The sequence below is a fragment of the Vanessa tameamea genome, chromosome 15, assembly GCF_037043105.1.
Source record: "Vanessa tameamea isolate UH-Manoa-2023 chromosome 15, ilVanTame1 primary haplotype, whole genome shotgun sequence".
NCBI lineage: Eukaryota > Metazoa > Arthropoda > Insecta > Lepidoptera > Nymphalidae > Vanessa > Vanessa tameamea.
Genome location: NC_087323.1, coordinates 5,383,238 through 5,594,083, shown reverse-complemented (window position 1 = coordinate 5,594,083; position 210,846 = coordinate 5,383,238). Strand labels below are relative to the sequence as shown.

Sequence of the window (210,846 nt, the reverse complement as noted above, 5' to 3'; positions counted from 1 at the left end):
AATATTGTCAGCATTCTATCTAAAATTTATATTTTAACGAATGCTTTTTCTTATAAAACCAGAATCAATTCAAATTAAAGGAAACATGGTATGTTAATAAGCGCAACGCACTCGTTGAATCGCGCCTTTGCCTGCATATTGAATTCAGGGGTCAAGAATTCTATGAATAAACTATTCTAAGCTCTATTGTTATAAAAATAAAGACTATTTCAACAAATTCTTGTATCATCAAGATTCTAAATAATAAAAATAAAATTAGATATTGTTATTTGTGCACGTATTGTTGGTAGATTCAATTTCATTAATTTATTGCCGTAAATGATTATATAGTTTCACAAAACCAACTTTGTTGTGATATATTCGATTGTAGACTTTTCTGGACACATCAACATCATAATAAAATATATTACGCTATAAGGGAAAATTACAGCAGAAAAAAATAAACTATTTATATAACTAATATTTGTAACATTTTAATGCAGGATTATATTTAAAATCAATTCTGTTTACTGATTAACAGGCTAAGAATAAATTAGCGATTAAAGAAGTTATTTTTATGCAATAAGGTACTCAATAGAATTATAAAACTAACCAGCTCTTAAGCCTATTTCTTAATTAGGATCTTTGCCCATTAAGAGAATATAGGTATATGGTCTCTTACGTAACTTTTCAGTGCTATAAAAATTATACTAAGTGGTAGGTATTTGTGCAGGTCCCTACATCATCATCTACATTTTAAAATATACTAATTTTTGTTAAAAATGTACAAAATTTTGCTGAAAATTTTCAAAACATTCAAGAATGTGAGTAAATTGTTCGAAAAATTGTGGTTGGTACATACAATTTCCACTTACGATTTCATAATGGCCGCCCCGAAAGAACGGAACTATAAATCATTTGAGGCTTATTTGAGATTTATAATATCTGATCTGAAAATATGTTGAAATTTCGGTTCTTTAAAATAAATGCTTAGATTGAAGAAACGATGCAAAATGAATCTAAGTACCAATAAGAATAAGTCCAACAAACATATGTATATCTATACTTCATTGAAGTAGGTTACTAGAATTATAGGAAATTTTGAATCGACATTTTCCTAAATTTAAATTAAAGCCATAACTATAACAGTAAAATTTTTGTCAGTTCTTCTAAATAGTAAACTTTTCCAATAATGAAATTACATAATTTAATTAAATTAATATCTACCTGTATGAAAATGACGCTTTTTTTTATCATGTATATAATCTTTTATCGTATCATATTTATCATTTTTTTTTTATTATTAAATGAATTTTATTATAAAGTATGTCCAAAGTACTTATTGACTTTTCGTAGACAGAAATTTAGTGTTACAAGTTTTTCTTAAACAGTTAATTCAACTTTTAAATTAAATCTTTGAGTAATAATATAATTTCTACATAAAAGAATTAGGTATAAAAAAAGTAATAGGTAAACATTTTTTTTGCCGCATAAAAAAACGCCTTACGCGTCTTATCCACGTGAAGTGTATGTGTATGTGGAACTCGCCGGTGCCCTATGGACGACTAGTACACCGGAATACCCACTAAAAACCAGCGGTTAACCACCTAAAAACCGAAGAGACGGCGAGGGTTCTCGTTCTCTTCGGTGGGCGCCACTGGATCGCTTTCCCATGCTACCGTGACGCCCCAAATAGCCTGTAACCTGCCTTAGACTAGATAAAGTATAAACTCACGACAAACTTCATCAACTCTGAGAATTAATATCGAATAAATAAATTGAATAAGCTGTCTGCTAGCAAAGATTCTTTAGCGATTCTTCTTCGGTTATTAAGAGTTGTAATGCTATGTTACTATTAATCCTAAATATATTTATTAATTCTTAGATATATATGTACATATGATTTATTTTTAGTCGTTTTTAGTTTACAAATAAAAACTATTATTACTCTTAAAATGTTTTATTACTCTTAATAGATATGATAATGGGTGGGCCATTAGGACTACGAGTATTTCCAATGGAAATGGCACCGCGCGTTACGCTTGGCTGATGATGGTAAAGTCTCGAACCATCGGCGGAACCATAAGACGCTCCAGAAGATGTCGGAAATATTTTTTGAGTTCGCCCAAACGCTGTTTGCATCCGGTAGATTATTGTGCTTATGACGTGGCTGCTCTTGTATATATTTGGCGCGTATACTAATATACAAACTCTACTATATTAAGAAAAGTCTGTATTTTAATTTATTTTACTACATATTCATTAATTAGTTTACGTTTCAATTATTTCACTTATTAAGCAATTCAAAAAGAAGTAGGATATCTTCTGTAAGCAATATTGAAATTACTTTAGACCTATGCCTATTCTTCAAGAAAATTATTTAATGTATACTCCATTCCAACCATAACAGGAAAAAAGCCAAATAAACAACATTTGGCAGAAAATTGATGCGATATCATGGGTTAAGAGCTTGATTTATCCATGATATTCACTTTGGATTTCCGAAAAAATTGCGTTTTGAACGTCGACGAAACTTATCGGAATATTGGAAGTAAAATTAAAGTGGAAATAAGTAGTTAAGTGTAATAGTTTTGTATTATAAATAAAGATATATTAAACATAAACTCTAGGGCAGTAGTAGGGCACAATATAGCTGAGTTATTAGTAAATCGCATGAAATATGTAAATCTAAGGTTTGTTGATCTTTTTCCTATTTCCATTGGAATAGGCTATAGGTATTGATATTTCAGAGCAAAAATTACGTATTCATTCGAAGATAGGTTAGATTAAATTATATATTCATTGGATTATCAGTTCGATATTTATTTATTACAATTGAATATCATTATCGGAAGTATATAACAAAAATCTTTATCTTACAATCAATCAGCAAAAATATCATGATGGATTAATGATTATTATATCGGTCATAATAAAATAAAGGATATTTTCCTTATTATGTATTTTCTTCATAAAATTTTTGCTTTATTGTAAAAACCTAATTACAAGAGAAGAAACTGTAAAGATAAAACGCTGGAAATTGTCTTTGCACTATTCTAATTTTGCTGTAATTTGAATACAATACTAACCAACGAACGTTATAATGTTAATACATATTGATAATAAATTATTAAAATTCTGTTATTTTAATATTAACCTTAAACGCAGTTTCCAGACACCGTTAATAGTATCATCAAAATAATAGTGTTTTAGTAGATTTATCGAAACATAAGCATCTAAATGTTTCCTTGATTAAATTATTATAATTAAAAAAGTAATTTTATTAATTGTATCTGTTTTAAAAGCGTCTTTGTATCTATTAACCTATCAAAAGAACCGTACCACAGATTATTTATTTTACTATATTTTATTTTAAATGTTAAAAAAACATTCAGAAGCATATCGCATGCATAAAGCTTGATATTAAGCATACATAATGGTAATATAGCGTATCTTAAGCTGGTTGTTATATTATTTATGACTAAGACGAATTCTTGTTCCGACGGTAAGTTTCATCCGTGAGGCGATCATTAGGATTGTCTTACAACTTAAACGCAATAAAAAGTTACGTCAGCATTTAATAATAATTGTTTCTTTTTTATTATTTCGTTAACAGAAAATATTTTAAATATGAATGTTTTAAATTCGATTAAGCGGATACAACCGCGTTCTAAACTATAAGAGAATCTGTGATTTGCAATCAATACTTACACACGAGGTGGCGAGGTGGCCGCTATTTTTACAAACTTTTGCTTAAAGTTTTCACGCAGTTTTAGAGCTGATGCGACTACACGGTAGTATTACATTTTCAATCGTATCGAGTTGTAATAAAAGATTATTTTAGAAAAGTATTTTTTTAGATATAAACTCATTATTGGTATGAACTCGTATAATACCATCGTATGTAATGTAGGTATAGTTTTTAAATAGTGTCTTCATATAACTTAAGCAGAAATATTCTGCTTATTCCATTATGAATCCTAATAGAATTAAGATGTTCTGAGCAGGGAAGTTATGGAGCTCTGTAACCGTAACGGAAACTGTCGGATATTCGAAATAAAAATCCATCCGTAACCGTAACCAATAAAAAAATATTTATTATAAATTTCTTTTTGTATAGTGTTATACTTAATGAAAGTAACTAATTGTATTTTAAAGTGATTTGTTTTTTTGTCTAAGATTAAGTATACCTAATATTAAGCGGTAGCCTACAAATAAAGTCAAATTCATATATTGTAATTTTTTTCTTTTCTAATTTCTAAATAATCTAATATCACTTACTGAAACTATCCGAAACAAGCAGATAAACTGAAATAATTTCGTATCCGTAATCAGTATCTGAAACTGGTATAATACCTATTATTCATATATCCGTATTCCCATCCAGATCCGAAATAACATATCTATAGCAAACCTGGTACAGAGTCGTTTAAAAAGTGCTTTTTCAATTTATAAATAATTAATGTCCATTTTTTTTTTTTTTGTAATTATCGATCATTATTAGCAATGATTTAGTTTAAATAGTCCGTAAATGTTCCACTGAAGATTATAAGATATACCTTAGTATATTTCACCTCACTAAACTAGGGAGGATAAGTGAAATAATAAGGATAAATTAATTTAAAATAAAATCGATCGTATAGCAGAAACATTACAACATAAAAATACCAACTAATATTCAAATTCGAATTACATCTTTTTTCTTTATCTTAAAATTGTTATATGTAGTCTTGATTTTTTATCTAGTCAAGCAACGTAACTCATAGTAATGTCGGAAGTGTCACTTGGTTGACGAGATAGCGTCTTTCTTAATCCCCATAACGATGATTAGCGACGCTGTTAATTTAGGACGTGTTCGAATGAAAAGATAAATTTTATCATATCTACGTCATAAAGCAACGGCTGGATTTAAACTTATTTGAAAGTATTATAGCTTAATTTGTTACAATTAGATGTATAATCATCCACATAAAGTGATTTATTTTCGGTACACACAAATAACCTATTTCAAGGCGAAAAAGATTTCCCTGTAAAATTTATCTTGTCAAAATGATGTATGTAAAGAAACTTCGAGTGAACATAAATTTTCGTCAATGGCAACATTTGTAGTTCAATTTCAAAGTAAAAGTGTTGTATTATGTCATCATATCGTAAGTGAGGAGGCCCATAGTTGACATATTGACGGGACAAAAGCATCGCATACGTTCACAATTTATCTACCGCTCTGCAATCTAAGAGTCGCTCTAGTGCGTTAGTTTTATATTGACATGCCTTCTGTATTAAATTATTTTTATTTCCGGCTTTTGTTACAACTATTGTTGAAGTTTCGATTCGTTCAATATCGGTTAATTCAATTCTGAAACTTTGAGAACCAGCCGATAAAAACTGTTTGATTTTTTTATGTAACCATTACAAGTTATCAATCTTAAAATATAACGATTGAAAGTAATAATAATAATATACCTACCCCCCTCATATTTATCAGGAAAAAAAAAGATTTACCTATATGATATTAACTACCTGCCTTAAATTAAGATAAGTATATTATAATGCATAATACCACAAGTTGAGAATAGCGTTATCACCTTTTCCGTGTCATTCAATACATAGTTTATGGATATATAATAACAACTACAGATATACTCGATTATTATTCAATTAAATACACGTGAAAACACTTTTATTTCTCTTTATTGCCTCCACTTGTGACAGGATAGCTGGTTTCTTTTTTTGCCCAGAGGACACGAATTGCGATTCAACGGCGAAATGCTGTTAGCATTCTTGCCACCATTCCACGCGGTCAAGATTTATAAAGTAACTATATTTAATTCCTTTTTTATTTTATTTAAAACGATAATGTTAATATTTTTTATGTAAATAAAAAATATTTTTATTTTTATAAATATAGGTATTATCTATAGTAATCTAAATGAAACCCGCGCCCATATTTTCATAGACAGTTCGGTAATTCATAGATTACATGTCGGTCTAAGAATTGATGTCTTTTGTTCTACGTTATAAATCTAGCGTAGACAGAGGGTGTTCAGCTTCAATCGTTAATAACCAAATGTCGGGAATTTCTCACTGAAAAGAATAACACGTGCGCCTATGATAATGGGAACACATTAAAATTATTTGGGGCTTGAAAATATAAATGAGCGGACGCCATCTTTAACTAACGATAGTAGCATCGCGGTTAGGACAAATGGGTCTTTGTAATAACTTCGGAGAAACAATTTGAAAGATGGAGAGGAGCCGTCACTAAATAAAACAAACAAGGAAAGTGTGTATTCGGTATGATTTTTAAACTAGGCCATTTGTTCATTAATAGCAATAAAATCCAATGTCTTTTTACATCTGAATATTTTTAATAAAAAATCATTTGAAAATTTAACAAAAATCAGACTAACAGACTACAGTGACCAAATTTAGATTTCTTTGTTATAAATACTGGCATTATATCAGGTCAAATTTTTCACTCATCTATACTAATATATAAAGCGGAAGAGTTTGTTTGTTTGTTTGTTTGTTTAAACGCGCTAATCTCAGGAACTACTGGTCCGATTTGAAAAATTCTTTTTTTGTTGAATAGTCCATTTATAGAGGAAGGCTTTAGGCTATATAACATTACGCTGCGACCAATAGGAGCGCAGCGACAGTGAGAAATGTTGCAAAAACGGGGGAAATTATTCACATTTATGGACTTTCGATGCGTGCGCAGCATAAACGTTTTAAGTTACTCAAAAAATGTGTATGAAAGATATATTCCTCTATTAATAATAAAAAAAAAGTCCGTGACACTATATGTCTATTTGTTAAGAGTGTGCTAGCAGGCGGGGCGCGGCGGCGGCTGAGGGGGAGGCGGGTCAGCCCCGCCGCCGCGCTCGCCACTCTCACCCGCGGGTGTAGTTCTGCGAAGTAACAATGCACATAACGACTTAAAAAAATTAACATTCTTAATAGTTAAATTATTTATCAAAATTAGGTTTTGTTATTAGCTTATTTGCTCATTATTTTTTATCGTTTAAAATCGATTACATTTAAATCATAATCTGCTGTAGTTTTAACTTACGATATAAGATAAAATTTCAATGAACATTCCTTCGTACTTTGCAAGTAAACAATTCAAACGTTTCACAGTATAAATAAGGTATAAAAATTACATTACACACGTAAAAAAGTTCAAAATGGCGAGCGATACTTTCACCGATGCAGATTAATCATCACTGAGAAAATAAATTATATAATAAACAAATAAGCAAATAGGTGAATATCGTTTAAAATGACTACACAAATAAATTAGTGGTTCAATATTTCAAGTAATTTCTATTACGTTCAAGCATATTCAACACGGTTGTACTATAATCACCTTATGAAATAATAACACCAAAGGAGAAACAATCTAAACTTCTTATTGTTCGGTTTGTTTATCTTATTACGTTTAAGTTAATATTATTTGTTTTCAACCGTCTTCAAAAAAGAGGAGGTTATCAATTCGTCTGTATTTTTTTTTTTTATATGTTTGTTACCTCATAACTTTTCACTGGATTTTGATAATTTTTTTTTGTTTGAAAGGTAGTGCTTCCCGTGGGGCCCCATTTTAATTTTATCCTGTTACGATGATGGTATCCCTATGAAAACGATATAAGTCTTAAATGTGCATTATGTATGTGCGCGATAAATAGGTGAATAACTCAAAATTGTGCCAACCAATTTTAATGATTATTTTTTTATTATAAAGGATATACTTCAAGGATACTATGGTGAAAGTTTGGTAAGGTTCTGAGCATAGGATCCTTGACAAAGTAACGGTACGGAAGGGAACGGAACAATTCTAAGGAGCACGTTAGCGATACTCGGCCGAATCTTTTAGAAACAAAAATTTTGACAAAAAAAAAAACCGACTTCAAAAGAGAAAAAAAGTAATATGCTCTAAAAAGTAAAAAATAATTGCTTATTATTCTACAACTTAATAATCAAGTAACTTATTCTACTTACCAATATGTAGGTACGTTCTGTGTTTCCACGCAAGGAGATAAGTATGTACCTACCCACTTTAAATCTAACTTAACACAAACCTATGAATAACAAACAATGATCACAATATTTTTTAGATTTATACTATGTAAAATGAAATTAAAAATATTTAGACTATTTAAAAGTCAGCAAAGTTATTACGATAATATATTATAGTTAAAATTATTGTTATTTTTGGAGGCGGTGTCAGCCAAGGTAGGTTTGTAAATATATGATATACTCAAAATTTGTAAATCTGGTCTATCGATAAATACACTTCTTCTAGATGTTTTTTTAAACCCTATACGTACATAGTGGTCCTATATAATGACAGAAAATTGGAATCAAAATTGAGTGTTTAAGCAAACATGTCTACCGTCAGGTATTACAATTCATGAACTTTTCTCCTAATCCAAGACAAAGAAAAGTCATTCAGATTTACTATTACATTTCCTGTTGAACGTTTTGTTTGTTTTGGCAGAGTATGAATTTTGTTTGTGATTTATTTATTTACAATTGACTTTTTCTTACATCCAGATGTCGATACACCTGCATCGAATTGTTAACAAAAAAAATATTCGCAATCGTACACTATTGTACAATATTTCTTTTATGTTTAAGAAAAGGGTTGTCATAATTGACCGTATAACAATAAGCAATAAAAACACAGATGTTGGTAATTTATTTAGACAAACTTTACCGCTAATTTTAAGAGGAACTAGAGCAGACATTGTAAGGTCTTGCCTTAAAAGTTCACCGTTATGGAAATTTGTCCATACCTTAAAACTATCAAAGAATATGAGAGCACATTTGGGGGGAGGAAGTACAAATTTTCCTTCAAAGTTACTTTTAATAGGAGATGGAAAAGTACCTCATTCTGAAAATAAAATTGAAATTGATCGCGATTTAGGAGAAAAAGTGACTAGCATAGAGGATTTAATATCAAAAGTTTACCCTAATATCGTCGAAATAGAAAATAAAGATTACCAATGGATGTGTCAAAGGGCAATATTGGCGGCGAGAAATAGTAGCGTTGACGAAATTAACGACCTAATTTTAACCAAACTTCCAGGCGATATAACTACCTACACATCTATTGATAATGTAATGGATCAAGAAGATGCTGTCCATTACCCACAAGAGTTTCTCAATTCTTTAAACCCGAGCGGCCTTCCACCACATTCCCTGAAGTTAAAAATAGGTGCTGCGATAATTTTACTCAGAAATCTTAAACCACCAAATTTATGTAACGGGACCCGCCTTCAAGTAAAATTCCTTCGCAATAACGTGATCGTTGCAACAGTTTTGACTGGTCCGGCAGTTGGTCAAACAGTGCTTATACCTCGCATCCCAATGATTCCAAATGATTTACCTTTTAATTTTAAAAGAATTCAATTTCCCATTAAGTTATCTTTTGCCGTAACCATTAATAAATCACAGGGCCAAACATTTAAACACGTAGGAATCGATTTACGTCAAGACTGCTTTTCACACGACCAACTATATGTCGCGTTGTCAAGATCGGGTTGCGGGCAAAATCAGTATGTTCTTCTACCACAAGAAAATAAAACTAAAAATATAATCTACGCTGAAGTACTGTAAAACATATTATTAAATCTTATTGACGATTATAATAACAAAAACCAACGTGACCAATCAAACGATAATCATGATAGTGTTTCCGACAACTACGCGAACGAAGTCGCGGGCACAGCTAGTATACTATAAATGTTAATTATAATCTTATTAAATATAATATAATGAGAGTTTATGACTATGTTCTATGTATTGGTAAATTGATCCATTTGATACGAAACTTTGATAAGTTATACTATGTACGTTGCATTATTTTTTGGTCCATAAAAGTGAGATTTTTTAAGAAGACTTTGTTTATTTCTCTTTGAATATAAACGTTCTATAAATTAAGAAAAGTGTAATTATACGGGTAGCGAGTATATTATAAAATAATTAGCTGTAAAAAGTTATAACTGGCGTATAATATTGATACATGTGTTATATCATCATGTCTTTTGCTTCAACTGGTGCTAGAAGGAGTACTTCATTTTGCCTTTCAATGGGATGCGATCTTGACACGCGATCATAATTTATACAGTACTTGGCTATATGTACAAAAATAAAATTGATTATCTTATATGTGGGCATTAAATTGTGTTTATATATGATTAAGTCCAATTTAATTCTCAGTAAGGTATTGATTAATACTAAGCAAACATAACTAGCGTATCGCAATAACAAACAAACGCATTCGTAAAACCTTTAACCTTCGCAGTTAAAAGGCGCTAATTCTTCAAGCATTAGTCAAGGTCCATTGTAAGTTTGATTAATGAAAAGAAAACATACATCAACACGTTCTAATATGTGACTATTTAAATAATTAATCTTTATGTTGCCAGTTGCCCTTTGCAAGTTTGTACCGGTAAAATTAATTATTCCTCCATTTCCATAATTTTGAAAATTAAACAAATGTTAATATTATAATAACTATATTCCAAATTTCTAGACTCAGTAGTTTTGAAGAAGAAGAAATGATTTTATAAGTATTATCTCGGTATATGTATTTCCCTTGGTCACGTCATAACTTGAGAACCACTTTACCGATTGCAGTCATATTTATTTAAAGTTTTCTAATACTTTGTTCGTACGGAAAGAATAGTTAAGAATATACGGGTATATGCCCGGGTAGTCTTCTAGAATAGTAGCAATCGATGTAGTAGTTGGAATAGTATATAATTGATTATTAGTATTATTCTATTCTTAAAACCTATAAAATATGAAATATCTACAGTAAAATTTGAGTCGTCATGTTTTATGGCTTGAAAAGTCTTATTCAGTTCCCTTTAAAACTCACTGTAACTTCGAAACGACTCTTCGTAATATTTTTACAACCTCTATTAAACTTTTGAAGTGAATAAAGGTACTTAACACGTAAGACAACTCTAAGTAAAAAAAATCCAATATGGAAGCTTAACTTTCAGTAAAGATAATGCAATATGCGCAGTGGAATTTTTAGTTTAAGACCTTGGCATTTAAAGCGAATGAAAAGACGACACTAAGCATTACTACTAGCCACTTACATCAGTTTTGTTAAGCACTTAAATGCTCGATAATAAAAATTAAAAATATATAAACTGCTAATTTGGTGAGCCTTTCCTTACAAATTTTTATACCAGCCTTTGTTCTGATCCAAGGTTATAAAAAGCCTCAGTATGATGCCGTGAACATACTATTATTTATATGTTGTATTTTGTTCGCTTAATAATATGATGTTGGCATATCATCAAAGAATTTGCAATTGGTTATTAATTGCAACATTCAGTTTTAGCTTTAAATGTCTCACCGCAATGAAGGTCTTAAATTTTACAAGATTACTCTGTATATTGGCTTTATATCTATAACTATGTTTTGTAAATTAAAAAAAAAGTGACGGCATTGTATTTACGATATTTACGATACGATTGAAGTTAATTGTTTTCATATCTAGTGATATTAAAATTCAACTTAACAGTCACCAAACAAGACGCTAAGATGTTAGCTTAGAGTCATGCAAAAGTATCGGATGATACTGTATCGAAACGACAGAGCATAAGTCACAATTTATCTCTTGAGCGTCAACTAACAAAATGATTGTTTACGTTATTGCGGTCAGTGTGACTTAACACATATTTATGATGACTAAAAGGATCCAACCCACGGACAAAAAGGACTATACTCGAAGGTAACAGGTTATGACCGTGACTCAAACCTTCGATGATGTAATGCCTCGTAATTGAATGGGTGATTCGATTTTAATACGAGTCTAGTGTTTGCAAGCTTCTCGTTTATATCGATGAGCTCGCGAATGCTTAGGCCAAATGTTTAGCTCATCGCGTGCGTGTTCTTATTGGGCGGCGTAAGAGTTTTTATTAACTCTCATCACAAATCAGTCGGCTCACAAGCAGCGTCTAAAACTAAGTATTATCTAACCGATTCTTTTGTTAACAATTTATAATAAATTCTCTATGCTTTAAAATTAAAATAATTATACTTCTTACAAATTTTATTTATCACAGCTGCAATATAAAGTTATATTTTTTATATAGAGACATATGTAATTTGTAACGACTATCAAAAAATTGTTTTATTCTTATTAATAAGTATGTTTGCACATACGGACTATAAGAACGTTTCCTATTTTGAGCACAACATGTAAAAATAAGTAATTATCATTTATGTATTATTATGATATAGTCGATATCGATAAATTTAATGTAGCATCCTTTATCCAACTACAAGTTATAACGTAATAGTCATTGTGTCATTTCACGTCACTTATGACGTTAATATCGCCAAAGTTGAGCAGAATTTTATTATTCAGCCCATTACTGTTATCACAAGACAATGTATACATGATGTCCTGCTTGATAAAGATGTTAATAAATTTTATATATTAGATAAGATATTTATCATATAAGCTTTTGTCTTTAAAATATTATTAAACATAATTGAGTTGACAGATAGATTGCTTATCATATGAAAATAACGGTCTTTATATGTTCTTATCGAGCTTTTTGTGCTATATATTTTATAAAGCATAATACTTAATCAAAAAATATATATAATACATCGTCAACACATGCACATACACACACACGCACACTCACTTCAAATACTTACTTGTGTCAATATTACACATTTTGTCTTCTTGTACCCTATTGTAATTAAATTATTTCCTCACAGGTTTTATCTTGTTATACTTAGATTGGGCTTAATGTTTGTTGTTAATTGACATATCTAATGCTTTTGTTAGTACAATATTATTCATCGAATAATTAATTTCTTTAACTACAACATCTTATTTGATGCTAATGATGGCTCTTTTAGGAATTGCATTGTATGGCAAAATATTATACAGGTTCTAAATGTTTTATAACTTTACACATTATTAATTATTATCTGTTCGTAAAAAATATTAAGCCGATTGTAAGTGTAAGACATTAGTTTTGCTAAGTTTTTACCATTAACGGTCCAGTGAATTTTAGTAGATTAGCGGTGTATATCCTTCCAATTAGTTTTTATTATATTATATAACTATGGACTCATCATTTTATATTCTAAGCAATTCTAATGATTCACTTTTAATGGGTAATATCATATCTGGTATATTAAATGTTGTTGTAAATAGTATTTTATCTGTAAATACTTACCGGTTTTACCAATAAATTTTATTCGAAGGGTCATTCTTTTGAAAGTCAAATCAATGATAACAGAAAGAAAGAAATCACCAGTACTTAACAAAACACACGCTAATCATAAATACATTTTTTATAATGTTAACGTTTATTTAAAATGTTTCAAACATATTCATTGTAACAGTTTAGTTACCTACAGCGATAAATTCAAGGTTACGTAAAGATTAAAATAACTTTTATGATGTGCTAAATCAAAAGATTCATAATTTTTAAAGAACACCGATAAGTTTAATTTAATTTAATTTACAGTGACCTTAAAAAAACAATATTATATTTGACCATCACTAAATAAGCAAGTCTTTAAGTTTTCGTTCTAGCAATATTTAAAAAAAATCAAGTTGTGGACAGGCTGTAACACGAGACTCGAAGCTTAGCATAAAGTTCACGCATCGCTAATGTATTCCACGACGGCTGAGCTCATAGCCTTTAATAGAATTCTCAATCAGCTTAAATGTTGAACGGTACTATGGACGCAAGTCTCAGTGAAACCTTCGCATAGATTAACAAGTCTTTAGAACAATCTTTTTAAAAGCGGTTTTTAAAAACTTTAAACGAACAAAGCTAAGGCCTCACGTTGAATATTTGAGTGTTGTTACGTCCGCTTACGTCGCTTGTAGCGTACAATGTTTATAGATAATATATGTATTGTTAAGTTTGATTAATATTAGTATTTTAATCAGAAACAATATTTCCAGTTCCAGTAAATTTTCCAGTTAAACAAAATTGTGATACATCACATAAATTAAACATGTTTTTTTTAATTGTTTTATATTTCCGTATTAATCAAACATCGACTACAATTTAAAGAAAAAAATGATTTTCAATTTGAAGAAAATGTTCTAACCGTAAACTAACAAACTATTCTCTGCCTCTCTTCCAGTATCTTTTGCAATATTTTATCTATTTTATCTACGAGAGTTTTCTAACAGTTTCCTTAAATATTGCTCTCCTTAGATTCATATATAAAGTTATCATTATATATTGATACGAATTATAAATCTATATCAAAATTCTATAATGTAACGATTCATACAATTGAATATAAATATATATATATATATATATATATTGGCTGTAAATAAATATTTTAGTAAGAATTATTTAACGAATTTATTTTTATTGATGACCTTATTTGCTTTTTATAGATGTAAGCTAGGTTTAAATATAGATAAAAAATGCGAATATATGATAAGTATATAGCTTATTAATTTAAAATAAATGTTATCATAAAGTACACGATAATAATATTTAAAATGACTTATTATAATTATAATTCGTTTATTAGATAAGTAAATCTAATAAACTTTCGGAACGATCACACGGATGGATATCCATAATTATACTTGTAATAATGTTTCACTCATGAGTTCTATAACGATATTTTTTACGTATTTTCTCGATACAGTTATTTATTCCTTTTTGAATATTTTCCGGAGCTATGTAGCTGCCCTAGGTACTCTATGTCTAAGACACCTAGGCCTAGCGCTGACTTCATAATGAAAGGCGTGTCGCTGAGGAATTTGTATTAGATAGGAACTAATTTCTACTTTATACTTACGCAGCTGTTCAATTTAACTTAAAACCAGTGATTATGCGTACAGATGGCATTTAGAGCAATCTCATACGCTAGTGTAACTAATTTTGCATGTATAAATGTCAGATATAAAATATTATACGAATATATTCGAAACAAGTTTTGTAACTCGTATTTACACCGTATAACTAAGAATATAGTAAAAAATATATTTTTTATCTTTGGTATCAGAAATGTAAAATCTTTGTTCCGTAAATATCTTATACAATTAAAATAAGTAAAATGGGTACGTCACAATTAAGTAAGTAATTGAAATTCAAAGATCCGAGATAGTCCAGTGGCTAGAAAACTGTGAATATTAAACAAATATTAAAGTATTAAACCCGGCCAAACCCCACTGAGCTTCCATGGGCTTGATTTCTATTTAAATTTCTTCTCCTTAGCAGTGATGGTAATCGTGAGGAAACCGGCATATGACGGATGACAATCTGGTACTTGTTAATCCGTTAGCCAGCATTGGAGCATGAAAGTGGTATAAGCTCCAAAACCTACTCCTCAAAGAAGAGCCAAAGTTTAGACTGTGCTATTAAAGTATTTGGTGCGTATTTTTTATACAACATTAAAAAAATGTTTTGGAAATGCTAACCCCTAAATTTTATAAAGCGTATAAAATAAAATATTTACATTACATATAAATTTATGAATAATACATCAATTAAATATTAATGATCTGCGGAAAACGAATGAATAATCTTTGTATATACTATAAAATTCGCGGAAAGGTAAAGTCAATATAATTTCCATACTATTGCAGAAATCATAAAACGTTTTTAACTAGAATTATTTACTATTAAATAAATTAAGTACCCATTTCAATAAAAACAATACTTGAGGATAAAATATCAAAACAAAAACTAACTTTTTGATAGTTCAAGTAACCTCAAATCCGATAGTTTAGTCATCCTTATCTAGGCAGGCATTACTAAAGTATATAATTTATAATATAATACTAGTAAAGGGACGCCCACGGAAACACGAAATTTATTTTGAAGATGATCAATAAATATGAAGTAAAATAAATAAAACTATAGTTTTTTAAAAAAATAAAATTATTATTTATTTTATTATTATTTTATTATATATATTTAACCATCACAAAAGGCACAAAAATGTGTCGAAATTTTATGATGATATTATAATCCTTCTTTAAACGTTTCCCATTTTTTGGATGGACGTGTTTTTTGGACGCGTTTATGATTTGACCCTATCTGACTATCTCCAAATACAATTCACATTATTAATCCTAAATAAGTATTTTTATTTGCATATATTAATAGCGTTGAAAAGAAGTACCTACTCAGTTTTCAATATTTCATTCTATTAAGCGTCCAAAAACTATTTATTTTTATTTAATTTCCATTAGTATACTCGATGAAATAAATAAAATATAAACTTTTTTTTACCTTCCCCTTCTTGGCTAGTGTGATTTTGTCCACAATTTGTGACCACGATACTCCATGATTTGACCTGAGCTCGATACAAAACGTAATGTTGTTCGGGTATGAAGTAACACATTATTTAGGATGCCAAATATATCTCCACAATAATGTTCTCATCTTAATATCCACTGTAGTATCTCCTAAGTAGTTACCAATTCTCCGTCGAGAATGGCTGCCGTAACTAAAATCTGTCAAAAGGACATCAGTATTCGTTAAAAAGAATTTATCGCAAAGAATGCATCGGATATAGATAAACAGCTAGGAAAATTAATCGCTCAGACAATGCAACATCATATGCTACGTTGCTAATAAGACTAGCGTCCGAATGATCAAATTTCTATTAAATATCGAGAGAGACGCTACCAATAAGTACAATTTATTAAAAAAACTATTAATAACATGTTTGATAAATACATTTCAATACCTACTTACCTTAACCTCAAAAAAACTAAAATAAATACACGTAATAAGACAGATGTCTCTATTTCCTACAATATTTTTTAATAATCAATCATCGCATATAATAATTGACATTTTCAACTTAATCATCGATGTGGCCAAGGTTGGCTAATTTATTACGATTGGTATTTTATTAAATATCTAAAGTCAGAATCAATTGACACCAGTTACAAGCTTTACTAGACTGACATCTCAAAGTGAATATTAATATTTATATTAATGTGGGAGTGTCGAATGCCGCATGTTGAACTTAGCTAACAAAATCGTAAGTGTGGATCGATTTTAGTGAAATTTAACTTAAGTCAGGAATAGGACATACAATAAAAGATATAATTTCGAAGGAAATTAACACTTAAGGTGTTGGATTAAAATAAATATTATTTTCTCTTTTGGCAATTATTGTAAACAATTCGTCTTGGGCAGTCCATTGAAGTATCAGGTTTGATTCTGTGTATAAAAAGGCAGATTTTTCTGGACTAGAGATCATTTTATTTACTCATTAAAGAACATAGCTCACTTTTTATAAGATTGATATTACATATAAAAATAATGATTACAAATCAATAGTAACATTTAAAACATTAAAAAACATAAATCAGCAAAAAACTGTTTCTATATACTTTTTAAATTTACGTTTCAATATTGAAAAAGACGTAACGCTATTTTCTTTTTTAGATAAACTATTGAATAGTTGTGCAACCTCAAATTCAAATGTTTTAATCCCATATTTTGTTTCTGTCACAGGTAATTCTAGTTTGTACTTATTCCTTATATTATATGTAAGTATATGATTTGGTTTTGACGTATGTATATATTTTTTAATATTATTATTCCTAACAAGTACGCACGTTCTAAATTCGTATTTCTATCGTAATATATCGTGTAAAAATAATAAAATTAAATCTAGGCGAGATTTCATTCGAGATGATGTACTACAAGAAACAACAATTTTGTTGAAATATTTTTTTTAAAATAAAATATACGAAAATAAATAATAAATGAACAATATTGTTCATAAATATGTTTAATGGAAAGTATAGAGGCGGACAGATAAATTCGCACACTACACATTTTTTTAATGATATATTATGCATGACATTAAAATCATTCGGTCAATAGGCCCATTATATAATCTTGTCTGAATATCTGTCCGACCACGATATATGCCGTGTAATGCAGAGGGCAATACTTCGGATGAAAATTGGGGCGATTTCAAATAACTTTTCGTAGAACTGACTAAGCGTTTGCCAAGTCGGTGCACCATTGCCATTGCCAGATAAAAATTTAGATGCCATTGTCCAATGGTAACCTTAAAAATTGCAATTTTATATTTAATATAAATCTATCGATTCGTTATAGAAATTGTAAACGTATTCACTGAAATTAAATGGTTGTATTAAGCCTTTACTAATAAACGTTATGTAGCGGGTGTATAGTTAAACACAATACTTTGCATTCTTCTTTTAATGGTTAGTTTACTGATGAAAGAAAGAAATAAATCGGTGTGTAACGATTTATAACGTAGTTTATATAGTAATACCGTGCTATATATACGTATATATAAACCTCAGTAGAAATCGTTGTTCTATGATCGTGAGAAAATCTTTTAAAGAATGCTAAATAATAATGCATTTAGACGCTACACTAAAGGTACGACGGTAGGTAGACGGAAAGCGTAAAAAAACAAGTGAAGCCAAATTAAGTTTACAATTAGTTACTGCTGAGTTACAAGGTTGTAACTATTCCCGCCAAAACAGGTCAATATTTTACGGGTTTGCAAGTTGAATTAGCAAACCATTGAACATTAGTTCAACAGATGTTGTAATTCATTAAATTGAGTAAACCATAGGGTTGATTTTTAGTTGAAAAAGGATTTAACAAAAATATTTCTTTCGATAAATGTCAGAGCCTTGATAATTTTGACACATGTCACAATTTTTGAAAATAACGTCGCTTTCCTCTTCGCCTTGAAATGTAGGTAGTTTTCGAATATTCTGATAACTAATAATTATCACAGTTTATTTTTTCCCTGAAATAGGATTCTCGGAAACTTGAAAAAAATAAACGTTCACACAAAATAAATTCATGTTCACATTTGTATAAAACTTAGTATATTTTAGTTGTAATTATCAAAACACCAACTGAATACTTATATTTAAGCACTTATAACTAAACCGTTGACCGTGAGTAATTAATATAAATAAGTATATCCAAAATATCTCTATATAACTGACCTCTTCTTAAATTTTCATCTGAAGCAAAAAATAAAATATTTAAAATTATTTATTTAATTATGGATTATCAAATTATTTATTAGTAATAAATGTACTTTTTGTGTTTCCAATAAAATAACAATCTGTAAGTATTCCACAACTTGAAAAATATTGAATGCAAGTTTCCTTACGACGTTTACAATCACCGCTGAGTAGGAAATGAATTATAAGCATGAATTAGGCACACGAAAATTCAGTATTGTTACATTTAAAACGATCACTTTGGCTTACTTTATACTACAAATGTTAGCAAAACAAAAAATATATGGTAACATTAAAAAGGGATTTGACGGACGGACTGAATACATGTTCTGCGATTTCGGCGGTCTCTCCGGTCCTGAAGCCATAGATGATACGCTTGATGGCGTGGCCCTTTCACTCTGCTGCGACTTCCGGGATCTCGGTTCACTCATTCAAGGCGATGGCGAAATAGATCGAACGATGAAGCACAGGATTAACACAGGGAGAATGAAATGGCGGCAGGTTACGGGAACAATTTGTAACTCCCGTATTCCCCTTAAACTTAAGAGGAAGGTCTATAAGACCGTGGTCAGACCTGCTGTTCTGTGTATATAGATCAGAGTGTTGGGCTACAAAAGGGATGACTGAAAGACAATTGCATGTGACGGAGACGTGAATGTTGAGAGGAATGTAATAATGAGGTGTTACGCGAATCGATAGAGTACTTCTTAAAACATTGTCCTTTGGTATCTATGTATCTGGCTTTGTTTACGAGTTTGTCTATGTAATGTAATATTATGTTTAAATATTTTTGTATAATAAAAACGGGATGGCTACTACCGAAGAAAATTATTTCAATGTAAACTGATAACACGAAGCAATATTCATTATTTCGCTGAGGTTTTATGTTTCAAGTCATCAGTAACCATAATTCATCGTGTCACTATAATTTCTCCTATAGTTTGTATACGCTTTTGATTTTCTATTCGCTTTTGTTGTGTCATCTGTGTTTTGTTTTATAATCAGAGCTAGATTTATAAAAATATTTGAAAATTTATTCAGTAGTAAAACTCTGAAAATTTGGTAATTCAATTTTTCGAAATTTAATAGTTAATTTTATAATGCGTGATCAAAGAAACATGTAGACTGCCTAATCTTATTTATGGCTTCTTATATCAATTTTTTAAAAATACATTGCTACCATTGTATAGGTGTCGTTCAATTTTTGTTTTTTGTCACACATTTATGAAGCTGACGATTGATAAGCGAAGGTAATTGAAGACATAGTCCAAAAACTAATTATGATTGGACTAGATAACGGATATGTTATGGGAAGAATTGAAAATTAAAAAGCAATCATGGATTATAAAAGTATGACACCAGACAATTTTGATGAACATTTATGTTGCTGTTGCTTTGCCGGCTATCTTTAAACTTTTCCAATTTTTGGAGAACAAGGATTTCCCTGGAAGAGCGTTGCGGGAAGTGGTCACTGGATTACAAAAATAGCCGCTGCTTTATGTAAATAAATGTATGCTAAACCAAATTGAAATGTATTTAAATTGCCTAATATCGGTGCAGCATTACTGAGGCGCTTGATTAAAAACACTTTTAGTCACAGATTATTTTGCAAATGTCAAGTAGGAAATATACAAAATTTTAAAATTATCTTTTTCGCGAAAAAATCTAATACTTTTATTCGACATCATGTTTTAAGGTTATTTTTGAATGAAGCGTAATTGTTGCAACATATTTATTATACATTCTGTTATAACAATCTTAAACATTATTTGTCAAGGTCATCAATGAAAAATGTTTATGATACTCATAAATTAAATATACTAGATATTCCATATTTTAGAAATATATGAAACTAAACTGAGTTTACGATTTTACAAATCAAATGTATTTAGAAAATGTATATATTTTTAAACTTCACATACAAATGATAATTAAACAATCATGAATGGCATAGTCATACAGTTTAAGTACTTATATGCATACTTATTAATATAAAAGATTTCGTGCAGTTTATTTTTCTTTTTCAATCGAGTTTTTGACAAGTCTTACTACTTGGTGGTAGGGGCTTTGTGCAAGCACGTCTGTGTAGATACCACCCAATCATCAGATATTCTACCGCCAAATAACAGTAATCTGTATTGATGTGTTCCGGTTAGAAGGGTGAGTGAACCAGTGTAATCACAGGCACAAGGGACATAACATGTTAGTTCCCGAGTTTGGTGCCGCATAGGTGATGTAAGGAATGGTTAATATTTCTTACAGCGCCTTTGTCTATGGGCGGTGGTGACCGCTTACCTTCAGGTGGCCCATATGCTCGTCAACCATTCAATTCCATAAAAAAAAAAATACTTCGCCATCGAAATCTCCAAAGAAATGTTTGCTCGAATGATCATTCGAATTATTTACTTCGATTAGATTAGTTCATCTCTAAGCATTAATGTCAGACCGAGACCGTAGACGTCAGTTGTCAACGTCTCATTGTTGACGTAGTGTCATTTTTCATAGAAACATTTACTTACTATTTTTAGTTTAATTCGTTTTCCCACGTTTTCAATTCAGATTTATTCACTTTGCTGAAATTATAATATATATCTAATAATAGTGAAGTAGTGAATTAAATAACTAATAATAATGGGTCGAAAATTGCAATCTAAACAAATGTCGAAAAAGCGAAATCAAAAGGAAGGAAATAAATTTATTCAACAAAAGCGAAAAGAACTTTCGAATTTAGTTGATAAAGTACTTAAATTAACAAGCATATTTCAAGCTACGGGTACTGTAACCAAGAGTTGGGAGCATCATTTACAAATAGAAGCAATAATCAAGGAAATTATTAATATTGAAGCACCATTGACAAAAAATGAACAAAGCCAGAGAAAATTATATTTAGAAAAGTATGTCAGATGGTTACACGATAATGGAGCGCAATTCGATGGTAATTATTACAATCACGAATATTTATAGCGGCACAATCAAGAATATTTCTTGATTATTTAAAATGATATCCATTTCTTTTAGGTGTTGATATATGCGATTTTGATGGCTATGAACTTGGTTTGAAAGCAACCAAAGAATTTACAGAAGGATCTCTAATATTGACTGTGCCACATAAAGTCATTATGAGTGAAAGGGATGCAAGGGATTCAGACCTTTCTACGTTCATCAAAATTGATCCTCTTCTTCAAAATATGCCAAATATTACTTTAGCTTTGTTTTTACTTCTTGAAAAGAGTAACCCAGGTAATATTAATCACATTACATAAACTACTATTAATGCAAAACTTACTACTGTTAATGCAAAATGTTGTATCTAAAAATTAAGTTCTAACTGTAACATGCAATTATTATAAATTCATTATTGGAACTTCAGAATTAAAGTGAAAGGAAGTATTTATGTGAAATAGTATTGTATTACGAATAAAGATAAACAAAAGACATGTTACTAGAACATAATATAGTAGAACTCGCAAATCCCCTAGAATATGTAAAAATGGGGTTTTACTCCTATAATTGGAAAAAAAAAAATTCTAAAAAAAAACTCCAAATGAAAAATTGATCTAAAAGTAAGATAGTAAATATTTTATAATGATATTGAATTTTAGTTTTTCACTTAAAGATTAAGCTTCTATTAATTCTAAAATTTCAAATAAAGTAAAAATTACTTTAAAATTTGGAATACTGGTGAAGGTGATGATTACTCATACTGATATATGCATTAATATTATTTCAGACTCATTTTGGAAACCATATATAGACTTTTTACCAGAGAAATATTCTACAGTGCTGTATTTTACATCGGAAGAATTGGCTGAGCTTCGGGTACTGTAATCACAAGTATTAAATCATAATTATATGTAAAATTGATAATTTATTATAATTTCTTCTATTATTTTCAGCCTTCACCTGTTCTTGAATCATCATTAAAATTGTACAATAGTATTGCGAGGCAATATGCTTATTTTTATAATAAAATTCATACTTTGGATGTACCAGTTCTACATAATTTAAAAGAAATATTTACTTTCGAAAACTACAGGTAAGAGGTAGAATATGAAATTATTTTAATTTTTCTTTATGTACTATTTGATATATTTAACATATACTTTAGAATAATTAAAACAATTTTCTTCTTTAAATTTTATTAGTTAAACTTCAAAACTTACATCAATTATCTTAAAATTAAAGACAATTGCACTTGCCACATAATACTGAAGTCTAGTTAAAATTATATATAATATACTAAGAAACATGTATATCAAGTAATAATAATTTAATTTTAATGACCAAATAGTTCTAAAAGTTATTTTAAGCACAGATATTAATGTAACTTTAACTGTTGTCAGGTCACTAGTAAAAAAATTTAATAAATATTAAGAATTATGTTTAAATTCAGTCTAAACATTAACTAAAATTCTGCTAAATCTATTGAAACGGCTTTCTTAAAGTGTCCCACATATATTCAGGTGATTCACTCCTAGCACGAGTATCAATTGAATCAATAGCATATACGTTTGAAGAAATCATAGGACTCTTACTACGAGTACTGCTATTGATTTTGTGACCTTTTCGATTTTCAAAAATAGGAGTTGGTACGCACTCTTCTTCTTTAGCATGTTTCTTTTGGATCATTTTATTTTGTTGCTTCCATTTGAGAATAGCATATGTTAGTAAAAAGAGAATGAGAACTAATCCAATTATACTTGCTGTAGCTACCGTTACTGATTTGGTATTATTAGAAACTGTATTTGTTGCACTAGGTGTTTGTGTTAATTCAACATTTTCGAATAATTTCATTTCTAATAATTCATCAGATGTTATTCGGCTATCAAAGTCTTTCAATTTTTGTATATCTTCTAATACTGTTAAGCTGTCAACATCAATTTCATTTTCCAAATTATTCTTTTTCAATGTCTCAGTAATAGTCAGATCTGAAATTTAATATTTTTTTAATTAATACTCAAATACTTATTTATCATTAATATACTATGCATTGTTTTCACTTACCATCTTTTGAATGTTTATTTACTCCAAGATTTTCGTTTTGATGACTCTGTTGCATTAGAGTTATCAAGTCATTCCATGTTATTAAATCTTTTTCAGAGTTTAATAGACGACCTTCTCTCGTCGCTTCGTGATTCGAAACATCACCATCATCTGAATTGGTTTCAAATACTTTTTTCCTTTCATCATACAGACTTTGTCCTTCACTATCTATTCGACTAAAATTTTTAAACAGCGATATGATACCCATATTTTCCCCGTTTTCATTGACATTGTTACCGAAATCCATCACTACTGGAATGTTTAAATTGTTTGTTGCATTTAGATTGGGTTCAAAAGTCGTAGTTTTAGGATCATATGAATTTGCTTCTAACAGAGCTCTAAGAGGATATGTTTCCTTTGAAATCGGTTCTATAAGCGACTTCGACAAAAATGGTTCTGGCGGATTAGGTTCTTTTGATGTATTGTGAAATATATCTGCCAAATGTACATGACTAGAGCCCCTTTCTCTATGTTCCACTAACTCTCTCAAAGTCATATTCCTCTCTTTAAGTATTTTTGAAAGTCTTGCACTAGCTGTAATGAATATTTAAAAATGTATTAACAATGTAAAATTAATATTTCATATAACATTATCATACAAATAATTATAATTTAATTTTCGTATTTAAAAACCTCTGGTCATAAAATGTATGCCATATGTAAGAAACATTACATGTGTAAATAATTGACAAGTGAATGCAAAAAGTTCAGTATGAAATTTTAAAAGTAGTACTTATTTAATTAATAATTGTAAATTCTAAAATTTCATATTTAACTCTACCATTTTTACAGTCTGAACCAAGTACTTACCAAGATTATCACTGAGAATTTCATCTATTTCATATTTAGCAGTTTCTCCAGTAGTGGCTGGAGCTTGCGTTGTTGATATCGTTAATCTATGGTTTCTTTGGGGTATTCTTGTAGATTTAGTAATGTCGTTCATAGTATTTGAAGCTTCAGTAGTCATGAAATCCTCTAAAGTTGAAAAATCGTCTTCCTGGTCAGAATTTGTCGTTCTTGTCTGTGTTTTAGAAATAAACTCATTAGCTGAAATATAATTGGCTGTACCATAAATATTTTTTAATCCTTGATCAGCTGGTTCCTTGCGGTGGTGGTTTAATTCAGGTGATTCAGTAATTGAAAACTTTTGCTTAAGACGTTTCCTTTTTAATCTATTGCTGAAAGCTTGCCTTCTCAATTCGGAGGAATTGACTAGAGGTCGTAGTGTAGGTACAATTACAGGGTTTTCAGTAACTATGACTTTATCTTCATTATAATCTTGATTTACAACTGTCGTTGGCGAAGGCGTTTCTGTTTTGAAATTTAATCCTTTAGTGTCAGCGGATTCTAAACTTTCAGTTTTTTCATTGTCAGTAAAAAATGATATTTCTGTATTTATAAATGCATCAGAAGGATTAGTAGTAGTTTCGAATATTTGTTCTGTGGTTGTTTCTTCAGGTGTAAAAGTGGTGGTAGTCAATTTCACAACAATATTAGAATTATTTTCTATAATTTTAATATTAGGCTCTGTCATAATTTGACCTCTCCTCGTCATTGCAGGCAATACATCTTTCCATTCTTTTGACTTTGTTAAAGTTTTACTGTTTTTGTATTTTAATGACGTTAGCGTAATTAAATCTCGACTTAACTGTCCTTTATAAGTATTGTTTATTGCTGGTCTCATTCGTAATTTTCTTCGAACACCTATGGGGAATCGACGTCGTAATAAGGATTTTGTAGTACTCTCTACTAATAACGTTTCTGAATTTTCAGAACTTTCTGTATTACTAAAAGTAGCACTTTCAGTATTGGTGGAGCAATCAGTAGTTGTTTCTATATTTTCTTTAACTTCAGGGCTTACGTTATATAATGTTTTTTCTTGATCTTCTGACTCCGATATCTTTTCAGCTGGATCTACAGATTTTATATTACTGTTCACAAACATAGTTTGACTTTTAATTGAACTTGCGTCTTGGCCATCAATTACATCTTTTCGTTGTAGAACAGATATTGCTTTTTCTTTACCATGAAGTAAATCGGCTAAAGATAAATTGTTTTGTTGTAATATTTCGCTTAAACTTTTTCCATTTGATTTCCTAAGAATGTCCTTTAGTGTATAAGGATCTAATGGTCCGCTTTCCTGAAAATATATAGAGTACTTTTTTAAGTCAATATATATAATATTTATTTTTTATAAATTTTTGTATATCCAAGAAAAATAAAACAAGTTTTAACACTATATCTATTTTACTACAAAAATTAGAAAAATGTTATAAGAAAAAAATAAGTTATCAAAGAATGACTTCTGTGAAATATTAAACATACAAGGTTAGAAAAATGAAAACAAAAGTTAGTAGTGGTCAAAAAATATGTAAAAAAATTTAGGAGGTTAAAATTTAGCTACGAATACAGTGTTAGCAAATTTAATTTAATTACTAAAACTTGTTGTACCACTAGATCTTCTTCATACAGGGAATAGTAAGATCCTTTCAAGTTGTTCTCTTGCCCACTGATATTTAATGTCGTTCCAAGAATCATCGAAATAATCCTATGCTATATTTTTAATATTATATAATTATATTGTGACAAGTTCCTTAATATATCTTAAGGTTATTTTGATTAATTATATCACAATGTAAATAAAGTTTGTAAAATATTTTAAAATGTAAATCTTTTTGTATTATACATATAATTATTATTTTTAAAAGTTTTATAGATAAATTAAAGACAGGAAAGGGTTTTTTACCTTTGGTATTTCCACATTGTTATCTACAGTACTTAATTTCTCTATATTTTTTTCATTCGTTGCTTTTAAAGTCGTGTTTGGTTTTGCGGCTTTCATAAAGTTTACCGAACGCGGTCCATCTTTTTGTAAAATGGCTTCATATTTAAAATTATTTTTTATATGATTTATTTGAGTTGTTACTTCAACAAATTGCGCTTCACTTTGATCATCAATCTCTATATTAGACTCGATTTTTTCATTCTCATCCCTGTCCTCATTACGACTATCGTCTATACTGCTATCAATTCGAGTTTCTTTTTCGTGTAAAATTTCCTCACTACTATCAGGTTGCTCGACTGGTTTAAATCCATTAAATTCGCTTAATTCTGGCCAAGTTTCTAGCGGTGGCCTTTTTCTTCTTTGACCGCGTCTTCGTAATGGCCTTTCTAGTCCTTCGTCGGTCCAATGAGTAGGTCGATTACGATCCTTAGAATCTTGATAGTCAGCTTTTTTTCGGCGTCTTCTTGGCATTTCTATCACGTCTTCTTGATGAGCTTGAGATGTGTCTCGATAAGAGGTACCTTCTTGTGGTGTAATATCTTCTAAAGATTGTTGCGGACGTCGCTTCCGTTTACGTCTTCTTCGTCTCATTGGTTGATTAGAACCTTCATCATCCCAATTTCCTTGGTTAACTGTCGATAGTGGTGTCGTTTCTGGTTCTACTTCTATAGCCCTCCATGACTGAAATGTAAGGCAAACATTTAATTATACTTTATTATTATAAAACTTAACAAGTTAAATTTCTTGTTATTTTTCTAATCAGATGTTTCATAAAGAGACAGCCCATTGCAACGCTACATGCTCTACATATTGTACACATTGTTTGCTAATTGTTAAAAAAAATATCCGCTAAATGCTTGTAAAAGTGACAATACGTTACTCACAACACAGCGAAAGGATTTGCTTCATATAATAAACAAATTCAATGTTGTTTGTTTCCCGTCTTTCTAGAACGGTTGTTAACAGTACACGATCATATTTGATAAGTATCAACTAGCAAAACTAGCAAAATATTACGGAAATTTCTTGTAATATTTCTGGAACTATCAAGCTATGCCTGGTATTTAACGAATCGTTAAAGTATAATTTCAATATTATTTTAATCAAACAGTTTTGTATTACGAGTAACGAACCTTTAAAGTCATTCTTATACGACACATGCGACTTACAAATTAACAAAACACTTTATAGGTACGATTTATCCCTCGTAAAAAATTCTACCATCCGCAAGCAAACGATAAACGGATATTAAAGCATAAGATAAAAAATATTTTTTTTACTTGTTTGAACTTGATTAGAATATATTAGTGGCATGTTAAATTATCAACATTTCAACAGATATGCGTAACGCCCATATCTGCTGACATAACCAATAGTCATTAAAAAAGATCAATTGAAAAATAATAAACTATGTCAATTACAAGTTGACCGCAGACTCGACAGTCACCAATTGAACATCACACCGATTATCTCACCGACGAAAGTGGTTACAAAACAGATGTCATAATGCTCGAGGAAAGTCGAAAGCGAACATACCGGTTTTCAGTCGACTAGTGCTTGTTTAGTAAATTTTATGCCAATAAACATAATACCGATACTTTTCCGGTTTCGTAAACGATTTGAAGTTCCGCGTTTTGTTGTTCTCAGAATAAAAAAGTATAAACTATTAATATTTATCTAAAGTGTATTGATTTATAAACTAATAGGAATAGAATAGGAAATTATAAACATTTTATGTTTAATGAATGCGGAGTTCGCACTGTATTTTATTGTTTTTCATATCCCATGAATAAAATTTCTATCGTAAGTAACGGTCTGTAATGTGTACATGCTCTTTGCCCAACATTACTACACATATATATAATAAATGCTGGGCAATTAACTCCTCTTCTCTTAACAAGAATAGAAAGAGGTTATTCCACCATGCTGTTCCAATGCCCGTTATGGATATATGTACATTTATATGATACATGTAGCAGAATTTCATCTGATCTATACAAGTTTTCTCGCGATTTTTTTCTTTACTGCCTATCAGGGCTCGATTATAATAATTAATCTCTCGCTCGAATCTCACAATCTAGATTAAGAAACAAATTACCAATCATTGTAATTGAAATGATAAATATATTTAATACATATAAATAGCAGTTTAAATTTTAAATTTGTTGCAACTTCAGAAGGTAGCTTGATTAAAAATTTATTTCGATATAAAAAAATACTACTCATGGAGTACCTTTTTACCGTTATAATATAGACAAGTATAATTACAAAAATAACGATTCATACGTATATTTTTTCCTATCATATTAAAAAAATGTATGTTTTAGTTACTAACATTTGTAAACCTATAAAGATTTCAATGTATTAAATGAGCATTATCTCAAGATATGACATTAAAGCAAGTAATCAAATTTTCAAATTTCCACTCAAATCGCGAAAATGTAGATAGGTCTACATGGCTCTTGTGCTGAGGTTAAGTTCATAAATTAATTACTGTCAAACCCAACAACTCCACCTATGCTTTAAAAGGAACCAGTATCTGATACTACAACCAGTTTTAAGATTGTCCTAGTTTTCCTTATATATATTATTGCCCTGCTTTTAGCCTATTTAAAAGGCAGGTTAATTTTTCATATATTACGCGATATTGTTACTGTGAACGGATTTTATGATTTTTTTTCTTTTTTAATCAAATTTATATTCATATTTTAATGATTTCATTTTAAGAAAACGAGACTATTTGATACTATCTATACCTAATAAATTATTTTTGGGAATCGGGAAATCTCCAAAAATTACAAATTAGGTATTGTAAATATTCAAATAACAATAATTGTATACCAATAATCCTTATAAATTTTTCTTAAATGCAATGGTTGGCAATTTGTTTCTTTAGTTTAATGTAAAGAAGTAAATATAATTTAACAGAATGCAAGCTTAAATAAAATTAAACACAAACATTCTGATCGAAAATATTATAAAAATAATATATTATTTAAAATGAACTTTCAAACTGAAATTACATTATCCATTCAATTTAAATGTCATTGGTGTTTAGCTCTATGTTGTTTATGCTCTTGTAGAGTTGAGAGAGTTTCGTATTAACCATGTAATTTCCCTACCGTCTTGTATTTGCGGATAAAATTGTAGATTGTTTTCTTAAGATACCGGAACTATAAAATATACAGTTACGTAATTTCACTTAAACAAACATTTTCGAAAGTTTCACGGCTAATCTGTTTACAAAACCATTAAACCAAGAAAATGTCGATGCTTAAAAAGACTTCAAAGTACAAATTATATTTTCCATTGTTAACTAGTGTGGTTTGTTTTAGGATTTTTGTATTACCTTTTAAAATCTCAAACACGATTATTGAAGTCGAACTTTGTAGAAACTAAGATCGACTCCGGTTTCACATTGAAGTATTCATCAAACGTGAGTTTTATTTAGTGACATATATAGTATATAAAAAGTGAAGAAAGTCAGTCGTTTTACAAATTCCCGCTAAATTCGATGTGATTTATGGACTAATTGCATGATATCTTGCGTGTCATTTCAAGTATTAGTAATAAATCAAAAACATACGTCATACGTTCTTTCTAAAGATAACTATATACTTTAAATCAACCACAGCAGAACTATACGGGTATCTTTCGGCATTCCTAACCCAATTGACGTTGTTAAAGCCTTCATCCCATCATGCATGCTTAAATTAGGTCTCTTTTAATCACCCAATCCAAAATTAATTCGTATTAGTAACGGTTGCAATAGTTACTAACACACACAGCCGTATTAATCGGTAGAAATATAGATAGTTTTTTCTTTTAAAATATTATTTTTATTGAAACAACGACAAATAATACCCTTTACTATCGCATTTATTTGTACTTCGTCTAATGGCTGAAAATTGACAAAAATCATTAGAAAATTTAAGAATAAATATGGAAATTTGTGTGTCATTTCAATTTTTTCTATCGAAACCACTTGAATTTGTTAATGTCCCAAACTATAAAAGAAAATCGGTTGACAGCGGTTCGCTTTTTATGTATCGATCAAATAGATAATACTCAAATTTACCTGGTCGTAGTTCGTTGGAGCTAAATCCAAGACTCTAGGTCTTATCAGTCTGTAGTTTTGTTCGTAGTTTTCTTCGGCAGAGTGCACGATAATCACCAAAGCGGCTAACGTACTTAACAAGGGCATCGTAACCTTCCAAATACAACCCATATTACACTAGCAAACAAAATCTAATAAGAACGTCTCCGCACGATCAAGGTACACAGAGCTATTACACTTCACGACAATAATATTTAATATATTTATATACAAATAACTACAAACACTTGTAATTTATGTACGAAAATTAAAGGGAAGAAATCACAGAAGGAAGAAAAAGAGATAACGTAAAAAGTTCTTATCGTTTACACTCATGCACTAGAATAGTCTTAGACAGCACACGTTTAATCGAACTTTTAATTCGACATAATTTATTTGTAAACACTCCGATAAGGCTCGGTGGCTTGGAGCCAATTATGTTACTGGTTGATTAGTGGTGATAAATGCAAGATTTCTCGTGCGAGTTTCCCCCTTTTTTTTAAATTTCGAACGTGAAAGTGACTCGACACGTTCGCGCGCGACAGTACGGTGCGTAAGAGTGGCGATCAAGCTTCATCGTCTTTGAAGAACTCGAAACCGTACTTTACGCGCTTATTGTTTTGAAAGAATTGTTTTCAAATCTGACGAATAGGGTTTAATAACGTACTGCTCTATAACTGTTTATAAATAATTAATTAATAAGCCAATGAACAAAAAAAATAAACATTACTATTTAATTATTTTTAAACAGTGGTTTATTTGATTGAAACACATTTTTTTGTAGATTCGTTATATTTGATTAGATAGAGGAGTACAATACTTTTCTTTATGTAACTGTTTTCTAATTCAAATATATTTTTAATGTTTTATTTTAAAACATGACTTAGCTTAATAATGAATTGCATAATGAGAGAAACAGATGAGCTACGATTTTTTATATAATATTTTATAAGTCTTGAAATGATAATAACATTTCAAATATGACGTTTTGATAATTTTCTTATCAGCATAAATAAATAATTTAATATATTAAATTCTTTTATATGTTTGTTTGGATAGGTTAGACAATAAACACATGCCAAAAGACCAGTGAACAAGCATAATCACAGGCACATGGGACATAACGTCATAGTTCCCAAGGTTGGTAGCGCATTGATGTTTTAAGGAATTGCTAAGATTTTTTCGTCACCAATAGATATAGGCGATGTTGACCACTACCTATCAATTTTTTTTTTTTTTTAATATACGGCGGACGATCCTCAAAACCTATACAATATTCATAGGGTAGTAAAAGTTAGAATTTAATTTCTACATAGGTATGCATTATCATTGTTTTTATTAACGGATCATTTTAAAGGGTATTTTTTATTAAGATTTACTATGGAGGTAGACCATAAATACGCCCATAATAATTAAATGTTATTGTGTTGCCAAAGAACAAATATATATTTTTTAATTATTTGAAGTAGTATGACGCAAACGTAGGGGTTTATAACAGCTAAAAACCATCAATTTTTTTAACCTGTGGTTAAAAAAAAATGATTGACCCACAAGTTATTTTTAAATAGACCAGAATACGTCGTATCGTTTGTGAAACTCCGTTATGGAAGTAATCTAGGTATATATCATAAAAGATTACGATGTAATTTCCATTCGCGAAGATGCTGATCACTGATCATACTATTATGTATGTGAAACGGAATGTGCGCACGCGCCGCCTCCCATGCGGAATGCTCGTCGTCTAGAATTATCATTATTCGCGAATCTATAATTAAATAATGATATATCACTATAGTTTTTATATATTCTTAACTCTCATTCGTTTGCGATATTTATTCTAGTATTCGAATTTTCTATTTCTTTTTATAAAAATGTAAGGTTTTGTTCGATACCATACTAAGTCGAGTGTGAGAATTTTTAATGAAGACAATATACATATATCAAGCTGCGTTCTTTATATAAATAATAACTACGATGTATTTTCCTCTATGCTCCTATTACGTTTAAAATGTTTTCAGGTTAGTTGAATCACATCGATAGAACAACGGACACGGGAGATTGTTTATAAAATATATTTCTTATGCTAAACAATTATTACGAAACCTTTCGATCAACTTCCGAGGTGCCGGGACGATAACAACCTGACAATTACAATTTTCACGTTCGCCTGCTCCCTGCTGTTTCTCTTAAACAATTTTCGCGAGATATTTCTTTGTATATACTTACCGTCATCTTAGCGCTTATTTACATTCAAGACTGAAGTGAACTTATAGGAAAGCGGGTTCAAATCGTGTAGTCGCATATCCTGCTTATGTTATTTCAACTGTTTAGTTTATGTTTAATATGCGACGAACTTACTGGCTCAGGAATTAAATAAAAAAGCGTAAAGTAGTTGTGTATTTGTTGCATAATAGAATATAATAATAATTATGATTTATTGGTGCAAAAGTAAATATTACAAAAGAAGCTTATATATATGAGTTTACAAAATAAGTATGACTATTGTTAAGTATACTATTAGATAAGTACTCTATTTACATGTGGTACACTTTAAAAAGAGTCAAACTTATTATCCTTTATGGGTTATTTACATAACCTGTGTTAAGGATAAAGATGAAATATATCTTTAAATCAACTTGTTGTTTGTTTTGTTACTTACTAAATAGGCGTTCATATAATAAATAATTCGAACGATCATTTCCATGTAAAAGGTTACACGTGAGGTTTACTTAAATTATAATTATTTTTTATTAAAAAATAATTTTAAGTTAAGTCAATGTATGTTTTCCACTGCTGGACTATGAATCAGTTTAAGGAGAAAGTTAAGAGCGTATTTTACTACGCCGCTCCGATGCGGATTGGTGGATACATATGTGACAGATTTTTATCCAACACATGCAGGTTTCCTCACGACGATTTCCTTCGCAGTTAAACACGAGATGAATTATAAACACAAGAAAATTCAGGGTCATGCTCGGGTATAAACCCACAATCTTTGGTTAAGATTCGTGTGTTTTAAACACAAACAACAATATGAATGCTCTTGTAACTAAAAACATTAATTGTAAGCCTTTATGTTGCTAGTGAGAATCACGTACTTTCTTTAAAAACACAACGAATGTTCATTAACTTCTTAATGTGGTTCGTATCGAAGTCACTGCGCCTAATGATCAGTTTCTTGATACAAACAACCATGTATTAAATAGTGAAAGAAAAATGTATTGCTATATTAGTTACTCGGTTTTTATTACGTATTATAACCTCTCGTAATGAGATCCACACTCGATCTCATCTGAATCGCCGTTACAGGTCATTGTTTGCATAATTTCTCACACTCTTACTTTTCTGAGTAAACTACAGCACTACATCACATAATGTCGAATAAGAGAGCATGTACACTTATTTTACTTTTTAATGTAACTATTTTTATATCGTTAAATACATCATTATATCAAAATCAGTATAATATTTACTAATATATTAAAGGCGTAAGTAATTCTGTCTGTTTGATATGCTTACACGGCTATATCACTTAACCAAATTCGATAAAATTTGGTACGAAGCAAGCTTGAACAACATTGAAGGACACACGACTTTTTTAAACTTAAAACTTATGACCGCAACCGTAACACACGGGCGAAACCGCGAACCAAAATTAGTGTGTAATTATATGTAACATGCATATGTATTTGTTTGATATAAACACTACTAATAGCAAGAAATAAAAGACACTTACCAACATTTTATGTTGTTAGTGTCATCTTAAGTTCAAATCAACGCCGAACCAGCTTTAAACACAAACTTATTGTTGAATACTCAGCGCTTTTATAATACAAGGAAATAACATTCATAGTAATTTAATAAAAAGTAACAAAACTCAACACAAAGAATATGTTATAAGTTCTTTTTACTTTGATTACACCTGAGTTTTAATTGGAATTTGGAAGATTAGGTTTATGTTGCAGACTCGATTACAATTTAAGACGACCGTATTGTTCAAGTGTGTAGCACACTTAGTGAGATCGCTTTTATAACAAAACCATCTTATGGCGTCATTAGTGTTCTATCACATTTGTGACAAAGTTTAAAACTTAAGTTTTAACATTTAATCCGCAAAGTGTCACTTATGTTTACTCGGGTAGGCTAGCTAGTAACGTATAAATATACAACCATACATATATATATATATATATATAATAATTACCGTCTGGGTAGCTCATTATAAATCACATATTTACTTCCAAATAGCAATACTTGTGAGGCATTGTAACTAGGATCATACAATCTTATTTCCAAAGGTTGGAGCATTGAAAATACAAGATAAGATTAAAGTGACTTTATGGGTGGTGGTGACCATTTTGCACCAGTTGGCAGTCTGCCTGCTTATAAATGAACAACATAAAAATGAAATAAAAAAACAGCTTTGTCTCAGCTTCAATAATGCCAAGTTAAATGTCTACGTGAATTCCCTTGAAAATGTTCATGATGAAACTTAATACTAAAGTGGAATTTGTTATTCAAATACCGAGTTTCCTATTATTATACAAATTAAATATGCAAAGAATTTCTAACCACATTCAATTTGATGTTGGAGATAAATTGTTAATAGTCTTATGTAATACTTTATGAATCAATTTTCTATAATGTTATGTGATGTTAATCGTATAAAGAATTGTATTTAACGGTCTACTTATCAGCGGAAATTATACCGGCTGTTATATAATGTATATAAGAAAGAGTCAACCTCGTTGGGTTAGTGGCTGGCTTAAAAGATTGCAGATCCACGAGCCCTAGGTGTACCCGACGAATCGTACCAGTATACATTTTTGAGGTTTTATTCCGCGGATATCACGTCTTTACGTGCTTATTTACTTTAATCTCGCGCCTGAACTCTTATGGCTCGTGTCGTATTTGCCGTCCCGTCGGATTATGAGAAGGGACTTGTATACGCACACATACTGGTCTAGTCTTCTTGGCAATTAATTTTTATAATACTGGCTTATATGTTATGTTAAATGTAAATTATATGTTTGAAAAAAATAATAATAATTGTCAGTTTTAATTTAAAGTTCTTTGTTTAAATTTACTACAAGTTCATATCCCTTTAACACACCTTCTTACGTAACCACAGAGCAGTATGTAAGAGTATTTCCTTGAGAAAAGTAAAAGTTAGAAGAAACCCACAATAGTTTATTGTTTTGTTTACCTAACAAGCTCTCTTTTGTGTTAATCATCTAAAGACGAACTCTATTATATTCTTGAGGAAATGTTTGTTCAAATCTTTTATCTTTTCATAATGTTAACACACTTATGCATTACGCACATCTGCTTAAGTGAATGTCATCTAAGTTATCTTTTAAAGATCAATTGTTTTTATTTATTACCTTATTTATACAAAATAGAACATTTTTACTTCTATGACTTGGCGAAACGTAACAATGTGTCAATTTTGTAGATTAGAATAATTTATTGATAATTATTATAAGTCTCATTTATATTATGTTATATATACATTGTTATCCATCATTACAGTTGTAATTAATCCGACAGGTGGGCGGTGTCTACGGTCATGACGAGACTGAATAATATTCAACTTGAAGATCGACCCACTACAGCCTTTATACCTCTTTGGGACATGTGCAATCATGAACATGGGAAGGTACATTTTTTTTAAATTATAATATACAGGTGTAAAAGAAAAAACAATTGAAAATTATAAATTCCAAATTATCGATCGAGTAAAATAAAATGATTTAAAAGTAAAATATTTTTTTTAAATACGGCAAGAAATAAATAGAGCACTTATTGACGAAAAAAAAAATTTACAAGGTTAAATTAAATTTAACGATTTAACGTAAATTATATTTTAAAAAAGCAGTAGTTACTAATTTCCACCGATGTAAATGTTTTCCATAAATTACGCAGGTACGCTTACTAACTCCAGTTACTAGTCCACACTTTCTATACTTATGTATACTAATTAATTGCAAAAAAAACTGTCTGTCTGTTGCTCTTTCACGTCCAAGCCACTGAACCGAATTTGATAAAATTTGGTATGAAACAAGCTTGAACTCCAAGGAAGGACATAGGCTTTTTTATACCTAATACCAGACGACCTAAAACGCGAGCGAGACCGCAAGCTACAACTAGTCGCCTACACAATTTTTCCAACTGCATACCATGCAGAGAAGGCCCAGTGGTTGGACCTCTTCTTAATCGATGATTTTGGGTTTAAGCCCGGCATTATATTACTACCGACGCTTGGATGGCAATTATTTATTATTATATATTTTTTTAGAAATCCCAGTTTCGTAGATTTATGTCCTGCTAACTTGTATAATAAAATCTACATATTATTATTTTACTATGTTAAAATTGATTTAAAAAAACTTCATAAAATGTTTACTTTATAAAATATACTAATAGCATTGAAGAATTTCGATTCATAAAAAAAAAATAACAATTGAACGTTCTTTAAGACATTTAAATCGTCGTAACTTAACAATTTGATTTACGGTTGATAATTACATTTAATTGATGTTTTTTTCTTATAATTCAACGCAATATTTATATTATAAATGTGAAAGTAAGTTTGTCTATCATACCTACTTTCACATTTTGACGCATCAATCTCCGCTGAGCATCTTTATTTTTATTTTATTTTATTTTTTTTTAATCAGTAGTCTGCATGCAAGGTACACTGACAACTAAACAGGATTTATCATATATGTTTTTAAATTAAGAACCTAAAGGCAAGGGTATCATGTAGGTAATTTATGATTAAAGGCTCAATAAAACAGCAAATTTTTGGCCAAATATATATTTATCGATATCTATTGCTTACAATTTATAATTATAAAACTTTAACAAAACGATAGTGGCCTGTATTACCCACCCAGTTTAATTTCAATTATGATAATTCTAGAATTTAAATACGCCTCTGATCGTATTATTGTGATAATCAATATATAGGTAGTATTCAAACTTTTGACAATTTCATTATTCTTGTGAGCTTTAACGCTGCAAGTCTCAAGGTTTAGGATTCAGATCGCGGTTTGTTCATGTGAAATATTACTGAGTCTTTCTATCAATGAAATATCAGCAGCAGCCCGAAGGTTATAAGTTGACAGTGTTGCCTTACTTTCGAAAACCGCGTGATGCCGTCTATCCTGCTCCTGAACTCTCGCCAGTCGTATCAGATTACCACTGTAACATTGGATTTTAAATGTGTGTGTGAAACAGAGAGAGACAGAGAACATCCGAGTTTAAGCTACTTGGGTCTCGGAAATTGCTCAGGATCATCATCATCAGTAATGATACCGATTAATACCAACATACAATTTTAATTGTAGTAGTTTCGTTTTCGCTAGTATACTAGTAATAGTTGTGATAAAATTACATTTGTAACATTACAGATAACGACCGATTACAACAAGGAGTTGAATCGTGGCGAGTGCTACGCACTGCGCGACTTCCAGCCTGACGATCAAATCTTCATATTTTACGGAGCGAGACCGAACGCCGACCTGTTCCTTCACAATGGGTTAATATTATTGCTTTTTTATATTTGCATTAATTTGGATTTTATCTCGTTTGTAATAGTCTTTGAATTCGTTTAATAGTAAATAACTAACTGTAATTCGTGGTTGTCATAAATGATTTCTGCGAGTAACGAAGGAGAACTCTTTTTAATTTGTTAGTTCAGCTTCGTGCTATTCGTCTATAGATAGGTGTAGATATAGGTAGATATATAGATAGATATAGATATAGATGTTCGTCAAGATATATAAGGCTAGGTAGGAAATTAAAGCTTGAAAGGGCTGTGTAATTACAGATGCAAGGTTTTCTTAGTCCTTGTAGTTGGCGGGGCATTAGATGCATGCAATAATTAATATTTCTAAAAATACCTACAGCTACCGGGTCGCCTATTCATCCGTTTGCCTTCCTATCCTAAATGAAGAAAAAACGCTAAAGATATCTATTCTGTTACGAATTGTATGGACATTTATTATGTTTACAAATTCAATATTTCATTTTGTGATGATCCTGATCAATTTTTATTAAAGACAATGCCCGATTAAATAGAAAAAGTATAAACACGGTCCACAGAAGATATTATATCACGTTAAGTGTATCCGTTTATAAAACAATTGCTTGTTTAACAAATCATACAATTGCTAAGTAAACAAAAAACATAAATCAACCAACGTAAACAACATTTATTACGTAACGCACGTGTTGTATAAGTGTGAGTTACGCGCGGTTACGTCAAAACGTGCAAAAAAATTCGGATCAATTATATGCGGGCAGAGTTAAACGGAGTGTGTATAATTAAGTCATTATGATCTGAAAAATGCTCGGCTTAAACGTTTTGTAGCGCAATTCAACTTTTTTATCTGTAAACCTCTTTTCTTTTTAATTTTATATCTTTATTTTCATTTGTTTTATCTTCCTCATGATATAGTTTGGTTCGTGATGAGGTGCAATTTAATAGTAAATTATTTTGTACGATCGTAATCGGATATTAAGAAATCTATTTATATGCAAGTATATAATACACTTATTTGGATATGGTTGCCATAATTGTACGCTTCACTTATTTATTTATCTTTGTGGTTTACAATAAAAGTATAAAGTATTACACTCAATAGAATGAACAGTATTAGTATATAAAAAAATCAAACGCTGTTAAAAAGGAATTTCATAAGCAGAAACAGTCTTTACACAACTATCTCCTGTTATGGAGGTTTGGAGCTGCTTGACTGAGTCAGCGCATAGATATTTCACTATAGGTTGAAATATACAGGCAGACTTCCACTGTATAGGTTTTACTAACGATGAATTTCTCATCGGAATGTACGAGATGAATTTAATAATGTTCTTATTTGAACGTTTTTAAAGTATTTCAAGATCTATTTTTTTCGCTTTTGAATAAATAATATCTTATTTAGATTGATGTGCTCATTGTTCCATATTTAAAAAAAATAATTATGTAATAGATATGTGGACGGGAAGATGGACAACCTAATGGTAACTGGTCACCACCGCCCATAGACATTGGCGATGTAGAAAATAATAACCATTCCTTTATTTTATTAATTATTAAAATTATAATTTAAAATTAAATAACATCATATAAACTAATATTTTGCATTGAGTCCGAAATGTTTGAAATGTGTTTTGAATCTTTTAAATTTAATAATTACTTAAACGTATTATAGATAAACTGTTTTTTGTAACTTTTTAATTTATATGGGTAATACGAACAGCTGCTAGTTACAGCAAATTTCACGTTAAAAATAAATTATTTGATTGATGCCTACTGCGGGACATTTTATGGCTTAAAGGTTAATTAAGATTGTATTAAAATTTTTTTATAACAAAATATTTTTAGAATCTTTATATTACTAAATCATAATTATCACCCCCAGGGGCCTCTTTATCCCACTGTTGAGTTAAGGTATCTCGTTCCGAAAGCCATCTGCCCCGGTCATGTGCCAATCTGGTTCAAATTCAACCCGCGACATTCCTTAAAACAATAATTTACAGCATTTGTCTTCTTTTTTTCAGATTTGTCTATCCGCAAAATCAACACGACAGCCTGTCACTCGCACTTGGCGTCAGCTCCGGTGATCCTCTTCGAGAGGCAAAGTTGGGCCTCCTAACGAAACTTGGTCTCGCTGGAATAACGCACTATAACTTGTATAAAACCTCGAATCCAATAAGCGCAGAGCTACTAGCGTTTATAAGGATATTTAACATGAATCAAGGTGGGTTTGAATTAGATACGTTTATTCCAGAAATCTTTTTATTTTGTAATAGTTGTCGCCAGCGCCCTGGCTCTCGATTAAGGGGTGATTTAGGTGTTAGATATAAAAAATCTATGTTCTTCCTTTGGGTTCAAGCTTAATTCATTCCAGATTTCTTCAAAATCGGTGCAGTGGTTTGGCCGTGAAGGAGCAACAGATAGACTTTCTCTTTTGTAATATTAGTATCTATAGATCGAAAAATTGTATGTTAATTACTTGATGTTTTACATTTTTGTATGCACGTGGGGTCCATTAATAGTGAAGTGATTGTTGACTTTATTAACTTTCCATGTTGAAGAATATAGAGTGCATGTAAATATCAGAAATCATTGTTTAGATAAATTTTGTATGTTTTCAAGCAAGAGATTATTTTACGATTTGAATGAATACCTGCCTAACACAGGTAAAATTTGTAAAAAAAAACTACTCTTACACAATATCTTGAGCACAATAAATAACCAATTAAATTAAATTTACCAAAAATTTATAAGTAAAATTCTTTAAAGGTATGTATCAAATGTAAATGAATAAATCGTATATTTTTCACGTTTGAATTCCAGAGGAGCTGACGGAGTGGTCGGCGCAGAGCGTGCCGGGCGAGCTGGTGTCGGCGGGCGGCGCCGGCGCGGCCGTGGACGCGCGCGCCTACGCCTACCTGCTCACGCGCTGCCGCCTCGTCCGAGCCGCGTATAAGGACGCCGGGGACGCCGATACCTCCTTGCATAGGTACATATATTTATTTCGATTCTAAAAACTTATTATACGTCGTCCCCTGCATAGATCGCTATTGTAATAGACTATATTCCAACTACTTTGTGTTACGCCCCCTAAAAAAGGTCATCAATGTTCTGCGCCTAATCTCATTCCTTCCATTAATCCCGTAGTCCATTGTTACATAGATACATTACCTGTGGTTTAAATTCTTATATTTATGTAAGATGTTTGACGTTAAAGCGTAAACTCCTAAAAAAATGGATATTTCTATTTGTTAAATTAAATTAAATTTGAAAAAGACTGAGACTTTAGCTCAGAGCTTAAGCTTTAGTATAGTAATATAAATTCCATTGCTTTGATTTATTTTGTATTTTTATTTTTGTGTTTATTTTTTACAGGAATAATATAAAACTACTAAAGAAATGTGAAGTACAAATATTAGATAATGCCATAGAGTACTTAAGGAATGTTTTAGAAAAACTTCCCACCGCTGAGAAACCTTAAATATATAATCATAAATCAATTATAATTTGAACCTTATTATAATCGAGGTAAGGTCGACTTTGTACAAGTTTAATTTAACTACGAACAAATCATGACAGTATTGCAATATTTTTACATGTTTTATACATCCTTTGTTATTATTTATTTAAGTAATTTCTTTACAACGAATTTTGAATTCATGTTTGTTTTTATGTGTGATGTGATTTGATTTCTTTGAAAGCGTGTATTTTAAATAAATATATTGTTTCGTAAAAGGGTTTTTCATTTAAAATAAAAAAAAAAAGTTGCTTAAAATCTTAATTTATATAAATTCTTAAAATAGTATTTACAATTTGTTCTCGTGGCGTCCTATATCTAGTGTTAAATATAACTTAATGATATAAATTAAATTACCTATATAATATTTTTTACGGACACATTACAGTTATCACAATGTTGAGGATAAATAAGGAGGCAAAAAGGAGGAGATGCATTTTCTTCGATAAAAATACAAATCCTCACAATTTGTCATTTAAAAAGTTTCATATCAATATATATTTAATAATTGAATTTCCAAACAATGACACTTTCCAAATCTCCGTCGTCACCGAGTCTGAAATATGTCGGTCTGTCGCACCCATCATGTAAAACCACATTCGAATTTGTTAAAACTAAAAGCATGAACTCCAAGCACACATAAAATACATATAAATAATTGTTTTACTTTTTTTTGTAAAAAGATACCAAAAAATAATGTTCAATATTCGGTTACTTTTCCGGACGTATCGCAATCACTCACTCATGACATACAATATTATAATCTCATTATTATTGGTAATAAATATGAAAGCTATTTGATCCGTCCCTTGTGAGGAACATATGCATGTATTGGCTGGCTGCGCTGCCGGTCGCGCCGCCAGCCGCGTGCGGCAACCAGTAACCCCGCTAGCAACGCTGCCACCAACACCACGCAAGACACTATCATCGCCGATAATGAGGATGTCTTCATGCAGGTCTGTCCTTCTATCGCTGCAAAATACATTTATAATTTAACATTGATGTTTAATGCTTGGATCTTTTAGCCACCTGATGTATGTGGTCACCACCGCCTATAGACATTGGCGCCGTAGGGAATTGTCGCGCCATTCATAACATCGCCAATAGGCCACAGACCTTGAACTAAGATCTCGTGACCCTTATGAATGCCTATAGTTACTCTGGTTCAAAACGAAATAGAATGGTATTAATCGGTAAAATATTTAATAATTGGGTGGTAGGTACCCAGACGGAAGATGCAGGATAGCGAATAACAAGAAAAAAGAAGATAATTTCTTTAATAAAAGTATAATTATAATGAGGTTTCAATCGCCGAAGATATTGCGTAAAATAACGATGAACTCACACAAAAACATTCGAATTTTGAACTATCTTGTCGCATGAAATATGAATTTCAAATACCAAGTGCATTCCACCAATTCGCAGTGGATCAATGGATGAAGTGCAAGCTTTTTTCGTAAAGGCAAGGTGAGGAAGCCAATGCCCGGCTACTTGGTAGGACTTTGTGCAAGCCCGTCTGGGTAGATACCACCCGCTCATCAGATATTCTACCGCCAAATAACAGTACTCAGTATTGTTGTGTTCCGGTTTGAAGGGTGAGTGAGCCAGTCTAACTATAGGCACAAGGGACATAACATCTTAGTTCCCAAGGTTGGTGGCGCATTGGCGATGTAAGGAATGGTTAATACTTCTTACAGTGCCATTGTCTATGGGCGTTAGTGACCACTTACTATCAGGTGGCCCATATAGTTTCTAGCTATTACTGTATACAGTTATACTATAGAAAACCCAAGTATACATGTACTGGTGCTCACCGGCCACAGTGTCGTCCTCCTCCCCCTCCTGCAGCACGCGCAGCGACTGGAAGAGCGAGATGTTCTCGGACAGCCGCGGCGCGACGCTCGCCGTCTCCGTGTCGGCGGATCGACGACGCACGCTCTTCATGTTACGCCAGTGACAAGGCTGTGACTGAAACATTTTAATAAATAAAGTAAGTACACTAAATGCTAAAAAGTTTATAAGAATGAATCACATTTTTATCTGTTGTACGTAACATTAATTATTGATATTCGTATGGTTACAAAATAATAATTTAGCGTGTTTATTAGAGTTCTCTTTCGGGATAGGTTACAATAATTCATCTTTGATATATATATACATATTCATAAAACGTCTACGACTTTCGAGTAAGAATCGAATCTTTGATAAACAGGGCAATCGTATCACATTAATCGGTCATTAACTAAACCAATTTTTCTTTCTTTTCATGGTTAAAATGCTCGAAACGCAATGATTTAATTTTTTCAAGCTTCTTCATGGCCTGCACAATCTCCACCTGTCGTTTACTATCTACGACATGCGCAATAGAGCATGGCATTACTTTTATTCGTTGAAACGGAACTCAATTTAAATGCATAAATAAAACACGAAAAAATCTCGCTCTGCTTTTTGTATTTGTTTACAAAATTAAACTAAGTAGACTTAAACCAAATTTACTGTTTTTGTCGATGTTGGTCTAATTCTGTCTGGTATAATTAAGTACAAATCGAAAAATGCATTGTACTCGTATTCTGACAGACGAATATATATATTTCTGATCCAGAAATACAGATAGTCGTATATATATATATATGTATAAATATATCTGGTGAGTTGGTAATACTTTCCTGTCCGACCTTAACAAGGGCCCAGCTATAGTCAAACTACATACTCATCACTTCATCACATCATCTTCAACAAATCATCACTTTTGAGGTCTTAGTCTCGTTTTGATACAATTTATACTAAATTACATTTACACACTACTGATTATTACTACTGAGTCCTCTGGCGTAAACCATACTCTCATAGCCTTCTAATTGTAAAATTGTAATTGTATAAACTTAATTTAATTCAAAATATAATATTGGTCAGTATTATATGAAATTATAATTTCCTAATAAATTCTCGATAGCAAGAGTTTCTACCCTTTCTAACAAATGTAACGATATCATATATGTAAATGAATAGAAAATAATGTCTCATGTAGACTTTTGTTTCTGATGAACCGACAAGACCCAGTAGTTAAAGAGAGTAAATTTTAATCGAAAGTTATAATAACAAAAATTTAATTTATTATCCTTCATTTATAATATAAATTACTCATTTTCCATTGTCGTTATGGAAAAAATCGTGAGGAAAGCTGCATGATTCGGATGAAAATCTATACGTGCCCTATAACTCTATCGACCATCTCGTATTTTCGGAGTGAGTTTAAATCAGCTCAAACTGTCTCCTCTAGAGGAGAGGATATTTTAATAATTTTGCATCAACTTAAATTCATAAAAATATTCGTCGTCAAAGCACTTACTGGACATCTTCCATGGCACATTCTGACATCACACTCAATGTAGAGAGCCGGCGAGCCCGTGAAGCGAAACGTCTTCATATATGCGTACACCTGCGTCTCGAACACGCCCGACTCCGACCACGAGCCGCGGAACCGTGAGATTAGCTTGTCATCCACTGGACAGCTGCTCGTAAGGGAATTATATTAAACATTATAATAAAATAAATATTGCAAGTCCCTAAATTATAAGTTTGGATAAAAAAATGTTTTTTTTTTTCATATCTTATGTTACTATTAATAAATTATGAGACCACATCAGTCTGTTAAGAATATAATAATGGAATTTAAATTAAATGTTATTTTTAAATATTCCAATTAATGTTTCAACATGCATATGTGTAACATATATTCCGAATGAAATGTACCTACATATATATTTTAAAAGAGGCGAGACGACCCGCTTGATAGAACATTTGGATCTTGATCAAAAAATTGCGGATAGATGGTATATATTTAACAGATAATATAGAACACGAAGCATTTACTTCCAAAAATAGTTTTATTAAAACTCTGTTTTCTTAAAATAACTCGTATGAAGGTATATAACAATACTCACCCATATTCATCTATGAGTTGAATCCTCTTCGCGGCTCCGTTGTGCGCAAAGCAATCGTTGACCACAATGTCGAAACCATCTACAATTAAAAATGTACTTCACGTAATTATACTGACACACTTATTTAATCGGGACGATGGCTTCAAGCTATTTCCTATGAAGAGATCGATGAACTTTCGATCGAAAATCTGTGAATTAAAATAGGAAGCAAACACGCGATGATCGGTCACCGTTAATTTTCTGCCCTTGTTCGTTACGGTAAATAATTGAACATCGGTCGTAATCGTTCTGATAAATTAAATAAAATCTTTTTTATCAGAATAGCGTGTAAAATGCATTTTTTATATGTTAATAGAAAGTATAAAACATTTAATGGTCTATGCAAGAGCCAAATATTTTAGAATTTTCTTTTATTTCATATTACTCTTTAAAAATATAATTAGTTTGCTTATTAATTATTGGATACTAGATTTTTTATTCTCCTCTATTCTCTTTCTTTTTTAAATCATTTGATCGATTCCCAGTTCGTCGAATTATAATAATAAAATTGCTAGTATATCTTACTTGAACGAAGTCCATTGTACTACTTCAATTAAAATACATTTATCACCTAATTATTTATGTCACTTATAAATATTAAAGCATCTCAATTATTTGATATACTTGTACTGTGTACAGCTGTTTTATATACGTATAGTTATAAATTTCTATTTTTAAATGAAAGTGATTATTGACATTCATGTAAAGCTTACCATATGCACTCCTCATATATATCAGCAGGGTGAGAGGGTCGCCCACCCGCACTGGGCCGGTGACGCGCGCACCTGTGGCGCCGTATCCGGAACGAATCTCCATATAGCACTCCGGCGGTTGCAATGTGAATACAACAGGATTACCCGTTGCTACTCTGAAAAAAAAAATCACATAAAACCTTACATGATTTAACTATCAGAATGTATAATGTAACGTATGAACATTTGCATAATTGATAGGGTCATATGCATATTTGGAATAAAATGTTGTATATATAAAATTCACTTATATACCTCTAAAGAAAAATTGATGTCGTTTTTCCTAATTATACATTTCTATGCTGAACTACAAGTGCCCCAAAAAGGTATTATATATAATTTTAAATTAAAGATAGAATTGATGTTTACGGATATTGCAGGGGAAAATTCCGGTCAATATTTCAATAACGTCCTCCCCGGCGCAGATTTGACGGAGAATCTTTGTATTCACATATATAGCTTCATTGCGTTGCCTTCTCTTTTTAAAAGAATATTAAAATGTATAAACATTACAAAGTCTGTACCAAAAATCCTGTCTCAAAAATCCCAATAAATTAATAAAAGAGAGGTAGTCATAAAGATGTCATAGAGCCGAGATGGCCCAGTGGTTAGAACGCGTGCATCTTAACCGATGATTTCGGGTTCAAACCCAGGCAGGCACCACTGAATTTACATGTGCTTAATTTGTTTATAATTCATCTCGTGCTCGGCGGTGAAGGAAAACATCGTGAGGAAACCTGCATGTGTCTAATTTCAACGAAATTCTGCCACATGTGTATTCCACCAACCCGCATTGGAGCAGCGTGGTGGAATATGCTCCATACCTTCTCCTTAACGGGAGAGGAGGCCTTAGCCCAGCAGTGGGAAATTTACAGGCTGATTATGTTTATGTTAGTCATAAAGTCAGTCATCAACTTAAAATTTAAATTGAATATTACATTTTTGATTTTTTTTATTAATACGAAAAAAGAAACAAATTAATTATACCTGACCTAATGGTCTATACATTCATTTACATAAGAATTATTAACATCAAGGCCTTAACTATATAAAAATAAGAATTGAAATAAAAAAAAAAACTATTTCAATACGTTCAAGTTTGTAATTTACGATTTTTTTTAACATGAACTTTATTGCAAACTTTCGAAATCTAACAACTAACACTTGAGTCACATTTAAATAACTAATTTATTGCTATTAAAATTCTACATCAAATTACGATGTCATGTTATTAACGAGATTTTCAATACAAATAATGTCACGGTTCAATAGATTTACACGCAAATCTTCTCACACTTTCATTGCGATTACATGCGTTGTTCCATTACATTTTATTTTTCATTAGACATGATTTCTGGCCTTTTGTTATTATGCTTTATCTAACTTAAAAATAATTTATTTTTAATATTTGATTATTTATTACCTGTTCTAGCCTTTTTTGGAGCCAGGTTTAATTCAGTACTGAGAAATAAATTAGTTTTATAATAAACAAAACCGTTTTAATTGACTATAATGTTACCGTTTTTCAGTTGAAACTATTAAACTAACTAGCAGTATTTTTTTTTTAATTATGCAAAGACGTCATATTTTAATGGATAATCTTTATCTATATTTACTTTATATATGTTTTTAAATCTGTGTTTATTATAAGTATATAAGTACATCTTCGTGTATAAATGTAGTCAAAAGATACATGTCTAACATATAAAATTTAAGACAAGACTAGACAAGCAAACATTTAAAATTTATGTAATTAATAAGATAATTTATTCCACGACCATCGAAAAACACCTAATCTAACACTTCTTCTTTTAAGAGAAAGTTTCGGTACTTATTTCACGGATGCTGCTCTAACACGATACTTCACAATGTTTTTCTTCACCACTGATCACGAAATGAATTATTAACACAAATTAGTAAGTGCTTGCCCGAGTTTGAACCCGGAAACTTCGGCTCACAAGTTTATTAAAAAGAAGTTAAAATTACTTACTCAACGTCTAAAAAGGGAAACGTGACAGTCTTCCAAAAGTCGTATCCATATTCACACGTCACCTTGAAGTGTTCGTCGAGCTCCTCCTCGATTAGAGAATTGTACTGCACGGTAATTGTGTTCCACATCAGATTCTTCTGTTGAAAAGTTTTACATCAAATATAAAACGTGTATAAGTAGACTTTTATAACAACCCGAACGTAAACACTTTGTTCCTTTTAATAATATTTGCCTAAAAAGACTTAGCTGAAAGTTTATTTACTGAATTATGGATCAATCACAACAACTATTTAAGAAAGCTAACATCCAAGTCAAAGTTAATATAAGTTTGGAACTATTCATCTTAAAAAATTGTAATTTGTATGTATATATATGTATATTTATTACGAAACCTGCTATACTCACAGTTGGATGTTTCTTTGTGTCATCGTGCTGACTGTTTCTTCCAAGAGTGCCACAACGATTCAGTTGTATGTAGAACTCGTAGTAGTCACGACCAGAACCGTTTATATACATGCAATCTGGATCGTACGAATAACCTGTGAACGTCGATTATGATAAGTAGCTTGTAAGAATTCGAAAAAATAAAACAAAGGCATTCTGTTTTCGACAATTTAGAATTATCAATAATAATAAATTATAGCGGAAAAAATATTTATTCCTCGAACGAAAGGGCTGCAAAACTGTATGCATTCTCGTTATATATTTAAATCTGCCACTGATTTACATAATACGGCATATTAAACTCCGTTATTTGATTTCAGATTAATAACACAAACTGCACAAATATTCAATAAATATCTAAGATATCAGTGTAAATTCCATTCAATCAATTTGTAAATCTTATTAAGCCAATGAACATGAAATGAAAATTTTACGGCTCTTTTTCTAGTTTTGTGTTTGTAGGTAACCGAATTCTCTATCAATGAACATTACCATCAACAATTTGATTGTTTTGTATACGCATATCAACATTTGATGTCAATATAACGGATATAAAAGGTGAATTGATTCGACATTTATTACTCTTTTTTATTTAGTATATACTTAATTAAATGAATCCAATACAAGTGGCAGAAAATATTGTATAAAAAATACATATATAGCTACAGCACATAAAAAAAATTGTGAAAACATCAGACGGAGCGTTCGATTCTTATTAGTACAAGTATTATGTACTCGTATATATTTAAATACCAAGTCGATACTACGACTTTATTAATAAGACAATTAGTATTTAGTCTTGTTAACCTATTAATACTCTATCTACCTGTTAGTTACTGTGAGGATATCCGGCACAGACCCCTCACATATTCAGACTCACTGTCAAATAATATAGTTACTGTTTAATCAAATATATTAAGATGATCATTACTTTATATCAAGCTCTCTCCACTATTGTACCATCGATACGCATTAAGTAAGCTTACAATAGTAATACTGGAAGTAACAAGCTTTTATCCTTGATATTACAAAACTACCATTTTGTCTTTACTAGTGGTCAAACGACACTCTAATCTACTAACATCAAAAATATTTATCTCTACTGCAATATCAAATACTTAATTGTCTTACAGCTGAATATGTCAGTTATATTTGCAAAACAATGGTTTTATTTAAATTTTTATTTATAAGTTTTAATATTAAAGACAGTTTTACTTACCGGCTGAATAAACAAGTCCATTAAATGATCCATTGAAGCCAACCCTTATCTTCATAAAGTCATCTTGACATTCTGCTTCAATATCTGTATCAAAAATCTGACTTATTTAACGAGAATACGTTCATCTTAAAAAAGAAGAACAGTATTAATTGTAATAAAAGACGCGTGTAGATTTCAAACGTTGATATGAGATGTAAACGTCCTAGCAAGAGTTTAGAATATTTATTTTATTCTTAAACACCGATTTTTTTTTTATTTTTATGTTTAAGTCGTGAGCTAAGAGTAAGTTATTTCCCCGTAAATAAAAAGATAGATTAAAGATTGAGCAAGGAAGACTGTTAGTGCGTGTGTCTATTGATAGCATCAAAATTTGTCCGGTTTTGCAAAACAAGCATAATAGTTCGCATGTATGGGAAATCCGCTGTTTACAAATTGGTCACACATTAAATAATTTTTTGTAGTTTAACAATTTCGATATTATCATTTAGGTTAACGGTAATTCAGTTATGTATGAAAATAAAACTATACGTTGAAACAGAATCGAAACAGAAGTTATATTGTGTGTATGCAATGAAAGTAGGCTAAGGATCAGGCTTCCTATTAGGGATATGACAAATAATTAATATAACAGAGAAGACATGAAAGAAAATTTGCCTAGCCTGGTGTGCCGATACTATTTTTTATATAAACATGAAAGAATTACGTATTTTTTTTATCTTTAAGATATTTTCAAATACAATTATTTCATTGATGGATAACGCATTTAGTTTCGTTTTTTTTTTTTGTGCATTACTAAACAATCGTACATTGTACTCTGCTGCCATTTGTCCGATGTCGTCTGTACTCTCGTTCCCAGGCAGGAGGTTCTCGCCAGCTTGAATCCACTGCGGGAGAACGTGGCTTGATGCTAACTGGGATATAACCATTCTTGTCAGACAGGAATACGACCTGAGAAAAAAACGTGTTATATGATTATGTTTATGATGATGAGCCAATCTCAAGGGAAACCAGCCTAAGCAGAACTTATTATAGTGTACAAATGTGAGCGCAAATATAGGTACACTCTCAATTCCTTCTCTCATAGCGACCCAGGACCTCGGGATCTGCTGTGAGCTTATATCTGGCTACTAGACCAACGAGGCTGTCGTTGTTAAATATATCTGTTAAGAAAATATCAAAACAAAAAAAAAACTGTCTATGTCTAAATCTGATCGTCTTTGATTAGGAAATATCCATTATAATTGAGAGTGGACTTACGTAGCCTTCTGGCGTCTATTATAATAGACCTGATATGAAAGAGTAGGGTCTATCCTATTTTGTAGAAACTTACGGGATTTTCGGACTCTGAAATGTAAATAGCACGAAATAACTCAAATTTTCAAGAATGACTACAGTTTCGATGTCTTAAGCGTTACACTATCCCAAAGTAGTTTACCACAAACATGAATACTATAAAAATATCCAAAATACAATCAAGTACAATCGACTACAAAACATCCAGAAGGATTTATAATTTTTATTCTGCCAGCCGGCCGGCCTTCTTTCGCCACGTTACATATTTCAGGTGCTACATGCTGATGTTACTGATGGTTAATGCTTTACATTAAAAAATCTTAAGCCGACTTTTAGAACTCCCATCGATTGAGATGGAATGGTATTTTTTTTGCCGAAAGTCACATAACATTATAATTAATACGTTATACATTAGGTCATTGCCTTAATGTTTATGACCTTAACTTTTCAAATAATTTGCATTAAAAATTATGAATAAATTTCCTTCCATAATTATCAAGTGAACACGGATACTCGTCTTGTTGAGGTAAGATTTTTGACGCGTACAGCCGTACACTACGGAACGTTTGATAGCCCTGAGATAAAACTACAGGCGCCTAACTACGTCCTTCCGGCAAACGCGACTTCGTCTGCATTTGATAATCATACATGTGTACAACTTCCTACGAGAATCGCTACTTAAATTAGTAACATAACATTGACCTAAAAAGTTTTCGAAAGTAAAGCCGTTAGATAAATACGATAAGTGATATAAAATTTTACTATTAAGATCAGTTAGTTTTTCTATTAAAAAAAAAAATCAAAGTATTGAATTACCGTCGTTAATGCACCATTTCACAGTCACGACCCCATGAAAGTTTTGCACAAAAAAATATTATCGAAGATTGTAAGACAAAGTGTGCCAGGGCGGTTCGCACGCCGCAGCCGCTGCACGCATTATGAAAATTGGGCCAGTGGACGGCCGCAGCAGTACTTACGTTCCGTCGCTACACTACTCCAGCAAATTGGTTTCGATACAAAAAAATAAATCTATTCATCTGCAGGTACAAATTAGACAAATTGGGAGCGTGACAGCTTATATTATTGAATCATCGTGTCCTATAGGAAACAATTGTCTGTAATACTTAAAATATTCAGTTTAACCTTTTCAGAGCATTGTAAAGAATTTTAAATACTAGATTTCAGTTTGTAAGTACTTTCGTGAAATAAATATTTCTAAAAAATATTTAAAGTTATAACTTGCTAAATTATCTTAAATTGATTTAGATACTATCGTGAGTGACTTCAAGAGTAATAAAATATTACCATACAAAAAAACGTTTACAAATGTAAATAGTAATATAATAATTGGTCTCTTACAGGTTTAAACTTGACTTGACTTTTAATTTTATTTTCATTTAGCAGTACATTAAAACGAAACCAATTTAATTCTTTACAATTTCATGGGAAGGGTAATAATGTAGGGCAAACAAAATGCGTCCACGCTTATGATGGCGTGCAATGTGAGTCGAGTAACTGACAATCACACGCTGCCGACGGGTCAGAGATGGCTATCTTAACAATGTTTGCAATGATCAACTTACTATGACAGACGCTTCTCACGAGCCCATAGTGTTAATCTAATCAAACTCGCAAAATCTTCAACTATCAAGGAACTTTTACAGATCAGCGATTACTTACAACTTGTTAATCATATTATCTGTTCAAATTACGATGTAATTATCTGTCTATCTCAGAATTAAAATGAACTTTTATTATATTCACATGGAGGTATAAGGAGATCAACTTTGTTTGTTTGTCTATTTATGGGACTGACACATTATGATAGATTATACTTTCAAGGCTACATAATACGCTGTGTTTTTTTTTATTTTTTTTAATTTATGTCCATGTAGCCAGAGAGAAAATTGTTATTCCTTGCGATCAAGCGAACTCTACCAAACCTAAAACTAAATAGATATTACGAACTATTTATTTTTTAATAAGTCAAGCGGTTTTTAGTTATAGACAATGTTTCAAAACATGGAAAATTAAAAAAACTTTAATCGTAACTTTAAAGGTTACATTTATAGCTTAGATTGATCGTAAATCAATTGGCTCGATACCGATATTATTATTATATTTGTTTAGATCTCATTATTTAAAAATAGATAAATAGAAATCCACTAACTTCATTTTACTCAAATATAGTTAATGTGACAGTTATTATGAAATTTTTATTGTAAGGAGTGATATTTATAAAATTTGAATTTAATTCATAACTACTGGACGGAAAATAACATCATAACTAAATGAGATGAGAGAGGCCCTTCGCAATGTTATTGTACTTATTGCATAAAACAACCGCTGGCCTCTTGTTCGCTACATGTATAGGTTGGGCAATGGATGCGTGGACCATCCTCCCTCAAGCATAAAATATACTATAACATTTGTTGATTTTATTCCATTGTTATCTGATATATATTTCAATGTTGAGTTAAGTAATAAGCTACTTGATTTCCAAATTCTGAACCTTATTCTTTTACTTTAACGTAACTTACTTAAAGTTTTACTTAACTCAATTAAAAATATATGCATTATATATTTAATTATTTATTTCAATCAGTTAACTATAATATATAATCTGGTTATCAAATTTCCTTTCATTAGTAGGTTTTTAAATATCTTTTGAATAGTCATTTGACAAGATGGAATTGAATTTAAAGATACACGAACTTAGTACTTACTCTCTACGTATTATATATTTGGCATGCATAGACATTTATTTTAATTAAAAATTTAACATTGAAACAATTCATAAGATTTTTGTTAATATTTTCTATCGAAAGTTATACTCGTTTACAAAAATAAAACAGCTTGAAAAAATTGTTGACAATCACTGTTTGCTTAATTTATGGAAAGGGTAATGTTAATTGTTAGCGACACTTTGCAGTACAGTAAAATAGTTTATTATTCTTTTTTATATCTATTTTGCGCTATGAAACCGCTATATTGGAATTGTAGAGCAAACCGCGAAATTCCGAGATATTTCCATTTTAAAAGTGAGAGTATACCCGTACAACTTCATACAATTTACACTTTTTTCTTATTTTTTTAAATTTCAGGTAAATTTGGCCCGTCATAGAGTGAATCACATAAAATTAAGCTTTTAAATTTATGTCGAGTGTGCGTGAAATGAATGATTATTTTAACCTGATTTTGAATTTCACGTTTTTGCTTTTTTATATATAGGTTTCCAATATATTGAAACTTATAATTTTAGAAAGTGCAAGAAAAACCAAGACCCACAATGTCGTATGGTTGCCTGATTTTCATTTAGATATATTTATTAGATAAGATTTACTTCTATTACTGTTTTTATATTTTGCGTTCTGAAGTCAATAAAATACATTGTAATTTAATAAAAGAAAAATTCTAGTCTTTTGTATCATTATATAGGTGGTCTGGCAAAATGGCCATTTGATAGTAAGTGGCCATCATCACTTATCGACGTTAGCGTTGTAAGAAATTAGCCTTATTTCTCCAAAAATAAGAAGTTATGACCCTTGTGCCTGTAATTTTACTTATACGCTCACCATTTAAACCGGAAAAACCGAATATTAAGCATTGCCGTTTGGTAGTAGAATATGTGACGAGTGGGTGGTACCTACATAGGCTTGGATAAAGGGTTACCATCAACTGAAATCTATTAAAGTACTACTAATAACATATTAAAAAGAAAGACTTGAAAAAGAAATCGCAAAAAACATAGTTAGATCGATCGTCGGCATGCTCTGTAGAAGCAGCCTTTTTATACAATAATAGTCATTGACATTGAGCCACATAGCAAGATGTTTGGTAAGACGTAAATAAAAGAGCGCTGCTATGTATTTATGCAGCGAGATGGTTCATTGTTCCAACGAGTGTTATACATCTCTTACATTCATTCAAGGTTGTATTGTATGGAGATATACACATATTAGCCGTGAAGCTTTATAGAAAAGTACCGCGCAAGACACCACAATTATTCTAGATAGTCAATTAATCACTATAACATTTTTACGGTGTCTTTAAAAGACATTTTTTACTTTGTTAATAAATTATTTGTTTCTTAAACTCAAACTGTTCACAATTTTTTTATGACAGACAAGCTATGAAATAATTCAATAGTAAATTAACAAAAAAAAAACATCTTGTCAAACTGTTGTAAAACTTGCGACAAGTCTAATTAGACATCGAGCTATCTTTTATCTTATTCAAAACGGACATGCTCAATGCGTGCTAAATAAGTGCGGAGATAAACTGCTGCAGAATGTGTGTTAAAATTCAGACATTCATTAATGAATTTTAACGCGCGAAAACATCGTGAAGAAACGTGCAAGTGCTAAATAATGTTCTGCCACACATGAAAACTTGATGGAACAAGCCTTCTCATTAATTGGAAGGAAATATTTCTCCTCTACATAGTGCACATTTTAGGGCCGTTACTTAAATATGTCCATGTCACGAACAATAAACATATAACCTATGTTTCAAAACTAATATTAAATATATAATATCACGATAAAAAGTTTGATTTTAGAGATGCAAATTTTAAAAAATAAATACTTTTCCTTAACACATTTTTTTATTTTATTATTTAACTTCGACAAATTAAATTAATGACAATCAAAACTTTATAGTACTCAAACTGTATAAAGTAAAACTTTACACCTTTATAATAAATATTTGTTAAGCACCTGTATTAACTACGACCTAAACCTCTCGTGTAGAGAGGTAAAAAATTAATCACCAGAAAAAGCATTCACAAGTAACGTCCGTAAAAGTATAATCAATACGATATAAAGAAGTGTCATAAATACACTGCGCCGACCCCAGATAACCTCCCAAAACGTATATCATGAAGAGCATCTTTAGAAAATATTTAATATTTAAATGTATAATCTTTCCTGGTATATACCCTACTCTACTCTAATATAGCCTTTTGGCATAATGTCAAATATTATATATACTACTATCTATTGTAATCAAAGACAGTGAGATTTAGACATAGACAATTTTACTACATTTTACAAATATGATTTATATTCCTAACAATATAGTCATTTCTACAGCTCTCACTTGATAATAATTTCATACGTAGTAGTTTTTTTATTAATTTGATACTTTAAATTAAACTGTATGAATCATATATGTACTTATTTTCGTACCTTGATGTCCCAAAATTTTACAAACACATTTTCAATTATGTTGTATAAAAATACTTAAAAAAAAATACAATTACTTACTGGATCCTGTTCACTGCCGTCCGATTTAAGTGCCTCTCTCGTTTCATTCTGTTAAATGAACATTGAAGTATAATAGCTAATAAAAAAATAATCTCGTAACACTTTTGATGTAGAATAATAAATATATTAAACGTAAAATGATAGGATGTCGGAATGATTTTATTAGATAATAATTATAGTTATTACCTTGCTAGTAGCGATCAAGGAAGGTGGATCATCTCCAGAACCCTCGTTTAGTTCAGCTGATTCAAGAGAACTGAATGACTCTGTTGACAGCTCCGCAGATTCCGCTGAAGAGTCTAAGCGTGTGTGAGGCGTAATGGTGTGCACTACCTTTAGAATAATTAAAATATATTAGGATAGTAATATATTCGAGGATTATAGTATAAATTAAAACTGTAAATTATTGATTCTTACTTACATGTAAAATGCAGAATCCGCAAATTGTGATTAATCTGGAACAACACAAACATATATAAGTTAAATAATTAAAATGATATTAAACTATATATGTCATAGATAAATTAATCTTGTATAATTTATCTGCTCAGTGGTGAAGGAAAACATCGTTAGCGCCGGCCGCGCAGCGAAACCGACATAGGAGCACTAAACCTGTTCCTTAAAAGGAACTCATAACTGATACTTTTACTTTGTGCGAATAAATATATTATATAATCAAACATAATATAATCGTATTATTATTATTAGTATTACACGCAAAGTCAAGATAACCAATAAAAGTCGAGCTTGTGCCGTGATAGTATCATGGTTTTGTCTATAATAGATGTAATGATGGGTCAAAAGACACGGCAGAGTAATGACAGGGCTGAAGATTGAACCAAGGGAATCAATATCGGCGTCATTACCGTGGACTGTGATCTATGAAATTGTTTTACAAGAGCGGTAGCTGCAGTGATTCAATTCTGATCGTAATGATTATCTTAATAAAAATACACAAAGAACAAGCCCTAACCTAATCACATCATTGGAAAATCAAATATCTATTGGATAGGGAATGATTTTAATACTCAAAGTGTAGAAGAATAGCTTCTTCAAATTCAATATTACAAATTCCATTGTATTTTTTTCTTTTGGTTTTAAATAAAACCAAAAGACGTACGTAATACGTAATAAAAAAAGTAATTTAAAACGGTACATGATCAAGGTATACATTTCAATGTACCTAAAAGTAAAAAGAAACTGTAAACGTTGTAAAAAATGCGTCCTGGTGGCTGTTAACATAGAACAAAAATGTCGCTCGGACATTTTTTTAAACTATTCAATAAAAGTAATTGAATAATCAACTATTTCAATCAATTATTGACATATAACATTATCTAATTTTCCACATGATTGCCTTCATCTCATTAGGTTAGCCTCACTTCTTAGTCTCACTTTTTGATATATCTCAGACGCACAGTCAGTGACCTGTGATGTCTATTGAAGCATAGCCTTTGTGTCCTTAACAGTATCGCATTGACTAAATGTAATTAACAAGATAAAACATGCTAACGGATGTATTTAAATTGAATTCCTGTAGTTAAAAGATTGAATGGTAAAAAGTCCTTAAATAGTTACTGTAAAATTTTGCCCCGTTTTGTTTTCCAAAATAAAATAAATTAATTACTAATAAATAAAGTAAAGAAAAAAATAGCCCGTGAGTGTCCCGCTATTGGGCTATGGCCTGTTAAGAAGACCAGACCTTAGGCCTCCAAGCCTTCCCTAACCTTCTAAATACAATTTTAATATTAAAAGGTTATACGGGTCGGTGAATAATTAGTGCTCACCTCTACCTCTGCAAAATCTACCTTTGCATTGTTTTCCTTGAATAAAATACGAATTTACAATTTTCTATAATATACAATACTTAATAGATTTCATCAAAATATTGCAATTAATAGTATCAAATAGTTTTGAACAGCTCAGTTATAATGGCTCTGTTCGTGAACACGATCTGGCTTACCCGTTATCGATGGTAAAACGACATGGTGTAATTTTCAATTTCTATTCGAGATCCACTTGTTTATGGTATTACTTACGCTTGATCTATTGTATTCGTTTTCGTTATCGAACGGTAAAAAAGTTAACTTTAACTTATTTTAATTCAAATAGTAAGAAAAATGTATGGTTTTTTTTTTAATTTTAATTAAACAATTAATAATGTTGTACGTAATCTTACAAGCGATTGTAAACTAGTTTCTTTTCCATTAAACTGATTGTAATTTTGCACACAATTTCATATATTATCGACATAGTATCGATATATTGAACACAATAAAATATCTTTATATATATATATATATATTGTGTACCTAAAATAGAAAACACATTTTTTAAAAATGTTTTACAAAAATCTATTCAAGTCAGATTCAATTTGTTTTCTACACTTTTCCCGCGATTTTACTCGTCCGCATAGACTTCATGCTACTTGTTCGTTCGAAATAAAGAGCTATCTGTTACATCTCAAACCATACTTATGCAAAAACATCGATTGGTTAAAGCATCAATGTTTTGAGCGTTGAAGCGTAAATGAGAACAAACAAAATTACTCAAAGTAAGTGTATTTGTTCTTTTGTTAAAAAATAAACTTTTAAATTTCTTAATATTTCTTATGTTAAGAAATTTAAAGAATATTTTCAATGACGATTTTACTAGTCAAATCACAAAATATGACAATATTAAACTACATACGATAACGTTTTACAAACTACAAAATGATTCAATAGCCTTATATCACGACCTTGTATAACTTAAATGCATAAATAAAACATGTAACGGTGACTTTCTGTAAAACGGCGTCTGCGCATGCGACGTTACGCGCTCGTTTATGTCTTTTGTTCGAGCGGCGATTACAAGATTTTTACGCCCAACAAAGCATAGTTTGAAATTATTTTGATGAGACATATTGAGAACGAACTGCTGAGACCAAAACTCTGTACTTAGATATTCAGATTTCAATAACCCCTTAAGAACTTTATTTTCCAGAATATAAAGGAACGTATTAAATGTATATAAGAACAGTACACACAGCTTGTAAAACCCAGACATATTGTGTGAATTAAATTTAATTTCACCTTATCTGTTAAAAACGAATTCTCATTATTTTTTTTTATTAATTAATGTGTTAATTAGTAAATCTTGTATAAAAATATACAGGTATCATTTGTATGTACGTACTTATGGATACAATCACTGCCTGAAAAAGGTCTGTACATTAAAAAAAAATGAAATGGTAAATGTAGAGTTTAATGGAGACAATCCACAGAATGTTTGAGGCGGATTGAACGGAACAGTTTCATGAAAACAGCAAATTTATTACATTTTTTATATTATATTATAATAGATAATGGAAATCGGCTTGGACAGGAAGTGACCTCGCACCGCTTCCTACAACATCTCTGTGGCCTCATTACTGCATCCTCTCCGGACTCGAAATTCTATGTAAGGTTATTAATTGTTATAATTGTTTGCTTATGCAATATTATTATATTTAAAGATATGAAAGATTTTAAGAAGTAATTTTAGATTATCAAAAGGTTAACTGTGTAATTGCTTAGCAAAGTCCGCAATAACCGACTGATTAAATGTTATCAATGCGCTTAAATCTAATATCACTATGTTTAATTTTTTTATATATTAAATTTTTCTGTTATTCAATATATAATTAATAGAGACAGATCTAAGTCTAAACACTATCGTAAAAAAATAAATAGTTTTCAAAGTAAAGGATTTTCAATGTTGATAATATAATAAAAATGTTGAAGGACCTACATCGCATTACATTAGCAGCCTGTAAATTTCCCACGGCTGGGCTAAGGCCTCCTCTCCCTTTTGAGGAGAAGGTTTGGAGCATATTCCACCACGCTGCTCCAATGCGGATTGGTGGAATACACGTGTGGCAGAATTTGTTTGAAATTAGACACATGCAGGTTTCCTCACGATGTTTTCCTTCACTGCCGAGTACGAGATGAATTATAAACACAAATTAAGCACATGAAAATTCAGTGGTGCCTGCCTGGGTTTGAACCCTAAATCATCGGTTAAGATGCACGCGTTCTAACCACTGGGCCATCTCGGCTCACAATAATGAAGGACCTACATACATCAAAATGGTTTATTACCTTAAGTAAATTTTAAACATTTCTCACTAAGATTTTTAAGAATAGCTTGTAGATTAAAAAGGAGCCGATGTCCATCCAAACAGTCGTCTCTGTTATCCTTTAGATGATGACATATTATATGTATGTAATATTTTTTAGGAATGCAATTAACTAATCTAGTCCTATGAATCTCACAGACTTATTTATGAATTATTTAGATTGTATATTGTCATAAAATAAAAAAAATATTTCATATTTTATCTTCGTATTAATCAAATTCAGGGTACACTTACAGCCTAAGTTCCTCCGAGTGTAGCATTCTAGCGACGTTATGATTTACGTACAATAAACTTTTGTGACCATTTATTTATCCGTGAATGTCAAGAATGATGTAAGTCACTAGTTCGGCCCCTATTATAGCCCTTATATAATTCACTCTTGATGAGAAGTAACACCAGTTCCTTGAATTGAATGGATTATGGAAGTTCATAAAAGTCAACAGTTGTTTAGCATGATCAGCGTAAAAGTGACGACTATGATTTTGATCAAAGCCGGAACGCACCGTTAACGCACGCGTCGGGTCACATCAGACGTTTTACACTTTGTTTCCACGCCAGACTCATTATATTCATACGTTATTCACCGTTCAAAATATTAACAATCCATTAATTACTAATGAATCAGTAATTGTATAAATAAAACTACACACTAAATAGTTTTTAATGCAATGCATACAAATAAAATAAATTGTAGAAAGTATAATGAGCATATTTAAAAAAAAAATTTTTTACTATACAATTAAACATCTTATACAATTATTGTTCCCACTATCATTACAGGCAGGCGTTGTCTGCCATATTTTATTCTAAAACCTTCCCCGAAATGCGCGGAATCTATTGATCTATTTTTTATATATAATTTTTCTCAATAATTTTATATTATTTATTGAAAAATCTTTAGTAAAATAAGAAAGAGTTGTACCAAACGAAACATCTATGTACAACGTTTAGATTAAGAACAAACATAAAAGAAAAATTTAGGCTTTCCTAAAGTTTAAATTCTTGGCTTTTCTGTACTACGATATGTATGTATTAGGATATAAACCTTCCTCTTGAATCACTCTGTTTATTGATGAAAACCGCATTAAAATTCATTGCAGAGTTTAAAAGGTCTAGATGTAAAGGCAACGGGAATCGACTTAGTTTTAAACTATGTACAGTTTTAAAAAAAAAAAGTACTTTTCAAAAAGATAAACCAAGGAAACCTAACAAAGACTGACCTAAGAAAATAAAAGATTTGATTACCATAAAACAGTTTACAAATAAACCACAAAGAAAGATTGAAACTGATTTTTATTTGATATCCAAATTATTATATTAAGAATTTGTGGAAGCAAATCATCGACGCCATTTATTCCATTGAAGCGTAGCGGGGTCACAGAACTAGTACAAACATAATTTTTCGCGGCAGCTTTATGCCTTTTAAACTCTATCTGACACCGCGCTTGAACATCTTTTTATCTGTGGATATAAATATAAAATATCTCTGTATCAGTATCCGCGAAACTTTGACGAATTGCTTATGGTTTTTATTTGATGCATTTCAGAAACTTAAAGGTGAAATTTATTCGTAGATCACATTGTAATAAAAAAAATTGTTGGACTACAATACTCGGCAAAAGGCATAGTCAATCGCCACTCGAACTATCAATTATTTTAGCACTTAGTTACTTGTTTTATTTTATGTGTTCAAGTGCAAAAATTGGTGAACATAACCACTGCCTACTTCCTAACTCCAGATAGTTTTTAGAATTCCTTAAAAGAAAAGCCCATTTTTTTTCTAATAATCTGACTTGAGATTCGTACCTGGGACGTCGCGATCTGCAGCCTAACAAGCTATTCACTGGACATAAAATAATTATAACCATACGTTATGTTAAATCCACATTAATATAAAATATCACAATTCTTCAACCCATCGTAAATGTTTAAGTTTTTTTATAAATTACTACATCTAATTCAACCTTTTTGATAGATCTGCATTACAAAGATATATAAAAAAGTATGTATTATCCGATACGATATAAGCACATTATTTCTTTATTTAATGAATATATGTACGTATATACTTATTAATGGACTAGTGATATGCACTGTAACCGCTTTTATTTACATGTGTCACAAACTTATACTTGAGCCGTACAATTATCAAATTAATTTATAAAAAAAAAGTTAAAAATGTGAATAACAATAATTTCAGTCACATTATAAAAAAAGTAAACAATAATCTTACTCCACTCACCTCATATTTGGTACCATTTTGCACAAAAGATGCACTCAGAGGCCGACACTTTTTGCCCCTGTGTCATTTAATTACACTCCACTCAAACAAAGACGAATAGCGTGAATAAAAAGTATAGAACACTATATGAAAAACACGAGAAAACTATCGGTAAGTTTAGGTATCGGTGAGTAAGTTCTCGGTACATGCGTCTCGGTCGGCGGTTGCCAGTGAAGTGGGCAATGGGCAAAGCAGCCTCCGTATCTCTTCAGCTAGTCAATGCTGCAATGTTCCACGAGTAGTTCTTACCTTAGTGGCACAAAGCATCAATATATACACGTACTTCATATATTCTGATACACTTATCTCGAAGTTATATTCGTTATATATAATGAAACATTTTGTATATCTTCATGTGGTTTAGGAGGTGATGAAATTGATTAATGTACTACGAGGAATGAGTTCAAAATTTCAAACCTCTACAAACTTCTCATTAATTTTGGACATAAGTCCCAAGAATAAGGACATTCATATTATTTATTATATTATAGATAGAACTATGTTCTGTTGAACGAGTTTAATTTACGTTTATACAAGGGACAACTTTTTAGCTCACAGGGTTGATGGCGCATTGGCGATATAGGGAATGGTTAATATTTTTTACAGCACCAATGTCTATGAGCGTCGGTCACCACATCCCATACCATCGGGTGGTCTATTTGCCGTTCGTCTAACCGAATATTTTTGAACACCTGATAATTCTGATAAATGGTCACTTTCTTAAAACTTCTACAAGCAATGGGAAAAAAAAAACAAGCTAAGATTAATAAAAATGTATTAAAGCAATGTCCTAACGAAATACAAAATTGCATTAATTTATCTTTAAAATACTCCAATGAAGCGTTCGAGTCTTATTATCAGGTTAAAGGCGACAAATATGGACGTTATTGTAACAACGCCTATTGTTATCTTCATTGCACTGCGAAAAGGAAAAATATTATCAACTTGAACTCAATTATTTAGATTTTATAACCTTCAAAATCATGAATACTATTTGTATGTTTCAATTAGTATTTTTTATACACAACAGCAGTTATGATTTAGATTTGTTTTCACTAACCCATCAGCATTATGAAAGTACAAAGCGCTCCTCAAAGTGTAATAGATTAATTGCATGTAGCAGTAAATTAGGTAGTACAACGCCAGCGCAGTCGCGGTCACCGACAGCTGGAGCAGTTGCACCAGCTCGGTCACAATTCGCCACGAATGACTATTTACCTTTAAAACATTGAAGATATACAATTATCATTCTTCATAGAAAACTTACCATCGACAGAAGTTACATTATGAAAATCAACTGTACGTAAATAATCTAGTATATAATACTAAGGACTTTGTATCATTAATCTAAATTTAACAGCCTGAGTCCACACAGTCCTCATATCCCACGGGTGGGCAAAAGCCTCATCCACTCTTGAAAATAAGGTTTAAATTCATTTCAACACGCTTAATAGCGGGTTCACAGTTTCGTCACGAATTTTTCGATGTTTCCTATTAACGCCGCGCAAGATGAATTATAAGCATAAATTAAGCACATGAAAACTAATTGACACTTGCCCGGGTAAAACCCCGTATCAATAGATCAAAATTCACATTTTCCATTGGACCAGATTGGTTCTCGCGATTCAGATAATAAATCAAAATATACTTTATTCGAGCAGTGTATTAAAACCATTCGTAATTTTACAATAGTAACAAGCAACTATTTAAAACGTTACAACTTAATTTAATCTATTCAAACGCTTGCAAAGGAATGTTACTTTAACAAATATCGCTTTGTGTAACTCCAACAAATATTACCTACATCCGAAAAGGAAGGAAACGTATAAATAACAATGCATATAAAACTTAATAAAATGGTACGATTGTATTTGATTTCAATTAAGATTAAAGTCGTTACTAGAATTTGAAATATTCAGCAAGTACGGAACTTATGCTGACTGCTTATAGACTGTATGCTGGTCTTAACCTAGAGAGATTGGTATCACGAGTAAATTGTACAAACACTCGAATAGCCTTCCTTGGGTTCATCGAACAAGGTAGCCAAATTATACTTGCATATTCTGTATTGTTTGAAAACGAACAGGTAATATATTTGATTAAATATGTTATTCATTTTAAGGTAATTAATTTTATTTATACATATGTTTGAGAGGAATAATAATAATAAATTATTATTAATGATAGCCGTGAAGAAGATACATGTTCTATGCACTCTATAGAACATATGGATTTTATCTGAATACTGGGAGCTCAAATCTAGTCAAGCAGCACCGAATATTTACATTAATATTACTATTATTTGTGTTTATTTTGTTCCATGACGCTGAATGAAAACATCATGATTCTGATGTGTATCCGCAGTGGAACCGTCAGATGGAATAGAGTCATAACCTGCTAGTTACTTGAAGTTTGTCCTGTTGTGGTACATTGACTGGATGTTGGGTTGTATCAATATAGTTATTATTATTATATATATATATATATATATATATATAAAATAGTTACTGATAATAATTATAATTTCCCACAGCTTATATTCGAAACTGCACTTTATCGTTGTGTCAATTATGAAATATATAGTAATTTACATGTGTTTAATAATTATATAGTAAGATTAGATTATAAAATTAATATTATAATGTCTGCGCTACACTATTCACCGACTTGAATTAATTTTTTGAAGTTATGACATTTGGGAGAAGGCTTAGTATGGCAAATTATTAAAGAAGCAACACGTTCCAAGCATTACCTAGTCTATATTGATATATTTAATTATATATATAATTTATTTTTAATAAAAACGTCATGATATATTTTTAACATCAACAATAAACCTGATTAGATTAACATCAGTAGCATTACCTAAGTGATAGAATTTTTAATAACTTCTAGGAACATGCTATGGCCTCTGTGGTTGATAACTTGGTCACGATGCACATAGTGGCGATTTTATCGTATTTCACGTATACATTTATGTTAGGTACATGTACTTACCTAGCAATAGATCTGATCTAAACACAAATATTCGAAAAAAAAACGTTTTACAAACTATCCTGACTTGCAATGAACAGCTCACCACAGTTTCTCGAAATAAAATTTACTAGCGGTGTATAAACGCACACACGCAAATAAGCATTCATTTTATATATGTAGTTATACAGTACACATAAATAATATAATAATTTTGGTATTATTGTCCTTAAAATTAAATAAAATTATGTTATTAACGTACGTATAAACGTAAAGGAGCTGTTTTATAGACAATGAATATCCTATTTTTTTTCATCGGATAAGTATTTGATACAACTTTTTAATTTCAATAAACTTTACCCTCTTTACCAAAGCAACGTCACTATATCCTAATAAATACAATAATTAAAGATAAAATAAAAAGTATGAACATAAAGAACTTACTTTTAAAGATTGCTCTGCGCAAATTTCTGATGATTCTTCGCAAAATCTCCCCAATTTAGTTGACGGGCAAGTTTGATGAACATGTGTGCAATATGCGGATATACAATTATTTCCTAGCTATGAATAAAAATAACATTATTATTACGAATAATAATTTAAATTAATGGAATCGTATCCAATACATAATTCAATTGTCGTCTCGAAATTTCAACTTAACTTTGCCTAAACTAAAACCCGCTAAATAAATTTAGTTGAAGCTTGAATTCGGCAAAAGAGCAAGAGTATTATTTCCTATTTTATTCTTGTTTGACATAAACTATGAAAAAATCTTTGTCTCTATATTAAATAAAAATAACTTAAGATGTTGAAATTTCAAATTAAATCACACAATCAAAATCATATTACAGGGGTAATGGACTTCTTCTCTGCATGGTCTGGTGTTGGTGGTGGGGGTGGGGGAAACGAATCAAGAATCTGTTTCAATTTCTCGCTGGTCCGGAGACAGCCACAACGTCGCCGCCAGGTGTCTTCTTCCTGCTTATGACGTCGCAGTGTACGACTAGTCTCGGATTCCATTTCTATATAAATAGGAAAAGCAGTGATCGTTCTTTTATTAAATAAATATAATACTTACATATATTAATAAAATGTACTCAGGAATTACGAAATAAATTAATTTAATTAGGAAATTATTATTTTTAAAACCTGCATAAATATTATTTGTGTTTTTTTTTTAATGTATATAATGTAATTTTATTAATTATAAATATTAAATACTAACTTTTTGAATACGCTTAGAAAATAACATAATTCGTCTATTTATGAATTTAATAACACAATTTTATTTAATTATGTTTAAATAATATTAAATTCTTATAATTTGACAATCGCAAATAATAAAATGATAGTAAGTACTTACTTTTTGTGTTTATAGTTTAAAAAGGACGTAACACAAATATGAATTATATATTCGTTATTTTTAATTGATTTAACCCATTTAAATTATCTATTTCTACAGTAATTTGAAATTAAATACGCGAAAAATCGACAGACATCATTCTTTACACCTACATAAATCATAAACATTGACAAACCATTGTCAATTTTTTTTTTTCAGTTATATTATGGCTAGCAAAATATATGAAAATATTTTCACATGCATAAATAATGTACCACGATCATTGCCATAGTAATAGTGACGTAATAGAAAATAGAATTAAGAATTAGAAATAGGAAATGGAATAAGTCCTATTTAAGTATTTTTTTATTTATTTTTTGTTTTTTTTAAATATAAACTCCTAAACAGATTAACGAATCAATATTATCAAATATTTTATAAATATGTATTCTACGATCGATTTGAACTTCTTGTTACACAAATGAGCTTCCATTATTCGATTCGATTACAGAAGCTACCTTAGAGGCAAGCCAGCTCGTTTATGTAACTTAAGTCTTTTCATAACTGCGAAGGCATTACATTATTACTAGTACCTACTAAACGAATTTTTGCATAAAAGCATTACCTGTACCCTACACTTCTCACGGTCACCGAACACCAGAGCTGTGACAACGAGCGAATATACCGAAATGTATAGAAATTTTGATTTACCGCTAGGCGGTAACCGTTTGTAGCAGAAATATGAATAAGATGAAAACACGCACGACGGCAACCATTATGCACAAGGAATTAATTGCCGCAAATTAGCGACACTCTCCATTGTTGCGTTCGATAGTTTCTTGAACTTAATGATATAACCACATTTCTTTTTGAACATTAATGCTATTTCTATTCAAGAAGCAAATGATCTTTACGAAATCACCAGTAATTTATTACGTTCCTTTCAGCTTGGCATCACTTCAAGACAACCTATTTTAAAAGCTTATTCATAGACAGATATTCACTTCGACGAAATATAAAGATTTTTTGTAGTAGTGCCTGAAATAAAATACTCCTTTGTCTAAATTGTAACGAAATTTATTGTACGAATGTAATTATCGGCAGTCTTCCCAATAATAGATTATAGGTTATTAGGTACATGATCATACATTACTATCACGTTATTGACCCTAACTATGTTTATTAGGTAATAAAGAAATTGAAATATATTTTATAATGCTCGTAAAAGACTAAAAGAGCTTTGTAGGGCACAAAGCACAGGTTTAAACTTTAGTGTGATGTGTGACAATAATGCTTTCTCACGGTTTGAGTAAAACGTTAAATTATATCATATTTTAGCCGAAATACAACTAGGTTATGTCAGCAACTAGGGTATGTAAGAAACAGTTTACTGAAGTAAGTAATGTCACTGTAATTATATTGTTTATTTGAATTGCATTCTAAATCTAGTTCATTACATATAACAATTATTATCATAATAAAAAAAAACTGAAATGTTACATTTATAAGAAACAGATTAAAATGCCTACTAGTTCAATTTAAACAGAGATTTATAAAATTAAGATAATCACGGACTTGTAGATGAATAATCTCATCCGGGTTTATTTAATTTAAAATTGAATTGTTCTGTACAAAATGACATCTTGTGTTATATGGCATGGAATTTATGAACGTCACAGGAATGGCACGGTACGACCACCTGACGCGTGTCGCGAATCGTGCGGTCGTTCACTCAGAAAAATATTTCAACAATTATTACACCCACTGACAACGTTTTAAAAAGTAAAGTTCCAGACAATTTAGATAAGGACTATAAACATAATGCTGTATAAAAGTGTTAGTTTTTATCATTTCAAATTAACATTATTCGAATTTAAAATTAACATTATTATAACAGGTAAAATAAACTAAAATTTGCAAAAAAATATATATTCAGCAGTTAAATAATCATACAAAAAATTAACATCGAAGTTAAATTTGAACAGACCACAATGTTCGGACAATACAAGGCTAAGTACACAATGGACGAGTGATTTTGGAAAAGCGAAGGCCAGAGATGTCGTTCCGATGAGAGATACGTCCTTCCTTCAAGTTGGCGATAAGTTATTACACGGGCTGGCAAGCACGAAACGAATTCAGCCCTACGAATATCTTAAAATTATCTGACAACTTTACAATAACCTATTGTTAAAAAACATTGTTTTCATTTAAAGATTTAAACAACACCTTATAATGATGATAATGTACCCTTGATGAAAACCCTTTGTTACCACGACCGACCGTTATATCATAATTACTAAGCTTGATAAAAATTTTGATCACCGGTCACCGCCGCAAGGCTATCTAGTAGTAAAGACCGATTCAGTGCCAACCATAGAACAGTCGTAATGTCAGTCTTTGGTGCCAACTGCTAAAGCATACTAAATTATTGACAATGTAACGAAATAATTTAAAGTCTCTATTAAGTATATGTTTAGTCGAGGGAATTATCGGTTTATACGGCTGTACGAAACGTACGTTTTACAATAGGTTTTAGATATAAGTCCTCCGGTATAATTTACATTGCTTAAATAAAATACCAATTATATATTTTCATTCAATAATTTATAAAAATTAAGTTTACATAAAAAAAAAAAACAGTTATATGAAAGTCTGCAGATCATCGTAATTTTTTTAGATTTAAAATGTTATTATTTTCTTAATAATTTTGATGAATCTTTTGCAGTATTTTGTTACAACGAAAATTGTGATTTATCTAATTTGGAGCGTAAAATTCATGTCGATATTTCGAATTATAAATATACATCTAAAATACATATTTACAAAAATATTAAAATAACAAATACAAGTGTTGTGCTGATTATCTCATCAGATATTTCCTTGAAAATAAAATGATAAAACATCGTTGATTACATTTTTTTCTACTATGTATTTAATTTATTGATTTATTCAAAAGCACATATTTCATATATCTTCGAAACAATTTGGATATCGGATTATGTTCTCAATTTATCACTGCAAACAATACTTTGATCTTTCTTCCAAATATAATAATTAGTAAATTTTATAATATATACACCTATGTAACTTAAATAAATAATGTGGAATAGTCATCAAAACAAATAATCTGTCAATAAAACGTACTGAAAACTTTAGGTTTATTTCTCAATTTTTTTATATAAAAATTTCGAATGTTAATTATTTATAAAAAAAAAAGACTTCTTTCTGACATGTAATGTTAACTGATCTATGAATTTGAACTTAATATGCTATATCTCAATATTTTACTGTAAAAACTTACCATGGTCCTGCAACTTTGAGGTATGACCTCATAAAGAAAAATTTCGTATAAATGAGATGAAAAATAAACAACTTTCCTAATTTTGCATTTGAGTATGAAAAGTACCTATTTAAATAAAACCAATATTACTTTGCCATGTATTTAATAAATAAACACGTTTACAATACGCTGCTGAAGCTTTAAGAGGGACCAGCCTTAGCATTCTCATGTGAATTTTCAGCAAGCAGATCTAAGAACTTTTTATATAATAAATATAATTAACAAAGTCACAAAAAATATTTAAATAAAGACATAAGTCACATAAAAAGTTACTCAAACAATATCCTATTTTAAATGGAATCAGATTCCGGTCTAATCTAATGTATTTGTTGAGATTTAGTACCATAATGAGCATAGACGAATAAATGTGATAAAGAACGGTTTTATCTCTCAGTACAACCTTTATAGAGTTGTCATGGTGCCAGAGCCAAGCCTTTTGGCATTGCAGCGAGTACTAGACATTCCCAGACATATTCATTACTATTGACTAGACAGCAAAAGGACATGATCCATAATTGCCTAGCAGTAATGTGCAAGACAAGACAAGAAAATGACATAGATACAGAATTTTAATAAATTGAACAACATAACAACATTGCCTTATGCGTGAAATACGCATAATCTCATATTGTTATGGGTACAATAAAATAATAATATTGTATTTATGAAAGTAGTTTTAATAAAAGGCTTAAAACGGTACGGTCGACAACATCTCTGAATTTGTGTTCGAAAAAATGTAATCGAATTAGATAGATTTTTTTTTAATTCCATCAATTGAAAGAAAAAATATCGATATATCTGAATGAAAGCTATTTAAAGCATGCCATTTTATACTAAAAGCAGATTGACGGATGTCAAAATGATCCTTAAATTAATAATACTAGAAATAAAACAATATAATAAATTATAATATTTAGTTACGTTTTGCAACCTTAATTTTTTTTTAAAGATTTTTATCTCTGGAATGGGAATTTTATTTTTTCGTTTTAAACTAATAAATTTATAGTTAAGCATTAATAAACGACATAATTAACAGATTCGGAAAATGAAACATCTGTTTTTGCACATTTCTTTAACCTAGGTAAACTGCTCATACAAAATCGACCATGTCCTATTGTTTTTCGAAACCTCGGTGATATGACGCACTTGATTGTAAACATAATATATTAAATTAGACCTTGTCAACACTGATACAATGGAATGTTAAAAGAGAATAATTAATTTAAAAAAAATCACAAAGTTCTTAAAATATTACGGACCCTTACTGTGCTTGATTTAGGCGAAACACACACACGTAGGTGACAAATACAATCACATACAAACTGTTATTTATTATCCTAACTAATCAAAAATATACTTCCATCAAATTGTAGAATAAGACAGATTGCACAAAACACACCTATTAAACACTATTAATAATAAAATATTCTGACAACTGTTCTTTATGTCGAGAAAGCAAAAGCATAGCATCATTTCGTAACTATCTAGTTTAGCTACTTTTCAACATCTTTTAACAATCGACGGAATCGTAGTATCAATATAATATCAGAGGATAGTGGAATAGAAAGCTTTTAATAATAATTCTTTATTTGAAAATAATTTCGCAGGATCTGATTCTGAAATTCAACAATTTGTGCAACAACATTATTTAATAAATCACTTTTCAACAATATTTATGTTTTGTATAGAGATAATAAAACTTAAAAGATTTTTTTTGGCAGTGATTTAGTAATCTCAAAATCTTGAAAAGATGATCCTTGGTCCAACAATGTCCATGACCATGATCCAACAATCTTATAGCTACCAAAAACTAAAAAAATACTAATACAGATTTTTTATAAAAGATTTGGGCGTGCATACTAAGCCTAATAATAGTTTCGAACCGATATAAAAAATTACCAATTTTTTTTAATAATAAGTTAAATCAGATCCTACGAAACTTCATAAAAATACTGAACGCCCTAAGATATCCTTAACATCAAGTACATCAGTGCTACATAAATTTGTACATACGTGAATTTATTCATAATTTATAGTTATCACATATATAGAAACTTCTATGCGTATTTTTCCGTATTAATACTTAATTGTGAGTCTATTCTACACGCTTTCATTTTAAATGGCAGCCACAGTACACTTCGAATTTCACTAGATGAGGACTTGGAGAACATAATGTACGTACCATTGGTTTTTTTTATTACAAAAGATTGCTATGGTCTTCATATATAAAAAGCATCTAATACAATTATGGACTAACAGTTATTTAAAATATATTTGGTTATTGAAAATGTTGATAAATAAGATCTGTAATAGCCCTGTAAAACTTTGGTTGTTAAGGCAAGCCACGGATAAAATACAATGGTTAGTTAAAAATATACGAATATTACCTTGAGAATAAACTTTTTAAACACCCGGAATTATACAAGTGACACCTAATATTTTGAACATTAACAGTAATAAAGCGATATCTATCATGGATATACTACAATAGACTAGAACACACACCTCAGACGAAGACCATCGAATTATAGCGATTAAAAATAAATAAATATTACAAATATAATAGAATCGTGCAAAATTAGAAACAGTTACAATAACAACCATAAAAAATCAAAAAGGTATCAATTTTACTTATTACGCTCACAATAATTGCAAGTTAAATATTATTTTTTTATAAATAGCAAAGTTCATAAAAAGTCAAAAGATCTAATACGCACTCTACGTTAATATTTTATTAATATAAAAATATAATTTCAATAAAAATTATCAATAATATTGATAAAATAATTTCTTATTAATTAATAAGAAAAATTTAATAAACAAAACTAAAATTCACTATAATTCGTTGGGCTCAATTTATGGATTTAAACTGAATAAATAAACACCAAACGAACAGCATTCTCTACATTTACATGAATCAAGACACCAGCTACTACACGTTGCGGAATATACACGTACAAATAAGGAATGTCATACATTTCTATGGCGGAATTATACATCAGTCTCAGTTTTGCTGCTTGTGCGCCGACTCCTACCAACACCCGGATTCACCCAATAAGGCCCACTAAGTAAGAATTTCTTCACATTATACTCCATTCTTGCCAAATCTTCGGACGAAATTTCCTTTTCGCCTTTCGATTTCAAAGCGTCTCGCAACTCTTTTCCTACGTCAATATCGGCAATGTCGCTGCGATTAAAAACCTTGGCTGCGTTATTGATCTCTGTAACTGTATCATCGCCATATTCAACTGGAAAAATGGTTTCTTTCACGAGGTTATTAACAATCTTCGAATTAGATGCACTAGGCTTTATATTTTTATCCTGATGCGTGCTTTGAGCTGTGACACTATTATGAGGCCAATTATTCCGTGGCTCTCTGGAATATCTCGAGTATTTGCTGACGGGATGTGGCATGTTGAGTGCTAGTTCATTTAAAGTTTCAGTAAGCCTGTTTATCTTACTATCTCTTCTCATTCGATTTGGAAAAAGGCATTCGTCTTCTAGTGGATCATTTAAATTATTTTGTTGCTCTAAATTCTTTTCGACCCATTCTGCAACTCGAAGTAATTGCTGTTTTTGTAACAGAGCCGCGCTATCATCACTTGAAAGTGAACTAGTGCTTTGTTCATTTGTGAAGACTTTCTTATTTTCATTCACTTTTAAATGTGTCTGAGTCAGGTTAGGATACACATTTACAATATTTGGTAGAGGCGGTTTTATTGTTTCAGGCTTTTTATTGAGATCACCAAGGGGTGGATAATCTTTTGAAATTTTTGTATTTTCAATAGAATGCAATTGCGACATGTCTATTTTTTTTATCGGTCGCGTATACTGACTAGGTGCTTTGCTTTGTTCGTAACGATCAAAGTTAAATATTTTAATCTCATGATTATCAATAGGCGTTAATACATCTGTCTTCTTACTGGTCTCGCTGTTTGAATTGTGATTGGTTTTCGAATTATTAATATCGTCATTGAAGTCGTTTAGCAAATTATCTATTTCTGAAACATTTTTCTGGCTACCGATATGAGAGTCATTATTATTATGCTCTGATGTATTTGAAAAATTATGAGTTTTTAACGGTTGTAGAGGAGACGATGAAACATTCAATAATATCGGATTAATCGAATTGTTTTTAACTGTCAAACCAGTTTCTTTATTATTATTATCAACATGGACATCAATTAAAGTAGTTTCTACAACTACGAGATCATCTTTGACATCACTCTTTAATTCAACGTCATTCTTCTCTAAATCTATAAAATTATCTAAGCCCTCATTGAGGTCTTTGAATATGGAATTTTCGTTACATTTACTTTGACGTCTATATAAGACCGGCGGTACATCAGGTTCTGCATTGTCAACTAATATATTTTTAGATCCAGCTTGCATACGCAAATGACAAAACCTCGGTCCAGGACCCACTTGAGTGTTCGATTTATGTGTGCTTACTGTTGATTTGGCTATCGACGATGTTCGGCTAACAGCGCCCATGGAGCTATGAGAATTTTTCCTCAAATTAACACTTTCAATTGGCGTTATTGCATCGCCCGATTTAATGTCCTTGCTATTTGATACATCTCTAATGAGCAAATCATCGTTACAAACGCTATGAATACTACTTTTTTTGCTAGAAATCGAAGTTTTTGTCCTATCACAAAGCTTGTGATGGACGGATGGCTCCATGTTAATGCTATTGTTTCGTATCTTAATATCTTCTTCCAATTTATAAGCGATTTCTCTTTGGATATCTGCTTCCAGTTTCAGATTATTTTCAGTTTTAATGATCATGTCATTTATAATATTATTAGGTTTAATATTTTCCATTACTAAGTCAGAAGGCTCTCTTTGTTCAAGTACAAGAGGTTGCGGTGCTATGTATAAAGGGCTATGTGAAGTTTTATCATTAACCATTTTAACAGCTGAAGGAGAGCTGCTTCTGACACTAAGAGCTGAATGAATCGACTTTATTTCTGAATTGCAATTCATACAAAGGTAATTTTTCACATCTCCACTCAATATTGTTTGTGTTGATACTGTGTAGTAACTTTCGTTATAACAAAATGGTTTACTTTGAGATTTTGAGCAAGTGCAGGTATCACAATGTTTAGTCACCGAGTCTTGGATACTATCTTCTAGTATTTTAGACATAAGTGATGCGGAAATATTGAATTCATACTCACTTGCATCAAAAGTATCAATTTCATTTCCATTCTTTGATTGTGTAGAACTTGCCGGTTTTGAAGTCTTTGACATCACATACTGTGATACTCTTGCCTGAGTGTCAACTGGCAGCTGCCAACAATAAATATCATATAAACACCTTAATAACCACATTGACATATAAAAAAGTAATATATTTTCCTATTCACTTACATTGTCAAGTTTCTGCGACACAAAATTATCAGGCTTGCATTGTAACAACTGAATTGCTAAGTTCATATCATTTTTATATCTTTCCTGGAAATATACAAAAACAGTAATTATATTACTAAATAAATAGAACAGCACCTAAAGAGGACTAAATAAATTATACTGTACATTCTCTTTTTGTAGCATACTAAAATTGTGTTTAGATTCTGCTAATCTAACAGACAAAGTGGCAATGTCTTTTGTCAATTGGCTTTTTTCGCTCTTCATCTTATCTACCATTTGAAGTAATTTGTCCTCAAGTACTTGATTCAATTTTTGAACTCGTTTATGCGAATCATATAATCTGAAAGTATAAATATTACAAATTATTATAATTTTTGCATGAAGATGAGGTCTCGTTCACTATTGTATTTGTATATTATTCACAATATCTCTAAAAAAGTACTTACAGTTTAATAATAAATGAGTCTTTTTTTAAAGCTTCAAAGACCTAACTACATTTTTGTACCTCTTATACTTACATTTATTAAAGCCAGATCTCATAATCTCAAGACAGCCTAAGTGTTCCTAATGCATAGAAATGATCTTACCACTTTTTTTTTTGACAACTAAATAGTATTTGACTAAAATAATTCATCAGTATAAAACAATATATTGTTTTTAAATCAATTGCAATGGCATTGCACATTTAACATAAAATTTGTACAGTTATGAAAAGTTTCCAAAATACTAGTTTATTTAGTAGAATTGTTATTTTTCTATAGGCATGGAATTATAGTCTATCATTTTATCTGTTCATGGATTAATTACACAAATAAATTTATAAAAATGTTACCTTTCATATTTTTCCCTCCATGTACCAATTTGCTCTTCTAAATCATTAGCTCTAGATGAAGACTTGAAAAATTCTGTCTCAAGAGCTACAAAGTGTGCATCACGCTCAGCGAGATGAGCACGCAAGTGGTCCACTTCCTTGCGCAACTGTGCTTCAACACCATCACTACATTCCTAACAATTTATGTGCATATTAAAATAAAAGAACACAATAAAATAAAAAAAATCTTCTACAATTTTGTTTGAATTTTCTAATTATTATCTATTTCAAAGATTATTTTATGCAACAAAAAAACAGAAAAGCGATGTGCTCTATTTTACTAAGAATCCAATTTTCTAATTACGAATCTAAAAATAATCGATCTAATGATTAAATCATACTTTTATTATAAAGCTCGAAATTCAAATGCTACTTTTAAATCAAGATTAATTAAGTTTCCTTTTATTATATAGGAAAGCAATAGTTACTGAATACAAAAAAAGACAATATTGATTTTGATTTTTGAAATAAATGTATGGTTTCTTACAAATAAGAATCCCCTTGATGAATAGAAAGCTAGTTTTAATAATAAAACATAGTTTTAAAAAAGTTCTATAGATAAAGAATAAATAAGTATATGATATTATTTAAGAAAAAAATTCTATAATTGTTCAACATGTAAGAGAAATTAGTTAACTGATTTTTTAGAAATTATAAACGAAGGTATATAACAGTATCTGCCTCAATCCATTGTATTACTAATCTACTAATACATCGCCAAATTTTTACCTTACAAGGGGAGTTCTTTATGCTTTCATCCATCACTTATAAAAGCTTATCCTATTTCACATTCACATTATGACACGTCCAATTTTAATATAAACAGCCACGTCACGCGCAAAGTGATTATAAACAGCTATTATTATCAATAAGCCACTGTTTAAAACATAAAATAAAAATCAATCGGAACACAAAACGTGAATATTTACTTCAATTTTGAATACAAATGTTTAGCCATCTGCTTTTGGTTGTAGTACAAACATAATGTTAAATTTCTAAATATATTTCTGAAATATTATAATATACATTCATTAATATAAGAAGTCTTCTTTTCGCTAAAGAAAAAGAACGCGATTTTTTAACAATCGCAATTGACGTTATTCGTATTGACGTCTTATAGATAATAGATTAAAAAAAAGCTCAGTGACATTGTCTATGCTATATACTATTTAATTTAATTTAAAAAATGATTGAAAACACATTTAATAAAAAATTAACCAAAAATTTATTTTCTTCATATTTATAATACACGAAAAAAATCCAAAATATTTAATAACAAGTTAAAATAATATATGTATGTATCAAAAAAATATATTTCGGACGTGACTTCGCTCTTATGAATAGTTTTGCTTCAAAAATTGCCTATAAAAAGTCCAACTGAATGTAAAAAAAAACCTACAGGACTAGTATTTGACATTTCTAATATTAGCAGGGACATATTAAATCTTCGATTTTTGAAAATCTAGGATAAAATATCCATTTAATGGCACTTTATGGTTACACTTACTTATAATTTAAAAGATACCTTCTTTTTCTTTTAAAATAATTTTTTTCCAAGAAACATTTATAATTCACCCAGTATAAACATATTATTGGTATATCATATGAATAACACGCCCATATTCTTTCAAAACAAATCGATAAGCGATCCAAGTGCATATAATCATGCTCTTCGGTAAAAAAAAGCTTATAAAATACCCAAGTATATAATAATATATGAGGTTTTTTAATTTTTTTAATAGCAACATTTTTAATAACATTAGCAGCCTGTAAATTTCCCACTGCTGGGCTAAGGCCTCTTCTCCCTTTTTAAGGAGAAGGTTAAAGGTTAACATTTTTAATAAATAATAATAAAATAAACTATGAAGCCTCATAAATGGCGCTAGTGTCGTCATACAAAAACAATTTTTTCTGGAATTGCATGTGTCTATTTTGATTTACCGAAGAAGTCCGTTTATAAGGCGATTTTAAATATTTTATATTATAGTTAATAAAATCGTTTTAGTTTTTAATTTTTAATCTAAATCTAATTTGGGTCATTACTCCCCTCTCAATAGAATTATGAGAGCCTATAATTCAATAAGCGGAGACAAAGATTTAGATATTTTCGATAATATGAAAAAATTTAAAAGTAAAATATTAACTATAAAATATTAACTATAATTGCTCAAAATTGTTAGTTTAGATAGTTTAATTGTGTTCTTGTCTTTATTTTAATTTATTGTTGTTTTGTAATAGTCTTTAATTAGCATTTTTTACCTTCCTTTTGTTGTCGCTTAACTTTTATTTTGTGCATGCTGTTATCACCTATAAGTAAGATACCACTAGTCTTACTTTTTATTCATGTATCTGGATTGTTTTTAGTGTGTATTTTGTTGGTGATCTAATAAATAAATAAATAAATAAATAAATAAATAAATAAATAAATAAATAAATAAATAAATAAATAAATAAATAAATAAATAAATAAATAAATAAATAAATAAATAAATAAATATACCTATATCAGAAGTGGTAAAACCGATGTAACTTTTAGGCAATTCCATAAGAAAATCATAATCATTTTTTTATAGAATTATTGTAGGTACATTTAAAAGATGTAAACCTTTATTATCTCGTTACCTTACTTTGCATTGCCCTATTTCAAGTTTTAATTTAACCTTTAACTGCTGAGGCGAATTTGTCGAGATAGGGCGTATGCTAACCTGATAAATATTAGTGACAAGTTATTAGTTGTACACACAACCATCTAAGGCAAATTACTTGTAAAGTATATATTCTATTGACACACATATTGAAAAAAAAACTAGGTGATTTTTATTCAAAGTTAAGTTAAGTTTGTAGCGCCAAGTTTTCGACTCCGCAAAGTCAATAAATCCTTCTTGGGACAAGGTATCCGTTTCTATAATAAAATTCCGCAGATACTTTTACCTCTGCCGTTTCATAAATTCAAATCATTTGTAAAAAATATATTGATAAAGAAGGCATATTATTCAGTACAAGATTATATAGATGATAAAAATACGTGGAGCTATTACTTGTTGACTTCCAGGCAGGATGTATTATATACATATGTAATTGTATTTAACTAACATGCCTTTGTAAATTTAAATGTTGAAAAAGAGTAAATACTGAGCTTCTTGCCGGTTCTTCTCGATAACTTCACTTAATATAGTTTGTTAAATAATATTTCAAAAGTGCTTGTAAAATCCTAATTGAAAAAAGTATATTTTGATTTTGATTTTTATCAATGCATATTATAAAACAAAAGACGTCGTGCCCGCCGCGTCTGTCTGTCTGAACGCGATAAACTCAAAAAGTACCTAACTGATTGTCATAGGATTTTTTAATAAATTTTGTGTCATGAATGAATTAGAGATTAACTGGCATGCGCCGCGAAAACCAATAGAATTTATTACGATTAAAAAAGTTTTATGTAGACCCTTATTCTACCTGCACGAAGCCGGGACGGATAACTAATAAAAATATATAACAGTCACAGGTTAAACATGTACTTTTTAATTATTCCGGCTCATTATAATAGGCTATTTGACAATGCGAAAAATAAAGTGTCAGTTATTGTAATCAGTATATATTATTTATTAAAGAAAGTTGAAAATAATATTTAATTTATTAAAAAATCCATAAATAAAAATGATTTTTTTAAACGTTTGTCACGTGACACAAAAAGCTCCTGATTGGTCGGGCTTATGATGACGTCACTTGCTTGTTAACCTTGTTTGCCTACTGTATGTGGATTATATGTGCCACAGATTACAATACAGGCAAGTGGTGTTACCGACCCCATGCAGCGCCATATTGTCAAAGTAGCATTTTCGCGCGCTATTTAAATATGGAATTTTATGTATGGAATGTTATATATAAATATGTACTAGAATTAAATAAAACAACTTTTAATGGGTTCCTTAACCTCTCCTAAATAATATAGAATTGATTTTAAAAACCAGTCAAATACCCTATTCCTATTTAGCCATTTCCGAATAAAACAGATAGTGTTATATTTAGCTTTTGGTATAGTTTTCTCAGAAGTTTTAAAATGCAAGGCCATTCTCATGATGCGTATTACACATATTCTTGCGAGAAAAGTAGTCACGTCTGAAATAGCGTGATAAAAATAAGTATTCGACAGAGATACGTTGTCGAAGAGAAGCTTGCTCGGCAATACTGTGCATAGTTTGAGCGTCAGCACACGTCTGGATCTGACGGGAGTTCTATTTCGGGAACGCTAACCTCACACCAATGCTTATCCAATTCTCGACACTCCTTTGTCTTATTAAAAGTATATCGGTCAATTTGCGTATAAAATTAGTTTGTTTATTATAAAAGTCTTCCAAAATGGGAAACTTACTCAGTGGTACTTCAACAGAGAGTAACGCTTCAACTTTAAATAACGTAGCAAGTGAGAGTAACACAATGGAAAACGTCAACATCTTAGTTGATAACGATGAACCAGTCATTGAAGAACAGTTCCATGACATTATTAGTGATGATGAAGAAACACGTGTTAAAAATAAGGAAAAGGAAATGAATGAATTCAGAAAACAGTTAAGTATCAAACGTGAACAAAGAAAAGAAATATTAGCTCGACATAGATCTGAAAAGAAAGATTTAGAGAATGCTTTACAAGATGAAAAAGAGTCTAAAATACAATTATATGAAACAAATAGACTTCTTCGCGAACTATTAAAGAAAAATAACATTGAGATACCAGAAAATATTGAACCTGTTAACGAAAAATCTTATATCTCAGAGTCTATAACACAAATGAGAGCAGAAATCGAAAAATTAAAATCCAACAATAATAAATTAAGATGTGATTTAGCAAATTCAAATCATGCACTTCAAACAGCATATACAGATATTGCAGAATTAAGTGCTCAAAATACAGAATCTATTAAGCAAGTTAACGCACTGAAAGAAGTTATAACAGTAAGCAAGACATTGATCAGCCTTCGTGAACAACAACTTACAGAGGTGAGTCATAATATATGTTTAAATTACATAACGAAGAACTACATTTTCAATGACTAGAACAATATTTTTTAAAAACAAGCACACAATTCGTTCGTGTAGTCAAAATATTTAAAGCCGATGTATAATGATTAATTTTTAAATTTTGTTCTCTATATATCCGTGCATAATTTAGTTACTTAGAAATTATTTTAAAATTTCTTTTTTTATTGATGATGATGATGATGATGTTCTCCTAACCGATTTAGTCGGCTATTCTCAAGGGAGTCCAGCCAACTGCGCAGGGCATATTATAGTGCACAAATTTTAATTTACACGATAAAACCTACAAACTTTTGTCGCACTGATTATTATTTATGCATTGCACAAATTGTTAAAAAACAGTAATTTCGGAAAAATATTACACAGTTTCTTAGATATTGCATTTATTTATATTCATTATACAATCCATCCAACAACGTATTTAAAATTCGTTTATTTAGTATTTTTTAAATATTTTGTATACATGCGTTTTAAAAAAGCTTAGGTACGTCTATATAAATATCCGCATTAGTATAATTTTATTTTTTTTGGAATTTAAGTACGGTATTCAAAAAAAAAAGTGCCTTTAAGACAGTCAGCGCATTGCTTCGTTTATATTTCTAAAGGCAACGACCTGCAGCATCGAGTACATCCATCGGTCAGGGACCGCTATAATCGCAGCATGTTGCCGGTGTTTCCCTTTGGCACGTGAACTTGATTTAATGCCAAAATCTTTCGAATTTTCCTTTCATAACCAAAATATTTCTTATAAATCAATTAAAATGTGTATGATTGACATAGTCAAATTATTCATATATTATATTTTGTTACAGTTAAAAGATAAACTTAATGAAATAGAACAATCTCTTGCTGATAGAGAAACAAACATGCTATCAGCTGATTTAAGACAAGAATACGAACGGCAGTTACAAAATATCCGGACATTACGTGGGTTATATGAAGAGCGAGCTAGATTAGCTGATGTATCAAGACAAGCTCTAGCCAGAGATTTAGAAGAGCAAAAACTGCTTCTTGAGGCCGAAACTAATAAGTATGTTTTTATTTATCTTTGTAATCATGTAATTAGTTTCTCGATTAACTTAATGATAAAACTTTTATTAAACCCACGATGCTCGTATGCTCTTATGTCTTATCTCTTAGCTCTTATATCTAATCTTTTAGAACATCTGTAAATATTAGAGGTCATTAAGCGATTACTTTGTATAAAATTGTACCTATCTATTCAGTGAAAACTGGCTGCAAGCCAAAAAATACTAAAGATAAAAATGTACACTTAATCAAATATTTTTGTGTTTACAATTTCTAGAACGACTGAATTAACCAATAAAATTGAGGAACTTGAAACCAAGATTAGCGACTTAGAAGAAACAGTTGACGACAAAAATAACTTAATATCTGCTTCTCGCGAGGAAACACGAGGATTAAAAGCAGAAATGTTGGTTATTAATAAGGTAGGCTATAAGTAATTATTTATATATTATACCATGCAGTTAAATTTTATTCGTCGATGAAAAATTATATCATAGCTTATTATTATATTATAGTATTGATTTTAGTGTAAACGTTTAAAATAAGAAATATTATAATTTCATAATTTGTTGTTTATGACAGTTATTTTCGCAAGTATTATTGGGTTACAAAAATAAGCAAGATTTAGACAAACTAGTGCACCGTCTGGAAGAAAACCACGGCTTACTAACGCAAATGGCCGGAAGAGAGAATGGTTCAGAAGTATCTACAGAACTACCAAAATTATTGTTGGAGATCGTCAGCCAAATAGACGAGGATGACAATAATGACTTGAATATGACTAACGAAGAAATCCCAATTGCAGAAAATGATTCCCAAAACTTTGGTATGTTTTATATTTTTAAATTTCAGTGAGTCGCATTTATTAAGTTATTGCGCGAAACTTTATACGCAATACATGAGTAACTAATTCTTTAACTTTTAAAATAATTTAAGTATCTACATGTTTTACAAAACAACAAATAGCGTTTGGGATAAAAAAATATATATTTTAATCTTCAGTCAATACAACACCTGAAGAAATAGTTGAGAATCTTCCGAAAGTCTGGCGCGTTTTAATGGAACTATTAAGTCATCAAAGCGAAGCTGACACCAATACCTCTGAGAAAGTAACAACCTGTTACAAGTCTGTCGAAACAAAATCAGGACCCGTTCTTGTGCCAAGTGTTAGTCAAACTTATATAAGGCTTAAGGTAATTAATAAACAAAACTAATAAATTAATTAAGAACTTACAACACTTTCTTATACTTAATATATGACTCATGCCTTTATGCCGTATGTAAACAAAAATATGTCCATGACCAACAACTTACGTTTCATATTAAAATAGAATTACTTTCATTTGTTTTGGTTCCCGGCCAATTTCATTTGATTTACTTTTTTTTGGTATATGTATTTTTTGGTATTTTTTTCATCGTTTTTATTTTTGAACGATATTTAATTAACTTACAGGATTTGATTCTTGAAAAATTGACTTTGATCAAAGAAGTTAGTCGTATGAAACAACTGAATACACATCTAGAATCACGTTTAGAAGAACAAGAAAGGAGACTTTGTCTGGTCACAAACGAATTAAGTAAGACCTGGCACGTCGTCGGTAGGCTACGACGTCACCATCATCAATTACATACCCATGAAAAGATACTGAAATACGAACTACAACAAAAACGAAAATTACTGAATGAGCTAAAGGAAGAGCTTGAATATTGCCGTGAGAAATGGGAACAGGCGAGAGAGAAAAATACTCAATCTGAAAAAGACTGGCGCAAACTACGAACTGAGTTTTCAAACAGAAAATTAAAGCCAGAGCAAGCCGCTTTAAATAATTCTGCTGAGAGTGGTTATAGTGACGAGAGACCATCGGATTCATCGGAGTCAAATGATGAAAGTGAGTATGTTGAGATGAAGGTAAAATGTAAAAAGAAGCAAAAAAAGTCATTTGAAACTATTATAGACTCAAGTACTGATTTTAATTTGGCTGCAGAAAGGGAAGATCCTGCAAGTGATTTGTTAGATGTAGCAGAACTTCCACTAGATACTCAAGATGATAATCCCGAATGCGACGTGTCAGATTTATGTAAAAGTGAGATTATCTTAAAAGATGTAAAAGTATACGACGAAACTGAAGATGAAATAGCTGATATGGCTAATGATTCGTGTTTAGAAGACATTTCCATTGCAGAAAGTCCCGTTGCAGATAAATCTACATGTGATAATACAAATGTTCAAACAACCAACTTAAGTAATCTAGATAGTAATTCTGTAGATCACCTCGATGAGGTAGCGATACCTAGCAACCAAAGCGAAGATAAAACGGAGATGATAAACTTTGGACACACCGAAGACAAAAGTAATTCTGAATGTAAGAGCGACTCTGATAAAAATATTCATGAAACGCAAATACACTTAAATCTATGTAACGATATAAGCAAAATTCCTGATTGTAAGTCAACCGAAAATATACCTCAAAGTTCCACACAACATTCAGAACAAATTACAGAAATCGATTTTAGAGCAATATTAGAAAATGTAAAAAAACAAAATGAACGACTTCAGATTAAAGACAAACGCTTAGATAGTTTAGAAAATGAATGTTCATCTGTTGTTGCAAATATATCTAATACTCTTAACTCTGGAGATGAAATGATTGCTAAATTAGATAGCTTGCATACAAATTTCAACCAAAGCGTACCAGATCAAACACAGTTACCAAAACAAGAAAACATATGCAGTAATGAAAATCAAAATCCAACTGATTTAGAAGAACCATCATCGTCCAGAGATATTGACCATGAAGCTAGATTTGCCGCCCGTGATATACGATTGAAAAGATTGGAAGAGCAAACAAAATCTTTAGTGAGTAAAGTAAATAAAACCGCAACGAAAGGTGTGAAAATCCATTACAAGCTAGAAGAACTGCATAATATTTATGGTTCTGAAAATTCGCGGTCCGGAACACCATCAGAAGATACTGAAGATATTTCACAAAATGATGATGAAATGCCAAACGAATAATTAATTACATGTGTTGTTTATTATGTTGCATGCATACTTTATTAAAACACATATTTAAATAAAAATATATATATATATGTTGACAAAAGTTTTATTTACCAACAATACGTAGGTATACAAAATAATCAGGTACGTGATTTGATTTTATTTCTTTCACAGAAAGTTTTAACATAATTTTACAATACAAAATATTAAAATTTAGCACATCCACGATATATTAATAATATTATCTAACTTCAACATATCAGATCAATTCACGGACGTGCAATTAAAAAAATTATTAAACATAAGTATTTTTCTTAGTAATTTATTTAAATCTTAGGCTCACTCATCACGTTTGATATTTGTTCTGCTGCTGCATGTGTCTGCTTCTTTTATTTTCTCGTTGCTAGTGAGACTGTCTTCAAGTACCGCGACCACTATGTGCTGTACTTTGTCCGCCATCTTTCCCGGTGGCACACTATACAATCGCCAAGCCCATATCGACAATAATAACATCTCAAAAATCATTATAATATTTTGTATCACTGAAAATAAAAATAACAATATTACAACAGATTATTAACATTTTACTATCCTTTCATTGTCCAATTATAATTTCTTTATTTTTTTATATTTTACAGAGACTACTAATACGTTTGTACATTATTAATATTAAAAATGTTAGGTGCTTACTATTAACAAATACTGAAGGATGCAAAGCCATTATGCAAGGCAAATCAAACAACTCGGGCACAATTTTTGCAAAGCCACATTGTAACTTAACAATCAAAAGAACTAGCTGCAAGGCTAAGAATCTGGGCCTAGGAGTGGATCCTGTAGCCTCAGCTGCGCGCACGCACATTATTACACCCCATACACCTGACAATATCGAGACGGCGATGAACGGTTGAATGTAGATAAAACTGTTCAGGTATAACATCTGAAAATGAAAAAGGAACAGTTGACTAATAGTTAATTGGTACCTTAGGCTTTTATCGAACATGAAACAATAATTATATATATTTATAAAACGGTTATTATTCAAAAATATTGTCTATAAAAGTATTTTTTTTTATCCTTTGTCGTTAAATATCTTTATGATTTGATATCGCGACAATCAAATAATTTTATGACTGTCGTGACAAATGCAGTTTACGAACTATATAAACTTAAAGACATCGTGATAACATTGACATGATCGTACCATATCTTCAGCCCAAAGAATTAGAACAATCAAGTACAATAAAGCTTGGATTACAGGCATCTGCAGCACCAGATATCTCAACCAAGTTAAACTCCTTCTGAAATAATAATACAAGATATTTGTTCATTAACATAATTATGTGTGTTATGAATTTATGACAAATATAACGTTGTAACAGGAATTGTTGTCGCTCTCGAAAATAAGAATCAGTATTTTAAATAGAAACAATACTTTTCTCTCTCTGTTATACAATTATCGTGTCCATTTGTTCGTTTGATGATGCAAATCAAACTCTTGTACATTTTTGTTTGTCAAAATAATTTTATAATTAATATTTCCCTACGTACCTCTTACCTAGGAAGGTTAGAAGAATTTTGTAGAAGAAGAAATGTCTTTCATGTTCACTCAGAAAATGTTTTCTACAACCCTGACACTATAAGCCTAATTTTATTATTGACGATATTTTGTATTTAATTAAATTATAGTATAGTAAGAGGATAATACGAGCCACTCATCACATATTATACTGCCAAAGAGCAATACTTTGTATTGTTGTGCTTCAGGTTGAAGGGTGAGTGAGCCAGTGTAACTACAGACACAAGATACATAACATTTTAGTTCCTAAGGTCGATGGTGCTTTAATGACATGACTTTAATGATAAAGAACCTGATCAGAGGCCAATTCTACTAATTTATAACGGTTATTAACAGTGCAGGTCAGAGCAATTTATTTAAGTGGATATTTTTTTACTCTACCATTAAGGGTTGCTAGGTATTAAATGTACCTATTCGCTCGGTAATTACAAAATAATTGGTTATAAACATAATGGAAGTAAATAATGCCCGTATACAATAATTACATAGAGCTATAAATGTCCCGTCACGACAAGAGTTTATTTAAAATTTTAACGACTATGACAATCAATTCGCTCAAATGAAATGTGTTTCCTTAAAACTATGTAACTGTTTTATTGTTTACTAGCGACCCGCCCCGGCTTCGCACGAGTGCAATACTGATACTAAATATATGTACTACAGAATGTCATTATACAAAGTTCATAGCTTTCTGTTATTAGACAATACAAACCGCTATGTCTCTGCATTTAAAATCCTTAATATCTTCGAAAACGTTCGTTTAAATTACACGTTGCAAAGGGCCACATTGATTTATATTAAATGCACAATGTATTTAAAGTACTTAATTGGATAAGTATCAATATTGTATCTGTATTGCCTAAAATCACTTTGAAAATAAGCCATTATTTCTCGTAAAAAAAAGGATAAAAAATGGATATTGTGGGTATCCCTAAGAGATAGAGATATACCATCGCGGTAACAAAAGTGCACTGCATAGTACATTATTTTGATCTATCTTGTAAGGTTCACAATACAATGTTACCCTATACACCTATATATAATAACTATTTTAAAAAACATAAAAAATAAAACGTCAATTCAACCAATTCATATAAAAAAGTAACATTAAATGAAGTCATAGATAATCTGCTTACTTTTGTACTTGCGGCCTCGGCAAGATGCAACAAGGCCAGCAACAGCATGGCAATACCCTGGTCTCCATTTGAGACCCTTCAGATCGTCTAAAATCAATAATTAAAACGATCAATATTGTTCTTTTAATACAAAGTACATGATAGTACTCTTTTATGAAATTAAGTTTAATATGAATGATATTTCACGCAAAAACAATAAATAAAAATGTATATTTTTAAATTGAATCTATGAAAAACACTACGTACCTATTTAAAAGTAACACAACATTTTATTAAAGATTTTGAATTATAACAATGTATATTTTTACAGTTTAACATGGACCGCTTTTTATAAATAATGAGCATTTTCATAAATTTATTTTTGTTTTATATTGTGTTTTTATTTCATAAATAAATATTCACAGAATAACGACTCAAAATAAGAAAAGATCCTTAAAGGTAGTTAAATAGAACAAGTAACTTATAGTGACAATCATTCAATAATGAATGGTCTTACCTGACGAGTTGATTAGTACCTCCACACTCGGCGATGATTAGAAAATAGAAATGATACATTGCCACCATTACAGCCTCTTGGGTGATCGCCTCAGCTATGATTCGTACTCGAGGCAAAATGGTTGTAAGTAGAGCCATTGCTGCGACCAACTGCAAACAAATGGTAAATTAATTAGCTTATTATTATTTTAAATAAAAATGAACTGCACTATAAGTTAAGATACCTTCCCCCTTGATGACCAAGCTTATTCCACAACGCTGGTAAGACTTAGTACTAGTCCGTCTGGGTAAGTACCATCCAATCATCAGATATTCTACCGCCAAACAGCAGTATTCAGTATTGTTGTGTTCCGGTTTAAAGAGTGAGTGAGCCAGTGTAACTACAGGCACAAGGGGCATAATATCTTAGTTCACAAGGTTGGTGGCGCATTGGTGATGTAAGGAATGGTTAATATTTCTTACAGTGGCCCATTTGCTCGTCTGCCTACCGATACTATAAATATATATATTTATCAGTTAAAATGGACCTTTATATTTAAGCTACATATGTCGTAGTCCGTCTTAAGCGCAATAAGCGCCCGGGTGCAAGCGGTGGTCAGATGATCTTGATCACCCTGCCCCCAAAAATTTTTTTTATCTGGGGCGCTTCGCCGGTGTTTCTGGACTTGACCAACATCGACGAGGCGCCCCAAAAACCTGGACTGGCCTGGGCATATTATACTCATACAGTAAGATAAAACAACGTTCTAAATCATAAACAATCCTTGGCATTATTATTTTTTCAAACTGAACAAATAATTAAATTACCGTGTTTTAATGTCTAATTGTTTTTTTGTTTAGTGAAATTAATTACCTAAGAACCAATGGCTCATTATTGAGTTATGAAATTCTCACGACCTTATTACATTGGGTCAAGAACAAAGAGTAAAAAAAAACAGGTTTTATATTGTCATAGTAAACATTATAAGTTTACTTTAGATTTATCTGTAGTATAATAGAATAGCTAAGTGATAAAGAACTATGTACATTTACTCGTATTACAGGTACGAGTACATCTAATACATTCTCATCTCCTATCATACTTTAGGGACCTATAAATATTAAGTTTTTTTTATATGGATCGGCTAGCTCACATAACAAAAACTTCCTTCTTAATACTGTTAAATGTACATTTATATTCGATTCATAAATATCGATTAACTATTCGAATATTCGGCAACTTTTTTCAAATTGTTTAAGTATCTATATATATTTTTATAATTTCAACATAAAAGAGAAAATTAATATCAATATAATACTAAAGACACGATAATTTTAAATAAATTAGCTACTCTGAATGGAACTAGCGCTTACACAAGGATTTTTATGTAATATTAAGTTCCTATAAGGTACAATCGGTTACACAAGTGTATTAAAATATTCATTTAAATGTGTCATATAACTTTTGAGAATACTTTCTATAAATACTAAGGGTTTTTTTTGTAATATGAAATCCATGCAAGGTACAATCGCTTCCGGAAGTTTATAGATTTAAAAATATTTTTATTATTACGATTTATTTATGAGTACCCCAAACATATTATTTTTATTAATATAACGTCTAAGCGAACAAAATTAACCTTAAAATCAATTTAAAAACAACAAATATATGAAGAAAATATCGACGAAAATACAAAAATACATCATATGTTTTTATTATATTAAACAAACTTATAAACGAGAGATTCATGTAAGCGCAAGCAGACTAAGAATGTTTCTTTGAATTATACATCATTACAAAGTGTTCGTCGTCAATTTGTTACGAAATAACTTGATGTAGGCTTATGCAATATCAACACTAGTCACTCACTACAAGAAACAGACTTGAAAGGCCAGGATGTTTGCTGCCGTTAACGTCTTGTGTACGGGAATTTTAAATAAATAATTGTAGTTAACACATTGGGATATTTGGCAATGTCCGACGTTAATACCTATAAAATGCTGAAGAAACCCCCGTTAAAACATAATTAAATTGATGGATAATTACGTTTAGCTTTGTTTCCGTCGTTTCATCAGTAAAATATACCCACAGTCCCCCACATGTTCTTTTTTTAGAGTTTGATTTTATTTTTATGTTTCTTGTGTTGCTATGCGGAAATGTATTACATTTATAATAATAAAAAGCATTATGTTATTTCAATATGGTTGTACAAGTTGATCTTAACTATAGGCATTTTTATTAAAACAAATGGTGCTCATGGTATTATAGTAAATAATTCATTTAACTAGAGATGTCTTTCAACTTGAATTTTATTAATAATGTCGTCGATTTTCGACGTAAAATAGATCTAGGTTGGTACTTACGTCGTCAAACATTTATCAAAATTAAATATACATTTTATTTAACATATCTTCATCGCATCCCTCTTTCAAATGTTGACTTTAATGAGTCGATACATTTTATTTTTAAAACGACTTCAACGATAAAGTTTACGATTATCGTGCACTGTAATTATGAAAAATGTATAAATCTAACCTAATCGCGCAATTGATCTAGTAATAATTTTAGACAATTGACACTTTTGACTGAGCCTGTAAATGTTATAATGCTAGGCTCACTCCACCTCTCTACATGCGTCGTCTACATAGTCGTGGATGCGTTATCTCAAAACGATCCCGTGGCCCTCCGGTCTGTGCAAGTTACCGCGAGGATTTTAAAGACTAAGAAACTCAGATTAGACCAAATTTCACCCCAGGAAATCGGGTATATTTTCATGGTTCCCCTGAATAATAAAAAAAATCATTCCGTACTTAGAGGTGATGAAAACAGAGATAAAATGAAAACGAATATGCATAACTTACAGTTGAGCAGCGTGATTAACAAGATCCAAATTGTGCAATCATATGAATATTACGAGCTGCAAATAGTAACGTATCTGTAGGGAAATAGTGAACATACTTACTGGATAAACAGCCAAAACAATGGCTAAACTTGTACTCGACTCCTTCCAATAGCGTAGCGCAGACCGTAGGGTTAAGATATATAGAAGACATAATGTTAGCACCACCACTAGTCCACAGGACCATATAATCCATGCGTTGGATTTGAGAACTGAAAATGACATTATAAAAAATATTAATATTTTATCCTAAATAATCTTATGTCAAATGAGAACATCAATAATTGGGGATTATTTTTTACCTGATGTAATGCATATAAGATACTAATACGTAACTTACCAGAAATTCGATAAGCACTTTGATATGCAAGTATATACATATTATATATATATAACCAACCTCTCAACAAATACTAAAATGTCTTTAGCGAATATATGTACTGCATGTGTCCATAAATACAAATATAATTTAAATCGAACTGGTACTATATTAATATTTTTTTTGTATATCCCATAGAACATACATTTTTTTTATAGAAATTAAAATTAAGAAGAAACTCAAATTACACAAACTCTCGATAAACTAAGGAATGTTATAATTTTAGACCTAATAAAAATATGTCTATCTCGTAATATTCAATAATCTCTCTCTTCAATAAGCTCTATTATCGGAAGTCAAATAATCGCATTTGATTATTTCGAATAGTTTAAAAAACAGGGGCTTTGCTAGCATAGCAGTAATTTATGATTAAGAGTGACAATATTGTCTTAAATTATGTGAATTCCAATTTAATTTTATCTTCTTTTTATAGCGTATATATAGTTTTATACATACTAGTAGTACTATAAATATATTACACTCTCAACGTTTAATTAGTGCAATTGTAACTGTTAAATGAACTAATTTAATCAAGATCAAGGTGAACAGAAGCAAACTGAGCTGAATGACTACACAAAAGGTTAATAAAAATCCTTAATAAATCAACAGACTGTTATTTTGTTTACCCGACATTCACTAAAAGTAGAAGATATTAAGTAAATTTCCCACAGTTGGGTCTCCTCTCCCTTTGAGGAGGTTTGGAGCATATTCCACCACACTGCTCCAATGCGGGTTGATGGATTTGTTTACTCATTCAGATGTTTTAATAAGGAAAAAATAAATAATATTTTCTATTTTTTTTTTTCATGATAAATAATCTGTAATCGAACTCTTTAGAGAGTCCGCATAAATTCAAAATATTTGTTTATTCGATAATGAATCATTAAACTTACTTACTAGTTGTTAGTTAAAGTAGTTACTAGTTACATCTACCACCGGAAAAGCAAATACCGGTCTTGAAAATCCGGTGAAATAATCGTCGGGCTATTTTTTGTCATAACTTTTTGCTCATAAATGATTCCTAATATTTTTTTTTATTTAGTAAACGAGACAGCTTTGAAGTTTATGAAATTATAGTTTACGCCGGAAAATTACTTTCTCTACAAAAGAGTTTCTTACTTTATAATATAAAGCAACAGAAGTATGTGCTTTTCCCTTATATTGGAGACATTGGTGTAAAACCCACCTATCTTATGTTTCGTTTATTTATTTTAGAAGTTAAACAAACCAATGGGCAAACTCACAGTAAGATACCTTCATAACATAAACACTTGTAAGAAATATAAACTACCTGATCGAAGATGTTATGTCCGTTCCTTTAATTACATCGGTACGTACTCGATCATCATTCGAACCGAAAAAGTCAGATATAAAATGTTTTTATTTGGCGGTAGAATTACATGTGTTGACCCTTCCTTCTAGGTCAGACAATAAGAAACTTGGACCACATTTTTCGGGTTCTTTTAAATATTCCTAGGTATATAAAAGATTCAATATAAGAGCTTTTATTTGTGTTTATAGTTCATCTCCTGCTCTTTTGTTAAAGAAAACATCGTGAAATAACCCGCATGTATGAAATCCTACACACATGTATCCAAGTACTTTAGAATAGCGTGGTGGAATAAACTACTAACCCTCCTAGCTGTGGGACACCAATAAGCTATTACTATACTGTGAGTTGCACTTCATTATATATATATTTTAAAATCGTGTCATCGTGTTATCATATACAAATATAGTAATGATATAAGGCTAAACATTAATAATAACCTCCATATTTCATTATTTTAATTCATTCATTAAAATGATTTCCCTACAGAACATAATATTATTTTAAGCAGTTTTATCATTAAGGTAACTTATATAGTATTAAATTACAACAAAAATGTAATAAACTAATACCGTATATACTAAAAAATTTGCGAAAATCATCATTATAATCTCTTTCATATATTTGCTTTCTTTCGTGCCAATTACTTGATTGAACGTGAACACGATATGGACGAATTGCTGTTGACCTTTGCTGCTTTTCCGGATGTCATTACCCTATAGCAGGAAATATTTAAAAAAATATATAGTCAAGGAGTAATTCCTTGAGTAGTTTTATTACCCCAGCTTTATTTTATTGAATAAAACTCATTATTATATTATGCCTACAATATATGTAATAAATGAAATACAAGGTGCTCATTGGCTGGTTGTCAATCCACAACCGAAACTATAAAAAATAGAATTAGAAATTTGAATGGGACCGGATTTATTTTAACCGGATTTTGTCATGCCCACGCCCAGATTTAGTTCTGCGAATTTTAAACTTTAACTGCCAATTAATTTATAATTGTTTAAAAAAAATGAATTATTGTACACATTTTTATTACTGTTATAATTATCATCATTATGACTGCAACCCCTCTCTAATATCGTTTATACAAATATTCTGATCTTAATATATTATCAAACAACGAGAAAAATTAAAATTATATAAACGACAAATCAATACTGTACGTCTAATTTGTATAAATCCAATACGCATAATTAATAGCTAATGTTTAAACAATCGTTATAATTTAATTTCATAAAATATAATGTTAGAAAAAATGGTCTTTTATATAGTATTTCATTTTTGTTACTCTATCATATTTCTAGGAAATTATTCTTCTTAGAGACTGTACATATAATTTACACATAATACTATTACCTGCCAAATATGAGACGAAATCAGGCTGAAGGCTATAGCTATGGCACAATAAAGTTGTATTAATCGCATTGTTTACTTCTGGCAATGATGTCTCAGCACTTATGTGACGAGCTGCCAAAACTCTCTGTCCGCTACTTTCGGCACTTAACAAATCCATTTTTTCGTTTCTATCGAATTATAAATCACTTATTATTCAAAAGACTGTGAAAACATTTTTAGTTCCCTCAAAATATTAGGGTTACGAAATACGGCATAAAACGCGTCCTACAGTACAGGTACCGCCGACGATGTCTTGCACACTGATGACCGACCGATTCGTTCACTTTCTTTCGACATTTCAGTCTACGCAATGTCTAGTGTTGTACAACCCGCAAGGTACAACGAATACTGCCGAGAATACCTACGCACCCGCAATCATCAAATATACCATGATAAAACAATCGAAACACGATAAGCGTATAGCACACCATAAATTACTCAAACAAACTGTATCTGTTTCGTGTCGTTTATAAAAAATAAAATACTTCCAATTGAGAAAGTTGTTAATATCGATATATATTTGTCGAACATACAGCAACACTAATTAATATTTTTTACAATATATCTGTGTGAGGTAACAGCGAGAGCCCCCGACCCGACTAACCAACTTTATGCTTTGATAATCACTGGTTTTGTAATTCGTAAAAGGATATACCTACCTACTTCAAGCAATTGTTTAATATAACAATTAAATTTTAGTTCTGGATATATTTCCTTTCATTTATTTCTGAGAATAAACCTCGTTATGGCAACAAAAAGAGAAAGTAACGAGGTCATTGCCGGTTCCACTGCGATGTATTTAAGTTTTGTAACACAAAACTCCATAAAATAATACATCTGGATAATACTTTAAGATGTTTCCTGTCTCTCGAATTTCGAAATTATATAAGAAATATTATTTAAAACTAAAGTATAATTTATGTATTTAGTTTAAATTAAATGTATGTCATTTTACAATCATATAACGAAAGCAATCAGAGCACCGATCTACTTTTAAAAATTACTTCCTTCTCTACAATTACAAGAAATAAGTTAAAGCATATCAAAATAAAAAATTTAAAAAGAAAAATGTAATTATTTTAATGTTTAAATAGTTTAATTAGTCTCGTGTACACAGTGTGATCGATAAATTCATTTCGCTTACACACCTTGATCTCGTAACAAGAACGTTTATTTATCCTATCCCGATGAACCTATCCCTTCTTAGTGTTACTCATTACCTATGTTGAGGAAAATACTGTGTTAATCGTTAATAATAACGTCTTCGATAGACTTGAATATTTAAGACAATATTAAATTATTGCAAAGCAAAATCTTAACCATCATAGTAAATTATACCAAACATTAATATTATATTAACATGTGTAGGGATATTTTTATATTTAATAGATCAACAGTAGATCTATTCAGTAAGAACATAATCGAAACATATCGAAATTAGAAATGACGTCATATATGTGACAATAATTGTATGTATAATGATTAAATCATTTAAAAGAAAGACTCATCAAAATATCATGTAACTATAATAAATCGATTTTTAAAATCACGTATTAGATATGAAGTGAGTTCTTACAAATAAATGCAGATGCTACATTTGAATACTCGCCAATTGGAAATTACGTAAATAGAATTCAATTAATAGTCTTATTACATTGGCATCTATTTATTATTTATCTATTATATAATAAGTATTTTTATTTACCTCTCACTCCACACATCATCAAACTATAATCAAAATCAAAATATAGTTACCAAAATATATAAGTATAAATCAAGTAGACTTTTACAAACACTTTTGAATCGTCATTTAACAAACTATATTAAGTGAAGTTGCCACCGGAATGTAGATTCTACCGAGAAGAACCGGCAAGAAACTCAGTAGTTACTCTTTTTCAACATTTAAAAATACAAAGTCATGTTAGTAAAATACAATTACATATGTATATCCTGCCTGGAAATCAACAAGTATTAGCTCCACTCTTTTTATCATCTATATAATCTTGTATTGAATAATATGCCTTCTTTACCAGTATTTTTTACAAATGTTATGAATTTATGAATCGGCAAAGTTAAAAATATCTTCGGGTTTTATTATAGAAACGGATACCTTGGCCCAAGAAGGATTTATTGACTTTGCGCAGTCGGAAACTTGGCGTTATAAGCTTATCCTTACGTCTCGTGCACTTATTATTATCTCAATGATTATTATCACTGATTCTATCAAAGTGATCAATGTTACTGTGAATATAAATAATATTGTTGTAAATATATTGTGACGCCACAGTGAGTATTCCCACTTTGTTAAAAACATCCCAAAGGGAATATAGGAGCTCTCTTTTGTAAAATAAAAACAGATTCAATATCTGCAGCTGTACCCCAAAGTAATATGCCATCATCATCCTCCTGCCCTTATCCCAATTTTACTTGGGGTCGGCGCAGTATGTCTTCTTCTTCCGTACTTCTCTGTCGGACGTCATCTCACAAGTAACATTCTTTCTAATCATATCGTCTTTCACACAATCCATCCATCGTTTCTTGGGTCGTCCCCTACCTCTATATCCATCCACATCCATTCTCAAAACCTTTCTCACAACATGGTCCTCATTCCTCCGCATAACATGCCCATACCAAGACAGCCGGTTTCCAGACAGCTTCTCGGTTACCGGTGCCACTTTCAAACTTCCTCTTATGTACTCATTCCTTACTCTATCCATTCGCATAACACCACACATTCCTCTCAACATTCTCATCTCCGCCACATGCAATTGTCTTTCGATCATCCCTTTTATAGCCCAACAGAATATAGAACAGCAGGTCTGACCAGGGTCTTATAGATCTTCCCCTTAAGTTTAAAGGGAATACGGTAAACAAAGTAATATGCCATATGACAAGAAAACAACCGAAATATACTAGAAAAGCTGTATCAATATCAGTCAGTTGTCTAACTTTTCTAACCGCGTATGCTGCAGAGCTGTGTCTTCCTGCCAGGGACGATAAATGAGGACGCCACTGAAGTTTGGAATCCAATGCTATTCCTAAAAACACCCTGGTATCGGCTACTATATATAAATAGACCAAAAATATTTACATATATCTACAGTTTTATCCATATTAATAAAAAAAGTGACTTAATTTATCTTAATAACTGATTTGTCTTAGTGTACATTTTTGAACGTATATTTATACGCCTATATGTAATTCATTTAAAGCCTTTCAGTTGCATATAAAATAAATATTCGAAGGTTTAAATCTTAAAAGAAAAAAATCATCCTTGTCTCAAATGGAAAAGTTACCTTTACTATTTTTGAGATATATCATATAAACTAACTTCCTTTTTATGCTCAAGGTATTTGTAATATTGTATTGTTTATTAACGACGAACAAAGGTAATTAGCAGACAATTAAATGCAATCACTAACCATTAGTAATCTTGTTTTAACTAAAACTACAGTATTTTTAGGAATTTGCTCTCGAAACTTTCGTGTAATCATCATTTATTATTATTACTCACTTGACGAATTAGTTCCGCAATATAGACAATCAGAAAAAATCGACAGCTTTGAAATGTGTGGTGTCACCCCGGGCAGCTACTGAGAAGAATGGAAATCCAATACATTTTCATTGATTCGAATATTTATTTAAATTCAGGACTTCGGGACCGACTTCAAAGTTCCTACAATAATATTAGTCTAAGTAAACACTTTCATGATCTCATATAACTTCAGTTCAATTCAGTTCTAAAAGTTTTAATCAATAAATAAGTTTATCGATGAATATTTTTAAAAATAATTATAAATATCTCAGACAAGACTTATGTCACTTGTCCTTTCAATAAATTAAATGAATCATTAAAAGACAATATATTTGTTACTAAGATCGCACAATAATTGAACATTCAATGTAGAGCAATTTTCCAATACTTGTTTGTGACTCACAATAAAGAATATGAATGTGTTATCGAGTTAAATTAAACAACTCGATCAATTTTGGCTTGACGTTAAAACTATATAAGTACCTAAAGCTATGAGTGGTTTTAGTGCCTTTTTTAAAAATATCTCATTTAATAGTTATAAACGCGTGATGTAATCAAAGTTACGTGCCCTACTCTTTACGTCTTAATTTAATCTGTTAAATTATTTCATTAGCTAGTTAATTATGACATCATATACTAATAATTGGTGGCAAGGCTTTGGGCAAGCCCATCTAGTTACATACATATATCATCCACATATTCTTCCTCAAAACAACCCAGCAACACTCAGTATTGTCGTGTTCCGGTTGGAAGGCTGAATGAGCCAGTGTAATTATAGGAACAAGAGACATTACTGAGATACCAATGTTGGTGGTTTTAGTAATGTTAGAAATGGCTGTTTCTCACAACATCAATGTCTATGATCATTGGTGACCACTCACCATCAGGTGGTCCATTTGCCCGTCCGCGGATATATATTTAAAAAAAAACATTGTGAAAAAAAATATACGGCTTAGTAATCTCTGATTTATAACCAAATAAATGACGTAGGAAACCATCAACAGGAAATCCATTGGTACGTGTATTACATCATAATATCATAGATTCGTATGTCAAAGGGATTAGACTTAGAGCTCACCGGCTGTATTCAGTGTTAATCATAGCGCATGCCTCATGTATTTTTATAGTACTGCAGTGCTATTTTTTAAGAACTCATTTCGTACTTCGTACTTTTGAAACGTTAATAACTGTCATACTGCGTTAAGCATATAGTCAATGTTGTATATTACTTTCTGCTTTCTCAGGATAATGTCCTACGGTCTAATTATTATTGGGACTTGGTCTTTAAGAAGCTCTACTGCAAAACTATCTATGTACGGGAACTTTTATGTGCAGACAATAATTTATTCAAAATAAAATTATTTTTTTACCAAATACGTCAATAACATTTCGAATTATTAGCTATGCGCAGAGTGAGCATTTACGATAAAAAATAAGTATTTAAATGTATGTAATCTTAAATATAATCTAATATTTATATCATCTATATATCATCTAATATTAATCCGCGAACGGACATATTGAAGACAGTCTAATAAACTCTAATATTTAAAAAGAAATCCGATTTATGAAATACGGCTATATTCGAAATAAAAAAAAGAACGGGGCCTTGGGTTTTACTATAAGACATGTTTAAATCGATTGTATCGGTTAAATAATTTTAGAGATGAACATGATGATGATTGAACATGGAACGGACCATGTATAAGAATTTAGGTAATAATCACAAAAATATAGAGTACTTTAGGAATGAATACGGAAGTAATTTTATTTTTCAGTCAGTAGATATTTGAATGTGTTTCATATTGCTTGAGTATTAGTATTCTGCTCCATGGCATGCCAATGAAATTTGGCAATGTCGAAACTACTGTCGTGGCACTTGCAGTTTTGCACAATATTGCAATTGCAAATAAAGAAACACATGTAATTGAGGACAATTATGGGCCCAGTACAGAAGAGCTACCAGAACAGTCCATTAACATGGACTCGAATGAAGGGCGAGATAGAAATGCTGCAACCTTGCAAGTTTTTATTGCAGGGCACTTCGATTAAAAAGTTCCTCCTACTGGCAGGTATATGATTAAATAAAACAAAATGAGATTTTATTTTAAAAATTTAATCAATTTTTTTTTTCAACTTTAGATTCTCCCATTTAATTTTCTCATTTTTTATTTGAATTTCATGCATTTCCCTCCTGCGTTCAAGTTCACAAGCAGCAACTTGTTCTGCAGGTGAAGCAATTTTACTTGTGGATCTGAAACACTACAATATCATTGAAACGTTGGTTTATTAAGAGAACATAAACATTGAAAGCTGTGTTCAATATTACATCCTTTTCTTGATAAAATTACAGTGCAAAATTGTAGAGCGAATATAACAAAACTAGCTCTAGTCAATTTTCCTCTGCCTTTTTTTTTAAATTCATTTTAAAGCTAAATATCTAGATATTAGATAATGAAAGCCACGATGTTTGACATAATTATTACAATATGCATTTTTTGTATTTGTACCTGTTCATAGATAAAAACTCGTTGAAACCACTTTCTACCATTCACATTTTAACTATTTTTTTACGAAATGACAATATTACTTTACTTACAATAACGGCATTATAGTTATCGGAGGTTTATTAAACGGTTTTATTATGAATAAGACTATAAGAGTCTGACACTGAAAAATTTGGTATAATTTTATATAAAATACGCAATTAAGCACCTTATGTATGATAATGGCTAAGCTTGTTCTTATTGCTTTTCTTTTTCAATAACAATCGCATTATTCTTTTGGAAAAAAAAACTTCCATCTATGAACGTTACGAAAAAGCAATTTGAATAAATTCGGCTACTTGTCGCTAGGTGGCAGGACTACACCCAATAATTATACTAGCCATGTGGCCAAATTGCCAAATTCATTTTTAACGATAAATTAACATGCGGCCTACGCCATGTTCACTTCAAGCTACTTTAAAATTAGTTGATATTCTTATCTTTTCTCTTGAAGGTTAATGTGGCGGAAGTCTACAATATGTACGTCGGTATATTTAATATTGGTATACTTAATCTCATTCACCTTTTTAGAACTAGTTATTATAAATTATAATAATCTTAACATATTATAAAGGGAAAACAATAATATTTGTGTATTATTTGTGTACACTTATATAATGGGTTTCTTATCATTCGATACTTTGTTATTGTACAGTATAGTTTATTGACTGCCATATTTATACTTTTTTGTGTTGTTATAAAAACGTGCTCCCACAGTGGCCGTTCTTTTAACAGTCAATGACATTATAGTTGAAGTCACAATTATATATTTTTTTTTTATTTTAGGTTAAAAATTTGATAACAGAAACATTGAATTATTATATTTCGATTAGAAATTGTTTATTTTCGTATGTTGTTTTCCTTGATCATTTTTAAAGGATCCTGAACAATTTATATAAAATGCCTATAAACCATATTGACTGATTATTGTGTAATTATTAGTGTTACGTATTAGCATGAAAATGCAATTTCTTGGATTTTTTTAAAGTAATTGCGGCTTAAACAGTATGGTACTAAGTTTGTAGCAGCATCGATTTATTTATGAAAATTTTGAAATAGTTTTCAGCTCTCACCCAGACCACGAGGTTTTCTTACAAGAAAGTTATTTATTATTATATTATTTTTTTCTTGTAAATAATTCATGATGATGATGATGAATACCGGTATTTTATCGTAATGTTTGTGTAAGCTATTAACTAAGAGTGTTTTTTTGTCAAGCCACGTTGTCATATTATAACGCAGATAGGCATGCTTAGTAATTGCGGTATATTAAAAGCTGGCAACACACAACCAAGCATAATTTGCCAATTATGGGCACAATATATAGAGAACCGAACATCAAAAAAAGATACAGTTACGAGTGTCATTCAAAAGTCATCAATACTTTTTTTTTCTATTCATAAAAATAATCAAATAATTTAATAATAGCTCAACACTAAAACCTGTTAACTTTAACCCGTATTTACTTTTAAATTTTATGTTCATAGGTATATGTACCGTGTTATAGATTTTTACTGTTACTTAAGTAAAATCTACATGAATTATTAAACAAAATAAATATCATATACACTAATAATGAAATAAAATCGATTTTAACTTTCTAAGTTTCTAGCAATATATGTAGTATAGCTTCAACTATTTGTTTTAAGCCCATTGACCTAAAAATCTAATTAAGTATTTTCATCTAAATTGTTTATTTTCTTTAATTATTTGCCTAAAAGAAAAATTAAACTCATATTCATTATGACTTGTTTTATGTAATCTATATTTAATAAAACATATCAGTAATGATAATTATTAATTGTAACATAAAGTAATGCTACATTTTGCAATAATATTTGTTTATGTTTCTGGTAAATTCTATGAAATACGTTGCTTATAAACACTGGATTATTATATTACCTAAAAAAAGAGTAACAACGAACTCGATAGTCATCAGGAAAAAATGGCATAAAAACCGAGGGCAATGTCCGTTTTTAGTTTTGGTTCAGCGAAACAGCCAGATTACTACTACATACAAACATCATACAAATACTGACTGATTGAGTCAACGCATAAATTCAATACCTACATAATCCCCTTTTACTTACGACTTATATTGGGTCGTACAAATAATGTATTTACATCCTTTAAGAAGTGAACACCAAATAACACATACAATGGTAGTTGTAAGTATCCTATCTCAAGTATGTTTTGTTTCTTCATTATATTTACGAAACATGTATTTTTGATAAGAATACATTGGCAGAAAATCGTTGATCACAATCTCTCTTTCATATAACTGGCCTATAAACTATATGCTATTTATTCTTACGATATTTAAATAAAAATATATAAATATTGTAGTAAAAAAGTAATCTTTGTAAGATATAATTAATAAATTGCCATTTATTATATCTTTTCATTTAATTTACTGTAAAATGTAATTTACTGTAGAACAACTGATTAATAAAGTAATAATAAATGAATTGCCAATTACTATATTTTTTGAATGAAGTTTGTTTCGCAAAAGAATATATCATAAGTATTAAGTATATTGCATCATCTCCGTGTTTATATTTAAAAACGTGAACATTTGTATTTTAATTTTATTTTCGTAAAATGGCAGGTATAAGTTAAAAGACCTAATAATCAAGAATATATTTTTGCCTGTTAGTAAAATGGTTATTTGGTAAATGGTTAGTTGTTATAATACAATATTCATAATAATTGATAATACTGACAACGTTTATACCAGCATATAGGTCGACATCAATGTATTCAGCCATGACCGTATTAAAAAATCAGATTCAGATTAGAAAGATAAATTATGGCCTTACTAAGTAAATATATAACACCTATCCTAGGGCCAGCCAGTGATTTTTCCACTTCCCACACGAGACACAAGTGGATCGACAAGTTGAACCACTAACACAAAGATAACACCGTTCACATTACAGGCGTGTCGGGTCGGTCTCGTGTTTATTTACGTCCATCGTATTGTTTGTATACAGCCCGGCACGACTGCGCATCTTGCTACGTCATACCCTCCCCGCTGCCCCCGCTAAGACCCGCAATTGCTACACTGGGGTCGACTCGGCTCACTCGCTCATTCATTCCACATTCGCAAACGTTGTTGCGCGTCCCCGGTGAAACTTGTGATTCTCATTTCTTAGCATAAATACATAATAGCGATTAACGCTATGTTGAAAGAGACCACTAGATATGAACACCGTAACACAAATCGAGAGGAGGGCCGACCGATAACTTCAAACAGGTTACCTGCTATCGAGGAACTTACCCTAGGTCTTAAGCAAAAGCTCCACCTGCAAGCTCGAGCAAGAGCTGCACCCTATTACATTAGAAAGCAAGAACCAGTTGATCTCGTGGAAAGGTTATTGGAACAGCGTGCCCTTGTTGCCGAGGCTGTACGGAGGCTGCAAGAAAAGAAACAATCGTGTCATGAGATATCAGTAGATTCATAATTTATTTATGTTAATAAATCAAAACATTTTAGTTGTGAAAGTGTGGACCGTGTTGTGAAATCGCCTGTGTGTAAGAAACGTGTCGGGTTACAATGGTGCTATATGCGGAAAGCATGCGAGAGCGAGATGGCCAGCTATGACGTGTCACGCGCGGTACAAATCACGAGAACGAACCAAAATGGCCGCCGGTACTCTACAATCATAATATTTATTCTTCATTTTATAGTGACCTTAAATGATCAAAGTACTGAATGACGTAATAAAGTTTAGTATTGTTATGCCTTCCATATTATCTATTTTATTAATGTTTACGTTTTTCGTGACAAGACTTATGCTGAGACATTTCCAAATAAATAAAGTTATTTAAATATTATTAATGTAAAGTATTCAAGAGCTTTAACTACGTTTGTGTGTATAGACTTTGCAGCATGTATTCAATATCAATAGATAAATCTCATCCAAGGGTTATCAATAGTCAATATTTTTCCATAATATTTTGTATCTCTCATCAGTGTTTCTCAAAAATTTGTGCTGTTCATTAGAAATACTTGATAACTCAATGTACGTATCATATAATTGGAACAATTTACTAACGGGATCGTCGACATAACCGTAATGAAATGCTTTAGATACAGTTATTTCCTCGCATGTCAAATATAAGTAAGGTAAATCGTATCGCACAATGCGATATGGCAGGTGTGTCGTTACTAAATCAGACGCATGAATATTAGTCTGAATTACGGCAATGCTTGTCACAAGTTAGACAATTTGTAGGCAATATTGTAATAATTATGAAAGTATCTTTCTCTTTAGTACATCTATAATAAAATGTACAATTGTACCAAATCGGGTATAAAAATCATTGTAATATTACATGTGTGCATGTTTTAGTGCATTTTGTGATTTTAGATAGTTTAATTTATCGATCTTGTGATTTAGATAAGATTTAAAAAGTTATCTTATAAATGAAATAAAATGAAAATACATGAAGTTGTTTGATTACTACCTAATCATAAGTATTTATTTTGTGTCCTTTGTTGCTGTATTATTTATAATTTATCCAAGGCCATAATTATATTTATTAGAAATATTGCAAAACTTAGTCTTAATTCTGAGCAATAATTGCAAATTTATAATACTTTTGACTAAAAAAACAGTTCTTACTAAAAAAAACTGAGACCTGTTACAAACATTCTTAAAAAAACTGCTTTTTTCTCAGACCAAATAAAAAAAACATTTTGCAATAAAAAAAAATTGTAAATATCTTTAAAGTATTACTATAACATAATACATACGGTTAACAATAGCGCAAGTAATTAATAATGCATAAAAAAATACGTATTTTTTTATAATACAGTACACAGTGTACCTTTTAACACAGTAAGTATACACGTTTTTATTATTATTTTTCCTATAATTATTAGCATAAATAAGACGACCCTTAGATACTGATGATATTACTATTGAATAACTAAATTCTACAAATAATTAAGCTAATGCAAAATACCCGTAGCTTACAAACAAATAAATATTGACATAACCAGGAAAATACTTGCTACTGCCATCTGTTGTTGAGTAGATGTAGTAAACTAAAAACAAAGTGGTTTGTAGCAACTAAAAGGTTACTGTGAAAGGTAAGCATAGAATATTGATTAATTTCTGTGAAAATAATGCTAATAAGATTTATTTATTTGCATCCGATTTATTTATTGTTACTTCTACTAAATTGGTGCTGAAGTTCAGGTATGACATTTAGAAATTGTTATAATACAATAAATTAACATTTGCACGAAAGATAATAATATTATCAATATTAATGTATTCATATTTGTCGGCGATTCGCCAGAATTCTCCCCGGGATTCATGTTGCAGAAAACACTTTGCATTAATAAATTTAATGATCTGAATAGTTCTACAATTGACCGAGGAATGCCCGCCTGAACTTACTTTTCTACTAACTAAAATCCTTTTTTTAACAACAACAAAACCATATTTATATTTTACAAACATAATAACTATTAATGGCTTATAATAATAAAAAAATAATATAAATTTATTTTTGATCTTAGTTAAAAATCGAAATATATTGTAATTAGCTTAATTATTTATCACTATCTATATTAAAAATATACCGGTCAAATCAAATTTACACATTTCTTGACAAAAAGAAATCATATTTATATTTCTAAATTATTTAAACAGTATTAGTTAATAATTGCCATAACCAAAACTTCTATTAAATCTTAATTTATTTAATTCCTTACTTATTATAATAAATCTGTCCGGAAATCATAGGCTTAACGCCATAGGTACAAAACAAATGTTAATGACTTGCTTAATACATTCTACATTCCAAAATAAGAAATATAACTTAGTATTATCTAAGATTGATTCTAAAATATGAATTACAATTTATTATTCTACATTTTACTTACTTTATTGCTAAGAGTAGATAATAATATTTCCTGTATTATTAAGTCCCAAATTAGCTGACAGATGTCGCTTTACAGATTATAAGTTTTATTCTATTTGTTACACATATTGACAACAGATGGCAGCACGGCGAATGCCCAGGATATAGTTTTGTTTTGATTTATTACTTACATTGAAACTAGATGGCAGCACGGCCGAGCGCCCATATATTCAAATGTCAAATGTCAGTTACTAAGTCGTCAGTTTTCACTTGTCAAACTATCATAAGCAAAACTTTTAATACGACTGCTTTGTTTAGTGTCTACCCATAACGATACGCAATTTTCGATATCGTTGAATTGTTTTCTTTTTGTTTGTAAATACTTTATCAAACTTTTCATAAATTCGACGTTAATGTATCGAACTCTTACGGGTAAAAATAATGATATTTGCATCGTATATAATAACTAATACATATTTGATAATATTTACGTAGTATTTGTAATTATGTACTTTACACAGGTGAAAGATAAAGAAAATCGACAGCAATTTATCTATATTGAAGATAAGCGGAGGAAATATACATTTTACAATACTGTATTACGTGAATAGCAACGATGATAGATTCATGGTCGATGGGTCCCGGTACATTAGAAGTACCATTGTCGTTGTTTGCTAAAAACAGACAAAGGCTTGCAGAAAAACTTCAAAGTGGACAAGTTGTAGTGTTACAAGGAGGTGACAGCATCAGCCATTATGACACTGATATCGAGTATGTTTTCAGACAGGTGAGACAGTTCACATAATAGAACCCTTAAAAAGAGCTCTGAAATTATATATGGTTTCCATTTAGTGTTTTAATTGTATTAATCATTAGTGTACTTGGGCTGAGTAGCTTCTTTTATAAATATAAATATATAAATTTTAGGGTAGATTTTGTATGCAAACTTCAGAATGATGAAGAAAATTTAATTTTTTGCCTCATTTTATTTCTCATATTAGGCACATTTTCCTGTGTTGCAAGTTCTGAGTTGGATGTTTGTTTTATTGCTATATTATTTTTAATGTCTTTCCATTATTGATTTGATTTTGCTATCATAATACAATAGAAAACATTTGTTCATATTCTTTAAAAACAACCATAAGTTTTGATTATTTTGAATATCATTTATATTTTATAATTCAAGGAAGCATATTTTACTTGGGTGTGTGGTGTTCGTGAGCCCGGCTGCTTCTTTGCCTTAGATGTCAAAACAGGAAAGGCACATTTGTTTGTGCCACGGCTACCAGAAGAATATGAAGTTTGGATGGGTAAACTACTCACACCATCAGAGTTTAAGAAAATATATGGAGTTGAAGAAGTACATTATGTAGATGAGGTACATTCAATTCTTGCATATTATAATTTTTAACACAATAATTAATTATTTTAGGAGCTAAGTTAGGTTCTAGATCACTATACATACAAAGAAAACAAAAAATTAATGTCACAAAATTAAGTAATATAGTAATTAGAGTATTCTAAAGCTTAATTACACTTTATTAAAAACATTATCACAATGTACTTGTCCTTATTGAGTAATCAATGTTTTGCGTCATTAGTCTACAGACTAGCTTACATGGTTGCAGAACAAGACTCAGGTCCTGAGTCAGATCAATATGACAAGAAACTGTTATTTGTCTTCCCATTAGATTATCAAAGTAAGGGAATAAAGTGATCTTTACTTGTGAACACAACACACAAAAATCTCCCGTCTGGTGATATTGATTTCCGTTGTTGAGACTTGGTAAAAGTGTTAAATGTTTAATTTTTTATTCAAATTATGTATAGAAATTTAATTCATAAAATGACCTTAAATAGCTTATTTACTTATTATGGGATGATGCTGCCAGCTAGTAAAAGATATGTCATTACTTCGAAATAGTTTACTAATAACCTGCAATTGTCCTTTTTTTAATAAACTTGTAGCCATATGAAACTTATGAATGATTTTTTTCTTGGTTCAATAATTATGAAAATTGTTGAAGGAATTATCATTTTAATGTATATATTATTCATGTATAATAATAAAATGGAATTTATCATCGGATTATATATTGTAATCTTGATTGAAACAATCTTGCTACCAGTCACGTAAGATAGTATATATTTTTTTTAATTAACATTAAACAGAAGCTTGAAGATTTTATATTTTTAAAATCAAACCAGTTACTATTTTAATAATCTAGCAATGTATCTAAAGATATTTTGAGTTCCTATTATTAATTTTATCCTTAATAATTCCTAACTCCATGTCCATTGGAGACTCAGATAGAAGTTCCCTTATTCCAGTACAGGATGTGTAACTTTATATGATCATTATTGTTATAATAGACAACAATTATACAAAGAGTGTTGCTGATTCTAGTGAGACAATCTATCACCTATCATTACGATATACACTGCTACAGCTACAGCGAGATAGATTATGTTTAAATCATAAGCTATTAGATATAAAAAGTTTCATCAATATTGACACAGTTATTTTTATTTAAGTGTCATATTAGTTTCCAAATAGAAGGTTAAACAAATCAAAATTTGTCTCAATTGTGTATACCATTATTAAAATAATATTGTAATTTTATTTTCAGCTTACAGATGTACTAAAATCCCTAAAACCTGATGTCTTACTCACTCTTGTAAGTATATCTAAGTTTTAATTAAATGTTTTTAAAAGGGATGTCCCTTATGTCTAAATAAAAATAATCATAAAAATACAGAGGTAATCTCCTTCCTTTTGGAGTTCTAATATCTGCTCATCATATTGAATACAATATAATAATATGAATAATCATATTTATTGATTTGATAGTTTTTATTAAATTTAAAATACCTATGATTGTTAAAGCAATGTAAAATAACGAACTTTATTGATATTGTCATGTAAGTGATGAATATAAAAATACAATTCATTCTTCATTTAAATTTAAAGACTTTCATATTAAATGAAATGGCATGATATTATTAAGAATTAAGAGAATATTTCGAGAAAAATACTTTCAAAATGCGTCTTGCTAAAAATACTCTAAGGAGGTTCTTATACAACCTACGAAATTCGATTTTCTCTCACTTCAGAGTCAGAAGTTCACTCTTTTTGTTTGTTTATATTTCCACCCTTTGCTATTGAAATATTATTATCGATCAACTTGTTTATCATTTCAGAGTGGCCCCAATTCGGACAGTGGCTTAACAGCTAAAGAAGCAGTATTTGAGGGTATTGATGAGTAAGTCTATTTACATACTTATTCGATTTCATAACTCTTCTTTTTTTTTTAAACTCTAAATTAAATATTTCACTAAATTGAGGCAAAGATTTTGTTGTTTAATTAATTGTTTTTTTTTTCAGATTCAACGTAGACAATGAAATTCTATTTCCGATTATTGCTGAACTGTAAGTGTGCTTTTTTTTAAATTGATTAAATCAGAAAAAGATAACAACACACTTAGACATAAAATAGTATAATGTCAACATTATAATTTATTTCATGTTATTTGTTATAATATTGTTTGTGCAAAGTAACCTTTATACTCGCATTCTTGCCATGCACTAATGTAATCAATTTAAAATATTTTTCTGGAATAAAACATAATCTTATAAAGGTCATAAATTATTTAACATACGTTACTATTATAGCTGAAATCGGTTACTGTTTCTTAAATATGGCAAATTAACTTCCCAATGTTTATATGCGAAGCAATAACATACTAATTTATATTTGTCGTTTATATTTATCTATTTATAGTTTACTAATTGATCTAAATCTGATGATGACATTTATGAAGAAGTGCTACACTAAATAAGCTTAAATTGCTATGACGATCATAACAAATTTATGAGTTTATGTTTGTTTAAAATTGTAAATAATACTTTCTAGCAAATATTGTTGCAAAATCAACAAGTTCGATTTATAGATAAGAAAATAAATTATTCAAAAATCTGATTATACTGTGTAAATTCTGGACGACCTCCGTGGTCGAGTAGTGTGTACACCGGTTTTCATGGGTACGCCACTCCGAGGTCCCGGGTTCGATTCCCGGCCGAGTCGATGTAGAAAAACTTCATTAGTTTTCTATGTTGTCTTGGGTCTGGGTATTTGTGGTACCGTCGTTACTTCTGATGTCCATAACACAAGTGCTTTAGCTACTTACATTGGGATCAGAGTAATGTATGTGATGTTGTCCAATATTTAAATTGGAATCAAACTCAGCCTCAATATTCCATTCATATATTTTGATGATGATCTAATTTTGATTAAAAACTTCATTGTTATCGTAATACAAAAATATGATTAGAAAAAAATATATGTTCGTAAATTGCAAATTCATTTGTTGTCCTGAAATTTTCACTAATGATTGTAGTAAAATACTGACTGTTGAGCGAATTCTTAATAAGATAATATTTATGACTTCAATTTCTTTACATATTTATAGTATAATCAGCTAAATACACATTAATATCATTATTGTTGATTTAGTTATTGTTTCCAATCCATATCAATTGATTACGTCATTCAAGAAGTTATCAGAATGTGATCGTAAAAATACTTAATTAATGTATCAAGATTAACTTGTCGTAAATTCGAATTTATTCAAGAAATAGATTGATAAACATGTTTATACAAATATTGAAAATAATTTTTAATACATTAGGTATTACATCAATGTAGTCCTTAGGTATTGTCGTACAAATTTTAATATTTATTTAAAAATATGTTTATCTATTCTAATATTTTAGCTGAATATTATATTTGTATGGACAAACTATGAAGATCTACCAGTTTGATTGTTTTTATTTTGGAAGCCCATTCATTGAAACAAATTATACACTACTCCAATCGAAGGAGTAGACAAACTTCGCCGACATTCAAGACGAATGCATAAGTAAGAATATTACACAATCTCGACCAATGATATAATGTCAATTCAATGACAATTTTGTTTATTTGCTATACTCCTTATGTATTTGGAATAGACCATAGACTCCTCATGATTGGTCGAGACCAAAGATATTATAACAATTCAATGTCAATTTATCTTTACTCCTGCTGTGATTGGAATGGGCTATGTAATATGATATCACGCTACGACCCCCGGGGGCGGACCAGAAACTTTTAATGTGGTGATACTATAATAACAATAAAATATTATTTAACATTTTATTTATAATTATCCTCTCTATTTGATCATTTAGAAATAAATATTAAAGGCAATAAATAATTGTTTCAGACGAGTGATAAAGACTCCGGAGGAGATTGAAGTTATGAGATATGTCTGCAAAATATCGTCAGATGCACATAAACAGGTACAAATGTAATATTTATATTAAGTTAGGGAAGCAGACGAGCGATACCCGTGACCGAGGTGGTAACGTTCACCGAAAGACACTGGTACTGTAAAAAATATTAACACGATCGATGCCCCTTATACCTCGAGATCTAAAGTGTCAGAGCCTAGTGTATCGACATTGGCTCATCCGTATTTATTACAAAATATTCTAGATTTGCAAAATTATCAAAACTGCCGTTCATTGAATTTAGTAGAATACTCAAGAAATAAGGGGTGATAAGTACCTACATCTCACCCAGAGGCCTGGGTAGCTGACGCGGGCGCAGTACCTACACCATGTGCATTCCGCCGGCAGGTGATGCTGTTCACGCGGCCCGGCCTCATCGAGTACCAGTGCGAGTCCGTGTTCCTGGACCACTGCTACCGCGTGGGCGGCTGCCGGCACGTGTCGTACACCTGCATCTGCGGCTCCGGACACAACGGCGCCACGCTGCACTACGGACACGCCGCCGCGCCCAACGCCAAGATGGTGCACGACGGCGACATGTGGTGAGGCCGCAGCACATCACTAATGCCGTCGCTAGTGTCTGACCGGTTCAAGGAAGTAGTCATTATTGTCTGCGATATGATGATATAATAATGTCTTTTAATAGATAGTATGTTCTATGTCTATGTAGGGTATGTAAAACTTATTAAATATAACGTTAAACTTTACTACGAATGTACAATAATATAAATTTTAGTACAGAATCGCTTCCCACCAGATTAATATATAATATATATTTTTAAATTTTAGTTTGTTCGACATGGGCGGCAACTACGCAGGCTACGCCGCGGACATCACGTGCTCCTTCCCCGCCAACGGCAAGTTCACTGACGACCAGAAGTTAATCTACGAGGCTGTACTGAAAGCCCGAGACGCAGTCGTCAGGTTAGATATTGTATTATTAAATTTATTCAACAACAACACTCAAACGAATATATATTTAAATATATTGCTTAATATATAAAAAGCGCTTCAATTATTTTAGTTAAAATCAATGAATGAAATGTCAAACCGGCAAAAAACTCAGCATTTACCTACTCTTTTCCACCATTTTAGTTACAGAGTATGTCAATAAAGTACAATTAAATTTATATTGTATAGTTTGCCTAAAAATCAACAAATACTAAGTGCACGCCTTTTTATAATATATATAATATAATTTTGTTTTAAGTAAAATATATATATGTACATATTTTGACATGTGATTTACATCTTTTAACAGGCTAAGTTAAAAATAACCTGAATGTTATTATAGAAACGAATACCATGCCCTAGTACATACAAACAAATACAGTGCCATATATCTCAAGGATTTTCAGATAACTGAGAAACTTTTGGTATACAAAAAAAATATAATTACCGAATGTAATTCATTTGATAATCATAATTATAGGGAAGCGAAGCCGGGAGTGCTTTGGACTGATATGCATTTGACAGCTAATCGTGCAATGTTGGAGCATTTGAAAGAAGGCAACTTACTCAAAGGAGATGTGGAGAAGATGATTGAGGTGAGAGGTGGAAAGATGATCGAAGAAGAGAAAGAAGCGATTTGTAAACTTTAAAATAAATGTTGTTAACTATGCCAAACTATTTATTTAATTATGAATTGTAAAAGGGCAACCTATTCGAATCTAAACTTTGTTTAAATTTTGGTCAACTTAGATCGCACCAATATTATAATACTACAAATCCTCCATTTAGTAAACATTGCTAAATATCTTTAGGATTTTAATATTTTGTTTTAGCACGGCGTTAACGGTATCCTCCAGCCACACGGTCTCGGTCACCTGCTGGGCCTGGACGTGCACGACGTGGGGGGATACCTGCCGCACTGCCCGCCCAGAGAGCGAGGCCCGCTCGCTAGACTGCGGACAGCTCGCGCTTTGCAAGCAGGCATGGTCCTCACCATAGAGCCTGGTTGCTACTTCATAGCGAGAGTAATTGTATTTTTATTTAAGTAAAACAGACATGGAAATGGCCACATTATGTTAACTTGAATAAACTTTGTCATCCAGAAACTGAAATTGTAAGAAATAAAACGAATCCTTAAAACTGTTAGTAATAGCATCTAAGATTTTATGAGTCATAACATCTTGGATTCTGTTGTTGACACGTCATAACTTAATATGACCTTTGAGCCCTTAATTACCACACGGCAACACAATACATTGCTATTTGGTGGTAGATAACTATAATGGATGGATACCACCTACCATACCTGGTGGTGGTGTACTACCGTTTAAACGGAGGCTCAATTAAGGTAATAAGTCCTAGTATCCTAATTATCATCCCAATATAAAATTAAAATATTGTTTAAATTGAGCAAAAACCTTTATTGTACCTCATTATAGCTTTTGGACGGAGCTCAGAAGAACCCGCAGCAATCGCAATTCTTCAATTGGGATAGAGTTAATCAATTCAGAGGGTTTGGAGGAGTTCGCATCGAGGATGATGTACTCATTACAGAAAATGGAGTTGAAAATTTAACTTTCGTACCAAGAACGTAAGTTACATTGTAGATATATTATTTACATCATATTTCTGACACTAATGCAAGTCAGATTAACTAAATTTGCAGATTCTATTGAAAGGTAAATACAAAAAATTATTGAAATATATATTTAACAAATATAAATAAGATATATTGAATAAAAACAGTTTGTAGCGCATAATATAGCAGTGCTATTATAGTAAAGTAGCCTTTAATTTGAAATGTCGTTGATTGATGCCAGCTGATGATACCATAGGTGACAAAAAGTTGTTATTAAAGATTAGTAAATCTGACTTTGATCAGTGTTTCAGAAACTAGAGATAAGTATGTATGATTGTAAACAAATAAATCAACTCATAGGTTTCAATTTTAGGTATAATAAAGTAAAAAAAAAAATTATAACAAATATTATGACTACGCTTCATTTTATTGTTTTAGCCATAACAATGACACACCTAGAATTCACAATAAAATGCAATGTACTAATGTAGTTCTTATTTGAACACTCATTGGTAGCTTGTATCACTCTAAGTTATTGGAAAGCACAATATAAAATACTAGTGTCTAGATATATATTAATAATTAAAATACTGTGGTTGTATATCAGGTTTGATTTATTAATATATTTGTTTTAATCTTTGTGTAAAATGCAATATATACTTGTTTAAAGAAGTTTAGTTTTTCGAATAATAAAATACTGCATATAATTTTTTTCAGTGTCGAAGAAATTGAAGATTTTATGGCAAATGGTGCAAACTTCAAATAAATAAACAATTACTCTTATACATAATCAACAAAGCATTATATATGTATGGAAAAAATATTTTTAATGATAGTAAATGTACAAAATTTTTGAGACTGTATTATATATTATGTAATTTAAAATCCATACTTAACATATAAGTGAAATATGATATAATATATTATGTGAAATATATAATATTTAATTTGGAATAAACAGTTTTATTTTAATATTTACATTTAAGTTTACAATTTCCGATTCCATAACATACCTTCTAATATCACAAGCACAAGAATCACCCTAATATCACCCTTCTATATCAGAAGTATTTAGAAAGCCTTAGAAACAATTAACAAACTTAAACAAATATTAAGTAACAAAATGTCTTAAAGGAAACGTATATATTCTTTTAAACATCGAGGTATTTCTATTCTGTGAAGAGTATTAAGAAATTGATTTGTACTAAATAAATTACCATTTGTGTTTCTTATAAGTGACCTAATTTTTTGCCGACACAAATGCTTTAATGGTAAAGTTGAGTAAGAGAGTGCTTCTGCATTGATACCCTCCAAATTTTCATCAATCATTGCTATTAATTGATCTTGTACCTAAAAGTTACAAAAACATATAAAATACAAAATTAAGCAATATATAAAAGAAAAAACAAAATTATTATCTTTAAATTATCATTTGCTCTAAATTTCTTAATACTTATTTTCAAACTTGTTCAAAGTTGACATTTTATTAAAGAATAACAACTTTGCCTCAAGTACTCATAATCAACTTTTTCTAGAGTTCCATCATATTTTCCTAAAATGACAACTGACTTGCTATTTCTAAATTTGGTAGCTATTGATGAACTCTTGTGTTATCAATTAAAAAAATATCCAAAACATGCACATTCATACATGTTTTCCTCAAATTTTCAGATTTCCTTAAATGATTATGTTTGAATTTCAACCATTGAGTAAACACTTGTTATGGGTTAATATACATATATGTATTAGTAGTAATTCAATAACCAACTTACTTGCTGTGGTATTCTGCCTAACAATCCATATTTACAGGCAAACTGTAACAAATATTCAGGATCACAGTGCAAGCTATACGGCAACATAACAACAGATGTAGCAGGGTCACTTGTGAGAGATGCAAGAAAAGCATCCGGTATAAATCTCTTTGTACTAATGTTGGACATGGAGCTACAGTAATCGACATTGCAGCCGTGTTCCCTAAGTATTTGAAATACCTGAAATTTATTAATTAGGTTTATAAGTAATTTATGTTTTATTTGTTAAAGAGTATTTAGAAAAGTTAATTTAACTTACATCTATAAAGCACGCAGTGTGCATACAATAATGTACGTATACAAGAGGTGGACACTCATTGATATCCAAAGCATCAACCATAAGACCACGCATCAGAAACAAATAAAAGAACTGTTGAAACTTATCCTGAGACTGCTGATAAATATATTCGCAAATGTTCAAATATGAATTTATGGGTGCATTTGTAATATATGAAGGCTGAAATTCACCAATTTGTTCTAGTGTGACATGAAACTGTTCATAAAAATCAAAAAAATCTGGTCCTATATCATGTGTCAAAAGACTTTCGAGTATTTCTAATTTGAAATAATGGGGCTTGCAAGCATATAATATTATATTTTGATCAATTTTCTTTAGATCTGTGACCGTGAGTAATATTTTAAAACTTGAACTATGTCCCATATTCAAAGCCATTGTTAATGCTAGGTCTCCATATTTATTTTTTATATGGGGATCTGCACCTCTTTGTAACAGAAATTTAACAATTTCATCATTACAACCTTGTGTCGCTAAAATGAGGGGGCTATCACCATTCATTGTGACTTCATTAACATCATTAATAAATGAATATAAATTTTTTACAGTTTCAAAACATCCTTTGTAGCATGCTAGATGAAATGGCACATAATTAGCCTCATTTTTAATTTCTGGATCAGCTCCTGCATGTAACAATGCAGCCACAGCATCATATTGTTGGCCAAGTGCAGCATCATGCAAAGGAGTATCTCCATCAAAATCTTGAACATCAATTATAGCTCCATAATCTAATAACAGCTGTATCACTTCCACCCTACCTTGGGCACTTGAAATATGCAGAGGCGTAACATCTTCAGTACTTCCGTAGTTAGCTATGTCAGGCACACTTTCCAGGATGGCTTTTATCGTCTGGATGGAACTCTTGTACCGACATGCTAGATAGAGCGCGGTATGGCCTTCGTGAGTTTCTACTAAAGGTCTAATATACTTGTGTTTTAAAATTAACTGTAGACTTTGATAACTGTCATTTGCTGCAGCTTCATGAAGACACGTCCAGCCTCGATTGTCGATGCAGTTCGGGTTAATTTTTTTAAGTAATCTTTCGACCGCTTTTACATCATTATTTCTTGCAGCAAGATTAAGCGCATTGGATGTGATCGGGTTTAAAGAACTAAAATCCATTTTACAAACTGGTTACAGAAAGAAACTGGTGAGAAACTAATCAGTAAAACTTGTAAATACCGGCTTTGAATACATAAAACTATAGAAATGTTACATTAGTTGTCTAACATAGTAATCGAAATAAATTAGATAGCATCCATTATTCATATATCTTCTTTAAAAATGTAATATATTGATTAATGATTATTTCATAAAAAACTAAAACTAGTACATAAAAATTAGCTCATTTTATCCTTTTTTCTTTTGTACATTTGCGTTTGCGCTAGTGGGCGCAAAACATTCTGCCAAATGTCAAAAGGGATTGTTTGGTTGTTGAGTAGAAATAATACGTAACAAACTATAGCTATGTATCAGAACAATATTATAAATATGTACAATATAATTAGTTATTTATTAAAATAATATTAATAATTATTATATGTTACTCAGTATTAAAACATTGAGTAACATATAAATATTATAAAGATAATATTTAATAAAATTTAAATATATTTCTTACTATATAGGTCAATATCAAGTCGGTTATCGGTAAATGATAAATAAAAAAATAAAAAAACAAAATGTTGTGTCACTATTGTTATCATCAAAATTGATACAATATTTTTTTCATATTTTGATTTAAACGAATGCGAATTGAGAATCATAGAAATATGTTTAGAAAGTCATTAACTTAATAAAAAAAAGAGATTAAATTTATAAGTTATAAAATTTTACCGAACTATAAATATATTCTAGACTTAAACCCAATTATAGGAAATTCTAATCATGATCGCTTCGAGTTGAACAGTATAATCATAAGTTAAACTTAAAACAAATATCTGTATATGCTGCGGAATAATGGCATATTAAATAGCTTGGTTTTTGTTAACGTTAAAAAGTGATGAATAACATGAGCATCATCAGCAAACAATGCAATATTAAGCAGAAACAGAAAGGAAGATCTTACTACAGATCCAGTAGACAATTTTTTAATGTAAACATATATCTTTAAGAATAATCGGCTATCTGCACTATCATTAACGTCTTTACCATAGGGCACATGGGGCACGTGCCCAGGGCCCTCATCCTGAGAGGGCCCCGATGAACCAACGACTTCTTTCACACGTTTGTTCTCTCGTTGACTGCTATGTATATTTTCGAAAGTGATATATTTGTAAGAAATAACTAACATATTGATCAAAAAAGGCTATAAAATAGCTATATTAAGAATGTACCAATCCAATCAGATTCCTATGAATATACGAAAATTACCGCATCGTTTATTTGAAACTATACTTAAGGCCGGGCCATAAGCATTTTATTATAGTAAATAAATAAATATTTACCAAAAGGTCCCCAGGGGCCCCTGCGACGGCCTTGAGACGGCTCTGTTTACTATTAATAGGCTCAGGCTGCGTACGGCAAATCTCGGCGTGATCGAGCTTTTTATATAATAAACCATCTTAGGTATATATAAAATTGAACAATAATAATTACTTGCACAGACGCATTTTGATAACAAGAACAGTATTTAATTAACGACCAGGGTAAGGAAATTACTTCAAAAGACAAAATTGTAAATTTTTTGTCTTATGGTATTTTAAATCAACACTTTCCTTCCGCTACTCTATTGTGTTAAAACAGAGACTATACAAAATTGAATACAAACAGAGTACTAGGTAGAAATTATTAATAAGAACTCAACAAATATATTTTACATAATCGTAGTTTATTTATGCAACTCAATCATATTAGATAATTATGTACGGCGTACAATAAATATTTTAATAAATAGACATATAATTTTATAAAAAAAAATGTATTATAAATCTTGTTGATACGATAAGTATCTGTTTGTTTGTATAAATTTCGTTCTTTTCATTAAAAACTATATTTTAAATTGATCTTTAGATGGATATATTTATTATAAAATAGAAGAAAATTGTATTCATACAGTAGTTATTATTACAGTCAATGTAATTTTTTAAATAACAGAAATGTCCTTAATTTCAAACAAAAATTCAGTACAGTCAGCGTTATTATCCATGTCATTAACAGTAACAATATTTTTAATAAAATATTTTCTAATTTCAGATAAATATGATGTGCTACCTTATTTAGTAATTACTATGCTGTACTGAAAAAGATCATCGTCCAAAGACAAGCATAACATAATGAATCTGATAAAAATGTTGTCATTTTCCAAAATCACAAATAATAATTAATATTACGAGATTCAATCACATTACTATAATGAACACGTATGCACGCACAGATTGTCATTCTTTGTTTGGACATAATAGTGGAAATTTAAGTGGAGACGTAGGGGTTACACGCGATAGTGAATTGGAACGAGGTGAGCGCGGGGAGCACGGCGAACGAGTACATCGCGAAGCGGGGTACGGCCGCACGCGTAACTCCTCCGTGCTACGAAATGTTCCCCGTGTTACTCTCCGTCTGTACAGCGACGTAACTGATGTCTCTTGTAATAAGCATCTGCAAAATTAAATTTAAATGTAACTTTATATAAAATGTATATTTATAATATTTAATATTTATTTTAAAAGGATATTTGGAAAGGACAACATAACGAAATAATGTAAACAAAGGCAATGTGCAATAGTAAGCTATGAGCATTGAACTCAGAACAAACGTATCATCAGGTGATTCAAAGTTTCCTATTTGTCATAAAAGAAAATCTGACAAGAAAATTAAAAAGTTTGATAGTAGATACTGTTATACTAAAATAGGGGAAAAGAAACAGACAGTCAGCATATTAAAAACTTATTTTAATTTCACTATAGCTACAATAATAACAAAAAAAACATACTTTAACCATAAAGTTCCTTACTTTTCTAAATCAGATAGCTGCTGCTTTGGTGTGGAGGCAGCAACAGGTCGGTTACGACCAAGCCTCGCCCTCGTGGCCTCTAGTAAATGTTGCGTTACCAGTGGCTGTTGAACTTCTTTTACTGGCTTAGATCGAACAGGATTGTCCTGTTAAAATAAACATTGAATTCAATTACCTTATTAAATTTTATATTCATAATAATGCCTATCTTCACTTGGTGGTAAGACTGTGCCAGAACGTCTGGATAAGTTATCAGATATTCTACCGCCAAACTGCAGTACCCAGTAGTGTTGTGTTCCGGTTTGAAAGGTGAGTGAGCCAGTGTAACTACAGGCACAAGGGACATCACATCTTAGTTTCCAAGGTTGGTGGCATATTGGCCATGTAAGGAATGGTTAATATTTCTTACGACGCCATTGTCTATGTTCGACGAGGACCACTTGGCCCATTTGATCGTCTGCCTACCTGTCGTCTGTCATTAAAAAAAAATCTAGCGAATCATATAATTATCCACATTGGACAAACGGCAGACTTATGAGTAATTCATATTATCAGACCTGGAATAACTTTTCTCTGTTTTAAAAAAAAAGGAAATCTGTTTGTCTGGCGCTATATCTTTCTCCAATCGTTGCAATCCCATCAGACTACGGGATTGAACCTACGTTTGTATAATATCCTCCAAGTCTTAAGCAGTTGTCTAGTCTTAAAAGCAATTACCTAATAGGTACCTTTATCGAATTAATATCGGAAAACGTTTTTGTTAATGGTTTACTTATTAAACCAGATAATCTTATTTATTTTTTTGATTTTTTAGTACCTTAGCTTTTCTCAGTTTTACATTAGCGATGTCTTGCGGAGTAATAGTAAGACGTGGTCCCGCTATCCTCGGTGGCGCTGAACCGCATCTTGGAATTGTGTGAGAACGCATGGGCAATCTGTTTGATGATGTTGGAGGCGGTGGCGGTGGCGGTGGTGGCGGCGGAGGGGGTGGAGGTGGCGGTGGTGGAGGGCATGATAGTGGTTTTAAAGATGATTGATTGTTCTGTGCATTTTGCTGCCTACTGCAAGAGTAAAAGGAAAAATATATTTCAAATCAATAAAACAGTCGAAAAAAAATCAGTATAAAATGTATACGAATATTATAACGAGGTAAAATATGTTTGTTTGTCTCTAATCTCTGCAACTAATGATCAATTTCTAAGATATTTCTTTATTCATTAATTGTACCTGTGCGTAGCCGAGGTGGGTCTATAACTGTTAATAAGATTTAACTTTCATGATTTAACGCCGGACGACGAGTTTTACCTTTCAGATAATATAGTTTCGAATTAGTTAGTTTTAGAATTTATCCTTTAATAATATTAATTGTATGACATTCAACCAATCATAAAATAGGATAATTTCCTTTAGACACTACTAAAAATATGCTGAAAAGTTAATTTATAAAATTGTATTGAATATCAATCTGTTTTTTTTTTAAGTCTAAGCTAATAGGCTATTTGACTAGTTTTTAAAATCCATTTTATATTATTTAGTAGAGGTTAAGGAACCCAGCAAAAGTTGTTTTTTTTTAATTCTAGTACATATTTGCTGAAAAATATCAAATTAAAAATTCCATATTCAAATAGCGCGCGAAAACGCTGCTTTGACAATATGTCACTTACCTGTATTGTAACCTGTGGCACATTTAATCCACATACAGTAGGCAAACGAGGTTAACAAGCAAGTGACGTCATCATAAGCCCGACCAATCAGGAGCGTTTTGTGTCACGTGACAAACGTTTAAAAAAAATCATTTTTATTTATGAATTTTTGAATAAATTAATTATTATTTCCAACTTTCGTTAATAAATAACCATTTTTAAACTCATAATATATACTGATTACAATAATTGACACTTTATTTTTCACATTGTCAAATAGCCTATTATCCTATTTTATGAACGGAAGATTTATTAACTGATGTCATTCAGGCCGCTGGATAAACATCGCCGTTTAGTAAAATTGCTAAGCTGTTAATTAATGGATAATTTAATTAATAACTGCGATATACCTTATTAATAAGTAAATACAGAGTTCTTAAATATGTTTTAAAAAGAAATAAACATTTATTCTTTTGGTATTATATTAAATTTGTCTTTACCTATATCATTCATTGCAGACGTGGAAAAAATTGTATTGCAAGATTCAGTTACGTTCATTTTCAAACATATAGGCACACAATGCACTCTTTTGTAAATAAAAGTATCCTAAAACTATGTACCTAATTTTATCCTCTAGTTCAGCAATTTTAACCGCCATTTTTTTCATTTCTTCCTGAAGACTTTCATTTTCTCGCGACATACGAGTATGCTTTTGATCGACTTCGTCGATGAATCTTCTGAGTCGTTTTAACTCCTCCGCGTAGATATTTTCTTTGTTTTCATCGTGACTTATTGGTTCTCTGAGGATATCTGCATACAACCCAGTGAGAGACTGGAAACCCTGAATACAAAAGTCTAATTTATATCATAACAATTTACTTTTAATAAAGTACATGTACACTGTAAACATTTAAATTCGACGTGTTTTTGTTGTTAATTGCAACTCCTATATACAGTTTGCTTCACGTCACATTAGTTTGCTTTCAAGATTCACTGTTTACAATCTTAATATATTACGATACGAACCATTCCTATTCATCACGGTCCATAAACAAGGTAAGTAACCCTAAGTTGTTAACAGAAAATTAACAATATCAAGTGATTTTTGGTAAATTTTGAAAAAATAAACAAATATCTAACAAAAAAATCTGTATTTGCCTACTGATTCACTATTTTAAAATTATTTTTCTAAGTATTAAACCATAAACAAAGCTTTTAAACTAACTAGGCATTATAAAATCATAAGCTTAAAATTTTATTCTTAAATAATTACCTCTAAAAAATATATCTATAGCAACTAAATTCAGCTTTATTTATTGATTTATGATGTCACCACACCATACACGATTTGATTATTTTTTCAATATAGATAAACAAAAATAATAAACATACTGAATACCTTCCTGCCAATCCATGTACAAAGGTCCATCAGCTTTGATAACTTCGTACGTTTGTTGCGCCGGTGTACCTTATCATTTCTCGGTGTACCTCCTGACAACATACACCACAAATTTTCATCTATTATTGGCGTGTAATTTTCATCTAAGGCTAACATATCTACCAAAATGTTATCCCCGTTCAGACTCATGTTAATAAGAGTCAACAATTACGAGTGTCTGCTCTTGGTATCTACATTAACAAGTCTAATTCACTCCTCGACCGTTAACGTTTTAACTCGTATGGATGATGTCATGATATATTCGCCCACTAAGACTGGTTTAATATAAATAAAAGTAAGTTATCAAAGTGATAATGTGACTTCCAATACACTTGACCTTCTACTGATTTATTTTTATTTATTTACCTATATTGTTTTTTTAATATTTAATTAATTTTATTATAAGATTATTTTTTAGGCTTTGTGAAAGTTCGTCTAAGTACCTATTTCCGACTCAACACATATTCTACCGAGTAAGCTAGTATGAATGGAACAAGAGACATAACATCTTAATTTCCAAGTTTAGTGGCTCTTTGGCAATGTAAGGAAAGTTTAATATTTCTTAATGTTAGTGTCGCCCACCCCATTGTTCGTAACCACGACCCTGAGGTCCATTTGCAAGTCTGTCTAAATGTAATAAGTAAACATATAAGTGTACATTAACTAACTAACGAACCAGATATAAAATATTTTACATAAAGTACATACAAATAGTATGTATTTTTTAATTACTATATTCATTAAAATTATTTTATAATATTTCGAACATTCAATTAAATGGTTCTACGTCTGTGAAAATTAAAACAACTATGTGGTACATAATTTGATATTTTTTCTTACCTGGCGATTTCCTTTCGGAGTAACTGTATTTATTGAAGTAGTTACTCTTTTCAGATCTTTGAAAAACACTTCGAAATAGATTAGAATCCGATTTTCTCCTTCTTTTACGAGTCTTATAAGAATAATTACTATTAATTGATTTAAATGATAATTCTGATTCAGAACCTAATTCATTTGCTAGAGACCCTTGTAGCGATCTCTCCTCATTTAAGTCAGTTGAACTCGATGTATTTGATTCTGTACACTTTGTCTTTTTCCATGGTCGTATTTCTTTATTATCTTCTAAAGAATCGTGTCTGAATCGCTTACTTGAAGATCTTTCGTCATTTTCATTGGATGATAAATCTTCGAAATTAAAGTATTTAGTAAGCGATAAATTTTCGTCAATAATACTGCCTTGCGTTGGACCTGCGAATTCTGTTTGTGTAGAACTATTTATTCTGCTATCAACAGTTTCTGCGTCAATCATTATACTCATAAAAGGTGGAGTCCTATCACGTTTACTGCATTTCGACTCTTGAAATGAACCATAACTTTGTTCCCAAGAAGTGTCGATATAATTTTGTGTGTTACATTTACGAATTTCTTCAATGGAGTTGCTAGTTATTTGTTCGTTTTCTTGTCCTGTATCTAAACTAGTTTCTTTTACTTCAAAAGTTGTCATCACGATTTTTTTTCTACTTTTCGTTTACCGCCAGTTCGAATAAGCAACTTCGCCACATTACCATGTCAATATATTTTAAGCATTTATGCATGTATCGAATAAATATTGTTTGACTAAATACTTTTCTTTAAATAAACGGTAGATTTCAAAATACCTACCAAACCATTCATATCAACTGCCATTTATTTATAACGAAATTATAGAATATAGTTAACAATTAGGAATACCTATATTCGTTATCGATGGCATTCAGTAAAAAATAAGGATTATAATAAAACAATTTAAAACAGAAAATGTAAAGTACGTACCAAACTTAAATCATGCATACACATACATCAAATATTTTATTATATAGGTTTTTTCCTTAGATATTAAGTAAATTGTTTAGTATGCATTTCTATACATGGAAATCAATTACTTGTTTTTTTAATATGATATCCAACTTATCTTTAGAATCAATGTATAAGTTATAAACGAAAAAAAAATATGATTTGTGCATGACAAATGACATCGACTTTTGACTTTTGTACATATTGTTAGAGCGATTATGTGTATAACACTGCAATCGCTTTTAAAGGCTTAATTATAATTTAAATAGTTCAGACTATTCGAATTACAGGAATATGTGTTTTAAAGTAGCTATGTATTATAATTAGTGCCAACATTAAATTATCCTCTTAGGGTCATGCGTCATTATGTATTTAAAAAAAAAGTTTTGTACTGCGGTATTTTTGTAATAACATTGATTATACTTCTTCACCCCGATAGAAATGCTAGAGGGACTTATGAATTTATAGCGAAAAAAAATATATTGAACAATTTACTACAAGAAACGGCACTAAACTTTTCAAGTACAGCTATATCAGATTGTGATTATTATAAAGTTATTTACGATGACACTACATTACCAATAAGTATTATTGAAGAGGATTTAGTTGAGGGTCATAGAATCAAAGAAGGTGGTGAATATGCACCCTTCGACTGCAGACCAAAATTTAGTACGGCAATTGTTGTTCCCTACAGGTATAATAAAATCAATAATTAATAAAAATAGCTACATTATAGTAAGCATGATATTTTGGGCACAGGGAGAAAGCTGAGCAGCTACGAGGATTTCTGGTGTATATGCATATGTTCCTCCGAAGACAACACATCCATTATCGAATCTATGTGGTGGAGCAAGTTGACTCTCGGCCTTTCAACAGAGCCAAGCTAATGAACATTGGTGCTGTGGCTGCTATGCAGGCAGGATATCCTTGCTTAGTCTTACATGATGTGGACTTGTTGCCTTTAAAACCTGCAAATTTGTATGCCTGTACTAAACTTCCTAGGCATATGTCTTCTAGCATCAATAAATTTAGGTGCCTTGTCATCTATATTACTATGCTATCCTAATAAATTACCTACTATAAACCATTATAATAACCAACCTTTCTTAGTGATAGTTCTTCATAATTCTATGTTTTTAATTATTTTTATTGATACTCCAGGTTTGTATTGCCATATCTCAATCTTTTCGGAGGTGCTATATCAATAGCTTCTAAACAGTTTAAGGAAGTAAATGGAATGAGTAATGTGTATTTTGGTTGGAAAGGAGAAGATGATGATCTGTATTCTAGACTTGAGACTCATAATCTAAAACTGACTCGTTTTGAACCAGCTACTAGTCGCTACTACATGTCTTCACACCAGAAACAAGAAATAGAGTGAGTTCATTTCCTTTATATTACTTAATAAACTTATGTCAATCTATAACAATTTATTTTATTATTTCATAGAAAAAAGAGGAACAATCTATTTTATCACACCAAAGAAAGCATGGTCACTGATGGACTGAATTCTTTGAAATACATAGAAGTGGCAACTGTTCTTCACCCATTGTTTACTCATATCATGGTTGATTTGTAACATATCTTCTTGTATATAATATTTTATAAACAAGGCACTTAATGAATGAAGTCTATATTATGACATTTTAATGTATAATCATTTCCAATGGCAGGAGGATTAAAGATAAAGCACAACTTTGACCTCGACATCATTCGTTAAGAGTATTTCTATATTTCAGTGTAAATTTAATGCTGTTTTGTTTTTAAAGGTGAATTGTAAGGTATTTCTGTAAACACTACATAAACAAGCAGATTATCTTCTTTAGAATGTATTGATAATTTTTTTTTGATTACTGTAGTATTTTTGAGAAAAAAATAAATAAAAACCAAGCTAAATGCACAATAATAAAACGCAATTATAAAGTTTATTAAGTCACATGCCACACTCACATACACATAGCTATAAGTAAACTGCCTCTCGTTACAGGTATAGCTCGGCTAAGATTCCTTGATCTAAAGTATTTATTTTAACTTATATAAAGTTATTCAACTAAAAAAATAAGTATTTTTCTGATGACAATACATGTCAACCGACTTCAAAAAATCTCAATTTAATTGTATTTATTGGTTTTTCAGAACCAGGTACGATTCATTTATTAGGTAATTAAAATTACCCTCCACATTAAATTTAAAAAAAACCTTAGTGTCTTTAATTTATTGTATTTATTTATGAACTCGTAAATTAGTTACCATTTATAATTAGTCTACCAGTGCCCTCTAAGGTTAGGTATAATTTTTTTTTATAAAATTTGCTTAACATACCCAAGTTAAGTGTTACTATGAGTGGCAATCGATTTTAATATTTTACTCAAATTTTCTATTTTTTATGTATTAACTATGTCTATATCCAGTATATTAGTTTGTGTTATGATATTAGTCATGTATTATGATTCGTATGGCATTTTATTTTCTATACAATTGAAAATCAAACCATAAAATATATAGGGAATAAAAAATCTAATAGCATCACGAAGCTGTATATCGATTGGCTTGACTATAGTAGTTCGCTTCTACACGTATACGCTTATAGTTATATGCACCCAAACTAAAAAATTACAAACGGACGGCAATTGGAATAAGCGCTCTTAAGGTTAAAATAAACCGTGTTATTTATTATGAATTCGTGAAAATATTGTATTTTGAATGTCATCAGTTGAAGTTCGAATTAGAAGTTTTAAAATCAGAAACATTGTTATGTCTGTAGTGCATAATATTACAGAGCTATTGGTATTGTATGGAATATGTAAATCTTAGATTTGCTTATCTATAATCCTTCTGCTGTTGGAATATAGTATAGTTTGATCTCAAAAAAGTCCTTGCCTTCGAAAAGTATGGTAAAATAATTAAATTAGCTTATTTTTGAGTTTTAAAATATGAAGTTCAAAATTTTTGGCTGTTATATTATGACAAAGAATTTAAAATGCTGAATTACTTTAAATAATAGTTAGTTTTACTTAGTAGTAAGATATTAATGTATATTATAATTAAAGAAGTTGAAAATATACATCACAAAAATTGTTATCTATTTGTAATAATGAAAAATAGGTAGTTTCTGTTAATTGAAATATGTTTAGTTTCTATAAGAATAAATTTTGCTGTCCTAATTTATCTAGTTTAGAATTTATTTTCATAATTTTATTTCATAAGTATTCATTTTATATCATAGTATAAGGTATTCAAAATGTAACCGTCTCAAATTAGCAATCTAGATGCTTTAATTAATATAATGTTACATGTTAATGGTAATTGTTCTTTACACTTGAAAAATAGGTAATTACTACATATCTTACACGTTAATATAAAAAGTTAGAATACATAGACTTTGATTGTTCCTAGCAAAATTAGGTTTAGATATGATTCGAATGTCAATCAATAATGAATTCGATTTAATTCCTGAGATAAAATCAAGTTGCTTGTTTATCACTTGCTCAATAATTGTGTAGACAATTGTAATCCTATTAGAAACTCGCTAGATTACACCGAATAAAAAGCTGAAGTATATCTTATTTGTTTTATTTGTAATAAAAAAAGAAAGATTTAAACTATGCAACTTATCACATTATTTAATATATATATTTTTTATAATGGCTGATTTATTTTTTTTACAATGCGAAAAATAAAGTGACGATTATTGGAATCAGTATATATTATAAGTTTAAAAATAGTTATTTATTAACAAAAGTTGAAAATAATAATTAATTTATTCAAAAATCCCTGAATAAAAATGCAATTTTTTAAACGTTTGTCACGTGACACAAAACGCTCCTGATTGGTCGGGCTTATGATGACGTCACCTGCTTGTTAACCTTGTTTGCTTACTGTATGTGGATTATATGTGCCACAGATTACAATACAGGCAAGTGACGTCACCGACCCCATTGCAGCGCCATATTGTCAAAGCAGCGTTTTCGCGCGCTATTTAAATTTTAATTTGATATTTCTTAGCTAATATGTACTAGAATTTAAAAAAACAACTTTTAATGGGTTCCTTAACTAAATAATATAAAATGAAAAATCATCGGAGGAATGCTGCTAGTATTCTTTCCACCATTCCACGCGGTCATGATTTATACAGTAAATATTTTTAGTTATTTTTGTATAAAAAAAATACTACTTCTTAATAATATCTTACATTAAGAATAATAAATATAAATATACCAGACTTGGAGATTTTTGTAAAAAATCTTATACACACATTGTTGATAGTTGAAAAAATATTTGTTAAACATGCATGTGCAGCGTTCAGAATTCAGTGTGATTGAACGATTCTTTATCCATACAAATGAGTTAAATATATGTTATTTCTGTAAACACTCCAAAAAAGGGATTACCTTCTGTAGTAAGTATATATTATTTTTGAGTAAGATTGACAAATGGCATTCCACGCAGACGTCAAAGGCAGGACGTATCGCTCGTCGTCGCGTGTTACACTCGCACATACACTGGATATGCTTTACGTAATCTCTCAGATCAGACTTTTGGATCTGACTAAACTATCGTACGTACAAGCTTAAAAATCAAAAATTTACAAGTGGCAATTGTATAAACACTCTTCAGAAAGAAATATAGGTTTAAAGGTATTTAAAAAAAAACTTGTCAATAACGATGGTTGATTTATTTGGCTTGAATTCAATTTCATTGAAAATGGTCCCATGAACCAAAAATAAATAAATATACAACACCGAGTTATTTTAATTAAGATATACCTACAACCAATTTAATTATTGAAGTGTCATGATGTGTTACTATTAAATTAAGTTTGACAATACAAATTGATTTACAATTATTAAAATTAGCTGCTTAAAAAACTTCACATATATTTAATTAAAATATTCCCTTTGTGGACTTTTTACACACTAGGGCTGCCATCAATGACTGCCATTTTTTAATTATATATACAAAAAATCCTATTAGGCATAAAATAAATAAATGTCTAATGTTTGTGAGCTGCTAATGGCAGCCTTACTCTTTTAATTTCATAAACTAAACTTACAAATCTGACAATATACTGGATTTAGCAAGGCAATGTGTATATCATCACCTATATACATACAATATATGTATATTCATATAAACTTTCTTGAGTTTAATGAATGAATTACAGATAACTGTATAATTAAATACTTTTTTAAAACTACTTAAGAAAATGTTTAATTAATACTTTTATCTGATATATAAATACTTTGCACCTTTAGTGTTTCGCTTCTCTTGTCAAACTCAAGTTTGATTGAGAACAATATTGAATTAAAACATAGTTAAGCACAATATTAATTAAGTAGAATAGATATTTCAAAATTAATATAAATATTAAAAACATTTTATGGAATCAACACTAAGAAAATAATTAAAATAAAAAATAAATTGAATTTTGTAAAAAATAAATTAGGCAACTCTTATGGAGGTAAAATATATACAAGAGATACATATTTATAATTATTGTTATAAATTGATATCATATGACACAAATTCAAATATATACTACTAAAATTTTATGTTACTGTGAATATATGTGAAGCAATATTCACATATTTTATTTATTATAAGCAGTAACATACAAACTATTTTGACACGGAATATTCAAGCAATATATGAATATACACATTATTTTTAACAGAAATAAATGCAAATTTTAAAATCGAAAAATTAAATATCTGATACAGCACAGCACTATCGTAGACACTTTTCGACATATGCACCAGATTACTTCAAATTTAAATAAAACATACACAAAATACACATATAATTGGGAACATAAAATATTCATAATGTCTTATTTACAAAGACATCTAATATTTAATTTCTTTACATCAAAGTGTACAATAATGAAGTTTAGTCTATGGTCTTAAAACTAACATACTCACCAAACCAAGCACAAAGGCAAATACTAATTTAAGATTTGATCCTATGTGTAGCCACTCTGGCCATTGTGATTTCACAACCTGCTCTGGCTGTGTGGGCAAGAGTAAAGCAGCTATACAACATATACTTACTGCAACAGCTACAACATTGATAGGTTGTTGTTCTCTGTAACCAAAATAGGGAAACCCATTTAAGTTATGTATATTTTTGTCTATTGAGTTTAAAATTAAAAGGTTCATAAATGTCACCAGACAGGTTTAGTTTTATTTTATTGAAAAAATTTTACAATCTGCATAACAAATATTTATGAGGAATAAATTTAAAAAAGGGACATGAAGTTGTTTTTAAACAATATTCTAATTTAAACATTTATAATATATTTGGTCAAATGTAAATAAATTTAATACCGGTGATGTAAGGGATGATTACATATAACTCGTGAATGTTCTTCTGAAGGCCTTATAGGTGCTGCTTTCGTTGCTAATGGATGAAAATTGTCTCCAAGACTTTCTGGGTTTGTATTCGAAGGTTCCCCCTCTATTAACTTAGTTGGAACATCTCTTTTACCTAGAGCCTGAAAAAATTGTTATTGTTTTTATCTATTACACTTAAAAATATCTAATATCAAATCAGTAGAAGTCACTTTTTTACCTGCTGGGTATTTCTGTCAAACATAGTTATCCTAAACTTTTCTGTCGTGTTGCAGTGGGTAATGGAAGGTTGTGTATATCGCACAACAATATCTATGCAACTTTGAGGAGCTATAATTCCCTCAGGGTCAATTACTGTAAACTTATTTGGAGATGTGCATAAAACTGCGAAAAAATATAATAGATATGAAATATAGAAATCAACTACCATATGGCACAAACGAATATATTGTTTTTTTACCTTTAAAATTTACGGAGAAATCATAAGGATTATAAACAGTTAATAATTGCTTATGAGTGTGCCTAGCATTCAAGTAGAATTCCAGTGACACAGGAAACACGAACACAGGGAAATTCTTCATTTTCATTAAGGTTTTAAATTCAAGAACAAAGAAAAACAACAACAATTTCGACTATTTTGCATTTCTCGAACTCAGCAGCTGGAACTGTCATGTCAATATTGTCAAGTGAAACCTGTCAACTAGTGCGGTAAGACTTTTTAAACATATATCCAAATTGTCGACTACAGGTGTTTTTAAATTAACTTAAACACTTTACATGAATCGAAAATAATTAATATGAATACGATGTACTTTTTAAAATTTTTTGGAAATCCTTTACTATAAAATATTACTTTGTAAAATTTCATTCCGTTAGATCCACCAGGATAAATTTTACGTATGTCTGTCGGTAATTTTAAACTTTTATCAAGTAGATAGAGTCAAAAATAGTATTCCTCTTCTATAGTAATGAATACATTACGTTTCTACGATACTTATACGTATGGTTTGAAACTTGTATTGGAACCTTTTACTTTGACTAAAATACAATAAGTACAAAGGATATTATAATTCTTATAATTTTACATGAAGTAAAATAACAGTTTTACATCTATTAATTAGAGACAAATTTAATGCCATATTCTCTTCTAAAATAGTTAAGACACCATTTTTTTTAATTCAATGATTGGGCGACTATTGGGATTCATAAAAGTAGGCAACGAATGAACGAGCTTTATAATGAAAGGACCTACAATCACAGTGCCATTTTTGCCAATTATGTATATAACTATTCAAAATTATTTAGAAAAGTGTGCTTTTTGTCAAAATCATAAACTATAAAAAATTAAATTAAGAATGTGAACGGGAAGTTGTATCAGTCTTTGAATTTTGTTTTGCTGTATTAACAGTTTTGACTACTTAGTTTCTTATTTCTTCTCGGCGGTGGCCAAGTCATTGATCAAAGAAATTGTTAAAGAACGTAAATCAAAATCATTTAATTAATTATATGAAGACAACTGTCGATATGTGATTACATCGATTATTGAATTTATTGCGTTTACAGAAATAAAGGTGATAAATTCAATAATGGATATGAACATGGTATATTTTCTGACCTGATGAAACATAGTAAAGTCGTTCCAATATTTAAATCTGGTAGTTCTTCAGACCCCATCAACTATAGGCCAATCTCATTCAATTCATATAAAACAATTTGGATTTACGAAGGGTCGCTAGACTACGCAGGTATCTAGCTTATAAGGAATATCTATGAAACCACATGATACCTTAGGGATTTTTTGTGACTTACCCAAAACTTTTGATTGTGTTCAACATGACTCAGGTCAAGAACTTTATTACTACGGAATTAGAGAATGTGCATTCGACCTTTTGACTTGGAAAAAGGTTTTCTGAGGTCCTGATTGGTATGTGGGTCCCTCAAGGATCTATTCTATTCCTCATATACTGATGATACCTCCTTAGTTTTTAAAATTAATAGAAAAAATAGATTATTTACCGATTTTGGTACAGCTCGTTTAGTATATTTCAGTTACTTTCCCAGTATAATGTCCTACGGTATTATGCTTTGGGGTAACGCAACCGCTATCCATATGATATTTGTGCTGCAGAAAAGGGCTATTCCCGTAATCTATAACCTAGGAGCTAAAGAATCATTGAGGCATACATTTAAATATATTAACTGTCGCTTCTCACCTTCGGTTCCAATATAATTACCCCCGTTACATCCCTGGTATAGCGTTCAATAGAGGCATTGCTGGCAAATTTAAAAAAATGGTTAAAGAAGACATGGTGCTAAAAGTTACACAGTTAGTATTTTCATGGTTGCCGAGGCCAAATAGAATAAAGTAGATATACGTCAACGATGTGAGCGTATATCTACCTCGTTACGTTACGTATAGCTCCTTTTTTAGTTTTGATTCGGAATTGGTATATTTATTTAGGCAGATGGTCGACCAGGTGTTACTATACTCCGTTCAATCATAAGACTATACGACAATGGTGATACTTATTAATTATTAAAAACCTGCAAAATTTAATTTAATTTTTTTTCATTTTATAATCATAAACACAATGCATATATATAATTTTTTTATGCAACGACAAAATGCAATAATTGATACCAGATATCAATTAGGCCAATAAAAGAATCGATGCTACAAAAAGTATGAGTAAATAGTTATAAAAACCACATACAAAAACTAATATTTTATAAAATAGTTTATTTTATTGAATAAAAAATTAATTAAAGCTTCCTCATTAACTAATATCACACATACAAAAAAAGTAAATTTACTTTTAAATCTATATCATTCATTTGGCGAAAATTTTAGACATAAAGAACTTTACCTTTTCATTGAACCAGGCTATTAATAAATCAAATAACACTATATGTTTAAATATAAGATACTAAGTTACAATTTACTAGTACAGAAGTTTCTCTACAATAATTTAATTACATACAATAAATTCTCAAATGTTGAAGGACTTAACATATTACAGAAATAAAACAATAACAAAAGAAAAACAAATTAATCAAATCTTTGTTAATAGATTTATGTAAAAACTTTTTAGTAGCAAAGGGTAATGATTAAACTAAATACTGTTTAATCTATAAACTAAATAGGGGTGAACGAGCCATCGATAACATAATAAACCATACAATTCTGTACAAAAGTATAAATACATGTATATTTTACAGAAATGACAATAAGCACTTTAATATAACATATTTTATATCATTTATTAAAGAGATATATATTTGCTCTAGCAAATATAACATACGGATAAAATTTTCACAATTTGAAGTGTTTAAATAAAACAGATATCAAACTTATTAGTATGGATAGAGCATAGCGACAGCGGGATCTTCTGTTTCGAATGTAATAAGCACATCCTTGAACTTGTCAAGAAGTTGCATTAGTTGCGATCGAGAAACATTCTCCATGAACATTATTTCTTCAAGATGTTGTTCGCCGCGGAAGTAACCTGAAAATAACGTAAAAATTACAATTTTTTTTTTTTTAAATTAATAATTGGGCACGTCAGATATTCTGTAACATTTTTGTGATTTGAATGAAATAACATACAATAGACCAGAGAGCAGTGAAAAATTACAAATTTCTTTCACTCAGGTGCTACTTAGGTTAATAATGAAACACAATTTGAGGTCAAAGCGCCAGTAGACAGGACGATTAATACTCGTATAAATAACTATGCTACATTGTACATTTATAACAGTAGGAACCTTTTTTGTGTAGTTGTGCGAGTAGCAGCAGGTCGCCTGGGTTCTCGGAGGCGGGCATGGTGGCGAGCACGGCTCGCTCCTCGGCGGTGAAGGTGTCGAGCAGCGACTCGGTGGTGGGCGGGTCGCTCGGCACGCGGCACGCGTCGGCCGCGTCGCAGCCCGCGGGCGCGCTCCACACCGTGGGCGACTGGAAACTTAAAGTAAAAGAGCGACTACTGAGTTTCTTGCCGGTTCTTCCCGGTAGAATCTACTTTCCGTAGCTTTAAGTTTAGTTCAACACTGTTACATGACGATTCGAAAGCGCTTTTATGAGCCTACTTGAATAAATACCGATTAAGTGACTCTAAACAGTAAATATTTTTTCACATCCTATTGAGAAAAATAAATATTCCGAAACTTTGGGTGAGCCTATCTACATGGGAGAAGTATATTTCTATGTGAATAAATTATATATATCTTGTCTTGCTTAATTAGTATTCTAAAACCAGAGAATTTTTTTTTTTTAATGATTTACCTCATTTCACTCTGCAACTTAAGATTCAACGACACTCCATTCTTTTTTTCCGTTCCATTTGTTGTTGCATGAGCGTTTCTGAGCCTCGGCGATACATCTACGTCACTTTCGAATTTATCCTCATCGCTACTTGTGTCCCTGTTTATCACATTATCTGATTCTTTCAAAGACAGATCTGAGAGTCTTGATGGTAAGCTTTTTACATCCATATCCTTAGTATCCGTGTGTCCATTGACATGTCCGTTTTCCGTCCCGTTGATTCCATTACCGTTGAGATTATTCGATATACCACTATCGACTGAGTTTCCTTGTACTTTCTTTTGTATCTTTTTAGTTGTATCGTAATCACAACCATTAACATTAGGTTTTAGTAAGCCATCGACCACGTCAATACCGTCATCGAATGAATGATTCGCTGAGTCTACTTCGTGGAATTTATCGTACTTCGTGTGTTCGGATTCGATAACTATAGGTTTCGTATGCGAAAAGTCCGTCTGGTTAAGGTTATTTTGCGTTGGATAATCTTCATCTGAATCTGGAAAAGTATTAATGCTTTCTCTAGGTTCAACTGGCTCGGGGACGTTTAGTTGTACTTGGTTTAATGATGAGAAGGATACACTGTTTGACTGGTAGTAAGAGTCGTGTTTTTCGCAAAAATACTCTTTACCATCTATAAAAAAAATTGGTTCATATAAGTATTGAATTAAGACATTCTGATTTTAAGTATATATAGAATTATTACTTACTTACTTTAAAGTAGGTAAATCAAATATGTTGAATAGATTTTGACCAGTTTCAAACGTATGCATATAAAATATTAAGCCAAGTATAGACAATATGCGAGATAGTTTAAACAGCTTATAGCATATACATATATTAACTAGACAAGCCGTTAAATATTTTAAGACTTTAGAAAATTGTTATGATAATTTTCATCGCTTTACAAATAACTAATTAGAATGCTGAACAATAAAATTGACGTCTAATTTTGAGTCGTTCCCACTACCAATAGGAGTTGGCAGTATGTAAATTATTAACAAATTCCTAACATCGTCAAAGCGCCGGCCACCGTGAGGTGTAGTGTCTTATAGATTAATGGTTCATCATCGCCCATACAAAGCAAGCACACGAACTGGCGTAGAGTTCAGTCACCATACTGTAGGATTTGCTCGTTTAGTTTAAAGTTCTCATGGATTCAATACACACCCCAAACCGGAGAAGTAAAACGCAAATTATACTCAATGAATCCATTCCACCTGCCAAAGCTATCCCAAGGAATGTAGACGTCTGGAAGGCGGGCGAACGCAAGTTTTCCGAGAGAGAGATGACGACAACGAGAGCGCTCACCGTACTGCGCGTGCGGGTGTCGCGGCCAATGCGGGCAGTGCGGCGAGTTGAACTGCACGTAGGTGTGCAGCTGCAGCAGCAGGCGGCGCCGCAGCAGCCACGCCACGAGGCGCGCCGGCCGCCCGCCGCAGCGCGCGCCCCACGCGCCGCGCGACACGTACCACAGCGGCGCCGGCAGCGAGAACTCGCTCAGCATCTGCCGCGCGACACGCCCGTTATACTGTACGCTGTATGCAGGGCGCTACAGGTCGCTACAGGTCGCTACAGGTCGCTACAGGTCGCTACAGGTCGCTACAGGTCGCTACGTGCGGTATTGCTAATACAATTCCACTGATTATTCTATAGAGAGATGCAGTCACAGTTCTTCGCAAGACTGCAAGCTTGATTTACTATTAGGTTACGGGCGAGTGCTGTCAGTGAGGGCCTGCCCTGAGTGTCACAATATCTATATATCTTCGCCAGTAGAAATGAGTATTTAGCATTATTTACAATATTTTCGTACGTGAAATAAACTTACTTGTAATAAACACAGTCCAGGGAACTCCTTGGTAAATTCGTCGACGAGTGGCGAATTTATATGTATATTCGCTCCAGGCGCGACTACGTAAACGTTACCTTCACATAATGGATATATGACTGTTGCTTTAGCCCAGTACACTAAATGTCCTGTAAGCTGGAAAGCCTGCAAAAAAATGATGCTTCAGAGTCATAACATTAACAAATAAAAAAATCTTAAATATTTATAAAGGGAATATATTATCATATATAATATCTTCTCAAGAGCAGAAAAAACCTTAGCTCAAGCGTAAAACATTTACAATGCTATATAAATAGGGGGTTATTTTTTTTTAAATATAATAAGAATATAATGTCCATAGGAACTATTTATATTTGTATTGTTATTATATTCACAACGAAATAAAATTCCAAACTTAATTTAAAAAACCAGTTATAGTTAATAAATTTGAGTTACTTTTGTACATTGCAACAATTCGGTAATTCCAGCAGGCCAAGACAAGATTTGGTTTGTAGACATTTCCGAAATGTATGGAATTTCACATGTATATTTATCACTTGATGAAAAATTTTAGTATTGTATTGAATAATTTTGACAAAACCAAAGTTCGTAATCGCTTCAACTATTATTGTCAAATGCACTTTGTCTGGGCTCTCAGTCTTTGACATACAAGAGTATGACTTAAGAAATTCAAAGGTTCTATTTTCTATCTATCTTTATCAATTAAAACAAAAAAGGGTTACGCGTAAAATTAACCAAATTCATTGATCATTCAATAAGTCATTCTGTACTTTTACATTACGTAACTCTTATGGTATATCAATTCAAGGTCAGTTGTTAATAAACTTTTTCTTTGCCTTTGTTTCGTAGTTTCGAAGTAACTAAACTGATACTTATACTTATTAAAAAATAATTATAACATTATGCAGTAATGTAAAGATCTGGTAAAGAGCTGGTAAAGACTATCCAATGTTGACTGTTAATTCAAAAAGTTACAAGAGGCTAAGGCGCAATTATATTAAGTACTCCTAAAGACTGTGAGTAGTGCTTTTTCAATATCATTTTTAAATAAGCCTAATTAATTATTTTTACACATGGTAACCTTTCGATTGTCGTAGGAAATTTCTTTGGTGCTCAAAATAAACTTTCAATGAGAGAATATCTCTCACTGAAAGTTAGAATAGTCCATATGACTTACCTTAATATTGGTAACTAATGATAAATCAAATTGTATATTACATATTTCTAACTCAAATTTTATATATTTTACCTGTGTGAGTGTTAGATCTGCTTCAATGGCTAATGTTTGCAAACTCTTCAGAGGACTGTATAATTTTATAAGTCTTAGAAGCGCAGGGCTTCCATCTAAAGGTATCGATGCCAGCAAGTCATTAGGATTAACCTGAGATTAATAAAAAACATGAATATAATATTTTTATAAATTAATTTTGATAAAATTAAATTTCAAATAAACAATAGTGTTACCATAAGTAGAATGCCATGATATGGGCGTAACCTCTGCACACATTTGTCAATTGTCTCCGGCTCTATGATGGAACCTCTATTGTGTATCTGATGTGCTTTATGTGGCAGGCAAAATGATAGAAGTACCCATTTGTTTATGCGAACTTGTACTATACCTGAAATAAAAATTAATATTTTGTAAAGAATTATTTTGATTCATGATTGTTTTTGGTCATAGCAACCATTCACAAGAGACATTAGCTATCCGTCCAGGACATATTTAGTATATGAGTTTGTGTGCAAGCACAGGAGCAATCTCTTTTCCCTCACACTGATAATCCGAAGGGACGGCAATTCCGACAAGACCGAAGAGTTCAGGAACATGATCTTCATGTGCCTTTCGAGACATGGAAGTGTAAACACTGCCAATTACTAGATTCCGGGCTGCTACTGAGAATTTCTCGAAAGAACAACCAATTTTTTCCTGAGAAAGGTCCTGGGAACATTGGCTTCGAATTTGTCCATATATCAAACAATCAAGTTTGTCAATATATCAAAGAGTCAGTATTAGTAGTGATTTAAGAAATGGAAAAAACATACGCGAATTCTTAGTATAAAAATATCGAGGGCATGGTAGCTAAAGTAATGTTTAATCATGTTTTGTATGTCATGTACATATTAAATAATAAATCTTTATCCTAATCCTTTGAAAAAAAAACAAAAGCAAGCTTTTCTGGATGATACTGCAATTTTTACTCTTAAAGGATAAATGCTAATATAATTATATATTCTAAAACATTAAATAAGGAATAAGATTTTCCATATGTTTCAGTTAATTAACTATTAGTTAACAATTTAAAGTAAAATTATATTTTTACTTTATTGATTTATTTATATGCTTCTTATGAATTTTTGTGTTTGAATACTCAATGAAAGGTTGGCACAAAGCTTTTATATCACGAAAATTTATTGGAAATTGATATTTTTCTGTGAGCTGTATTCACTATTGCAGCTGATTTTTTATATAAGTAGTTTTATACCTTGGAATGTAATACTTCCCTTTGTTGCTGTGTTAAATGTGGTTATTTAAAAAAAATGTGCATACCAGTACTACTTAATTCTTCAAACACAGACTTCATAGATCTCGCCAGCGAGCTTCTCTGTAGAATAAGGTGAAATGCCGACTTAGGTACATTATTAGTTCTATTATCCATGCTGTATGTAGTAGAGCTGACTGAATGTCTAGAATTTTCTTCTTCATCATCATTTTCACCAGAATTTATCTCACTATCTAGTGCTGATACTTCATCATGTGCGGCCAACTGAAAAGAAATAATAATATTATATAAAATTAATTCACAATTAAAACACACACACATGGTAATTTCTTTTCATTAAATATACATATTATTATGGTATTAACTCTGTAAATTCTTAAAACACAGTAATGAGCTCCATGTCGAAATTCAGGAATATAATCAATAAGTTCTAAATTACCTCAGAAAAGAGGAAAGATGTCTTGTATAATTATATACATCATCAAAAATATATACATAAAAATAATGCTTGATGTATTGGTTAGTTCTTATGTATCATTAAATAATTTTAGTTTAAATTTTTAGTTTTTCTGGTACATTCAATTCAATTGTCTTAAAAAAAAATTAAATATCACAGATAGTTTCATAATAAAGTTTTTAGGCTTTAAATTGGCCCTATAAAATGTTTATAAACAAGCCTTAACCTTTCTTGCTGGTCTTCAGTAGAACTACTAGACTATATTCTAGACCAATGGTAGCTTTAAATAAAAAGTAACTTTTAAAATGTCAATTCCAAAGTTCCTGTATATAGTACATTTAGATTTTTATAACATACTGATTACTACATTATTTGTATGTTTATTTTATATTCTCATAAAAGTTATTGTTACCATAATTTTCATTTCTTCGGTCAAATAGGAACACCTCTTCTCTTCGTGTCTTAGAGCTTTACCCAATCTTTTGCTTAAGTCATAATAACATTTCACTGAAAATAATAAAACATAGGTGATTAATTAGTTAAAAATTCCTATTTATACTAACTAATTCAAAATATTCAGATTTCCACTACATTATATATGAACCATTAGGTACAACTGTAATTCAATAATAATTATGAAAATAAGTTTTTATTACTCTAAGTAGTAACTTTATTTTAATATATAAATTTTTAAACTATATAAAGTAAAAGAAAGTATAAAAATAGAATTACCGATAGAATGGCTTGCAGATGCTTGCAGTGCAAACACTATATTAATAAGTATCATTGCAGCAGTGTCATCTTTGTTAGTCCTGTAGGGGAGCAGAGTGGGGTGACCTACAAATCTCACATCATTGACTTTTAGCTCAAACTTTCTGTTACAAAGTTCTGCTTTAACAGCAAATAGTGTTGATAACATTTCATCTGTAAAGCCACTTAGCTGACCTAAAATATTATTAATACAAGTCATATTAAAGTGTAAAAAAAGAAATTTTAATTTAATTTAAAATAATTACCCACCTTTACAGATATTTGATGTTTGAGATTGTGAGTTTTGCAGCAGATCTTCAGCAGAATTTATTGCATATGGATTGTGACGTCCAAATTTCTTCTGCTTACTTTCGTCCTTATTTTCAGTTGTGTAAGGATATCTAAATAATAATCTGTCTCCTTTACTATCAGATTTCACAAAAAATATATTCAATGGATTAACCTCCATGGCTAAGATTTACGTCAGTGGAAAATATTATAAACAATATCAATGAAAATTGGTAAACAATGCATCTGCAAAATTAGGGCACGTTATAACAATTAAACATATTTTTAAAAGACTTAAAATTGCACTCATGTTTTATAACGCATAAAATTATTAATTAAAGTTGTAGGTTTAGAAAGTTAAGATTTTTCTAATAATTGAAAAAACTATACAATGACACAAAGCAAAAACTGAAAAGAATATAGATTATGAATAACGATGTCAAAATTGACATAAGAACATATGCGTAGCTATATAGCTATTTAAACACGGTTGGAAAATATATTAAATAATTAATTTGTATGTACCATATAGCGAACGAAACGAAACGAAAACGAACAATCCATGTATAAATAATATTGAATATATAGATATATTTTTGAATGTTTTATTCCATAGATAACTAGCCTAAAACGTCAAGTGTAAAATTGTGAAGTTGTCAAATGAATTTTGATAATACGGCGAAACGATTTGTGCCACCAATGATAGTCATAAATCAAGATAGAAAAGTAAAAATCGATTTCTGTAAATAATTTAGAATAAAATTATCATCAATATAATGGCAAATAGAAGTGAAGGTAATCAAAAAGTCAACCCAGTAAAAGTACCCCTAGAAACTGACCAAGGTATTATAGAAAGCGAAGAACGTAAATGGGGATTGCCATTGAGAGAAGTTTATAAACATGGACTCTCTTTTTATAAAGGTAAGATATTGAGTTACACACTAAATATCATCTAAGGCTGAAATACAGCCGTAACAAATTTATATAATAGTGCCATACCTTTAGTAGATTTATAATATTTACACATATAAAATAGTTGTATATAGATTCAGATATATACGTAATTATTGACTATTGAGAAGTGTTGACTAATTAAACTTTACGGTGCCTTCAATATCAGCTCTTATTCAAGATTTAGATTTTATATATGTACAGATAAAAACCATAGAAATCCTTTTTTCGAGTATTCACAATTCATAAAAGCTTTTTTATACAATAACTATGCAAGTGATTATGAATGTCTATTATTAAACTGTCAAAAAAATTTAATAATAAAATAAAAGTACATAATCATTTTTTGATTCAATAATTATTAAATTTGGTACAATAATTGAAGTAAAAATATTTTTGCAAAATTTTTAGACAAAGAGGGAAAGGCCATTCACCTTAGTTATGAAGATAGATTGAAGTTGGTTGCATACACTCAACAAGCAGCACATGGACCTTTAGATGTAAACTCAGCACCACCTCTTGGAGTGCTTGATGTTATAGGGAGAGATCGAAGATCAGCATGGCAAGCCCTAGGTCAAATGTCTCAGGTCCAAGCTATGGCAGGATTTATACATACTCTAGATAGGTACTCCCATTTGTTAGAATGACTCTATTATGTAAAAACTATATTTAAAAAGTAATTAAAAATTACACTGGCTATTCTGACTGCTTCAAGTATTTCACACATAATTAAAATAAAATTAAATATATTTGCAGGTTATGTCCTATGTTTAAGCCATTTTTAGAAGCAATTCAAAAGGATGTTGAAGATAGAAAGCAGAGAGAGTAAGTTATCCAAGTTATGTACTTTGTACTTTGTCCTATTAAGCAATTTCAAATAGCAGATTATATAAAACTAAAATCTTTATTATTAATTGTTATTCTTATATATGTTAATAAGTATTTTTATTATAATCTTCATTATAAAAAAGATAATAAACAGTTATAGACTGAATAGGGATAATGTTTACCTATTTAGTGAGGTAACAGTATAAAACGAGAAATTGGTTTATAGCATAGTTTATAGTATTTTGGTGTAAGTTGGTAATACTTACTTAATTTTTTTATAGATACATTTAGATACCATTTTTCACAAAATATGTCATTGGATGTGTAAGGATACACAAGGAAGCTTAAATAATCTCCAAAAATGTCCATGCTATTTTTTTAAAATAAATATAATATATAACGTAAATATAATTTTTTTAAAGATTTTTATTTTAATAGATTAAAGAAAACAGAAGATGAAAAAGCACATATGGAATTGCAGAATAGAATAATGTTAGAAAAACAAAAACAAGAAAGTTCTAAATTATCAGAAGAACAGCAAGTGTATGTGTATTTCAAATAATTTATTATTTGTATATTATAATATGTTGTAGTAGATATAATTTAGTATGTCTAAAAACAAGCAATAAATAATTATCTCTATTAACTATTAAATAGGGGCATTGCCCTACTTATATTATCATTATAATATTCTGCAGGCAAAGAATTAAAGATGCACTGAATGCACAAACCTATGACCAGTTTCTTCAGTATGCACAACAGCAGTTTCCAGGGAACTTTGATCAGCAAGCAATACTTATTAGACAATTGCAAGATCAACACTACCAACAGTATATACAGCAACTGGCAGTGGATCAACGTCTTGCTAATTCTAACCTAAACTATAAAGAAGAGTCTGATAATGATGATCAAATTGAAAAAGAGGATTGCACAAAAGATCACATATTGAATGACAGTGATGAGGGTCTCACAGATAATAAGTGAGTAATACTATTAAAAATAAATAGTACCAATCTTTTTGTTTTTAATTATTTATAGACTACAGCTTACTTTTAACAATTAATAATTTTCTTTTTTCCACAAAGTCCCTAGGTATTTCGGTAGTTAAAAAAAGAGGACTCTTACCCATCAATGTAATGACCTACATATGTGCTAATTATTAGCAATTAGAGCTCTAACAATATTTATTCCTGCAACAGCCAAATAACAATAATAGATCGTAAAAAAAACTGCACCTGCCACATATAAATTAAATAAGGGCAAATGAACGACAATAGTGATATCTTTATATTTTGGATGAATTATGGAAGAATTCAAAATATATAATTTTTTCAGATCATTACAGACATCTGAGAAGAATGAAATGGAGTACAATGAAGAATCCCGAGAAGAAGCAGAAGACGAGGATGAAGAAACCGATGGTGATGGTTAGTAATCAAGTTAACACTATAAAAAAATAAAGAATGTATAAAAAATATAAATAAGAATTTTATAGTGGTAATTTTAGTTTATTCATAATATATTTGAGACCAGGAACTTGCTACTTTGTGTCTAAGGCCTTTGATTATATGCAACACCGAACATGGTTAGAAATCTTCGTCACTATATCACTAAAAAATGCAATTTATCTGTCATTGTAACAAATATAAAATGATTTCAGGAGTAGAGGAGGCCCGTATGTGGACGCGTGAAGATATAGTGCAGTTTAAAGAATCAGCGCGAGCAGGTGGGGGCATGCTCACTGTGGGTCATGGTGAGACTGTCACTATCAGGGTGCCGACGCACCAGCGTGCACGTTGCATATGCTGGGAATTCGCCACTGACAACTATGATATAGGTAGGAATAGACTCAGGTTTTCAATGGTGCTAATGTTCAGAGCTAAAATTAAGTAATCAATAAAATTTTTGTACAATCATATTAATTCCCTAATAAAAAAAAATTGCTTTTAAAATTATCAAGATTTTAAAGCAATTGCCCATTCATATCTCTCTTCTCTTTTTAAAGATACAGAATAAGAGCTTTTATATTTTACAGTAAGTGTCATGATGTGTCATATATTATTTTACTAAATAAGTAAATTGCTTAATTTAAAGGATTTCTTTCTAGGTTATGGGCTTTTCTTTGAATGGAGCAAATCACCAACATCAGAAGTGACAGTGCATGTAGCTGAGAGTGATGATGAGGATGATGCAGATGATGATACATATGATGAAGGTTATCTATTTTGTTATGATTTTATAACTTAATAGATTATAATAGAGAAATTGACAACATGGTCACAAAATTTTCGGGAGTTTTTATTTAAGTTTTTATAAAATAAATATATAAGGCATAAAGCCTTATTTTCGTTGTTATTAAATTACTAAGGTCATTTTTTAAAGCAATTCCTTGTTATCGTGTAAGAGAGTTAATATTAAAAACCTTTTGTTGGGTTTTGCTATGGAAATACTGCATAATTTTTTTTTTTTTTCCTAGAGTACACAATTTATGGTAATACTGACCCAGAAGTAGGCGGTGAGAGGCGCGTGCTCAACAGTCATCGGCCGATGGTCAACCTCGTCGTGCCAATATATAGGCGAGACTGTCACATGGAGGTAATAACGCCCATAAATCGTTCGAGGAGATTCAAATCCCTTCTTTATTCTATTTTTATTATCGACATATTGGTAAGCAAAACTAACCTTTCTGTTTTTGATAATCGAATCGTTTTGCCGTAGTGCAACCAATCCCAGCTACCTCATTATTCAATTCGTTTTTTGAATATAAGTATAATAAAAGAAATTGTAGAAAAACTATTATATTCTACATGTACTACCAAGATAATAATTGAGGGCACAGGAGGCCTCAAATTATGAATTGTGATCGCCCATTGATCAAAATTCGACCCTTTTTAATTAATAATATAATTGTAACTTGACATCACAGAAGTATTAGATACATACATTGTTTTTGACATTATTACAATAAAACCATAACCATTTGTCAATAAAACGTTACGATCTTTATAACAGTTATTGTAACTGTATATTTTATTTAATATACTATATTTTTTACGCATGTTATACATACATTTTGGCTTTTTTCATCAGAACTCTTCCATATGAAATTAAACAATGCTAAAATTTACACAACTCTGTGCGCGCAAAAGGCTTAATACGATATACAATGTTTTCTCTTTTTGTTATTCGCTATAGTTTCAATTATTGTTATTTCAGGTGTATGCTGGCTCTCATACTTATCCCGGAGAGGGCGTATATTTATTAAAATTCGATAATACGTACAGTTTATGGCGATCTAAAACTTTATATTATAAAGTCTACTACACACAGTAATTCAATGTTATTTTATATACTAAATACATAATATATAATATAATATATAATTGAATTGATAATTTTAATGAATTTTATTTCAATCGAAATATATTTTCGTTTTCATTTTTTTAATTGTATGGCGTATTATAAACTTTATTAAAATTACTTCAATTCAATAAAATCCTAATATTTTATAGATACATGACAAATTATTATGAAATATTATAGAAGTATCAAATATTTACTAAATAAAAATAATTAATAGTATTGTGAATGTATCAGATGCATATGCTGGCATGTTTAGATTGTGCAATTACATGTATGATCAATCAAAAGTAGTTAATAAAAATAATTGACATTCTAAATAATTTATATAATGACGTACCTTTATTTTTAGCAGTACAATAGTATTTATTTTTAATAAAAATTTAAAAAAATGCAAACCTTTCTTACACTGCTTGTAACATTTTTTAATTTGTTATATTACATACTTTATGAATAAATTGCCATATATGTATATTAAAAATGGATTTGTGCCAATAACACTTACTATTATGTACTTAATTACGATAATTTTCTAGAAAACAATAGTGCGGATAAATTTTGTCTTTTATTTATAAAAGTAATAGTAGCTCGAAGAAAATTCTTGTTTTAATGCAAGTCATGTTAACTCTATTTAAATTAATAAAATATGTGTACATCCTTTAATGTTAAATTATTTTTAGAATACACGTAATAAGTAATTTTGTTTTATCTATATAAGGAAAATTATATAAAAACTATCTCTATGTTCAAAATCCAAATCAGCACACTTTTAATTGTACACAGCCTCTATGACCACTGTGTAGATAAAAAAGAAAGGTAAAAAAATATTTATAAAAATGCGTTAAATTTTAATATTTTTAGTATTAAAAACAGCATTTATAATATTATTATTTATTGTTGTATGAAATAACTGTGAGTAGTAACATTAATTTATGTCAGTACCTATTTATAGTATTTGTAAGAGAAATATATTAGATTCATGTTTATAAAAAAAAAGTTTTTTATTACTAACTAATAACTAATAAAAAAAGTTGTTCCTTTTGAAGATACGGTAGCATTTTTGTTAATTTTTTTACATATATACCCTATGAAATTCCTTCTAATACTGAATATATATCAATTTATAAGACCTAGTGTTTGAGTAAATTATCGAAAAAATATATGTTTACATTTTTTAAAATTTTTGTAATAGCTGACGGGAAATGGTTATCATCGCCCATAGGCATTGGCGCTGTACGTAATATTAACCATTCCTTAAATCGCCATCCTTGGGAACTATAGTAGCGGCACGCTATGATGGCCGTTTTGACGTTTGCCCGCTCATGAAGTTTCGTATTTAATAAATAATTACATCAAAGGAGGAAATTGTTGTTCTTTATTGTCAATAGTGACGTGCAGTTAGTCATAAAATTTATCGAATGTGATTTCTAAACTACAAATATTAGGGTACCGCGAAGATAACTTTTTTATTTATTTTTTTGCGTAAACGTGTACGTCACACTCTCACACTCGACCTCGTAGTCGGTGTTATATTTGTGTTTTTTTATGTAATGTGTTTATAAAGTTATTCATTCTAATTCCAATTTTTGATTTAAATTGATTTCGTTCGAATATATTACTTAAACTTATTTTATATTTTTTTTATTAAACCTTTTTAATCAGATACTTCTTGCAACAAAAACTTGAATTAAATTACTTGCAAAAAAACAAAGATTTGAATATATTATATCGATAATAAATTTACATTTCACATCACTTTTTTAATGTGTCAAAACGGCCATCGTATCTTGCCGCTAGAATAACATATTATGTGTATGTAACTTTGACTTATGTGTATACTCAGGGAATCTGATATCAATTTGCAAAGGTCAATAACAAGTCCATGGCTTCGCCCCAGATGTGAGTAGCGTACATGTGAATTTTGCCGACACTAAGAAGTGCGGTGCTTTGATGTACCGCCACACACTGATTCCGACACTTCAAACGGGGCTGCGGGACTCAATAACAGCGACTTTGAATATGCCAGGAACCAGTAGTTCTACTTCTACACGTGATACTGATCAAAGAGAAGATACAATTAGGCTTCCTAACGCCAAAAAAAGAAAAAAATGTGCAATTTGCCCCTTCGTAAGGCGAAGAATGAAAAACAGTTATTGCTCAAAGTACAACAAATCCTTATGTGGCGAACACAAACTTGACATTTGTCACAAATATATTAATTAATAGTTTTTTTCTAAAATATTTCTTGCTTTTGTTCATTTTATTACTTAATTATAAGATTTTAATGTTTTTTTAAGTCTTTGATTTTTTATTTAATAAGATTAAGAAATGAAAAAATAAAAAATATGCAAATGGGTAAAAACTCTGGCCTCAATTCAGTCTGTCAAGGTCCTATTCTTATTATTTTAATATTGATAAATAACCAGTGTTTAATCGTTTTTATAAATCAGAAGAAAACATTAGATTTAAATTAATACTTTTTTTAAATAAAATTTTGAAGTTGCATTTTTGACTTATTTTGAAAAAAGCGAAAAATCTTGATAATTAAAAATTGTTCACGTTTGCATAATGTATATAGGGGTTTAAAATTATCGCAAATAGTCACCCCTATCACCTCTTATAAAGGGAATACGTCGAATTACCAATAACCCTGAATAATCTGCGTCCAACTAGTTTTGAATTGTTACCATAAATTACATTTACATGTAATTGTTCGATACAATATAAGTCATCAAAAAATGTTAAACATCAATTATAAAAATAACAATGTACAGTCAGAGTAAAAAAACCTTCGTCAGTTTTCAAATTCATTCCTTTATCAAGTCATAAGCTCTTAGTACCTTTTGAAACTAAAGCACTACACAGACAACTGCATATAAAATTAAACTAACATAGTATGATAACTTCAAAATAGTGTAACATCTTTGGACTACGTCTAGTGTCATATCAACATGAAACCTTTTTAATGGCCTAATAAGTCATTACAAGATTTAAATTAGATATGATATCTTCTACTCAATTGTCAAAGTCTGTCAGTGTCATATATTTTCTTGCAATATCTTGCAATTTTACAACAATTACAATAAAAACGCTTGTAATATTAGTCGAGTGACGGTTAATGTAATGACGTGACGTGAGATAAGTGGTTCCATCGGCACCGGGAAGTGGTGGTGATTCCTTGCCCTGTAAAAGCGGTGGATATAAACCCTATCGAAAATCTATGGGGTTTGATGGTGCAGCGGTGGATAAATAATAACGATAGAACCAAAGCAGCTGTCTTAGAACATTGCCGAAGTGTTTGGGAGAGCTTCAGAGGAACCGACATATGCTCTCGCCTTGTTGGATCAATGCGACAGCGACTACAAGCTGTCATTGATACGACTGGTGGATATACTCGTTTGTAATAAAATAAATAAGATTTGTTTAAATGAATAAATTTTACCATAATTACTATTTATTTTTACTATTTTATTTACTACTTCCGTCCTGCGGTTTCACCCGCGTTCCCAAAAGATTTTATGTTTTCCCGGGATAAAAAGTCCAATATGTTAAATCAGTACATATTCCATCTGTGTGCAAAATTTTATCCAAATCCGTTCAGCAATTTTTACGTGAAAGAGTAACAAACATCCATCCATACCTCAGAGAAATCAGCCATATCCATACACACAAACTTTCGCGTTTATAATATTAAGTATGAAGTAGGATTACTACTATGCAGAGCGCATAGTAGTAATTTTATAAGAGACAAGATAATGTCATTGCACTGCATGAGCATTCACGAAGGGCTATGAGGTTTCGTGAAAAGTTGGTAATTGTCATCTCGATAGACGGGTTCTTCTTATTATTATTATAGCTTTTAAACGCTATTATACTCTTTGCTAGATGCGACTTATAATGACATTACGACGCAATATGTCATACTCAATCGGTAAAGCAGATAATCGCTCATACCGAGAACACGAAAATAGATCTTAAGGTGACGAACCTTTTCTTACCCCGACTGTACATTTCAGAATTTATTATTCAAAATCGTATGATTAGCTTTGATCGCCTCAAATAGTACAACACTTGATACTTGACACAAACGTCAACTGTCAAATATGAAAGCAAATATTTTATTGTATTGTGGGATGTCAATGCGATGACAGATACGTTTTATTTTTCTTTTGACTGAAAGTTTTAAATTTAATAAAATGTTGCAAAGATATATTAGTAAAAATTTGTGTAGTAAATTATGTAGCAGACAGAGAAATATATTATTTAATTTAACACTTCAAGGCCATTCCTGTAAACAATGCGGATTTAAGTTATATTCTAGTCACAAAGTTCAAGCATTACGAAATAATAATGAAAGAAGTTTATTACACGGGAATAATAGATTTTTACTAAAGTTAAGATACTACACTAGCCAGGTGGACACTCAAAAGAAAAATGGACGCGTCGAAACCATCAAAGATAATACGGAGATAGCGACCTCAAAAAAGATTAATGTAAAGTTAAAACCATCCGAGTTAAAAAGACTTTTATCTTTGGCAGAGCCAGAAAAATGGACCCTTACTGGTAAGTGTTCTTTTTAATAGGAATACATTTTTCTAACATCTTTAAATAATTATAAAGCTTGATAGAATCACGAAGTACAATATAATAATAAAACTTTATTTATAGATTACAATCGACTTTGTGAAACATTGTATTTTTTTCTGTTAACTTATAAAATCTTTAGTAGTCTTTTAATATTTTTGACAGCCTTCTTTTGTTATAATTAGTAATGCCATTATTACATATAGCTGTTTATTTTTAATTTATTTTTAGATATTTTTTTTATATTCCCAATAAATTAAACAATACCTGAGTATAATTTGAAAGAAAATATATTTTCATTTTCAAAACTTATTTAATAAATAATTGCATTTAATTTTCTTTTCAGGTGCTATTGGTTTATTATTTATATCATCTAGTGTTACAATGGCTGTGCCATTCTCATTAGGTATGGTGCTGGATATAATATACAGTGGCACAAATGATCTAGTGACTGCTAGAGAAAAGCTCGATGAATTATGCTTGGTGCTTTGTGGAGTTTTTCTTGTTGGCGGCCTTTGCAACTTTGGCCGAGTGTACTTGATGTCAATATCTGGTAAAATATGGTATAATTGTCATACAATACATAAGAGATATTAGTTTTAATTCATTAAACATGATTTTATTATTTTAAATTGTTGCAGTAATAGATGTTTGAATCCTCTTATAAATTTAGAATCAAAACATTTAATTTGTTTATACATTAATGAATTTTGACAAAATTATTCCATGATGTCTTTATTTAAGTAAGATATAATAAGCAGCATTGATTCAAAGAATACCTACTACATAGTAGGTATTATATAATATAATATAACAGATAACTGTTACATAACAGTTATCTGTTAAACCTAACAAAAGGTTAATTATCTTTAGTAATTTGCATCATTATTAAAAAAACATGCGAAACATACCTAAACAATTCACATAAAAATAATATTCACTAAAATATACAGAGTTATCAGAAAACTACTGTATTTTATCTGTCTAAATTTATATAATTTATTAAATTTTTTGTTTGAAAATTTAATTTGTAGAAAAGTAGTTTATTTTAATAAAACCAATGACATTATATAATACATATTTTTTTATTGAGAAAAAACAATTAAACTTATATGTTAAGACATATTTAAAACTTGTTTACATGAATGAATGAGCTACTGAACCATAATAAAATAATATTTGCACACTTAATATGCTTAGTAATAAAACAGTTCATGATTATTATTCACGAAATTAAACTTAAACTTTATATTGCAAAATTTATGTGTAACTTATGGTGTTTTTTGATGCTATAAATTTTATCAAGGATTATTATTTTACTTTTCAAATTATTTATTTCGAAATTTATGCACTTTTATTAACTTGTTAAACAATCACTAAGATTTGTGTTATTTATAAATATTATTTGATATTGAGTTAGCTAGTGTATTTTGCGTGAATATCAAATAATTTATTCTAGGTCATTAGAAAATTCCACCATCAATGAATAGACAAACAGACACATATCAATTTAAACGCATATATGTATAAAAGAAAATATTAAATAAAAATAAACAAGACAAAACAAAATCTAACGTAAATGATTAGTAAATTAAAAGTATCTACACATTCTGTCGAAATAATTAAAACGAATTATTAATCAGTTGCATATTTAGAATTCGTAACCCTAAAAGACGTAATATTTCAGGGCAGAGAATGACGCAGTCACTTCGAAAAAAAGTTTTCTCATCAATTATGCGGCAAGAACCAGCGTGGTTTGGTAGAACATCAACTGGCGAGCTTGTGAATAGACTATCGGCAGACACACAATTAGTGGGCCGAAATCTTAGTTCAAATGTTAGTGATGGTCTACGGTCGCTCTTCATGGTAGGAGCTGGGACAGGCATGATGGTGAATATGATATTATATTATTTGTGTAATCTATGTAATTAATACAAGACACGAAATAACAAAACATAAAAAGACCTTTATTTGATTGTATTCTTTAAACAGTATAATCAAATACATATGCATAGAGGTGCTTTAATAATTTTTTTCCTGTATTTAAAGAAATCGGATATACCTAAACGATTCTAATCAAACGTTCATATTATTCGGTCGGCCGAAAATCCTGCTTGTAACACAATTATAAAAAATAACTTTGCGTTTTTAATATTGTGAGCAGTTTTCTTATTCATATTGTTTTTTCTTCAGTTCTACATGTCACCATCCCTAGCTTTGATAGGATTATGCGTAGTTCCGCCAGTATCGATGCTTGCTGTTATCTATGGTCGATTTGTTCGAGGCATCACTAGACAGCTTCAAGATGCACTAGCTGAAACCAGCGAGGTAGGTTCTAATTATAGCCATGGTATATAGAAATGTTTTTTTTATTTACTAATAAATTAGTAGTAATAAAGTATATTTAGTATATTTATATGATAATGTAATATCAAAAATTTAGTTTTAATATTAAAAATGTTACAGCTTGCTGAAGAAAAGATTTCTAACATCAAAACTGTGAAAGCATTTAGCAAAGAAAAGAAAGAATGTGAATCATATGCTCAACGAATTGAAACTTTACTTCAATTGGCCTACAAGGAGTCCTTAGCAGTTGGAAGTTTCTATGGCTTGGTGAGAATATTCTCTTTTAGTAATATTTCTACCAATCAATACAGTACAGTACTTTTTTAATTCACTTTTATTGTGATCTGCACTCTATAGGACATATTTGAGAAACAAGAAGAGTCAAATTTTTGTCTTTGTTTTATTAATACAAAGAATATTGGGTGTATTCTAAGCTAATTTAATATTAGCTTAGAGTATACCCAGTATTAATTATAATGCAATCTTCAAAATAATGCAGTAAGACTACAATGTACTATCGTAATAGTTATAGACTGGACTTTAAAGTTGATCATGTTAAAATTTAAAAAGATAACAATTTACAAAATGTAATAATCTATTGTAGAAGGTTTTTTTAAATAAAATTATTTTAACTAACTTTATATTTACAGACGGGTTTATCAGGCAACACTATAATAATCTTGGTGCTTTACTATGGTGGTGGTATGGTGGCGACAGAACAGATGACCGTTGGAAACCTCACATCTTTCCTACTATACGCTGCATATGTTGGCATAAGTATTGGTGGCCTCAGTAGTTTTTATACTGAATTGAATAAGGGTATGGGTGCTGCTACGAGGCTCTGGGAATTAATGGATAGGGAACCAAAAATATCAACATCAGGTGATTTACAATTATTAAATTCATATTAATATATTTCATTAATTAGAGTTAGAGTGGGTAACAGTCACGACTCGGCACTTATAACGCAAAAATAAAGTATTCGATCTAAATGAAGACGTATTATCTCCGCTAAGTGTGAAGTAGTTTTATAACGTTTACTTTATTCCAAAAATAAGAGGAGAAAAGCCAAATAAATAATATTTGACAACAACTTGACGCGATATCATTGGTCCAGAGCTTGATTAATTTATGATATTCACAATGGATATGCGAAATAATGGCGTTTTGAACGTCAACGAAACTGTTATCGAAATTTCGGAAGTAAAATTAGATTAAAAATAAATAATTAAGTGTATATAATAGTATTGTATTAGAAATAAAGATATATTAATAATAAACTCTTAGTAGTACACAACATAGCTGAGTTATTAGCAAATGTTATGAAATACGTAAATCTAAGTTTTGTTTATCTTTATTCCTACTTGCATTGGAATAGGCTATAGTATTTAGAAACGCTAGCCAACGGGTCATCAAGTTAAATAATAATAATAATACAGATCATGCATCATAAAAGTAAATGTAGATGGCTTTTGGCTCACATGAATTTGAACCTCTAGAGTGATTTCGACCCATCCTTGACGACACTCATTGTGCTCCGCCCACTCAAGTGTATTTATTAATTATTTTTACATAATAAATATATTTATTTAACTTTATAAAAATTAAATATTTTATTAATATTAAGAGCGCTTATTCCAAATCCCGTTTTCAGTTTCTGTAATTATTAAGCTTGTGTGCGTGTAACTGCATATGCGTGTATAATCATAACTGCTTTTGTAGAAATAACATGAAGTTTTATGCATTTAGCCTGGTTTTCATTCCTTTTTATCTCAAAAATTACATACGGATACATTTTTTTATCAAAACATTCTAGACAAAGCAATCTGATCGTTTATGTTACATGATTACAGAAATAACTTACAACTTACGTTTTTAGGTGAAACTGCGTTCCATTTATACAGAAATGTTACAATTTTTGAAAATATGCATTTTTAACAAATAATTTGTCAAATATCAGTAATATTTATTCAGAATTTTTTGCTATAGATTCTATTAGAGACTATTCTTACTTTAAGTTACATGAACAAAAAAAGAGTACAAAAATTATTGTACTCTTTTTTTGTTTAAGTAACTGATAAATATTGGACTCACAATCCCTTTAAAAATTCTTGTATAAACGGCTAATCCAGCATAAGCGCTCTTAAATTGAACAATTCTTTGTTATCGTTGTAAGTACCTTCATAGGGATATCGGTTGCATTTCTTGGGCAAATGACTTATCATGACAAGCAGGGTTTAATTATAATAAATTCAGCGAATTCGATGTGATGTTTTATAGCAGACAAAAATATATTAACGTACTTTAGTCTAGTACTTTCTTCATAAGAACTTATAGTTTAAATATATAACTACTACGTTTTGAATAGACACTACCGAGTCTTAAGAACTGGTAATAACTCAATTTGTTCTTTTATTGATATTGATATTGATGATCAAACGAGGTTTTTTCTAAAAAAGTATTGTAATCACAACTCACGTTATATTAGTATGAATTTTATAAGATTTATGAATTTGAACTGCGATTTGTTGTATAACTATTATATTTTAATTTTTTTTTCTGGTTTTAGGAGGCTTAAGGCCAAAAGAAAGACCGAAAGGGGAACTTATATTAGAGAATATAAATTTTTCTTACGCTGGAGCTCCTTTGATTAAGGGTCTCACTTTACATCTGTTACCTGGAAAGAACGTTGCTCTAGTGGGAAGATCTGGCTGTGGCAAGAGTACAATAGCATCTCTTATATTAAGGCTATATGATCCTGATAGTGGGAGGGTACTGTTGGATGGAGTAGATATAAGGCACTTGGATCCAGTTTGGTTAAGAAGTCACATAGGATTTGTTAGTCAGGTAAATATAACTAATAATAAAATGTTCATCTAATTTATTACATTAATAAGCAGCAGCTAAGTTATAATTATTTATTCTTTTAATATACAATGTTCTAATTTAAATATGTTTCTATTTATTATTTATCGTCACGTCCTAGTACTGTACAATTTTTCGGTACAATAAATTAGATAAGCAAACTTTTACAGAATTTTATGAATATGCTTTTCGAATTTTATTATTTTAGTACTTTTGCGACCGCTCCTTCTTCCGCGTATAACCCATTACGAAGCAGTTGCTAGGTACGCAATGTCTGTACACTTAACAACGTGTACGTAAAATTTTATAATGATCGGTTTAGCAGTTAATACGTTCAGGCGTAACAAAGAAAAAAATTCATTTTGCATTTATATATGTATATAATATTATACGTATGCTTCTACGTTACATGGCATCTGCTGTTGGCGTTATTTTCTTTTGTACCATTTTTATAACAATTAGCATTTTTACTCAATATAAATATGGCAGATGGACCATATTAACGTTGGATTTATGCGACAGTTTCCTACAAAATGCCGTTAACGTCTACGATTAAATGTAAAATTTTAAACCATTCCACGGTATTATGAATCGTTGATTTTCACAATAATACAGTCCATATCGTGCCGTGCTGCGATACTTTATCGAACAATCATAATAATGATTTTTTTATTTTTTGAAGGAACCTGTTCTTTTTAGTGGAAGTATAAAAGAAAACATATTATACGGCGCTCTCGATGATTGCGAAACATCGGAAGAAGGAAAGGTGAGATAATTATATTTAAAAAGTTTTTAATAGTGTTTAAGAAATTGGGACCAAAACACATACACACGATACAATGTCGCATCGCATCACGTTGTGACTTTGTGTCGCGATATGATATGGTGTCGTGGAATCTATGAACTGCATTGCTGATGAGGATGTTCCGATTTTATTAATATTTACTACGTAAATCTTAACCGTAAAATATATAATTGTTAACGGTGATGCCCACTACTTACAGATTGTCCCCTCTAATTTTATTTTTCTTAACTATCATTTGCATAACTCTTGCTTCTTCCTCATATTCTTCTCATACAATATTTTTAGTTTTTTATACTTTTCTTTTGTTAATTTTTCCCCAAAAAATTCCTCTCAATAAGTGAACCCCCTAAAAGCTCCAAGTTGGCATCACTGATTGTAAACACTGTCGATTACGAAGAGTCAGTAAAGTGAGTGTGCGGCCCAGGAGGCGCCGTGGCTGGTGGCGGCGCGCGCGGCGCAGCTGCAGGAGGTGGCGGGCGGCGCGGGCGCGGGCGCGGCGGGCTGGCGGCGCCAGGTGGGCGCGCGCGGCTCGCAGCTCAGCGGCGGACAGAAGCAGCGCGTCGCCATCGCGCGCGCCATCGTCAAGGTGACCGCGGGCCGCGCCAGCTGAATTGTCTTTACGGCTCTAGATGTTTTGCTTCCTGATTCGAATAGAGCGCATCACTTATGAAAGTTAACTTATGTTTCATATAAGTATTTGCTGACATGCTGTTGCTCTAAAGTATCTCCTGGACGGTTGGTTAATTCTAATCAGAATGATAGAAAGTGGTCAGGCGAAAGTGTTTAAATATTTTTATCTTCTATATAAAAATAATTAAATTTTAAATTCGTTATTTTCTCTTATTCAAAGATGAAGATATGATTGTTGTTGGAGAACAAAAAAAAACCAAATATACTGCAAAATAATATATATTAATATTTTATCAAATAACTAAACAGATTTTTTTTTTCACTTTTCTTTTTATATAACGGACGTGTTTCATTTATTGTAATTAATAATAATTGCATTACTAGGTACAATTATTCATAAATTATTAATTGGTTGAACTCAGTGAAGCATGATATACAAGGTAACTTAATGATAAGCAATCTAAGTATTGTGAGCTATATGTTTTTTTATAAAACGCTAAATTGTACGTGTAATTTTTTCTATGGGTCAAAGTACAAATAGTCCAAGACATAACATTGTACAGTTTACGTTACGATGAAGTGAGATTTTATCTTCATTAGACAGGTCAAGGATATTACGGAACGGTGATAAAAAGAAGTGTGACGGTACATATATATGATAATTAATGTTTATATTATATAAATATTTAAACTACTAATTTATTAATCACGAATATCCGTCAACTCATGAATCATTTTAATGGTTTTGTTAAATGAACTATTTTTATATTTAAGTATTTTTATAGTTGTATACGTATATTCAATCTCTAAGTCTCTAGTCTATGGTCAACGTTAATTAAAAATAAATATCAATAATACTAAGTTCATCTCTATATTTGATCAGTATTGTGCCCTTATTAAGTTAGATACGTATTTATGAAATTTTACATAAGCGAAACGCATAAAATTAACGTCGTATTTTTGCCTTGTTGTTACATTTTGGTGACCAATTTACTTATACGGTCACAACATAATTGTGAAGTTATTTAAAGCTTTGTGTACCAATTTTTAATCCTATGATGATAATCGCTTAAATGTAATCATTTAACAAACAAAACGATCTGCAAGAACTTAGACAATGCATTGTGATAAAGTTCTCGACCAAGCATGGAAAATTTGCATAAGCAGTAGTGAGTAAAATGAAAGTCGTTTATGGAACCCACTATGCCGCTAAACCGTTGCTTTATATTGGAGTTTCATATAATTCTGCTGTAATGTCACCACACAACTGAGACATATAGTGTTTTGAGTATTTTACAAGATAAATTTCAGGCTGATTCAATATCAAGAGATGGTGTTTTTTATGTTAAGTGGTCACCAACCCTTTAGACATTAACAATTCCTTGCATAGCCAATGCGCCATTAAACTTGGGAGCTAAGACGTTATGTCCTTCACCCTTCAAAGTGGACCAAATAAATATTTATATTGCTGTTAGGATGTAGAATGAGAACAGTTTTGTCATAATATTTAGTTTAAACAAACACAATTCGTAAATACAATTGATAAAAACAAAGCATGTATGAACTCAAGAAGTAAAGATAAAATTATTTGTTCCGAAATCGCAATATCAAATTTTCCCTAGAACTGGATAATCGATTCTATAATACAATCCCACCAATAAATTTACATTTACCAATATATCAATTTAAATCTCATGTTATAACGATATCAAGAAATTATTGCGTATTTTGATTCTGTACAAGTACAATAATAGTTATAGTAATAAAAAGCTTGGATTTGGAGTATATAATTTAAATTTTATTTCTTTGGATTATAATATGTAAAAATAATAACAAATTGATTTTAAGGGGTTTTTAATTTTTTCAAATATGTCTATCATATCATATTACCAACTATAAAGGCTAATATGAAAAATGGACGTAAATTTTTTTTATATATAAATTACAAAGAAATAGTTGTTCGAATTGCGTAAAAATACGTCAAAAAATTCACATAACAATGTTCATTGACCGCACAAAATAATGTAACATTTTTTGTATACTTTTTTTTTCTTACAGAATCCAAAAATCCTCATACTCGACGAAGCTACCTCAGCATTAGATACATATTCAGAATATTTAGTTGATAAAGCGCTCAAGGAAATCAGTAGAGATAGAACAGTACTAACTATAGCGCACAGACTGAGCACCATACAATCAGCTGACGAAGTAGCCGTTGTAGGAGACGGCGTTATCGTCGAAAAGGGAACTTATACCGAATTGATGGCAAAATCAGACGGGTACTTCAAAGAACTTATAAATCACCAAGCATTTATAAATTCTCAGCCTAAAAATACAACAGATGTACAAAACAGCTAATATAAACCGAAACTAATTATTTTCGGTATAGGACCTCTTTTACTAATATACATCGAAATATTTTTGTACATATGTTATACTATTATGACTATTTAAATTTTTTTTTGTGCAATTTCATAGAGATCCTTAAAATAATGTAAAGAGTCATGATTGCTTAGGACCGCATAAGCATTATTTGTTATGGGAATTGCTTCATCATAGGCGCTTTGACATAGATTGGTAAACCACAAGTCGTAACTTGAATTTTCTTTTTAAATTTTATGGTTTATACAAAAGCAATTTTTTAAATTTTTTTTTGACTGGATGACTTTAATATTTATTGTTATATTTAACATTCGTTATGGGTTGTAAATTTCATACGTAATGTATAAAAAATAATTGTAAACTATTACAGATTTTACTTGTTGTTAAAAGAGTAAATGTATTTACACTAAAATAATTTATATGGAATAAAAAAAATCTATCTTAACTAACACGAGATATTAATTTTTTTATTGATTTTCAATAATTTATAAAATGATAATCACTCAGACAGAGATAGAATGATAGAATTCTTGCTGCCTTTGATAATTTAGATTTATTATGCGCAGTAGCAGAATGCACTGTTTGATTATCTAAATTAGTTGATGAAACAATGATTGCAATCAAAGATGAACTTTAGAATTTTGTCTCGAAGAATTGTACTATACCTTGAAAAATAATTGTCGATGTAAATTTATATAAAAAAAAATGTTCAAAGCGAACGGATATGTATGGAAAGTTTATTATGTATAAATTAAAGTGATGGTGGGCAATGGATATGTATATTTAGAGGAATAAAAATGGTTGTTGATATTATCATATATTTTGAGTTTTCTTAAATTTTCCTATTTTTTTTATTTGACTTGAGTAAAATTTATGTTTTATATGATCATTTTATATTGCTAAAATACACTACGTATTTTTAATTGTGTATGAATATGGACGTATCACTAGTATAAACTGCTATTGAAATTGAAATTGAAAAATAATTAATTTAAAGTAAGTCACCATTGTTCTAAGATTCGTATCAGAATTTGTTAACTAAATTGTTACATCTCACAGTAAACTAAATTAGTTCATTAAACATTTGTCACGATGTCAAGTGTCACAGAACAATGCAACTTTATAAGAATTAAGAACACGAAACATTGGATACATGGCATGTTTTTTCTTAGGCTTAAAAAGTGGACCTTGCCCTGTGACGGTCGTGGCAAACGCGCCAAAACATTAGTAGAGTTGCGATGAACATTTACGCGCTAACGTTTCGCGGGAAAACATTCCGAACGGAAGTATGTCTCATTTGAAAATTCTACGCGGGAATTTAGCGCGCCAAATTCTAAACAGTTTATATCCTAATACAGAATGCAAAAAAAATAACGCATATCAAATTGTTTCGGTTGTTCGAAATTTAAATCGTAATTTAGCGACTAAAACCGCAACAGTATTAGAGCAAAATGTGCTAAGTTCGCCGTGGGGTGAAATCACCCATGGAAAAGAAACACTGACAGAACATGTTTTTAAGGATATTGAATCATGGTCAGATGCTCCTTGCGTGGTAAGTGTTGCATGCTTTTTTTTAAATTTAATTGACCCTTATAATGTATAATATACTTATAATATACTGATCTCGATTTTTTGGAACTATTTTTAATTTCTGGTTTGTGTTCTATTATTAATTTATACAAAACTAGGTCGTTAACAAAAGTCCTCAACTGTAATCAGTTTTATTAAACATTTGTTTTCATGATTGTTTCGAGTACAAAGTTCAAATAAGATCTATAAACACACGGATGCAGTCTCGGGCGATGATAGGAGAATATAAATAGAAACTGAAGGTTGAGGCTACCTGAAGATAGTTTGGCACCAAAATTTAAACCGATTGTTTTTAAAAACAAAATTATATTGTAATTTATTGAAATACAACTTATAAAAACCAGCGTGATATTCATAATTAAATGTACCTTGATTATACCGAAATATCGATAAGAATATTTTATCAGTGCTGTGTGAAGAAACATTATAATAAAGTATGTAGTTTTGTTGATATTTATTTGTGCAATTAACGATAAGATAAAATATTCTGTAAGATAATTAACAAACAGTTTAAAGAGTAAATGTTTGAATTACTAGCACGAACGATTAGGTCGCGAAGCTAACAAATATAATTTAAATTATTAGATATTTGATTCTAATAAAAATGAAAATTCATAATAATATATAATAGCTAATTCATATAAATATTTTAATTAAACTATTCGAACTAACGATTCAATCGAAAAATATCATCGCTTAAGTGGTCGAATGTTTACTTTCATTAAAATTGTATAGGTTAAAGCAATTTTATTCATTCGTTTTTTTAAAAAAATATATAGTAATTTAAAAAATATATATGTGATAAATATTTAGGTATAAAAAATAATTTGGCCTTAAGGGCGTTGCAATATGCATATCGGCATTTCATTTTATGACCTATTAATAAATAATAGATGATGCTCTGGAGTGGCGTCAAATTTCAACAATCCAGTCTCGTGCCAAATAATTTAAAGAGTACGTGAAGGTCCTCAACCGGTTCGTCAATGTTTATTTATTTAAACTTTATCGTTGCAATAATTTTATTACATTATATCTTTATTTTTTCAAGACATGTGGTGCAACAGGGCGTTCCTACGATTATGGAATGATGCGTATGATGGTGGAACGCTGCGCCTGTGCCCTTGCTGGACATTTAAAAATGGCGCCGGGTGAGAGGATTGGCCTCATTTTGCCAAATCTGCCGGAGTTTGTGGTTCTCATACATGGAGCTATGAGAGCTGGATTAGTTGTTACTTTCGCTAATCCTTTATATACAGCAGGTTAGCTACACTCAATGACCGTTTCTATGGGGAATGTACATCGTGATCAATTAAATAGAAATTTATAGAGTCGGTTTAACAAAACGTTCCTAATTCGCTTCTACCTCATTAATTATTGGTTATATTGCCATGCTTTTTTCTAAGGTGGATTTTTATTAAGGCGTACCTCTTCCAAATATAATATGCATTACACACATAGAGACACTTAAATAGCTGAAATCGTTTAGTTAAACTATTGAATATAATTCAATGTTAAATTAATATTATATCCCCCTGACCAATATCTGTAACGGAGGCCATACGTAACGGATACTAATCGACTATGTAGGGCATATTAAATTTATATTGGTATAGTCACAACTGCACTCTCCGATTTTCTTATTGTTTGAGTTTTTTTGAAGCTGAAATTTCATGATATGTAACAAATCATGTTAGCCGCTAGATCAACGAGAGTTTCATAAATAAGTAAAAATAATGTATTTACAATAACATTTAAAGAAATCAATTTTATGTAATTTGACCTGCCTTAGAAAAAAGGCATACTGCTCGTACAATATGTAACTATATGTATATATAATAAATATACCTACTTATACCTATTTTATTTTTTTATTGCATAGGTAGGCGAGACTGGCAAATGGCCTGATAGTAATTGGTCACCTCAGCCCATAGACATTGGCCCCTTAAGAAATTTTAACTACTCCTTACATCGCCAATGCACCACCAATCTTGGGAATTGAGATATTATGTACCTATAATAATTACCCTTCAAGCCAAAACCCAACAATACCAAGTATTTCTGTTTTGAAGTATATATATGATGAGTTGGTTGTACCTACATAGACGGGTTTGCGCAAAGCCGCCATACAATACTAAATCAAATGTAAATCATTCGGTATATTAAATTGTATGCCTTAAAGTGTCTCTCAAGCCTCAAGGCTTTCGTATTTTTTCAATAATAATTTCTGCATATTTAATAAAGTATATTTGTAGATGAGGTGCAACGCCAATTCTCTGACTGCAACGTAAAGGCGATCGCAACAATTGAGATGTTCATGCCGGTAGCTCAGGAAGTCAGCAAGTCACTCAAAGACTACAAGGGAACCATCTGGGTTGGAGGCGACGATGATACTGCTAAAGGTAAAGCACTTATTGCTGACATAACCAATGAAAGATAATATGAATTATGTTATACTCTCCAAACCGATGGTAATTCTAATTTTAACTAGTCATTTAAAATGAATATTCAAGTGCTTCTGAGATATGTATTTTCAAGTTGATGTTTCACAATATGAAATTTTGTTATTTTATTTTCAAAGCTCCAGAAGAATTAAAATTTGTCATGTCAACAACCATATTATATAATTGTATGTAAATTATTTTGACTATTTTTATACGAACAGAGAGACAGATTTTGTATAAACAAGAGAAGTATATTTTGTAAATTGTAAAATTAAATTCTTCTATAGTATATCGCGCAAATATATATCCTCTTAAATGTACTAATTAATAAAAAAATATCTAAATACATATGTATATTAAAATCATGTAGTAACATAATCAATAGGTGTAATTGAAAATCTTTATATGGCGTTTTTTATATATGTTTAAGGCATACATGGTCTTCGGTCACTCCTAATGGCTGACTACGATGCGGACCTCCCTACTTTAAATTGCGACGATGTCTGCTTAATTCCTTACTCCAGTGGTACTACTGGCTTACCTAAAGGAGTTATGTTGACACATAAGAATTTAGTGTCGAATTTGAAACAAGTTCAAGCTCCTAAGATGATGAAATACGAAGGAGAAAAAGGTACGAAATTTAAAAATATAAACGATTTGCAGACACCAAAAGTCAGATAATTATTAGCTATATATTTTTGTCTTTGGTTATTGTCTATAGTTATTTTATCGCTACGATAAGTAATTGCATTATTTTGCTTTCCATATAATATATAAATAAATAAATGGCTCCATTTTTAGGTAAAGGTGATGTCGTTCTAACTGTACCGCCGTTTTTCCATATCTACGGTTTTAATGGAATTCTGAACTATAATCTAGTCTTAGGATACCATATCGTGTCCATACCAAAGTAAGTTTATTGTTAAGGCTAGTATTAGACATTAGATAAAAATGACACAATAATAATAAGTGTTAAGAATATATCAAAACATTAAAAAGTAGTAAAATTGTTTATGTCCAAAATTTATTGTCTTTGACTTTTTCAGATCAGTATATTTGAGAAAATGCAGTAAGGCTATGTATGAGTAGAGTATATGCCGGAGAACTATGCTATAATAATTAGTATAAAGTGAATAAATAAAATACATAAAGCTTTGCGCGGGAATAAATAATTAGGGGCTGACATTCTTAAGAAATTGACTACAACAATATGTTTGACATATACCTTTAAGAAAAGTAATAATCATTATATGCTAATAAAATGAAATCCATAGATAACGGTTATTAAACAATAAAATAATAAATAGATGGTAAAAATGCGTAGATATTTTTAGAGAGGTGCATCTGCATCCAAACGTTATATTAAAAGCTAATAAAATAATATTAGATAGTAGTGCATTCATAGTTTTAAGCAAGACGTAAGACGTAAACTTGAATCAGACAATGATTAAAGGCTCGTGGATAAGCAGTCTGTACATGATCATTTTTATGACAGGTAAAGGTTAGAGAAGGACACAGTTATTAAATAAATTTGGACCATAACCAGACTTAGCCTTAGGTATAGATTCTAATATGTACTTTAATAATAAAAATGTATTTCTTAATCTCTTTCGGTCTTCTTTCTTTCGTGGCTGGGAGTTGCAAGTGCACCCCTTGCAACCGGCGTGCAAGATCGTGTATTTTATTTGACAAAAAAGTATATATAACTTCGTTCCTTAACTGTACCTCATATTATGATCTCATATTATGTAGATGACGATAAAGATAGATAAAAGCGAAGATTCAATACTGCTTTTAAGAGCTAACTTGAATAAAATATTTTTATTCTAGATTTACTCCAGAGGACTACATCAAATGTTTAGTCGAATACCAGCCGACGACGCTCTTCGTAGTACCATCTCTACTGGCCTTCCTAGCCACGCACCCTATGGTTAAGAAAGAACATTTGCAATCAGTAGAGACTATAATGGTCGGTGCTGCTCCCACAACCGACAGTATGTTGGAAAAGTTTTTGCTCAAATGCGAGAAAACCAAGGATCAAATAAAGCTGCTCCAAGGTAAATGTTCGTCGACGTCACATTTGTTCTACAGGGTTATTGGTAATTCGACATATTCCCGTTATGAGGTAATAGGGGTGACCATTTGCGATAATTTCAACTCCTATATGTATTATGGAAAGGTGAACCATTTTTGAGATTTTATCAATATTAAAACAACAATTATCGGTCCAAAATTAAAAATGCGAGACGGAAAACGGAAATATTACTTCAACATTTTTTTGAGATTTTTTCCATAACAATGCCTGCATAAAAACAAAAAAAGTTATGACACTTGTCTTGGAGATTATTTTAAAAACATTAGTGTTCTGTTAGCTCTCCAAAAATGTTACAACTAGAAGCTTTTTTTCAAAGCAACTGAAAAAAATGACTACACAGGAACGCTTCCTTGGAAATTCTTGGTCATTATCAAATGTAACAAAATGTTGACCGTTCCTTACACCGTAAATTCGCCGCCAATGTAAGAAACTCAAGATGTTATGTTCTATATGTCTCTTATTACATTTTTACTTACTTTTCAAATATCATAGCAATACAAATTACCGCTACTTGGCGATAGATTATTGGTTAAGGTGGTAGTACCTATTTAGGCGGCGAGTCACTTTACGTCATAATGTTAAATATGTCTCCGATAGATAGCTGTTGCTGATTCGTGTACATCATTCGAATCATTTTATGAAGTCACAAACATCTGTGGCGCGCTTAATGTTTACATCTTATTATGAACATTTCCATTGAATTTTAACTAAGTAATTGTACATTTACACACAATATATATAATTTATATGTATATTTATTAAACCAATAGTCAAATATTAATTATTATTGCAATTTCAGGGTATGGCATGACGGAGAGTTCGCCCGTGACGCTGATGACGCCGTACAAGTACCCGTACAACAAGATCGGCTCGGTGGGGCAGCTCGTGCTGTCGACGCAGGCGCGCGTGCTGTCGCTCACGTCGGGCGAGGCGCTCGGCCCGCACCAGTCCGGCGAGCTGCTGCTGCGCGGCCCGCAGGTCTGTACCCCCACCCCCCACGTTACACTCTACTCCCGCTCACAACAGACTCCATACCAGTAAAAGCCGCCCAGTGCTGCTCTACTGATTGCCAATGCTCCTTCTTAACCATAGGGTGCGTGACCATGTAGGCCAGTAGAGATGGTATAACGAAGAGCGGTATCGGCTAGTATTTGTCTAAAATTAATCTAGAATTGAAATACGCAAGTTATCTTTTATAAGCATTTTTGAATCGTCATCTGTTATAGTGTCAAACGAAGGATGGAATTGTTTGAAAAGGATTCATCACAGATTTTTTACTGATGTTCTATAGTGACCTACAATTAGCTACAACTGATTTTTGAACTCAATTTTGAGGTATACCCCAAAAAAACAGGGTCTCTTAAAATTTTCATGTAAATGTTGCAGATCATGAAAGGTTATTGGAATAATGAAAAGGCGACCAAGGAAACTGTAGACAGCGAAGGATGGCTTCACACTGGCGACGTAGCCTACTACGACGACGACCATTACTTCTACATCGTTGACCGCACCAAGGAACTGATTAAAGTCAAGGGTAATCAGGTAAGTGATAATGTAGTTTTCCAAAAGTATATAATAATTAAAAAGGACAGGTACGAGGTAATAGAGTTCAGGTTATGTATATATATATATTTTCCGTCAAGGAAAAGGTTTGGATATACATATGTTATTCCAGGTTAATGTTTCCTTAACGAATGTTGATGAATGAACTTATGTATCGAAGTATAATATCAAATTTCAGGTATCACCAACCGAAATAGAAAGTGTGGTCATGGAAATGCCTGAAGTTGCCGATGTAGCAGTAGTTGGCATACCTGATTCACTTGCAGGGGAAGTCCCGAAAGCGTTTGTCGTCCTGAAACCGGACCAAAAACTTACAGAAAAACAAGTATACGATCTTGTTGCTCGAAAACTAACTAGGTACAAGCATCTTGAAGGAGGTGTTGTATTCGTAGATGCAATTCCACGCAACGTAGCTGGAAAAATCATGCGTAATGAACTTAAAGTATTAGGAAAGAAGAAATAAATCTAATAACACAATCAATTAGATAGTATAATTATTAATGTAAATATGTAGTATTTGTATTCCATCAGTAGTGCTACAGTATGATTGTATCTTGTAAATGCGTGAATAAATGTATTTAGGTTGAATTCTTAAATACATTTTAATGTATATAGAACCTTAAGTAAGTACTTACTTATTTACGTAGATATCATAAAATTATTCAAGTATAAATTGTACCGATTAAATGATTAATAAAACATTAAACTATTTTTTTTAAAGGATTTATATCTTACCTATACTAATATTTCTAATTTTTTTTTATTATTTACTAACACCGCAAGTATACTTTCGTGTTTTATTACCTATACCAAACTTGTACTTTCGTTCATAACAAAAAGTTGTTTAAAGTATTTATAAATTTAAAAAACGAATGGATGATAAAAAAGGGTATATAAAAGTACCTAAGCAGTGTAATAATTACAAGCTTCATGTAATTGCTCCAGGGCTGAAAGGATCGCGCAGAGTCCCCAGTCTTGCAAATGATGTTCTGATTGATTATAATAATATACATGAAAAATAAAAATAAAATCATATTACTTTTAAAGTTTTATTGTAAATCATTAGGATTAGAATAAATGGAACCATAACCTCATTAATAAGATTATAGTACCACTAGTTATTAATTTTACTGTTAAAAAGTATTCTTTTGTTTAGTAATACAAAATTTTAAATTAAATTATATGAAAATCTTAGGTACTAGTATCGTCACAAACTATTCAAAGGGGAATACACGATCAGTCATTAACACAGATACACAACTGATTAGTCAATGGCTGGCTCTATATGTTGGCCTCTAGATTGTTCATTGATGATATCTATCAAATGTTTTTAGACAAAATTAGGCAGTTGTGGTTTTCTATACATTATTTATTTAACTACTAACTCTCTGTATTTGGTTCTGTTGCTACAATTTCAGTTTCCTCTTTTTCTTTCTCATTAATGTTTTCTTTTGTTTCTAATTCTTCAGTTTTATTTTCAACAACCACAGATACTTTGGGTAATTCCGATTGCACATCAGAAATAGAATAGTTTTCAGATTCTATCTTATTTGTTTGTTCCTTTTCTTCAATTGGTGGAGTAGTCGAATTTGAAGTTTCTGTTGCATTTGTTTCAATGTTTTCTGAATTTTCAATTTTTTTATTTGATTGAGATTCATCTTGAACATCGATATGTTCCTCTGTTTTGGGTGAATTACTGTTCCCATCTGTATTGTCACTCGAGGAGCTCTCTTCACTAGATGATAATTCTGTAGTATTTTTAGACTCAACAGCTTTAGTAGAATCTGAGCTACTTTCATCAGCTGGTATATCAGTTATTTCAGTTGTAGCAATACTCTGCTTTTGTGTATCTGGTTCTACATTCTTAGTTAAATTTGATTCTTCACTTAATTTTTGTTCTGTAGTTTCAGCATCATCAACCTTGATTTCAGGAATGATAACTGGCTCCAAAACATCACCCTTCATTTCTACATCCATTTTTGTTTCAGGTGATTCTTCAGAGCTATTGTTATTTTTTACATCCTCACTAGTTGATGGTATCTGGGAGGCAGTTTCTTTAGGTTTTTGTTCAGGGTCTTCTGTATTTTCAGTAATGTTTAATTCAGGTGGAGTAACTGATTCATATTGAGTAACAGCTTTATCTTGTGTAAGAGAAGTTTCTTGCTTAGCATGCAATCGTGCTTCTATGTCATCAACTGAAATATGAGCATCGGATGATCCTGGCTGAGGTTCTGAGGTCTGCTTAGCAGGATTATCTTTCCATGACATATCTTCCATTTCAACATCAACATTATATTCTGAGTTGTTATCTGATCCATTAACTATTGCCTCCATTGGTTCGCCATTTTCTGGTTCTGGAAGACGCTGAAAACCCGGCTCTCTTGTACTGACAACTAAAATATTTTTTTCTATGGCTCTCATAAACTTATCAACTCGGTTATATTGCTTACGGGGATAAGTAAGGAGCTCACAAATCCTTTGTACTGTAAACGGAGCGGAAGTAAACGAGTCGAGTCTCTCCAACAAACTATTTTTCATGATATCATAATTAAAAGGGTCAACATTAGGGTACGGAGGAATATCTATACCTGGTGTGGTGTCGTAGAAATCAGTTATAACATTAAGCAATTTTTCCTTGAACAAACTCTTCACCAGAGACCACTGATATACTGGGTCACCGGTACGCGCCACATAAGCTAAGTAATCATTTAGTTCTTGTGGTATTGTTTTTTGTTTACGTTTTGAAAATTCCTCAAGAAAATGAAATATCTCTTCAGCATTATCCATTGTGAATATCGTTAAATGATGATAATAATAATTCTTTATTCCAACACTCAAACAAGCTTTTATTAAAAAATGACAGTTCACCCTCAACTCTCATTCAAGTCAACAATCATTTTCATTCCAAACAGATTATTAATTATTGTAGATAAAATAAAGAACCATGGATTTATTAGAATATTACAAATTCTATTTAGTCTGATTTTATACAATTATATATTATGTTTACAATTGAAATTTATGATGAAACAATTTTATAATATATGTAATAAAAAAATATACAACAATTATTAAAAAGTGAGTTAAAGAGAGCTAAAGTATTCTAAGCTTTACAGTGTCTGAAAAACGACACTATTTATTTACCTAAAAAATTGAAATGCCAACAAATATAATCACATGCTTTTTTACCGTTTATACAAAAGTTAAGGACTGTGTGAAAGCAGTACCTTGCTACAAGAATATATCCGTATTTGTCTATAAGCGGGTTATTAATACCAACACAAAGAATACAATAATCTATTTCTTAAATTCTCATTTTCCACTATTGATTATTTTCTATTATTATCACCGATATAATAAGCCCTTACTTAATTTATATTATTTACATTGATGATTTAAACAAAAATACATACAATCAAAACTTGAAATAGATCTGTACAAATCATGACTGATATTTCTTAAATTCAATATAATTATAATGACAATTTGTCAGAGTGACGTTCACAAGTACGCATTGACATTTAGAAAATATTGAATAAGTTATTCTATAGGTTCTTATTAAATTATAAATAAACCTACACGTTAATTACTCGTATTTAAATTAAAATAATGAATTCAATAATAAGAAGAAGCTTTTACCCAATTTATAATAACACATACAAGTTAACTTGTCGCTTATTAGCTGATGCGAAAATTAATGAAAAAATTGATAAAATAGTGAAGGATAATAAAGTAGTAGTTTTTATGAAAGGAGTTCCTGATGCTCCTCGCTGTGGTTTTAGCAACGCTGTTGTGCAAATTATGAGAATGCACGCCGTACCGTATGAAAGTCATGACGTTTTAGCTGATGAAAATCTACGACAAGGTTAGTGCTATAGTGTATTTGATATTTTATTGTATTATATTACATTGATATTGTACTATTCTTTTTTAGTTCAACCTTTTTTTTTTCAATTTACCTACCGTTTCTGTACTTCTTAAATACCCTAAAATTCACTGAACTCAAAAAAGAGATACATTCTGTGAGATTAATCACATTGCTGGTTAATAATCATTATCAGATTTATAACTAATTATAAAAGCATTCTAATAAATGACTTCTCCTATGAGAATGTCTGGAAGATTTTGCTCACACTGCTCCTACTACTGAGATAGATTCACATCTGAAAGAACTTTGTCCGAGACATGTAGGTTTTCTCCCGATGTTTTCCTCCACTGTTAAGCACATTTTACAAATTATAAACTCTAATTAAGCACATACCCTGCAATCATTGGTTATGATTCTCACATTCAAACTACTTGGCTATTGATAATATTATCTCAACTCTTATTTATTATCTATCACATTGTAGTTATGTGCAATATCTGTGTGCAAAATAAATAAACTTGGTGTAGACAATTCAGTAGACAATTGCACTTCAGATACATTAATCAAAGATTAAAATTTAAATTTCATAATTTTGAAATTTAAATAGATTATCATCTTATAACATAAAAAATATATTTTGAAACACATGTCTGTCATGGTATTGATCTTTTATATATTTTTTTCAGGCATTAAAGATTATTCAAACTGGCCAACAATTCCTCAAGTATTTATTAATGGCGAATTTGTTGGTGGTTGTGACATAATGCTCCAAATGCATCAGTCGGGAGAACTAGTAGAAGAGTTAAAAAAAGTTGGAATAAAAAGTGCTTTACTGACTGCAGACGAAGCTAAAAAAGAAGAGAACAAGTAGTTTACTCAAAACACTCAATAATTATTACACTGCAATATTAAATGAACAAATTTAATTTTAATAAACCTATTATGCATAACCTCAATCATGGCTATGTGGGTTATTTAATTTTTTTTAAATGTGAAATAAAAAACTGTTAAGCCTTTATTATGTATTGATTAAATTGTTGTATAACATTATCACATGAATATGATAGCTGACAATTTAAAATATTGCATTCAATTTGAATGTCATGATTTTTTAAATTAACTATGCCTCTATATATTAACTGGGGTTAGCTTAGATGATTGCCAATTTCTGTTTTTATTATAGAGACATTAGTAGTAGAAATCAGACTGCTTATCCTTGTCTTTCTACTACTATTGATTTTTACTAGATATAAGAAATTGGTAGGGCAACCTCAGTAGCGAAGACATAGTGTGTGTGAGTCACCTATTGCTGAGTGTGGGATTCTAGAGTATTAGAGAAGGTTAATTTACTTGAATTAGAAATCAATTTTTTTTTTATTTTGACTGTGTTACTGGATTAGATGTTGATAACTGAGATTCAAGACAGATAAAAAAATCTCTATTATACAACATAATATGAAGTGCTTGATATAAGTTACCTCCACTATGATTTCAAATTTTACTATAATGTTAATTTAATATTGCAATGTACTTACTACAATTAGATCTTTCAACAATTACTGTTTTACCTTGTTCTTGTAGACTAGACATTTATTGTGGTTTATCACAGACAAAAAAGTAACATAAAATGACTTAATGCTTAAATCTTTTAAGAACCATTTGCAGATGTATAAAAATGGTTCCTATATTAAATTTATTGATAAAGCAAATCTGTGACTGCACATAGGCCAGCTATGAACCAATATTCTTAAAATTAGAAAGAAATCTTATAAAAATAATTAATCAACCCTAAAAACTGAGTTTACCCATTAACTGAAGAGTAAATTATAGTTATTATGGAGGTTAATAATTGACCAAGTGTACAAACAATACCATGTCACTGATTATAATAATGATTTTCTTGTAGTAGACTGATTTTGTTTCTAATTATATATAATTGCACAAATTTTTGAAAGTTATATCAATTCATGAATACAGATTTTAGGGTAAACGTTTGGTTTAGGGTAAAGGATTCAGAAGTAAATTATTTAAGATGTGGGGTAAGATTTATACTTAGTTTTAGTTAGGTAAAACTAAGCGTATAAAAATGTAAAGTGATTTTCAAATATAACATAGTTTTATATGAACAAAGTGAATTTAATTTACTGATAGTGTATATTGCATTAAAGTAATGCATTGGATATAAGTAAGCTTGCATCATAGCTTGTTTAAATATGTGCATAAACTTGGGTTAGCTTAACAAATATAATATGATATAGATTATCCTAAAATCTGGTTCAGCTATCAATACAATTCTGAATTTAAAATAGTTTAAAATCCACAATTTTATTATTTATATTTGCATGTTATTTACTTTGTGACCATGTTTTATTTAAAACCAAATGAACCATTTTTTGTTGTAATTAAAAAAAAAAACAATTTAGTGTAATAAAATACTATGTTATTAGCTTAATCTGTATATGTTTTAAAAGTTAAATAAAAGATTTTTTGTTTAAGAGCTCTTTATTAAATTAGCTGTACATTCGAGTTAGTATACTTTTTGGGCACATAATTCATTCTTAACCTACATACCACTGCTTCCTCATAATATAATTGGTTGGATTAACAACACAGTCATTATTAAAAGACAAAAATATGGCAGATCATTTATTTAGAGTACTCATACCAAAATACTCTCACAAACGACTATCATATAAAATGATATTCATGATAAATAAATAGATGCAGGCAAGTTATGGCGATCTATGATAATAAATAATTTGTGTGACACTTCCCTGCAACATTTATGAAATTTAATCACTTACATAAAGTTTAATGTACTTACCATCAAAGTACAATAATTACTAATGGCAGTAATTTAAAAAAAAATCAAACTTGTATAAATAATGTTTGCTTATAAATAAATAAAATATAACAAAAACATTCTTACAATGTCAATGAGTCTTATTTTGGTGTCACACATTAGTCAAGCCTAACATTAGCACCATCTTTTAACTTACAAATAATTATTTTGTGACTTCCCTGATAATTTCATACAAAAGATACCTAACTCTAATATATAAATAGAAATAGTTAAAATACGGATATTTCTTCTGATTTGAGCCAAAAGTAGGGAGAAGAACATGGTAGGAAAGTTAATGGCATTTTTGGTTTTAACATTGCACATTTTTTTTAATACAGAACTGTTGTTAAGACTAAATTTGTCACAAAAATTGTTTGCATTAATTTGACCAAGTTAGGGCGAATACGAAGGTCAAGTTAAGAAAATAATTTTTGTGTTGTTATTTTATACCACATCTTCGGCCACGTTGGTTAGGGCTGTTGGCGGCTGAGCTGAACTTCTTCAGCCATAACGAGGTATTACCTTCGAGCGATGAGGATTTTTCAAATTGTATCTGATGAAAGATCTGCATCAGAAAAGTATGATGAAACATTTTTAATAATATATCGTATATTTTTTCGCAAAGTTTATTTTGATTTCTGGCACAAATAATGACAAGAAGATTGGAAAAAAGCCAAAGTCTAGTTGTTTTCATTCGTCTCAATAACATTTTTTTTATATTTTTAGCCTTATAACAAAATACCTATAAAATACGTACCGAATGCGAAGAAATTATGCAAAGCCGACTAGTATCTTTATTAGTTTATTTTTTAGGTAATGAATACCCGTACACATAATACTACACATTGTATAGTATAGTTTTTTGATTAATTGTGAATTATTTTGAAATAGTAGAAAAAAGTAATTTTTATAATAGTATGGGCAATGATGTTCTAGTAAACAGATATCTTATAAACGCGCTAAAGGTGAAGACTAGAAAACGTCCTAATTGGGACGTATTGTCTTTAGTCTTTAATAATAACTATCCAAATGTCATCGTGTGTATTAAGTGTACCAATTACTATACCAAAGTTAATAAAACACAAGGGATCTCATACAAGATGTAAATAAGCAATATACTTTGATTTATTAATATATTTTATTTATTTTTCTAATATTCTGATATTTGGAGGTTAGAAAAAAGAAAGAGATGGAAAATACATTTTTTGTCGTAAGAACGACAAGGATGCGTGCGTTCCGGACATAGAATAATAGTACAGATGCAAATATTAGGCAGTAAAGTCATCTTTACTCCAGAGTTCTCTTTTTCTTTTAATAACCTTTTTATAATTTTCTTTGATACACTTAATTATAAATTAAACTTGTCGAATATAAGAAAAGAAAATATAAATAGTTTATCATTAACATAATATGTTAAAATAAAGCTACCACTGAAATCAGGCTTCAAGAGTGGATCGCTATTGTTCGTAAACAAAGAAATAAATCATTTATATTACCTTACTGTGTGACAACAGCGAGTTTGACTATTTACCGTCTTTTCTTCGTAGTACTGTTCCCGTTATAGAGGTAATAAAAAGAGTAAAAAACCTAAATGAAATATATATATATTTTTAGCCTACCTCAATAGTGACGAGATATATTTTACTTATATTGTTTTATTTCCCAGGAATACATCAATATAAATATTGAAAACTCCCCGACAAGTCTCGACAATGTCAGCATATGGATATGGTAGATATTTTTGAAACACCCAGAAAAGCAGCACTTAATAAACGTGTACGTGAATTAACATGCAAAAAAAAAACTGTTGCAGAAAAAATACAAAGTACTAGTTCAACAAAATAAAAGACTGAAGAAACGTGTTGCCAACATACCCGTGATATTTAAAGATTTAAAGAAAAAAGATAACATTTCGAAAGAACAGCTTACTCAACTAAATTTATTCCGCTCATAAAAATAATCCCGAAATTAAAATACTCTTCAAGAGACAGAAAAGAAATAAATTGAATCTTTTCGAAGGTGTATGATTGTTTTTATAATATGTGTATTTCTTTCTTTTTAAAACGTCTTCAATTTTTCACCTACCTTTTATACTATTTATTTGTTATATAGGCTTAAATCCCGGCTACAAATTCTGTACACGTGGTTTGTACCTTCTGCCTAATGAATTTGTTAGTCTATGATGGCAACGTGCGGTGATTGGTGGCCCGAATAATATTTGTTTACATTCACACGCAATTAAAACATCTTGTTGTCTCTTTTATTCTTATTGTTTTTATCAAGCTTTCCTTTTTACTTGTAGCGAAATGTAAAATAAACGGCCCCAGGCGCGGAACACTTTTTTTTGTTGTTTAGTAAGTGTATAACATATCTATTTATTAGAATATCATTGAGTATGGGTAACTGAAATGATTGTACTAAACATCAAGTAGTAAGTGTCGTCATCGTGTAATGTTGTGGTAATTAGTAATTAGTAACAATTATGCCGTAAGTAAGCGGCAACGTCAAGGTTACTTTTTGTAAGCCAATTTAATATGACTAGTGACGTGATGTGTGAATATTCATATTAAAAGTGAATATTCATTATATATTTTGCGTAATCTTTTGTTAATGTATGCAACGAGGGTATGTAAATCGCAGCCTAGTACGAACAAATATGCAATTTTAATTCTATTCGGTGTCGGGCGAAGATCTGCGAAAGTAAAGATGCGTAATATTTTTTTTGAGGATTATGAGTCAGAACCTATGTTTGTCGCAATCGCAGAATCGTATTTTGAATTCGATTAGGATTATGTCTGTATTAGCTATGGCTTTTATCGCCATGCTGAAATCTGGGTAAAATTATGCTCTGGCATGTAAGATCTGCAAACGAGTATAAAAATCGAAACTTGATCTGACAGGAGAAGTGGCTTCCATTGGCGATAAAAATGGTAAACATCACTTGCAATGACAATATCACTGAAGAGATCAATTTGATCGTGTGTTTCTACTATCGATAACAAAAGGATTTGAAAGTCAGAAGGCGAACGCGTGACATAGGGCACTCAATCCGGAGCGGCCCCTTGAGGCGCCGGCGGTCGCGTACCTAGAGGTCGGTCTCGCCGTAGAGCGCGGTGGAGAAGGCCATGTAGTCGAGCGCGTGCGGCGGCGCGTTGGGCCCGCGGTAGGGCGGCATGCGCGCCACGCAGTACTCCGCCTGGTCGGGCGGCAGCTCGCGCCGCAGCTCGTCCGCCGTGATGTACGGCTGCCACACGCACGCACACACATACTCATTAGTGACTTAGGTACGTCGTTATAGACAGGAGGCTGTGCTCTAAATCGTTTTAAAATAGAGGAATCCAAAATTTACGACAGTGATGCTACCTGGCAATAAACTGCAGGCACATTAAGATAACATAATTTTAAAATTAAAAATATGATATAATAAATATTAAAGTAACTTTTAAAAATTCAAGGATCAGGATATTACCTTAATATTCTTATATGCAAATAGAGGGAAGATATCTTAGATGGTGTTAAAATTAATTTCCTTATAACCGGACAGGTTTTAGAGCAAGGATGATTAGTTGGAAGTATACCTTGTCACCGGCCAAGATCCTAAAGCTGTCGATGACTTGTTCAGCGGTGTCAGTGTCTGTAGATTCCCTCGTCATGAAGTCCAGGAACGCATCGAACGACACGTAGCCTGTACAATTAAATGTTATCTCTCGATTCTCTTATAACTTTAAGCTTTATTTGAACGCAAATCATTTTAATCAATTTAATTTTTGTGTTATCAATAGTCATGTTAATTTACCAGTATTGTTGGGGTCGACGACGGCTAAGATGCGCTGGAAATCGAGTTCGCCTTGGCGGTCCTTGCCGATGCTGTAGCCCAGCGACACGAGGCACGACTTGAGTTCTTCAGGTGCCAGGCGACCTTTAAACATTCATTTGCAATTTAATGTATCAAGCAATTAAACTTTTTGGCTGATTTCAATTCATGAACTGATTACTATTTGTTTTCTGTTAAGGATCGGTAATAATAGTAACAGTCTGTAAATATCCTACTGGTAGACTAAGGCTTCCTCTCCCTTGCTGATCCGATGAGGGTTGGTGGATTCACATGTGGCAGATTTTAGAATTACGTTGAAATTAGACACCTGCAGCTTTCATCACGATGTTTCCCTTCACCGCCGAGCACGAGATGAATTATAAAGACAAATTAAGCACATGAAAGTTCAGTGTTTGCCTGGGTTTGAGCCCGCAATCATCGGTTAAGATGTACGCGTTCTAACAACTGGCCCATCTCGGTTCCTAGAATCAGTAGCTTCTAAAGAAGTTTAACTTTAACCGACTTTTAGCTAGTATTATATATAAACTTGAAAATTTGAATGTTAACCCCTAACTAATTTATAGTAGTTATTTGAAATTTTGATTTGAGTATTTTCGCGTTATTGCGACGCTATCGGCGATTGACAAAAATTACCGGTGCGGTTCTTGTCGAAGTGGTTGAAGGAAGCGCGGAACTCGGTGAGTTGTTCCTGCGTGATGCCCTTGGAGTCGCGTGTTAGGATCTGGTTCTCCACCTCGTTGATCGTGCGGTTGATGGATGTGAGTAACTGTTCCCAGCCTACGCGCAGCGTCTCCATTGTGTATTGTGAATATCTGAGGTAATAATTCGGATATTTTATTTATAATGTTTAAGCTGTTTAACTTGTATTATTCATAAATTAATTAAGCCAGAATTTTTGCATATTTTGCTATTTTTTGGGTATTATACCTGTTTTCGAAGATCATGCCCTCCTGTACAGCTTGGTGGATACGCTCGAGCTCTTCGATATGAGGCTTGTATGCGTACACTCCTGCCTCGTACTCCTTCAGCCGGTGCAACTGGTCTTCCAGAGAGCCCTGTGAATGAGTTCAATTTTCATTGCTTTAATAAAACCCAACATTAATTTCAGTTATTTAAAAAGTGATTTTTAACGTATCATATCTAAATGGTAAATTTTTAATCTTAAGCATCAACGGAAATGTTAAATTATATTAAACATTTTAAATTGGTCTATATAGGGCAATAAATTAGTCAGGATTTTTTTTTATATGAATTAAGAATGATCAAGTATGTGACCTGCAAGCCCATGCCGATGGCGGTGACGGCGTCCATCTGCCGCTCGATCCAGGGCCCGACGGCGTTGGCCTTCTCGGCGAACTGTCGGCGCAGGTTCTCGTTGTTCTGCTGCTTGCGGAGCTCGGCCGCCAGCGTGCCGTCGCGCTGCGGGACCAGCTGGCGGACGTCCGACCACTTGCGGTTCAGCTCCTGCAGTTACCGTCCGAGTTACTTTCTGAGAGCTCAAGGGCTCGCAAATATATGTATAACTACGTGAACTAACATTTTAGTATTTTTTTATATATCAAATCATATTTTAATTTGCACCAAAAGTAACGTTCTATAAAAAGAACGAGTTTCGACAATTTTTATGAAAAAACTTCCAGAGCTCTGAAAGGTACTGACGTGCGCTGTGAGCGTGGTGTAGGGGTTCTCCAGGCCTCCGGGTATTTGGTGTTGCTTGACGATGGATTCGACTTGGTGGACGAGATTGACGATGGCCTGGTACTCTTTGTCTGCCTCGCCCAGCGTGGCCTTGAAGCGAGCGTGCGCGTCCATGAGACCAGAGATTTCCTCGATGGTGTGGACGATGAACATATCAACCAGATCTTCGCGGGTGCCGTCCAGCCTGAACACGGATTGTTTTTCGTGATTTTTATGGGAAGGAAATAATAGAAAAAAAACACCTAATCAGTAACGATCGTTAAAAAACTATGATTCAAAAGTGCCCGTAAAAGGCTACTCGAATAAAATTCGATTGAGATTTTGGACCCCTTTTGTCTAGTATAAGAACATTTCCCCGGAGGGCCGAGGGCGCTCACCAGTTGTTGAAGGGCGCGGCGCGCTTGGCGAACTCGAGGTGCAGCAGGTCGATCTGCTCCAGCACGCGCTCGGCGTCGTCCAGCGCGAGGCGGCGGCGCTGCGTGAGCGCGCCCAGGCGGTCCCACTGCCCGCAGATGCGCTGGCAGCGCGCGTTCACGGCGCCCACCTCGTGGTACTCCAGCGTGCTGCGACACGCTTTGGTCAATACTCGCTACTCGGTGGAAATCTATTTCGCTCGAGATTGAGGATCTCATGCTGATGTCACTTAAAATTTTTAACAGTAAATGACTAGTGAGGAACTTAACTCGAACGAATTTATAAATTAGTTGAAAATTATACTTTTTTTTTTTATTATATTTATTTCCATTGATGTCATAATTATTTTATATTCTAGCTATTATAAAGCAATACAGCAAATCATGACTTTTATTTAATTAATGTGTTTGTAATGTAAATGCGGTTGCATACTTTATTATAAAGACACTAATTTTATTCATTTTTGAAATCGAGAACTAGTCCGTATAATATTAAATTAATTACAAAAAGCAATTATTGCTATTTAGTAATTGTTTAGCACAATTTTTCAAATGAAACATGGAACCGGCTGATTAGTATGATACAATTAATGTGGTGCTGACCTATTTTGGCCACGGCAGTGTGTGTGACACATGTGTATAGAAGCAAACCCACACAACTAGACAGAAATCCAACGGAGGAATTGAAAAATCTAATAACATTTATTTGTGCGACCCTAAATTTCTAATCACGTGGATCGTTTATCGTCATTTGTAAGAATCATTTAGCAAATGAGTGAATGTCAAATAAATCTATTTTGATATTTCCATAAGTATTACGAGAAAATTATGAGATTACAATTAGGTACAAAATATTTATTAATTATATGAGTGTTGAAATTGTTATGGTCGTGTATCTTCTTTTATATTAAAAGTTATACGAGTAATAAAAATGTTAACTTACGAAAGTTTAAATGAATAAAAATATATGATCGATTCCAGCAGAGATAATATAAATTTATTGATAAGTTACTTTTCCTTGTATTTTGTATTAAATAATAATTTGGTAGTCGTTTTTTAAATATCTTATAACACGCGCAAAATAAGTTTGCCTGTCTGAACTTAGCCTCTCCGAGATCTCGCTAAACAATCGGTTTAAAGCTACGTGCGCACGCAATATGCGTAAACGACTACATGCGTATAGGATTATCTATCCTCAGGTAATCGAATACATTTCATTTTTTTATTTAAACATATGGCAGACACACGTGATGACATGACGATACATGTGATCGCGTATTGTAAAGTGTTGTAGTCCTCACTTGAGTTCCTGCGCGATGGCCGCGATCTGCTCGACGCGGTCCTGGTGCGCGGCGAGGTCGGACTCGAAGGCTTCGTGCTTCTTCTTCAGAGCCTTGATGTCGTACAACTTGCACTGGCGGAAGTCTTGCGACTGCAGCATCTCCTCTTTACCTGGATAGCATTTATTGTGTTAAATTATATGTGTTTGTATTTAAAGTATATGTTTAATACTTTTTGCATTATCACACAATATGTATGATTACAATGCCATACATTATCGTTTGTGTCTGTACTTAATACACCTCATATAGTCCTTCTCATCCGAAAGGGCGATTTCACATACTCAAGACTACTCAAAACAGTACGATGGGTATTTTTTTTAATACTTAATTATTTTATATTTACCCCTGGTCCAGTCTTCGTGAATGTCAGCCTTGTGCTTGAACTTCTGGGCGAGATATTCCAGACGCTCGAGACGCATCATCTCGCTAAGTAGCCATTCTTCGAATGCTTTTTCAGCTATTTCCAGACCCTTCCATGCCTGAGCGATGTCCTAATAATGAGGAAAATACAGGTTTAATCAAATTGGGAATTCGAAATATGTATAATTTTATATTTATTCGTAGGATATTGTTTTTTCACAAATGTATTACGTGGATAATAATTTGATGTTCAACTTACCGACACCATCTTGCCTTCAGTTGGCATGTACGCGGGGCGGTTGCTAAGGCGCAATTTGGTCTGCAGGGTGTTGAAGTTAGTCTCCAGTTTGGCCTTCTGCTCTACACGTGGTGGTTTGTGTTTACGCCTGATACACACGAGAGGTTATTATAGCTTTATTTATTTCTACAACGGGCTTTAAATTTGAGTCATAATCGTTAGATTAAAATAGTGTTTGGAAATACAATACATAGTCATATTATATGGATGATTCTAAAAGTTTATTATAGTACATTTGGTGTTACCTGTAAGTACGGTAGTCCTCCAGTTTTTTCTGGCAGCCGGCGAGTGAGTTATCAGTTTGGCGGCTGTTCAGCCACGGCATGGTGCGCCGTATCCAGTCCAACAGCTACACAGATATATTATGAGATATACACTGTCTATTAAATAAACGTAATGGTTACGTATTACGAAATGGTACTTACGTCGCTAGCGAGGCGTTCGTACTCTTCCATGAGGCGTTCGTTCTCCTGGTTGACCTTGAGAACTTTGCATATGCGGTTCGCGGCTGTTTCAGCCTATTTTGAATAATGTAAGAAAGTAGTTTTTGATTAATTGAATACTTAATTTTATCCCAGAGCCGATAAAATGATGAATTATAAAATGAGTATTAAAATCAAAATATTTATTTGAGTAATGTCTAAATTGGAAATACAACTATGCTATTTAATTTAAGTTTTATAACTTAGCTAGCTAGTTAATTAATATTAAGAATTATATGTTTAATATGAAATTATTTGATAGGAATATAATGATGATTTTCGAAACTCTGGGACACATAAAATCGACTTATAATAAAAACATTAAAAGAGGTTAAGCCAAAAAGTTCACGCAACGAAACAAGTGACAGGACAAACCTTCTGAGCACCTGAGAAGCAATGGTAGTAGGACGAGACGTATGTCATGACGGCTCTCTCGTCCGGCATGGCGGTATTCTGCAGATCTAATAAGCGGCACGCAAGCGACACGGAGTTAGTTCATGCAGTGTTAATATATTACTGTAGATATGGGATATTTGAATTGTATATGAATAGCTAAAGAAAAGCTTGCTACAATACTTTTGAATGTTTGGAAACTCTTTAAAGTCGAATGAAGTGTAAAAAAAAAAAATATACATATATAGGACAACACAAACATCCCAGGCGTTTTGTATTTTTTAACACTATGATCAAGTTAATAACAAAAAAGCTTAAAATACTGTTATCATTTAACTAATTATCTGCTCTGCAATATGTAATACAAAGGAATAGTTACGTATTAATATCGATATAACTATGAATAGTTTTATTACGATAGATTTTAATCTGACAATAACATATCTCGATCGGGGTAATATCATGATTTCGTATTTAAAAACATGTAGGGGAGGATGGTTATGGGAGCTTGAAAGATAAAATGTTCAGATATTTATGTTGAATGATTTTTTGGAATACATGAAACAGGTAAACTTACAATTGATGATTTTCGTTTACATATAAAGCCAATACGGAAAGTTTAAGTTTACCAAGAAGCCTTAAGCAGAAAGCGACAGACAGAGGTGGTTGCGAATAACCAGCTGAAACTTTACTAACTGATCCTATGTATAGAGTGGCTCCCATTACCAACACAAATCCAGTGCTCCCCCACATCAACAGTAATGCTAGTACATTCGGATCATGCTATAAGTGACACACAAAGGCCTGGCGTTAGGGGCTCGGGTATCGAATTCTCTGGCAGCCATTTTGTTTTTGTACCTGTTGCGCGCCTTGGAACGCGTGGTAGTAACATGACACATAGGTCATAATGGCACGTTCGTCCGGCTTGGGCGTGTTTATAAGGTCTGTAATATCCAGCATAATAAGCTACATCTGTGATTCATTGTTTACATTTTTTATTACAAGTTTTGCGTTATAATTATCCTCGAGAATCCTCAATGGAGGGGCCGTAGGAATTACGTCAGACTTTTGCATTTAATGCAATCAAAATTAACATTTTTTTTTCATTTGCGTAACGTCTTCAGGTAAGTGTAATTTTTTTAACTTATAATATATTTCAGTATGTTGGCATATATAGTAAAGTATTTACCGTCAGGATCCAACATGCGGGGGATGTCGAGGTACTTCTCGGCGACATCGAACGCGGTGTTCAAGTTTTCAAGTGGGTTGTCCTTGGAGAGTTTACTGTAATCAATCAAGTCAGGCCTGTGTCTGTGGATAAGAGCACAGAAGGCCAAACCATCCTTGAAGGAGAGATGGAAGTTCTGAACATTGACATTCTTGTAAGGTGCAGTCTTGCGTTGGCACCAGAGAAGTAGACCTTCCTGCAATTTGAAAGATTAATGTAATAGTCTCGGTATTTTATGATGCAATTAATTACTAAATAACATTTTTTTAATTACTGTATAAGTTCAATGTGCACGTAACGTAACGAGCCAAAAAGTTTTGAATTTTTGTTTTTTAATTCAGAATTAAACTATGGAATTCGAATAATTGATATTTAATTTTCATTAATCAAAGGGCTTTGAAAACATGCGTTATTTATACCTTTGCGGTCATTTCTTCTACCGAGATGTCTTGGATAGCGAATCTCAAAATGATGGTCCAAATCATACCAAGCGTCATCTTAAGGTTACCATCGACGATTTCCTCGGCACCGATGGATACCAATTTTACACCTGAAGTATAAAACATATAATAAAATAACAAAGTTTAATTCTTTTTTAAATAAATTACATTTTACAAATTACAATATGTGAAAATCTACAAAAAGATTTAAATTTTAGTAGTCGTTAACCTTAACCTTTACCTTTTTTATCGGTATATTAAATTATAAGCGAATTCACATTAACTTAGATTATGGATGCATTAGCAATGCATTATTCGATAACAGGATCAAGAAATGTTGTCGAATCCGTTGCACATTAAAGTTACCTCCACCCGCATGTGATGGGCTAAAGGTGGTTAGTCTATCACTATAATCTGTCTATACTCCAATTTTTTCCCAAATCATACATCTTAACGTACAAATTATCGCATTTATAGTATTAGTAGGATAAAATAATAAATAAACGAATATACTAATTTACTATACTACTACTACTCGAGCTTCATTGTAATTTAAATTGAATAATAAGACCTCAAGGCATAATTTCATTATAGAATTAAATATTTCTTCGAGATGCCAAGAAGTAACATAAATATTCATCTTAATAGTATCAATAATTACAACAAGACGAAGTGAGCTGAAGACAGGTGCCTTGACCCTAATGTTTCTAAGAATAAACTTCCATTAGTTTGGCTTGCTAAATGTAATTTAAATTCTATGACTAGAGAGTTAATGAAGAAGCGAATTAACTATTTAGAAGCTGTTTTCTAGCACTTTCTAGATTTCGTTAATAAAATTGAATGTCAGTTAATGCTATTATATTATTGTTTTATTGTAGTATTGTTTCGAAAGTAATATTTTATTACTTTAAACTTTCTACCTTGTAAATGTAATTTACATAATTCAACGATAACATTTTATAAGGCTTCTTAAACAGGTGAGTATGCACTGCTGCACTCTAGTGCAGATAAAAATAGGTGAAGTATTATGCCAATCTCTGGTCGAGTTGCTGTGGCGATAGTTGCGAAAACTATTTTATAAACTATGAAAATAATTTCCTATGACACAATAGTACGTCACTCGAAGGTAGTCGGGCAGTTATGCCACCTGATGGTAAATGGACAATGTCATCCTTAGACATTAATGTGAAGTGTGAGCCACCTTTTTTACCGCCACTGTGCTACTTACGAAGGAATCGAATATGTTATGTTCCTTGTTCCGTAATTATACACCACGAGTATCTCTAAAAATAATTCTTCATATCGAAAATATTACAGTTGGCGATAGATAAAATTATATTATGTGCGGGTGGTCCCTATCCAGACGCTCTCGCAAAGACAAACGAAGCAATACCATCAGGTGACAGTTCAAATAAATATTAATGAGTCTTGAACCTTTGGATGCAATGAAATCGAGCGCCTTGTTGACATTTGCGATCTTGTGGAAACGCATCTTGCCGCGGTCGGGCTTGGGTAGGGTTTCACCCGAGATGACTTCGAGCAGTAACATCAACTTAAGTCCATTGCGGAAGTCATCTTCGATGTTTTCGATGCCAGTGCCGGCCTTCCTCAGGTGACTGTTGCACCATGCTGTGAAGGTCTGGAAAGAGGCAGAGATTTTTATTACATTTTAATATCCAGGTAAAACTTTTTGTGATAAGTGTAAACTGCAGAAATTTATTATTTACTTGTGTTGTGTCATTTTATATTACATAACAATTCAATACCTGTGTGTAATTTTGTTTTAATCAATTATATACTGTCAAATTGGAAAGTTTATAAATCGCAAATATGAGGCTGAATTAAATAATTATTTTCGCGTTAGATATACAATTTATTGAGGAATACATATAGGCTATATAACTGCACGGTCCGTCCTTAAGGAGCAAAGCAATAACCATAAACTTAAACCAATATAACAAGCTGTGTTAAACAATAATGCATGTTAAAGCGCGAAGCACAGCCGATGTACCTACATATAAATTTACTACTTCAAGGTAAGTCTGCGAGTATTTCAGTCTGTGAAACTAGTTCTATTCTAAAAACAAATGTATATCTTTAAATCTTTTAGAAAAATATACGTGTAATAGTTTTAAGCATTATGATTATTGTATAGATCTTAAATATCTTTGTTGTAAACTTGCGACGCACCTGGTTTCCCATTTTTTTATTAGGAAAGTTCAAAATTTTATGGTCCCAGCTAATTCTACAACCATTTCGCAGCAAACGATTTCTTAGTTGAACTTTTAAAATCAGTGATATCCTCTAGATATATTATGTTTTAAGAGGTATTGATTTTCGACAAAAATTGTAATTGCTTTGCTAATATACACGATATCAATATAATTTAATTTATACCCTGTAGCACTCAGGAATAATGTAGCTTTCTACGAGTGAAAATATTTAGAGAATTGGATCTTTAGTGACGGAGATTACCCCTACATGCAAACAAACAAATTTTACCTCCAAACAAACGTTACTCGGCGGATTTATAACAAATTGATCCTCGTGAAAGTATTTTAGGTCTTGCAACTTCGTGACATTTGATTCGTTTGTATAATGTTACCAAATAACCTTTGCTTAGTTGAATGTAAAATATTAGGAATCCCATTAAATTGCAGCCCCAAGTGCTGTTAATCAATACTGCAGCTACGGGGGAGACAGCCGAGGGTCGGACCCTCTGACATCGAAATTCGCGAATGACTATTAGTGCTTACACTTACTTTTGTAATACTATCTGTTGTTTGTAGCTTATTGAATGGCCGATTTCATTTTAAATTCGTTTTAATAAATTAATCGATATGGATTTAACATCAATCCATATGAATGGACGTTATTTTTATGGAATAACAAAATCTAAATATACTTCATTCAATAATTGTCCTTTCACTAAAATCTTGATTCAATTTCATTTAAAGCTATTTCTGACTCGTAATAAAGATTCAACCGAGAAGAACCGACAATGTACTTCTCAATTACCTTATTATGTATGTTCTGTTGAAACATGATTTAATTATCTAATTGAAATAATAAATAAACTTTTTAAGTGATATGCAATACACAAATAAAAATAGCATTTCACCGTAAGTCGGTTTTCAATAATTCACAAGTGTGAGATACGAAGTGAGCTCTTACAGAATAGTATTTTAACTCAGTTGTATTGGTAATGCTTTGTTTAAATTAATAATTTTATTGTTGTCGTGAGCGTACGTTAGTCAGTCACAAAAATAATGAGTCACAATTTTTATGATTAAATTATCAATTACAAATATTTATGGTAAAATTATTTAACATCATTTATGTATTTTTCCTTCTCTGTTTTATAGTTACAAACAAATATGATTCCATTTAACTTATTGTTAAATAAAAAACTTCATTAATCCACAGAATATTATTAAACAAAGACTTTATTCATAAACAATTCAGTCATGTAGATACGAAAGCGGTAATAAATAACTTTTTTTTTTTATAAAATAATGCTAACAATACCTGTTATGTTTACGTTTATTTTTAATAATATACAAGGTTAGTTAGGTCACGTTTCTGTGTAATGTTCGTTTAGCTATTAACAATAAGATTTTAAACAGTGTTAGAGTTATACAGTTAACTTTTTTTGTACGTAGTTTTATTACACGTTTTATTTACAAGTATAAGCTTGTATTGTAATATATAAACAAATGTAAGAAATAAGCAAACTTCTTTTGAATTTATAATATTAGTTAGGAATACGTTAGAACGTGTCTGATGCGATAGGTTTACATTCCCGATTACACGCATATCACGAATAATTTTTACCCTGAAATACACCATTTCGTATATTTTAAACTTAATTTCAACAAATCAGAAACCCTTATTCAGATATTTGATTAAAATGTAATCTATGTATATACGAAGCAATACCAATGCGTGATTAAATTACGGATGTATAGAAATGCAAAATTTGTTGTTTTTTTTCAATTATTTACTTATTTATATCAATAATGATCTTTTCGAATACTGGAATCGAACTTCTTGGACCTCAAAATAAACAGGTTTATGATAATTAAGTGCTCAGAAAAATCAAATTAATAGATTTGTTATTAATGGGATATTAATAAATATTTATGTCATTACTTATTACAGTATGCGAATAATTAAATGTTAAATTAAATATGTGAAAGTATAAGTTTTTTTTTGTTATATCTTTCATTGTATTTGTTTGGTAGCTAAATGGTATCTACCTGATGGTAGATTCTTGACGAATAGACACTAGTGAGAGGTATAAACCATTTATTACATCAAGGCGCTACAAACCGCGGGTACTAAAATGTTGTCCCTCGAATTGTAATGCCTCACTCACCCTCCAAATTGGAACACAACAATACTTTGTATTGTTAAGCGGTAGAATGGTGACCTTACCATACAGATGTATGTGTATTGTATCATAGTTTATAATTCTATGGTTATTATTATTTTGAAAATCGTATATAGAACAAACTTACTTAAGACATTATAATATATTCATTATTTGCCTCGTATTGAAGGAAAACAAACAATTGTATCCAGAATGTACTAATAAGTATCAATTTTCAGTCCAGACTGATAACAGAGTATGTGTTTATTTAGTTCAGGATTTTATTATAGATTTTATAAATATTTTTGTAATGTAAATTTACTTTCAGAACTATTACAATTGTTAGTAAGCGTTAACTATAAGATAAAATATATTGTCTTATATATGTGATAAAATATGTTGTATAATAATTTGGCTTTCTATATTTGCTCATACATATATTAAACTAGCAAAACCTACCAGAAGTAATCTTACCCGTGTGTATGTGTGTATACACACACATAAAGATGTGTGTATGTATGTAACGCGACCTATAATGTATGTATATGACCACTTTCTCACTGATCAGTAAAACGGTTTTGAAGTCTATTAATCTTAAATAGCATTAAATTCCGACATTAATTTATATAGATATATATAATCGATACTGTCAAAAAAAATCTGTAATAAATTCCATTTGAATAAAAAGCTATGAATAGAAAGGAAACTATTAATTATTTTTATATCCTCATAGCCAGAACAAAGATTAAACCTTTCCAAACAAAACTAATGCAGCAATCACGCATTTGGCCTCGTTAGGTTGTTGCATTGGGCAACAATGAAAGTTGCAATATTGAAAATAGCTCGCAAATGAGCTATATTGATAGGTACGTTGGTAATACCATTGTTGCAAATGTCAAACATCGGATGGTCAAGATAGTTTCTAAATTTGAATCACCAAATTAGCTTTTATAATATATATAGATATTCTTTACTTCGTAGTGTTCATAATTGGACCTTTTTTTTACTTTCCATTTTTTATTGATTACACTAAAGCTCATAATAACAGTAAAAGAAATACAAAAAAAAATCAAAATCGCATGACAGAGGAGAAGACATTTGTCTTTGTTTATTTATATAGTAGATTATATATAGTAGATTTTTTAAAAAAAGACATGAAGTACAATAAAATTAATATATCCCGTGACATATTTGTGTCTAAAATAAAATTATAAATTACAAACAAGCAAGCCACGTGAAGAATGAACGTCATAAATGAGATAATTTATGAATGCAAAGAAGTTGAAAAATGCAGCAATAAAGAAATTTGCAGCTGCAACTAAAAGCAGGTGAAACTTTATAGAGTCTAGCTGCAATACTAGTCCTAGCTATAGCTACATATAGTGATCTTGTTCACATACTGGACTTAGTAAATGGCGCACCTATGAAATGCAAATGATTGGTCTCAAGGCCACAGCTGATAAATGCTCCTATAGAGTTCATTCAGTAAATGGCTTACGTTCTATCGGCATTGACAATTAGACTTTTCTTTCAGTCACGTGGAACGACAACGACACGACTGTGCGACCACGGAAGCCAGTAGTAATAAAATCAATTGATTTATCACCCGGCTCACTGTTCATGGACATGACACAATAACTACAGTTATAAAATTGAAATTGTAAAGAAGATTATATATTTTTTTTAATATATGAAATTTGGGAATGAGGGCAAAGGATATGGGACCGCGATAAGGTCTTAGTCTGGATATTATTATCGACATTTCTCGTTTAACAGTTTCAAAATATTTTCAACTTACGTTAATTTTCGGAAATGTATATTTAAAATCTCATTAAGTATTTCTGCGGGTTTTAAATAAATGTAATCGATTCAAATCGATTTCTCTTGTATTTATTTCGTTAACCCGAACACGTGACGCATCGAAAGGTACTTATGGTATGTTATCTCAATATATTTTGGGTGCTTTTTACAAACGAATTTATGAATCAATACCTTGTCTAGGTCCGTAGATATTGAATTAGATCAGATCAGGATAGTTAATAATGTGTTACCTAATCAAACGGTTCATATTGTAACTTTGAGATTTCATAGTTTTTTAATTAGATTTATGATTAAGAGTAATATGTCTAATAATAATATTTAAATTACAAAACAATTAATATATCGTCAACCTTCATTCATTGTCAGCAACCGTCACGCTAGTCACGTTAACACAGATTGATTGACTGAAAAAATGCTACAATAGATATTACGTCAATTTGTAAATAATTGACATTGAATATTTTCTCGACATCATCGAGTATTTGTTGTTAATACAAATTTCAAATCAAGTCGCCTAACCTGTTTTACAAATTCCATTCTAATTTTGATGAAATATAATACTAATTATATAAACAAATCAAGAATTAAAAATACGAATGACATATAAATGCCAAAATGTATGCAATTTAAATTTATGTAAAAAATGTGAAATATATACAAAAAAATGAACATCACGGAATATGAAGTCAAAAGTGATCGAACTGCATTCTGACAACGTATTATATTAATGAGTCATCATTGAAACTTGCCTCTTGGCACAGGACAGAGGGCTAATAATATCTGCCATTAAGTATGACCTACAATATGTTGTATATTACCCGTGTCATCAGGGTAACGGGGACGATTTTTACATGCATAATACCTTAAAGGTCTACGTGATATAAACATAAATCTTCGTAAGTTTTGTAAGGTCGAAAGATTGGAACGAGCGCCGTTTATGATATCGCGACAGGTTTTATTTGGTTTATTCAGTTAATAGCATTTGGTTAACGCAAACGTAGCTATACCTCAAATATTTTCGTGGAAGTAATATCATTTATCTATCTTTACTTCATAATATATTTAAAAAAAACCACCGTTTTATTTTCCTCGACATGTTCGAATATATTTTATCTTTATCTCGATGTTATATATCATCAAAATATCTTAATAAAAACTAAAACTAACTGAAGTTTAAAAGGCGATAAAATCAAAGCAATAAATAATGCTCTCCAAGGTACACTAAAAATGTCAAACTGCTGTAGAAATATATAATATTTAGGTGAGCTCGGTGAAAACGTCCCTGAGACAAAACATACTCGACCTAGAATTTCAAAATAATCCCGCATCACCTTGCGACTCTCACGGCCAGCGTAGAACTAAAATAAAGTGCAGGTGTTGTGGTATTTAGATTTGTACCATCGTTTCGACGCTCTAAACTGAGAAACTGTTCGATACAGAATGTCATCCGCGAGACTGACAGTCCGACATATATCGGAAGGCTATTGTTATATTTGCTTGTTATGTGTTATACAATAGTCGTTGAGAGCTAGCCTAGGAATTCTTTTAATAACAACGATTGTTATTGGATAATGAAAAACAATAGGTATGTCATTTCCAGAGAACATCAATACTACAATATACAACAATATTTATATATGCCATAATATATTATTAAATACGTGAATAATACTTGATGGTATTATTCACCTTGATATGATACCTTAATGGCTAAAATTAACTCGATAATATTACTGATCGCAGCAAAATCGCTAATCGTACGTTAATGAATTATTTGAAGCGTCAAATATTTGGCTTGTACCACTCTTCGATATTATATACGGCCTTTATTTATTTCAGACACACAACCATGTATCTTAGTTTTGATTTATGCAGAAATTATATTTATTACATCGACATAATCGTAAGAAATAGCCCTCGAGGGTACTCCAGAGTAAAGTAGATTTGATATATATGAATACATATGTATGTACATATCGTACAACTATAGAATTAGAATAGTTGGAGTGGTATTCAGTGAGCGAATAAATTTAAAATTTCTAATCATTTAAATGTCTAAGGTCGTTATAAATAATGATTCTTTAGTGGTTTATTAATATACTAAAAACCAGCTACGCCTTACAAAGTTCGTATTCAATAAATAACTTTATTCAATAAATTTTGTATTTAATTTATCAAACATTTTGCTCATACGAATTACATAATAGCTAATAGTTTGACTCTTAATGATTAGTTAAAAACTAATGATAATTATAGTTGAATAATAATTTGACGATTCATGTATAAGACGGCAATAGTAGCTAAGGTACTTGTGGGAAACAGCGTTGAACGGATAATCGATGAAAGTGTCTGTGCGAGGAATAACATGTTTAGAAAGCTACAAAAAATCATATTTCGATGCCTCAATTAATTGCAAACTATTAATATCCAGTTTTAAGTGACGAGATTTCGGAAAGTCGATATCGGTCGGGTATGCACAATGAATATTTATTAAGAGAAAAAAAGATTTAGTGGCGCATACATTTTAAAATCCGGCCAGTTGCTTTTTCAAAACTATATAACATTATTTATTGTTTAAAAACAGATAACATAAACTAGTTTAACAAATGTATCTATATTTACTCAATAATATAAAGCGTGTTGTTAATTTTTTAATCAAATTTGATACACGATAGGAACTGAATTTTGTTTGAGGTCTTCGTATCAGTGTGTCATTTTAATAGTTCGAAATGCTAATATTATAAATGCGAAATTAACTCTGTCTGTCTGTTGCTCTTACGCGAGCCAACCACTGAACCGAATTTGATGAAATTTGGTTTAAAGAAAGCTTGAACTCAAAAGACCATAGGCTAGTTTTTTATACCTAACACGTGGCGTCCAACCCTTAAAACTCGAGCGAAGCCGAGGTCGTCAATTAGTAATAGTATAATATGAAATTAATATTCATTTTAATTACGAAACTAACCTTGAAAAATTGTTCTTACAACTTTTACGACTAAATTAATCGTAAAGGTAAATGCTAATAAACTTATTGTATCATTATGAGCGGTTTCGGTTTCACTTAAGTTATTTACTAAGGAATGTTTGACATATATCGGAAAACAATGTTCACCTATTACCATATTCTGTTAATTTATATGACTAGTTTCCCGTAGCTTTGCACGCGTTTGAGGGGGCCGATATGGCGCGTGTTAGTCAATGACTTTCTATACACCTGGCAAGTGGTATGTAAAATTTAATAATCATCAGTTGAGTATTTAAGAATTTAGATTAATAAATAATCTCACTTTTGCATTTACAGTGGTTACGTTAGTTATAATAATAAGTCCAAATAATAATAATAATGTCCAAAAAGATGTTTACAAGTTTACAAAATAATTTGAGGGAAAAAGCAACAGTCTTTACGTCACTATAATTAGATAGATGACTAACAAGATACATAACATAACATACAAGCTCGTACATACTCCTAAAGGATGTACGATTTGAGGAGGATTTACTTATTTAAATAAACAGTCAAATAAGACTTTTAACAGTCTAAATTTAAAAATGACATTTATTTTTGGTATTGGAATCATTTAAAACAGTGATTCCCAAAGTGTTCCAGATGGACCCCCAGGACTTGCTGAGACTTGCTGTCCATAAGATGTTAATGGGGGTCCACGAAAATTTATCTTCTTTTGATAGTAAAGAGCAAAAATGTAAGCAGAGTTTTTATAAGGGCCTACATACATTGTTTTAAGTACCTAACTAAGCAGATAATATTTTAATAAGGCAAGCGACTGTTACTTGTCCAAACTTGCGTATTCGATATTACGTACAATTTCGTGTACAGACTTGCAAGCGCTATCCGTCCGACAATGCTTAATGCTTGTTCAGACATGAACTTAGTTAAATTTAGTTCATATTTTAGTGTTTCTCTCAAACTGTGGTTACGGACACATGCCAATAGGTGGTCCACGAGAAAAATAAGTTTGGGAACTACTGATTTAAAACAATGCAATATCAAAAATACAATGACACAGCATTTGGTGATTATATTGATTGATAACTATAGTGGGCGATTGAGTTAACGGTAAGACAGATTGAATTCGCAATGATATTTTAAATTTATCTATAAATTGTTTTTTATCACAACTATTCGAGTTAAAAAGTAAAATTTCTATTGACCAACAATATACACTTATATTTAAATTTTAAATAAAATAAAGATACACTTATAAACCCTAGAAAGCTAAACTACTAATTATTTTTTCAACCAAGATGAAGTAAATGATATAAGTGCGATTTAAAATGGTAAATTGGTTTAAAATGGTTTAAAAAGGTAAGCGATTATGAGTTGGATCACTATTTAATGATAACAATATTTTAAAACTTGTCGACATATATCTCGTGTGTACACATTACGATCGTAGTGTAAACATTTTCAGCCGTGTTTGTTCAATTGATATCTAATTAAATTGTGGCCAATTGTATATAAGTAATCCGCGACCCAGTTTACGTTCTGAATGCTAATCGACAAGTGGCACACCTGCAAAGGTGTTCTGTATTGGTTCAACGCCAACTTGGTATCATTTTATAAACAATAAAAAATACCGTTAACTGGCATACTTGTTAGTAAACAAACATAAGGAGTGTAGGGGGGGGGGGCGTGTTACCGTGTGTTAAAGGATCATCATGCATCACATCGTCACCGATACAGTTTATGTGCGCAAAAATCATGATGATCAGTTGAGTAACTAACAGGCAAACAAATAAACGATCTTAAATTTGCATTTATAATATTATTTAGGACCTGTTATGAGCTATCTGTAAATTAAGTTTAATTAAAAATATATTTAGCTTACTACCCGTAAATTAAATATACAATAGGCATAAGGTATTTTCATAAATTGTTATTAACGAGCAATACCTGGTTAATTGTTTAATAGTCCTGTATGTGTGTGTCCAATGATATTGTCTGGTGTGGTGTATTAATACCTGAAAAGACGAACATATCATTTAAAAAAATCATTGTTAGGAGAGCATACTCATCTTTACAATAAATGCTGTTGAGAGATACGGAATGATCGTATCGGAGCCGTGTGCACTATCAATATATTAACATTTCTACCATTGGAAACTTATATGATGATGCTGAAATTGTGGATTCTATAGTACACAATTTATAAACTAATTTGAGAATGACTGGCTTTCGACTTCGATTCTGAACCCTTTTTAGATCGATATCGTTAATATAGGTATATCTTACGTAGGTACATTGTAAAGAATTTGTTTCTATTTATGAACTATACTGGTTTCTTCGTTAGTAAAAATAGGTACCGTATCTGATTTAAAAACTAAAAACCACACGGATACAAAGCTGAATAATGTATGTATATTAAACTAGATGGTAATAATTTCTAGTGTGGGTGCGTAAATCCGCCGTCTGGGATATTTTCATCAAACGAAGGCTATTATTAAAAAGAAACATCCGGAATGTGAGTTCCAGAAGAATCATATAACACTAGCTTGAAATAAACTGTTAATTGTTATGCAAAAGTATAATAACCGGCTGGACTATTGTGCGGACAAAAGGTTTATAGTCTAGTAATAGCTTACCACAGCTTATATTTATGAAGGCTGTTAATTTATAGGAAAATTATTCATTTGCGAAGGAAACATGTATAATATATTTCGCTTCTACGTTTATTTCTGAGTAATGATTACTCACATTTTTTTAAATACTACTAATAAACCTACTTCCGCGCCAACGAGTTCGCTGTCAAACTAAAAATAATCTCGTCGGTGATCAAATCTTTCGCAAGCGTACAGAAATGGAATACGGGTAAATATTTCCTTAAATAATTACTGATGTAACATTGTAGCGTCGTTTAATCAAATGTTAAAATCTTTAAAACCGAATGACCTGATTGATTACAATCTCTTTCTTGAAATCATTCATTATATTAACTATATGTGATTAATTTAGGGAAAGTTTGTGCAAGTGTGTATTCCACATTTGAATAACATTTTCTCTATATCCGGTTTCTAAAACTCTACCACATTCGTGCATATTACGAAAGCTGAGTAGAAATTGAAAATGACAAATCGAGCCCAAAATAATTAGGTACCTCCTTCAAATATAAAAACGAATTATGTGTACAATGCATTATATTATAATGATAATTATAATGATCGCGTCGTTGTGATCTTTAACATTCGTAAATAATAGTCTTTTAAAAACATTTTATGAGCAAAGGCACGTTAAGTAAGTGTTAATACATTACATATATCTTTACTTGATACTAGACCATGTTTTAAAGCCTATTGTTTTCGTATTATTGTAAGGTGAGTCGTGTGAAGTCAATGGGAAAAGCCAGCCCAGTGTCGTATATATTTCACTCAGCAATCTAATTTCACTTTCGCTACATAATACGATATATAACGTATTATTGTTTGTAAAAGTAAAGCGAGAAAGTTATAGAAAAATGTATTTCAAAAATAAATATTTTGGTAAGATTTCTTTATATAAAATGTTATCGGAAATTAAAAGTAAACCACGCCCATTCTTCTAATGCGATTGAGTCGTCAGAAAGTTCTGGTAAAAATGTGAAATGAAAAAGGATTTGTGGAATTGGTTTGACATTTAATTTTTATGTTTTACACTGTTTTGTACAAGTGGGTATCTGATGGGAAACAGTCACAGACAGCCTATAAATACTGGAAAAGTAAAAATGTGTGTCCTTTGTGTGTATAATTAACTAAATCCTTTAAATTGAGGCACTTTAAGAGAAATTAAATGCTAGTCTGTAGAATAATTAATGAGTTCGAGGTGGTGTTCAGAAGGATTTGCACACGACCTATCACCAATTAAGAACAAAATGTTGCCATTAGTGTGGTCTTCATAATATACCTAACTCTAGAGATGAGAGGTCAAATGCATGTTCCGGTCGAAAGGTAACAATGATAATTTATATCGTCTAGTATGTCGTCGCGGTTCACCTACTCAAATAGATTCATGGTTCAAAAACTCTTTGACAGTATTAAATAAAGCTTTCAGAAATATGATCATTAGCAATCTTTTTTATTAAACGTTTCTTTTATATTTTAACTAAATCTATAAAATAGTTCATTTCTTGCTGCGATTTCCTCAGATTTAAAGCCTTATGTAATAATTGATCGCTGGTTATGACTGGTTTCATAAATTAATTAATTAGAAATATAATATTATGGTTTTAATGGGAATATGTTCCTAATAGTGTTTAAATCACATTTTAATGGTCATTCAATTAAAATCAAACTTATAGGCTAAGCGAAACTGTTCACCGAAGAAACATGGAGTGGGTGATACATAAAGAAACGTTCAATTTGAATTAAAATATTTTTTAAGTTTTATAAAAAAATCTACGCTTTGAGTAATTCTGCATCGTGACATTAAATTCGCCATATTGTCACAGATATGGTGCCGAATATGGATGAAATTTCGCCCAGCATGGTTAAGTGTCTTGCAACGTACAAATACAGCGTGACATTGAAACAAAACAAAAGAGTATCGTCCGTTACACGAAGTAACTAACGCGATAGCTATGTAAGGTGAGGTTTCGTCATTCATTATCGTTTAAAAGTACGCCTTAAAACTTGACAGTTCATTTGAATTTGTCGTCCGAAAACACCATTATTCGATTTTCTAAAGTATAAATTTAGCAATGCCGCGCGTACAACTGAATAAATATCGATTACAATTCGGCATTGTTTCTTGTATTGCTAATTAGTGAAAAATTAAACACGCAGAGTAAACAACAGGCTTACCCGCCAAAAAGCCGAACGCCTACTCAAGTCTGCATTTGGACGGTCGCCACTTACATTCAAATGATCTATTGTTAAGGTTCGGTATGTTGAAACACTAACGCAAGTAATAATTGTATATATAATATATGTTTGTGAGGACAGTTTGCGATGCGAAATACCAGACATTTTAAGCGATGTCTACACTTGAAGATTTTGAATATCTCGTTGTTGATATAAGGCGAATATTTTTATACCATCGTAATTCTATGTAGTCAAAACAGTGTGATCAAGGTTTAGGTGCTTCGTACTTCTAAGAAATATAATGTGGTTTATACCTGGGATGCGGCGCTTGACCTAAGTTCTTTTACATTTGTTTTATATTCATTAAATAATCTTGTTAAGTAATCAATCTTTATTATACCTTAATATATTATTATCATACAAAATTCTCTTTATTTTATTATATCTATCTATTGAATTAAAATATGACAAATGACAGTATTTTTAAACTTTTTAATACAAATGAAAACCAAAGAGTGGTGTTAAATAAAATTAATTGTATAAGATATTATTATAAAGGAACACCGGAAGGCCCATCCTGTGAACAGTCATAATATTTGCGGTGCAGTCAGTAACAAGGATGCGTTTCCAGAACAAAAAGATTTTTGTTTAAATGAATATTAACAATGCCTGCTTTCAAGGAATTAATATTGTTCTTATTTTCGCATCTAAATAAGAGTGGGTGCTTGTTAGGAGTGGGTACGACAATAGACCAAGGGTTCAGATCCAAAGCTACGGTCTCTTTCACATCGGTCGGTCGGTATTTCGTTTCGCTATTGGGGTTTCTTAACTAAACTAATGTCTATTATTTAATAACAACAAAGGCAATATCTGCAAAAAAACTTTTATATATAAAAACGGATACTCTAGAATAATTTTGTTATCAATATTTGTTACCAGCTGCTGCTTTCGTATTTTATTGAAATAAAAAAATACAATTAAAAGTTTCTTTATTCAATATTGACGCATTACGATTTACTTTTATTGATAGTCAGAGTAAAAATTGCTACCGTAAGTAAGTCAAGCAAAAAACGAATTTCACCCAAGAAAACACGTCGATCCGTTGCTACTTAAAAGAAGGACAAATCAAGAAACTTTCGCATTTATAACATTAGGGCTTTGGTAATTAAAACGCCACTATTGTTCCGTACAAATCCTTGCAAGACATATAATTTTAGTTCCCAAAATGAAATATGGTTGAAAATTGATTCAGAAATTGATTATGAGAAATTCCCAATAACTATGTACATTTGTATAGGTTCTTCCAATCGATGAGATAGAGGAATGGTACATATAAAAAATAAAACTTTAAATTTAGATATTTTAAATGATTTGTAGCCCTGCTATTTTAAACACTATAACAGTTCTTGATAAATATATTTTTATTTATTATATATATGTAAATTACGATAGCAACGTTATTCGTCGCCATTTTTTCACAAATCAAACCATAGAGTGGATTATTAATAGTTGTTTATTCTTCTAGTCTTTACTCAGTCTGTGGTTGGAATGGACTATAAAGTATTGGAGTATATCTACTTAAGCATTTTTGAATCCATAATCTTAATCCTTTATGTAAGTGTACATTATAAATGTAATAAAAGAATTCATAATGATAACAACGGCTTTCGTAAACAGACTAATCAGCTCTGACCATATCATATCATCATAATGCAATGACTTTCGTCAAATAATCTGTGTTTGAATTGCATTTAGGTAAATGTTTAGAATACAATGACATTTTATTTTGTTGAGTATATGTATATTCTTGTATTTGGCCATCAGATCGTTAAGGACCTAAATGATAATAATTGGTTTGTCCTGTTTCTGTGCCAGTGTTTATTTTTAAAATTTAAATCTTCCTCCTTGATTTAATTCTGGCTCGTATTCGATGTATTGGACCAAATCGCAGGTCGGGCATATATAAAATGGGTTTCTGGAAGTTCTCAGTGGCTTGGATGTGGCTATGTTTACATTCCAGTGCTTCGGAAAGCACGTCTGAACTATCTCCAGGCGTCAGATTGAGGTAAGAGTGTTAGAACAGAGAGCGGTCAGCAACAGTTAATTTCTACTTTAAAATAATGTATCTCATGATGTAGCTCACGGATAAGAACTTTAAAACGAAAAAACTATTTTATGAAGATCATATTTTAACGCAGTATTACGCTAACACTTTATCGTAAAAATAACATCATTACAACCTTATAGAGTCCAGTGAAATGTATCCAAGACCACCACAGAAGAAAATGTTATAAAGACAAGACGTCAAATGGATACGTCCACTTGGAAGTTACGAGTGAAAGTGTTGATTTAATTTTAATATTTAATCCTTCTTAACACACAAACATTATTTTTTATGAATTATTAATTTATTTATATTTGCAATATTACTGTATAATTCTCTATATTAAACTATAAACAAGCTTACTCGCCGAAGCACAAATACCTTACCTACTTAATAAACCAGGTGTTTGTTATGAAATAAATTCGAAGAAGAAATATGAGGACAAATATGAAAAAGTATTAACCAATAGACACATTCCTTTAATGAATGAATAAGTGATATATAATACCGAAGGCGTTGTTAATATTACATATTCTGGCACAGCGAAAGCGGCAACTAGTGGCTACAAAGGACAGGAATGCGACGTCACCGCTTCGACGACGACATGACATCTATCAAATTCGGAGCAAATTACCTTGTCCTTTGACCCAATCGTCTTCAGTCATAATTTTGAGATAAATCAACGGTAACAGTCAGCTTAAAACTTTAATACGCATATTTAAATATCGAATCGTAATTTTTTAAACGTGTGTGAATAAATCCAGATAACTCCTCCTGTTCTACGATGACGCGATAACAATTGAATATATAATCAATATTTCCAACTTAAATAGATAAAGTAAATCAGTGATAAAAATTATAAATAGCGCTATGAAAAACATTTGAATCAAGTACATATTTTTAAAGTTATCAACATTAATAATGATAGCGTGGCATTGTTATTAAATAATCTTAATGTCATTCCTATAATGTGTTAGAACAGAATTCATTTTGAACTGGTTTTCATTACTATCGTATAGCATTGTCAATCGCAGGCGCGAATAGGGGATTCGAACAAATAATAATTTGAAAGTTCCCCTCGCGTTACGACGGCTGCTGGGTTTTATCAGAGCAGATTATCGCCAGAGATACATACGAGTGTGATAAGGATAGCGATAAATAAGCTGTTTAATGCAGTTTGCGATAAAGACGGTACGTTACGATGCCAGTGTTATAACATCGCTGACTAACGTATTATCAAATTGTACTGGACGGTGACATTGTATGTGACGGCGTACATTGCAAATATAGTATAGAATATTTTCTAATTATAAAAGCAAGTGAGTGTAAGCAATTTGCGTAGGTGTGAGGACGGGCACAGAAATAAATTTTGGCAACGGTTAGTTTTCCATCTGAACCCCGACTACGTATGGAACGTGTGTCACTTCATATTTTTTCAACTTGAATTTAGTTATTTTTGTGTCACGTTTCTATTTCTTAATATCTCTGTTAAATTGGTTTTTCAAAATTAATTAATTATTATTATTTTAATTGTGACCATTAACGCTATTTGCAAAAGGATTCTTCGGTTACAAAGTACAAAACGTAAAGTTTATAAATAACAATGAACTATAACGGTATCAATGAAATAGCTCTACCTATTTATTAGTTCAAATTTGAGTATAAGCGATCCGTTTACATAAATAGCAAACGCTAAATTGTTATGAAAACGTAAAAGGATAATAATTATAAAAAAAAAACCTTTAATCCTGTTTTTGTTATTCAAAAAGACGTATGTTAATGAAGCAACAGAATTGTGTAATGATAAGGAAGGTTGATATGCAACGCACCTGGGTAGCGAGTAGGCGGGCCAGTGCCTATCTCGAATGTTTTGAAATGCACCACAGAACTGGAGAATAATGCGACAGAGTGCGTACAATAGATGAATGTTCACGTTGGTACGTGGGTTTATATAAAGTAAATTTTAATACTTAAAATATATTATGACGGTTACAAAGTACACAAGTCTTTGTATTCAAGTTGCTGAGCACGTTACTCATACAAAAGAAATAACTGATAATACTAAAATTAGATGGATGAATAGATTTAGATAACATTTCGTTTTTTATTTAATTCTATTAGTGCTTTATTGATTAATATACAAAGCAAATATTCGGGTTCTTGATTGTTTGAGCCAAGTATAAAATTAAGTTGGATGATGGGTCTATAATTTAATGTATCCACATACTTAGAACTGTCCGTAACAAACCGGTCTCAATGGTTACGTTAGTGACGTGGGTTTGGTTGTAGCTACGTATATATATTTACTTGAAGTGTCTTTGTGGTTTTTAACACTCACTATTAAAAACGTTATAATGGTTCCATTTACGCATTTATATATGTTTAATTACTAACTGTCATTAAATGCACCTTAATTGTAATTTTCATTTTTAAATTAACGCATAATGTAAGTAGGTACATATTACCTTTTTTAAATATTAAGTTCTTGATAACAATGTTGAATACCTAACTGGTATATGTCGTACTATTTACTATACATACAGCACGTATACTTATGAGGTTAGCCCATAATTTAAGTGTTGACGATAACATTGGTAGCTCCTACTTAGAAAGTTTTCTCTTGTATTAGGTTAATGTATATACATTTCAACGATCGCTATTTCGAGTTCAATGTTCAAGGTCAACAGCACAGCATCATTCGGAGAGTCGCCAGAGAATTAATGATTTTTAAGTGTAATGGTAGAATGTCACTTGAATTTCGCGTATTTCACGCAGCAATAAGGTATCTACATGATGGGGCATTCCCAAAAAGAATATTTATCAATGAGACTTGCTATTTTAGTAATTGGTAGGTACATATAGATAATACGATGAGGCTTTAAGACGATAAATCGTTAACAACTTTCGTTTTTACAATCTTAACCGACTTTATTTTTAAAACATAAATATTTCGAAATGATATTTTTAATTTTTTGCAATTAAGAATGTTGAGGTAAAGTTAAAGATTTTTATTTCTTAGTTTTGAAATTTATAAATTGAAGAAGCATGTAATAAAATGACGAATATTACAGTCAGACGGGTTAAATGGGTCACTAAGATTTAACATTTTATGAACCATATGGCTTTTAGGTTTATTTTAGTATCGAATGGGAAAGTATAAAAAACACGTTTTTAAAACACAAAAAACTATATATTAAATTTTATTGTCAAAAGCGTATGTAAAATTTAGACTCAATCGTTGGAACTTATTTAAAATTCAGTTGCGAGATTTGACCCGCACCGGTGAAGTGAACGAAAGCTTGTAAAATGTAATGTACTACAATGTAAGATTAAATTTTAAAAATTAAATATATTTATAATTACTGTAGCAAGTAGATTGTATACGAATATTATTTGCATATTAGTGATATGCCAACAGTAGTCCGTAATAGAAAATAATGTCGGAAGTGATATATATTTTTGTGATAGACGAAATCATAATATTTCATTTTGACGCAAAACTTGTATCCGTCCTGATTCTAAATAGACTACGATAAGCGGATAACATTGTGCAAGTACAAAGGACGATTGATATTTGTTCTTTGCGAGTCTAACCTGTTCTGTTAACAATGCTAAGTGGTTAAGTGTGGGCAGGAACTGTCATAGATACTTGGGTAAACATGTGACACCCAGGATGTGGTTTAGCTGCTTAGAGTATCAGTTGTGAATTAACTCTCTAAAACATCCTTTTTTATGCTATTTCTAATCCCAATTTAGTGTTATTATTACGTTATGTAACATACAATACTGTTTTTATAATTACAGACATTCGTTTAATTGTATAGATTCCATTACAATCTGAAATTGGTTATATTAGTATCGGTTAATTTTATACAAAACTTTAGTTTATCAGTGATGTTTCTTATATTTTTATAACGTTAAAACGTTATGCGATATTTAAAGTAAAATAAGAATTCTAGAGCAATATATATATTTATACTAAAATACAGAGCTAGCTTTAAATAATTAGCCAGGACAAGGTCGAACAAACGTCAAAAATTTTGGAGGATTTATGAAATACGCTTTAGCATTTTCCATACAACTAATTGGGACAAATAGGCATGTAAATTAAATCGATATAAAACTGAATTATTTTTAATACGATATATATATATATTCTTTAATTTAAGGTCATGTTTTACATTGTAGTTTATTATAGAAGAGTGAAAATTGCAAGACACTGATTCGAATGTTTCTTGAACGTGTGCCAACATCCAGCTAACGACGACAAGGAAAAAATAGCTGTCAAGAGTTACGTAACAGACCAGTGTAAACGATGCGTCCACAAACTGTCAGGTCACAGCTGAAGCTTTACCAAATCCTCCAATCAAAATAAAATAAAAGAGTTTATCTCCTTTCCTTTCATTTGCATTTGACACCAAATGCTGTAAAAACCAAATGCAATTGTAATATGAATGCACTCGTAAGCTATTGTACGAGTAATAAATTTTTGTTGCAACGATAAAATCTTTTCGTTTGGTATGTAAAGCTTATCGGCAGTCAACGACCTCGAATTCAGGAGAATTATGCGAAAGGTATGCCAAGGTGATAAGATGATAACTTATGGATTTAGTCGTAACAAAAACTGTTTTGATTTTAATTCAAATTAGATTCTATTGAGATAAAATTTACCACGTGTCATGAATTTAAATTGGGATATGACTTTTACATATATTTGTAGGTCGCTATTTCCACAAATACATATTTTTGTAAAAGTGATTTTGTTTGAAAAAAAAATGTTCTAGAGTCGAACATATGACCGACTTTTGTGTCGATCGAATTGGTATTACTATTTATATACGGAAAAGTTTCAATATTGCAAATATTGTTGTTGGTCCGTTTCAAAAATTTATATATTATGCCATACATATAATATTGCTACCAACAAGAGTATTTTATATTTTTAATGGCTTAAGAATATGTCGAGTATGGATTTTGTGTTTATATTACTCGTAATTTACAAATATTAAACGTGGTAGGATATTTTTTAGGTTTAGCAACTAAAACTTAGATCAAAATTATGATTTTAAATAATAAATCTTACAATACAATACAATAAATGCTAAATTTAAAGTTGAACCTGACTTGCTCTTCGTTAGTGGCATTAGAAAATTTATGCATTGTGATTGATAACTCAATTTTGAATATTTTTATGGCGAGAGGACATAAACTATTAAAATGTCTACTTTTGGAGATCTTTATCACTTTCACGGATGTTTTCTAGCGCAACAAAATGAGTGTTTTAGCTATTCAGAAATACACGACGTGACGTCTTAAATGTTAAATTAATCATATCATTAACTAATCATTTATAAAACATTTAGGCTTCTTTATAAATGTAATATATAATATTCCTATTTTCATAGCTCTAAAAAGCTCCAAAAGCTTTCTATTTGTCTTTTTTACCTTTGCTTAGAATTGGATTCAGGCTTGTTACTATATTGTTAGACGAGCCTCGTAGATTAAATAGGTTTTATATTTTGACATTTACAATTAGAGTCATATTCAGCAATTTGTAATTTTAATTTAATTAAAGAATAATATAAATTTTCTGGGAAGTTAATTATTACTTTGGTCTACTTTTAAAACCACGAACCTCCATTTCTAACCGGTATATTTTGCAAAATTAATGACTCATAATTGACGAATTTAACAAGCGTCATGATTTCCTTTTCTGGTGTTCAATAAGGAAAACATTGTTCTAGTAACCTCTTTGCGGAAGACCGCTTCCAGTGTGCGGTGGGCATGTGACTGGTCGGATGACTTCTCCGTAGACGCATCTCAAGTTGTTTGGCCGCGACATTGACCCGTCAGCCACGTACGGCCAATGCACTGAGTCTGACTGTCGCAGGCTCTTTGTTTATATTGCATTTGTATCCTGCAGCTTTTGTATACCGGTCGTTATCCTTACGCATATACGTGTAACATTTACCGTCTTTCGTAAAAAACAACCTTGGAATGTTTTGGTGAAAACGACGGATTCTTTAGTAACGTTTTGGGACTTGAATTCGTTGCATAAATTTTACGTACATTTTACTCATTACAAAAGAGTTTGCCTTACATATTTTATTAACATTGAGAAATAAATTTCGTCCACTTAAAATTAAATGACAACTAATAAATTAAACAGATCGGAAAGAAGTATTATCATTGTTGATTTTTTTTTTATTTTAACTTTCAAGTTATATAATTGTTAGCCATATAATTAATTGAAGTCTTTAATTATTGTTTAAGAATAAATTTGATCGCAAAAACGATATTAAGAAAATATTTAATTACATTTGTATTATGACAAGCAATAATATAATTTATTTATTTCTTGTTACTTTAGTTTTTATGACTGGTGTTTATATATATATATGGTATATCATACCATAAACAATTTTATTTTGGTTCTATTATATTTTAAATAACCTAGCCCGCAGAGTGCTTTCGCAACTTGTTAATGACATTCCACCCGTGTTGAGCTCACAGGATGCGTCAGAGTATTCGTCATAGACCTGCACTTCTCTACGTAAATAGCACCTTAATGATGCATTTTCATGTAGACACAAGAGGCCATAGTTTCCCTGAAACACGGGTTTAATGGTGACGTAAAAGCAGACGCCCGCGCTTTCAGCGGCGCCTGCGTCGGACCCATTTTAGGACATGACTAACGGAAATTCGATTCCTCTCGCTCCGGCCCGCTCCCGCCCGTGGGATGCGATGTGCACCCGTCTCCCTCGCACCAAAAGCTTCAAGAAATCTTTTAATAGTGTCCACGGCCGCGATCTACTTTCAACTTGCGGCGGGAAACTATAAAATTTAATTTGAGTTTTCCGATTTTTCGGTGATTATTACTTAAAATAAATAGCTTATGAGTAATCAATCGTTATGCACGCCCGAAGTTGAGTTAAGGTACATCAGAAAATTTGTTTTAAAAGTAAGATAAGTTTTTTTAATAATTCTATTAAAGCGTAGAATTATTTGCTGAAATCGTTTTTTTTATTCAATATTGTGTCAATCAAACCAAGTATCATCTTGCCCATTAATATTCTAAAAGCAGGTGCAAACTAAAAATAGATTTATAATTCGATTTTAATATACTATCAGTAAAGCGGCCGGTTATTAAATTATGCATATGTACTAGTGATAAATAATCATGGGGGTATGTGACATTATTTATCTCAACAAATATAAACACAAACACCATGAAAATAGTCGTAAATGTGATAAGATAAATTGTGCGCGAAATATTATGATCAGTATTTGATATTAGTTTGTCGTAACCGGTGTCAATTTGTCATTATAAACTGACCTTTTTTTGTTGTTTCTCCCAAGCCGGGTCTAGGAGACCCTCGCGTTCCCATTCTTCCTCTTGTTCCATGTACCCGTCCCCGTACTCATAATTATTTGTTATCACCCCGTTGTCCATCATCATGGTCACCGCACTGACCGTCGATTTCGATGTTCGTTCGAGCCTATGACCGCGAACTCGTGTGTGTTAGTTCGCACCGCGCACTGCAACAAGCAGCCGGCCACACGCCTGCTGCAAGAAGACTGGCGCCCGAGCGCTACTTACGGCGGCTTGCGGAACTTTCGAAATGCATTCCATTCTACGCGTGACGCTGTCATTCCAATGTCAAATTTATTTTTAGTCTGTAGTATAGTATATTTAGTAGGGTAACACTATGCATGTTTATTAGCGCCATCTAGTGATGTAATGTTGTAAGTAATTTAGGAATTTATCATTTTATCCTTGCTCTATACTTAGATAATAATTTTAGAAGCTATGACGTTTTTTATGTTTTGGTTATTATTAGATTATGTTAAAGAACAAGAACTCATATATAAATGTTTTCAGATCTATATATAACAAAGACATGAAAGAGTAATCTTAAATCTGTTTAATTAAATTAATTGCATTAAAATCGATATGCTAAGTATCGACTACTTTCTGGGTTTACAAACATATTTTCATTACTTAGAAAGATTTGATAAACGATAATCTGTATAAACTATTTTAAGGCTAAAGGCATTCGAGCGATTAGACGATATAATACATATTAAAATATTAATTTTAAAATGTAGGGCATGAAATAAAATTTGGCACAATACACAAAAAAATTTATTCACCACATAAAATTTCCTTGAATAATAATCTTGCTCACGCAAAATAACAGATATAGATATAATTTTGTATTCTTTGAAGATTCCATATATTAACATACTTTATAGCAACATCCACGATCACAGGAAGGTTA

The 210,846-nt window shown here is 30.9% G+C and overlaps 19 protein-coding genes across 25 annotated transcripts; 8 read left to right on the top strand and 11 right to left on the bottom strand.

Annotated features, from left to right (window-relative positions):
- The first annotated feature begins 21,444 nt into the window (after window positions 1-21,444).
- LOC113399077 (actin-histidine N-methyltransferase) lies at window positions 21,445-42,196 on the top strand. Its single transcript, XM_026638111.2, has 9 exons — window positions 21,445-21,926; window positions 22,010-22,231; window positions 22,722-22,810; window positions 22,888-23,027; window positions 36,466-36,574; window positions 38,331-38,458; window positions 40,486-40,685; window positions 41,285-41,450; window positions 41,837-42,196. The coding sequence occupies exons 1-9, from the start codon at window positions 21,623-21,625 to the stop codon at window positions 41,940-41,942; spliced, it is 1,464 nt and encodes a 487-aa protein (XP_026493896.1). The 5' UTR covers window positions 21,445-21,622; the 3' UTR covers window positions 41,943-42,196.
- Window positions 23,114-31,490, bottom strand: LOC113399064 (uncharacterized). The gene is made up of 5 exons (XM_026638091.2): window positions 30,898-31,490; window positions 26,781-27,500; window positions 24,845-26,174; window positions 23,996-24,568; window positions 23,114-23,919 (listed from the first exon to the last, which is right to left on the bottom strand). Exons 1-5 carry the CDS (start codon window positions 31,045-31,047, stop codon window positions 23,414-23,416), a joined length of 3,279 nt encoding a protein of 1,092 aa, XP_026493876.2. The 5' UTR covers window positions 31,048-31,490; the 3' UTR covers window positions 23,114-23,413.
- Window positions 42,197-42,711: 515 nt separating the features above from the next.
- On the bottom strand, window positions 42,712-63,531 carry LOC113399076 (uncharacterized). Its single transcript, XM_026638109.2, has 13 exons — window positions 63,328-63,531; window positions 57,348-57,381; window positions 57,113-57,259; window positions 56,927-56,974; window positions 51,173-51,314; window positions 50,367-50,450; window positions 49,109-49,242; window positions 48,704-48,840; window positions 46,675-46,829; window positions 45,923-46,001; window positions 45,328-45,490; window positions 43,793-43,946; window positions 42,712-42,950 (listed from the first exon to the last, which is right to left on the bottom strand). Exons 1-13 carry the CDS (start codon window positions 63,342-63,344, stop codon window positions 42,772-42,774), a joined length of 1,473 nt encoding a protein of 490 aa, XP_026493894.2. The 5' UTR covers window positions 63,345-63,531; the 3' UTR covers window positions 42,712-42,771.
- A 596-nt stretch (window positions 63,532-64,127) lies between these two features.
- LOC113399161 (uncharacterized) lies at window positions 64,128-67,850 on the bottom strand. The gene is made up of 5 exons (XM_026638236.2): window positions 67,703-67,850; window positions 67,189-67,361; window positions 66,784-66,900; window positions 64,427-64,584; window positions 64,128-64,285 (listed from the first exon to the last, which is right to left on the bottom strand). The coding sequence occupies exons 2-5, from the start codon at window positions 67,357-67,359 to the stop codon at window positions 64,189-64,191; spliced, it is 543 nt and encodes a 180-aa protein (XP_026494021.2). The 5' UTR covers window positions 67,360-67,361; window positions 67,703-67,850; the 3' UTR covers window positions 64,128-64,188.
- A 4,323-nt stretch (window positions 67,851-72,173) lies between these two features.
- Window positions 72,174-78,374, bottom strand: LOC113399066 (uncharacterized protein). 3 transcript variants are annotated; one of them, XM_064217050.1, is made up of 6 exons: window positions 77,998-78,374; window positions 77,756-77,784; window positions 77,230-77,402; window positions 76,563-76,737; window positions 76,398-76,481; window positions 72,174-76,316 (listed from the first exon to the last, which is right to left on the bottom strand). In XM_064217050.1, the coding sequence occupies exons 4-6, from the start codon at window positions 76,671-76,673 to the stop codon at window positions 74,013-74,015; spliced, it is 2,499 nt and encodes an 832-aa protein (XP_064073120.1). In that variant the 5' UTR covers window positions 76,674-76,737; window positions 77,230-77,402; window positions 77,756-77,784; window positions 77,998-78,374; the 3' UTR covers window positions 72,174-74,012. The 3 variants fall into 3 exon arrangements, with proteins under 3 accessions (XP_064073120.1, XP_026493879.2, XP_026493880.2); XM_026638094.2 differs by lacking the exon at window positions 77,756-77,784; XM_026638095.2 differs by lacking the exon at window positions 77,756-77,784 and having other exon boundaries at window positions 78,198-78,374.
- A 3,055-nt stretch (window positions 78,375-81,429) lies between these two features.
- Window positions 81,430-86,424, top strand: LOC113399065 (uncharacterized). The gene is made up of 6 exons (XM_026638092.2): window positions 81,430-82,263; window positions 83,115-83,332; window positions 83,609-83,753; window positions 83,914-84,157; window positions 84,334-84,524; window positions 84,785-86,424. The coding sequence occupies exons 1-6, from the start codon at window positions 81,625-81,627 to the stop codon at window positions 86,345-86,347; spliced, it is 3,000 nt and encodes a 999-aa protein (XP_026493877.2). The 5' UTR covers window positions 81,430-81,624; the 3' UTR covers window positions 86,348-86,424.
- A 2-nt stretch (window positions 86,425-86,426) lies between these two features.
- On the bottom strand, window positions 86,427-95,858 carry LOC113399083 (organic solute transporter alpha-like protein). Its single transcript, XM_026638116.2, has 7 exons — window positions 95,496-95,858; window positions 92,482-92,630; window positions 89,541-89,689; window positions 89,045-89,131; window positions 87,534-87,630; window positions 87,023-87,269; window positions 86,427-86,874 (listed from the first exon to the last, which is right to left on the bottom strand). Exons 1-7 carry the CDS (start codon window positions 95,650-95,652, stop codon window positions 86,672-86,674), a joined length of 1,089 nt encoding a protein of 362 aa, XP_026493901.2. The 5' UTR covers window positions 95,653-95,858; the 3' UTR covers window positions 86,427-86,671.
- Window positions 95,859-107,783: 11,925 nt separating this feature from the next.
- Window positions 107,784-116,312, top strand: LOC113399078 (xaa-Pro dipeptidase). Of its 2 annotated transcripts, none has more exons than XM_064217141.1 (13): window positions 107,784-107,924; window positions 108,057-108,279; window positions 108,679-108,870; window positions 110,123-110,170; window positions 110,694-110,755; window positions 110,878-110,922; window positions 112,758-112,833; window positions 113,173-113,366; window positions 113,614-113,748; window positions 114,257-114,371; window positions 114,609-114,800; window positions 115,215-115,366; window positions 116,072-116,312. In XM_064217141.1, exons 2-13 carry the CDS (start codon window positions 108,109-108,111, stop codon window positions 116,118-116,120), a joined length of 1,431 nt encoding a protein of 476 aa, XP_064073211.1. In that variant the 5' UTR covers window positions 107,784-107,924; window positions 108,057-108,108; the 3' UTR covers window positions 116,121-116,312. The 2 variants fall into 2 exon arrangements, with proteins under 2 accessions (XP_064073211.1, XP_026493897.2); XM_026638112.2 differs by having other exon boundaries at window positions 108,014-108,279.
- On the bottom strand, window positions 116,288-118,825 carry LOC113399074 (ankyrin-1-like). The gene is made up of 3 exons (XM_026638107.2): window positions 117,425-118,825; window positions 117,127-117,345; window positions 116,288-116,704 (listed from the first exon to the last, which is right to left on the bottom strand). The coding sequence occupies exons 1-3, from the start codon at window positions 118,580-118,582 to the stop codon at window positions 116,483-116,485; spliced, it is 1,599 nt and encodes a 532-aa protein (XP_026493892.2). The 5' UTR covers window positions 118,583-118,825; the 3' UTR covers window positions 116,288-116,482.
- A 1,498-nt stretch (window positions 118,826-120,323) lies between these two features.
- On the bottom strand, window positions 120,324-126,109 carry LOC113399089 (uncharacterized). 2 transcript variants are annotated; one of them, XM_064217184.1, is made up of 6 exons: window positions 125,334-126,109; window positions 124,455-124,546; window positions 123,676-123,896; window positions 122,230-122,473; window positions 121,413-121,558; window positions 120,324-121,057 (listed from the first exon to the last, which is right to left on the bottom strand). In XM_064217184.1, exons 1-6 carry the CDS (start codon window positions 125,995-125,997, stop codon window positions 120,841-120,843), a joined length of 1,584 nt encoding a protein of 527 aa, XP_064073254.1. In that variant the 5' UTR covers window positions 125,998-126,109; the 3' UTR covers window positions 120,324-120,840. The 2 variants fall into 2 exon arrangements, with proteins under 2 accessions (XP_064073254.1, XP_064073255.1); XM_064217185.1 differs by having other exon boundaries at window positions 120,878-121,057; window positions 121,392-121,558.
- A 407-nt stretch (window positions 126,110-126,516) lies between these two features.
- Window positions 126,517-129,887, top strand: LOC113399084 (beta-1,4-galactosyltransferase 1-like). Its single transcript, XM_026638118.2, has 4 exons — window positions 126,517-127,020; window positions 127,086-127,358; window positions 127,488-127,703; window positions 127,776-129,887. Exons 1-4 carry the CDS (start codon window positions 126,683-126,685, stop codon window positions 127,903-127,905), a joined length of 957 nt encoding a protein of 318 aa, XP_026493903.1. The 5' UTR covers window positions 126,517-126,682; the 3' UTR covers window positions 127,906-129,887.
- Window positions 129,888-132,213: 2,326 nt separating this feature from the next.
- LOC113399086 (motile sperm domain-containing protein 1-like) lies at window positions 132,214-133,372 on the bottom strand. The gene is made up of 4 exons (XM_026638121.2): window positions 133,137-133,372; window positions 132,897-133,060; window positions 132,653-132,819; window positions 132,214-132,410 (listed from the first exon to the last, which is right to left on the bottom strand). Exons 1-4 carry the CDS (start codon window positions 133,261-133,263, stop codon window positions 132,221-132,223), a joined length of 648 nt encoding a protein of 215 aa, XP_026493906.2. The 5' UTR covers window positions 133,264-133,372; the 3' UTR covers window positions 132,214-132,220.
- Window positions 133,373-135,396: 2,024 nt separating this feature from the next.
- Window positions 135,397-143,261, bottom strand: LOC113399068 (GATOR complex protein NPRL3). Its single transcript, XM_026638099.2, has 11 exons — window positions 142,819-143,261; window positions 142,531-142,743; window positions 142,211-142,305; window positions 141,389-141,605; window positions 140,305-140,459; window positions 140,090-140,221; window positions 138,820-138,984; window positions 138,303-138,498; window positions 136,956-137,625; window positions 136,442-136,635; window positions 135,397-136,182 (listed from the first exon to the last, which is right to left on the bottom strand). The coding sequence occupies exons 1-11, from the start codon at window positions 143,015-143,017 to the stop codon at window positions 136,031-136,033; spliced, it is 2,388 nt and encodes a 795-aa protein (XP_026493884.1). The 5' UTR covers window positions 143,018-143,261; the 3' UTR covers window positions 135,397-136,030.
- Window positions 143,262-143,486: 225 nt separating this feature from the next.
- Window positions 143,487-148,950, top strand: LOC113399079 (Golgi resident protein GCP60). The gene is made up of 10 exons (XM_026638113.2): window positions 143,487-143,757; window positions 144,199-144,412; window positions 144,544-144,612; window positions 145,054-145,158; window positions 145,314-145,595; window positions 145,951-146,042; window positions 146,276-146,452; window positions 146,723-146,830; window positions 147,092-147,210; window positions 147,832-148,950. The coding sequence occupies exons 1-10, from the start codon at window positions 143,613-143,615 to the stop codon at window positions 147,946-147,948; spliced, it is 1,428 nt and encodes a 475-aa protein (XP_026493898.2). The 5' UTR covers window positions 143,487-143,612; the 3' UTR covers window positions 147,949-148,950.
- A 3,142-nt stretch (window positions 148,951-152,092) lies between these two features.
- On the top strand, window positions 152,093-161,700 carry LOC113399069 (ATP-binding cassette sub-family B member 10, mitochondrial). Its single transcript, XM_026638100.2, has 10 exons — window positions 152,093-152,538; window positions 152,906-153,112; window positions 154,247-154,449; window positions 154,753-154,887; window positions 155,026-155,172; window positions 155,556-155,787; window positions 157,475-157,752; window positions 158,453-158,536; window positions 159,000-159,161; window positions 161,264-161,700. The coding sequence occupies exons 1-10, from the start codon at window positions 152,172-152,174 to the stop codon at window positions 161,561-161,563; spliced, it is 2,115 nt and encodes a 704-aa protein (XP_026493885.2). The 5' UTR covers window positions 152,093-152,171; the 3' UTR covers window positions 161,564-161,700.
- A 1,103-nt stretch (window positions 161,701-162,803) lies between these two features.
- Window positions 162,804-169,968, top strand: LOC113399070 (probable 4-coumarate--CoA ligase 1). The gene is made up of 9 exons (XM_026638101.2): window positions 162,804-163,139; window positions 164,226-164,436; window positions 165,430-165,576; window positions 166,049-166,249; window positions 166,420-166,528; window positions 167,449-167,675; window positions 168,513-168,691; window positions 169,100-169,255; window positions 169,455-169,968. Exons 1-9 carry the CDS (start codon window positions 162,876-162,878, stop codon window positions 169,737-169,739), a joined length of 1,779 nt encoding a protein of 592 aa, XP_026493886.1. The 5' UTR covers window positions 162,804-162,875; the 3' UTR covers window positions 169,740-169,968.
- Window positions 169,969-170,311: 343 nt separating this feature from the next.
- On the bottom strand, window positions 170,312-172,174 carry LOC113399081 (serine/threonine-protein phosphatase 4 regulatory subunit 2). The gene has a single exon (XM_026638114.2). It carries the CDS (start codon window positions 172,061-172,063, stop codon window positions 170,657-170,659), a length of 1,407 nt encoding a protein of 468 aa, XP_026493899.2. The 5' UTR covers window positions 172,064-172,174; the 3' UTR covers window positions 170,312-170,656.
- Window positions 172,175-172,765: 591 nt separating this feature from the next.
- On the top strand, window positions 172,766-176,077 carry LOC113399087 (uncharacterized monothiol glutaredoxin ycf64-like). Its single transcript, XM_026638122.2, has 2 exons — window positions 172,766-173,141; window positions 173,831-176,077. The coding sequence occupies exons 1-2, from the start codon at window positions 172,886-172,888 to the stop codon at window positions 174,013-174,015; spliced, it is 441 nt and encodes a 146-aa protein (XP_026493907.1). The 5' UTR covers window positions 172,766-172,885; the 3' UTR covers window positions 174,016-176,077.
- Window positions 175,628-210,175, bottom strand: LOC113399067 (alpha-actinin, sarcomeric). 3 transcript variants are annotated; one of them, XM_026638098.2, is made up of 20 exons: window positions 209,901-210,175; window positions 187,911-188,115; window positions 186,456-186,586; window positions 185,998-186,232; window positions 185,667-185,752; window positions 184,791-184,868; window positions 184,359-184,451; window positions 184,179-184,282; window positions 183,895-184,021; window positions 183,619-183,766; window positions 183,234-183,384; window positions 181,897-182,082; window positions 181,481-181,703; window positions 181,097-181,285; window positions 180,749-180,876; window positions 180,455-180,633; window positions 179,783-179,905; window positions 179,565-179,671; window positions 179,072-179,230; window positions 175,628-176,551 (listed from the first exon to the last, which is right to left on the bottom strand). In XM_026638098.2, exons 1-19 carry the CDS (start codon window positions 210,021-210,023, stop codon window positions 179,072-179,074), a joined length of 2,775 nt encoding a protein of 924 aa, XP_026493883.1. In that variant the 5' UTR covers window positions 210,024-210,175; the 3' UTR covers window positions 175,628-176,551. The 3 variants fall into 3 exon arrangements, with proteins under 3 accessions (XP_026493883.1, XP_026493881.1, XP_026493882.1); XM_026638096.2 differs by lacking the exon at window positions 184,791-184,868; XM_026638097.2 differs by lacking the exon at window positions 185,667-185,752 and having other exon boundaries at window positions 184,791-184,876.
- Window positions 210,176-210,846: the final 671 nt, after the last annotated feature.

What these genes read in the sequence shown, in the direction of transcription:
- LOC113399084 (XM_026638118.2), top strand. Translation starts at nt 126,683, where the DNA reads ATGCGTCATTATGTATTTAAAAAAAAAGTTTTGTACTGCGGTATTTTT. An exon ending in GCAATTGTTGTTCCCTACAG is followed by an intron (nt 127,021 to 127,085) that starts GTATAATAAAAT and finishes TTTTGGGCACAG; the next exon opens with GGAGAAAGCTGAGCAGCTAC. An exon ending in TCTAGCATCAATAAATTTAG is followed by an intron (nt 127,359 to 127,487) that starts GTGCCTTGTCAT and finishes TTGATACTCCAG; the next exon opens with GTTTGTATTGCCATATCTCA.
- LOC113399089 (XM_064217184.1), bottom strand. Translation starts at nt 125,997, where the DNA reads ATGACAACTTTTGAAGTAAAAGAAACTAGTTTAGATACAGGACAAGAA. An exon ending in GTACATGGATTGGCAGGAAG is followed by an intron (nt 123,897 to 124,454) that starts GTATTCAGTATG and finishes TTTTGTATTCAG; the next exon opens with GGTTTCCAGTCTCTCACTGG. An exon ending in CAGCTATCTGATTTAGAAAA is followed by an intron (nt 121,058 to 121,412) that starts GTAAGGAACTTT and finishes TTAATTTTGCAG; the next exon opens with ATGCTTATTACAAGAGACAT.
- LOC113399086 (XM_026638121.2), bottom strand. Translation starts at nt 133,263, where the DNA reads ATGAAAATGAAGAATTTCCCTGTGTTCGTGTTTCCTGTGTCACTGGAA. An exon ending in TTGACAGAAATACCCAGCAG is followed by an intron (nt 132,820 to 132,896) that starts GTAAAAAAGTGA and finishes CAATTTTTTCAG; the next exon opens with GCTCTAGGTAAAAGAGATGT. An exon ending in AATCATCCCTTACATCACCG is followed by an intron (nt 132,411 to 132,652) that starts GTATTAAATTTA and finishes TTTTGGTTACAG; the next exon opens with AGAACAACAACCTATCAATG.
- LOC113399066 (XM_026638094.2), bottom strand. Translation starts at nt 78,030, where the DNA reads ATGGATGAAAGCATAAAGAACTCCCCTTGTAAG. An exon ending in TGGAGGGAAAAATATGAAAG is followed by an intron (nt 76,738 to 77,229) that starts GTAACATTTTTA and finishes TTATACTTTCAG; the next exon opens with ATTATATGATTCGCATAAAC. An exon ending in GTATGCTACAAAAAGAGAAT is followed by an intron (nt 76,482 to 76,562) that starts GTACAGTATAAT and finishes GTATATTTCCAG; the next exon opens with GAAAGATATAAAAATGATAT.
- LOC113399070 (XM_026638101.2), top strand. Translation starts at nt 162,876, where the DNA reads ATGTCTCATTTGAAAATTCTACGCGGGAATTTAGCGCGCCAAATTCTA. An exon ending in GGTCAGATGCTCCTTGCGTG is followed by an intron (nt 163,140 to 164,225) that starts GTAAGTGTTGCA and finishes TATTTTTTCAAG; the next exon opens with ACATGTGGTGCAACAGGGCG. An exon ending in TCAAATAAAGCTGCTCCAAG is followed by an intron (nt 167,676 to 168,512) that starts GTAAATGTTCGT and finishes TTGCAATTTCAG; the next exon opens with GGTATGGCATGACGGAGAGT.
- LOC113399078 (XM_064217141.1), top strand. Translation starts at nt 108,109, where the DNA reads ATGATAGATTCATGGTCGATGGGTCCCGGTACATTAGAAGTACCATTG. An exon ending in AAGTACATTATGTAGATGAG is followed by an intron (nt 108,871 to 110,122) that starts GTACATTCAATT and finishes TTTTATTTTCAG; the next exon opens with CTTACAGATGTACTAAAATC. An exon ending in GCCCGAGACGCAGTCGTCAG is followed by an intron (nt 113,749 to 114,256) that starts GTTAGATATTGT and finishes TCATAATTATAG; the next exon opens with GGAAGCGAAGCCGGGAGTGC.
- LOC113399077 (XM_026638111.2), top strand. Translation starts at nt 21,623, where the DNA reads ATGGGTCGAAAATTGCAATCTAAACAAATGTCGAAAAAGCGAAATCAA. An exon ending in GACCTGTTCCTTCACAATGG is followed by an intron (nt 38,459 to 40,485) that starts GTTAATATTATT and finishes TCTTTTTTTCAG; the next exon opens with ATTTGTCTATCCGCAAAATC. An exon ending in GATATTTAACATGAATCAAG is followed by an intron (nt 40,686 to 41,284) that starts GTGGGTTTGAAT and finishes TTTGAATTCCAG; the next exon opens with AGGAGCTGACGGAGTGGTCG.
- LOC113399087 (XM_026638122.2), top strand. Translation starts at nt 172,886, where the DNA reads ATGAATTCAATAATAAGAAGAAGCTTTTACCCAATTTATAATAACACA. An exon ending in TGATGAAAATCTACGACAAG is followed by an intron (nt 173,142 to 173,830) that starts GTTAGTGCTATA and finishes TATTTTTTTCAG; the next exon opens with GCATTAAAGATTATTCAAAC.
- LOC113399074 (XM_026638107.2), bottom strand. Translation starts at nt 118,582, where the DNA reads ATGGATTTTAGTTCTTTAAACCCGATCACATCCAATGCGCTTAATCTT. An exon ending in ACACTGCGTGCTTTATAGAT is followed by an intron (nt 117,346 to 117,424) that starts GTAAGTTAAATT and finishes AATAAATTTCAG; the next exon opens with GTATTTCAAATACTTAGGGA. An exon ending in TAGGCAGAATACCACAGCAA is followed by an intron (nt 116,705 to 117,126) that starts GTAAGTTGGTTA and finishes TGTAACTTTTAG; the next exon opens with GTACAAGATCAATTAATAGC.
- LOC113399068 (XM_026638099.2), bottom strand. Translation starts at nt 143,017, where the DNA reads ATGGAGGTTAATCCATTGAATATATTTTTTGTGAAATCTGATAGTAAA. An exon ending in TGAAGAATTAAGTAGTACTG is followed by an intron (nt 140,460 to 141,388) that starts GTATGCACATTT and finishes TTTTTATTTCAG; the next exon opens with GTATAGTACAAGTTCGCATA. An exon ending in CGCACAACTACACAAAAAAG is followed by an intron (nt 136,183 to 136,441) that starts GTTCCTACTGTT and finishes CGTTATTTTCAG; the next exon opens with GTTACTTCCGCGGCGAACAA.
- LOC113399069 (XM_026638100.2), top strand. Translation starts at nt 152,172, where the DNA reads ATGTTGCAAAGATATATTAGTAAAAATTTGTGTAGTAAATTATGTAGC. An exon ending in AGAAAAATGGACCCTTACTG is followed by an intron (nt 152,539 to 152,905) that starts GTAAGTGTTCTT and finishes TTTTCTTTTCAG; the next exon opens with GTGCTATTGGTTTATTATTT. An exon ending in ACATAGGATTTGTTAGTCAG is followed by an intron (nt 157,753 to 158,452) that starts GTAAATATAACT and finishes TATTTTTTGAAG; the next exon opens with GAACCTGTTCTTTTTAGTGG.
- LOC113399161 (XM_026638236.2), bottom strand. Translation starts at nt 67,359, where the DNA reads ATGGAATCCGAGACTAGTCGTACACTGCGACGTCATAAGCAGGAAGAA. An exon ending in AGAAGAAGTCCATTACCCCT is followed by an intron (nt 66,901 to 67,188) that starts GTAATATGATTT and finishes TTTTATTCATAG; the next exon opens with CTAGGAAATAATTGTATATC. An exon ending in GCGCAGAGCAATCTTTAAAA is followed by an intron (nt 64,585 to 66,783) that starts GTAAGTTCTTTA and finishes AATGTTTTAAAG; the next exon opens with GTAAATAGTCATTCGTGGCG.
- LOC113399081 (XM_026638114.2), bottom strand. Translation starts at nt 172,063, where the DNA reads ATGGATAATGCTGAAGAGATATTTCATTTTCTTGAGGAATTTTCAAAA.
- LOC113399065 (XM_026638092.2), top strand. Translation starts at nt 81,625, where the DNA reads ATGGGAAACTTACTCAGTGGTACTTCAACAGAGAGTAACGCTTCAACT. An exon ending in AAATGTTGGTTATTAATAAG is followed by an intron (nt 83,754 to 83,913) that starts GTAGGCTATAAG and finishes TGTTTATGACAG; the next exon opens with TTATTTTCGCAAGTATTATT. An exon ending in AAATGATTCCCAAAACTTTG is followed by an intron (nt 84,158 to 84,333) that starts GTATGTTTTATA and finishes TTTAATCTTCAG; the next exon opens with TCAATACAACACCTGAAGAA.
- LOC113399076 (XM_026638109.2), bottom strand. An exon ending in ACACAAAGAAACATCCAACT is followed by an intron (nt 48,841 to 49,108) that starts GTGAGTATAGCA and finishes ACTTTTCAACAG; the next exon opens with AAGAATCTGATGTGGAACAC. An exon ending in ATATATGAGGAGTGCATATG is followed by an intron (nt 46,002 to 46,674) that starts GTAAGCTTTACA and finishes TTTTAATTGTAG; the next exon opens with ATGGTTTCGACATTGTGGTC.
- LOC113399079 (XM_026638113.2), top strand. Translation starts at nt 143,613, where the DNA reads ATGGCAAATAGAAGTGAAGGTAATCAAAAAGTCAACCCAGTAAAAGTA. An exon ending in CACTGACAACTATGATATAG is followed by an intron (nt 146,453 to 146,722) that starts GTAGGAATAGAC and finishes ATTTCTTTCTAG; the next exon opens with GTTATGGGCTTTTCTTTGAA. An exon ending in GGCGAGACTGTCACATGGAG is followed by an intron (nt 147,211 to 147,831) that starts GTAATAACGCCC and finishes TTGTTATTTCAG; the next exon opens with GTGTATGCTGGCTCTCATAC.
- LOC113399064 (XM_026638091.2), bottom strand. Translation starts at nt 31,047, where the DNA reads ATGGGTTGTATTTGGAAGGTTACGATGCCCTTGTTAAGTACGTTAGCC. An exon ending in ACAATGTGGAAATACCAAAG is followed by an intron (nt 26,175 to 26,780) that starts GTAAAAAACCCT and finishes ATATATTTTCAG; the next exon opens with GAAAGCGGACCATTAGATCC. An exon ending in AAATAAACATTCAAAAGATG is followed by an intron (nt 23,920 to 23,995) that starts GTAAGTGAAAAC and finishes ATTAAATTTCAG; the next exon opens with ATCTGACTATTACTGAGACA.
- LOC113399083 (XM_026638116.2), bottom strand. Translation starts at nt 95,652, where the DNA reads ATGGATTTGTTAAGTGCCGAAAGTAGCGGACAGAGAGTTTTGGCAGCT. An exon ending in TTTCGTCTCATATTTGGCAG is followed by an intron (nt 92,631 to 95,495) that starts GTAATAGTATTA and finishes TGTCATTTTCAG; the next exon opens with TTCTCAAATCCAACGCATGG. An exon ending in TTCTTTGGGCTGAAGATATG is followed by an intron (nt 87,270 to 87,533) that starts GTACGATCATGT and finishes TTTCATTTTCAG; the next exon opens with ATGTTATACCTGAACAGTTT.
- LOC113399067 (XM_026638098.2), bottom strand. Translation starts at nt 210,023, where the DNA reads ATGATGATGGACAACGGGGTGATAACAAATAATTATGAGTACGGGGAC. An exon ending in TAGAAGAAATGACCGCAAAG is followed by an intron (nt 186,233 to 186,455) that starts GTATAAATAACG and finishes TTCAAATTGCAG; the next exon opens with GAAGGTCTACTTCTCTGGTG. An exon ending in GCCGCGCCCTTCAACAACTG is followed by an intron (nt 181,704 to 181,896) that starts GTGAGCGCCCTC and finishes ATCCGTGTTCAG; the next exon opens with GCTGGACGGCACCCGCGAAG.